The 288,358-nt window shown below is 44.3% G+C and overlaps 2 protein-coding genes and 1 long non-coding RNA gene across 3 annotated transcripts; 2 read left to right on the top strand and 1 right to left on the bottom strand.

Moving 5' to 3' along the window:
- The first annotated feature begins 18,399 nt into the window (after positions 1 to 18,399).
- Positions 18,400 to 26,222, top strand: LOC140697137 (uncharacterized). The gene is made up of 3 exons (XR_012073970.1): positions 18,400 to 18,491; positions 18,580 to 18,691; positions 26,007 to 26,222. It is a non-coding gene; the product is annotated as an uncharacterized lncRNA (long non-coding RNA).
- Positions 26,223 to 48,921: 22,699 nt separating this feature from the next.
- On the bottom strand, positions 48,922 to 254,585 carry PRKCH (protein kinase C eta). The gene is made up of 14 exons (XM_006216558.4): positions 253,342 to 254,585; positions 194,123 to 194,186; positions 148,982 to 149,132; positions 146,471 to 146,505; positions 143,036 to 143,124; positions 141,373 to 141,502; positions 139,008 to 139,135; positions 135,350 to 135,493; positions 134,993 to 135,166; positions 112,579 to 112,733; positions 72,872 to 73,010; positions 72,020 to 72,208; positions 51,573 to 51,716; positions 48,922 to 50,198 (listed from the first exon to the last, which is right to left on the bottom strand). Exons 1-14 carry the CDS (start codon positions 253,702 to 253,704, stop codon positions 50,052 to 50,054), a joined length of 2,052 nt encoding a protein of 683 aa, XP_006216620.1. The 5' UTR covers positions 253,705 to 254,585; the 3' UTR covers positions 48,922 to 50,051.
- A 28,196-nt stretch (positions 254,586 to 282,781) lies between these two features.
- TMEM30B (transmembrane protein 30B) lies at positions 282,782 to 286,617 on the top strand. The gene has a single exon (XM_006216567.4). The coding sequence runs from the start codon at positions 283,013 to 283,015 to the stop codon at positions 284,066 to 284,068; it is 1,056 nt and encodes a 351-aa protein (XP_006216629.2). The 5' UTR covers positions 282,782 to 283,012; the 3' UTR covers positions 284,069 to 286,617.
- The last annotated feature ends 1,741 nt before the right edge of the window (positions 286,618 to 288,358 follow it).

Raw genomic sequence — 288,358 nt, 5'->3', positions numbered from 1 at the left:
TGCTGAGTTTTCTAAGGACTCAGTCAGGTAACTGCAGGCGCTCCTGTCCATTTAAATCCCCTGTCAGGGTGATGCTCCAGAAACCTCTCATTTCCCTCAAAGTTCCTGGAGACTGAGAACAGAGAGTGTCATCTTTTTATTAATTCTGCTTTTGCTGTCCTTTAACCATCTTCCTCAGCATGGTTTTAGGGGAATTTGTCTTCGTTCTAGTCTCACTTCTCCATAGATTAGCTTTGGTTCTGATCTTGGTTCGAGCCTCAGCTTGGCACTGCTAGCTCTGTTAATCACAGACGTAACAGGTCAGTTAATATTTCTAGCACCTCACCTGTAAATTAGGGGTTTGGAACAGACCCGTCTTTGTGTCTTTCCATATCGAAACTCTATGACTCAGGAGAAAAATTTTCTCCTCTCCCACATCCCCAGCATAAGTAAATAGACCTTGTTCTTTCTAGTAAAAGTCACATCCATTATTATAAAATCTTGTGGAGTTCATGGCATCAGAACTTTCAATCCAGATAGTTAAAATAATGAGTAGTTCCGAAAGGCTAACATACATAGATTTAGGTTCAGAAAACTACAAAAAGGCAAGTAACACAAGAGCTCAGGTCTCTGTAAGAATTCAGAGTACGATAAACAAGGCATTTCAAATCAATACAAAGAATATGGACTATTTAGTCCAAATGTTAATGAGATAACTCATTAACAAGTTAAGAAAAAATAGATTTCTACCTCACGCAACAAATCAAATACATTCCAGGTGACTCAAAAATATAAACGTAAAAAAAAAAGAGGATAGAAAAAACACAGGTAAAAATATGTATATATACATAATTTTGGAATGAGGAATACTCTTCTAACCATGAATCAAAAGTAAGAAACAACAAGAAAATTATTGATATATTGGCTACTTAAAACAAAACAAAACTTCTATATGTCTAAGCTACAGATTTGAAGTTATGAAAAACTGAAAAGGGAATTCCCAGCAGGTGTGACAGCAGAAGGTTAATATTTTTGAATTGTGAAGAACTCTTAGAAATTAGTGGAAAGATAAAAAACACATTAGAAAATAGTTGAAACATGATGAGGCAAAAGAGAAATGCAAATGTCCAAAAAGTGTCAAAATTATTTTACCTCACTAGTAATAAGTGAAACACCAATTAAAATAATGAAAATACCTTTTAAACCATAAGACTGGAAAAGTTTGAAAAGCAGGATAAAACCTAGTGCTGAAGAGGGTGTGAAAGGTACTTTCATATACTTTAAAGGGAATGTAAATTGGTTCAAAGTTTCTGGAGGGCAATTTGGCAAATTGACATAGCATTTTAAAATGTGCATATTGACATTTAAATGTTCACATCTAAGAATTTGTCCTAAGGAAATAACTGGATAAATGCATAAAAAATGCCCATACAAGAATGTTCTTTAATGTGTCACTTAGAATAACGAAAGATCGACAAACCTAAATATTTGTCCAGAGGGGAAAAGAAAACTGTGTAATAGTGTAAAAAATATGGACACAGATCTCCTCAAAATATTAAGTGAAGTAAAAGATGTATAATGGAATATATCGTATGATCATATATACATGTAGTTTTTGTACGTTTGTCTTAAAAATAAAATCTGGAACACCAAATGTTAATAAACGATCATCTCTGGACATTTTGACTAAAATGTACTTCTTTATTTTCTTGTTTATGCTTATCTGTATCTTCTGATTGTTCAAAAATAATGAGCATTTCTTAGTTTTAGCATTAGGAGAAACAATAAAACCCTATCCGTCCTTCCAAAACTCATGTCTGATCCTTAGAGATGAAAAGAAAACAACTGCAGAAGAGTGATGTATATATTTCCGTGACATGGCTTATGTTACCATGACAAAGTGCATGTCCAAGACTAAACAGCTGTGTGTCTGTCAAACGTCTCAGCAAGACTGGCTTCCTCTAGCAGGCGCAAAGCTGAATTTTCCAGTGGACGTCCCACAAAACTGCCACTTCACCAGGTGGATTCCAGCAATAATATTGTGAACCAGATCCGTCATGGAAATGGTCTTTAATTTCCATTTTCCATAGGAAAGACGGCTAAGGCAGAAGCAATGTACAGCTGTTCTGTCTGTCTGTCTGTCTCACTCACTCTCTTTATCTGCCCCCCTCCCAGTCTCATTCCCCTGCTTCTTCCTTTACCTTTCTCTCTCTTCTTTCATCTTTTTCTCTTTTCCTCCTCCCCCTGCCTCCCCTCCTCCTTCCTTTTCAGCCACTCTCTCACCAGACATTTCCTGAGAGCTTTCCAGATGCCAAGCGCTGGGCAAGGCGCTGAAAGCAGTTTTAGAATCATCACGGGGCCCAAGAATGAGTACTTTTCACTCCCTGCGGGTGATGGCAATTCCAAGGCAAAGTGGTAATGCTGGGATTTTGCGACTGACTTCAGCTAAATGGTGAAATACTGATCGATACTGTTATGATATTTTTAAATATTCAGAACTCATAAGATCTAAAACATCAGTGAAACAATACGTGCAGTACTTTTCAAATGCATACATTTCTAAGCCTCTTGCAAAACATAGGCAAAGATGTACGTTATTAAAGATATAAACATTACACATACAGTATTAAGCCATTACAAACCAGCTGGCCAATTAACAATATAACATGAAAAATAAGCACTCATAAAATGAAAATTTAAAAAAAGTATAATTGAAATACCATAGTAATGTTATTTGCTTTAGAGGATTAAGAGGTACACACTATTATGTATAAAATAAGCTACAAGGATATATTGTACAGCATGGGAAATATAGCTAATATTTTATAATAACCATAAATGGAGCATAACCTTTAAAACTTGTGAATATATTGTACACCTGTAACTTAGACAATATTGGACATCAACTATTCTTCAATTAAAAAATAACATAAAAAGAGTACAATGTTTAAAAACAAAGCACTTGAGTGTTGTCATTGTTGAATTGCCAGCATATTTTTATGAAAAAAAATCTTTCAACTGGTGGAAATACTAGAACTTTATGCTAGTAGGTGAATAATGAAGAGCCATTATACAGCAAAATATTTCCTTCTGACTCACTCACCTTCATATTATAGTAAATTATAGTATTTCTTGCTTTCTAACTGAGGCATGCTGGGGGCTCTCAAGAGTTTTTTGGTGTGTTGTGTGCACATATGTGTGTTGTGTGTGTGTACATGTTTGTGGTATATGTGTGTAAGGTGTATGTGGGGGTGTGTGTGTGCATGTTGTGTGGGATGTATGTAGTGTATGTGGGTACACAAGTGTGTAAATGCGTGCATGTGTGTGCTGTGTGTGGTGAGGGAGTGTGGACAACTACGTGTGGTGTGTGTGCCCAGGTAAGGTGTGTGGTGTGTGTACGGGGTGTGTGTGGTGTGTGGGTGTCCTGGGTGGGGAGCTCCCTCATTCTGCAGTGACTCTGGATATAGCTCTTTCTCCACCGAAGCTCGGCTGGCTGTGATCAGAAGGCCACATTCTGAGATTAGTTCATCCACGCAGGGCCAAACTCCACAAGGCTGACACTAGTTTATGAAGCTGGAGGATTGATAAAGTGTCAACCTCCAAGTCGCCTCTGGAGCTGCCAGGTCTGGAGAGAGCTACCCACTTGCTTTACTAGAAAGAAACCTCCCAGAAGTTCTGGGCAGCCCCCAGAAATGTCAGGAAGCCAGGGCTGGAAGGGGCCTCAGAGGGTAACCCACTCAGTGTTTGTCAATCCGAGTGGGTTTCAAATTCGAGTGGTAGCAAAATCAGTTTAGAGGATTGCAAAGAGATTTTTTGAAATGTAGAAAAATATACATTGCCCTAGTAAGGACAGAGTGCAGATTCTTGGAAATTGTGTGTGTGTGTGTGTGTGTGTGTGTGTGTGTGTGTGTGCTGGGCTATGGTGTAAGATGATTGGTTCTCACTAGGTGTAGTCACTTTACCTTGTTTTTTAGTGAGAAAACAGAGGGTACCTGAGGAAAGTGGTCGGCCTTCTAAGGTCACAGCTACTTAGTGACGGGAACACAGTCTTCCCATTACACGGCGTATGCGAGAGAGCCAATGGTGAGTCACTGGATACAACCAGAAAATGACTTCTCTCTTCCTTTAGTGGAAAATACCACTTTCTGTTTTTTTTTTTTTTTGAAAAATTATGGCTTCTCAAAATTTTCAAGCTTCCTGCAATTTCCAAATGAGAGAAGAGAATAAGTTGGTTGACGTTCCAGTTTCCTTTCACCTTGGAAAATTCTAGAGTTCAATGACCTTAAGGAGGTCAGAGAGAGTTTGTAGGTGACTCAGTGGTGGTCTGTGGGGAAAACCATGTTAATCTAGAAACAGTCAATGTGGGTGCAAGTGTCCTCTCAGTGTCTGAGGAGCCTGCGACAAGTCATTGGACATCTTCCGCGCTGTCAAAAAGCTCTATTTCATGGCTATTTTGTGGGAGTCGAATGTGATCGTTGCGGGAGATGCTTGGGAAAGCATGCACTTGAGGCAAGAGCTGTTAATAGTGGTCGTCCCTCAGATGTAGTCTGGTCTTTGCAACCTGTCTTGGAGCAGGTCTGCCGGGCAGAGATGGACGCCTAAGGCCACCCTGGGTCCCCTTTATGTACCTACACATGGTGAATTGGTGTGCCTCTCTGATCCAAGTGAGAATTATGCCTTGTAACTAATTATCACACATTTAAAGGATTTTTCAGTTTATGGAAATGCAGTGAGAGGATTCTCCTAGGAACATTAAAATCAAAACCAAGCCTGGGACTGTGTAAAACACTATGTCCCGACATTGGCAGTCACTGTGCCTGCCCACAGAGTGGCCCTGGTGGCTGGAACCACCCTGTCCAGCTCTCCGGTCTTCATCCTGCCCGCTGTACCACCCTGGCCTTCTCATGGTCTTCAAGCATCCCGTCCTTCCTCTTTGCCTTGGTGTGTGCCGTTTCCTCAGCCTAGAAAACTCTTCTTTCCATTTTGCTCTAAACACACTTGCTCAGCCGGTCAGGTGTCATCTCAGTGGAGACTTTTCAGAGGCCAGGTGAGGACACTGGTGGCAAGCACCCCTAGCACCATGAACCCTGCCTTTGAGGAGCTCAGGTTGTACTCGTACACTCACTTGTGGAATGTTTGATTAATGTTATCTCCTCAACTTGCAAGCTCCATCAGGGTGGGGAGGTCTTCTGTCTTTACCTCCTGCTCTGTCCCAAGCCCCAAGGGAGTGTCTAATGCATAGTTCAGGGCAGGGCTCAGAACAAGTATGCTGGATAAATATTTGTGGGTCTGCAGCCCACACTCAGGAGCACGTATTTCATGCTCATTGCTAATCAAGCACTACTGTTGGCATTGGTCTGAGAGGTACGTCCCTGTTGCCTGGATTCATGGTACATCTAAGCATAGTATTGGGGTGGCTGCCTGTGAAATATGTAACAAAGAGCTTCTGTGTAGCGTTTCACCAGGCTTCCCTGCCAATGTTACCTAATTTAAACTCCACAATAATGTTAATCGGAAGATAGCGTTTTCCAAATTTTACGCACAATGAAACTCAAAGATGTTAAATAACTTGTCCAAGGTATAGCAAGTATTTTAGAAAGCAGAACTCAAACTCAGCTCTTTCAATTCTAATGTTTTACGTTAATATATAAGATCACTTTTGTACGCATGTTTTGTAGGCTTGGTAATACTTCATAATTATTCTTTATTATTTTTATGGCATTTCTCCTTTTTCCAAATATATTACAATAATTCATGTGATACCTACAACAACTTCCTGAGGTAGATGGGACCAGGATTCATCCAATTTTTATATCAAGTAAGCAGCCCGCCCAGTGGTTAAATGACACATCCAACTCATAGAATGGCTTGAGCCACATTTTGTTCCCTGCTGGGCATGTGTCTACCTGTGATAGAGAGAGTGGCTCCCCGAAGATGTCCAAATCTTCATCTTCCAAACCTGTAAGTATGTTGCCTTACATAGTAAAATGTGATTTTTTTTCAATTGCAGAGGTGGTTAATTAAAGAACCCTCAGAGAGGGAGATTATCCTGAGTGATCTGTGTGGGTCCAGCATAATCACAAGGGTCTTGAGAGGATAATCACAGGAGGAGGCAGGAGAGTCGGGATCAGGGAACGAGATGTGATGTGGGAGCAGGAGTCACAGAGAGAGATCAGAGTGTGCTGTAGTGTCAACTTTGAAGACAGAGGAAAGGGCCACAGCCAAGGAATGTAGGTGTTCTCAGAAAGAAACAAACAGATACTGCCTCAAAAAAGAACACAGCCCTGGAACACCTTGATTTTAGGACCTCTGACCTAAAGAACCATGATACACTTGTGTTGTTTTAAGCTCCTCAGTCATGGTAATCTGCTAGAGCACGATAGGAAAGGAACACACCCTTCCAAAGGACGATTGACTTCAGCAGGTAAGGAGGAGATCAGGCTATTTCTGGTGCATCCGGAAGCCCAGGCCGGAGGGTCGGGGTGGGGTGGGCTGCAGCAGGAAAGAGATGGGCCTTAGGATGCGGAGAGAGGTCAATGAGCTGCACATCTCTGCTGTCCCAGAGACACGGTTCTTCCCTCTAAAGTCTTCCAGTGGCCTCCAGGATGGGGCAAATAAAACCCAGACTCCCTGACTCAGCCCACCTCTCTGATCTCTCCTTGTCCGTCTCACCCTCTCTCACCACACTGCGGAGACACTCACCCTCTTCCTATTCTAGAAGCCGTGGCACTTCCTGTTTCCTCTGCTTGAAAAACTCTCACCCCAGAATTTCACATGGTACTGTCTCATCACCTCCTCAGAGAGGAAGTAACTGACCACGTCTCCCAAGCAGTCTCCCACCCCCAGTCATCCTCTACTCCCATCACTCATTTATAACAGCCATCATGACCCGAGATTATCTTCATTGTTCACGCATATTGTCTGGGCCCCTCACTAAGGCACCCACTCCAGGATGACTCTCTGTCTCACAGCTCGGTCCCAAGTGCCTGAGTATATTAGCTGTTCATTAAATATTCGTTGACTGAATGAATGGGCTAGAAACAGCTTTAAAACAGGAGCCCCTGGCTTCCCAAGCCTCTCCTCCGGCCTTCCAGGAGGAGTTTCTGCTTAGCCCTGAACATTGGGAGCCCCGAGATTCTTTTCTCTCCAGGGTGCCTGGCTGCCCTTCGACACAGGCTCCGGTTCCTACCAAGAAAGAGCACAGCAGTTCCCAAGAGCAGGGCCTGGCCTGGCGCTCCCCGCTGGGCCAGGGTGTTCTCCTGTTAAACATAAATGTTTCCGTAGGACGCCGACACCAGACAAGGCTGCTCTGTGACCATGAGGGAGCAAAACAAAAACAGGATTACTCCATAACCATGCCTGGACCCAGACAAAAATAAGAACATTGTCCAAACCACAAAAATGACCAAAGATATCCTTCCCTGGCTAATAGGAGTGACGGCTGTTTCTTTACTAATTATAGCCTTAGCTTTGTCTCAGTCCTCCTTGCCTTCTAGGTAAGAATGGTTAAGATACCCAATCACAGAACTCCCCCTGCTTCCTGATAACACCCAACCCAGAGCCGAGTCCTCCTTCTTTGAACCCTGTCCCCAGTGAGCTAGCCTGACCCTATGCTATACCTATGTTAGGATCTATGTTATACCCTCTTCCTGAGATGCCCTGTGGCTCCCCTGGCACGTGCCCTCCCTCACTGCAATCAGTCTGCGGACCTAACATTGTTTGACTCCAGTGGTCCTGGTGGTCTCTGCCTGGCATGCACTCATACTACAGACTGGAAGGCAGGCCCAGCTGTTTGGCCATCTCGGAGGGATAAATACTACTTGGGCCAGCTGGACAGCGAGAAAATCCTGCACCACTTTGCCAATGAAACCAGCATACTGGATGCATTGTCGGTGCATGTGACCCAGCTGGCATGGGAGATGGGCTGGTGAGGTTCCTGCTTCCTTATAGGGGCACGAATGGGCCTGGCGGGTTGGGCTGGGGCCCATCTGGCTTCCCTCGGGGCTTCCCTCCCTGTTGCCAGTCTATCCAAGTCCATCTCCTTAACAGGTTCAAAAGCCCCTAGTACCTCCACTCTTTTCCCTGCCATGGACTCATAGTCCACCTTAGACTCCCCTTCCTGCCTGAATTCATTCCCTCCTTGATCTTTCACCTCCTGCTGCCCCATTCCCCAGCCACAGACTTCACTTCTGCAGCTGCTATGCGCACCTGGACTGCCTGTGCTCTGACCTCTGGGCCTCTTTCCCCTGCTTGATGATTAACTCACCTCTTCCCCAAAGTCTTCTTGGCTGAGCCCAGCTGGCTACCCAAGCTTTCAGCAGCTGCTCTCAACAATTACCAAGTGAGCTCAGGTTACAGTCGCCGAGTGAGTTGATTTATGAGTTTGGAATAATCATGTGGACAGTGAGTGTTTGATTTTAGTTGGAGGTGTCCTAGCATTCATTGCCCCATCTAGAGCTTAAACTCCCCCAGGGCAGAAACTATACCTACTGGCTTCCCTTTTGACCATCTTCTCTCCAGTAACTGAGTCCAAAATGGTAAGTGCCCAGCACCCCAATGCTCCAGGAGAAGGCTAGTCAAGGAAGCAATTCTCTGTGGGGTTGTAGATGGTACCTGCTTCTCAGATGATTTCCCCCATCCCAGCCCCAGGCCAGCAGATGCCAGAAGAGGTCAGAGGGAGCTTTTTCCAGGGATCCTAGAAGCTTATCAACCATCTTGACATGCCTAAGTCATTTGCACCTAACTCTGACCCTCATAACTTTCTACCCACAAAACATTGACCTACAATATTTTTCCTCCTAGAACTGGGTGTTTTTCAGCCTGGCTACTCCAGAGCCCAGCTTACCACAGTCAAGGGTAAGAATTCATCTCTGCTGTCCTTCTCATCAACCACTTCTCATAAACACCTGATGACACTTTGCAGCACAAAGTCAAAGATATATTCAAACACTTTTTGTTTTTTAAAGAGAGCAGTGGTATGAAAGATACTCTTTTGCCTTAAATAGAACCAGGTTAATCTAAGTGCAAGATATGGGGAAGTGTCCAAAATATGCTGTTAAGTGAAAAAAGTAAAGGTTGCAAAATAGTATATACACCATGAGCTCATTTATAAAATATATATTTAATGTGTTTTCATGGATAGAAGGAATTATGGGAGGATGTTCACTTTCAATTTTTTACAAACTCATATTTTTTTCTTTTTGTAAGCAGTAAAAAATAAATTCCAAGAACAGGAGTTGAAATAGCAACTTTTGCTTTTATCCCATTATATTTTTAGTGTTTCCAACAAAAAATACACAATTTTGCTTCACGATTTAAAGAAGTCTACTTAATTAAATGAGGTTTATAGATGTTTTTAAGTTTTTGTTGTTTGTCATTTCTAATTTATTCTTTCCCTTCTTTTAACATCTCAGAGCACTCCAGATTTCTCACCGGCTTCATACTGACACTGGCCTGGGGAAGTCTGAGAAGCAGGGATCCTTCTACAACTCCTCAGAAAATCTTTACCTTGGGAAAATGGTTGAGGGGCAGTGATTCACTGAATCCATTCCACATACATTATTGAGTGCTGATGAGCACCAGGCTAGCCGTGAGATTGATGCCAGGGCCAAACAGTTGGTGAAAAGGGATTAAAATTTCAAGGAAACAGTCCAGGCTCTTGGGTCGCCCCAGGACCACAGGCTTGTCCCAACAGTGAGTAAGAATGTGGGTTGGATTATTGGGCTGCTGGAGTTTAGATCCCAGCACCACCACCTCATAGCCCCAGGGCCAGATGCCAGTTTGGGACTGGGTCAGATGCTAGTAACAACAACCAGAAATAACCCAGGCTTAAATAAGATAAAAGTTTGTTTTGCCTTCCTTTAAACAAACAAGTCTGGAGGGAGACAGTCTGAGGCTGATACAACAAGTCATGGTCATCAGGGATCAGGGACCTAGGCTCCTTCTGTCCTTCTGCCCTGCCATCTTTAGCCTGAGGCTTCCTTTCTCAAGTTATAAGTTAGTGTTGGAGCCTTTGCCATCAAATCTGCACTTCCAGCAGGAAGCAGGAAGCAGGAAGCCGGAATCCGGAAGAGGGGGAAAAGAGGAAGAAGAAGCCCACAACAGCAACCTATACCTTACTTAAGAAGCCTTTTTGGAGGTCTGACACAGTGATCTCTGCTTCTAATTTATGGGCCAAAGCTGCCTGCAAAGGAGTCTGTGAAATGTAGACTTTGAGCTTGCCATACTGCCTCCCCAAGACAAGTCAGTGTTCTCTTAATAACTAAGAAGGGGGCTTTAGGTCCTAGTAACTAGCTGTCCCTGCCTCATGGTAATTATATTGTTCACCTCCTCAAGTATTAGGGGATTGAACAAGATAGTAATTGTAAAGCTCTCAAATGTCACCTTCCTTTGAAGCCTTCCTCAGGTAAATTTGGTCACTTTTTGCTTAGGGGTCCAGCAGCACATACTTGCATGTAAATCCTAACACTGCCTGGGGTTTACTGTAATTTTACGTGACTGTCTACTCCACCGGGCTTTGAGGCCAGGGGTGAGGCCTTAGTTACTTCTGTTACCAGATGCCAGCACACTGTAGATTCTCATAAATCTTTGTAGAATAAATAAAAGAGTTTCCCTTCCTTCCTTCCTTGATGTAAATTCCTGAATCAATTTTATTCCAAATCCAAATACACTTCAGGCCCTGAGCCATCATCTTTGAAAAGTCGCTTTCAGGCTTTGGTATCCCCAGGCCTGAGAAAGAACAGAAAGAACAATAGCATTGTCTCAAGTATCTGCTTTGTCCTTTATCTTCTGTGTGACATTAGGAAAATTGCTTAACCTCTCTGAACATTTGTTTCCCCTGGGAAGTAGGGATAATATTAGTACCACTCTGTATGTGAGACATAAGGATTGAATGAAAGTATTTAGCATGTACCTGGCATGGACCAGCACTCAGTAAATATTAGCCTCTTTGGTCTTCTTTTGATATTTTCTCTCCTATCTGAGTAGAGCGAACGCAGGCCATTTAAAAATAGCTAATATTTTTTGAGCATTTACTGTATGCCAGGGGCTACCTTTGAAGTGGGAAGCCCCATGAAAAGACTGGCAGGACCCCCAGGCAGGGCCACTACTTTCCTGCCAGTGCCATCTGGTTCCCTGGCCCTGTGGCATTATCTTGCTTTTTGTTTCTGTAAAATAGCTTGCTTCTAGGAAAGTGAAACTTACCCCTAAGATTCTATTGGTTCACTGAGCTCACTCCTGATTGGTCCATTTGTAACCTCATTTGCATAAGACTCGCTCCTGATTGGTCCATTTCTAAAAAGCTCATTCCTGATTGGTCCACTTTGTTACACCTTATTTGCATATGATGTTGTGAAGCCTAGACTGGCAGCCTATAAAAGCCTGTGTAAACCTACAGACGGGGTCCAGAGCTTGGAGTGTTAACTCCTTTGGGCTTGCCGGCGTAATAAACTTGAGTTCTCCAACCCTCTGAGTGCTGCTTGGTCTCTCATCAGGATCCAGGTTGCTGTCACAACTGAGCTGAAATACTGAGCTCTAACACACTTTGCTGCAACATTTCTGGAGGCTCCAGACAGTTTCTAACCATGTCGGCCCCTTGAGCCGCAGGAGAGGTGGAGCACCCGCCTGGAGGTGAGGAATTCTGAAAGCGAACAAGGAAGTGCACCACCTGATGGTATTCCGGGTCCTCCTTTGCGGAAGTAATTCAGTCTTCTGGGCAGCTGTGCCCCGACCGGACTCAGTGGAGGGACGGACCAATTCACCAAGCAACGCGTCTGGACAAGGTAGGAGCCCCGGGAAGCGTCCATATTTGGGTTAGGTTATTCAGGTCCTGTCCCAGTGGACAGGAAGAGGAGGCTGATACCCTCCTTCATGCTTCTTCGTCTGACGATATTCCGGACGGGGAGATCAGGTCAGGCTTACTGTCTGACAGTATTCCAGATGGGAAGATTAGGTTAGGGACGCCCCAGAGATAGGGAGGGAAACGTGAAATAATCTGTTGGTGTGAGTGCATGTGCGGCCTGAAAAACATGCGATCAGGTTCGAGTTTGTAGCTCCACGGCATTCTGCTACGGAGTTCGAGTGAGTCCCAACCTGCAGTTCTCAGTGACCTCATACGGCTCAGGGTGGTATCGGCCCCTTGGGGTATTGATCAGAGTCAGCGGTTTATACTGACCCGCCAAAGCTAAGAGGCACCTCCGTCTTCGCAAGGGGAGCGGCCAGGCAGATGCAGCAAAACCCCTCCCTTTGTCTCGTTTGCGACACTGGCACAGGGTGGCTACACAGGGAAAGAAAGGGACGTAAAACAGCCTATAAGTAACCAACCCCTGTGCCCTCGGGGTCTAGGGTGAGACTACTTTGAGAAAGTTTCAGACACGACCTTGTCACCAGTCCCCTGGAATATCCTGTTGCGATTAGTGAACCAGCCTCAATACTACCCCTCTGTCTAAAATGAAGACCTTAAGACGTGAGCCAGAGGGAGCCAACCCAGGACTGGCTGGAACCCTCTTTTGAGGTCCCCTTTTTCTGGGTCCATTTATTCTGCCACCAGCCTGCCATCCCAGCCCCATATTATGTCAGTTCAGGCTATAGAGAAGACTTTGTACAGGGACCCCTAGAGCTCGTCCAGTCCCGGGAGAGCCTCAGGGACACCTGCCTGACATGGAATCCTCCTGACTCATTGGCAGCACCTGCAGCCAAGCAGAGAGATTTTAGGCCCAGTGAGGCAGCGGGCTTTTTGGGAACTCCACTATTTTGGGGAGTGGAGGAAACAGATACAGGGGCCACCGTCTGCAGCACAGAAAGCAGACCCACGCCTGTAGGCCATAAAATCTGTCAAATAATAATAATAATGGGGCCCTCAAAATTAAAGCCAACAGTTCTGGATTGCATGAGTAAAGATTTCAAAAAGGGTTTCTCAGGAGACTATGGGATTAAATGTCACCAGGATAATTGCGCACGTTGTGCGAGTTAGTGGCCCACCTTTGGAGTGGGATGGCCCTCAGAAGGCACACTTGACCTGTCAGCTGTTGGGGCCATATACTGGGTAATCACCAGGACCCCAGGGCACCACGACCAATTCTCTTATATTGACTCTTGGCTGACTATCGCCCAAACCTTGCCCCCGTGGGTCCGGTTCTGTGCAAACGGTCAGGGACAATGTAAGATCCTCATGGTCCAAACACTGAAGGTGAAAAAGAAAGGTACAGTGGAGCCGGTCCTTTGGGGGGACCCTGGGGAAGAGCCAGTGGTGCCCCCACCATGTGTTCCTCCTACTTCTGCAGCTCCACCACAGCTGCCTCTAACAGACGGTCCACCGCTGTCCCCACTGCCATGGCCCTGGGCTCCAGGCCAGGAGCCCATGGGGAGGAGACTCCATTCAGCCCTGCAGGCTGCCCAGCCAGCCCTCCGGATGCCTCTCCGGGATACACAAGGGCCCCAACACGTTAACGATGATGGCTCTGTACAGCCTGGCCCCTCCATCCTGAACTACCAGACTTTCAGTACAACGGCCCTCCTGAACTGGAGACACCACACTCCACCGTATTCAGAAAAACCCCAGGCCATGACTGACCTCCTAGAGTCCATCTTCTAGACCCACCAGCCGACTTGGGACGACATCTATCAGCTGCTCCTGATGCTCTTCAATACTGAAGAAAGAAAGCAGATAATGACAGAAACTAGAAAATGGCTACAAGAGCAGGCCCCAGAGGGAACTGTGGATGCAGAGAGATGGGCCCAGAATGCTGCCCCAGACACAAGACCAGACTGGAACTCTAACACCCAAGCCAAACGGGAGGCTCTGCGGACATATGGGAGAGCCCTCCTACATGGGTTGCGACCCAGGGCAAAGAAACCAACCAACATGTCTAAGACCACCATGATCCAAAAGCCAGACGCGTCCCCCATGGACTTCTATGACAGGCAGTTTGGGAGCCCACAGAGTCATCCACTGTAAAGGACACCAAAAAAGAAAATGACCCCGTAAGCAGAGGAAGCCAACTAGCAGATCAGGCTACGCGAGAAGCGGCAAGTCAGTAGGGCCATGCCAGAGACCCTGGGCCATCGCAAAGGTTTGACTAGCACCCGAACTGCCGACACCTCAGGCATACAGCAGAGAGGAAAACTCATGGACCAAAACCGAAGGAGGAACCAAAGGAAAGGAAGGATGTTGGGTGATGCTTGACAAATGGATATATATACCTGAACAACTAGCCCATCAGTTGGTCCTTCAGCAACATGAGCTCACCCACCTGGGAAAGAATGCCTTAGAGGCCCTGCTGGAACTGTACTGTCTGATCCCTTGACTTCCATCCCTCTGTGCCTCAGTCTTGCAGCGCTACCTCGTATGTGCCCAGAACAATGCAAAACAGGGGTTAACTGGACCAAGAGGAATCCAGTGCTGTGGCCAGGCTCTTTTTGAAGATATGGAAATGGGTTTCTCAGAAATAGGGGCTGGCAGAGGATACAAGTACTTGCTGGGTTTTGTCTGCACCTTTTCAAGATGGATAGAAGCATATCAGACATGGACTGAAAAGGCAAGAGAAGTAACAAAGGCCTTACTCAGAGACACTATTCCCAGATTCGGGATGCCATTGACCATAGGGTCAGACAACGGACCCGCATTCGTGACGGAAATAGTACAATAAGTGACAAAAGCGCTAAGCATCCATTGGAACCTACATGTGGCCTACAGGCCCGAAGAGTTCAGAGAGGGTAGAGCGCATGGTCCAGACCCTAAAGCAGGATATGATAAAGCTCAGTCGAGAAACTCAACTACCTTGGACTGACGCTCTGCCCCTGGGTCTCCAGTGGGTACACTGTGCCCCAAGATGGGATTCTCCCCTTTTGAAATCCTATATGGGAGACCCCCCTCCCCTGATTAGACTAGGAGACAATATTAGGGAAATGGGACTTCATAGGCAAATGCAAGGCCTCAAAAAGACTATGTGGGAAGTCCACAGGTGGGTAACTGAAAGGATCCCAGTCTCACAGTGTTACACCCATACAAGCCTGGAGTCAAGTCTGGATAAAGGATTGGGAAAAGGAGCCTCTCAAACCCACTTGGAGGGGTCCCTACCCAGTTATATTAACCACCCCAACAGCTCTCAAAGTTGCAAGTATCACCCTGTGGATTCATCACACCAGAGTAAAGAGAAGCACCACCGTGAGACAAGGATGTCTGGAGAGGCGACCAGAACCTCGAGAAGCCACTTGGAATCAAGACCAGAGACACCTGCCTCACCTGCCAGAGAGCACCAAGCCTTGCTCTAGCCACACCTGGAAGCTGGCCAGTCAATGCACAGCAGAAGCCTGAGGAACCACCAATCAGGACATAAATGAACTCTTTCTGCCACCCCTACTTTATTTTATTAATCAGTATTGTTGCTGAATTACTAGCTCTAGGACTGACGGCCACCACACCCCAGGATTGGAACATAGGCCAGAGACTAATACTAGCTGTATCCTATCTCTCTATAGTGGGAAGCCTAATGGTCATTCAGTGTCTGCTCTAGTAACCATACCTCCCCGTTCGAAAAAAATGAAACCCCAAACCCTTCTGCTGCTTGTGAAAGTAGTTGCTGACATATCTTTTTCAATGACAGGAGTTCCAATGGGACTTGTTCACCAATTTGCATTTGGCAGGAAACTTCTCCACAGGCAAAAGCCCCAGCCCACACACTCAGGGCCCTTTTATAGACCTGGTAAGGACTGGGAAAGGAAAAATAGACCTTGGCCCATGACTTATAACCGGGACCCCCAATTAAGTCCCTTATTAAGCAAAGTCCATCACTTTCTTAATGCTACTAACCCACACCTAGCAAGCGATTGCTGGCTCTGCCTGCATCCCGGCCCCCTCCAGCATGTAGCCAGCCTGATAGGTCTCTCAGATCTAACCAAGTTTAATAGCCCCCTAGGTGGTCCCCGGACTCCGCAGATGTAAGCCCCAAGTCAGTTAATGTACAGTTGGCCCATACAGCTCCTGACTGCATCTATAACCCGGGGACAAAGCATTCTGTAGGAAATCTGGCCACTGCCCTGTGTGCCCAAAGCCATAATTGCACGAGTGTTTATGGTTGTATGCTTGTCAGATCCTGGTGCATACTGAGCCCAGGAATCTTTTTTGTATGCAGGACACACGCCTACTGGTGCCTGCCGGCCAACTGGACAGGTACTTGAACATTGGCCTTCCTTACCCCTCAGATGGACATCGTACCTAATAACCAGAATCTTCCCATACCCCTGACCACCCACACCTGATCAAAAAGGGCCATCCAACTAATACCACTACTCATTGGGCTGGGAATAGCAACTAGAGTGGGCACAGGTATAGGAGGAATTGCCTCATCATCCTACTATTACCAGCAGTTATCCGCAGAGGTCACTGAAGACCTAAGACAAGTGGCTGAGTCCTTAATGGCTCTACAAAACCAGTTAGACTCCCTAGTGGCAGTAGTCCTATAGAACAGGAGGGGTTTAAACCAGCTCACTGCCAAAAAGGGGGGGCTCTGTCTCTTCCTAAATGAGAAATGTTGTTTCCATGTAAGTCAATCAGGGGTAGTCAGAAATATGATCCAACAACTATGAGATGGAGCTGAATGCAGGAGACAGGAATTAGCAAATTCCTGGGCACAATGGAAGAACCTCTGGAGTTGGGCCTCCTGGCTCCTCCCCTCTAGCAGGCCCCCTGGTTATGATCCTTCTAGCACTGCTGTTTGGTCCCTGCATCCTTAATTTCATTACCCATTTCATCAGCTCACGAATAGAGTCACTAAGGCTACAGTTACTGGTTACTCAGTACAGGCCTTTAGACCAGGAAAAGCCCAATGGTGAGTAAGGGGCACCACTGTTAAGGTTGATGCTCACTTCAGATGTTAAAGAGAGCATCAAAAGATGGGAATGAGGTAGGAAGCCCCATGAAAAGACTGGCAGGACCCCCAGGGAGGGCCACTACTTTCCTCCCAGCGCCATCCAGTTCCCTGGCCCTGTGGCATTATCTTGCTTTTTGTTTCTGTAAAATAGCTTGCTTCTAGGAAAGCAGAATTTACCTCTAAAATTCTATTGGTTCCCTGAGCTCACTCTTGATTGGCCCATTTGTAACACCTCATTTGCATAAAGCTCACTCCTGATTGGTCCATTTCTAAAAAGCTCATTTCTGATTGGTCCACTTTGTTATATCTTATTTGCATATGATGTTGCAAAGTCTAGACTGGCAGCCTATAAAAGCCTGTGTAAACCTGCGGACGGGATCCAGAGATTGGAGTGTTAACTCCTCTGGGCCTGCCGGCGTAATAAACCTGCGTTCTCCAATCCTCTGAGTGCTTCCTGGTCTCTTGTCACGATCCAAGGTTGCTGTCACAACTGAGCTGTAACACACTTTGCTGCAACACCTTGAGGTGTTGAGGCAGACAGAGGCAGAATCAGAGCAGTCCGGCCACAGAGCTCATGTGTCTATCCATTACACCACAATGCTTTTCTTGTTGTATTTAACAATATTTAGCCTCAGCATGATTACCATCAACTCTTCCAATGTCCAGTCTTTGACAATTTTTCTGGGTACCCCAGAGCCCACATCAGTCTGGAGGTAGAACAGGAGGATTCTGGGTCAGCTTACCCACAGGAATGATTTTCTCAAAGTTGCCACTGCTCCCTGGGAGCTACCCATAACTCCTCAGAGAACAGCATGAAAAGTTCAGTTTCAGAGCCTGAGAACAGCTGGGACCTCAGGCCAGTCATCACCGTAAGTAACAGCCCTACCTCATGAAAATCCAGCCTGTGAAAAATTGCAAACTTATAAAAAAGATCAGTGCATGTGCGTGGGAGAGATGATGTACGTTATGTAAAGATCATTCACTTTATAAGTATGGCCCTTCAGGCTTCTTTTATTTAGTAATCTTTCCTATGCACTTACAGTGATTTCACTTTTTAAAAATTCCATTTATGTGAAACTTTACAGGGACATGGCTGGCTATTAAGTCGAACAAGTTACCCCCGTATAATTCCATGATCTTGATATTACCGGGAAATTGCTGCAAACTTTGCCTCACCTGACCCTTTCCCTTGTATTTTTCTCTTCCAAATTTTCCTATGAGGAGGTACGTTTTGAATCTAATTGTAGAAAGAACATCCTTGAAAATCATTCAATTATCACAATAGAGAGAAGTTAATTTGGGCTGTGCCGGGAGCTCCCGTCAACCATTACCATCTTTTTTCAGCACTGGAAAATTACCAAGTTTCTTTCCCTAGTGTTTTAAAACTTGCAGAGCCTCTGGGAATCAGCAGTTAAGGATCTGGCCACCAGCCAGTAACCAGGGCGTGGAGGCAGAGCACTTGTGACATCGTGGAACTTAGAGGCCAGTGAAGGGAGAGATGGGTCCAGGAGCTGGTCTCCAGAGGCTGGCCTTGGCCATTCCCAGGCAAGTGGTCCCAGTGCTGTCTCCAGCGAGGATGAACGATGTGCCTTTCTGACCAGACTGTCAATGATGGGATGTGAAATCACTGACAAAAAGCAGAAAGTGAGGAGGAGGAGGATGGAGAGTGGGGATGAGAATCTGTAAAACCTTGGAGAGAAAAGTGAAGATTATCCTTTCATTACATTTTCAGAAAGTTGAAATCATACTTCAATATGAAACAGAAGGTGTGGGTTTCCAGGGGCTAGCGGATACTCAAACGTCACCAGCCTAAACTGAAAAAGAATGAGGAACCCAAGCATTCTGTAAGTTTTAGGGAGTGGCCTTCTAGAGAAAACAAGAGCCAGCTGCAAGTTTACATTTCAGGAAAACCTGGCCCAGTGAAGTCTCTCCTGACTCATGCTTATGGGCCAGAGCTCATGCCCATTGGCTGGAAAAGGTTGACATTTCCTAGTAAAGCAATCAAATGTGGAGATGGGACTCAGGGCTGCTTAGAAACCCCCTGCAAACTCTTCTCCACAATCCTTGCACCTACTTCTTTTCACAGGGCCTGACCAGGGTGAGGCCAGCAGGTGCACTGGATGTAAGATTTAAGGATGCCCTCACTGTCATGGTAGTGCAAGTCCTGGGTTGGCCCTGAGAGGGAGGGCCTCCTTAAATCTCGTTCCCTAGATGCCTCCCCTGCCTCACTCCCTTCCCTGCCCTGCCTTTCAAACTCCCCTCTGAGCAGCCCCCCAGTTCTAAGTCACTTGGTTTGGGATGGGGGGTAGGTATTTTTCAAAGCTCTTCAAGTGATTGTAATGTGCAGCCAGGATGGAGAGACACTACTTTAAGTGAACAAGGGTTGGAGGCAAATTGAAGGAGTCCAACCAAAAGCCAAGAATCTACCTTGACTTTATCCTTTCCTAGTAGGTTGACTGGGGAAAAACATCTTATCAAATTCATTTGGGTTCAGTCTGTGCACTATATTGTAGGTCACAAAGGCTTCCATGTAAGGTTGCCAGATAGAATACAGGACACCCAGTTAATCCGAATTTCAGGTAAACAACAAATGATTGTTTAGGCTTATCTGAAATTCAGATTCAACTAGGCATCCTGTATTTTTGTTAGCTAAATCTGGAGCCCCTCGTTCTGCATGACATGCCAAGGTAGGTGGACTTGAGTGTACAGGGCACTAGTTTGTATTACAGAACACAAGGTACATTGCATATAATTTGTATTCTAACAAGAAAAAAAATGTCCATAGTCAAATACATCTGGCAAACACTGGGTTAAACCAAGCTAACCAGGTTTTTAAAAACTTCTCAGAGGCTTTAATAAACAAATATACACTGTGACCCCTAAAGTTGGACACTTGCAGATTTTCCAAACTTACACAACTGAGGGTTCACTTATGAGCTATTGTTCCAGAAAACTTTTTTTAAAAATATTTTTATTAAAATATAGTCAGTCCACAATGTTGTGTCAATCTGGTGTACAGCACAATACCTCAGTCATACAGGAACATACATACATTCGTTTTCATATTCTTTTTCACCGTAAGTTACTGTAAGATATTTAATATGTTTCCTTGTGCTATACAACAGAAACTTATTGTTTACCTATAGAAAACTTTAAAAAAATTATTTATCTATTTAAATTTTAAAATATTTTTTATATTTTAAAAGTTTTTATTTATTTATTTATGTATTTTTAATTGAAGTATATAGTTGGTTTACAATGTTAATTTCTGGTATACAGCATAACGATTCAGTTATACGTATATATATTCCTTTTCACTGTAGGCTATTATAAGTTATTGAATGTAGTTTCCTGTGCTATAAAGTAGGCCTTGCTGTTTATCTATTTTATATATAGTAGTGTGTATCTGCAAATCCTGAGCTCCCAACTTTCCCTCCCCGCCGGTAACCACAAGTTTGTTTTCTGTGTCTGTTCTGGAAAACTTAATGTGGAAAGCACTGAGTGAGAGGTGGGGTGCTACTTAAGGGTTTTAATAGGCAAGTGACAAATTAGACTAATGCTTGAGATAGGTAATTCCACTTTCAGGAGTGTCAGTTCGAGAGGGAACCCAGATAGAAGCCAGTGTGCTAGGGCTGCCACAACAAAACACCACAGACTGAGTGGCTTAAACAACAGAAATATCTTTTCCCACAGTTCTGGCAGCCGGAAGTCTGAGAGCAAGGTGTCAGCAGGATTGGTTTCTTCTGAAGCCTGTCTCCTTGGCTTGTAGGTGGCCATCTCCCCACTCTGTCTTCATGGGGTCTTCCTTCTGTGTGTGTCTGTGTCCTAACCTCCATTTCCTATAAGGACGCCAGTCATATTGGATCAGGAACCACTGATATGGTTCGTATCAAAACCATTCATTTTACCTTAATCACCTCTTTGAGAGCCCTATCTCCAAATACAGTCACATTCTGCAGTATTTGGGGTTAACACTTCAATATATAAATTTGGGGGTGGGGCACAGTTCAGCCCATAACAGAGGCTTTTACAATAATCCTATTGAAAATGATGAGGTTGCAAATTAAGGCATTGGCAGTGGGAATGCAGAGAAGGGATTGGATCCTAGAAATATCAAAGAGTCAGAACTGAAAGGACAGGGGAATTGATTAGATGTGGTGAATGAGCAAAAATAAAGCCCAGTTTCTAGCCCAGAGTAGCACTCAAATATATTTGTTTCTATCTCTTCACTGTTCCCTGAGTTTAGAATAGAACCTTTCATGTAACACAAATTCATATGCATAATGCAGTGTTGGAGTGAATTCATTTCAGGGCCGGAAGCATGAGCAACACAGTCATTAAATATTCCCCATTTGTTTCTAAACATTTTCACTAGTGTTTGTATTGAGATGATTGACTAATCTCTGCATCACCTCTCTCCACCCTTGGAAAGAACACTAAACATTAGAGGAATCCCGGGCCTACCTGTGCCAGATTCACTCTGCTCCAGTGGGTGGGGTTCCGGTGGTTTCCAAGGAGAACAAAGTCTTGGTGAGGAGCAACAGCTTGGATGGAACTGGCTCCCTTGGGGGCCATGGTCCTCAGGACCTTTAAGACACATTGAAGACCAGCCCTAGTCCCACCTTCAACCTAAGAATTAGTCAGAAAAGCCAAAAACTTCGGGGAATCAAAATCCGAGTCAATTTTTGACAGTCTGATAAAAATCACTGAGTGGTTTAGACAGATGAAAAAGTGGCCAGAGGACATTTTGAGTGGCCTTCAGTTCTACAGAGCAGGTGAACTCCACGAAAAGGAAATTCTTAGGCTTGCTGGAGTCAGGCACTAAAGACCCATCTGTCAGTGCCCTCCGAGCACCAGCCAGTGGGCACCCTTCCTGGCCTCATTTGGCCTGGGCACTGGGAACATCAACAATTGGATGGTTGTGGGATGAAGGGGGTGTCTTGCTAACACCCTGAAAATCTGCCAGAGCTACCACAAGCTAGGACCCATCTTTGCTGAGGTGGAGAGAATTCTTGTTGATACAAGTGTTCTTTAAGTTAAAAGCAATAAATGCTTTTTGGTTTAACTAAAAAAAAAAAAAACCCAAAAAACACAACATTGTAAAATGACTATAACTCAATAAGAAAATGTTAAAAAAATTTAATAATAATAATCATTTGGGAGAACTTGGATTCTTTTTCTTTTTCTCCTAAGGATTGATGCATTTCTTAGCTTTTTGGCCTCTACCAATTAAATAAGGATGCCGGCCTAAGTGCAAACCACTGCCTATAATCTTTGTCTCTTGCGAGTCTTTAATCTTTCCATGGCTTCTGGCTCTCAGCCTACACTTGAAGTCTACCGCATTCTGAAGATTTCCCTTGACCAGTCATCTCAAAGCATTAATATTCTGCCTTGTTATAGAACTGGAGGCTTGCCCTGAGCTCCTTACTCAAGTAATCACTACTTGAAAAGCAGGAAGGTGTTCGTGACTCTCCTATGGCTCCCAGCACATACCTTGATTATGCCAAACACTCAGCTGATTGTCCTGAATCTGATGCAGAGCCACTACCAGTACGTCCTCTACATGCAGCATTCAAAAATCACTAATATGCCCTCCTGTTGATATATTTTCCCTGTATATCTAACTTAAATTAATCCCACAACAATCTAAGCCTTTTCCTACTCCACTGGTAGTACATCATTTGCAAAAATGGCCCAAATCATTCTCTTCCTTGTATCCTTGCTTCTTTGCAGTGTGGCTTTCCATCTCCTCCCATCAAGAAATAGAATACATTTTCCAAATACTCTTTGTATGTGGGCTGCCCATGGAACCAGCTTTGACCAACAAATCACTGTAGAAGTGGTGTTATGCCCTTTCCCTGCCACCCCTCGCTTTAGCTAATCCCCAGAAGCGGAGATCCTTAGCTGACCCATAACTGACCATGGATGCATATAAGAACCCAGCAAAGACCAGAAGAATGTACAGCTGATCCACTGTAAATTGCTGATTTGTAGAATCATGATTTAGGAAAATGGTTGCTCGTTTAAGCCACTAAGTTCTGGGACGGTTGTCCTACAGCAATAATTAAAGCCATCCAAAATGATCAGATGTTTGAAGAGTGTAAGGAATTCCAGTCAATCAATATGGCTCCACAAATTTATGCTTTGATACAATTTTGGTGCTTTAAACTCATAGTAATAAGAGATAAAATAGACAATAAAAACTGTATAGCTGGCTCATGGATAAATATATCTGCAACCAGAAATCTACAATGCTCCAGGAATGAAAGTAGGGAGGAGGGTCACTGGGAGATTGGTCTCTGCAAAACAAAGGGAATTAAAGAGTTCCACCTGAGGCAGAGACTAAAAGTCAGTTTACTACTTGAAGCCAGGAGTTGGATGGGGTAGATAACGCTCTCACTTTTGCCAGCTCATGAAAAGAAGCATAAACATAATTGTCCAGGATTACCATTCCAATCAGGCATTCTCCCCTCAACCCCCACCGGCCTCCCCTACCGACTTTGCTGAAACCAATGGGCAGTTCTCAGTCCGCATTTTAATATGCAGACTTTGATAGGGGTGATCTCCATAGACTGGTTTCCCTCCTACTTCACTGGCCACTTTTCTCAGTTTCCTTTTTAAAGGTTTCCCTCGTCTTCCCAAACTCTTATACAATTTGAAATCTTTGAACTTAAACTATTTTTAATTAAAAATTCAACAGATAGGATAAACTCTAGACTGAACACAACACATAGGGGATTAATGCATTGGAAAATAGTACTGATAAATCTACCCCTGCACAGCCAAAGATACAGAGGCATAAAAAATGTGAAAAAAAAGGCAAGGAACATAGTTTGAACAGGTAAAACACACGGCAAGTAGGAGCTCTGGAGAAGGCAATAAGGGACGCAGTATTCTGAGACAAATAGTGGAGACTTTTCCATGATTGAAGAGAGAGAAGAGTCCTCACAACAAAACAAGTGCTTTACGATGGATGCATAAAGGAAACATATGCCTACCAGACGGGCTGAAGTAAAACTGCACAGCACTAACATTGAAGAGAAGAGCTCAGAAATTCCTGACAGGAAATATATGCTATCTTATTTACAAAGGAATGGCAACTGCATTGACAATAGATTTCTTGTCAACAAGAACAGAATCAAAAAAATAGAAAATATTAAAAGAAATATCAAAGGATAATATTCATTAAGAAAAGTAAGCCCAAGTCATGAAATACAAGAAATAATAAAATAAGAAATGATTACACTTATCAATTTAATTATTGATGAATAATTATTTATTCATCAAGGCATATATATTAACCTTTTTTTGGTATTTAAAAAGGGTAAAATTCAAGCTCTACACAGCAATACTACGAGAGAGAAACACCCTGTTTGAGCTATGAAGCCTATGCAATAGTAAAGAGAAGGATAGAAATTCTTATTACCTTTACCCTTTCTTAGAAAAGTTTAAGGTTATATATGTATGCTTAAAAAATTAAAGGGAACCACTGAAATAAAATAAATTTGTATTTATTAAAACACTCAAGTATATGGAAACCTTATTAATACAGTTAGAATGCAGGAAAGGAGACATTTACAAAGCTAAAAAAAGAAAAATATGGTAAAGAGAAAGCCTAAAATAAGAAGGCAGAAGTTCAAATCTATCTTTCTCTACTGAAATGGTTATCAGAGTGGATTTTTTTTTAATCCAGCTGCATGCCTCTTATAGGAGATGCAATTAAAACAATACCAAAAGAGAAAGTATGAATACAAAGGAACTAAAAAGATGTACCATGTAATAATAATAAAAAGAAACCTGGTACAGCAATATTTACATCAGATTAAATAGAATTTAAGGCAAAAATACTACATAATAAAAGGAACAATTCACCAAGATGTAGCATTCATGAACCTGTAGGCACCTAACTCTGAAAACTCCAAAGCCAAAGCTGAGAGAAGTATAAGGAGAAATTGACAAGTCTACCATCATAGTGTAGATTACTGAGATCAAGTAAGATGAAAACTTAGGAGGAATTTTAAAAGTTTGAACAACAACATATGTACTAGACATGCAGGGAAAAGTTCTTAAACCCAACAGTCCAAATTTCTATAATCTTACCTCCTATTAAAATCACAAAGGACACCTTGACACATGTGAAGCCATATCACAGAGGCCGTGTTCTCTGACAACAGTGCAATTAAATTTGACATCAACACTGAAAAAAAATGTAAAACAACAATACTATGTGTTTGGAAATTAGTAAAGCACCTTTGTAAATAACTCATGGGTTAAAGAGGAATTCACAGACGAAGTGGTAAAATGTTTAGTAGTGAATGACAACAAAAGTACCCATGTCACAATCTTTGAGAGCTGGTTCAAATAAAAAAAAAACATGCTGTTTTGGATATTTTTGGCATAACTGGAAAAATCTGCATAAGGTCTATAGATTAGATAATGGTATTACATTAAATTTCTTGATTTTGATAATTATCCTGTGTTGCAAATGAATGCCTTTGTTTTTAAGAAACATGCACTAAAATATTTAGGGATTTAGGCATATGAAACTTATTCTCAAATGGATCAGATGATGATGATGGTGATGGTATCCAGAGAGAAATAACAAAATGTTATCCCAGAAACAGTGAATCTGGGAGAAGCACACACAGGAGGTTTTTTTTTCTTTTTAACACTATTTTTGTAAATTTTTTAAGTTTGAAATTAGTTCAAAATAAAAAATTTATTTAAAAAACCCCTGTAATATGCAGTTAATGCTAAAGGAGACTATTATAAAATCAAAATGGTTGTGTCTTTTAAGAGGGATAGTGATTTGCAAGACTTGATTTCCCTTCTGAAGGTTCTATGTTTCACTGATTGGATAAAACAAAAACCTGTTGTCTGAGAAAACTGCATGTTCTGCAAATGAGCAAAGTTGACCACGATGCCTGTTGTATGTGAAACAGCATCTCACGGCTGCCAGCACCATTAGCTAGGAATTGCCTTGGGGATAAACATAGACTAGTGACTAAACAATGATGTCACACAATTGTTTTCAATAAATGAACCAAAAAGGCAACTTGTGCCGCATTCCAACTAGTTCATAAAGCTTTATTTAAGAAGCTTTGACCCTGGGATTTCTCTAAGTTTTTTATATTACTTTGTTTTGGCTCCTCTCTCCAGGTGCCATAATTCTAAACAGTGGAAGCCAGTCTCCTTTCAGATGTTTCCTGAGTAAGCTCCCCCTTAACTTCAGAAGCGTGCTGAAGTGTCAACATGTTGCAGAGAGATTGTTTCCAGACGTTGTTCAGCGTCATGTAGAAAGATCCTTCTTCTCTGGGCCCTTACATGTCCACAGGGTCTCTCTGTTGCCTGATAAAATTTTTTGGTGAATAAGCAGCAAGTTCTAGACTGAGCATCTGGGGAAGGTTGTGTGGTGGAGAGTAACTGCTGGACGTGAGAGAGGAGGCTGCAGGCTTTAGCTGTGGGGGGTCACTGTTCTCTTCTTCAGTAGCGTCTGGGGGGCCTGACGGGGTAGGCCCTCTGGATTGTTTGGGGACCTTACTCATTTTGCAGCAGACTCGCTTTGGGAGCCCCGTTTGGGACACTGGCCCATCAGATTTAGGGTTTTGGTCCTGCGTTACCTGACAAAGTCATAGCTACCTTTGGGTGTATGGCACCCATGACATCTTGACAGCCAGAAGGAGATTAGAAAATAATGCCACCTTTACCAGCACAGGTTAGGCTTCCAATGACTTCTCTACCTCTTCCTTACTGGCGAGTGTAGAGGCTCCAGAAGTACATGCAGATCTCAGAGCTGTGTGCACATATCATCATCTCCTGGGAGCCAGCCATGCTCGGGGGGATTCAGCCCTGCTTCCCGCTCCACCTGACCAAACCCCTACCATAGCTGTTCACCGAAAAAGCTTTCCAGACTGGATGGCGTAAGCTGAGAATCCTTAATCCATCAGACAGAAGTGTGAGTCCCTTTTCTAACCTCCACTCCCTGACAGTTATTAGCTTTGAAGAAAAAAAGAAAAATATGACTGGGTGAAAATAAATGTTTCATAGGAGCAATTGGTGAGGTTCTGGTGGAATTTTTCAGGCCATGGAAAGTTAGTGCTAGAAAATAGCAGTGTTCAAAATTTTCCTTATTAGCCCAAGTTTTATAAAGATGCTCTAAATAGCAATAATAATAATAATAATAATAACAGAGCTGGTCTCTACTCCTCCCCCAACCAAAGGTTTTCACTGAGCACTGGTTGAAACCCTCCAACTTAAGAAAATGTGGCCCAGAGAAATTGGAGCCATACCCCAGGCATGTCAGCTGTTTGGTCACAGCCCTGGGACCAGAGCCCTTTCACCCACAGAAGCATTTACTCATTGCCCGGAAGTCAGTGCATCATGAAAAATGGATGGCAGGGACTGGTCCCTGCCCGCAGCAATTTTCAGCATAAGAAAAACACTGTCAGAGTCAGCACACACAGAAATGTTTTTTTCCAAGCTTGCCAAATATGGGCAGCCACGCTAAAACTCTTTGCAACATTTATATTAATACGCAGCAGACTATGCCTCCAGGAATTTGTATGACTTCTCCACCCCAACACGAGGTCCAGGCCGTAGAGACAGTGAAGTAAGAAAGCAAACAAAGCCGAGGTGCAGGGTGTGTGTATTCTTCAGAACCCGTGGGTGAATCCCACAATAGTGCCAGCCTTCTCCACTCTGACCCGGACTGAAATTAGGCATGCCATCCCATAGTTTGGCTAGGATTTTGTTTGTTTCTTCTTTTTTTCCTGGGAAGAATAGGGAGAAAGAATAAGAAAACACTACTTCACATAACAGCATGGTTATATTAATACACTATTTTAAAACTTGAAACAGTTCTCCTACATACAGCAACTTAAGTTCCACAGTAACTCTATGAGAGTATAAGAGCAGCATTCTCTTTTATTCCACAAACAAGGGAAGAGGAGAGACAGGTCATGCGGTTCGCCCAGGGCCACTCCATTGCTTGGTGACAGATGGGATGATCAGTCAGTGACTGGGGGAGGAACACTCCATTTTATTTTCCATCAGACTCTAGAGGATTCAGACTCTCCCTTCAGTATACATGCCATAGACCCAAGCAGAGGGACTGTTCTAATTTGGAGGAACAGAAGAGAGAAGATATTCCAATGGTACGTGGATCAAAAAGGAAAAAGAAAACATAGACAATAACAGACATCACAGAATTCCCCCTGCCTGTATGTTCTTCAGAACTGCTTGTAGATCATTTATATCCAAGTAGAGATTTGCGTTTGGTGGATAAGTTCAGGACCCACACGTTGACATATCCTTGACAACCTTATGTTTGCTGGTTGAACTACCCTTCCCTGTGAAGAGTTTAGATCCCTTTACTTCACTCCTGACATAAGGCTGAAGAAACTTTTTAAATGAAGAGTGGACTTTGAAAGGAAAGATCTGTGGCATTGCCAAAGCAAGCCCCAGGAGCGAGAGGACAAATTTGGCAGCTGTCAGGACGGATCAGCTCATGGAGTGAGAAGTGGGTTGATGGGAGGGAACTCTGTCTACAAAGACAAAGCTGGACATGTAGGGCCAATTTTTCAAGCTGCTTCTCTTCCGGGGGAAACCACCCATAAAACCCTACATGCCTTGCCACCTCTTCCGATGGCGGTAGAATGCTACCCCTGGCAGAAGACTGATTTCTAATTTCAGTGGCATTACTGGGGATGGAAACCTCCATGTTCAGAAGTCTTGAAATAACACAAGTTTTTTCAGCAGCTTGTCTGAGCTCTCCTGGAATTCCTTCAAAATGCAGAAGGATGAGTAACCTTGGGTTCATTTCTGTGCAGCGGGCTGGGGAAAGCCCCAGACACAAGCTGCCAACAGGGCAAAATTCGTAAAGTGAATCTCATGAACAAGCGATTAGTTTTCAAATCAAAACCTGTCGAGGCTTAAGATGTCTTTCCGGCAACCCAGGGGTTGCTCAGCTGCCTGTTTCTACTGTACTAGAAGCTTCAGGAAATGATAAGGTGGGACAGCCAGCGAGAAAGCTAGCATCATCCACAAAGGCTGGGCATGGTTTTCAAATAAGGAGTCACTTTCCACTCAAAGAGTTTCTGACCTCCCTAGAAGTTGAGCCTGGAAATGTCTGACTCTTAGAATACACATGAATACCAAAGAACCAATGTCTGGGGAACACACATTTTCTTCTTTCTCTTTCTGAGGGACCCATATTAGAAGCCCCTGACAACCTTCCTCAGGACCACATCTGCTGGGTGTGCAGGGACCTAGAAAGCTGTCCTTGGTGTGGCAGCTGACCTTGGGTTTATCATTTAATTTGGGATTGGTAATTCACAGTCAAGGCCATGATTATTGTGATCCAACAGAAGTGAGCCTGCCTGGGCATGGGAACCCAAGGGTTATAATTTTAAGGATTTATTCCTTGGGAGTGGAGGCGAAACACCATTGGAAATAAAGCAGCCCAGCTGTGAATGCCTTAGCTGTGAGTTTTAGCAGGACTCCCACACCTTTCAACACGCCCTCTGGGCTTGTCAGTGGGCCTGGGGAGGCATCACCTACTCGGGCTTGGAGGTGTTGAAGCAGGACTTGGGCAGTTCACTAGACTCTACATGGGAGAGCTGGAAGAGGCCTGAGTGGTGATGTTTCCGCTCACCATTTTCTCTCCAGAGCAATCTTCCGGAAACACAAATCTAATGTTCTCATCGCCGGCTTAAAATGGCTTTCCATTGTTCCAAAAGAAAAGCGCGGTTCCTCAATACTGTTTACCCATCCCCACCTGTCCCAGCTCCTGCCTGCCTCTCCTGATCCCTCCTTTCCTCATTCCCTTTGATCTAGCCGCAAGGACTTTATTTCAGTTCCTCCAATGACCAAGCTCTTTCTCTCTCAAACCCTCCCTTACCCCTCTTTACTTTTTAATTTCTATTTCTCCTTTGGTGTTTAGTTCCAATGTCACCTCCTCTGAGAAGCCCTCCCTGAATTTTCCCCTCCCCACCCCCGTTAGATCAGATAAAAGTGCTTGTAATGTTCCTGCAGAGCATCCTATTCTTTTCCTCTAGGGCCTTTATCATTGTTGATAATTATATACTTATTGTTTACTTATTGGATGGATTCCAGTCTCTCCCACCAGATTATAAGCAATATCTAGTTACTGTTGTATGTCTCATGCCTACACAATGCCTTGCACATAGCAGACACACAGTACAGTGATCTCAGCATGATGAAGGTGAAGAGGTGAAGTGGAAGGCAGCAACCTTCCTGTGGAAATCTAGAACTCTGCTCCCATCCACACCTCCAGGCCTTATTAGTCAATGGCCACTCCACTGGTCAATGGCCACTCCAGCCAGCCAAACACTTTTTCTGGAGGAGCGTTTAACACCTGTGGATAAAACAAATCCGTTCTTTTCACTAGTTCTGGCTGCTCAGAATGCTGGGGGAATTTGCGAGAAGAATTTGAGAAAACTGCCCTGTTCACTTTCCTGAATCATAGTCCTGCCTTGAACACATCCCACCAGCTGTCCCATCTCTGGCGGGGTGCACAGGGCAGAGTGAGGGAATCTACGTGTGGAGTCTGTGGCCTGACAGTAGGATCCAACAGAGGCAGATACTTAAAAATATGCTGACAGTGGGGCTTATGGCTCTTCAGTGCACTGGAGGCAAAAACCCTTGTTTTAAAAACAAAGCCAAGAATGTCCCTGAGTCAATAGTCCTAACCCTTTCTCAGTCTGCTGAAGAGGCCCTGGGTCTCAGACAGAGGACCTGCTTAGAGGTTATTGTCTCGGTAAACCCAACTGTCATTGATAAAGCACACACTGTGTATAGTAGGGCTCAGGAGATAATGGGAGATGTAGATCACAGAAGGCTACTGATGGATCTGTGTAGATAGACAAGAACAAAACCACGAGAGCATAATTCTAAGGTTACACAAAGACAAGAGTCTACACTCTGCTCCTGAGCAGTGAATTTCCTCTACATTAGGGATGAGATCCCTGTGAGCTGAGATCATTCAGGAAGTCTTCCTGGAGAAAGTAAGTTTGAGCTTTGAAGGGAGAAAAAATAGACTGGAAAAGAGAGCTGAGCTGTGAAAAGCTGGGCCCACGTTACTAGGCTGCCTGGAGCTGAGTCTTTTGAGTTGTGATTTGGGATGCCTCTAATCAACCGTTTGGGGAAGAATAAATCCCTGTGTAGCATCTATAATAAACTGCCCAACATCTACGTGATGGGAGTGAAGTTTTGTTTTTCTTTTCAATTGGATGGTGGGATGAAATGCAGTCCCAGTGCCTCTCTGATTCTCTCACTAATCCAGGATCCCAAGTAATAATCACTTTGTTCCACCAGCTGACTCAGGGTCAAAATAAAATCTTATAATTTGGACTATGCATGTTTTATTACTGTATGTTCTCTCTCCTGTTGTCAGAATCATTCTCCATGGAAACATTTAAGGCCTGAATTTTAAGCAGCTGTGGCCACTTAGCTACTGTTAGCCTAAGTAGAGTTGTAAGAATAAAAAGGCACAGGGAAAACCACAGCAGCAGTTACTTTCCATGGGGAGTCAGGTTTTGGAAGTGAAGCTAAAACATCTTCAGCTATAACAGCATCTCTTTTAAAGTAAGCTATTTCTCCCGGGAGAGTTTGCAGCTCTGGGCAAAGGCAGGACCAGAAAAGATCAAGGATGTCTTTCTAAGGCTGTCAACAGAGCAGCTGACACCTTGAAGTTGGTCTGCTTTTGACCCCTTAAAAAGCCAAGACAGCAGCAAAAGTGCCCACATTACATTTTCTATAAGCTGGCCAAGCATCTCTTTTTTTAATGTATAAACTCCCCAATATTTCTAGAGAATAGGCAGGGAGGGACATCCTGGGAGATCAGGCCTTTATCTCAGCAGGTGTCACTGAAGCCTGTCTTCTGTACACTTATCTACCCTTCTCTTCCATCTTCCCCTGTAGGGCCCACTCTGGACATCCCTGGTCTGTGCCCTCCTCATTGCCCGTGGTTTCTGGGCCTTCATTTCCCAAGACAAAGGAAAATCCTGCAAGATGGTACAAATGGGCAATTGGAGAGTTATTCTCCTCCGATTTCCCCTACAATATTTAGGGGAAGTTAGATCTTGGAACTAATTCCAGCAGCGATGAGGTTAGAGCTACTGTCAAAGCTTGAGCCCAATTGGATTTTGTTTAGGAGGTGGTCCCTTATCAATTTCATCTCCAAATAGAAGATAATAGACTAGCAGTAACTCAAGGTGAGTAACTCTGCAAACAGGTGGGTGAGGTCTCTGGTTGATGGAGGGGGTTGTTCGTGGGTACTAGGTCTCCCTGGGGGCATGGCCATCATCTCCTGTAAGCAGAGCTTACGGGAATTTTGTCCATCTGTTGTGGTTTTCCCAGGTGCAAGATAGGGAAGATGGGGACTCTACTCAGGACCACTATGAGCGGACATTGGGTGAGGTCTCTCAAACTTTACTATGTATTGCAGAGCATCTTAAAATCTCCTTAAAATGCAGACCTCCTTTCAGTTGGTCTGGGACACAGCCTGCATTTCTACCAAGCTCCTGGTATTGTTGATGCCACCAGTGCCAGGCACATTTTGAGTAGCAAGAGTTAGGTTTTTATTTCTGCCTTTATGCTTTCCTAGCCCCTGCTGGGCTATGTTATTTTATCAAAGCAAAGCAGTAGGGGTGAGGGCCAATTACTAGCCTCCTGAATCATCCATTATTAGAGCTGTTTCTTGCAGTACATTAAAAAGGGCCCTCCCAGTAGTTCCCCCTTGCGCAAGAAGCCCATTTGTAACAAAATACTGTGGGCAAGCAAGCCACTGTGCAAAGCTGCTTTGGCTCTTTCTGCCCGCTGCCAGGTGGCTGCTAGTTGGTGTTGGAGCAGGAAGTATTATGTGATAGTGTTGATGATGCTGATTCCCAAGGGGGGGGTGGGGAGTTCTTGGCTGCAGCAGCTTCAGCTCCCATTTGCTGCACCGCCACTCCTGTCCCCGGGCTCGTGGGAAGGATGAAGTGGAAACGGAGAAAAGCATCAGGCGAAGTTCTACAGACCTGGGAATATTGTTTTTCACTTTCTCTGCTACAGGACATCCTATGCCTTTTATAAATATTTAAAGAACAATTTCCATCTTGAGAGTGCCTAAGTGTGGGGGCTGGTGAGGAGGATGGTTGAAGGGAGAAAGGAGGAAAAAAGTGGTGCTTGTGGTGTATGATGATTGGAAGTTTGGGGAAAATCCTAAGGGCTTGTCTCAGGTCAGTTTTCTCATCTGCAAAAGGAGGCATTGGACTTGATTGGAGATGTTAAACTAGGGGTCTGTGATTTAAGCTGGTAGTAACTCCTTGCAGTTGTAAGCAATGTTTGATAGGTGTGTAAATTTTTCTAGAGTGAGAGCTCACAGATTTCAACAGATTCTCATGGGTCTATGATTCACAAAACGTTAATCAGCACCTTTTCAATCATAATCATCTTCGAGTCCTTCCTGGAGTGCATCCGGAGCGCTAGGCTTCCAGAAGCAGCTGACATCAGGTTCAGGCCACTGGATTAGGAGGGACAGGGCAGCCGCCTAGAATCATTTTCAGCAGAGGTGGAAGGGGTCAGCTATCAACAACCCCATTTTGCAGAGGGAAGACTGAGCTGCAGTCAATTCAAGTGACTGCCCTAAACCGCGGAACTGGGAGCTGAGCCTAGACTAGAACCCAGGTCTGACCCACAGAGCGCCAGGTCTGCACTGCGGAAAAGTCCCTTCAATCAGGCCACCGTTTCCGAAGGGCAAGACATACATGGCCCCAGTGCAGGAGCCCAGCCGGATATTTCTAGCTTGCTGAATGTCAAAAATCCAGGCCGCTTCTCCCAGCAGCCTCCACTTGTCAGACCAAATCAAGGCATCAGAGCGTCAAGCAGGCAAATCAGCTGCGTCCAGCACCGGCCTCGCTGGGCCCACGCCGCCCGCGCGGTGCACCTGACCCTGTCGGCGCGCAGCCCCGCCCGGCGCCCACCTGCAGCCCCCGCGTCCTGCCTGAGCAGCCGCCGGGGGTTTTCTTCGTGTGGAGCCCCTTGGCAGCCTGCCCTGGCTTAATCTCAGGAGAGAGTCTCCCATGGCCTTCGACCCCAGCGTCGGATTGGGCAGGACACTCCCTTCTGTTTTTTGTTTTTGGGGGGTATTTTTGGTTTTTGGTGTTTTTTTGAATCTCTCACTTTCACTTGCTTTTCTCCTTCTCAGCACAGCTCCCATCTCCCGCCTGAGTTCCTCTCTAGATCCAAATCAATGAGCTGATTTGTGTCTGCAGAATCCAGTTTTACAGCAACACAAGCAAATACCAGTCCTGAGGGTCTGCTGTTGGTTTCCCTTCCCAGCTTCCCTTCATTGAAATATTAGAACAACTCCTGGCTGGGCTTTGGACACCAGCGGGCTGACCTCAGGGAGCTGACAGTCTCCTGGGCGGCGAGAACATGGTATTTTAAAACTGACTTGATAGTGTCATGGGCAGGCAGAGAGAACACTGCGTAGTGTTAAAAGTTAAAAGAAGTCAGGGTGGCTGTGCATGTAAAGGGAGTCTGAGTGACAGAGAAGAGTGTGGATTTGATCCTGACAGTGCCGGCCTTTGGAGGGTTTTGTTTGTTTGTTTGTTTCATTTGGCTTTGGAGGGTTTTTAACCAGGGAAATCACCAATCAGATTTATTTCTTTAGATGGGACTGGAGGCAGAACTTCTGTAAATCCCAGCACAGGGGCAGCAGCATCCTTAAAGCTTGTAGGATATTCCAGAGCAGGGCCACGTTCTCCCATTAGGAGATCAAATTACCCATTTTTTTCTGCTTACCCCCACCACCACCCTGCTGCTTTCTTCCTATCCCTAGCCCCACTCTGACGGCTTTGGCCTCCTGCATCCCACTGGCCCTTGCCTGGCCTTTAGGTAAGATGCTAGGTTGACTGTACTTCCAGTCCACCACCCTGTTGCCAACATTCATTGACTCAATAACTATAAGTGGTTGCTCTGTGCCTGGTGTTGTGCTAGTCCTGGGGGGGCATCCAGAAGGGAAGATACACGTTTCCTGATCTCAAAGAGCTTAGAATTTATCCAGTGGTTCCCAAGTCTGCTCATGCATCAGAATTATCTACAAAGTTTGAAAAAATACAGCTGATTGAACATCACCTGGACTGATGAAATCAGAACTTGGGAGGGGGTAAAGTTCCAGGGAACCATATTACTGAAACTCCCCTCCAGGTAATTGTGTGAAGCAGTCAAGAACCGCTGGTCCTTAGAGGAATGCTGAACTGGAATTTCCCTGGTGGCTGTTCTCCTGCATGGTTGATGAGGGAAAACAAATCCAGGGTCTGGCTCTTGGCCACAAGAAAGTCAGACATCATCAGAGGAAGACAAGGAAAGCTCAGTCTAACTGGGCTATGAGTCTGCAACGTGTTCACGTGACTTCAAAGAGGCAGGAGGGACAGTGGGGTTGGATGAATGGAAGGGTGGAGTAGAATGTATTGGGTTGGTGGGTGGGGCTGTGCCTGCCTAGAGTGGATGGTGCCTCTTTTTCAACCTAGATTATATAAATCATCCATTAGAAAGCAGGAGACCAGCTCTCTGGCTTGTCAACTCCTTTTCAGCACCATCTTGATTGTCACAGTCAAGAGGTAGGGACAGTCGCACTGGACAGTTTCAAATGGTAGCTCTGATGAATAACTCATAAAAGCAAATCATCAAGTGCGTTATACACAAACCCATAAAGCTCCACCAGTCAAGTCTGAGTGCTGGCGCAAGCTGAAGCAAAGGAGGTGTGTTCGCTCACTGTTCCCAGAAACAGCCTCCAAAAGCTCATGGCCACACCCTGAGAGATTCCAGGAGGGGGCAATCCTGTCTACTCATGCCCGAAATCTCACACCCTGGAGGGTGGACCTTCGTGGGGTCCTTAAGGGGATTAAATTTCCAATTCTCCTTTTCATCTCTTGGTGAAGACTTCTGAGAAATGGAATTGCTGGGTATTTATGTTGAGAGGGAACTATGGGTCAGGTACAGTGAAGCCCAACCAACATGAAATCAGGGAAATGTGACCAACCCTCTTGGGAAGACAGGACACAATTGTGCACAAAAGTGAAGGTAGGACTGCAGTAGTTCCAGGCCACAGGAGAAGAATCAGTTTTGTTGTTTGAGGTTCTGTATCCCCACCATTTATCCACGTAGCACGTATTTGAGTGTATTCCAGGCAATATATCAGCATGCAAGGCATAGTCTTTGCCGTCAAGAAGCTCACAGTCCAACAGGGAAGATATCAGTAAAAAAATATAATAGAAAATACCATAAGCTAGGACTAGTGAGTGGTTCAGTGTCAGCTTTAGTGTCTGCTGGGCTTGTAGTGAAATATCCAGCTTCTTTCCACACACTGGGCATCTTTCAGGAAGACAGTTCCCATCACTTTGGGATTCCTCTTAGTCTTATAAGTGCCAGTAATGTGAACCCTTCCTGGGAGTTTGCACCCAGCTCTCTCAGTTACTTCCCAGTGACACCTGGGCTTTAAAATGACAGGAACCAAGAGCTTCAGGCCTAGAAAAGTGGGTGAAAAGTGATTTCCACCTGGAGAAAGTCACCACATCTCTGTGCAGAGGTAAGTGCCCGGATCCTTGCTTGAGAGCTGGAGCAGTTGACTCAGGAGAGGCAGCTGGGAGAAGAGGCCACTCATGCCTCCCTTGGAGGAGGTGAGGAGTCTGGCTTCTGGTTAAAAACCTAAGTACAATATGTGTGATTATTTTAGGCCTGACCATCGGCAATTAGAAAGGCTTTGCCTGGCAGGCCTGGGGGAAGCTGCCCTCCCCACAGCCACCTTGGTGCACAGCCCCGTGCATCGCATTCTCTGGAGGGAGGTGCCGCCAGGGACTCAGCCCCCCTCGCAGGTCCTGCTCTTTGCACATGACACTCTTGGCCTGGAAGCGCCTTTGCTCCTAGGTCTGTCTGTCTGAGGCGTTGGGCACAGATCTTCAGGTGCTGTCTGTGCTGAAGCCTCCTTATGCGGGGGTGGGGGCAGGTGGACAGAGAAGACAGTTTCCCTGCTCTAAGTTTCCAGTACTTTCCCACTCCTAGTCCTTCCTTCTCCCCCCATCCAACAATCTACAGAGGGGTGACCCCCACATCTAGGCTTGTCCACCTGGGCTGGTATGCCATTCCATGAGGGAAAACTCTTTTCAGTTGTAGGCTCTCCTTTACACTACCGCACTGAGTGATTAAAAGCTCGTTGCTTTGATTGGCCGTGTGGACACCTGGCAGCATAGCCCGCTGGCTCTCTCCCAGCTGAGCTCCTAACAGGAGGGGCCCCCTCTGGCCCCCCCCCTTTCTGGGAGCGCATACTTAAAGGAAGGCCCTATTTCAGCAGGAGGCTATGGCCTCTCCTACACGTGTTTCTATTTCATTTGTAGATTTGATTTCTCTGTCTCTCTCACAAACAGTAATTGACCGAGGACAAGATGAAACCCAGGATTGCCAGGGGGGCTGGGCAGGGAGTCCACAGAAAAGAGAATAATGAAGCCGGCCCTGGCCAGACCCGGACTTCCAGACATGAGAAACCCCCCAACCTCACAGACTAACTTCTTCTTCCTGTCTGCACTTCAGAAGAGGAACCAGAGAGTCCAGGAGTGGAGTGACTAGGCCAGGGCCACCCAACCAGAGCCTGGGTCCTGAGCAGCTCCAGGCTGCCTTGGACTTCTTTCTACTTCCTGCTACAGGTCGTGGGCAGGGCTGTGCCCCTGCTGCCTAGGGCTGCGCTGAGCCCCGTGTGGCCAGTCCCCTGGGTTGCCTGCAGCCTGACTGGGGAAGAAGAGACCCAGCAGGGTTCTTAGACCAGGGGGTGCTTAGAACCCCCTGCAGGGCTGATTAAAACAGATCGCCAGCCCCACCCCGCCCCCAGAGTTCCCACTTCAGTTGCTCTGCGGTGGGGGTCTGCGAATTTGCAGTTCTAACACATTCCCAGGTGTGGCTGATGAGAGACACTCGCCTAGGCTATAAATGACCCAAAAGCAGCAGAGAAAGAAAGAATGGAAACTGAATAAAGGAAGGTAGGGAGAAAGAAAAGAGGAGGGTTTTATTGTTTATCAGGGCAAGAAACGAACTCCAGGGGCTGGTCCTTGGCAAGTTTTTCTCTTTCTCATCCACCCTGATTTCAGGCTGATCTAGAAGCTTTCACAGTATCCTTTAAATCCCTCCCCCACCACTGAAGGGCCCTGGCCTACAGGTGAGTCCAAGACCTCCACTTAAATGATCAGATTCCCTAGAGCTGGAGGTAAAAAAGCCCCGGGCTGGCTCCTCTCCCACAAGCCCTCATCTCGGCTTCCCTATTCAGACAGCTCCAGCCGCACAGCCGCCTGCCTCCCATGAAGCCTCAGGATGAGGAGTCTTGGAGGGTGGTTGTGGCCAACTCACCTCCCTCTCCCTGGTTCCCCGGGGCACTCACACGAGCCCTAGGAGAGGAAGGCCGCTGACTCCCAGAGGGAGGTAAGGGGGTGGGCACAGGCGATGGAGGTGGGTGGAGGGATGAACCGCTCACATTGACTCAGCTCATCTTTCAAGTTCTTCTGAGTCATCATTGAACATGGACTTGCTTTCTTAATCACTGGGTCTGAATGTGGGTCACTGAGGTCTAAACCGGTGTTGGAATGTATGAGCGTGGAGGTGAGCCAGAGACGCACACAGGAGAAAAAGATTAGTTCCCATGTGTGTGTGAGCAACCCTCCTCTCCAGGCCTGTTCACTGTTTGCCGAGCTCCATTTGGCTGTGGGAAAACTGAGGCACAAATGTTATGTCCAGTGGCCCAAGGCTGTTCCTGGGTCAGCAGTCACCTAACAGGAGGCCAGAGATTGGCCAGCACAAAGGCAGAGAGCAGGAACCTTCCATGTGGGGTAGAGGCACCAGAGGGCCCAGGGCAGGGCGAGGACAGCTGGAGCTGTGGCCCCCCTGCCCTTTGCTAGGCCCCCTCCAGCTGCCTAGTGACCCAGAGAGGACCAGCCAACAAGCCTCTATGAGCCTCTCAGACCCTGGCTGGCTCTGCAGCTGAGAGGCTGCCCCATCGAGGCAAAAGCAAACCATGCTGCCCAGACTGTAAAGACTTCTCCCTAGTTTCACTGCTGTGGTGACCTCGGATCAGAAGCCACGAACGGACTTTCTGTATCAAAAGCCTAAGGATATGTTCAAAAGACTTAGGTAGAGTCTGGGGCCCGAGGTCTCCCGAGCCATCCCTTCTCCGGCTCCAGGGGTGGGGAGCTGGCACGGAGCCCCATTTTCATTCCCTTCCGGAAGAGTGTGTGTGTGACTGATGGGTGTTCCTCTCCCTGGAGAGGAGGTGGCCAAGGCCCTGGACGTGCTTCCTGAAACCACTAGAAAAGGAGGCTGCTGATTCACCAACCGCCGCTTCCTGGAACTGCAGTGCCAGGCTGGCAAATGAGCGATATTTTCCCAAGGTGATCCAGAGCTGTTAGAATGTCCTGCTCTATCCCCCTCAGACCTTCCTGTAAGTCTAACCAGAAATCTCCCCAAACCACGCATTCCTGAGCAGTCAAGCACACGAGATTGCAGACACACTGTTTCCAGCGTGCCTTAATATCCCTCTCGAGACCTGGCCCCGTCATCCCCAGGGCCTCTGGACTGTCTTAGCAGGGCCATGCCGTTGTCTGGCTGGCTCCCGAGTCATGTGGAAACCGATGTGTCTCCAAGTCATCCGGGAAGTGCAGGACTGGCCTGGTTCCCCGAATGGGACTGTCAGCTGAGAAGGGAGTGGGGCCTCGAGCGGGCTTTGCCCTGCAACTCAGAAAGATCCATTCTCTGGTCCTGCCCTGCTCTCAGCTTGTCTGAATAAGAAGCTACCCTGGCCCATGCTGGGGCTCAGCTTTGCTTTTTCCTCAGAAAAAAGAACTGGTTTGGAAGTGCCCCTGCTTGACCCTGGTGTCTGCTTCTCTCTCACAGAAAAGAGACACGAAGGAGAATTCCAGTCTCTCTGCTGCTTTGGAAGTGTCGTGGCTTCCATTTGGGATGAGGTCCCTATGGGTATAGCTGGGGATGTGTAGGGAAGGGGCGAGGAGAAATTCTGGGCTTTTCTTGTTCCGCCTCTGAGACAGATTGCAGAGGAAAACAAAATACGAAACTCCTTGGTTCCACTTTACTTGACCCTTCCTCGACAAACGGAGGGCTAACGAGAGTGCAGGTGTCTGGGGAGTAAGACAGATGGGCTGAGAACGAGGGGCCTGCTCTGAGCAGCAGTGACTGAACGCCACGCCTGCTCTAGCACGAGCTGGAACGTGACTTCTCCCTCCGCCCCTCCCTCCTCCTTGACTGAGGTTTGTGGAGCCTTTCGAGGGGGAAATGCTGACTGAGGTAAAGGTCCCTGCTTTTACACCAAATTTCTGTTATGCTAAATATAACTATAATTTGTATTGAGAAGTAAGAGTTTACAGGTTATCCTCTCCTCTCCTCATCTCAGTCATACGAAGTGGGTATTATTATTGCTGTTTCATCAATGGAGAGAGGGGTTTGGGAAGGGTTAGCAGCTGGCCTCGGGCACATGCCAGGGTCAAGTTTCAGGTCCATGCCTCCTGACTCGAAGTCTGTATTCTTCAAGATCCGCAGCGTACTTTCAGCAGGGGCTGTTGGCAGCCCCCTGGAGTCCAGGGGACAGCTCTGAGTCTCAGGAAGTGAGTCCCTTGGATCACAGTTGAGGTCTGTCAAATAACAAAATTAAGACAATTAAGTAACAAGTTTGTCCTTTATTCAAGGCAAAGACTGTCCATGGACTGGGGGAGTCCTGTGCCTCACAAGCAGGGGAGCACATTTCTGGAGGGATGTGGGGCAAGAGCAAGTTTCTTAGAGCGTTAGAAGAGGCAACGCGGAAGCAAGGCATGATTGGCTCGGAGGTCAGGACTTCCTCGTGAGGCTAATAGGTCCTATTTTCTAGGCTCAGGTAAGCTAGCTGCAGCTGAGTTGGAGGATTGTGATTGGTGTAATTAGGTTTCCTTGACAGATGTTTCCCATAAGTGCAGGCTGACTTAGGTTTAGATTTGTGATATGGGCCGGGCTACGGGGGCAGCCTCCATTTGGTGGGTCCTGACACAGGAATTAACTTTATCAGGGCCCTTACATTCTGAGACGATGCAGACCAAGAGAAATCTGCTGTGCCTGTGGTCTGCAGTAAGCATATGTTGTTGTAATATTGTGATTTATAATAAGAAATATTTATTTGGTCTTGGACTCTATTCCTGGCACAGATCTCCTAAAACTCTTGGGATTCCCTGTGATGAGAGTGATAAAGATATCTTTTGTTCCATTAATGAAGTACTTTCGGAAAGCACCTAAGGATGGGGGCTGCTTGCCAGCAGAGCCACCGTGTGATTAGAGGGTTGGAACTTCCAGTCCCACCCCTTCCCCCATCACCCCTCCCCTTGCACTGAGAGGAGAGGGACTGGAGATTAAGTTCAATAACCAATGGAAATGACATAACTAATCGTGCCTATGTAATAATACCTTCATAAAAACTCAAAAGCACTGGGTTCGGAGAGCTTCCAGGTTGGTGAACACAGGGAGATTTGGGCCGAGTAGTGGGTTCTGAGAAGCATGGAAACTTGGTGCTGTTTCCCCACATCTTGCCCTTTGCATCTCTTCTATCTGGCTGTTCCTGAGTTACACCTTTTTGTAATAAACTGATAATCTAGTGAGTAAATGTTTCTCTGAGTTCTGTAAGCCTCTTTGGCAAAGTATTTGAACCCCAGGAGGAGGTCATGGGAACCTCCCATCTGCAGCTGGTTGATCAGAAGCACAGGTGAGAATCTGAATTTGCTGTTGGTGTCTAGGGGTCGGGGTGAGTGGGCAGTCTGGTAGGACTTAACCTGTGGGGTCTGACGCTATCTCCAAGTAGATAGTGTCAGAACTGAGCTGAATTGTAAGACACAGCTGGAGTCAGAGAATTGCTTGGTGTAGAGAACTCACCCCCATCCTCCCTACCTTTGGCCCCATTGGTGACCAAATCTTAGTGGTTCTCTTAGGGTTTGCCCCAGTGCTGTAACACAGGAGGAACAGAATGGATGTCTTACCCTCTCTGGATAAGTTACAAAAGCATCTTTTTTTTTTTTTTTGCAATGTATTTGGAAATTAAAAAGGTTATTGTCTGTTGTCATTTTGCTATTTATTATTGAGATATAATTGATATATGACATTGTATTAGTTTCAAGTCTATAACGTAATGATTTGATACTTAAATATTGTAAAATGACCAGCACAAGTTAGGATCCACCTCCTCACATAGTTACATTTTTTTTTCTTGTGATGAGAACTAGAATTTACTGTTAGCAACTTTCAAATGTACAATACACTACTGTTAACTATAGTCACTGTACGTTACACCCCCAGAATTTATTTATCTTATAGCCATATAATATATAAAGTTTGTACTTTTTGACTTCTTTCACCCATTTTGCAACCCTCTGGCAACCACCAATCTATTCTCTGTACCAGTGAGTTTTTTTTTTCCCTCAGAGATTCCACATACATGTGAGGTCATATAGTATTTGTCTCTCTCATTCTGATATATTTCACTTCACATAACACCCTCAAGGTCCATCCATGTTTTTTCATGTTGCAGAGTTTTCTTTTTTAATGGTTGAATAATGTTCCCTTATATATACATATACCACATCTTTATCCACTCATATGTCAATGGACTCTTAGGTTAAATTCGTATCTTGGCTGTTGTAAATAATGCTGCAGTGAATTAACATGGAGTGTATGTATCTTTTCAAGATAGTGATCTTGTTTCCTTTGGATAAATATCCAAAAGTGGAATTGCAGGATCATATATGATAGTTCTGTTTTTAATTTTTTAAGAAACCTCCATACTGTTTTCCATACTGGCTGTACCAATCTACATTCTCACCCACAGTATGCAAGGGTTCTTTTTTCCTTGCCAACACTGGTTTTCTCTTGTCCTTTCTATAATAACCAAGTTCTAATGCATATGAGGTGGTATCTCACTATAGATTTGATTTGCATTTCCCAGATGATTTAGTGATGTTGACCACCTTTGTATTGGACCTGTTGGCCATCTGTATGTATTCTTTGGAAAAAAGTCCATTCAGATCTTCTGCCCACTTTTCTTTTTGTATTGAAGTATAGTCAGTTACAATGTCAATTTCTGGTGTATAGCATAACGTCCTAGTCATGCATATATATACATATATTTGTTTTCATATTCTTTTTCATTAAAGGTTATTATAAGATATTGAATATAGTTCCCTGTGCTATACAGAAGAAATTTGTTTTTTAAAATATTTTTATACATAGTGGTTTAACCTTTGCAAATCTCAAACTCCCAAATCTATCCCTTCTCACTTCTTTTCCTGCCATAATCATAAAATTGTTTACTATGTCTGTGAGCCTGTTTTATAGATGAGTTGATTAGTGTCCTCTTTTCTTCTTCTTTTTTTGTTTTTAGATTCCACATTTGAGTGATACATGGTATTTTTCTTTCTCTTTCTGGCTTCACTTAGAATGACGATCTCTAGATCCATCCATGTTGCTGCAAATGGCATTTTATTTTTTATGGCTGAGCAGTATTCCACTGTATAAATATACCACACTTTCTTTATCCAGTCATCAGTTGATGGACATTTAGGTTGCTTCCATGTTTTGCTATTGTGTATAGTGTGGCTATGAATATTGGGGTGCATGTATCTTTTTGAATTGGAGTTCTCTGGATATATGCCCAAGAGTGGGATTGCTGGATTGTATGATAAGTCTATTTTTAGTTTTTTGAGGAATCTCCATACTGTTTTTCATAATGGCTACACCAAACTACATTCCCATCAGCAGTGTAGGAGGGATCCCTTTTTCTCCACACCCTCTCCAACATTTATCATTTGTGGACTTTTGAATGATGGCCATTCTGACTGGTGTGAGGTGATACCTCATTGTAGTTTTGATTTACATTTCTCTGATAATTAGTGATACTGAGCCTTTTTTCATATGCCTACTGGCCATTACATTTATTTCTTAAACGTGTTCCAGCACAGAGCTGAGAAAAAGTATTATTTCTGAGTCAGGAAGTGAGTGTTGGACACCCAGCTCTGACTGATCATTCAGCAGCATGTATTTTGAGCAGCTACATTGGGCTAGGTGCCATGGACACAAGTATGAGGTAGATAAGGCCACAAGGCTACTTTATTATTGAGTGGGTTAATTTGGGTAAACAATATCACATCTCTAAATTGGAATATACATTCCATGAATGCAGGGATCTTTGGGTGCTTTTTTTTTTCTTCTTTTCACTCTAGTTTTTCCAGTCCCAAGAGTGGATGGGACATATAGTCAGTGCTTAAAAAATAGTGATTTCATGAGTGTATGGCTCTCTAAGCTCCACTTGGCTCTTTTGTATCAGAATCTCCTGGGAGAGCATGTGTAGTTTGAAAACAAAGTCGCACTTTGTCTTATTGTCAGATTTTTTGGTGGTTGGTCATGATGTTTGTAATCTCTAATAAGACCAAAGAAAAATGTGAAATTTGTCTGTTAATCCCAGGGAAGCAGGGGTTACCCCAGATTGCAAGATGCTACTCCAGATTGATGTTAATCTATTAATCACCATATTTTGGGTACCATTGTTCATTGACTCTTCTAGGCCACAAGGAAGTAAGACCTTGTCATGTATGTTGTTGAAGGTCAGCTATGTGAAACTGATCATATATGCCTGATCAACCAGTCTAGTAAGTATCAAAGAAGAAAACAAGGTTAGACTTTCTAGACTTGTTTTTTTATGAACTCCCGTACAGTCCTAAAGATCAGTAACCCTGCTGGGGCTCATAAATTAATAATAATTCTGTAAATTTTGCCTGTATTTACCTAAATAATTTATGTAATCTCTTTATCTACCTTAGCCTACAGTTCTGTAGGCTTAAATAATGTTAAATAATTCTGAAATTTTGCCTGTATTTACCTAAATAATTCATGAAATCTCTTTATCTACCTTAACCTACAGTTCATTTTATCAATGACTAGTGTATCCTGGAAAACCATTTTCTTTGAGAAAATACAGAGGGAACCGAGTTGAAGAATGCTGCTTTATCTTTCATTCATAAATGTTCTATTATCAGTTGCTAGAAGGAGAGGTCTATTCTTCTTGTGATCTTGGGCTGATAATTTTAGAAAGCGTTTTTCCTTTCCGTGTATGAACAAGCATGAGAAATATGGAGGGCAACCAGGTATGAGACATGGATATGTGATTTGGGGCAGCCCAAGGGGGATTTGGGATTGAGAGAGCTTGCAGAGGGTGTGTGGGGGTGCTGGGGTGGAGGCTGCGCAGAGGTGGACGGGGAGGAAAGGTCGGTGAGGGAGGTTTTGTGCGTGGTGTGGAGAGGAGCATGGCGTCGACATCCCCTGGTGGAGGCTGATGAACCATAGCCCCTCTCTTCACCCTTAGTCTTGAGAACACGAGGCTGGGAGCACTGCAGAGAGCATCCGGGTAATTTCTGACACTGCCAGATCACATACCTGCTAGACTAGCCCTGCATTCTAATTTGAAATGTCTCCAAAGAAGATGCCTGTCTCAGCCTCTACAACTGCTTGAGTGTTTGCCTGCACTCAGTGCCTACACAGTCTTCACTCTGTGTGGCCTAAACTCTCCTAGCTGAGGTCCAAGCCCTTAGAAGAATGAAACTTCTGTGAGGTAGGAAATGCCTTTGTGGCGAGAGACAGGCAGCTCTGGGTGGTCTTTGGGTGTTGTGTGAGGACAGGGTCACTGAGGCCCAGGTTCTGGTAAAAATACACAGAACCGTGTGGTCCCTGGTTTTCCCAGAAGCCTTCTGGATATCTTAATCCAGGAAGAAGAGGCCCTGTGTTCTGATTGGCTTCAAACCCTTTGGCATGCCAAGACTGAGTGGACACCATGAACACAAGTCCTCTTTTCTGACCTGGTGCGGGCATGCTGAGTGTCCAGAGGGAGCCCGGCAGGTGCTGGTGTTGGGGTGTGGCCCCTGTGCTGTTCGGTTAAAAGTGAGTTAAGTGTACCTTCAGGTTAAATAGAGCAGAACAAAAGAATTCCTGCAAAGCTTGAGAGAGGAGCCATTTTAGGGAAAACTGTCGGTATTTCTTAGTGTTGCTTTTTTTAGGGTGAACAGCACAGTTTCAAGCTTAATACTGACTCTGCATATCGGTCAGCACAGGCTGGACCCCAAACATCCTAGGAGAAGCTATTACAGGAGTCTCCTGAGAAATCTGTGCACCAGTTAGGACAGTGCTAACCCTCCGCCTCAGAGCGGGCGCAGCATCCCCACAGCTGAGAGATGGTGTGTGTCAGATGTAGGGATTAGCCCAGCTAATCCCTGCAGTAATGACACGGGGCAGGCAGGGGTCAATCTTGCTCCCACTTCACCAGTGAGCCCTGTGGTCAGATGTTCTGCTGAACTGGGTTGCAGGTTGGCCAGAAAATGAGGAAACCTGGGGAAATGACTCCCTTTCCCAAAGAACATACGTTAAGAGGCAGAATCAGTGCCCAGGTTTGTGCTCTACGTGCTCACCCCTGTGCCATCTTGCTTCCCGGAACCGTGGTGGGCAGCGCAGGCAGGGTTGGGCTCGGAGACAGTCTGACTCGGCAGGACCAGACATGAAGTGATGCTGAAGATGCAGAAATACAAGGACAAGGTGGCTGCCACTTCTGGGCTCTAAAGGAGCCTGTAATGTACATAGGCAAATCAGGATTTGATGTCATCCTGGTGGTTGGAAAGCTGACTCTTTGGCCAGGTGGGCTTGGAAAATCAAATGATAGGGGAAGGGAGAATATAGAACTGACTTATGACACTGGGGAATAAAGAGTGTGGAAGGGAGAGGAGAGAAAGTGCAACTGACAGGGCCGTGGAGGTGATTGTGGGTGGGGTGGCTGAGACAGGAAGCAGCCGAGGGTGGCACTCTTAGCTTTGATTCTAATTGAACACAGGAAGGAAGTGAGACGACAAAGCCTCATTAATAGCCGCACTCGGGCCTGTTCTTTCCAACCCGCAACTCAGTTCAGGGCAACATATGACCACAGGGCTCACTTCCTTGGCAAATGTCTTGGCTGTATGTGCATCTTCTCAGATGGTGGAAAGTGAGAAGTCAGAGGACCCAATGTGATGCTGAGCCAGGGGCAGTCGCAGTGGGCTGTCGAGTCATTTTAAGACGACACAGCCAGGTAAAGCAATCAGTATGACCAAACTTGGGAATAAAGACAAAAAGCTTCATGGCATTGGCCTGTGAAAGAGTCAAGGCCAAGTCCGTGGCTGGAATATTTTTATGGCAATGCGCACCTAATTAAGATGAATGATAAACGGGGTGTTTTTATTTCTAGTTCTTTTCTTTGCTACCAAGGTATATATCACCTCTGTCGCTGTAAACGTGCAGCTGCCCAGGTAGACCCGAGGCCATCTGCCTCCTTCCTGATCTACTAGCAGGGGGTTGTGGCAAGGGTGGGCTATTGAAACCCAGAGAGGCCCCCCCGGGGGGGGGAGAGGAAAAGACTAGACACCTCCCCGACACACACCCTTCCTGCCAAGGCTCAGAGGTTACCCCAGAGGTGCAGACAGGGTTTACGGGTATGACCCAGACTATTTCCTCTTCCTTGGGGAGGTCAAGTCCTGATTGCATCACTCTGGCCTGCCCCAGTTCCTTTAAGGCCGGGTGAGCAGTTCCAGGCCCTTGGCATGCAAATCAGACAATTTCACTGCTGATAAGTTGTTCTGTAGCTGGGATGAGTAATACTGGCCTGCCCAGCTGCCAGTTTATCTAGTGCACTCTGCTAAATCCGGTTTACACCCTTTTTGTTGTTCTTAATAACTCACAAAAGCGGGAAAATAAGATTGGCCTTAATAGGGAAATCTCACCAAATGGGGCTAAAACTCGGGACTCGAGTTCAGTCACCTGGTCCCATTCCTGACCTAACTGCTCTACTTGTGTGACTTCGGACACTGTAGTTAATCTCTCTGTCCTTCAGTTTCCCTATCCATACAATGAAGATGAGAGGACCCACCTCTCGGGGCACTAAATGAGGAAATACATTTGAAGTACTGGTAACAGGGCCTCATACATAATAAATATGAAATGAAATAAATACAAAAATTCCATCTGCAGTCAAAGGTGAATAATATCTCAGAGCAAATGCTTTATCATCATTCTCCTTTCAAACACTCATGGTTATATGTCAAATTTAGTCAGGTTGGCGTGGAATCACTTGGGAGAGTAGGGGCAAAGGGGTGTGGGGATGAGGATGGAGGGTGATGAGGCCTGAGGATTGCTTAAGATTCCTTTTCCAAGAGGCGAGATGGTAAGGAGGGAAGTGTCAGTGGGACCTCATCTTGACCTCCATGCTATTGCTGAGCTCAGGAACCCAGAAGCCCCAGCAGACTCAGTGCCAGCAGATCAAATGGCATGGGGCCAGTCTGCCTCTGGAAGGGCGGCCAGTGGCCTTGTGATTCTCAAAAGGGATATTGTGAAGATTGGGTCAACTGACCTAGGGGAGAGTGCCCCCCAACTGCTAAGAGCTCAATGGAAAGGGAGAGTCTTAGCTCCTCTATTCATTCAAAAGTCATTTTTCTCACCTTGGAATGCAATAGAAAGACCCTCACGGAGACTGTCACTACTACCCGGATACCCCTCAGCTACTCTGTAGTTCCTGGCCCTGTTCTGGCCAATCAGGCGTGAGCAGAGGTGATGTGTCCCTCCAAGGAAAGGTAGGTAAGCAGTAAGTACCGCCTCCATCTCTCCCTTCCCTTGCTACAGCAATGGTCAGACGGCATGGAGAAAAGATGGAGGGCTACTGAACTTGTGCTCTACTTTCTCTGAAGGAGAGATAAGCACTGCTCCACCATCCTACTGTGTCAGTAGCTAGACCTAGTAAATGCTTATCAGTCATGACCCTGATGCAGAACGAAAGCTGGGGTTAGGAAGAGACAGGCCACGTTCATTTGAGCAACACGTGTGATGTGACGCCAACCTTTGCTCTCAGGAAGTTGCTTTACATTCTGCTCAAAGCTTATTTTAATTAGGTATCTCCTTTCCTGGTGGGGATAGGACTAAATCCTTTTAGACAGAAAAAAAATCCTTTTGTTACAAAATGCATTTATTTCAGCCAGATAAAATTCTCCAACTGCATATATATGAGTACATTGCATAAGGTCCTTTGATAAATGTCCTGCTTACAAGAGCCATTTCTAATTATTAAAATGCATACCAAACAGACATCTTTGTCTCTTAAAATATAAATAAATTGCTAAGGGCGAAGCCGTGAGTCTGGTCATGGACAGGAGTGGAGGGCGGTTCTGCACTGATGAGTCCAGAGGAGTAACGAGACGTGGCCCCACGATGAGACTCGACAAGTCAGCAAGCACCCGGAGCTCACCTGCTGATTCTCTTCGGGCAGCCAGCCGCCTTCTGTGAAAAGAGCTACGCACAGGGCGCTTATGACATACGCAACGGCGAGAAGCATTTCCCAGAACGCAGACACCACTCAGGTAACTTGAGAGTGAAAGCTTGGTGAACGCAAATGTGTTGTTGACATTACTGGGTACTGTGGCACCGTCTCACTGGCACTCAATAAATATCTATTAAACGAAAGGAAGGGGAAAAGAAGAAGCTGTGTCAGTTGCAGTGGTGTCCATCTGCTGTTGATACTGGGCTTGAAATTGTGAGCTTTATGGAGACCATGTTTTTTGCTTCCTCAAAGTAAATCATTCTACGTGGAAAGCCACCTGTTTCCTTTCTCTTCCAGTTCTTCATTAGCATTTAGAGACTCCTTGCGGAGGGCCAGTGTTAGGGGCTCATAGGCATAAAGATCACCTCGGAGTGGTCCATACAAGGTCTAAGTTTGTCGAAGTAACAAGCCTTGTTGGCTCAGAAGTTCTAGGATCTGGTTTATTCTTCATACCTTTTCTCCTTGTGGCTCCTGTTAATATAGCCCAAGCCCGAAGTAGCCATGGAAACTCACAGGCTGAGCAGTGTATTTCTTCCTGAAATCGCATTTCAGTGTCAACTCTTTCCAGAACCATGGCTCCCTCAGGGCTTGAAGCAGTTGCTCTCTTGACGTTCCAAACTTCAGAGTTCTCCACCTGCTCCCCGCAGGTCAGGTTCTTGTTCTAAGGCTGATGATGGGGTGGGGGTTCCCCACCAAGGAAATGCTTGGAAAACCTCGATCCCCTTTCGAATCTCATACCATTGCTCGCCTTCCCCATAGGGCTATGGATGCGATTCTGGAGAGACAAAGGAAAAGTTTCTAAACTCATCCTGGTTAATCATAGGAAGATGTCCCTCATCAATTGGCGTTAAAACTGGTTCTTCCTTTATGAAGTCAGGGTCAAAATTACTGACATCTTCTCGGGATTTCTGTCAAAAAGGAAAACAAGGAAAATTTCAGGTTTCATGCCCTTGAGACTAGCTCATCTCCCATGGGACTTAGCCCCTTCCCACAAGTTCCAAGAACTGCTCTGCACCTCTCTTGGGAGCATTAGTGGCAGCTATGACAATTGATTAAACAGTGCTTTATATGAATTCTACTGCATAGTGTATGATCAGGGCATGTGGTAACCACCAGTTCACTAACCCCACAACACTCTTGCTGAGCAGGCCAGCCTTTGGCTGGGAGGCTGAGGAATTAATTTGGTCACCTGACCCAGCTGGCTGGTCTACCACGTCCTCTCCATCTCACCGAGGTACCACTGCTCAGTGGGCCTGACCGAGGGGCACACAAGTCAACAGAGGCTGTGAAAGTTCACGCTTGGCCCACCTCTTGTTTGTACACAGGCCTATATGCTTGAAGAGATTCTCCTGAAAGACTTGTTAGGACTGCTGAGTGTTTGGGAATGACTGCCTCTCACTTTACTCACCAGATTAATTCTGTCCTGCTGGCCAAGCTTTCCTTCCTCCCCACAGCGGGTTGCCCAGGAAAGGAAGTGGCTTTATTGTTGGGTGTGTGGTGTCTCAACTGAGCAGGCTGTTACAGGTTAGGCTAATGATGTTTACAGATGTGTCTTTTTCATTTTTACACACTGATGCTGAAAAGACCATTTCTAAGATCGTGAGGCCTCTCAGCTCTCTTACCTCAGGCAACGATACCTCTGTCTTGGCCTTTGGGGCGCCCCTTCCTCCCCTACCTGGGGTGGCTCTCTTGCCCCACACAAGAGAAGGAGCTCAGCTCTCAGGCCGAGAGCTGGGACGCCCTCAGGACTGCCACTCCACTCAGTTGCCTCGCTGGGCGAGTATCTCCTGGTCAGAGAGGACTTGGCCAGAGCTTGCAGCAGAGGTCACAGTCCCGAGCTCTCCAGGCTGGGGAGCCAGGCTCAGGAACTGCGGAGCATTTCACATCCTCTCTACTTTCCTGGGGGCCTGGGAAAGGCGCGCTGACTAAGGAGTGTGAGGAAATGGGCTCGAAACAATGAATTCCTCAACCAAACTCTTTGGGGGAAACCTGGAAAGTTTCAAGGACTCTTAGACCACAGGAAACTTTAACCTGGGTTAAGGGAGGGTGGGCCAGGGCAAGCGAGAGGTGAAAACGCTGAGGAGTCACCCAGCACACACAGATGCGGCCTCAGCGGCGAGGAGCCCGGCCTCCTCCCGGGTGAGGCTGCCTCTCAGAGCATCAGGCTCAACTTCCAGTTCAGTCACTCCCCAGGAGACTGGCCACTGCTCCATGCACTGGAGTGGAACACAGAGACACTTTAAGAAAGAAGAAAGACTACTATGGTGGCCTTGGACACTTACGATTCGGGGTCTGAAAGGTGGTTCTACTTGGCGATGGTTCAGCTGGGCCCAGTCGATTTCCCTGAAGAAAGGATGTCTCAAGATAGCGTGCTCACCGCCCTGACTGGGGCTGCCCAAGCGCATGGTCGGGTTCTTGGTCATGAACTGAGAGACAAGGGGAGAGAGACAGTCAATCACTCAGTCAGACACAGCCAGTGTGTCCTAAGATGGCAGGCATCAGCTCTGGCAGAAGAGCCCTTGTGAGGCTTCCTGGCTGTGATCTTGCTTAACCAGCTGAATTTTCCATCCCGGGCAGCATGGGCACAATGAGTCATCCCGTGAAGGCGCAAAGGCTCGTGTGTGCTTCTGGCCTTCCCCACTTCCATTTCAGATGTGGCAACTCAAACAAAACTGAAGGGTCCAGTTTTCTGTCCTGTAAATACCATGTATTTTTCTTTCCCCTTGAAAGGAAAGAAACTCTTTCTAAAACAGTGTCCTTTCTCCAGCCCTGCAGTTGTAGACAGCCGGCAGCTTATGAATGGGGCTACTTTTCAGAACAGCTGTGCCATTTTCCTGGGAGACACGGCCGGCCAGCCAGGATGCCCGCTCTCTGACAAGACCACAGAGAGAAGAGTGTGAGTCATTATTCTGAAGAATCTCTGTGAAGAAGCCGCAAGGGTGAAAAACTTAAAGTTCTGTGTTCGGGCTCCAGGAAAAACAAAGGTGGCCGCTTTTATTTCTACAAAAGAGATATCATAGTTTTGAGTGAAAAGCTTTTTCTCTGTAAGATGCTCCCTTCTCTCTTGCCCTTCCATTTTGAAATGTTTCATGATGGAGACTCTTGTTACATAGACCAAAAATTAAAACAAGCCTTGCCACATATTCAAGGAATGTGTATATATAATCCTCGGTATTTATATCAATTGGGCAACTTCCTTGGGTCTGAGCTCCTAGCAAGATGTTTTGGGCTAACTCTACTTGCACAAAATGGTCAGTAAAGGTGTTCTGACCATTTCCTGACTGAGGACCAGTATAGGATAATTCATTCTTCATAACTGGCATGTGATTTTCAATTTCAAAGACACTTAAGCTAATTTCCCATTTTTCGAAAGAAAATTGCCTTGGATACAAACTTAAAAAAAATGGAAAAAAAAAAAAGAAAATGAATATATGTATGTATATGCATTACTATGGCATTGTGCTGTACACCAGACATTGACATATTGTAATTGACTATACTCCAATTAAAAAAAATGGAAATCAAGTTATCGTTAAACAAACTGATAACGGCCCCCAAGCACCTCTTTCCAAGTTTGATTTATGAACACAAGACAAGAGTAGTGATGTGTTCACAGAAATGGCTTTGGAGTGGAATTTACAGAGTAAATTAAAGAAATCTTGCTGAAGGTGCACACATGAAAGGGCAGGGTTTAGAGGTGGCCGTCCCGGCCCTGCCAGGTGTCCAAAGCTGCGAGACCTCCCGGGTTGCTTCCCATGAACATGATCACACGGAGGGAGGAGGCTGCAGAAGTCCCTAAGCAAATCTGACAGGAGAGACTTCGTAAAATGCGAAAATGCTTAAAAAAAAAAAAGCTTCAAAGGACAGAGAGTGAAAAATGAAGATACTGATGGGGTTGAATGGTTTCTCCTCTCTCCTAGACACAAGGAATGCAAGGCCTGGTGCTGCTGGATTTGGGGGTAGAACTCGAAAGTAAAGGCAGCTTTCAGGGCAACAGAGTCCAATCTGGGCAGTTAGCACTCTGGGCACGCACGGGGGTCCACATGGACTTAGGGAATAGATCTCATAAACCACTTCGTTCTGGAAGAGCTAGGAGTTCACACTGCCTGGCCTCTCCCCAGATAAGTCTGTGCACCTTAGAAAGGCAGCAAAAAATACATACACAAAAGAAATGAGTACACTCTCCTTAGCAAAATCAGTGGGATACAATCCCTGATGGAATAGTGGTGTCTAATTAACAAAAATCAATGCTGTGAAAAACTCAGGCCACAAGGCCAGCAGAACAGACCCAGATGGCTTGTGGGAAATTCTCAGGCCTGCCAATGGTGCGAGCAGAGGACACCTTGTGAATGTGTGGGTACAACTTGTTCTTTTGGGCAAGAGGAACAGTGGAGGGCTCTTGATGCCAGGGTGGCAGGAGCCCTGGTGTCCGAATGACTTTGTGTATTCTTCCCTGCCCGTGGCCCAGAAGCCAAGCTTCCAAGGGGCACTGTGGAAAGGCACTGCCCAAGGCGAGGCAGACCCAATGGGGCTGCTCTCCTCTGACAACTGTATCCCTGGAAAGGGAGTCAGGCAGAATAACCCTTTCACTAGCTTAGACTTAGAATTCTGGTAAATCCTTATGAACAACCAAGCAGTTTGAACTTTGAATATCTTGAGCCCTTTGGATACAGCCATCCTCCACGTGAAAAAATAAAAGTTCTATTTACAAGTGGGTTTGCAGGTATCTGTGCAAGACAGCGCACTAAGCCTCGTGGGGGGATACACAGATGACAAGGATGGTGTCTCCCCACGAAGGAGCTGATCAAGAGAAGAGGGCGGAGGCAAGCAAGCATTCTCTGTAACACCCAGCTGAATGAAATGCAGAGACACAGGCAGGTGCAGTGGGAGCTTCAAAGGGGGGACAGGGCAAATCTCTGGGGGTAGATGGTGCACAGGCAAGCAATGGCCTCGTGGAAGAGGTGACATTTGGCAAGACGACGTGGATGCACAGAATTAACAGAGCAGGAAGGAAGAGGACCACGATGCCCGAGAGCACAGGTGGTGCAGATGCCAGCAACCGTGCGCGTGTTGGTCGGGGAGCTGTGAGGACCCACCAAAAATAACACGGAGAGGTGGTGACGGCAGCTGCCCTGTGGTCTAGGGGAGGACTCGAGCCACGGTGTGACGGATAAATCCCAAACGGAGCGGTCAGAGGTTGTTGGGGATTGGGAGTGACTAGTCAGGAGCCTGAGGCAATGGCTGGGAAGACAGGACAAGCTCAGAGCTTAGTTTCTAGTTAGTGGAAAGGAAGGGTGTCCTGGAGGGCCTGGGGCAGAAGAACGAGCACACTCCGCACTGCCTGGAACTGGGGGGAAGGGCCTGGAGGGGTGGCAGGTCCCAGGGTGCCCTCCGGCTGTCCAGTGGAATATTGGTGGCAAGTAGTGGAAATGGGGGACAAAAAAGCAACAGATCATTGTCGGGAGGAGTAGTGTTAACGGAAGTAGGAGCAGGAGTAACAGTACTTTTGTCAGAGGAGCCAAAATCAAAACACCTGTTTCTTAAGATCTCACGGATCTAGGCAGTTGGTGTGAGACACTGATGTGCTATATGTTTGATATGTGCAGACACCCACCAGGAGATGAGGAGCCATGCAGGACTGGGGTGCAGGCCGGGCTAAAGATCTCACTTTCTGGGACATGGTTTGGGGAGAGAGAAATTGCTAAAGTGGGGAGGGTGGAGGGAGAGAGAGAACAGAACAGAAAACAGCTCCAGGCCGCAGACATTTCATTTGGCCCACATCGAGGATTTTAAAATAGTTTTAACTACTTGTCAAACATTTAAAAAGTAGCAAATGTCACATCACATCAAAGTCAAGTTTTCCAAATTCTCTTGAAGATGGAATATCCTGGAACAATGGACCTCCGTGGTGAAAACGGCCCGGAGTTGAGCAGGGGCTGCCTCGTTAGCTGGGGCCGGTGATCCCTGGTCAGCCCCTCGGCCCTCCATCCCTGTGGCCTCACCCCGGGCTGGCTTCACGCAGGCCTGTGCTGGTCCTAAGCCTGGCACAAGGTAAGAAGGCGGCCAGGGTAGCAGCAGGAGCTCATGACAAAGCCTGAGGATGATAAAGACCACGAAACAGAAACCAGGACAGGGACCACTCCAGGGAGAGGAGGGTGCTCAGTGGTGCTGAAAGAGTGAAAGGAGGAGGGGGTGTGGTCACAGCCCCTGTCTGACTACCCGCCTCCAAAGATGCAGAGATGGGAGGTGAAGGAACACTGAACATCAGTCCCAGGCCTGGATCTTCTATTGTAGGAGGGGTTTGCTGCCCAAGACCAGGCCCAGGACTATCCCTAAGCACTGTGTCCCTGCAGCTGTGACGATGATGGCATGACGCCGCTGCAGAAAACTTCCTCTATTTGCTCACGTCCCGACTGGGACCCAAATGCCAAACGAGTTAACGGCGATGGTGTTTACGGTGATCACTCATCCGTCTCTAAGGTCCCACTGACAACTTGCCTCACCTCAACTGACCTTCTCCCCGACTGTGGTCCCAACAGGGAAGTCAGCCAAGAGGGAAAATAAAGTGACTTCATGAAAAATTCTGGACACATTTACTAAAGGAAGCAGAATGTTTGCTGGGGTCAATGAAAAGCACTTTGTATGCCGCAAAGAGGAGGCCGGGTGGAAAAGCTGAGGCCACCCCAAATGTACGTCTCTAGCTCACTGGAGGACAGGGGCAAGAATGCATGGATGCATCTTGTTTCCTCCTTCCTCCCGTGGCCCTTGTGAAAGTGGAATTTATGTTGAAGATTCTGCAGGAATCAGAAGCACGCGCCTGCCGGGAGAATGAGAAACATTCTTTCAAGGCAGCAGAGAGGGCGTGGCCACAGGGGGAAGCAGTCGGCCAGGTGTCTCTCTGAAGAAACATTAAGCGATGGAGGCCGGGTTTGCACAGGGTTGTCCTGGGGAGCCTCCTGCCAACCAAGAGAAGATGTACAAAGGATGTAAGAGCTCCTCTGAAGGAGGGCGCAGAGTGAACTGGTTAGGTGCTGCAGCCTGACTACTACGTTTGGATGCCAGTTCTCCCACCAGTGGCTGTGTGGCTTTGGATCAATTTATTACCCTCCCTGGGCCTGAGGTTCCTCAGCTGTAAAATGGAGATTTTCCTGTATTTTACAATGTGATGATGAGTAAATGAGATAATCAGCACAAAATACCTGGCACAAAGTAAGCCCTCAGTCAAGGCTAGTATCAGCAAGCATCTTGTTAAAGCGCCTGTAGGACCATCCTGTTCCACCTAACGGCAAGCGCACGGACTGAAAAGCCTCGGGGAGCTGAACATCTGAGGCTTATCTGGCTTTCTCTGCTACTCTACTGGGCAGCCAGGAAAGAGAGCAAGGTCTGTTTCTGCCTACGCTGCCCCAGACTCTGACAGTGGCAGTGACGGTCTCAAGAAAACAATTTTTCTGATAAGGGTTTCGAAAGACAATCTGAAAACAAGAACGCGGATAAGACTCGGGTTTGAACATGCAGTTCTATCTGCTTTAACAACAGAAGGGAAGTACCAAGTGCAGGCCGAGTGGAGTTACTGGGGATTGAACCCAGGACCTTGTGCGTGCTAGACACGCGATCTGCCACTGAGCTATACCCCCAACCCCGGAACCTCTGCTTATAAGTCTGAGGTCAGCTATAGTACCTGTCATGTCTTGTGGGCTCTGCTACACCCGAGGCGGCTTCTGTTTTGAGCTGCCCGGTGTTGCAGAGGCTAGAGTTCCAGCTCACCCTGAGTGTAGCAATAACATGACCCAAATGTACTCTGCCTACATTTTAATGCATTTCCGTGACTCAAAGTAGTTTTTGTTTCAAAAACCTATCTGATTTCAGAGGAAGAAGACTAGTTATATAAATAGAGCAATCGATCTAGGATTTTCTTCCAGGAGAGAGAGAACACTATGTTTCCTACTTGACAGGTGGATGTGGCTGAGGGGCAAACAAATCACCTCCTTCTCTCATTCAACTGCAAACCAACAGGCAGAGAGTTCGCGCTCCGTGCTGGCAAGCTAGAGGGCAGGAAAGCAGGCCGCAGGGCGCTCCCGCCCGTGTTCCGGGGAGATGCTCCTAGTTAGGAAGAAGGAAATTTTTGGCTTTACAGAAAGCTCTGGGGAGGGAGAGGACACGATGGCCACCCTGGCGTGGATAAATTGCGTGCCTGTGGGTCTTTGGCCACTGTCACAGGCAGAGTTTGCCCTTGTGATGAAGACTAGTCTCCCACCGCTGCCTTCCTACCCCTGCAGGCCAGCGGCGGGGTGGGCAGCAGCACCTTCCAGCCAGGGCAGAGGTAAGAGGGACAAGGTGAGACATGTGAGCCAGCTGCTGGGTCTGTTCCTCCGCTTCCCAGTCTGTATTTCCTCCCGTGCTCCCCCCTCGGTCACCTGCCCAAGGCCACCCGGTGTGGGAGTGGTGGAGCTGAGATTTGGACCCAGATCTAGCTCACACGAGAAGCCCCTGCTCTCAGTCACTGTGCTAAACCTCCCTTTGAGGCTACGAGTATCTTCCCACATGGATTCCAGATCAAAGAGCAGCATGGACTGACAGGTCAGGAGCAACCCTGGGACGATGCTCAGAGCTTCACGTGAATAAGAAGGCACAGCGCTCTGTCTGCTCATGTGCTACTCCCTTTGCTGGCCCACGAGACAGCCTTCTTCCCGCGACTCTAGGGAGGGAGAAGTGACTGAGCCATACACCCAGAGCGGGCACTAAGGGATGTGGCAGGAAAGGAACAGTCTTGAAAAGAACTTGAGGAATCCTTCATACTAACCACCTGGTTTCAACTCCAACCACTGGTGTCTTTATATCGGAGAAGAAAAGATGACACTGTTGGTATTTCCAAATACCAGAAGTGCTGTCGGCCAGAAGAGGCAGTGCTGAATGGAGAAATAAGCTCAGGGAGTGGAAGTTAAAGGAGCATGTGTAAGTACGTCGCAAGGAAAATTACAATGAAAACATATTAATACTCAATGCCATTCAGTGATAAAAGGGGCTTTCCTGGGAGGAACAGGACTGTCCTTTGGAGACACTGGAACAAGACCTGAATGACGTGTCGGCGTCAGATGAGAGAGACCAACGTCCCCCACGGTCTGTGCCAACATCAAGAGTCTACAACCTTACCCTTTCTTTCTTCTTTATTTGGATTTGCGGGGGGGGGGGGGGGACCTGTCATTACCCCTCAGGTGAAGACGCCACATTTTCCTTGGGTCTGAAGTGCACTTGTCTTTAGAAAAATGAAATCAAACTCTTTTCTGCTGATCTCCATGGGCTAGTTACCAAAGGAAGGGGTGGGTGAGGATGTGAGTATATTTGAAAATGCCTTAACTGACCCACATCAGAGCACAACGTGAGCTCCCTCCAGGGACACAGTCTACAGGGGGCTTTATTTCCTCTTATTGAAAACAAGTGCTAAAAATGCCCTGTCCTGTTCCTGTTCCTGCACTGGGGCGGGAACAGGGCTCAAATCTGGAGCAGGCTTGTGGGCTGTATTTTCCATCCTGTCATTGGAATCCTGCACGCAGCCTTCTCATGGGCACATACTCAATTCCTTTGCAGCACTCTCAGCCCTCTGCCTGAGCCTCCTCTGAAACCCAAGTCTGTCACATGACCTGAGTGGAGCTCCTGAGATAATGTTGGCTAAAAAAAAGTCAGAGGTGAGTCTCAGAGATGGACGCCCAAGGTTAGGCATTTGTGCCAACACTAATAGTGTTGGCCAAGATGGTTTTATTTCTGGCAAACCAGTTGTGAGCAGCTCTGACTGACGGGGCGGGGTTCACTGCCCTCCAGCAACTCCTAAGTGTTAGAGGAAGAGGCAGCTCTCCTGACAGCCGTGATCCCCCAAATGTAGCTACTGCAAGGATGCAAGTGCTAAAAAAAAGGTTACTCCAAAGACATACCACACAACAGCTTTGTTTCCTCCTGATGAAACATTGGGCAATGCCTTTCTTTATCCTGAACATGCATTATCTTTGGTGTTCAAACCAAACCATCAACTGCTCAAAATTATTCATCTTTGATAACTGGCAGGGACAAACGACAGAAAACAAAGTGTGCTACTTCTGTTCATCAGAGTTTTTCCAACTTAAAAAGTGCCTCTGACCCACAGATATCGGTTAACAAACCTCTACATAGAAAAGATTTCCATGCTCATTTTACAAAACGTCTGGCATGCTCTTCCTCCTGCTTGAGAGATGGAGATTAAAGAGTCATGTGGAACAAGTACTTCATTAAAAAAAAATCCTTCACACTGCTTGCCACAGATAAAATGTTAGAACTTCTATTTTTAGGAAACTTACAACCTAAAACTGGGGAAGGAAGTTGAGAACAACAACTTTAATAAAATGATAAAGACTGCTGAAAGTGAAGTCTCTAGGAAGAGCAGTATTTTTCTGTTTTCTGCCAACATGAGCCTGGTCTATCTGTGAGTAAACGGTCCATTTCAGAAGGTGTCAGTTTCAGGAGGAAGCCTGCCTCTGGGAACTCCAGTCCTGGACACGGGCTGCCAGGGTGCCTGTTACCCATCCCTCTTGTTAAAAGACATTTTAGTAACTTACTTTTGGACCCTCCTCGTAACAGTGTTTGAAAAACCAGCTCTCATGATTGATAGCTGGAGCCTCTGCATGACTTGGTCCCTGTTTTCCCTCCGCTTCCTCAGCCTCCTCCTGGCTGACCACCTGTGGCTGCTGCGTTGGATGCCCCCCACCTCTGCCTGGAGGGGAGGAGGGAATGCAGAGGAGCAAACTCAGGCTGCTCTGGTCAAGTGCCTGGTGACAGATGTGGGACACACTAGTGGCTAAAAAAGGATCTCAGAATTACATGTGGTTTCCCCTCTGTGCACAGAGGCAAACAAGACTCCTGCTGACAACGCACTGAGGATGAAATCTGATAGGTGTGATGACAGGTAAGCCCACGCGTGCACGCACACACTTTAACTTCTGTAAAGCTTAGGCACAGATGTAAAGCTATCACCTCCTGATCCAAGTTTACGATGCCTCCCAAACTGACAAAGGTGACTCAGGAGAACGCACCAAACTCCTTTCAGCACTTATTTAACCTGGCTCCCTGCCTGAGCCTGGAGAAAAGGGTGTTGACCCCACCTGAGTCAGCACTGGTGCCTGGTGCTCTCTCACAGGAGATGATTTCGCACAAAGGAACACTCACCTCGGAGAGAGGCCATCGCTTGCCTAAGCTTAGGGGACTCACGAGGATGTCTCCCTGGCCTTCCTGGAGCTAGATGAGGCCAGAAAGCGCAACCACAGAAGCTCTAAGCAAACTATTTTCTTCTGTGTCATGGTGGCTAACTGGAAACATTTATTTATACCAAAACCAAGTAAAAACAAAAACCCATTTAAACAATCATCTTTAAGTCCAGGGACTTAGAAAGCCTGGATCTGTTTCTCACACGAGGGTGTGTATCCTTGGACATCCTCCCTGGGCTCCTTTCTGCGGTCGTTGCTGGTTTTTACAGTCTGTCCTCTGAGAGCAGGGGGGGTGGGGGATGGTTTTGCATTTGGAGCACGCGCATGTGAGCGTTTATCATATGTACTTTTACAGTGAGGGTGAGAAATGAGAGAGAAGAGGGCACGCAAGAAAAACTCTTCCCTGTGCACGTTTTTGGCCGAATACTATGGTTATTTCCAGTTGGAAGGATCACTGGTTAATGACTTGGGAATTTTTTTCAAGTAGAAAACTGGGCTAAAACCTGTAAATGCCACTCCTCTCCCACCGACTCTGTGCTCTGCGGGGAATGTTCTCACAAGCAAGTCCCCCACCCCCTAGCCAAGTCTACGTGAAATTTTTGGACATCGATACACCAAGAACTCCAAAGTTCACCATTTTGGAGGGGTGGTAACGATGATGATGGAAGGGCCTGGGAGGAAAGTTACTGACTTTGGAGTGATGCTGGTGCCCGTCCTGTTCAACCTTTCACCCTCCGTGGAACGACAGATAAGCCCACCACCTCGCCCCAAATTCACGGACCTCACTGCCATTATTACGCCATCCAGAGCCTGAGGTCTTGCACATCTCTGACTCCGTCTGTGGTGTTATACACATAGATACCCAACCAAATGTCCACAAACAGGGGCTACTACTACTTCCTTCCATTTAAAAAGGTAAGAAGGCAGTCAGAAAGAAAGCATTTCCTTTTGAAGGAAAAACAGGGGGGCCAAGGAAAATATCCAGCAGACACCAATTCCAGGAACAGAGCTGACCTTATGTTCCAAAGAGCAGCTCATCAGGAAATCTCAGGAAGCCCAGTAGGGATGACTGCCACGTGGAGATGGCGTGGGGCTGGACAGGAAGGGCTGGCTCAGGACCTTGGCCCTTCCCGCCTGCCTCTCTGGTGGGGAGGGGCAGACCTGGCCCAGCAGAAAAGGATCACACGCGGAGGTGTGGGCAGAGCTCACCAATGAGGGCTCTCTCCCTCTCTGTTCTCACATCAAAAAACCTTCTTTGGGGTGTGCCTAGGCACTCAACTTGGGGGTCAAGGGACTCGGTTTTTTTTGTAGTTTAGTTGATTTACAATGCTGTGTTCATTTCTGGTGCACAGTATAGCCATTCATTTATAAGTGTATATATATTCCTTTTCTTATTCTTTTCCATTATAGGTCATTACAAGGTATTGAATATAGTTCCCTGTGCTATACAGTAGGACCTTGTTGTTCACCTCATTTAGATAAAGTAGTTAGAGTCTATAAATCCTGAATTCCCAATTTATCCCTCCCCCCACCCCTTTTTCCCCTGGTAACCGTAACTTTGTTTTCCGTGTCTGTGAGTCTGTCTTTGTTTTGTCAATAAGTTCATTTGCGTCCTATGAGGCCCTTCCTGAGAAGATACGAATGTTCACGGATAGTAAAGAATGAGTGTGCCAAAACCGCTGATTTTGTCTACAGCATGAACATGACCAGGATGATGCAAACTCCCAGTCCAGGACCTTGAGACACTTACTGGGAATCAAAAGATGTCACTGTTACTGAACATTTCACAATACATTAAAAAAAAAAACCCCAAAACTAAAAAAAGATGTAGCTAGATCCGTCAGACAGCTGGTATATGGCTCGTGTCATATGTGGCTTCTTTTTGTATTGTTAAACCATTTTGCATCATTCATGAAGGCTGAATTTACTTTTTCTACACATTCCAGAATATCTGCATATGTATAAACATAATACAAATACACAGGCACATATACACACACACACTTTGAATCTGTATAAGACATCAATTCATATGTTAATTAAAAATACTATTATGGAATTTTCCAAACATACGTAAGTATGTACCCATCACCCAGCCTGACACACACCCAGTCTTGTTTCATCTGTTCCTCTCCACTACCCCTGGATGATTTTGAAAAAGAAAAAATCCCAGATATCTCATCTACAAGTACTTCAGTCTGTCTGATCCAAGACACCTCTTTATACAACATCCAAAGAGATCTTTTAAATATGAAAAAAAGATTTTCGTCACTCATGCTTGCTTGAAATCCTTTAGTGACTACCTTGGCCCTTCAGAGAAAGGTTCGATTCCTCCGCTCAGCCCCGTGTTCTTCGTGCTCCAGCTGTTTCTTCAGCCTCGTCTCCTGCATCCCCCGCACCCACCATCGCCCCACACCTAAGCTCGTTCCACTCCAGCCTCACCAACACAGCAACTCCAAACGACTTCTCTTGTCTCAAGACCTTTGCATACTTGTAAGCCTGACTGACTTCTCTTCAGCCTTTGTTCTCAGCTTAAATGTCACCTTCTCAAGACGGCTTCCCTGGATAGCCTAGATTAGGTTTGGTCTGCCTGTTCTGTATCATTAGAGCAACTTAGACTTAAACAAAATAAAAAAAAATTGTAAGTATACAGTTATTTGCATAATTTCTCTCTCTCTCTTTTTTTTTTAACAGACCTGTCTTCCTCCCTACCCTAACTGCACTGTAAGTTCCACGAGGGCAGGGATGATGTCTATATGTACATATATTCCTTATGTATATTCCAGATGTGTCTGTTTCTAACCCCAGCCCCTTGCACAGCACCTGAACAGAGCAGACCTGTGGCTGCTACGTGCATATGCATTATTATGTGCCCGTTAAATAAACAGGAGGACCAATATCCATTTGGCTATTTACATGCCACATAAGTGACTCTGGAGTAGATAAAAAGCTTCTGGGAAAACAGAAGTACAATTCTCTCTGGAATAAAAGTCTAACACAGCCTCATATACAATTAAGCACTTAATAATCTTGATGATGTTGGTGGATTGTTCAAGGGGAGGATGATGACACCCCTCAGCGTGCTGTGAAATTATTCCTCACATTAGCGACACTTTGAAGATGCTTTCATGGGCACTGCCTCACTAGCAGTGGGCACTGGAAGTGTTATCCTCGCCGCGTGACGGAGGTAAGGACTGGAAAGCGGTGTCGGGAGGGCCAGGGCGTGCTCTCTCCATTCTACCTCTCGGCCTCAGCTTCATCTACCAGCCAGGGGTTTAGACAAAGCGCTTCTGAAGTTCTCCCGACGCTGTAATCCTGAGCTTACGTCTCTAATAGTCACCAAGCTCTATGATGAATGATTACAATCTGAAACTCAGCACATGTACCCTCCTGACAGCTTTTAGGACCGTGCGAGACACCATCCAGGGAGTCTGCATTGGGAATTCTTTTTTTTTTTTTAAATTGAGGTACAGTTGATTTACAGTATTAGTTTTAGGTGTACAGCAGTGATTCAAACTTTTTGCAGATTATACTCCATTTGTAGTTATTGTAATACATTGGCTACATTCCCTGTGCTGTACACTACATCCTTGTAGCTTATTTTATACATAGTAGTTTGTACCTCTTAACCCCCTACCCATCTCTTGCCCTCCCTCCCCACTGATAACCACTAGTTTGTTCTCTGTATCTGTGAGTTTGTTTCTTCTTGGTTATACTCACTAGTTTGTTGTATCTTTTAGATTCCACATATAAGTGATGTCATGCAGTATTTGTCTTTCTCTGTCTGACTTATTTCACTAAGCATGATACCCTCCAGGTCCATAATTTTGGCACTCTTGAAGTCACCAAGCGCCCAGAATCATAGGTGGACACAAAATTCTGGGAAAAGGCCTGAAGTTTGTATTTTTAAAGAAAGCAGTGTACCTTATCTTGATCTGGAATTGTACAACAAAATGAACACTTCCTCAGAGTCCTTAAAAATGTCTCAGCATACTTACCTCCTAACACAGACATGTTCCCCAAGCCCCTGGTTATCTGGCCGAGGACCGTTTGCTCCTAGCTAGCCAGCGCTACTCAAAAGTTACTGCGGCCGTCAGTTTCTGGATGAATCACACTGTACAACCCCTGGCCTATTTCACCACAGTAAAACTAAGAGACACACTGCAGATTTAGATGTTTCTACAGCCTGAAGTCATTCCTCCTCAACCTCCTCACTGCATCCTCTTCCACTGTCACCCCTCCAGCGCTGGTGTCCCCAGGCCCCCTCGTCCTCCTTTCACTTTTCACCCTCCCCCACAGTCCACGTCTGCTCCCGTGTCTCACTACCATGCTGCAGTGGGCACCTCCCGTGCTCTCCTGAGACCTGTATGGCCAACTGCATGGAACAGACCATTTTCTGAATGTCTCCCTGACCCCACAGAGTTCCCATGTCCTAAACTCATCCTTCACTGTCCCCACCCTGCACCTAACACACCAAAGGCACAGAACTGGTGAGCGCAGTTCTTTGAACATGTGCGTGACCTCCCACCTCTGAGACTTTGCATGAGTTATTTCCTCCATCTTGAACACCCTCTCTCCCTTGTGAACTCAACCCGACCCTTATTTGTTCCTCAACACCCAGCCTCAATGCCACTTTTTCTCTCTTGTCATTATGTCACTTCCCTGTCCTGGCCTCCAGAAAGGAGTTTTGATCATTCCTCCTTGGCAGAGAGCCAAGTATATCCATTTACATGTTCCCATTCTACTAGACCTTGAGCAACAGAAGAGGCCATGTCTTCTCATCTTTGCTTCCCAGCACTTAGCACAGGCCGAGCTGAGGGAAGGCACCAGACAGGGACTTGCTGAATTGAACTCAATAGGGGTTCTAATTCCCTAGTGTATCACTTCCTCCTTCCAGGGCCACAGGCTCACCTCAGGCCAAGAACAAGAAATATAGGAAAAGAAACAGATATTGTTGGCCTTGGTGTTTATAAGTCGCTCTGCTTGGTACCACAAAGGGTAGGAGATAGAAGTTGGTCTGGGCCTCGGGATACTTTAATTTTCTGCATTGAGGGATTAAAAAGCCAGTTCAGTGTTTCTCTGATAAACACGCCATACCTTTTGAATCTAGGTCCAGTGGGCATCTTTAGAGGCTGCAGCCTCATCTGAGTTGAACGTCACCCATATCTACTTCTCTTAATTTTTGTACTTCCTATTTTCAGAAGTCTGCAACCACTTTCCAGTGTTTCAGAATCCTCTTGAGAGAATTTTCACAACTAAATCTAGGACCTAAATTTCAACTGCCCCCAATTCCTATAAAACCTAGACTAGGTACTAAGCAAGGTTAAGATTCAATAACCCAATAATAATAATGGATGCAAATGTATTACTCAAACCCACCAAAAGACAGAAACAGGCATACTGGATTAAAACAAGTAAATGAAATTCAGCTATAGATTATAATGGAGTAGCTTTTGTTCTTATTGAAAATAATACTTTAAAAATTTTTGAGGCATCTAAGACTAACCAATTCAAGCAGGAATTGAAGAGCCAGATCTTGAAGAGAAGGGAGGTTCACTGCAATTAGCAACTTTCTGCAATATACTGTTTCCCTTAGGGCATTTATCAATTCTTGGCAAGGCCAGAGTAAAATGGATAAATACATGATGATATAATCAAACAATGGAATACTATACAGCAATGAAAATAAACCAATATCTGCATCAACATGGATGGGTCTTCAAAATACGATATGTGAAAGAAGCCAGACAAAAAAGTACATGAACTGTAATAATCCAATATAAACGAAGTTCAAAACAAGTAAGATTTTTCTGTAGAAATCAGGGTAATGGTTATGTTGGAAAGAAAAGGAGGAGGTAGTGGCTGTTAGGGGGCATAAGAATGATTTCTAGGATGCTGTTAAAGTTCCACCTCCTGATCTGGGTGGTGCTTACACAGGTATGCTCACTTTGTAAAAATTAATGTATTGTGTATTTACGATTTGTCCAATAGACTATATATATATTATGCTTCAATCAAAAAGTCCCCCAGAGAGGGGCTTCAAGATGGCAGAATGGAAGGACACAGAGCTCATCCTCTCCCACAAATACATCAAAAATACATCTACATGTGGAACAATTCTCACAGAATATCTACTGAAGTCTGAAGATCTTGTACAAGTGCAACTACGGGGAAAATCTTCACAAAACTGGGTAAACAACGAGGTCCTACTGCACAGCACAGGGAACTATATTCAATACCTTGTAATAGCCTATAATGAAAAAGAATATGAAAAGATATATATATATGTACAACTGAATCACTATGCTGTATGCCAGAAATAACACATTGTAAATCGACTAGACTTAAATTAAAAAAAAAGTCCATCAAAATTTTAAAATGGTAACCATTCTGCCTTCAGCAATCCTGAACCATGTTATTTCAGACTGACTCATCTGCTGAATAATATTTTTAAACCTAAACACATCAGAGAACTACCAAGGCAGGGGCTAAGATACTGGAGAGACAGAAGGGCTGAGTGAGCTCTGGCTGACTACTGGTGTCAGGAAAATGGTTAAAGCACTGAGTTCTATTATACTTTCATAAGTCAAGATGCCACTCAAGAGTAACCACCAAAAAGGTGTAATAAGTTGATTGAATAATCCAATCAAAAGACAAAGATTTAAAGGCAACATCATCAATTGTATTTCACGGATTTGGATTCTCATTTGGGTAGGGGGAAAAAATAGTAGAGTACAGCATGGTGACCACAGTTCACAATACCATATTATATGCTTAAAAATTGCTAAGGAAGTAGATCTTAAAAGTTCTCACCACACAAAAAAGTAATTACGTGAGATGATGGAGGTGTTAACTAACCTTATGGTGGTAACCACTTCACAATACACACATGCATGAAGTCATTGCATTGTGCACCTTAAACTTACACAATGTTATATGTCCACTGTATCTCAATAAAGCTGGGGAATAAAGTAAAACAATTAAAAAACAAAAAGAGAAATATTCAAATACACAGTCTTTAAATAACACTCTAACAGTATTATCATAAATATTCTATCTTACTCGATGGAAAGTTAAACAGGTGGTAGATTGATGCTAGGGGGGTATTAAGTACACAGCATGCTGGTAGCTTCCTCCAGTGGCTAATGTTTCTTTTACAATTGGAAAGAATCACATCAAGGGGTAACCTGGGGCTAAAAATGTTGCGCTCTAAGGGTAAAGGGCACTTATTAATGGGAAGTAGAAGAAAAATAGGGAATGGCCAGGTGTACTCTAACTCAGAATCGTGGACTGGGGAGTCAGGAAAATCTGGATTCTGATCCCAGGGCTAATACACAGAACATAAAATTTACCTTCTTGACCATTTTTAAGTGTACGATTCAGTGGGATTAAGTTTGTTCACATTGTTGTGCAGCCATCACCATCATCCATCTCTAGAACTTTCTGCACCTTCCCAAACTGAAATTCCGTATCCCTTAAACCCTAACTCCCTACTCCCCCTCCGGCAGCCCTTGGCAGCCACCATTTTGCTTTTTGTCTCTATGAATTTGACTATCCTAGGTACCTCGTATAAGTGGAATCATATAATTTTTCTTTTGTGTTTGGTTTCCTGCATTAAGCATAATGCATTCAAGGTTCATCCATGCTGTGATATGTATCAGAATTTCCTTCCTTCTTTTGGCTGACTAATAATCCATTGTATGCATATAACACGTTTTGTTTATCCATTCACCTGTTGATGGACACTTGGGTTGCTTCCACCTTTTAAATATTGTGAATGATGCTGTGAACGCTGATGTACAAATATGTTTGAGCCCCTGATTTCGACCCTTTGGGGTATACATCCAGACATGGAATTTCTAGGTCACATGGTACTTCTAGGTTTAATTTTCTGAGGAACTGCCTGCCATATCACTTTCCATAGTGCCTGCACCATTTTACCTTCCCATGAGAGGTGCACAGGGGTTCTAATTTACCTGTTTGTTTTAAGTAATGTGCTGAATGGCCGTTGGTGAGTCACAATTTATCCAGGCCTGAGTTTCCTGGTCTATCAAGTGAGGGAATTGGAATGGATATCATCTCTTAGGTTTCTTCCAGCAAAGAACTCTATTGGCTTAATTAAATCAAGGTGCAATTAGAGCCAGAAAGCAGTTTGAATGGTTTGTGAAGCATGACTTGCTATATTACACCCTCTTCCTAAAACAATAAATCCTCATGAGTTTTCAGAGAAAAAGGGCAGAGTCTAAAAATGCATTCTCACTGATGACAGTGGTGGCTGCTTCCTGAGCCCCTACTCTGTGCCAAGAACCATCTCCAGTATCCCCATATGCTATCTCAGACCCCAAGGGGACAGATGAGGACACCGCGGCATGGCAGAATCCCACCACGTACCCAAGGTACCACATCCAGCAGGCGGGGACCTTGGGACCACGCCCTAATGCCTCCCTCCCTCCTTGGTGCCTCTACCCAAGTCTTGAGTGGCCCTCACCGTTTTCTTCCTTTCTCTGATCACACTTTTTTTTTAATTTGAAGTATAGTCAGTTTACAATGTTGTGTCAATTTCTGTTGTACAGCACAATGCTTCAGTCATACGTGAATACACTTCTGTCTCAACGTCTCAGCCCCCTGCCAAGAAGAGCTGCATGTCCCCAGCTCCGGCATTTAAGCTTTTGCTTTTGGGGCCTGGAGGCTGATGTGTACAAAACTGTCTCAGAAATCCTCTCAGTGAATGTTTTTGAGCAATTTGCTCTGACACCTTTTCAAGTGCTTTTCAGAAAATGACTTTTAAGGTACACTCCTTGAAGGGGAAAGAAACAGAAGGCTTAGTGGGTTCCTGGGTGCTTTACATGTATTCATTCACTGAATTTGGGTAGTAACCCTATGACACAGATTTTATCACCTCAATTTTCTAAGGACACGGAGCTTCAGAGAGGTGTGGTGGCTCGCTGAGGTCACTCGGCCAGAACAGCCCAGAGCTGGGAGATAAGCCCTTCACAGAGTGAAACCTAAGCTCCTTCCTACGGGCAGACGCCGTGCAGAGAACAGACAGAGCCACTTAGGAGAATCAGTGCTCAGTCAGTGACACGTCACGGCGAGCTGAGCAGCTGGCATTAGAAAGGAGCCGAAATAAAGGGAAGTAAAGAGGTTCACAGATTCCCAGAAGCGAGTCTGCAAGCAGAGGGAACATCTCAGTCCCCTCTGAAGGGTGGATTCTCTTTAGACACCAGACACTCTGTTTTCTCCCAGAACAAAGATTATGGAGGGAGGATGTTCCTGGTTAGCATATATCCAAGTTACCAAAACAATTTATACACATCAAAGATAGAGTTTAAAGTTAATTAGATTGACCTCATTAGGAAGAAACCATCTTAATTGTTCCGCATGAATCTTAACCTTGCTTAGTACCTAGTCTAGGTTTTACAGGGATTGGGGTATGGGGGTGGGGGTGAAATCATAGTCCCAGATTTAGTCGGGAAGTATTCTCTCAAGAGGGTTCTGAAACACTAGGAAGAGTCTGAGGATGTAAAAAAAAATTAAGAGAAGCAGATGTGGGTGATGTTCAACTCAAATGAGGATATGGCCTCTGAAGAGTGCTATTGGACCTAGATTCAAAGGGTATGAGGTGTTTATCAGAGAAACCTGAACTGGCTTGTTAATCCCTAAATAGAGACCATTAAAGTTTCTTGAGGCCCAGACCGATTTTTATTTCCTACCCTCCATGGTACCAAGCAGAGCGACTTCTATACACCAAGGCCACCAATGTCTGTTTCTTTAGGCTTGAACTAGCATTTTCATCCAAAATTATATTCAATTTCATTGAATTATAAACTCTGCGGTCCTTCTTTTAAGTATTAAAAAAAACTCCCCAAATCAGCTGTAGTAAGTGGACTAAATACGTGCACCACGAAAAGCCATCGGTTTTATGACGGTGGCTGCCGCAGGCCACGGGGATTAGCACGCCTGGGAGTCACAAAGACCCCGGCTCCAGCCCGCGAACTGGGAAGGTCACAATGTGCAGTAAGCCCGACCCTGCAGCACGACTCTGTGGTGTTATCAAAGATTAGGTCATCAAAGGCAGCCAGCTGAGGTAAGGACATTTCCCCTCCAGACGTTAAGACACTTCGGGGCATAAATCTACACAGGCAAGCCCTTCTCCCTGATTTTGTAATTGATCAAATCATAGAAGTCACATTCTTGGTTTCCTTGGTCTACATTTTCTACTAAATATACACATTTTTCTTATGAAAACACGCTAGATAGAGGACATTTGCACAAAAGCACTTCACTTTTATTTCTATATGCAGTTAGCGCTTTCTCAATATCGTTAGAGTATTGGCCCCTGAACTTGAGAATCAAGTTATGGATTATGACTTGCTTTGGCTCTATTTGCCTGGGAAGGAGTTCTGCGATCATTTCTCTTTTTGTCACGTGGAGAATTCTCAGGGACAATCATGCCATCAGCCCCAGGACACACTGATCTGTATACAAAGTGTTCTTAAAATGACACCAATTGTATGACTGGAGAGTTCTAAAGAGAGACAAGTCTCTCACCAACGTGGCTAATATTTTCCAAATCTAGTTTTTTTTGTCTCAAATCATTGGAAAGGACATGATTTGAGGAAAGTAATTCTTATCCCATAGATACCATCCAACAGAGAAATGGACTGTTCTGATTTTTCCCTAATGAAGAATATTCATTGTTATTCCCCCTGGGCATACAGTGGGAAATAATACATGATTTCTGAATAGAAAACTGGCCCAAATTACACGTTATTTTCTTGTTACTTGTTACTTTTTTGTTCTCAACATAAGGGAATCAAATTCCTTTTTCTTCCTCACTTCACAGTAAGGCTTGCACAAGGATAACATGGAAGCAAACGAGATCTTGCGAAAGTTTGGAAAACCTCTCCTCTCCCAGTACTATGGGAAAGTCCCCTTCATCCTGCTTCTTGGATGCTGATGACCGAAACACCATCAATATTGAAACAACTGGAAATGTCATTCACATGACCCGACAGCCTCATCTGTCCTGACCAGAGGAAGGGGGAGCATCACTTCACCCACAATAAAGCCACAAGTGCTTGAAATACTTGATCTATAGCAGACAACACTATCAACTGCTATTGTGTTTGGCCCCAAGACAACTATTGCATAAGAGAAGAAAAAAAACAGCCTAAGAGAACTCTGGCTCTTTGATTCTACAGATTACAATACAGATTTCAGTTAGAGCTGGGAGCTTACTGGTAGGTGGTATTTAAAAAAACCAAAAACAACAAACCCAGGAGGGTAGGGTACAGCTCAGTGGTAGTGTGCATGCTTAGCATGAACGAGGTCCTGGGTTTGATCCCCAGTACCTCTTAAAAATAAAAAAAAAATCCTAATTGCCTCCTCCTCCCCTCAAAAATAAATAAATAAATTTAAAAAAAAAACCCAAATCAAGAAGCACATACAGCAAGCTGGTTTGCAATAGCTGGAAAGCTGGCTGAGTGAGCACAACTTACAGATTTCAGGATCCCTGTGGCATCTTCATGCAGCCACGTAGGGTAGACCACTTCATCGTTCAGTATGGCCTCAAAGAGGTCATCCTCGTTCTCTGCCTCGAAGGGTGCATGGCCGCACAGCATCTCATAGAGCAGCACGCCCATTGCCCACCAGTCCACCGCGGGCCCGTACAGCATCTCCTGGAGGATCTGTGCAAAGGGGCAATGTGAGAATTGCCTCGTGCCTCTGATCAACAAATGCGTCCTAATGACTGAGGAAAATGACGGATTAGGAGAGGCCGCATCACAAGGGAGTTCCCTGTGCTGGCCTGCGTATTTCATTCCACCTCTGGAGAGTGGTCTGTCTTCCCGGGGCTCAACTCAGAGGCTTTCTCATGTGGGTGATCAAACGTCTATGGCCTGCTTAGGCCAAGGTGATAGTAGATGCAGATCCAAACCAGGAAGGGTTTAGAACTGCATCTGTGGAGAAGGAAGAGGAGACTGGACTCATTCACCCATATGGGAGAAACTCAAGAGCTTATCTATTTCTGCTAATTGGGGCTTGGGTCAAAGCACTGAACAGAGGCAAAGAAGAAACTTGAATAGCTGTGCATGGAGCATGCTTTGTCCTCATTCAGGGCTAAACCCTGAAGTAGCTACAAAGTTTCCAAAACTGTTTTTGACCTGGATTCTTATTTGGAGGAACTGAGGACATTTTCAGCCATCATTCACCCAACGAGCCACAGAGGAGCATGGAGGCGTCAGCTTTCCATGCCGCCCACAGGTTGTGGCACACGAACGGCCTGCGCATCTCTGACAGGGCTGTTGGAGCGCTGGGCCTTGCAGAGCCGCCCAGACAGCGAGGGCACTCACCTCGGGAGCAATGTAGTCGGGCGTGCCGCAGAAGGTGGCCGTGGTCACCCCGTTACAGATCCCCTCCTTGCACATTCCGAAGTCGGCCAGTTTACAGTGACCCTCGTGGTCCAACAGTACGTTGTCCAGCTTGAGATCTCTGAAAGAAACCAAGAGTGGCATGTGGTGGGGCAGCGGGGCCCCTAGACCATCCACCTGGATGAGCTGGGTCACGGAATGGGTGATCAGACCACAGAGGGGCCAGGCGCGGCCCGAGAGCTTTCTGCACACATACTTCAAAGGAAAACAATGCTTCTTTGGGTCAGTTGGATGAAAAATGCAGATCAGCTCTCAAAATGTGCCTTGTGGTTCTTGGATGCTGGATCCACCTGAATGGACTCTCCAGATATTAAGACACAGGCTGCCCATTAGAAACTGAGAAGGTAACTTTTCCAGGCTTCCCACTTACTTTATACCCCCAAGACATCCACCCACTCCCACCGTGTTCTCCACTCTGGCATCTTTCTACCCACTGGGCTTCACTTGGGGAACATTCCCGGAGCAAGTGGCCGCTGTGGGCCACGGACTGTGATAGGCATCAAGAGTGCACGTGCTCCTTCTCCCTAAGGGGCTCGCAGAGCACTGGGGAGACAAACATTAGCTCCACGAAGGAGGGAGCGGGTTGATGTGGTTCACCACTGTGCTAGGCATACTGCACTCCATAAATATTTGTTCAAAATCCATACATAGAGATGTGTGTATACACAGATACCTATACACGCATCTCTCTATATACATACATGGAGGGGAGGAGAAAGAGAAACGGGAGAGGGAAGAAGAGAAAACCAGTTGTTGTATAATACAGGTGGCATGATGGACGCACGAACTCAGTGCTGGGAGAGGAACACAGGAAGGAACAATTAATCCCTTCTAGTGGGAAGAGAGAGGGATAGTTCCACAGTAGAAGCAAAATTGAGCTGGCTCTTAAAGCGGTGTGTCAGAGCCTTCCATACAGGGGAGGGATGTGAGAAGGTTATTGTGGGCAGGTGGACAGAGCTGGTGCATGGAGGTAGGCGCGGAGGTGTGATGGGCAGGTAGGCTCGGGAACTCTTTGAGGTGTAGTATGGATGGAGAGTGAGCCTGCATCGGAACATCGGGGCCATCAAAATGCCAGGGCTGGAAAGGACAATTAGGTCCAAACTGTGAAGGGCCCCGAATGCCGCACTAAGGAATTTTGATAGTTAGCTATTAGGCAGAAGTGACCCACGGAAGCTCTCTAATTAAGATCTCCAACTGAACAGAAAAGATCAGCTAGCAGCAAGCAGCTCAAACAGTCCTAGGCAGAGACGTTAGGACCTGAACTAGGACAGCGTCAAATGGAACAGAAGGCAAGGGGTCAGTTAGCAGGGCTTCGGTGAACGCACAATCAGTGTGCAGGCCTGAGGACCACTTAGAGGGAGATGAGGAGAAGCGGCAGGATTGATGACTCCTGGGTTTCTGCTGAGACTCAGTGGGTTAGCGGGGACGTTAATAACCAAGGAAAAGCAAGACAGGAGTAATAACAGGGTTGGTCTGGGTGCACCCTAGCTACACAGGAGCCTCAGAGATTATGGTGAGCCCAGGACAAAAGCACCTTCCCTCCCTCCCCCAACCATAGGAACAGAATCCACTTAAGGGAAGTGAGTTTCCAGCAGCAGAATTGTTTGGTAAAAGACCTGAAAAAACTGTCTGCAAACAAAAGGCCATGTTCCCTCAATGCCTGCTCCCCCACATGGACTTCAAGCACCACCTGTCTTCCTGTCTCCTGTCACCACACATATCCAGGCATCATCACAGAGGGAGACCTGGCACCATGGCAGCCTGGGAAAGCGTCCTACAGACCAACACCACTGCCAGGCTCTAGGCTCAGCCTGGAGAGGACGAGACAGGCAGCTTTGCCTATGGTGCGACAGCTTTATGCTTTGCTTTTTGAAGCAATGGCGTGCTCAAAGGCAACCACACGGGCTAATCAGTGAGGAGGCTGCCCAGCCTGCCGGGGATGATAGGTGACTTCCTGCACCCAGAGGTCTGCAGTCGACCGCCAGGTGTGAGGCGGCCACTGGGGGTGACGGTGGCCCCACACTGGGCGTCTTCACAGTGGGGGCCACTGACGGCTGTTCTGGGGCTTGGCATCCCCAGTGGGTGGCGTCAGGGCACTCACAGTTCTGTTTTCCTACCCCTGCTCGGCCCGAGGGAAGAGGCTGGTCTCTGTCCAGCCTGGGGTCACGCTGCAGCTGGAGGAGGTAGTAATGACAGAACCGGTGCAGCTTGTTTCCACACCGGGCCCTGCGACTGGATCCAGCCAGAACACACTGGTCTCACAGACAGTGGTCGCTGGAAGACACCCAGGGATGGAAACTGAGTTCTGTTTTCCAGGAATCCCTGACGAGTGAGGTGAAAGCAGTAGAGCTTTCGCAGACCAGCCTCCTCTCCGCACCTGTGTCCCGGCAGCCACCTCCCGGGGGTCGGCAGAGGTGTGCTGCGGACCTGCGAGTCACCTGCAAAGCAAGGCTCCTCCATCTCTAAACCTCCAGTCAGCCTCCCACCCCCTCCCTGTGAAGAATCCCACCTCCTACACAGGCAACTGCTTGCAGCAGGCTGTGGTCTGCGGAACCCGTGTCCTCCTCTGCACGCCCACACACAACATGAGCTAGATCTGTTCAGCCGACGTGAAAGTGGAATCACAAGAGCCCGGGGCGGTGGGTAGGGAGACCACTGCCAGGAGCACGGTCTAGCTCAGTTATTCTTCCAGAAGTGGCTTCAGACTCCAGGCCCTATTAGCGCCTGGTTGTCTGGCTCCTCTGGGGACTGATGATGGCAAACATTAAAAGGGGCTGGCTGAGGTTGGAGATTATAGCCTGTGGCCCCAGGAGGGCCTGGGAGCTGGCTGTATCAGCACCGCGTTCTCGCCCAGAGGTCCAGGCCCCTGCGGCCCTGCACCCAGAGCCTGCACAGAGTGCTCTGGGTCTCTTCCATGGCCAAACGGGGTGCCTGCGTTTCTGAACTTTCCCGAAGCCGTTATAACTGGTAAGGGCTCGGAAAGGATTTCCTGGGGTAGCAGAAACAAGTACAAACAGAAACCCACAACGGTCTAAAGAGCTGACCTGAGATTGCTCAGGAAAACTTGTGACTAACGTCCCAGGGAAGAGGTTTGATTACTTATTACTCGGCAGCTGTTACAGGTACAGGTACGCAGGAATTGTTCAGGGAGAGAAAAGGGCTTTGTCATCAGGTCTGTAAGTTGCCTGTCACAATGCCCTCTGTACCCAGAAGTCTTGGGGCACAACCCTGCTGCTCAGGACACAGAATTGAGCAGCACAGGGATGCGACTCAGCCTGGTCACGGGATGATTCCCTGGGGCACAGAGGCAGGTTATACACCTCAAACCTGACTTCTCAGTCTAATTTTAGGCATGCTCAGAATGGGACCAGCCCTGAGGGAAATGCTGTTGCTGGCTTCACAGCAGGTGCTACCTAATAGGACAAAACTCTCAAACCAGGATCCTCAGGGGGTTCAATTAAGAGCATAAGATCCCAGGCTATCAGTTCTGCCCTTGGCCCCAATATCTCCACCGTGAGATCGGTCCTGACATCCCCAGATACCTCTCCGACAGCACACCTTGCACTGTACTCCCGAAGACTCTGCACCTGTCTCCCCCCTTGGCTGGGGCTGAGCCCTATTCCTCCCTAGCCCCAGCTCGGTCCCGGCAGAAGACACAGACCAAAGAGATCCACAGGTGCATCTCAGGTAGATAATGGCCAATGCAGAGCCTGACTTATTTTCAGGGGAAAGACGGAAGTTCTGTAAACATCACTGGGACCCTTGTTTCAAAATAATTATACTCATAAAAACCCATGTGATTTACCCCCAAGAGATAGATTCTGTGGCCCTGAAATATAAGTTCAAATGCTTTGCTTTAGTGAAACTGGAGAAAAGAAACTGCCTTAGGAGCGGCAAGCAGAAAGCAGAGGGGACTCAGGCATAACACTTTTCCTGGCTCACATCCAGATGGCGAGCAGGACACTGAGAGGGTTAGCCAAACCCATCCAGAGGTTACACAGCCATTTACGGCCATGGCCAGCTTCTACTCTAAGGGTAAATAGTCACCTTCATTTAACAAAAAAAGCAAAAGCCAAAAAGTCACCCTCTGACTCCTGAACTGAATATGAAATATGCAGAGGTCAGTTCTTGGCTTTGGAGTTCCGCAGCCTCCCATGCCAACATGTAACTCAGCAGCCAGAGTTAACAAGGCTAGACAATGAGGATGACAGGTTCATACAGGGCAGAGGCTCAAGTCCTAAAATGCTAAACACACAATTATGGGCTCATCGTTCATTAGCGTATTGAGCGGGGATTTAATAGCTATCCCTTTGTTCTGCAAGCACAGAAGGGTAGAAAGAGTTATTTTATCCTCCCTGACTGCCTGAAAGGTACATTGTTCTTGCTGGGTAATCAGGGTTACTTAAAATGCCCGCAGTGGTTTCAGAGAGGATTCTCAAGTGGTTCAAGACAAAGGAAATTCAGAAATTGTATTTATTTTGTTTCCACCACGAGCTATTCTGAGAGTCGTAAAACAAAATGACAGGAGTCTTACTGCTTAGATCAGTGGAATCAGTTACACTTCCAAAAGAAATAAAAAGTGAGTTAAGAGCTGACTCCTTGAACAAGAATGAATCTAAGAGGCTATTTAGGTGCTATATTTAATATATTTTTAAAACATTTTATCATAGAAAATATTATATGTTTACAAAAGTGCAGCGAATAATGTAACATCTCCTGTAGCAATCACACCACATCAGCAGCAATCAATGCATGCCCAATCTTGTTTCAGCTACATTTACTCCCTTCCTGATCCATCTGTTTGCAGATCTGGATGCAAATCCAAAACATGAAACGATCTCATCTATACATATTTTAATATCTGAATCTAATGGATAACAATTATTTAACAAAGTATAACTTTGATATTAGTTATAAAATATACAGTCAACATACTATTTATTGTTGATATATTGAGTTTTGTCTGTTTGTTCATTGTTGGTATGTGTGTGTATCCAGAGAACCTGAAAAAAAGGTTCTGTGGGTAATAATAATAATAAATAATGAGTGTCATTGCTAGCTAATATACATTGGGATGCTCACCAAATGCTAAGTGCTTTATCTATATTTTATTATTTATTGTCTTAGTTTATCTTCAAAACAACCCTATGAAGTAGGCTTTGCACCAACATCATTTAGTTGGCCAGGGATAAAGTCAGGATTCAAACTCAGTTCTGCTCACCCCCCTTCAAGGCCTGGGTTCCTGACCCACTACAGGTGGCACATTCTCTTCCATGTTCGGTATTATGTTCCTGGCTAATCCTCCTAGTAGGCTATTTCTTGAGAGGACTTCATCAAGTCAAACAAGAGCCATCGGAGAATCAGCAAATACCCTGAGATTGAACTAGAACAAAAGGACATTTTTGTGCACATCACTATTAAATGCATAATCAAAATTCTGCAAAAAATGTTTTTTTTGCCTTGGCTTTTAGCTTGTGCATGGAGAAAGTTCAATGGATTTTATACAGTCCTTCAAGGGGCAGGAGTAAGGGAGTGCACAGCAGATCTCTAGCTGTCAAACAGAAGATAGCATGCTGCCCTCTTCCAGGGAAGAGAGGCTGGCATGTGGGCAAGAGTTAAGACGCGGCATTTGCCAAGAGAGTGAATTTGGATTATGATCTAAATTTCAAAACAAAACCATTTAGGGCTGGCTTGTGTTTTGAATGTCTGGATTTATATAAACTTGAAATCTTTTCAAAGCAAGACTGATTGTATTAAACTGGTAAAAAGAATTTTAAATAGTCACTGAAATAGCAAAAGCCTAAAATTTGGTTTCATCCCAAGTCAGATAGTAGCACCCTTCATGTACTACCTAACAGAAGATACTCAGTTGTTCACCCACCCTACAAATCTTTGATTGCTATCCATGAGCCGGGCATATGCAGGGGGCTCAGAAGGAGACAGGAGATGGCAGGAGCCTGATACAGTGGGGCCAGCGAGGATTCCAGTCTTTAGCCTAAGAGGAAAGGGAACCCCCTGAAAGCTCTTATAGAAGAGCGGGGTGGCGTTAACTTGTGATTTTACAACAAGCCTCCAGCTATGATATGGATAACAGGTCAGAGGGGATGAGTTAGAGCATGGAGAGACCAACTGGGAAGCTACTGGAGTATTCAGAAAAGAAGTGATGGAGGCTGGACCAGGGTGGGGCAGTAGGGTGCAGAGAACTAGGTGGATGAACTTTTAGGGGAAAAACATAATGGGATTTAGCAATGGAAAGATGCAGAAGGTAAAAGGGGAGAAGCTCACAGAATTTATTTTGGACATACTGAGCTATTTTTCAGATGTCCGAGCAGAGATGTTTAACAGGCAGCTGACTATACACAGCTAGGACGCGGAGGGCAGGTCAGGCAGGCCAGGGATAGAAATGTGCGAGTTATTAGCTGGGTGGGGATGAGTTCACCTGGGGAGAAAGAATGGAATGAAAAGGAGACGGGTTGGGACTAAGCCTTGGTGAGAGCATCCTGAGGATAATATCCCTCGTTTTTTTTCACACTGAGACCACAAACACTAGCGAGAAATGAACAGTCAGAGTGAGCAGCTCAGCTGAAGGCCAGGAAGCAGGGATCTTTTGCCTCCAGTGGGCCATCCGTAGTCCTGTTTAGGTTTAAAAGGGTTAGAAAACGTTAACCTTTTTCAACCAGAATCATCTGATGGATTCTCTCTAGGTTAAACTCTCAACCTCTGCTACATGATGTGATGTTTTTGCGAGTGTAAACTTAAGTTTATTTTATATTTTACCTTTTTACTTTACGAAGATGGTTATTGCTGCATTATGCATGACAGCAAATTTTGGAAACAAACTAAATTATTTATTAATAAGGGAACAGCGAAATAAATTATGGTATATCCAGGGCAGGATTTTAGGAAAGCTGTTAAAATTTTATGAAGGACAAAAAAGGCAGACAAATGTTTATGACAGAATTTTTTGCCTTTTGAAAATTATGTCTTTGGTGATTATAAAAGTACTGTTTTCATTATGTAACATTCAATCATTCCTGAAAAAATTATGGAGAAAATGATGATGCGTTCACAATCTTCAAATCTTCTCAATGCTGCCCTAACATGCATTTTGAAGGAAACTGCTTTTCTCACCTAACAAATATTTTGGACATATTCCTATATCCTGTGAATCTGCCTCATTCTTTGTATGGTTACATAAAATTCCATCTTAAAGATGTACCATTATTAACCTAATCTCCACCTCTCATGAACATGTAGATTGTTTCTGATCATTTGCATCTTCAGACAACAGAGTAATGAGCGTTATTTGCACACTTGTAGAAGGGTTAAAATTTCAGAAGTGGAAATGCTGTGTCACAGGGTATAAATGTTTAAAATTTAAATAGATGTTGAGCAACTGCCCTTCAAGAAACTGACACCAAATTTTACTCCCACCAGCAGTGTACAGGAGTGTCCACTGGGCTTCCTTGTTCAGGTGAGATGTAATCATCCTTGTATTCTTGCCAATTTGCTAGGGAAAAATGATCTCATTGTTTTAATTTCATTTCTTGATTGTTAATGATATTAAGCTTTAAAAATATGTATATGGTTAAAGGTCATTTGTGTTTCTTCTGTTGCCTGCTTTATGTATTTTAAAAACAGGTAAAATGTTTTACCTATTTTAAAATTTGGGTTTTTAAAAAAATGATTTTTAGAGGCTCATAACACAGCAGATAGGAGCAATTTGTTATATTGGTTGCACATATTATTGCCCAGTCTGTTTTTGTTTTGTTTATGGCAACTTTCATATTTTTATAAAGTCAAATCTGTCAGTCTTTATAGCTGCTGGGTTTCATGACTTATTTATAGGCTGATACAATTCTAAGTGAGAAAGCAGGACACAAAATTGTATTTTCAATATTCTCTTAATTGTGTTATGACTGTTGTCAAGGGGAGGGCAGAGGGAAGGAAGAAAGACAGGAGGGAAAAAGGAAAAGATGAGAAAAGATAAAAGAGAAAGACTGATTGAAAGCCTGTGCCTAAGTGATATATTTATGAATTATTTTTCCTTTTTTGTATTTTCTAAATTTTTATAGGAATTAAGTCTTACTTTGATAACCAGGAAAAAGCCATTAAAAGATTTATTTACATCTTTTGGCTTTAATCCTTTCCTTTGGTTTCCCTACCATTTCAGGCTGTCATTCTCAAGGAAGACATGTAGGGAAAGTGCTCTACTGGTAGGAATGGAAAGGATTTGTTTTAAAAACCCAGGCTACAAAAACATGTTGAAAAAAGCCACCTTACTTGTTTAGGTGAACATCTGTGGACTCAGAATTCGGAACCTGTTATCACAAGCTCATTTTTTTCTAACCACTGAAATTACCTGAAGTGCCTACCATCTACATAATTGTCACCAATGACACTGATATTTTCCATAGTCCCATGATGTGTCCCTGTAGCCTTAACCAACAGTAGTTCGTAAATGAGGCCCCGGCAGAAAGAAGCGACTTTCCCGGTATTAAAGGAGGTCCCCGTGCCATTTCTCCTCATGAAGTGACTCTTTATCTGGTGTCTGTGAGGCTGATCTATTGCAACATCAGCTTAAGTACAAATATTTGAAATATGAATGTTCATCATTATGAGGCTCAATGCAAAATAACTTACTTTCTAATGAATGAAAGTCAGTGAAACAATTTCTAACCCAGAAGTGCTCCCGAGGCTCCTGGGTGGCTCTTTCCCCACTACCCTTTCATATGTCTTCCCAACAGCTACTTGAGATGGGAAATGATCATAAAAATGACTGCACAAGCTTGGCTATTATACTCCCTTTAAAACAGGGCCAGGGCCACACCAACTAACCCCCACGGGCCAGGTGCTGGGCTCTATCCAGTCCTGGCATTTCATGCCCTTGATAAGCAGAAAGCCTGTTTCCACTTGCACCCCTCCGTACACACAGGACCAACCTAACTGAGAAATTTCCCCTTGTCCTGTCTTGTGGTAGGAAAATAAAAATGTACAAAGAAAGCATTCATTGACTTTCTGGACACATGCAGAAAGCAATGAGTTTGAATAATGTCCACAATGTGCCAATCACACATCTCCTTAGGACCATCACATGAATGAGCCATCAAACAAACAGGCAGTTGAGCTTTCTCCATGTATTTGTTCATTCCATGCTCCCTACTCCCAGGAGGGCTGAAATTCCCTGGCTGGAGTAGCACAAATTTATTTAGCAGTTCCTTACAGTACTTTTATTTTATAGTTGCCAAGCAAATCTCTTTCACTAACTCTTCTTGCCAAATGCTTCCTATGTGGTACCTGGCAGCATTCACTGAGAAAGCAGGAGGCAGGGTGGAGGGCTTTGGAGAAAGACATCAAGGAGATGACAGCCCCTTGGCTGCTAGGGGCCTCCTGGCCATTGGACCTAGCTCCGACCCCACAGAAAGGATGCTGGGCCCGATGGCATTCCTGGACTTGTGGTCCAGAGGGGACAAAGTGGTCAACGAGCTGAATCCTGTTAATTCCTCAGGACTTCTCCCACGCCCAGTGCAGCTGACCCACGGAAAACCAGCTGCCAGGGGCAGCTTGGCTTCCCAACCATAGAAATCCAACAAGGAAATGGAATTTCTCCTACAGCAAGATCACAAATAGGATCAGCGAGTCATGGGGATTCTGAGAGCCTGCCAGCCAGGGTCAGGGCTGGTGGGGAGGAGCTCCTCACTGGCTGGCTGCTTGCAGGAGGTGTGTGTGAAGATGAAGGATGAGGAGGTTTTCATTACGGAGGCTTAGAGCATGGCTCCCTACTAAGCAAAAAGATGTTAATGACAATCGGGGCAGCTGTGGAGGAGGGATGAGCAGGGGCCGATGGATCCCACGGGGCTTTTTGTTGGACACAAACAGGTTCAGAGAGTGAAACTCTGTTAACATTCACAGGCACATGGCACTAGGTAACCACTGGCCATCGTTGTCACGGTTACTGTTGGACACAATGGGGATAATGGAAGACACTGTCAGGGACAGTGAGACAGCTTAACCTGTCTAGCTGTGGCTGGTTCCCTCTAAGAAAACCCAGGGCTCTTCTAAGGGGCCTAGATCCTGTCAGCTGTGAGGCTGGTTCCCTGAAGACAGTCCACTGAGAAGAAACAGTAATGCCCTTGCTCTGCCAGGGTTAGAACCTGGGGCAAACAAGCAGCAAAAGCTGTTGCGGCCATCCGCTGGCCAAACACACAGCCTCGCAGAGCGTGCGAGGCAGGGCGTGGGTAACGAGAACGCTTTATGACAGGAAGGAATAGTTTATAGTGTCAACCCCAGGAAGGGCCATGCAGGCTGATTTTGGCAAATGGCTCAGCACAAGCCTCTGCCAGCATTAGTAATGCCTTACGCAACAGTAATATCAGAGGGGCGGGGAGGGGCAGGGGGGAGGCGGGGAGCCTTCCAACTTGAACCAGGACTTTTGGCGATATTGACAGGTTTCATCTGGTTACCTGCTCTCCCCATCACAGACGAAACCTGAGCTGTCTCAACCGAAGTCTCTGAAAACCCGACGGACTTCTGTAGTTCAGAACCACTCCCAGGCCCTCAGAATTAAATATGGACCTCAAATTTTAGTCCTGGGTCATAGTCACTATTGCTTTGTTTTCTAATGATGTTTTGCATAAAAAGCCTTGCTTTCCCCAATCGGATGGCAAACCCCAAGGACAGGCCTGGAATATTCCACAGGTCGTTTCCAGACCACTGATCACAGGCTGGACACAGGACAGCAACCCACATCCGAACGCCTTTCCATGGAGGAACTTTCCTGATTTCCTCCCAGCGCTGTGCATGGCATAACAAAATGTGCAAGGCTTCGAATTTTCCCCTAAGTCACTCCCTTTGGGAGAATTCGGTGCCATTTCCCAAGCACCCGCTCACTCTGGTGCCAGTACTTGGTCTTATAACCAAAGAGCCAAAGTCTTTCAAGCCAGCCGCTTAGTTGTTCACTTTTAAGTATCTGAGTACTTATATTGTGGAGATGCTGCCCAAAGATTTGCCGGTTTCATGTGGTAATAGTCGTCTTCATAGAGGTCATCTATTCAATGCATAAGTAAGAGTTATCATAACCCACTAAGTTCTTAAAAGTCAACAGAACTCACAAATCAGGGCAAAAATTATTTGTAGCCTATGTGTCTTAGTTTTAGCATAGAAAACATCACCAAACTTGTAAACCAAAGTGGCAGATGAACACACCTTTTGAGAGGAGACTAACCTTCTTGCCTCAGTGCTGGACTAATCTTGATCCAAAAAATAACGGCTATTTCAGTTTGATCAGTTTGCCCAGCACCTCAGTTCCTGTGTGAAAACACTGTTAAGGTCACAAGGTGATCGACTGACCTTAGTCTAAACAGTCACTAACCCTGGATTTCACTTCTTAAATATCCTGTGCCACAACATTATACATATATCCATGCATACTTTACAGAGGTAGTTAAAGACCTTTTGCAAATAGAAGCTTTCATATAGCAATAATAGTGGGGCATATTTTACATGCCCCACTAGGGAACAGGAGTCCACACTGAAGATCTTATCCGGTAACAAATCCAGAGTGACCAGTTCTGGAGACGGAGCAAATCTGGACTTGTGGTCAAGAAAGACAGGTAGGTAGAGGCCAAGGACAAATACTCAGCTATGCTCTTACGTAGCAATAGCCCCCCACCATTTGCTCCCCTCAATCTGCTTCCTCACCCCACCCACACCATGTAAATTTTGGGAAGATTCAACCAACTTCTGTCTGTTCCCAAGAGGCAGTGAAGAGTGAGGTTAAGGGCACAGACTCCAGAGCCAGGTGTCCTGGGTGTGAGTCTTGGCCTTGTTCTTTACTAGCTGTGTGATCTTGGGCAATTTGCTTCACCACTCTGTGTTTATTTCCTTATCACAAAATGCAGGTGACAACAGTTCCTGACTCATAGGAATTACGGGATTTTTTAAAATATGAATTGCTTGAAACAGTGCCCGCAATGATGTGCTTTGGAAGCATTAACTATTATTTCCTCAACAAAAAACCAGATGACAGATAACAGCACAGCCTGTTGCTTAAGATTTTTCTGAGAATCAAGACCGATGGAGAGGATACACGGACTTTGCAAATACTTACTCTAAGTTTTTGCGTTTGGGGCAGGTAGGTCTATTACATTATTAAGTAACACATCTGGCTTATAAATGGCTCTTATTTATGTACAAGAGCAAGAGGGCAAAGCAGGGTGGTCATGCAGGGTCCCAGCCTGGCACCAGTGACGAGTGAAATGTCTTGAGAATTGGTGAAGCCTCATCAGCCTTGCTGAGACCACGTTCTGAAGCATTCAGATATAAGGACAAAGATCTCTGTTCAGCATGTCTGTGCCCCACCCAGCATGATAAAAAAAGGTTGGTTTGAATCAGAGTTTGTCCAGTTCCACCCCCGTCTGTCAAATGCCAGGCAGTTTACTCCAGGTGGCCCATTCTTTTAAGTGGAATAAGCTGGAGGAGGAGAAGGAAGTCACCAAATCCTGCTAGTGCTATCCAATCCACCCCAGGGTCTGGGGAAATCTATTTCCATTCTGGAGAACTGACATGGAATCCCTCAATGCAACCAAATACAACTCAGCTGGTACAGCCAGGCCTCATGTTCTTCTCGCTCCTCCCCGCCTACTTCCTGAGGACATACACCCAGTTAAGGAGATGGTCTCATAGAGGCAGTGATGGGATAAGACCCAGACCCTGCAAGGCCACTTTGGGGGGATGTTGTTTCTAGCTGGTCACTGTTTAAGCAATACTGTGATAAATGAAAGTATCGTTCTGACATGTCCAAACCTATTAATAGCTTTTACCACGTGTTTCCACAGATGCGCACTCAACTCCAGGTACTGTGCTTACATTTAAGAATTTCCATCAATGCTGCTGCACTGGTGTTCGCCTTCCTTTGCCACAGGCAGCCAACAAAGGTCATGAGTAGTCAACGGAAAGGGCAGGCAGAGGGGGCAAGTTCCAAAATCTTGCCTCCAGCTGCTGTTGTTTAATGATTCTTATTTTCCCAATTGAAATGGGATCTCCCTGGAGAGGTTCCTCCGTTTTCATTTTTCTATCTTTGTGTTTTTGAGTTCCCTTCGGTGCCTCACACAGTGCTTTGCACATACTGGGCCCCTAATAAATGGCTGTTGTTCTAACAAGAAGCCCCCTCTGCCATCTGGCATTGGTTTGGTTCTGAGAGCTCAGTGAGGACGCTGGGGACTCCTTGGCAGCTGGGTGATTCTGGTTTGGCTGGGACCCTGGCACCCATCCGGGACCCTCTGGAGCCAACGTGAAAGTACCGTTGCCGGCTGGGGTCTTGTCTTGGGGGTAACCTAGGACCAGGACCGCATACCCAGGAAGCTCTGCGGCTCTGAACACACCATCAAGTCCTCCCCGCTCCAGCCATGAATCCTTCACGACCCGTCTAGAACCAAACCAATTCCAACCAAGAGATTCCAGAAAGGAAAACTGCCTCTGCTTGGCGACTGCCTGTCCGTGTTTGGCTGATAGGTGAAAGCAACCTTTGTTCCTGTAAAAGGAAGACATTAACAAATTCTGTTGATCGCCATAAACAGGATTTATGTGAACTGAACTGGCTACTACAGAACACAGTGAACCTGGGAGTGGCTTCTGTCATTAAGACAGTGGCAACGAGCAGACAGCAGAGGGTCAGGCCAGCTGGCTGAGTGCAGCTGAGCAGTGGTGGGGGAAAGGTGTTGGTGTGCAGGCTGGCATCTTGGTGCACCAGAACCTTCTGATGGACATACATCCTACCCTCTCTTTAGAGGCAGCACAGGGGGTCAGGTGGACAAGCTGGAATGCAGGTATTATCTGGTGCACTGTCTGGTCAGCTAGTCAAGGGACAAGAACGCTTGTTCCAAGTCAGAAAGCAATGCTTCTTGCCTCGGCTCTGTCACCTCTCTGGCCTCAGTTTCCTCATCTGTAAAATGACTGGTTGGGACTGGCTGACAACCTCTCCCCACTGCGCACATCCGGTCCATCACTGAGGACTGGCAATTCCACCTCCTGGTTATATTTATAATGAGACACCTTCTCTTCACCACACCACCCCGGGCTCCATTCAGCCCGTCATTTCCCAGCTGCATCAGTGCATTTGCTTACTGGTCTCTCCCCACTTTTCTCCTCCACTTTCCATGCTCTACCAGTTATCTTTCTGAACTACAATTCTGATCGTATCCCTTGAAAGTTTAAGAGGCTCCCGTCTGATTGTAGCACCGTAATGCCCCACCACCGGGGCTCTGCCTGCCCCACCAGCCTTACTTCCTCCCGCGCTGTACATTCCCAGATGAGCACGGTGCTCTCTGGTGGACCAATGGTCTCTGAGCCTAGAACAGTACTACTCTAAGTGTGGTCTGTGGACTGGTACTCACCTGCAAACTGCCCCTGGCTGGCGATAAAGTAGAAAATGAGTGAATGGATGAATGAGTAAATGAATGAAGTAGCAATGAAGTAAGTAGAAAAACTGAGAGTAAGCTTGTAGAAACTTTTCTATCTGACAGTAATTTTATGTCTGTTGAATCTACCAAAAATTTTGGCTTCTCTTTACATTTCTTTGAAAGTTTGTTTTTCTATTCATTTCCTTTTATCACATTTGATGGAAGTATTTGGTCCTAAAGGGATTGGAAAAGGAGAAAGACCCACTGGTTTACCACTGCAGATAGTCTGAGGTGGTCTGGCCAGCAGCTTCCCTCCCTTTCCTCTGCTAGGTTTGTCTGACTTCCATCCCACTGAAGCCTCTCTGCTGAGAAGCCTTCTGCCGCCTCTCCTCGGTGCTCCAACAGCGCTCGGGTGCATACTTCTAATTCCAGTATTTATTACACTGACTGCAGCTGCTGGTTTCCTTGCAGGTCTTTCCCATGCTTAGTTCAGCTCTCTAACCTCAGAACAAGGTAACTGGAACAGGGCTGAGGGGGCAATTAAGAGTTGATTGAACAGAATAAGCCCTAAGTTTTTAACCCTAAACTCTAGTTATATTCCCTTTATCTCTACACCCCTTGAGTATAAAATTTTTCTAGTGTATCTGGTGTACCTGTGTATCTCCCTCCCATGCCTAGTTGGTGTTCTGTCCCTAATGGGTACTTAGGAAATGAGGAAGAAACGATGAAAGCTGCTCTCTGCATCAGGTGGTGACTTCTTTATACCATCCATCCAGCTGAACTCAATTCTCTGTCCTAGAGTTAATACAAGCAAGCTGGGCTTGTAGGTACAACAGCCCATGACTAATGTGTGTGCCTGTGATTACGCATCCTTACAACAGCGTGGTATTGTAATCAGACAAGACAAATCACCCCTGTATGTTTTGCATAAAAGTAAAAGGTCAGTCCAGGAAGAAAAAGAATAATGAGATTCCTGAAGTCCTTCATCAAGTTGGAAAGCTCATTCGACTTTTTTTTTAAAGGCATTTCATGGAAAACTCCAAAACCAGAAGGGATGGAATATTACAGAAGAAACAATTTAAAGGCTCAGAAAATTCTTTAAGCCCAAACCAAAGAACATGATTCCCATCATATGGAACTAATTTCTTTCTGAAAGTTGATAAATCCAAAATTTTCACTGGGAACCAGTGGTCCCTGCATTTTCCCGGAGAAGGCAGTTTGAGAATACATTTCCTGAACCTCAGCCTCTTGGGTTCTGCTGCTAGATTTTCCCTTTGAAGTTGTGGAAAAATTCCCTCTCCCCCTCTCTGCTTCAGAGAACTTTATTTAAAAGGGAGTAATGTAATCACTGGCTCATTTGTCCAGATGTAGGGTATAAGATTGTCCCAGGACTTCCTGAGGGCTTCTGACGCACGAAGCCACAGACCCCGGGCTCTCTTATGGTTAGTAACAAAGCCAGCAAGCCTCAGAGATGCGCCAAGTGATTTTTTTTTCCCCCATTGGAAAAGGGGCTCATCCTCATTCAAATTAAAAAGACAGAGAATCAGCTGATAAAAGAACAATCACCAACGTTTATGATCCAAAAAAAGTGAATTATTTTGAAAATAGGACACACCAGCCAACTGATCTAGGTAACGTACAAGCAATTGAATTCTACCTGCTCTGGTGAGGTCCAGTCTTACTGAGTGTTAGGGCCATTCCGAACAGTGTTTTATCTGCCTTTAGAGGCTGGGTCCCGTTGACACAAGACATGAACTTGGAATTTTTGTTCTGGGTCACATGACACATTCCTGGCTAGGAAGGTGGTGCTCTCTCTCCTGTAACTTTCTACCGATGCCAAGGTCCCAGGTGCCAGGAGGCAGCAATGACAGGTCTGTGTGGGCAGAGACTCATCGGCCAAGGCTGGGCACATGCTGTCTCCTCTGCAAGAAGCATTTCTGTGTTGGCACAGGTGGGGGAGGCGGTGAGCTTGGCTGTCTGTGCCACAGATGAGATGATACAGCCTCTAAGCTGCCTCCAAGGGCTCTCGGGGTGCTCTTCTTTCTTGTGTGGCTCAGGAGGCCAGGCCCTCAGAGGTCAGGGCTCAGGGCCATCTGAGAGGTTCTGCCTGTTCTTGGCTGGGAGTGGCCTGACTTTTGGCTGGCTGGAGCCAAATGCGACCGGGGTGAGTGGCCTGAGGAGGGGCCCTCTCCTAGGGACATGGAACATGGCCTGCACCCCAGGAGCCCCCCAGGGCAGGCTCTGGAATGGGCATTCCTGAGGCATCTATTCACCCTGGACGATGCTCACCTGCCCAGTATTGGCTCTCAGGGAGCAGAGCCACAGGATGGATAATTCTATGTTCTAACCAGTTGGAGACCGTGAACCACCCCATTTGCTGGGGCCAAGGAAAACTGACGGGATGTGTGGAAAGGGCAAGCAGGGATGTTATTAGCAGAGACTCCACCTGAGTCCTTAAACCAAAGTAAGATGAGAGTTCACCAAGCCTGGACTATATTGTCACGTAAATGCCAAGGCAACTGAATACAGTCCTCCTTAAGTCGCTCACCACTCCTAAGTGTCTCCTTTCTGGGCTGGTCCTCCTCCACCCTCCCTTAAAGGGTAGGCGGTTCCCTGAGGTTCTGTTCTTGGCCCTTGCCTAGTTTATTTCCAGCACTACTGCTAGACCATATGGCGCCTTTGTGCAAATTACAGAAAGGCACCCCTTTCTCAAGACATGTTACCACCACCTCCTAGAAAATTCATAGTCATGACACGTCATCAATGACTAGGATGGAGTGGTGTTCTCTGGACTTGCTTAGTGCAGTCTGCCCAGTTGTGCAGCTGAAGCCCATGGGTTCAAATATTACCCTGTTCAGATGGCTCCCAAGTCCAGGTCTCCCCTGACACCTCTCTCGGGAGACCCAGAGCTGCCTGAGAAGTTAGAGATTAATTGATCTGGGACATAGCTACTAGGGAAGTCTCAGTACTTCAAATGCAAAAGGATGAAACTGGATGTTACCCCCACTGCTGTCTTCTCTCAGTTAAAAGCTTTAGAGTCCTCCACTGGAAATCTCGGAGTCACCTTTAATGCCTACTCCTTGGTCCCCATATCCAATTCACCAAAGTCCTCTCAGCTCTCCCCTGCACTGTTACCCCCATCCCCCCTCTCTTTCCATCACCATCACTGGCTTGCTGCAAGCCATGACTATGTCTTCCCCGAGTTATTCTAAGCACACCTACCTAAATGCCTAGCTTCCAGACTTGTTCCTCTGCCCTCTAACACCCCACATTTATTTCCTGTTAATCTCTTTCTCAAAAATCTCTGATGACTTCTACTGACAGGCAAAGAAAGCCCAGACTTCCTAGCCTGCATTCAAAACCTTCCGTGTTCTCACCCCAACCTACCTAACTGCCACTCGCCCCCTGCTCTGGTCCTTAAGTCACACCGAGTCCTCATGATTCTGTAGCAGAGGACACGGTTCTGTCTCCAGGCCTCTGTCCCTACTGCTCCATCCACCTGGCACGTACTTCATTTTTCACTGTTAACTGGAAACCCATGGCTCAAATGCTATGTCTTCTCCAAAGTCTATGCAGATCTTCTCCATCTGAATTAATAGCTCCCTCTTCTGTGTTCTCATTGCATTCTGTGTACATTTTACTTTGAGCATTTGTGGTACTTTGAGCATTTGTGGTCTTAAATTGTTAATTTATGGATGTGTTTGGAGCCCCCAGTAGACTAAAACCTTGAGAGCAAGGAACCTACTTTATTTATCTTTTGGTCTCTTCAGAGCCAAGCCCAGGACCAAGCAGATGCACAGGACACACTGAATAAGTAGCTGAACGGTGGAGATGGCTCCTTCATGGTCAAAGTCCACAGAAGGATTTAACAATGGTCTGCTCTGAACCTGTGTGTTTCCAAGCCCCAGCCAAACAAACAGGGGCAAATGAGTGCACCAGGGTATGTGAGGCGGGGTGAAAGGCATTTCCAAACCAAAAAGTTCATTTAAGAGAAACACACATTGATGCCATAACTCACAACCTGCATCCAGTGTGATTCCTGCAAACCACAAGCTCTTGGCAGAAGGCTGAGACTCGGCATTTTGGAAGAGTGTTGGCAGGATTTGGGGCTTCTTTCTGGAGTCCCCTTGTGTCTCTGCATAGCTCTCCAGCCTCGGGACTGGCCCAGCCCCATCACCCATGCTAATAACAGACTACAGGAATTTGAACATTACTCAGAATAATGCTCACCTCGGAAAGGTGAGAACTTGCATGGGAATGATGTGATGACAAATGGGATGCTTACAAATCTAGTTAGTAGCCCCGTCTTGAGGACAAAGCAACAAATTTGACTGTAAGTTTGGAATAGAATAACATCCTTGAGCACCACTCTCCAAGTACATTTACAGACGAGAAATCCACTAAAGACACTTTACAACACAGAGCCTCATGTGTAAGACTAATCACCTGATCATCATTTTTTTCATCTTTATCCTATGTAATACTGGGCTGTCCAAACTAGCTCTTATCTGAGACTGGACTCCCCAGTTTGGGGAAGAGAAATGACCAGGAGCACACATCTACCGAGATAGGAACCAGGGAGGGGTAGAGTGACTCGGCTTCTCTGACACAGTGGGAGATGTGGCTGTGGGCACATGTCACTGCTCTTTACAACCTGTCCTCCTACAGAAGCCGGACCAGCACAGAAAAAAGGTAAGAGCTTTTGAGTCCAGCTGCTCATACACTTTTCTGACCATCTAGGTTTCTGCTGTCCTTTCACTGTCACTAGGAATGCCTTAATAATACCATTAACCAAGCCACCCTCCATCACTGTGCCTGGAGAGGAAAAACACCCTCTGTCATACCAAGAGAAGAATAAAATTCCAGCCTCGACACTGCCTTAATGCTAAGATCTGTGCCCCTTCCATCCCCTTGAATGATTCTGAAACAGGAAGTTCCTTAAAGGGAATGACCAAACAGCCTGCCAGCTGCCAGTATTCTAATTTTCATCATACCAGACACCAGGAGCATTTTGTGATCTTTGGTTACTTGGAGTCTAGGATATACAGTAGTTATTAGCATGCATTCCCCTTGTCAATTGCTGTGCTGAAGGTTGGGGGACCAAGGGGGAGGGGATACTGACAGGGAGATTTAGAACTTCTGCGTATTGGCTCACCTTCAAAGAAAACAGAGTCTAGGTAATTCCATTTGAAGACACCAATGCCTTATAAGAGGCTTCGTGGGAGGCCAGAACTTTCCTATTCTTATTAGGACCCACGTATTGCATTGAATGTCTGTTCAGGAGTCGTCACTGTGGGGCCAAAGGGAAGAAGAGGCAGTCAGATTCCCTCCTCTCAGGGTTTCTTTTTCTCTCTTTCTTTTTTGGGCTGAGAAAGAGCCTCGGGGCGGGTGAGTGACAGCCTCTCCCATCGTTCATGGAAGTCTAGCTTAAGGATGGTATCTGGTTTTCTAGGAGACTCATTCTTGGCACTGAAGAGAAACTTTCTGGGAGAGTGGCAAGGGGCGGGTGTTGGCTCAAGAAGCAGGGAAGATGAGCTTTCCAGAGAGAGGGCCCACCCAGGGACCCAAGGAATGCAGACTTCGTTTGGGACGGAGGAGCCTGCAGCCTGGGCCAGCGTGGGTGGTGACACTCCCTGCACACCCCTGCTGGGGCTGGGAGATGGCCACGGCCCCTCTGATTTGAGGCCTGGGGCTGCAGTGTGGTGAAGTGGCCTCTGAAGACTCACTGAGCACCACAGAAATGTGTGGAAATTCCACGTTGAAAGACGACCTCCCTGACATTTCTGCTAGCACTCAGATTTTCCAGCAGGTTTCCTTGAGCACAGTCTTTCTGCCATCCCACCTGAGGAGGGGTAGCTCAAAGTTTCCACAGGGAGGTGGGAAAGCTCCATGTGGCTGTAAAGTTCTAATACTGCCCTCATTTCCCCTGAGAGGCCCACAGGGGGACCTACTGAAATGGAAGGTTGCACTGGGCCTGTGGGCACTGGTCTGGAGAGAAGGACACCTGGGAGACTGGGAGGAAGGGAACCAGTGGCCAGGGCCAGACGGAGTGCGGACACTTCCTGCTGGTCTGGCCCTGGGCTCCTGGGTTCCTTTTTTAAACTGAACTTCAGTTGTGCAGACATCTGTGAGTTCTGTTTGGTCAGAACTGTGTCATTGTGGGGTCCCCTTTGGTCCCTATTCTGAAGATATTTGAGTTTGAGGCCCCAGGTCAAATACTGTAGACCTTCAACAACCAAACAAGTGAACTGAGAGGGGATCTGTCTGTCTCTTTAATCTCCCCATTGCTTTATCTCTATGAAGTCAAACTAAAAATGAAAAACTCACTGATTTCTTTCCATGTAATTTTCACAACTGGTAATTGCTTTCACTTCTCTGTATGTTGACACTAGAATACATGCTTCCTGTAGGCAGGGTCTCGGCCTATCTTGGGCCCTATGATAGCCTTAGACACAACGTAGGTCTCAAGGAATATTTGTTGCATGAATAAATGAACAACTTGATGGATGCATAAATAAATAGATGAATGCAGACACATACAATTATGACTACCAACAAATTTACATCTCATGTAAATGTCTTAAAGTACCATGTGAAGGAAATTAAGCATGGGACTCAGGGGAGAGGCGATTTTCCCCCCATATGTCTCTGAAATTAAGATAGTGACCAATGCTAAAAAGAAATTCTTAAATGGTTAGTAATTAAATTCCCAATTGATGCCCCAGTGGAGAATAGCCCATGAGAGGAAAATAGTGGGAGGATTCCCCTCCCTGCTCAACCTGTAAAAATACCCCCTTTTTCTTTGGTTCCACACCTCACAGAAAAAAGGCTGTATAATGTGGACACCTCTTTGTAGGGTAACCATGCCATGTATTGTCCAAAATGGGAGTTTGAGAGGGAAACGGAGTGCTGTTCAGGGCTGCAGAAGCAAACTGGGATTTCTCTGGGCAAACTAAGACCTGGGGCTGCCCGCCTCTTCACCCTGTAAGTTCATCTACTCAAAGTTAGAGCCGTTTCTTGAAATTCTTCCTCTCTTCAAAGTGCCTGTTCTCTACCAAATTCTTCTCATCTTCACTCTTTGCTGAGTTTTTATTTTGAGAATTCATTCTTCGGAAGTTCAGCGTCTTGAGCTTCTCTGGTAAGTTACCAGTTTTAGAATTAACTCATCAAACATCAAGTGTGACCTGCGCTGCCCTTCCTGGATCATGTATCAAGTCAGAGACTGCAAAATATTCTGCATCTAAGCCCTCGATTCTCCTTTCTTTTGATGCAAACAGAATGTACAGATATACAAGAGCCACAGCAAACTGAATGAAGCTCAGCAGCCCCTCTGATGGGCTTTGGAGGGAAAGTGCTTTTTAACACACTGGCTTTCTTTGGTAATGCCACAGCACAAAGATTACACTCAGCCTCCCTGGCCATAAAAGCTTCAGTTTTTCCCGTTCTTGCTGCCAAAGCTGAAATGCCAAGAAATGCTGGGAACTGTGATCATACACACTTCATATTTTACATTCTGAAACCCCAAGGACTAAGCTGCAGAGAACAGAGTCCTAGTTCTTAAATGGCAGCTAAACAGATACGGCCCTCAAACTCGGCAGAGCAAGGCGGAGTGTCTGCCTGGGGAGAAACAAACAGAGACCTCACAGATCCTTCCCGTCTGTGTGGACCTTCCTGGCATCTGTGGCAAACCTTGGCTAGCTTTTCTCGTTTCTGCCTTTTTTGTTAGTTTTTAACTTTTTGAATTACTCAACCAGATTCTTACGGGAAAAAAGAAAAATCACTACGATTCGTCAGTCAGTCATAAGGAAACTCAGCTGCCGCCTCTGACAGGTTTGAACCTGTCTCTTCACAGACAAGAAAACAAAACTTCAGTGTTCTTTAGGTCAAAACGGAATCCTCTTTTTTAGAGTGGCAATAGAGTGGCCAGCCTGACAGCATTTAGGTCTCAGATCTGCTCGGTCAAAAATTTCTCCCCAAGCTGTAAATTAAGCCTTCAGTTAATTTCACTGCCGCAGTGTGTTTTTCTAAATTCCAGCGTTGAGTAGAGGAATTGGAACAAACAAACACAAACCCAAAAAACAGGTCTTCCTTCTTCCCTCCCTCCTTTCCTTCAAGAATTAACACAAGAGCCCTGGGTACCTCAGGAAGGCAAGAGCTGTTCTCCTGAAGGGTGAATTTCATGACTCACTGTCACCTGCCTTCCTCCACTGCTCAGTCTCATTTCTTTGTCAAAGGAGTGTTAAAATCCCCACTAGGGGCAAAGACGGGAGAGGCAAGCTTCCCATTGCTTGGATTAAACAAAGATTTAACACCCGCTTTTGCTTAATTCACAAGATCTGGATGGCTACCACATGTTTTCAGAGCACAGGAGCTTGTGCCTGATTTTTTTCTCTCCTTGACAGTGCGTGCTCCAGCGCTTCGCAGAGAAAGGGGTTTGAGAAGCTGCTGGTAAGTGACCAAGCCTCTTCTGCACCAAAGCGGAGCAAGCACCATGCAGTGGTGGACGTGTGTACGGCTGCCCCTTAATCCGGTTGTAAATAACCACTGATGCAACTGAGCAACGTGTAGGGCTGGAAATAAACTTCTCTTTATAGCTACGTAACTGCAATAAACTTTTATAAGCCTGTTGCATGATTGGAACAGACCCGTACAGTTTCTCCAACAAGAGTAGAATTCTTTGCAGGTTTGAACACTTACCCACAGACCCTTCTCAAAAAAGACATGGAGGCTCAAAACTGCCACATTTTTTACAGGACTTTAGAGCTGGTCTTTTGAATAAGCTTGAGAAAAATGTTTGTTCTTCATGAATCCTATAGCACCATTTGTTTTTCAGTAGGAAATGCACTCAAACACAGAGCTTGTGCATACATAAACCATTTCTGGCAGGACATACAAGAAACAAGTAACCTGTTGCCTTGAGAAAGAGAAATTGGGAGCTGGACTTAGCTGTCGCTGCCATCTTTTTAGAACAGCTAAGCATTTCTTTTTGTATCCTATGTAGGCATTAACTCATCTAATTAAATCACATCAACATTGCTCATCAGTCAATATCTAACACCCTATCCATATCCATCTTCATATCATGTATCTCTCCCAATGTATTCCCCCAGACAAGCTCAGTAGCAAGAAAGAAAACACAAAGGAAGAGAAGAAATAAGAAATATTGCTATCCATGTGCCACAAATGGAGGGACACCAAATGAAACTGAAGAAGGAAAGCAAAGCTCTGGATGCTGAGCCATGAAAAAGCCATGACAAACGAGAGAAAGAGCATCAGTCCCTTGGCTTCTAATTCTATACCCTGCTGGAGAACATCTCTTCCCTCCCACACCCTACTGACTGATTTCTCCTCTTCCTCTGCCCATCGCTCTCTCTTTTTGCTTATTTAAAAAAAAAAAAGGTTCTCAAAAATTATAAAGGTAACACATTCTCACCCCAATCAGTGTGATACAATATGAAGATACATAATGAAAAATGAGTAACTATCTACCCCACCCTAAACTGTTTTCTTTCTACTCTTACCTTCTTCCACATGCATATCTAGGTACTGATGGATTTTGCTCCTGTTGGTTTTTTTTTTTAAGACTTAAAAAAAAAAACTTTTTAAGTCTTAAAAAAAGAGAGAGAGAGAGAGAGAGAGAGAAATGAGCATACATATTACTCTTTAACTTCTTTCCCTCATTGATTTATCTATTGGGGACAAACCACCCTGGTGAATAAGTGCAAATCTAACTCATTCTTTCTTTTGATAGCTGCATAGTATTCCACAGGATGGGTATGCAGTAATTTATTCAACCTTTCCTTGTTAAATTGGTCCACCTTTTGAATGGGTTCACTGTTCAAGCGTCTTCCCTGGATCAGTTTTCTTCTTTATCACTGATAATGTGTGTGGAGCATTAACTGATACGAGACCCGGGGAGAAGCCAGCCACATAAATTGAATTCTTACAACAACCTCATGGGACTGGCAGTACTGTTACCTGTATGTAAGTTAGGAAACCAAGACTTAGGGAAATTAACAAGCTTCTCCAGTATCACAGTGCCAGGATACAGTAGCGGTAAGTTTCAAATCCAAGTTAAGAGTCCAGAGCCTTACTCTTAACTGGAAGCCAGCACTGCCTCATTTGCACATTGTTGCCCTGCAACCAACCTGGAGTCTATAGCCACTGTCTTTAATGTTCGCCTGGTATTTACAACTTTGAGATGGGGCATTTGACTAGGAATTCCACAGGTACCTCTAACCCGAGGTGTTCAGATCTTTGTCTCCTCCATTCTCACACCTGTGCTCATCCTGGGCCTCATCATTGCCAAAGGCAACACTGAACACCCTGTCCTGAAGGCACAACTACCAACTTCCTGCCATGCTTGCTACCCCTGTATTCAGCATCAACAAAATTCAATTAAAGCCCAAGTCTTATCTAGGAGGGATAACATGAGCACAATTCCTAAGAGTGTAGATAATCAACTACTAGTTATACTTCTAATTTTAAAAAAGAAGAAGAATGTAACACCTCAACTAGATATTGAATCAAGAATGACAAACTACATGGCTGATGACTACTCAGAAATAAATCAGTGATTACAAAAAAATAACCTGAATGAACACTATTATGCTAACCGTATTTCCTTCTTTGATAGGTAAACTACATTGGGAGATCCAGGTTGCCTTCAAATATCTGAAAAGTTTTCTTGTAGAAGATTTGTGCTTTTTCAGTCTCTCCTTTCATGTGGTCCATAACCAGTCAACAGAAGATACTGAGAGATACTGTTGGAGCCAATACAAAGGTGAAATTTCTAATTGTCACTGGTGCTTAAAAGTGGAGAAAACAAGTTCCTCTTCATTTGGAGGGGTTTAAGTATAGCAAAAAAAAAAAAAAAAAATCCACCCAGCAGGTTGTTAGGTATTCAACTTTGAAAGAGAAGGGTATGTAACTGTGAACACCCTTCCAACTCAAACACTTGAAAATTGTGTCAGTGAGACATGGATCAGGTAGGTTTTGATGCAAGTATCAAGAATGGTGTAGGACAGGGGTTCTGGATGCAAAAGCACAGGTTTGGAGGGGTATTCTGGAGGGTAGAAGCAGTGCCAAGGGAGGAGGGAGAAATGAAAGGTCACACAGCCAGACTGCCACCTTCCTGTTGTAAGCACCACGCACACACTTTGGGAACCAGATCGCTCAACGATGTTATTTTTCCAAGGTGTGGGGCAGTTTTCCTGTCAGTTTCACTCACTCCTCTTTGCAAATGAACCTGAAAATTCATCACTGTCTGGGCATTTTTGCCAAACAGTAACAGGGTGCTTGCACCAAGTTATATTTCTTCTTAGCAAGTTTGCTGATAAGTAAAATCTGATATTTGCAAAACAATGGAAAAAATGCCACCTTCAGGCAGACTCTTTATCAAAAGGCAAATTATAACATCACGTTCTGCTCAGCTATTTCTCCTGCCAGGCTTAAGTACCGGCATCCAGGAGAAGGATTTGGTCTCAATACAACTGGAAAACATAGCTCTTGGACTAACATCCATGGCTCAACGAGCCAAAAGAATGACAAGGCCATCCTCTAATCCTCAGCTGCTCTCTCGTGCCAGTCTAAGGCAGGTTCCTCTCCAGCAGGTGCTGTTCTCCTTGGGGCGCAAATCATTTCTGGGTAGATTCTGCACTTTCAAGTAGTTGCAAAGCACCTGGCTTAATATAATAGAAAACACTGAAAACTGAATAAATTCATGAATGAACCATTACAATGGATTGAATGGTTGCATATTCCCCAAATTCATATGTTGAAGCCATGACCACTCCACATTTAGAGATGGGGACTTTGAGAAGGAATTACGGTTAAGGTCATGAGGGTGGGCCTCCAAGGTGGGATTAGCGCCTTTATAAGAAGAGAGCTTGCTTCTTGTCTCTCCCCCACCAGACATGTGAAGATACAGCAAGAAGGTGGCTGTCTGCAAGCCAGGAAGAGAGCCCTCCCCAGAAACCAGACTGCTCAGCACCCTGATCCTGGACTTCCCAGCGTCCACAGCTGTGAGACAGAAAACTTCTGTTGTTTAAGTCCCCCAGTCTATGGTGTTTGTGACAGCAGCCTGAATAGACCAGGACGGTGACTCACAGACAAGGAGTGATCACAGCCCGAAGGTCAAGGAGTGGCAGAACTTAACTGGTACAGCAGCGGCAAGTTATCTATTTTTAACATTACATGTGACAAGCCACCAACTTACATGCTGAAAAACTTATGTTGGGATATAGTCAATATCATATATGAGCCCCCTTTTGAAAGTAACACTTTTTAATGATTAAAAAGGCAATGTTTGTTCAATGTAGAACAGTTGAAAAGCATTAAAAAGAGAAGAAACACACCACCTCAGGCACTCAGATGACCACTGCTGATACGCTGACGTTTATCCTCCTGGAACTACTTTCTCTACAGAGAGTGAAGCTGACTGAGAGAGTGAGGTCTCCTTCTGGGGGTGCTTCTTCTGCCCACGACCATCTCTGCACTCACACAGTCACCTTGAAGAACCCTATCCTCTTCTACTCACAAGGCTGTTACTGAGAAGGGATTTTACTTTCAGGATCCTAATGGAGATACTCACATCTTACAGTGTCCATATAGAATCAACATTGGTTGCCTATGGGGGTGATCAGAAATTAACTGAAAGGAGCACCAGGAAACTTTCTGGGATGACAGAACCATTGTATCAATTATTTGGAGTGTTGGTTACATGTTGTGTACATTTGTCAAAACATATCAAATTGTACACTTAAGATCTGTGGGGGGAAGTGAATTGCAAAGACCAATACAGCCCACTAGGTAACACCAATGCCCGTCATTAAAACATGCACTTTAATACTTTTTTCCAAAGAACATTCAAAAAGTGAACATGACTGAGCTTGTACTACATACCAGGTTCTGGGCTAAAGGCTTCACAAGCACCCCTCAGGTTTGCATTTTATCAATGAAGAAACTGAGGCTAAGAGGGCTAAAGTCACTTGCTCAAAATGCCACAGCTGGGAAGTGGCAAGGCAGAGCTGGAACTCAGGTCCCTCAAACCCCAGGAAAAAGTAACAACACGCATGCCTTTTGAATCAGCGGTAATACCTCCAGGAATCTGTTCTAGGGAAAGGATCAAAGACTGATCCAACTAGACGTGTACAGGGATATAACCAACTCACCATTATTAATAAGTCAACTGAAAAGTACCATAAATTAAGTATAGGCCCATATGATAGACCACTCTGCATCATGAAATACTAGTTTGAAAGAGAATGTCAATGACTTTCATGATAGGGAAAAATGGTTGTGACAGGTTAAGTAAAAAAAAAAAAAATCAGGTTAAAAAATGTATACATAGAATGACCTCAATTCTGTTTCCTTTTTTAAAGTAAATACATTTAAAAACTTTAAGGAAGTATATTTTAAGAAAAATGATTATCTTTCGGTGGTAGGATTATAGGTGACTTAATTTTTAATTTAAAATTTCCAAGTTACTATATGTTACTTTTGTAATTAGAGAAGAATCAATTTTTATTTAACAACAACAACAACAGAAAAAAACCACAGGGGAAAACTATTGCTCTCACTAATGAATGTACAGCCCATGAAGACTATACATACACATTTTTACAAGAAGAATATTTTCATTAAAGCCCCTTAATAATTTTAGGGTATTAATGTTATTCAATAACCTACACACAACTGTAAAAAATGGTGAAATCACCAGGGTCTCTACCACAGTTATATATATGTATATATAAAGTATACATGGTAGGTTTAAGGAACTTACAAAGCAATGTCCAGTTTATAAAAACGATCTCAAAGAAGTTATTACCTTTGCTTTTAGCAGAAAGGCATAAAAACTGACATAGATTACTGTTGAAGCCCTCTGAAGAGAGCAGACAGATCTAATGTAACTCAGAGGAATCAGCATCACCTTAAACAAGAGTACACAACTTATATTTGCTACTTAATCCTATGGCCCTAAATCAGCAGCTAGAAAAGAATCACGGCACAGATCACCACTGTTTCTCAAACCCAAGTACCATATGACTCCTTCCGAAAGCACGTGTGAAGAAACACTGATAGACATGTCTCCTCCTATGAAATAACTTTCATTTGAGAATTACAATCACGAGGAAGAAAGTTTGCCTTTATAAAGTGGGTGAAAGAATTATTATCACCGAAATGAAAATCCAAAATTTAAAAATCCCTAAGAATTAAAACTCATTTGAAAAATACTATTATGGATGCTCAAATATTCTTCTCACTAGATCACATTCTCAAAAGGCATTCATTTATTGAAAAATACTACCTTGACTTCTGAGCCAGTCATGGGTCTGGGCCAGCGTAACGGTGGCGGTAGACAGGGGCTTACTTAGACAGGCATGGTCCCTGCCCTTGTGAGGCGGCCCATACACAGAGAGGCACAGGCCCCGGGAAAAGTGCTGAGGGAGGGACATTACAGGATGCTGAGGAAGCAGAGTGGGCGGGCACCTACCCCAGAAAGAGGTGGGGGGCAAGGCAGCCCAGGAAAAGTTTCCCATGGGAGGTGACAGCTAAGCTGAGACTGCAGAGATTAGCAGGAGCTACCTTGGCAAAGAGAGGGAGAAACATTTCGGGCAAAGGGAAATGCACGTGCCCAGGCCGTAGGAGGAAGCAACTGGCACCTTCATAGATTCAAAACTGAGGTGGGACTGAGGGGTTCGACCACAGGGTCTATGGCCTTGGACATGTTATCTGACTTCCCAGGGCCTCAAGTTTCCTCATTTGTAAAATGCGGATGATGCTGTTTCCTGGGAGAGAGGTCCTCAGAAGTTAAAATTAAGTAGGCCAAACTCCTTACACAGGCATTTATCCACACGAGTTAGATGCTCAGCACATGGGGCTATTATTCTGTATCGTAGAATCAGGGAGAGCACTTGGATCACCTCCTCCGCTCGGCCCCAGCACACCCTGCGCAGCCACCCTGACCTCGAGGACCCCCCCCCCCCCCAGAGGCTGTGTGTCCCTGCTGTTCCTTCCGCCAGGGATGCTCTCCCATGACGTTCCCAGACAGCCTGCCTCCCCACATTCTTAGGTCTCTGCTCCTCTGCTCAAATGGCCCCGATCAGAGAAGCCTTCCTGAATCCTCTGTGTGAACAGTAAAACCACTCTCCCTGAACTTTGTCTTCCCTAGACATGGTGTTTCCTCCATAAAATTTGTCACCTCAACACCCAATTACTTACTTTTTGCTTGTCTGACTCCCTGCACTAGAATTTAAGCTCCCTGGGAGTAGGGTTTTTTCAGCTTTATTTCCAGAGCTCAGAACAGTGCCTGGCACCCAGAAGGGGCTCAGCACACGTATGTTAAAGGAATGAATAAGCAACCCAAGCTGGAGGGCAGGGCCTTTCTTTATACTTTATTCTTCTTTTACTCTCTGAGGGCCTGACATAAAGCTTTGCATTGAGTAGACATTTCCCATAAGCATCTGTTGAACTGTACAACTGAATCACTTTTTATAAATGGCGGTGTTCATCTGATACATAAAGATCAATGACTATATTTTTTGTGCCCAGCAAATAAATCCAAGATTGTGTTTAATTATAAGGAAGCAAGAGATTGCTTGATCAATTTGGTCGGAGAAGAGCACAACCAGTGGTTGATTTCATTAGCCAGTGGAATCAATTAACACACTGATCAATTTGTTCCAAATAACCACAGCCTTTGTTGATGCAAAGGTCAAACACTGATGAGGCATGCCAGGATCAGTATTCTGATTTAATCAGCAAAGTACAGAAAGTAAAGTACAGAAAGAAAGTGTTTCAGGGCTGAAATGTCTTTCTGCCATTAATCTAGGTCCTCAGAATCCACGCCAGGATATTTACTCCAGTAATGGTCTGAAAATGATCTTGAATCTCCCCTCAAATGAATCACCAACCAACATTTTTGCTGCAATACTGGAAAAAGTAAACTCAAAATGAGTTTGATGATGTCCCCCAACCTTAGAGAGACAGCTGAAATTTAAACAAAATGCAAGAGTAGAGTCTTCAAGTTTTACAATCTGCCCAATATGCTCTAGGGCTTCCTAAGGAAGCTATTTTAAGGATTTATGACAAGTACACGGTAAATATTAACTACACACAAGTTCAAAATACGGCTAAAATGTGAAGAAAATGATTTAGTTTGAAAGAAGAGCATAATCAGATTTAGCTTACTATTTAAAGACTGGTCTACAGAGGGTTGATTTTCACAGGCTACAACTCCAATTTCTGTGATGAGTTCTCTATTCTCGAGGAAGCATCTTGAGGAAAATTTTAGCTGAAGCCCATGCTACAAAGAAAACGCATGCAGAGAATCATCTCCTCTATTGACATGGCGTGTTTCAAAGAGCTTTCACATCTTCTCTTCCATCTGGTGGCAGTCTCATCACCACCCTACAGGGAAGCTATATCAGTGATCCCCTCATTGGACAGATGGGCAAACAGGCTCAGAGCATTCAGCAACCCGCCCACATCCCCAGTACGAAGCAGGGCTGAATCCTAGCACCAAGGTCTTTGGAAAACCACGCCCAGCGTTCTTACAGTTGAGAGAACACATGCTGCCTCTCAAACTTACTTTAAAACAAGTGATCTTTTCCAGTTATTTTATAGCATTATCTTTTAAATGGAATTATACTTTGAGGACACTCAGTCTAAATGATGCAGTATATAGAATTTTTTTAAACCCTGGAGCCAAATTTAGGCAGATTTCTCATGGGGCCTGAATCCCTAGGTTTCTGTCCATGGCTCACTGTTCCATTTAAGACGCTCTACTTGGGTGAGCTCATCTGGTCCTGTGATTAGAACTAATAGCTATGTCCTGGTAACTTCCAAATATTTCATTCCTGTCGATCCTCTTCACTGGGCTTCAGACTCAAATCCACCCACTCATTAAGCATTTCAATTGGAATGTGTCTCAGGTACCTGACACACTACGTTTCTAAATCCCGTCTTCTTCTTCTTCTGCCTAGATCTCTTCATGGGCTCATGAGCTCTCCTAGCTAATGGTACCATTATCCATTCAAACTGCTACCTAAACACCTAGGGGTGACCCCAGGTTTCTCCTTCACCCCCTGGGTTCACCCAGTCGCTGAGTCCTGTCTGTTCTACTTGGGAGTATCTTATAACAGGAGACAGAAGGGTCTTAACCTTAGACCCTTCTCCTCAGCCCTACCGTCAATGTCTTGTTCAAAGCCTCATTATCTTCTTACCTCAAGCACTGTAACAGTCACAAACTGAACCTCCCCCTGCCCTCCACATACACACGTCCACTCACTCCCTCCCCAAAATAAATGTAAAATATAAATCCACTCATGTCGTGCAACCTGTTGAAAATTCTTCCAAGACGCTCCTTTATCTGCTACATAAAGCCCAAACTCCCTGGTATGAAGTTTACATCTCACTGTAATTTTCTATCAAATAACTATCTTCCCCCTTTTTCCTTAATAAGAGAATCCTAATTTTTAGCTGGAACACGGCCATGTAATAATTTCCCAGCCTTCACTGCAGCTAGGTGCAGCCATGTGACCAAATTCCAGATAATTCTGTGCTAAGTACTATGTGGAAGTTCAGGAAGGATCCTTAAAGAGAGCTGACTCAGCTGGAAGGAGTGCCCTTTGCCCTTCTTACTGCCTTCAACTAGAATACACAGAAGATTTCTGGAGCTGCAGCAACCATCGTAGACCATGAGGTGACTCCAAAGACAGGAGAACAGAAAAGACAGAAATCTGGGTCCCAGATGGCTCCATGGGGCTTTCATGGCAGAGCTGGACTCCCTATCTCCAGACTTTATACAGGGTAGAGAAATACATTTCTATTTGGTGTAAGCCACTGTCATTTCACATTTCCTGTGCCAGACAATGGTGCCAAATCCTAAGTGATACAGAATTCAAATATCTCAGGAATGTTAAGCCTTTCATAGCTTCACTTCTGTCAACCTCTCTAGCCTTATCTTCCACCATACTTCAAACTTTAGGCTAGCACCACCAAAATTCGAGTAGTTTTCTCCCCCACCTACATATTTACGTTGGACTTTCATACTTCTCAGATTTTGCTCAAGCTTGCCCCCTAAACATCCTCTGTATCTTTATTCGGCTTTTAACTTTCCACACTCAGCTCAGGCATCACCTTCTCCAGGAAGTTTGCCTAAAGCTCCATCTTAGGCCAAGTGGCCATTCCCTCTGCTCCCATAAGACCCTGGGCATACTGCAGTTTTGGAACCTGCTATTAATGTTTAATAACCTGCTGTTACTTGCATATGGGCCGTCACTCCCACCCCACAAAAGGAATCTCAGAGAGCAGACACCACATCTACTACTTCAGATCTCTCTTTCAAACGCAAGTGGGAGCTCAGTAATTATGTTCTGAGCTCCAGTGCATTTTCCTTACTGCAGTGGAGTGAATAATACATATCCACTGCTTCTGAATGTCCTGCTTAGCTCTTCAGATGAGCAGTAAATTGAACATTGAAGCACAATTTTCTAAAGGTGATCTTTTTTTCTTTTTTCTGGAGATGAAAAACAAGTTTCAAGTAAGCCATCCTAAGAAAACATCCATTCTGAGAAGCAGTTTGCTGTTTGGTGGTTTCAGACCTGAATTCTTTCATCCGTAACAGGGAACTTGGCACTGGGTAATCTTGGAGGTCTCAGCTGCCTCTGACATTTTATAATTCCATTGTTGAACATAAACACATAGATCTGGACACAAGGAACTCACTGTGAGTGCATGGCTCCCCCAGGGACTGGCACATGATCAGCCTTACCCAACTTTTAAATAAATTATTTATAAGGAGTGCCTCATAAAGTCTTAGAGTCATCAGAGGACAGTGAGCATGCTAGAAAAATGAAATGCCGACTCTGGGAAGAGATGCCTCCTCGACTCCAACCACGCTGGCCTTCTTTAAAAGTCCTTGAACTTGCCACGCTACCTTCTGATACTGGGCACCCGCATTTGCTGTTCCCAGTCTTGAATGCTCTTTCCTTCCCTCTTCACTAGTGACCTCAGCTGCTGAGTCACTTCCTGAGGAAAATCTTCCACCTTTCCTTGACCAGACTGAATCACGCTGGGAGAGGTTCTCATTCACTGCCACACAGGCCTCTTCTTCATGGCACTGGGCACAGCTGGGCTGCTGTGTTAGTAGGACCATGTGACTGATGTCCTTCTCCCTCCCTACACCGTACTCTCCACAAGGGAGCACTTTTGGTTTTGCTCACCACTGTGTCCATACCCTTGGTAGAGAGTGTTGACCCAGTCAATAAACACTTGTTATTAGTGGCCAATGAGTTTCATCTGGGGGCCCTGTCAAGCTATTCTAATATGCTGGAAATCCTCAGAGCTCCCCATTACACCCTTGAAAAAGGATTTTAGGAGTTAGGGATTGAAGTCACTTTCTGGCGACGGTGGAAGAGCAGGCACTGAATGAGGCCAGCATCTGGCAGAACAAGCAGGGCAAGCTAAGAAGAGAGAAGGCGGGAACATGACTAAAAAGTCTGGTGCTCCAGTAACAACCTGGGTAAGGGCCAAAATCCGATGTGAGTTACTAATGCATAGAGAATTCCAGGTGAGCACATCCTGAAGGACTATGAAGATTAAAAAAAAAAAAAAGACAATTTGTAGCTGTCTTTGTAACAAGTAGATCAAGAAAGAGGAGACCTACTTCTTGGACCAGAAGGAATGATGTTAGCACATGGCAAAGGGAAAACAGAGCTCCTAAATTTGACTTTAATCTCTATCTAAAAAGACCACCTTTCTTACTAGAATGAGACTAAATCTAAATACAGAATTGAATTCCAATATAGGTAAGAGCCCAAAATTCCAGGCTCAAATGAAAGACCCAAGGGGACTCTGAAAGTCTGCTAATACTTAAGTGTAAGAAAGGTCCCATCCAGGAGCAGAAGACCTAAATAGACATTTCTCCAAAGACATCCAGATGGATAACAGGCACATGAAAAGATGCTCAACATTGTTAATTATTAGAGAAATGCAAGTCAAAATTACAATGAGGTATCACCTCACACCAGTCAGAATGGCCATCATTAAAACGTCCACAAATAATAAATGCTGGAGAGGGTGTGGAGAAAAGGGAACCCTCCTTCACTGTTGGTAGGAACAGAATGGAGGTTTCTTAAAAAACTAAAAATAGACTTATCATATGACCCAGCAATCCCACTCCTGGCATATATCCAGAGATAACTATAATTCAGAAAGACACATGCACCCCAATGTTCAAAGCAGAACTATTTACAATAGCCAAGACATGGAAACAACTCAAATGTCCATCAACAGATGATTGGATAAAGAAGATGTAATATACATATATAGTGGAATACTACTCAGCCAGAAAAAAGAATAATGCCGTTTGCAGCAACATAGATGGGCCTGAAGATTGTCATTCTAAGTGAAGTAAGCCAGAAAGAGAAAGAAAAATACCGTATGATATCACTTCCATGTGGAATCTTAAAAAAAAAAAGAGACACACAAATGGACTTATTTACAAAAGAGAAACAGACTCACAGATATAGAGAACAAACTTACGGTTACCAGTGCGGGAAGGAGTGTGGGTTGAGATAACTGGGAGTTCAGGATTTGCAGATACTAACTACTAGATACTATTATATCTAAAATAGATCAACAGCAAGTTCCTGCTGTAGAGCACAGGGAACTATACCCAATACCTTGTAGTAACCTATAGTGAAAAAGAGTATGAAAAGGAATTTATGTATAGTCATGTGTGACTGAAGCATTATGCTATACACCAGAAACTGACACAACACTGTAAACTGACTACTTCAATAAAAAAAACATAAAAACAAGAGAAAGGTCCCAGGAAATGGGAACCAGACAGATGTTGTCACAGTTTTCAAGAGGGCAAAGAGCCAGATACAGGAGAACAATGACACAAGCAAGTGATATTCATCACCAACCCAACAACAAACTGATGTGAAAACACATGACTTATGAACTCAAAACACAAAAGCAATGCTCACAGAGGCGGCCTCAGCATGGGCTCTCAGAGCAAAGCTGTGCTCAGCAAACGTCAGCTCACACAGGTGTGTGGAGTCAGCAAGGCACCTGATGGTCCCTTATGGTGTCTGAGGAACAAGAGTCAGATCCAACAGCTGTGCCCAGAGACTAGCTTAACAGATCTCATCTGGGAGGGAGACTGCTACTCTTTCAAAATTCTGAATCTTTAAAAAAGTCAAATTAAGTAGAGGTTGTTCTCAAATTTGAGAAGAAATCAAAAGTGATTTTCTTTCAAAGTTAATGTGCCACGCAAGTATAAAAGACAGTATGTCAGGTCTGGACGTCAGCCTCTGTGGCCAGTTCCACATCTGGGTGATGGGAAAGACAATTACCACGGAGAGCACTTGGAGCTTTAGGAGAAAACACTGATTACCATGCACCCCGCATGCCAAGAACTGCACGGGACACAAAGTGGTCAGACGTGCGAGTTGAGGAGCGTGTACTGAAATGCACCGTGTTCAAGAATAACATGGTAAGAGAGAATCAAAACTTGAACCGAGCTCTTCCATAAATTCTTCCTCACTCAGCAAATTTTAGAGACATTCCATGCTTTGTCCAAAATAGCAAACCCAACATGTGCTGGCTGGCTTTAGGAGGTGCGGGATGAAATGTCAGTGATGGCTGAGTTCCCCTTTAATACAGCTTATGAAACAGGATGGAAAATGGTGCCCAAAACGCTGGCGGGCAGGTGAATGGGACGTGTGCCCCTTTGTTTCCCCCTCTGCTGTGGGACCTGACTCTGGGAAAAAGTCAGCGTCCGTGTGAATTATTCATGAGCGCTATCGGGGCTTCCACTCAGCCAGCAAGCCCAGGACAAAGGAATGAATAGTCTTTTTTTTCTCCCCTGAGCAGAGCGATTCATTGACCGCTTACTTCCCAGCCCTCTCTTCTTGGTCTCTGGGTCATGGCGAGCTCCACACCTTCCAACCACGGCCAGAGGGGCAGACTGTCTTCTTGCTGTAACTCCCAAGAACGGGGCTTGTGTTCCTCCATAAAATGCAAGTGAACACGTGTGAGAATCAGGGTCAGGACATGAACAGAAACGCCCTTGAATGCACCTGGCCTGTCTCCTCTCACACAAGGCACAGTCGGCCGAGAGAGAGGAAAGTCCCGTCAGAGGAGGCCTGAGGCACGACCTTCTGAAGTCCCATTTGACGACTTGCAAATGGTACCATCTTTCTAACTGGCTGGAAAACAAACACGTCCCCCAGAAACAACAACCAAACAACTACAACCACCGCAACAACTCTGAACAAGTCAGGGGCATCATCCAGGGAGAGCCTTTTAGCTCAGACAGAGGCCGTCCCAGGACACGCATGATAAATGAGGCTGTCCGATGCTCCTGTACTTCTCACTGCGCTCTCTGGATCAAATTCACACCCTCCATGACCCACATGTGCCCTTTGCTGTGTGTGAATTCCAAGGACTTGGCTTTCAAAGGCTTATCCTTAAGACTCTGTTCTCAGGCCAGTACTCTGAGTGGAATTAAATTATCCTGTGAAATAAATCCTAGGGCTAAAAATAGCATATGAATCTATCCTAATTAAATGTGCTCCCTTTGAAGTCAAATGTATCAGTCAGAGCTTACCCGTGGAATTCAAGTCAGAGAGTAAATTAAAAGAAATTCCCAAATTTGAACCGCTATCCCAAGAATTGAAATAAAATTTCTCAAGAGGTGGGCTGAAGATGGTTTCTGCATCACCAGAAACCACATCAGGCTACACCGCCCATCCTCCATATTTCAAGACACGTGAGACACAGAGACGGAGAGGCAGTCATGTGCTACACAGGTCATCAAGTGTGTGCCTCGCGTCAAGGTGACATGGTGCTTGAGTGAATCCTGGGTATTCAAGAAGACTAAAAGGTTAGGCCTTCCTGCTCTTCCTCATTGCTGTGGCTGAATGTCTGTGTTCCCCACTTTCCCAGCTATATGTTGAAACCCCAACCCTCAAAGGGGATGATGTATTAGTAGGTAGGGCCTATGTGGGGTGCTAAGGTCATGAGGACAGGGCCCTGATGAATAGGGCTAGTGCCTTATAAAAGGGGGTCCAGAGAGATCCCTGGCCCCTTCCACCAAGTGAGGTCACAGAAAGAGGGCCCTCACCAAACATGACCATGCTGGTGCTTTGATCTTGGACTTCCAGTCTCCAGAACTGTTAGAAATAAATTTCTGTTGTTCATAAGCCATGCAATCTGGGACAGTATGTTACGGCAGACACTCACTACGCCACACTTTCATGAGGTTGCCCTATCACCAAAAGGGGAGTAAGACGCCCACTCTTCAAGGGGTTTACTTGAAGATTTACTTTAAGATTGTACTCCAAGTGTTCAAGTCTCTCCTGAGGAGACAGTGTAGACCAGCAGTTGAGAATGTAATTTGAATTCTGGCTTCACTACCAGTTAAGAGTCTGGTTATCAAGCCTTTTGAAGGAGCAGTTATTCATCTAACACAAATACTATTATTGTTATATAATACTCTTGTTAGGAGGATTAAGACAGAAATGCAGGTCAGCGTAGGGCCTGTAACAAGTACTCGGTTTAGCTCTTGCTGTCATTGTTAATTTTTTTTTTAATTTACAAGTCCCATCAAGTAGGGAAGTGATTATTCTTAAAAATTAAATTGGGGAAGGCTCTCTCTGGGATAGACAGAGCAGAGATGGGTAGCTACGCCATCAAGAGGAGAACAAATGTGGAAGACACAGCCCAGCATCTGACACTGCCACCAGGAAGGACTCTCAGATTATGTCAGCCACCACCACCCATCACACACTAGGTGGAAAGCTGAGACGGGAGAAATTCCGTACTGAAACATCATGGCTGGAACGTCACATCCAGGGGAACATCACAGTCTGGTCGAGAAAGTTCACAGCCAAGGTCATCCAAAGTACCCTGTGGCCCCCTCATGACTCAGGAATGAGCGGAGAACCCCGATTACCTTCAAGCGATGACCCTACGGCCGGTTACCCAGCTTGGCTCCCTGCTCTGTACCCTTTTTCTAACTCCCAGCTGGGGCTGCGATGGAAGAGCTGCATCTAATGGAAGTTGTACAGCTCCGCACTGCGAATTTACTAGAAGACATTTCTGCAGAGTGCCTGCTCTATCAACTTTGGTTTCCCGCTTCTTTCTGGCATTGTTGCCAGTCACATTGCATTCGTTACTGGTCTAACGCCTCTTTTCCTGTCTTTTTTTCTCCTAGGGTAGTTAAGAATAGTCAGTTCTTAAAGCTCGCTTACCCTTTAATAATGATATCAATACTGTCATGAGCTCACAAAAGGAACAGTGTTTAGCAAAGCTAATAAACAGCAAATTTCAGTCAGAAAATTCTTCACTTCGACACTCATGCGTCTAATATGAGAGAGAATTTTTCTCAAAGGAAAACCACAGTTGCCACTCAAGAGAAAAAGAAGAGTGTATGTGGCAACTAAATTATAATGTGATTTAAAGAGTAGGAGGACACTGACAACAGGGGAAAAAAGGAAAATTGAAGAATAAAAATTGTCTGACTCATTATGACAGTTCTCGCTGTCTCCAACCTTGTGTCTGACTAGTTTCATTTGGCATTCCCTGACCCTGGAGATCTGACAGCATCAACGAGACGTCAAGCCCACTTCAAGTACATTGTATCACCATCAAAGACTGTGTGTCATGAAATGGAATCAAACAGTATCTGGGAGGGGGCTACAAACGATAATCACCCAGCAGGACACTGCTCGTCAACAGGTCATCTCTCTGCTCCTCGACTGGCGCACCTAAGCCCCACAGACCGTGATTCTTATTACAGTAACTTAGGGCAACAGGCACCCACGCTCCGCCATGGATTAGGCATGGATTCTGAAAGTGGAATGAATCACTCCCGATGTTAAAACAGGAAAAAGAGAGCAGCAATATGTTCAGCCCCTGGCAGGGTTTGGCTATAACAGGCTCTGAGAAAATCCCAGCTGAACAAACACATGAACAGTCTCTTCCGAGACTCTCAAGCCTGTTTTACGAATACCACGTGGGGGCAAGTTTTAATTTGCAGGCCATGTTAACCACTGTGTTGTTCATTTATTCTAAAGGACAGACAAACCTTTGTGAATTTATTCTGGAAAGATTTCAATTGCTCATCCTAAGAAATGGAAGGATAGGCTGAATCAGGGGAATGAAATGGGGATGAATTTCGTACGAAATGGGTTACCAGCAACTCAGACTCACCGGTAGATGATGCCTTTGTCGTGCAGGAACATAAGCGCTGAAATGATTTCTGCAGCGTAGAACCGAGCTCGTGCTTCATCAAAACGACGTGACTTCTGGATGTGAAACATCAAGTCGCCCCCATTCACAAACTCCATCACAAAAAACAGACGATCCTGGGCACAAACACATAAGAGAGTCCATCACGGTGTAGCCATCACCCTAGAGCTCAGTCAGCATTCTAGACCCTGGGCTGCAGCGTGGGGAGAAGAGGTTATTCAATGGAGGTACTCAGTGAAACATCCTGACAGCTGGCAAAGCAGGAGGGCCTGGTGGCTTCGATCCTTGGGGTGGTGAGGGAAAGGGGGGTAGTAATGCCTGAATCTCCTTTAAGTAATTCCACACAATGTTGAATTTCTGCATTAAGCAAAAAGTAGAGAAGGCATCTGAAGCCTCTGGTTCTCCTTCTAGTTCTGTTCCTTAAATGGCATGTAACCTTGAACTTAACTTTTTTCAGATGTTCAACATTAGTAAGGTGAGAACGATGATGCGATCCCTACCAAAATCATCGGGTTTTATAAACTGGGAGAGAGCAGCACAAACCTAAAGGTGCATGCCTCTTTGTCTGGAACAAGAAAGGTTAGTCACAGCAAGTAAGTCATTGAACAGATCCTCACACATGGGCAGAGAATAATCACAGAAAAAGGGAAACGCTTTAGACAAACAGCCAAACAACTATGTAATGACAGCCTCGGAGTTGCCTTGATGTTAGAAAGTCTCTTCAGCCCTTCAGAAGGTTCCTGAATCAGAAATGAGAACTTAAAGACGAGTGAGATGCTGTGTCTGTCTGGAAGGAACTCTAACCCAGCAGGTGAAATGGGCTCTTAAAAGTCACTGCTACAGTCAGCGTATCAAGTGCTGTGGAAATTAAGGCTGCTTCATGAAAGAAGGGTACAAGGCTCAGAAAGGCATGTTGCCAAGATCGACAGTGTAAAAATGCTTTGCTTCAGGAACCTCTAAGATCAATGGACTTCCTCACTCCCTTTCATTAACATTTAAGGAGTCCCAGGCTAGCCAGGTATATAATTAGGGGCTGGGGACCCAAGAGAGAGTAACACAGGCATAAAACAGACACAAAACAGACACAACCTCTACCCGTATGGAGTCTGGTATGGGAGACATAATTATTTTTTTAAAAAACCCCAAGTCATATAAACAAGCAAATTTACAAATTCTGGTAAATGCTGTGAAGGCAAAGCGGAGGAATAAATGACATCTTGTCATCTGCTTGGGGTGGGGGCGGGGTCAGGGGAGGTCTCTCTGAGCAAGTGATGTGTGAGCCAAGACCTTCAGAACGAGTGCAATCAGGACCAGTGACCATCCTTGTGGGAGTAGAGGGGAGGTCATTTTGCAAAGAAACTGGTGTTTTATCAATTCACAAAGGACGTGTATACGCGCACACAGGTGCCATCTTTATTTGTGGTTTCATGTGCTGCCGCTTTGGTCAGCGTTACCACACATCCACAGCCGAACAGGGTTCAGAGACTGCGTGTGCTCTTGCTCCCCTCCAATCCGTCACTGCTTTAATCATGGTTAATCAGGCCCTTTGCTATCAGAAGACACTACAACTTAGGGCCTCCTAGTTCCCATTTTAAGACAGACCTTAATTAAAAGGAAAAAAATCCTCTGGACTATGAAATGTCTCTTTCTGCTAATAAGAAGCAAGAATTTAAGAGTCAAGATGGAATAGCAAAACCCAAGCGTCAATAAAACAGCTCTTCAGGTTGGCCAATATAAGCCAACGGAAAAGTAAACGTATCAAGCCATCTGACGAAGCTTCTGGCCTGCGTTTGAGTGTGACTGACAAGGGGAGAGGCAGAGCTGGGCGGGTCGAGCCTGGACAAGCGCTGGTGTTCCCTACTTCCTGTATGGGAGGCACCGGGTGGAAGGAGCAGGTCAGCAGCGGGCGGGGCATCGGGCGAGTGTGCACAGTCGTCTGTCTGAGAGCCGCATCCACACCGGAAGTTGTTATGCCGATGCTGTGTTTAGATGAAGGGGCCTCAGGGTCTCCAGTGAAGACTTGGGTGGTAAAGCACCCCAAACCACCCCTCACCAGGTAGGTCTGTCTTATATATTTTTGTTCACTGGTCTGTTCAGCTTCCCATGGCTGTGACCGGCAGGCAGTCCCATGAATTCCAACAGCTCAAAATACCTCATTACTAGAACTGGGGCAGTAGGTAAGTGGCTATTCCTCATACTGCTGGCAATCAGTGTACTTAGCAAGGGCTTCTTAGACATTAGGCATCACAAAGATGAGGGCATCCCAAGGGAAATTTCATCCACTTCTAGTTCCCCCCCAAAATAATTCTCATCAACTCAAGCCTGAAAAGCCTGAGCCTGGGCTAAGTTCCAGATCTGGGGAAGGGAATACTGCCTTCCCGTCTCGGTCATTCTCCTGCGTCAGCCCCACCAATGCAGGGGTTCACGGAGACACCCACCCCTGGGATGCACAGCCAGAGGCCACAAGCTTTAGAAGGGCGAAAATCTGGGTGGTTTCTTCCCACTCTGAGTGTCCTTTCTAAACTCCTGTCTGGCACCACCCAGAACAGAGGGTACTGCTCAGACCCCTTGGGCTACACGCAGCTCTTTAAGCAAGCAGGAAGGGAAAACAAGCCGGCTGAGCCCCAGTAACGATTTAACGAAAAGTAATGGTCCATCCTATCCAATGCGTACAATAATGGCACAAGGTAGAAAAACAAAAACATGTTTATCAGCTAGCAAACTGTGTTTGCCGCGACGAAACCCTGTTTCCATTTGGCTCTGTTCACTCTATTTTAAAATGTCTGCGGTAGAGGCAGTTAAAATCTGGCAGCAACTTCTCTAAGATTTCCTTCGCAGAGGTGGAGGTAAATGACAAAAATCTCCCGCCTTGAGCAAGAAGATTCACTCATTGTTTGGTAAGGGTGGGCGTGAGTGAGAAGCCACCATCAGCAATAAACTTTCATTAAACACATCCTCAGGTGGGGCTTCTAGAAAATGTGCAGTAAACAGAATTGGCTGCTGCTACTGGCTGTGAAGATGAAGACATTTTCAGTTAAAAAAGAAAAAGGGGGATCATATATGTGAATGTGCAGAATGACTTCAGTTATAGCCAAAGATGCAGATATGCACAGAAAGGATGAAAAAAACACCTATATGACAAGCCAGCCTTCAGCTGTGAGATCCGGGATGACACACTCCTTCTGTATAATTTTCAGTGTCTCTGAAGGTTTCTATGACGAGGGCGTATTACTCTTATAATTAGAAACAAACCAAAGCCACATATGGCTTCCTCCCTAGTTCTCTCATTTTCATCTGAAAGATGGGACACTGGAAAAGTGTGATTTGGGGGCTGTCTTAGAGCAGTTACCGAGGCAGTGGAGGTGAAAGCAGCTACAGAAAGAAGGGCCTTCACATCCCGTGCTGCCCATTATTAAGGGCCCCTAGTAACCACTTTCTCCCTTAATAGCCGTTCCGATGCCTGAGGTAACCAGGCCATCAGGCTTGTTGGGGTCGCATCCAAAATGAGGCTCAACTGGCTCTGGTTTGGACCCTGTGGCTCCACTGGGAGTAGAGGGTCTGAGTTCTGGTGCGCAGGCTTTAGAGGGTCTGCTGAGTCTTTCAGAGATTCTTCATGCTTCCTCTAAGGTCCTCAACCAGAAGGAATGAATGTTTACTGAGCACGCACTCTGCCAGGCTCTGGGTGGGGACCAAGCGCCATGTAATGAATCAGACCCCAGGCCTGCTCTCAGGAAGCTCCCACAGTTGGAACACATCAGCCAAGGGTGCTCAGTGCAGCAGAGGAGCACAGGGGTGTCATGTGGACACACAGCAGAGGCAGGGGAGCTGCCTGAAGACGGGCGTGGGATTTCAAGGAGCCAATTTACCAACCTGAAAGGGTGAAGAAGCACGAGTCAGGCTACAGTGGGGATGGAGGGGGCGGGAGCCAGGGTGAATGAACAGCTGAAGTATCATTGGCAGGCGGCAGTGATGGCAAAGGGAGATGGTCCCCAAGCCCTGAGGCTGCTGGAGTGGGGGTGGGGGCGGGGGGCGGGCATCACAGTTAAACATGCTGCTTTCACAGTCAGATGCTGGTACCAGAGGCAAAGGCTTCTTAGGATGCTCCCTTTCACCCCATCCCCAGGTCACCCACAGCTGAGAGCTGCAGGGCCTCAGTCCTATTAATACACTCAGTCACTCACCTCTCGGGTCCGGCCATAATTACAGGCCCAGTGTCTGGGCTAAAACAGGCCGCAGCTATGCTTTTTAAAGGGCTTGGCTTGAAAAAGCCTCTGGTAAGTGCTGGAACCTGCCATAAATAATAAAACATCGGCTACAAACACCAACGACTCCAGCTGAATTCTACTCCTAGGGACTGAATTCCATCAACCTGGAAACCTACCCCATTTGGCAGACGCCCTTTACAAAGCAGTGATGAAGCAACAAGGCAGCAGATCACCTCCCGCCTACAGCTCCACTCAATCTGTGCTGCTTACGAACTAGTCTCACTGATGACTCGACAAACAGCTAAGTCACGCTGAACAAACCCGACTGGGAAGCGGCGAGAGGAAGCATCTGCTAGGATCCAGGCATCTAGGGAGGCGCTCACCACACGATGGATTAAGGCTACCCTGAGTCATTTCTGGGGCAGGGAAGAGTTTCCAAATTCCACCTTGGGCAATGAGGGCAGGAGGCTGTTTCTGTATCTAAGCTATGTAGATAGCATTCCAGTTTTTCTAAAATCCAATTTCCTAGACACTGAGCCTGGACACCTGCACGGCTTTCCCTGAGGCCTCCGGCTCCTCTAAGGGAAATCTTGCCCTGACCTGCGTGGTAAGAGATCTAAGGTCCCACAGACTGGTTGGTTTAGCCTCAGTTCTAAAGCCAAGTAGCCCAGGCCTCTGTCGGTCCCTTGCTCCCCTCTTCTGTCCCTGATTCAATCAGCCACAAATGTAAGTCACTGACACAGGGTGAGGAACACCTTGGGGAATGAAAGCAACTCAGAAATGCCTTTGTCCCAACCAGCCCGGTGTGAGTTACAGGAGGCAGGGAACTGGTGCCTGGTTAATATCAGAATTCCTGTCGTCACCTGCCTGGTTCCATTAACCCACTGCAGCCTGGGCCAAGTCTGCCCTGGCTGCTATCAGTTCAAGGCTGTTACTGCCCCAGGCCAAAGGGGATAAAAATATTCTCTGAACTGATAGTGGCTGTAAGTGTAAGCAGCGTGTACTCCCTAAAGCCTCTCATAAGGATCCTTCTTTAGGAGGTAAAACTGACAGGCAATTGCACGAAGAAAAGAGACAGAATGCCTGGGGGGTAAAAGTGCTAGGGTACCTGTGACAAGGTGACATCACCTCAGGAGGGCGGCTGTAAGTGTGCACAGGTCAGGGGTGTGCCCCCTTTAGGGTCAGTGTGTCAGACACCTTGAGAGGTGCTCAGTCCCCCTGCTTAGGGAACCGCCCTGGTGTGGCCATGTGGGTCAATGCCAGACATCCTGCAGATGGCAAAGCTGGACCAAGTTCCTCCCCAGCTCCCGCCAGTCTCATTCCCAGAAAAGTGGAACTGAGACAGCCAGGATATCCTGAAGGCTGTGCTGTGCACAGGAACTGAGGAAACATGAATTAGGGAGCTGGCGCTGCTTTTGCGGTGTGAACATGTCAAATGTCTTGGTACAACAGAGCGGTGAAACCTGGGTGCATGTACGGATAGATGAATGAGGGAGAAGAGGGCAGAAACACAGTGTGAGGCAGAGATGAGAGACCACGGAGCGTGAATGAGTCGAGAAGGAAATTCCCTCGGTCCCTTGTGCCTTTCCAGTTTCAGATCCCCAGAGTGACTCGGCCAATTTGTGCCCTTTGTACCTCCGCATCTTTATTTTCACTTCTCCCTTTTTGCATGACGTTAGTTAAGTTTTTTTCCCCCATTACTTGCTACCAGGAAAATTCTAACTGAAACACACACCAGTTTTTAAGGGGCAGGAGGTTTTCCAATTTATACATCTGGGGTAGTAGCACCTAGAACTACACTGACTTGGTCGTGTGAGGACTAAACTGGAAACAAACTGCCTGGCATAGCACCAGGTCCAGAAGGAGATCTCAATAAACAGAAGCTGTTGTCATTACTACATCACACAAAGGTGCTGAGGCTGCATCTGGGAGACCCTGTGCCCAGCACTGAAGCACCTGGTGTCGCTAAGAGGAAGTGCACAGCAGTGGTGAGGGCCCAGGGCTCGGGAGCCAGGAAGCTCAAGATGAAGTGCAGCTCCCGCACTGCTGTATTTATTCTCTTTCTCTCTCAAAACTCTCATCTGCAAAATGGGGATGATAGGATGACTGGACTCACAGGTGTCTGAGGATGAAATGATTTAAGCTCAGAATTTCAAACAGCACGTGGCACAGAGTAAGGGCCGGATAAACGTCAGCAAGTACTACGGATCCTGTGATCCTCCTCCTCATGACCACACCCACCACGGCCTCAGCCAGCAGGGTGCTGGGCGGGGTCTGCTCCTGGGGCTGCGCCCCTGGGGTGGGGGCTGCAGCTGGCCAGGCAGGGAGCTGCCTGCCTTGGATGCAGAGGTGCTACCTCGCTCATGGAGCTCTCAGACAGCCAAGCACACAGGAGCCAAAGAGCAGCCCTAACCACTGCTTCAGCGGCTCCCCGACCCTCAGCTCAGGACAGGAATCTCCAGGGTTGGGGGAGTCAGGAGGACCCTGGGGCCAGCTGCTGGGTGCAGGGGCACTTCCTAATACTGTGTGGTCAAGGCCTTGACCCGATAAGGAGGACTTCTCTCTCTTGCACATGAGTTCTAACCCAGGGGTTACAAAACTAGATGGCATAAACCAAAGCAAATTAACCAAAGTTTCAGTTCCAGTAAGTTTTTCCATTTTTCTAATATTAGATGATAATCCATATCTTAAGAGCTTTGTAATAATCATAATAATTATTGTAAAGCAAACGTGCTCCCCTGTGAACTGCAAACACATGGCAAATGAGGCTTCTTATGGTAGCTCTTCTCCCCTTCCATAAAGTCCATTTGTTCTTACAGACAGAGAAAGGGCTTTCTGTTTAAAGCAAGAATCCATAGTCACTGCCATTTACACACATAAATCTCATTTACAGATGTATTTACAGTGAATATGTAGATTACCTTTTGGAAATAACTCAAAGAGAAACAACATTTAGAATTAACGAGTAATTTAGGTACTGCTTTAAAGGCAATGTTAAGCTGGGAGCCACATTTATACTTACTTACCGAAGTTCTAAGAATCACTTTGAAATGACTTCCAAATGAGTAACACATCAACCCTGGACCAAAACCTGCAGAGTGCTAGTGACAGGCTGAGGACAAAGGAAAGGAGATTCCTGGTAACAGACAGTATCATGTTCAATTTCTCGTAAGTGCCTCTTGCTTTATGATTTTTCTCTGACGAAGTCATCTACAGGGTGAATGGGGAGTTCAAGTCAACAGGAAACAGTTACTGACGCCAAAGAGGTGACAGTGGCAAAGCACCCTGGTGAGGAAACCTGATTGTGCCAGGCTTGAACTTAACCACACTAAGAACGATTACAAAGGCTTCAAGGAAGAAACAAGGAGAGGGAACTTATTGGCGCCGTGGTTTTTTTTTTTTTAACTTATTGTTTGTGTAGCCCAGAAGATGCGAGACCTTAATTCAATCACCCAGAGACTCTTCTGTTAAGCCCACAGGCATGACATGTCCCTTCTGAGTTCAGACTAGTCTTTGAGAAGGTGAAGTATGTCTCCAATACAACAAGGCCTTAGGAACTTGCATTTTAAACCTGGAGGGACACACAGCTCTTTTCAGAGACCAAGTATTTTCCTGGTAAACCACTAGTCCTCTCTTGTAATGAAACTCGACAAGGCTTACTGGCGTATGTACCAGGTGAGGGCAACGAAGCAATCAAACTTGCAGTTCAACACCCTGTGAGACATCTGGGCCAGGATGTTTCTTAGAGCATAATTAAGCAGTAAACATATGAGCAGGGGTAGAGCAAAGCCGCAGAACAAGCCCTCCTTCAGCATCTCTGGTCCACACACATTTGCCCAGCATCACTGTGCTGGCTGCGTTGGCTCTGTGCCCTTGGTCTTGTTTTCTCTGGGGGATCTGAGACCTCTTAAGGCAGAGCCCAGATGCCAATGCTGTATCTCTAGTACCAGCACCCACAGTGGCGTGGGCCATGAAAACAGCTAAGAAACCCTTGAGGAACTGACATAGAAAGAGGCTTTTCTTTTTTCCTTATAAAATTTAGGAAAGCTGGAACAAACTGCCAAGATTAGTTTTATCCGTCCATTTTGGGAAAGTCAAATGCAAAAAAGTGAAGTACCTTGCCCACAGTTAAAACAGTTTGTGGAAGAGTTAAAGGGGAGCAGGTCTACTTGACGCCACTTTCATTTCCCTTTATTTATAAAGCTTTGGTTTTTATCTGTTTATAAAAGTAATTACATGTTCTCCGTTCAAATGTAATTACAAAGTAAATACTTGGAAAATTGAGGAGGAAACAAAATCACCTATAATTCTGACACCCAGAGATGAAGGCTAAATACAAGGAGAAATAAAACTACTTAGGGCTTGTAGCATCCCAAGAACTGGAGGTTTCAGGGCACATAGGACCTTTACAAGGTAATTTTAACTACATTTGATTTCCCTCTTATGTCCTAACCATACTTAACATGTCTAAAGAACAGAAAAAGAGAAAAAAAGAAACCACATTCTTTCTTTTTCACTTATCTTACGTAACATTTCCTGAAGTACTTAGTCACCCAAACCATGATTTCTTAACAGTTGCATACTACTCCCAATGTCATTTCCATGAATTCCTACAATTATCTGGACTTCTGGTGAGGCTGATGAGAAAATGAGGACATGGTATTGACAGTCTAGTCACTGTGCTATGATAAAGATCACTTTTATTAGCCTGTAAAAATAGGCATCTCTGAGAGCAGACTATTACCAACTGGACATGGTGTTTTAATTCTGAACTTAGATTCCCTAAGAAGATATCTGACGTGATTATTCACTTTTCTGGAAAAAGGTGTGGTCACGTAAGAAGTATGTGTCATGGGATTCCTTTAAATCATAATTTCACATGGTACGTTCTTTATATAAAGATTTTTGGTTTCAGCATCAAATAGGAGAAAATCTACTGGTACGAGGCTAGAGAACACAGAGTAAACATGTCATTTCAGTTATTTAGATCCTTTTTCATGACAGAGGTTCCTAAGATTCTGAAAGAAGTCAAGATTCCATCCCTCCCTTTCATCTGTGGATTAATTAGACATTTCTGCCCCATGGGAGGAGATTCTAGGTTACAGCTGTCGGATTACATATCTTGCCCAGTTGGGGACGTATCAAATCTGGCCAAGAATATTCCATATCTGCCTCGGATGATGCCTGGGAATCTGCTGGCTAAGAGCCTGCTCCTTCTGCTGCTTGACGGTGCTGCCTGCCGCTGAAGTTTCCCTTAGGGACAGCTCTTCCATGTGCTATTTCGAGTTTGATTCTCCTGACGCAGCTCTGACATGTCCTTCTCTGGCCCTCGGGCTGGGGAATGAGGTCCCCTACAATCTCCTACAACCTCTTCCCAAACCCTGCTTGCAATGTGGGTGGAAGAGGGATCTCCACCGTCCATAGAGAAAGAGAGAAGCAGATCTTACTATAACGGCAGGGAGACCAAATAAAAGAGGCATAGCTCTGCTAAGACGAAGGGCAAAGTAACCAGAAATAGACCGAAAGGTTTACCCAGGAGAGGACATGCTGTTAACTTGTTAAATCAAGTTTGGATGGGCCCTTCCTGGCCCAAGGATGAGAACAGTGACTAAGATGTTAGTTAAGACTAATAACGCATCCCAGACCCAATGGGCATTAGAGTCCTTTGGTGAACTGACTTCATCTCAGCACTTGATGCCTCCTCCTATGAAACCACTTCCTTCAGATTCTTCTCCTTTTTGTTTTCACCTGAGCCACTTATGCTAAGAAATTCCTCTTCAGCTCTCCTGTCTTCTCCATCTATAAACACCCACTGCAATATTTTAAATTAGTTACTACTATACCAAGACGACACTGACAACACCAAAATCTAATCTCCCAACTGAAAGTGTTTCTGAACAACAGTCATCTCACCACTGGATTTTCTGCAAAGCAAACCCACTATATTCTGTCTCCCCAGGCTCCCAACTGGTCAGAACTCTGGCCACTCCTCTCACTCTCTTACCCTGTAAGTCCTATCAGTTCTACTTCCTGAGTGTTCCCTGGACTCCACTCCTGCAGCTGCTGTCTTGGGGCAGGAAGGTTCAGCAGAACGGTGGATCCACAGCCTTACCAGGTCTGTTACTCTCAGTCGCTTCCCTCTGCAGACAGCCACAAGACAGCCCTCCTAAAATGCACATCCTAGGTTGCTCCCTGACTTCAAATCCTTTGCCAGCTCCTTTCACCTCATGATTGAGTCTAACCTCTTCAGCAAAAGATGCCTTCTTCACTGCCCACATTTCTTCTCCTGCAATCTTGCTGCATCAATTTACTGGTGGGGTGGGTTTCTGGGCACATCATATAACTGTAATCCTCTGTGTCTTTGCACTGCTGTTACCACTGTCTGGGAGGCCTGTGCCCCTCCCATCACTGCAGGGCTCCTGTTCGTCCTCAAAATACAACTCAGACAGCCCCTCCCAACGGAAGGCTCTTCCGACTTCCCCAAGCTATAACTTTCTTCTATCACCCGGTGATAAAAGGCATCTGTGTTTAGGATGATCCTTGACTGAAAGCCACCAGAGGGCAGGTCCACATTTTGTTCTTCCCTTTGTCTTTGGGCCTGGCATATCATGTCCCTGGCTCAGTAAACATCTATTGAATTGAATTAAAAATGCAAGGAAGATACAATATTACCATTCAGTATATTAACAGGCAATGTCTCCAGTGGCAAAGATCTACTTTTAATATGCAGGGACCACTGAGTTTTGCAGACAGCCTCTAAGGTATCTGTATCTTAAGTTGAAATGGCATCCCCCTATATGGAAAACAAAAGAAAGAAAACAGCAAGTCTGCTTTCCCCCAAAGCACACTTGTACGGCTACCAGCACATTTTTCTGCGCTGGTTGAGAAACATTTAACGCTTTATCTCTGTTTGCAAAATCCAGTCGTATTCCCACCAGACGCACAGTATGGGAATCTGACTCATGGACAGGCACCCCTAGAAGATCAGGGTGATGACGATGATTTTCATAAAATGTCACTCTGTCGACGCCTTTTTGGTAAAGCAGAAGTATCATTATTAAATGCTGAAACATGAGAAGCTGCAATATTTGGACTGCTTGCTTTTTAACATAACTCATTTGAAATATATGCTCACTGAGCTAATCTTTTGTTCCCTGGAAGCCCCAGGCTCTGAAAATTCTGTCTTATTGCAGCAGGCTTCAGCATTCAGAACTGCTGGCAGCGTGGTGCTAACCTTCGCTCACATTCAACAAGACCCCTTACTTCCACTGCCTCTTCCCAGCCCAGGGCCCCGGTCCCTAAAAATGCCACAGTGCAGCCACAGACAGCTGTTGTTCCCCAGAGAGGAACTTTGCCTGTCTACAAACACGGGGGGGGGGGGAACTAATGCTTATGTTTTTATAAATATCTAATGCATTTTGCTTTGGCCCCTGTAAAAAGTGAAATGATCTTACCTACCTGACTTCCCATATCTAGGCTGGACCACCAGACACTCATGTAAGGCAGTGGTTTTCAACTGGAGAGATTCTTGCCCCGGGGGCATGTGGTCATGTCCAGAGACACTTTTGGTTGTCATAACTAGGGAAGTGCTACTGGCACACAGGGAGTAGGGACCAGGGATGCTGCTGGTCCCACAATGCACAGGACAGGACCCCCCCACCCCCATAACAAAGGGTTATTCTGCCCCCAAATATTAAGAGTGGACAAGGGACACCACATTATGCAAATATGTGATTTAAACTTTAAAAATATATATTATGTTTTTTTTTTTTTTTACTGAAAAGATTGAAAATTCACCAGTCATTCAATTACTTAAACTATTGACCTGTTGGTGAAGGTCAAGGTGGTAGAGGTAAAGCTCTGAGCAGTGGGGAGGGAACTTCGTTCTACAGATCTACCCTGAAGCCAAAGAAAGGAGGGACGAGTTGAGTTCATGAGCAGGCCTTCTATTCTCCAGGTTTCCAGAAGAGCAACCTGAACCAGTCTCTGGGTCAGGTTTCCCTCTTGGTTGGCTGTGTCTAACTCACCTTGAATCGCCTTTCATCAGCGGTAGACACACGCCAGTGCAGAAGGTCTGGGCTTATTGTAGGCGTGGGCTAGTTCCCACATCACAGGGAGACCAGCGCTCAGCTTTCTCTGGGAGCGAGGGAGCGGGAGGAAGGACAAGGAAGCAGACGAAGCGAAGGCACTCCCCACGGTCCACTGCACAGGAGGGGGAGGGCATGCATTGGGGGAGGGGAGGAGTTTTACTGGAAGGGTTTTCCTCTTTTGTTTCAGTGGGGAATTATACATTACATCATTTTAATGTTGAAAATATCATACACCGTAAGAATGGAATTAAGAGATTCTGGGAAGAGTTCCAAGACTCCCTTTGTAAGACCTAAGCAATGTATCATTACAGACTGTCCTAAAGAAGTGGGTAGGAGCGAGCGCGAAACACAGTGGGCTCTTTTGCTGTGCAAATACACTAAAAGTTGGATGCCTGGCACAGAAAGTAAACAGGAACTCCCTGGGTGGCCCCAAAGGGAAGAAAGAGCCTGCCAAAGCCCACCAGTGGAGCGGAGAGGGGCTGCTAGTGAGACGGAGCCAAGGGACTATTTGACAGCAGAAGGCAGGAAAAGGAGCCCTACCCAAGAGCAGTCAGTCTTGATGGCACTTGGTGTCCCTGCAGCCTCGTGTGGGGCTGTCAGGGAGGAGACCAGTCTCCCCAGCAGGACAAAGAACACGGTACAGACAGCAACGGTGAGCACGGGACGTAAGCTGGACTGCTGCTCTCCCCTTACGCCTCCTGCTTGGGGCCCCAAGCCCAGCGGTGCCGTGGAACCCATCACCACCCATGACCCAGTCATCTCCATCGGGTCTTCAATTCACTACACCTCATGTGAACTCACATCCAAATGCAGCTTCAAGACAAGTCCCCTGGACCCTCTTTTAAGCAGATGGCCACTCCAAGCCCGTTCTAAATAACAATCCCAGAACTGCTACTGTGACCAGCCCACCATGGAGAGCCAGCAGCTGACTCAATGTTATGGACGGGCTGCTCAGGCCCCCGAACTCTCTGGGAGAACACCAGCTCCATAAGGGAAGGGGTCCTCTCCACCCTGTGCACTGTTGCATCCTCATGGCTCAGAGCCAGCCTGCACCCTGAAGGAACTCCGTGCACACTTGCCGAATGAGTGAACAGCTCTGTTCTTCACCTGCTGGTGGGCAAGTCTCTGTCATTCCGAATCGGCTAAGTTTGTATTGAAGGACGGGGCTGATTTTGTCATGAAAGGCCCGGAATTGTTCTGGGGTCTAGAAGAGATGGACACAGCTGGGTTCTTACCAGGGATGAAGTAATTATGGAAAATGCGAGTATTTCAAACCCAGACTCACATTATGGTCTATGGTTTCCACCCAGAGCAGCTGGGTTTCTACACTGCAGGGTTCTGGGTTCGGGGGTGGGGATCCACTCCAGCCACTCACAGGTGTAGCTTCAGTTGGTCCTGGAGGGAACAGCCCAGCCTCCCAGGACACACCTGCGGGCCACCCTGGCTGCTAGTTGGACTGTCAGTCTCAGCCATTCCCTTCTGAGGAAAGACCGGCCCGCGGGGAAGGTCACCCCCGGTGGCCAGCACTCATTTTCAGCTGCCTTTCCTTTTGCAGCATAGAGTCATCGTAGTCATGACAGTATCTATTGCACGTGTATTAACCTTCTCTTCCCGACTAGACTGAGGATTGAAAGAGCTGTTGCTGCCGCCTGGCCCTTCCTCAGCGTGGTCCTGGACTCCCCGGCTGGCTTCGCGCTCAGCTATTTGGCAGAAAGCCCACCGCACTCTCATGCCGGGAGCCACACCCGGCACTTCCAGCCCAGGGCTTTAAAATAGGGCCCTGCTGAGGCCGGAGTGTCTGCAGTTTGGCAGGCTCCCAGGTGCGGTCAGGAAGAACCGTAACCAAACTCACTACCACGAGGCTTTGTCGGTCAGTGGGGAACACGGGGGCTGAGCCGGACCGTGGTGAGTCTCGAGCCGGGACATGCAATCCACTAACCACCTTCCCAACACCGAGGTAGGGGATCTACGCCATCTCTCGGTCATAAGCATTACGATGGCTGGCAGGTGACAACAGGGCCCGTGACAACAGAACAACCTCACAGGGAAACACACGCCCACCCTTGCAGACCCTTCGGTCACACTGAGTGTTCTGGAAGCCCTCCCTGAGCTGAGGGAGCCGAAGGAAGCAGCAAGAACTCCGGGTTCCCCTACTTCCTGTTCATTCTCAGGGCCCTACTAAGTCACAGGCAGTCGGGAAGCCAGGAAGTCTCAGAGGACAGAAGCAAAGGTTCTAAATAAGCCTCCCAGAAATCCAGAGCCCAGAGATGGCCTGAGTGCATCTGTCCCCAGCTGGAACACGATTAATAAGTTGGGAATGTGCCCAACTGGGAAACACCATGTTCTGGCTCGTTTTCTATTTTGATCTGAGCCTAAGGCAAACGAGACCAAATGACCCATAAGCAGACCAAATTGTATTTGTGGGAGTCATTGCTCAGGGAAAGGAGGAAACTCGGTTCCAAACCAAAAAGAGCAAAGGGCCTTTCCTTAGGTACTTTGTAAAAGGCCACGAAACTGCATGCTGTGACAAGCTGCCTTTATTCCTGCCTGACGACCCTCTCCTCAGCTGCACACAGGGCAGAGAAAGGACGTCTCCTATATGTGGCATAATGGAAGATCATTAAGCTGGACGACCTGGTTAAGAATCCACGGCCCGACTCCTGCTTGCTGTGGGACCTGGGGCAAGTTCTTTAATCTCTCTGAACCTGTTTCCAGACCTTTAAAATGAGGATAAAAGTATCTACAACTCCCTGGGTTGTTCTGGGTATTAAATGAGATGTTTCATGTAACAGAAATCTATGGAAATACCAAAATGCACAGCTGTCTAGACACTGGCAATGAATATAAGCCCCCAGGACACAGGCTGGGGTCTCAGGGAACAACAGCCACTGCTACTTCATCCTTCACGCACGCCTCCCGCGAAGCCGGTGCAGCTAGGCTTCGAGAACCGACCAACCACGGCAGGCGTTAACAGAGGCCTCTTCCGAACCCTCACCCTGCGGAGGGAGAAGTCTTCCAGCTCATTTGGCTGCAGGGCCCACTCTCCTCCTCCAACTCATGGTCACAGGGCCTCGTCCCCTTGACCGGGATGTCACTGTGACTCAGAGCCCATTGGTAAAGCCGTGCCAGGGGCCAAGTGCGTCTTCACCTCCCCAGGCTCAACAGGAGAACAGTCTGGCCGCCACTGCCAGATGCTCCCTGAACCCGGGAAAGGGACTGGGAGCTGCAGGGACCCGGAGGCGGTCGGGGCTTCGGGCTGCCTGGGGCGGGCTGCACCTTGCACCCCCACCTGCACGAAGCCAGCATAGGACCTTCCTCAAGACAAAGGAGCTATTATCTAAGTCAGCATCAGAACTCAGAGCTCTCGTACTGAAGGCTACGGCGTGGTCAACCGCCTGATGAAATTCTGAAAGATACATTCCAGGAACACATGACTGTCCTGCTGCCTCTCTCTCTGTCTGTCTGTCTGTCTCTCACATGTACATGCCTTTGCTAATATTTCATATAACAGTGAAGCAAATAACCCAGAGAAATGACTGTTCTCTCGCAGCCATGCAGCCGGGTGATTTTTAAATGTATTTTAAGTGTGGTTTAAGTGCCCTGAGATCACTTTGCACCACTGTGTAAGCTGACAGCACTAAAGTCACAAGACTCCCAGCTGCCGCACCCTTCAAAAGCAGGATTTCTGCCTTGTTAACCCACAATGAAGGGTTCTTCTTCGGAAAAGCTATTCCCTGCCCTGCCCGGGCCCGGCTGGAAACTCCAGGTGCATTACTTTGCGGCAAACCCCAGCCAGCAACACCCCGACACACCCTCGGCAGGGAGCTAAGAGTGCTGGGTTTCTGTCCCTGTACAGGGGGGTTCTGTGCATTCTGTACCCCCTCTTCCAGAGCAGATCACAAATGCAAACTTAAGTTCTCCCCTCAAAATGAGGCTTGGCCAGGCTTACGGCTCCGATGTGCCCCGAGTCCTGCTGCAGAGGCAGCTCCTGGGCACCGGGCACAGCATGTCTTATGTTTTTCCAACGGAAACCTCTGCTTTCACAAACTGGGTCTCCGAACAAAGGCTGAAGCATCTGACCAGTGTTGACTCTGCCACTCCCCCTCCAGCCCCCGCCGCCGCCTCGTCTTTGTTCCTCTGGGTCTCGGCCCTCCGCTCAGTGCTCAGCCAGGGCTCCAGGGGTGCCACCGCCAGCCCCTGGGAGCTGGGGGTGGGGAGACCGGGATTCCAGGCCACCAAGGCCAGGAGGCTCAGCCGCCCAGTCACTGATTAAGATGAAAGGAGTGTGAAGCGAATTTAACCTGCAAGAGTGGGACACGGGGCGTTCACCAGGCCGCACCCCAGACCCTGGGCCCTCCTGGCTGAAGAGCACCTCATTCCTCCCACCCCCTCTGATAGAGAAGGAGAAACACATCACAGAAACTGGAAAACAGAACAAAGCAGGAAACAAACCATCCACAACTCTGCGACCTCAATAACAGTCCCTGAGAGCTTACTGGTATCATTTCCTTTCAGCCTTATTTTTTCGTGGAGGGACCAGGTCTGCCAAGTCGCTGTCCTGGGCAGAACCTGCCATGAACACATGCCTTGAACCATCATCAACTCTGCACTACTTCCTAGGCTCCCATCTCCTGGCTCCACCATTTACGCTATTGGATTTAGGGCAATTTAACTCCTCCTTTACTTCGTCACTCAGCAAAATAGAGAGTAATTGTACCTATTTTCTAGGGCTGTTATAAGAATTGTACGCAATAAATACCTGCTGGATGCTTAAGACAGTGACACACAATCATGTAACTATTTAATATTCAATTGTTTCTCTATTGGCTGAAAATTTTCATCAAATAGCATATTATTTAGGGGTTGGGGGTAATAGATCAGTGGTAGAGTGTGTGCTTGGCGTGCACAAGGTCCTGGGTTCAATCCCCAGTGCCTCCATTAAGGGAAAAAATTAAAAATAAGAATAAATAAACATAAATATATGTTATAAAAAAAAGAAAAAATTTTAAATAGCATATTACTTAAGTACACCCTTAATGCTGAATGCTTAAGTTGTTTTTGGGATTTTTCTATTATGAATAATGCGCTGAAAATTCAGCATCTTTATACATGACGTTTATTTTATTCTTTGTGTTGTTTTCTCAGGCTAGATTATCAGAAATAAAATCAACAGATCCAAGAGCATAAACATTTTTTTAAGTCTTGATACAGATTACCAAATTATTCCCAAACTATTAGCAATTACGATGCTTTCAGAAATTTATGAGGATGCCAATATAGTGATATACTTGCAAGTAACATGATTATGGAAAAATCAGAGGCAATAATTTATGGGCTCATAATCCTGTGTAGCCAACTTGAAAAATTATCCATTATCTGTAATTGGCTTGTCTTTTTGTTTTGGCCAAGAATGAAAGGAGCTCCCAGACTCCGACTTTGTGTGTGTTTACTGGACCTTCCGTGTGAGGTCTGCGCCGGGAAGCCCCAGGACCCTTGTCTTTGGTGTGTGGAAGGAAGGAGGAGGTCACAGTGCCGCTCATCCAACAACAGCGAGTCTGTATTCTCACCTTTGCTCCTCATGGCAATCCTGCTTTCATCTCAACCATGAGAACTTGAAGGCTCAAAGGAATCTGAAGGTAGTCGCAAGCCATTCAAGCAGAGGAAAACAGTTGGAAGACCTCAGGTCTTCCGTTTCTAAGGGCAAAGCTCTTTCCATATCAGAACATGGGAGGGGAGCCAAGCGAGACAGGAAGGGCTTAAGCACACGCTGAATCAACAACCTAAACGTTGCAGAAGACAACAAGTGGATGGAGCCGGGCTCCAGAGTCAGCCTGACCCAGAGATGAACCTTGTCTCCACCACTCACAGCCTAAGGGATGCTCAGCAAGTCGCTCCCTTTCTCTGGGCCTCAGAGACACCCATTCCGTGGGGCTGCTTCTACAAGCATCCTCACAATGAAGTGATGCACTGCAGATAGTCGGGGAGTGACTCCCACACCTCACCCCGGCACACTGCTAAATTCTGCAGGGGAGATCTGTACAGCTCAGAGTTACACACTGTCGAGCATCTCATTTTAGAGGCAGGGCCTGACAAACCCAGTAGCTAAACAGTCATAATTTACCTGCTGTAATTTCTCATGGTAACTGCCATTTTCTGTTCTGTATAGTTCGTTTTTCAGTGGTAAATGGGGATAGTGACTGAGGATTTGTGACAAACGGACAGATGCAGAAAGCAAATGCCACTCATGCCATGGAGCCTGATACCTTGAAATTCAAGAAGGCTTAAACCTGAAGACTGCATAGCTCTATCTCAGCATGAGAAAAAAGCACTGGATTCTTTTAAATTGGTTCCCAACACTTGGTTTATCATCTAGACTTACGGCAGGGGAAAATTCCCTTTATCCTTTGCTTTGGAGACATCTACTGCAAGGCAGATTTTAAATCCCAAAGTCGGCACCTCTCTCTAGTGGAGAAATAAAAATCACCTTGCAGTAACGACTGCCACCTTGTGGCCACATATGAAACTGCCGCTAGGAAAACCGGATCACCAATGTTAACATAAAGGCTTCACTTGCTGAACAGTGGAATCCCACGTAACCACTAATATTTGGGGCTATTGCATAGTATGTATTTCCCTGAAAAATTCTGCATTGTGTATGCTATGTTCATTGGTCTCTCGATCTGTTCCAGGTTAACTTCTTTTCTACCATAGCATCATCTAATTGATGTTAAGAACTTAGACCGCTTTCTGTAGAATCTCGGGGATTTCCTGTGGTAGGTGCAAGTCCCTGGGAGCTCGATAGGAGAGATTTCTTTATTTGTTTATTAGAGGAACTTGCAACAGCCACTGCACAACCACATCAGTCAACTGTCTGACTCAGGGTTATCAGCCCATTAATTTCATCCAATCCAATGCCTGCTCTTTGGTGCAGGCCCTGGGAAGACGACCTGGGGTTAGCCCTGCCTGGCCCACAGACGCAGAGATGGGAAGCTGAGAATGGAGGGGCAAGGCACCAGGGCCTGCAGGGGCTCTGGGGCTCCTGGAAGCACTGAGGATTCTAGTGAGGAGGGTGTGCCCTTGAGGAGCCCAGGCCACACGGGGAGCATGACGGAGGAGTGCAGGGGAAACTGAGCTGACCCCCCAGCTCCTTCCCACATGCATGGACAGCCTGGGAGTGCACACCATGCACCTCCTTTAACACAACCTCCTGCCTCTGCCTGCCCATCTTTCCGGCCCCACCCCGTGTCCAGGCTGCACATGTATCTCTGCCAATGCAAGTAACCCTTAAACATATGTGAATGTCCAGCCTCACTCACTGATAGAGAAATGCCCATTAGAACTCCAAAGACACCTTTTAAAAAAATCTCTCCCATCATCAAAATGATAGCTAGCATGCCACAAAAGGAAGAGGGTGGGAGAAATAAGCCTTCTCACACATGGTTTGGGTGTGTGAATTTAGGAATACAACAAGCAAATGATTAAGAGCTTGGGTTCAGCAGTTAGATTGTCTGGCCTCAAAACCTCTGCCACTTGGAAGCTAAATTTCTTCCCATCTCAGTTTGCTCATCTATAAAATGGGAGTGAGGTTAACAGAACTTGCTTCATATGATTACTGTAAGAGAGCACTTAGGACAGGGGCTGGTATGTAAGGGTTGAAACATTAGCTATCTTTAACCACTATGGGGGAGAAGGCCAACTAGACTCTGTCAAAGTTATAAATGTATAGGCCCTCTGACCAAGCAATACCACTTGTAATAGCGTGTCATAGAGAAATCCTAGTACAAGTACATAATAAGATAAAAACACAAGGGAACTCACGGCAACTTTGATTGAAATTGAAGTCTAAGTACATCCTAAATATATAGCAATAGCAAACAAGTTAAATAAATTGTGTCACATTCTTAAAAATGGAATGTAATGCAGCCATTAAAACATGAGGCAAGCAGGTGTATACAAATATGAAATAATCTCAAGATACATTATCTCATTTTTGAAAAAAATTAGGTGACTGGGGATGTAATGTACACAACATGGTGCCTAGAGTAGGTAACACAGTATTGCACACATCAAAGTTGCTAAGAAAGTAGCTCTTAAAGGTTCTCATCACAAGAAAAAATATTCTGTGACTCTGATGATGTTGGATGTTACGACATATGATGTATGATGATGGATGTTAACTAGACTTATTCTGGTGATCTTTTCACCACTTACACAAATATCAAATCATTATTTTGTACACCTGAAACTAACATAGTGTTACACATCAGTTACACCTAAATTTTTTAAAATGTGTGAATTTTGCAAGATGCGTTACAGAGATTTACTCTCTCAATAAAACCATTTTGGATTTGTCTCCTTAAAAAGGGGGGGGGGTACAGAATGAAGGGCAAATATATACTGACACTTGTGTGTGTGGTTTTTTTTAAATAAATACGGATACATACATGTGGTGTGTATGTATGCTATTATGTGCAGAAAGCTCTGAAAGGCTACCCTTGAGACAAAGTAATAATTGTTTCTTTCAAAGAAAGGATATGGATACTTGGAGGGTGCTTAAAACAAACTTTTTTGAGTTTAAAAATGCAATCTGCTATGTCATTCCTTTGCTAAAATGTCTTCCATTTATTTTTAGGACTAAAATCCAAGCTCCTTTAATACAACCCACAAGGCCCACACTGCCTGGCCCCCGCCTGGCCCAATTCTGCAGCCTCGGTTCTCACCAGGCCCCTCCCGAACCTCACATTTTATGCTCCTGAGCTTTATTTACACCTCCTGTTCCCATTTACTGGTAGACCTATGCCTGAGCTGTTCACCCTGCTCACTACATTCACTTTCATTCTCTTCGCCTGACTAATTCTAACTGGCCCTCTGGTTCCACTTGGCTGCTGCCTTCCCTAAAAATGCACTGCAGCATCCCTGGACCAGGTGGGACGCCTCATCCTGCTCGCACCACACCCTCCAGTGCCCTGCTGGTGGCAGACAAGGGACGTGTCCTGAATTCCCTTTTTCAGAACGCCTTTGACAGCGAGAAGATTAGGAGGTAAGTGTGGCAGACACTCCTGGTGCCTCTGCAGGAGTCCTCCTCCCTCACCACTGGCAACAGAAGCCCCGGGCTAGGTGGGCAGCAGAGTGTCCTGACCCAGGTCAGTGGGAACTGATCAAGGGAGTCAAGCTTGGCTAGACATGTGCTCTCCTAGCTTCCTTTGCAGCTACAGGTGAGCAGGTAACTCAAGTCTTGGAGATTTTTCTCTCCCTGATAGAAGGAGAGCGACTGGGAAGCACTTTCTGCCTCTGCCCCATGTGCTTCCTGCTTTGGGTGCTGTCATATGAGGTGTGACACTTAGGGCTGTGGCAACTGCCTTAAGACCCCAAGGGGAAGGGATGCCTGATGCCACTGAGCAACTAATCCAACCCGAACATTCTTACTGCCAGACTTCTCAAGACAAAAAGTCGGTGCTAATAAACTAAACTCATCCTTCCTGTTTATTTCATGAACCTCTGTTGGTCAGGTATTCTGCAACTGCAGCCAAAAGCATTCCTTTCATGCACACCATGATGGAGTGGACAGACTGGTCTCCTAGATCAGACCACTGAATCAAGCAAATTGAAAAAAAAAAAAATCAAGCAAATCCCTGATTCAGACCGGAAACCATGTCTTGGGATATTACGAGCAGGGTGCCCTCGCTGGGCCTATCCTGGTCTGAACTCTTGTGCCCAGGTCCGAGTCAGTTTAGTATTCAGCAGTGGGGCCAAGGCCCAAGTCACCAAGATAAGCATCCCATGACACTTACTCTATCCTTAGACTTCTGTAACCTCCCCTCTGCTGGAGGAGACGCCCGTGTGAAGACCTTTTCAATCTTAGGACACAACCCTCAAAGTGATCCTTCTCCAGGACAGCATGAAAGGAAGTGCCTAGTTCATCGGTTTGGGTCATCAGAAGTCCCTGGGACCTTCCAAGGGCCCTATCTTGGGAGTCCATGCTCCCAAAGTTTCTGATACTCTGTGAAATTGTCAACATTCTGTTGGCTCAGCTTCTGAAGAAGGGGGACCATTGAGGCGGTGCATGGGGGTCACACTTACGGGGGTCTGAAAGCAGCAGAACAACTGAGTGAGGAAGGGGTGATTGCGGGCCAAGGACAGGATCCGCTTCTCTGTCATTGTGCACTCCACGTCATCGTCCTGCAGGATCACGTCCTTCTTGAGCACCTTCACAGCATACAGGTCTCCAGTTTCTTTTACTCTTGCAAGCATCACCTGTGGCAAGGCAGGAGGAGGAGCATGAGCACGAGAACTCTCGCAGTTCTCAGAGTGGGGGCTCGCACAGGGCCGAAGGGCAACGGCCAGAGGGAAATGGGCGTGTGGATACACACGTGCCCCTGCCAGCCACAAACAGGGAGCATGCATCCTTGAACGCAAACAGCTGAAGCCAGGACTCACCTTCCCGAAGCTGCCCTTCCCCAACACTCGGATGAACTCAAAGTCGTCGATCCCGAGTCGACTGGAAGAGTTAACCCCGATGCCATTTCCTTCTTTGGTGCTCTCCTTTCCCTGTCGTCTTAGGGTCGATCTAGAAACAAGATTCTGCAAAGAAAAGAATGCCTCGAGTCAGAAATCACAGCGAAGCATGAAGCACGGATGGATGAAGAAGACCTTACATGCAGCTTCAACCCTCAATACAACACATGGGGAAAGAGCCTGACATGTGATCAGGTTCTGCCGTTCAAAACTGCCTCAGTACCAGCTCCTGAGCTGTGCTTTCTGTATCTGGGTAAGAACTGCTTCAAAATGTATCTCGGCCACTGAATTTCAGTTTGTGCTCAAACGGGAGTGCAGAGAACCACAAACGTCTCAGTCTGGTCCCTCAGGTTTTTGCAATGACTTTCTACAGAAACAGAAAGTTTCAAAGAGCGCCACCTGGTGTCCATGTTCTGTAAAGAGCGGTTTTCAGGTCTGCTCAGAGAATTAAGGACCACTGGGTACAAGGATGTGAATGAACGAAGCATCATTTCATACACAATATTTTAAGTTACAGAAGAAAAATAAAAATTAATGTAAAAATTGGAACAATGAAGAGATGAAGAATAAAACTGACAATACCTATAACCTCACCATCCCTCTCAAAAAATAAAAACATATATATACACACATCTATCTTTATATTTGGTTTTTAAAAATATAATAAAAGTATTGCTTCATAGCACCAATTTTTATTTAACATTTTTTCATGTGTATTTTCTGTGTCTTTAAATGTCCTTCAAGAACATGAGTTTTAAAGGCTGTCTGATAGTCCATATTTTGGAATATTGCAATTGATTTATGAATTCTCCTGCTATTGGAAATATAGGTTGTCTTCCACTTTTCGCTACTATCAGTAAAACTGCAGTGACCATACCTACATGGAAATCTTCAAATCAGGATGATTAGGAGTCTAGGCTCTCAAGCAGGCTGCCTGGGTTCAAATCACAGCTCTGCAGCCTAACCCTGTGGCCTTGGGCAAGTTACCTACCTCTCTGTGCCTCAGTTTTCTAACAAAGGGGATGTTATAGCACCTGACATATGGGTTGTTATGAGGAATAAGTGAGCAACTGCACCTCAGGTACTTAGATCAGTGCTTGGCATGGGGAATAAGAGGTATACAAACTATGAGGTATAAAATAAACCACCAGGATATATGGTACAATATGGGGAATGTGGCCAATAGTTTATAGTAACTATAAATGGGGCATGATCTCTAAGAATTGAGACCCACTATATTGTACACCTGTAACATATAATACTGTATTAAAATAAATAAACCTAAGCTGTGTCCCCAATCCCAATTATGATCATGATCATCATCTATTTCCTTAAGATAACTTTCTGTAAAGGGAATTCTTTGTGCCACTGTGTTAATTTTGAAGAATTCTGATTCATGGTCAACTTGCCCTCTAGGAAGGTTAACCATCAACACAGGGAGAGCTCTAGTTGCACCACACGGAACTACAAGTAGGTGTGGCTTTCTCTGCGCATGCTCCAGCCCATTCCCCTGGTATAAGACCCATCCTGGTAGGGGCGCTACCTAAAGGCAAGGTGATGTGCAGACGTCCACCTCAGGATATTTATAAGACAAGCTTCCACCAGACAGCAGACTGAAAGTCTAATATCTGGGAGCATTTGACCTATTTAGCTAAAAACAACAACAACAACAAAAAAAAAACAAAAACAAAAACAACAAACAAAAAAAAACCTTATCTGGATCAACTTCTAAGCAATGTTTGCAATAAACAGCTGGGCAATAGCCTATAACTGCAAGGATTTTACTTAATCCAGTAAATAAGTGATTGAAGATACAAAATGGGTCATCTTTAAAATCCAACTGTTTTCACAGTTTCTCCTCTAGATCTCTGATCATAAATTTTTCAAAGGCAGAAAAATTTTACCAGCTTGAATTTCACTTCCTCCACTTAAATACTTCCCTTGGTTGGGCTGGCACTGGCCAGAAAAATCTAAGCCAGTGTTTCTCAATCTTTTTTTTTTTTTAACCCATTCTTCTCTCTTGATAGACTAAAGGTGTCTCTTTTGAATGCTGTACTGTCAAGTAACAGGTAATTTGGGTTTTCTCATTATTAAATATTAGCACATTAAAGATACTTGGCTCACATGACAAGTGGCACCAGCCATTGCTAGAGACTGCGCCGCATGGCCAGCTTGTTCACATGGTATTTCAGGCTGAAATCCTTAACCCACGGCCCTCAGGCACAGCTGTCTCATGCGTTAGAAACCCTCCTCATGATGTAGCACCCTGTCTGCCTGTTCACAAGAAAGACACGCAGACTTGAAGGACTTCGCCAATGCCTTCCTAAAATCAAGGAACACAATGACAATCCAAGGCCCCATCTACCAGGCAGGGGTCTCTCAGCAAAAAGAAAGTGGGGTGTTTAGGGATGACATTTTTTTGGATAACCAAGAGCCTGACAGTGACTGCACGTCCCTTCCTAAGTACCCAGAGGTATCTGACAGTTAAGTCCAGAACTTTACTGAACCAGAAATCAAGCTACACCTTCCAGAAACCACAGCCGTAGCCATGGCTCTTTCCCAGCTCTCGGCAGCCCCTGGCCAGCAAGGCAGCGATAGGACGAGGCCCTGGGGTGTGGCTGAGGCTCAAGTGGACAGCAGGGGGAGGTCACTCAGGGAAGTGGCAAGACAAAACATGCCCACAGCAAATGACACGCCCCACCCACTCCTGAGAGCTCAGAGGAAGGAACTCCTGTCCGTTACGGAACTTGAGATAAATCTACAATCCATAAACAAAAACTGCACAACCATTGGATTGCACAAAACAAAAACTGCACAACCATTGGAGGGCTGTGGAGAACCCCACAGATCTCCAAGTTCAATCCCTTGCAGAGAGGAGGAAGCAGAGCCCCAGAGTTTACTGGTCAACTGCACAGCCAGGCACCCCCACCAAGAGCACAGCCCAGGCCCCTGGATTCCAGGCTTTTCAGCAGACCACAATGACAGGAAGCTGATTTAAAAAAAATCCTTCTTCTGCTTCTTGGTAGATCTGTACGCTCATTATTTCTTGTCATGCAATTGTATACAGAATCTTATTTGTGGAACAAAATGTTCTTTAAAAATGCAATAAATCTGTTTATTATATTTGCTGAGATTAAGAACTTTTTCCCCCAATTTACCTTTTTTCCTTTTCTCTTTTTCTCTTTTTTTTTTTTTGGTGTTCTATCTAAGAAGTCATTGTCTAACCCAATCATAAAGGAATTCAAAGGTTACTGTTATTGATTTAACATTTACGGAACAAAGTCAAATCCTCCATATTTAACTTCTTTAAAATGGTCCCAACCTTCTGATAAACTTAAAATGTGAAGTTATTCTTTGTGTTCAAGTAGACTGGGGAATTACTGTATAAAGGACAACAGAAATCATATATCATGTATTAATTTACTTTGGAAAAGTCTTTATAAGGAAGTCAAACTTGTAAAGTACTCTATAAACGTTACCCAGTGAGATGAGGAACTTTGATTACGCCACATGCCATACCAGGGCTCAACACATCTGAACAACTTCTAAGTTACAGGACATGAAAAAAGTGAGGTCTCACCGAGTTTGGAGAAATATTTCCAGGTTGGAGGCCCATTCCCGCCAGAGTCTTGGCCAGTTCTACCGCGTTTACCCCGCAGTTGGGGGCCACGTTCGCCTGACACCGAATGTGTACATTCATTTTACAAACTGGAGAGAAGAGGAGAAGGGAATTCACATTCAGAAAAAAGTCTCGTCAACACATGCTGTGAAAGAGAACTCTGGTAACCCAAAAGACTGTGGCAGGGGAACGCTACAGGCCGGACAATGCTGTCTTCTCATCAAGTTAAACTTACACCTACATCCATCCCTGCCATTTTCTTGATTGCTGTTTCAGAGCAGGAAGCCTGGCATGCTGATGAATAATAAATTTCAAACACCTCTTTCTTACCAAGACTTGATGAAAGACATTCTCCTAAATCATATTTTAACAGTCATCACCGATTTCACAGCATGATTCAAGACAGATCAAAACGTTCATCACAGCAACAGTTCAGTCAATTAAATAACAAGGAATCGTGCCAGCTGCCTTTATACTGTTCCTTGCATCTCTCAATAAAAGGGAGCAATTGAAAAGCCATGTGGAGATCGGTGTTGCAATGGGATGGAAATGGTGTTCCCGAGAGAAGAACCTCTAAGTGAAGCTTTGTTTCTGAGCACTGTCTTTGGGCAGCCCTCACTGCACAGAATGCGGCATCCCGTGTGGCTGTTTCTCAGCGCTTGCAGCCTGTGGCTTTGTGGGTGAAGAAAAGCAACTTCTTAAAGGTCACAGTAAGTGGCAGTTGGGAGAGGAGAGCAAAGCGAGCTAAGCTCCTGGTACACAGGAAGCTGCCGCAGGACGATGAAGGACCTGAGGGTTAATCAGCACAAAGTTCTGATATGGTTTCTTGACTCGGGCCCTGCTGATTGGAGGCATAGCTGAAGCAGCCAGGGACGTGTTTTGAGTGTGTCAGCCCCTCTCTGGGAGCATGCACAGATCCAGGTTTTGTGGGACCTGAAGTTATGCAATTTGGGGTTGCTCTCTTTAAGAGAAAGAATATGCAATCAAGTAGAGAGCTTGGAAGGTGGCTTGCAAGGGAGGGGCTCCAAGGCTTAAGTTTCATTAGCTTCATAGGAAATCCACCTCTCTCAGGAAGGCTGGTAGGGAGACACACAAGCCTGCAGTGGCCTTTTTAAAGCACCATGTGACCATACAAGCGAAAATTACAGGAGCCAGAACGCTGTAGGTACACCACCCTCAGCACAGGCAGGGACAAGAGCAATGCAGATGAGCCCCACCCATGGCTCTGCATGTCCCCAACAACCATACAGAAGCAGGAAGGGACTTTTCATGCTGGAAGCCCACACCTGGGTGAGGCTGTCTGGCTAATGTTCAAGCAGTGACCAAGCCAAAGCCATATGTGAGTCGGCTGCTGCTTGGTTGAAAAAGAATTATTTCATGTATCCACGAAAAAAAATAATTGAATGGTGCTCTGGAGAAAGATAAGAATTTGCCTTTCTCGAAGACAAGTGACTGGCCACCTTTTGTTAACAGAAGCAGGCTTGGTAAGTCTAGGAAGTCAGTGGAAGGAGTCCAGTTTTATTGACACAAACTCTGCCTTCCCTGGTGACTCAATGCGTCTAAGGCTTTAGGCTAAAATGTGCATGTATTTCGGCTGGAGACAGTGCACCCCACAACAGCCAGATTGCTACATCAGCACTCAATGCAAGATGACTCGAGGTCAACAGTCGCCTAACTCCTAACAGGACAGGGATCAGCTCTCATCCCCAGACACTCTGCTGACGTAAAAGGTCAAATTCAGGCTCCACTGGGCATGGTTACAGTGCAAGCTCACAGCCAAAGCTTAAGTGTCCTTCATTCCACCCACCCGCTCTGATCTTTATCAATATCTTTGAGAAGATGCAGGGCAACTCTAGTTATGCTTTTGTAACTCGATCCCTGCTTATTTCTGGTGAGGTCATCAGACCACCTTCCTGCCCGTCCTTACCCATAACCCAGCCTCCTCTGCTGGCCACCTCGCCACCTATCATCCTCCATTTCTGACCAGATCGCATTTTTCTCCCTTTCAAATACCTACTGAAATACACAATGACTAGCCTGTCCTCAGCACTAAACAGATGACAGCCAGCAGGCCAGCTAACTAGATGGAACACTCAATTTAGCAGCTGACTTAACATTTTACAGTTAGAAAACCTGTGCATCACACGTCCCTCTCTGTACGCTATGTGCCTGGCAAGGGACATAGAAATAAAGAGCCATGAAGATGCTAATTTGCCCAGTATCTAAAACCATCCGTCCTAGGTCAGATTCTGAGCTGCAGAATTCTGAAAGCTCGCAGCATGGTGTTCTCATGAGGAAGTGGGTACCCAGAACCCCAGCATCTCACTTTTACACTGAAGTCCTTGTCGCATTATCCCCCAGAGCAGGGAGCCACAGTGATCGCAGAACGTCGGCACTTTGTAGTTGTGGACGCTGAACTTGTGTGGGATGTTGATTCCGAACCTCTGCTCAGCAACCTGTAAGAAGGAAACAGGAGGACAAGAGCTGAAATTCCATACCAGCAACTTGTGTAAAAACTGTAACAGCAGAGTGTTACTATGACACCTGAGCTGGGTATATTATTTTACTGCTCAGCCACAATTAATTACTCAGGCCTTACCAAGCACACTAAGCACATTTTCTTACAAACAATTCTAGACAGAAATGGGTGGTGTGCATTATATGGTTCGCCATCTGGGGAGAATGAGAGAAATTTAATTTTCATTTCACCTTTTATATTCAAGCTCTATTTCTCTCCCCACCAATGCCCTAACACTCAGGTCTATTTCCTAGAACCTTTAGACTTCAGGATTAAACAAGTCTTTACTTATAAACTACATCACTAGTTCTTCCAGAAGCTGTGTCATGGGGGGGGGGGGGAGATGGCACCCAGAGGACATGGAACCACGGAAGGAATTTATTCCAAAGTGACATTCAAGTGGTGACCTTATTCAGCCCTTCCAGCCTTTGCTTGTCTTTGCATCCTGTTACCTGCAAAGATGGTGTATTAATCTCACATACAACCATTTCTCAGACAGGGGTACTCTCATATACTGTTTCCAGCAAATAATTAGACTAGGCACATACGCGACAGGCTACAACACGGTTTGATGCAATAACAGAGCCACACATAACAAGGACTGGGGCAGTGTTACTCCTCTTGAAACTTTTCTGGCCTCTTTCTCATAAAAGAAAGCACAAACGCCTCTCTGTGTACTATGTGGCAAACCTGGGTGGATGCTGTAAAGAACCACTGAGTTCCAGAGTCAGCCTCTTCAGTGCACCTATAAATCCACTGCTGACTGTCAGCAATACTCCACCTGCTTTCTGCCTACAGAGTTTAGAATGCATGCCCACCCCAGCTGGATGTAATGCAAGTGCCAAGAGTGAGGTTCAAGCATTTATGAACCGATACACACTCTCCCTGAAATTCCTCAAGAGCCCAGAGAGGGCCAACAGTCCCTTTATTTGGGAAGCGCAGTTTACAGTTAACAACATACTGCAAGATAGAATCGATGTGATGAGTATGATCCCATTTTAAGATGAAGGCTGAAAAAGAAGCCAGCTAGCAGGGGCTGGACTCTACACCCAAATCCCAGTCATCTGATGCAAAACACAGGAAACTTCTCATGATTCCAAATCTCTCTCCAAATTAGTAGCACTGATCCCTAGAGCTTTCACTCTGCTAATAACCAATGAGTCATCTTAAAGGCAGGTCAAGCTACGCAAGTACAGAAATACAAATGCCATAATATAAAAAGGAGAGATATTTCAATTCTGATACCATGATTGGCTTCAAGGAGTGTGGAAGGTAAGTGGGAAAGGGAGCGAGGGAGAAAAAGAGGGAAGGAGGGAGGGAGAGAAAGAAAGAGAGGCAGAGAGACCGGGAGAAAGTCGGGGGAAGGAGGATAGGGGGAGACGGGGAGAGGTGGGGAGAGTGAGAGAGGCAGGGAGAATGTGCACACATGAGCTCGTGCAGGCACTTAATCAGTAAACTGTTATCCTCTTACCTTTGAATCCACTTTGTTAATATTGTTTTGGCAAGTGCAGGCTGTAACAATGAGATGATGGCAGCGCTTATGGACGACACAGGTGCACACTAGGAAATTAAACCCAGCGATTATCCATTTATCGGAGGCTGACAGTCTAGGCCAATTCAGTAGTCGACAAGGGCTGTGCCATGTCATCGTGGCTGCATTTAGATGCGGGGCCCCCGTGATGACAGCTGGCGCTCCCGTCCTTCCTATATTCCTTAGCATCATCTTAACTCATGTTCAAACTATTCGTGCTCAAGTCCTGCACTAATTTCATCTTTCCTGGCTTTAATCCCTCCTGTCCCCACCTCCAGTGGAATTATCTCAGTTCATGATGCTGGACACCTCAGCCCTGTGATCTAAAGCATTCGACGGTGTCTCACTGTTAGCCAAAATAGAGTTGAAATTTCCCAGATGGGTTTTAGGCTCTCCAGAGCCTTCCCCAGGCTCACCTGTCACCTTTCTTTTATGGAGGCTCCTTGTTCCATTTAAAACTAGACTAGTTGCTCTTCCTGGAGCAAGTCTTCACCCTCCCCCACATGCTGTCCATGTCCTTTTCAATTCCTAAGAGATCTTCCTTTCCTATCGCCTAATTAAGTCTTAAGTTTATAACAAGACACAACTTTAAAAAATGTGTCTTCCATGAAAACACACTACCCTTGGCTCCCTTCTAGACTGAAACTCTCTCTCCTTCCCCTGATCTCCTACAACCCTTAACCTGCCCCCCTCACTTAAAATTGTCCACATGTAGCCTCTAGTGTCCTCAGGTTTCCCAGCCAGTGTGAGGCCTTAAACAAAGCAGGCATCCAGTAAGTATTTGCAGAATGACTCATTCAATTGTTTGAATAGTTGGAACTTACTAAATAACTCTTTTTTTTTCATTTGCATTTAGATAACTGATATAGTGCAGAGTCCAGTTTCCATTAAAGGATGAACATGTGCGATGAAGCAATATGAAAATATACATCACTTTAAAGATCTTTCAAGACATATGGGAGTTTTTAGGATTAAATACAGCAAGACAGATGACATATCAGCAAACAGTACTACAATTTAAAACAAATCTAGCTTTCATCAGATTGAATTCTCATGAGAAACCAACTGAAAGTGCCCAGAGAACTGGTCTTTTTATGAGGGAATCCTCCACATAGAAGTATCTTAAATTCTGAGGCTTTTTTTTTTTTCATGGTTAGCTTGGCTACAGGTATATCAGTTTTATTGATCCTTTCAGCGAACAAACTTTTGATTTAGTGGATTTTCTTTATTGTTTCCCTAATTTCAATTTCACTGACTTCTACTCTAATTTTGTTATTTCTTTTCTGCTGCTGACTTTACCCTTAAATGTCTCTCCTTTCTAAGATGGAGACGTAGATGATTGATCTTAGATCTTTCTTCTTTTCTAATACATGCACATTCAATGCTATAAATTTTCCCCTGAGCACTGCTTCCACTGCATCTCACAAACTTTGATAAATTGTTTATCATTTGATTCAATGATTTTTTTTCTTGAGCCTTCTTTGTCCCATGTGCTGTTTAGAATTTGTTGTTTAATCTCCAAAAATTTTAAAGTGTTCCAGGTATCTTTCTGTTATTGATTTCTAGTTTAATTCCATTGTGGTCTGAGGATATAATTTTTATGATTTACATTCTTTTAAATTTGTTAAGGTTTGTTTTATGGCCCAGAATGTAGTCTACATTGGTAAATGTTCTGTTCCTAGTGAGCTTGAGAAGAACATGTGTTCTTCTGCTGTTAGATGGAGTATTCTGTAAGTGTCAGTTTGATGAAGTTGTGATAGTGCTGTTTAGGTCAACTATATTCTTACTGATTGTGTGCTTGTTAGCTCTGTCAGTTACTGACATACTGAAGTCTCCAACTATAATAGTGGATTTGTGTATATCTCCTTGTAGTTTTTGTCTTAAGTATTTTGATGCCCTGTCGTTAGGCGCATTAAAGAGTGTTACATCTTTTTGGAGAACTGATCCCTTTATCACTACATAATGCCCTTCCTTATCCCTTAGAATTTTCCTTGTTCTGAAGTCTGCTTTATCTGTTTGCTTTTGATTAGTGTTAGCATGATTGGTATATCTTTCCAACTAGGCATTTGGTTTTACATCCCTTAGCAAGATGTCAATAAGTTAGTGTCCTCATGTCTTCTGACCAATGTTCTTTCCTGCTCTTTTAATAGCAGGTGGCCCACTGAAAATCATCTCTTTAAATATTCTGGCACTACAGGCCATGGAAGAAGAAATAAATTAAAATAACAACAGACACATCACAAATCCTGTATTTTTTTAACTCAAAAATATTCTCGTCCATCAAGAGGTTCTTAAGTTATCTTTTTATCCATAAGATGGACAGATCATATCCCTGTACTGGAGAGGTCCAAGCCAAAAAGTGACATTGATTTTGACCTGTGAACTATGTTCTCACCTGGGGCTGAAATTAGTAGCGTCAGATCAATTGTTATCATATCAAGTATATATTGTTTTTTCTAAATTTGAGAACTTGATAGAATTGCTCATACACATTAAAGTCAAAATTACATCCGAGAGTATGTCTTATTCTGTTCTTCTGAGGAAAATAATGTTTTACTTCACCTCCTTCAGAAGAGAAGGTGGGATTTCTTCATTTATACACAGGCTCCCACTCAAGGATAGGGAGTGTCATTTTACCAATCACCTGTAGAGTGTAAATGAAGAAGACAGGTACCATATGTAGAAACCATGAGATGATGCCCAAGCCAAAGATGAGGGAGGCCCAATAAAAGACAAGTCCAGTCCAGCCTGGCTAAATCTCCAGAGTAGAGAGTCTTCTTTCACTTCTCCCATTTTTATCTTGTTTCAATTCCCCCAGAATTCTAATAAATTGAGTTTATCTTACAATTGTGAAAGGCAAAATAATGTGAATGGATAATAACTTACAAGATCATCAACAGCTTAACTTTGAACATTCTCACATTTAAAAAAAAATCAGAAAATCAAAAAAGCTACTTGGATAATAGCTCCTATTTCCAATGGAGGTAAAAAGAAAACAGCAGTGTGCTTCTTCTCACCCCTCCTGACAAGGGGATTGTAAAATACCAAAAATTTACCTTCAAGACTCAAGGGCCCTGCTTACAAAATGGCATTACCTTTTAGTACGTTCATGTTATTGCAGAGATAAAACTTTAAACAACTAAACTTTATTAGGTATCCTGGATTCAGGAATAAAAACATTCCGTCTACTTTGTCTACAAAAAAAAATAGACAAAATTTAACCAAAACTAAAGAGTTGTAATTCCCTGGGGGTCTCGTTTAACCTACAGAGTTATTTATCAAAATATTAATGGAATGTATCCTGTTTCCTCTTGGTATAATCACTTTTTAAAACAGGAACAAGACTGAACATAGTTTTTAAAAATGTTTTCTTACCTTGGCATTGATAACCCTGTTTCCCAAATACTCCCCTGTTCAAGACAATAGAGAAAAAAAGTAACCATCAGTCAACTGGTTTCAGCAACAATGCTCCTATAATTGCAGTACTTAAGGAAAACAAATTTCATCCTCTGGTCCTTTATAAACAACACAATTTCAGAGAACCAGCAAAAGATGCTTTCCTTTTTGAGCACTTGTTTGTTACCACAAGACAAGGAGGAAATTGTCTGATGAATTAGAATGCTCCAGATGATACACACAGGTGAGAATTGCTGCTCGCCTCTCATGCTGCTCGCCTCTGTGGCAACCCCCCAAGTCCTCAATGAAATTAAACCCTCATCTGCGTGTGTGATGGAGCCTCCGCTTGAAGTGTCACTCACCATCTTATTCAGCATTCTCTCTCAAATACATGTAAAGATGTGCAGAGGGTGACGTAAACAGACGCAGATACACATACAGACATAAGCAGGTGAGCCCAGTGCAGCTGCCTGACCTGGGACACCTTCCCTCCTCCCTGTGCCCACATCACTCCGGAGTCCACCAGGGAGGAGAAGTAGGGCCACAATACGCCCACCGTGCCCCCATCTTCCATCTCTGTCTCTCCCAGACACAGTCTCTGAGTGATGCTGATATGATCCTCATTCTCACTAACAAAAAGCACAGCTTACTAAGCCTGCAGGATGCGCCAGGCACTGAGCCAAGCAGCTGACCTGGACCATCTCATTTAATCCTCACAAAACTCCTGGGAGGCAGCAGACATGATAGGATGGCCTAGAACGTAGATCCTGAAACCAGATGGCCTGGACCTGACTCGGGGCAAGTTATTAACTTTTTTGAGCTGCTGTTTCCTAATCTATAAAGAGGGATAATGATAACAGTTCCTACTCCATGGGGTTATCATGCAGATAAAAGGAGTTGATATATAAAACACTTAGAATAGTGCCTCATACTCTAAGTGCATATAAATGTTTACTATATAAAATTACATATTTTATTATTTTATATATTATATAAAATTATGTATTTTACTTTATATATTATATAAACAAAATAATATTGTCTCTATTTGCAACTGTGGAGACACTGCTGGGTTATGACTTGTCTAGGTACACACATGTAGTTGGTGATAAGACTGAACGCCAGATATGTAAAACACAGACCAGTATTGTGTGTGTGTGTGTGTGTGTGTGTGTGTATCTGTCACACGGCTGCTTAGGTGGGAGTTAAAGTTTCCTTGGTGGAAAAAATTCTGGTGAAACTATCAAGTAAGTTTCCATTAAGAGCATTAGCTGAGATCACAGGTTGTCACCACAGTTGCCTACAGGGGCAGGCAGGTCACATGAAGAGGGGAGCAAAACGCTGTGATGTGTAATACACAGCAACGGACAGTCACCCTCCGGTCAGGCAAACCCAGCGAGAGGTGGAACTACAGCTAAAGGGAGCAGGCTGACAGCTTCCAAGAAGGAAAATGGGCTCAAAGTTGCCAGAGCTTCTGATTTTTTATTAAAAAATGGAACAGGAACTTTTTCCTAAAGACTACAGCTGTAGGCTTCATACAGTTGAGGGCCTCTGGTTTAGACAAGACTCTATTCTTGGTTAAAAGTGCCAGAAACCCAAACTAAGCCTGGATTCTGACCACTAAAAGGTATAAAATCCAAAGTAATCACACATACACAAAAATACAAAGCAATTGATCAATATTCAGAAATTAATCTGAACCAAGTGTTTCTGCCTTCAACAAAATGACTAAAATTTGCAACAAAAACATAGATCTCCTTTGACATTGCAGACACGAAACTGTTTTCTCCTGCTGAGATGGGGGTGTATATGTGCACGTTCTGTGTGTGTGAGGGTCTATTTCTTCCTTCTCTCTCCAAATAAGTATGTTTAATGTCACCTCTAATTGAAGGCAACTATTACTAAAATTTATTTTACATTTTAGATTTGCCACAGAGACTAAAAGCTTGAGTGATGTGCATGGTAAGATGTTGCCCCAGATCATCTAGAATTTCTCAACTATTAATTACCTTAATTCTTAAATGCCAGGGATTACAGTATGTTATCACTGAAAGCTATTACCTTTGGCTACATACCATAAGGCTGAAGACTACTGTGTGCTTAGTTAGTTTATTCGCTGTGATTATTTTCCATAACTCACCGTGATTCATGCCTTCTTAAAACAATATCCTTGATATTTCTTTCCTCCTCAGGGGCAGATTATTTATTAACTCATTAGCCTTTCCCTCTAATTAGTGCTTTTTAACCAGCTCATGAGCCATTAGCACCTTTACCAAAATGATTGGAAAAAGAGGTAATATCTAAAACTTAATCTGTGAACTGTCATCTTTTTTTCCACTGGGGATTAAAATTTCTAGGTCAACATATTAGAAGAAGAGGGAAAAAAATCAGATTCTAAAACAATTCTTAACAATCATGCTTTGTCCTGAAATCACACACAACCAGAGAAGTCTCAGCTCTTAGGAGGAGAGAAGCCAGGGGATCTCTTACCAGATGAACTCCCTGCAGTGAGAGCAGTAGGTGGGCTGCCTCAGGTATGTGGCCATGAACTTGTGTCCGTTGATCTGGTGGACTCGCCTTCGCATAGCCCTTTGGCGCTTCCTGGTAAAATGTTTGAAGAGTCTGTCCCTCTGGAGAGTCGCTGTATATTAAAAGCAGGGAAAAAGGAATAATTCGTAATGAATCTACCTGCACCTAATGTATGAGAAAGTCTGGCAGCTCAAACACTCCCCAAATTGTTTTTTCTTTCTTCAAGATGCAAAACACCCCAGGAAAACCATCATGCTTTCCTAGTGACCTTAGGACTCAATTTTTAAAGTTAGACCTACGTTAACCCTGAGATCCCCATTGCCTGGTTGTAACTGACTGCCTTGGGCCAGCCTCCCCAGCACAGAGCATGGATTCCCCAGGGTTCCCATGCTCCGGTGTGTGTCAGCAGCATGGTCGCCTAACCCCTGTCCAGCTGCCTAGGACCTCAGGTTCATCGACTGGCTGTTAACAAGTGGCTGGCAAACAGGGCTCCTCATTACTCCCCTGTCATTCTGGTATCCTCGCAAATTGAGTAAGGGAACTGCCCCCAACACCGACAGTGAGAACCCTGCCTAAAGCATCAGTCCCAGCACCACCTCTGTTACCCTGGAATAGGCAGAAATTAACTGTGAGTACGTGCCAAATTCCTTTTCTAATCTCATGTTCTAAAAATAGTGACTCTTAATCTCTGAAAACTATGCACCATTTAGAGATGGTAAATGATGTCTTCCACATAATTATTCTAGAACTTTTCCAGTGTAGGCAGAGACATGTGATTATAAAATAAAGATTTCTTCTTCAATAATGCTTTTAAATGAAATCACTACTGCAAAGGAAATTAAAGGAATCATGTAAAAATAATTTGCTAATGAATTTTAAAATCTGGAAGAAACAGACGATTTCCATAAAAATATGAATGATCAAAATTACTTGAGTAAGAGTTACATAAACCAAATAGTCTAATTTGGGGGAAGAAACTGATAAAGGTTTTAAAAAGCTACATCTCACTTTGAAGTATACATTTTACATAGACTTTTCCCAGTAGCAATTACACTCAAATAACTAGAAACTTCTTACCCAGAATTAGCTTAAAAGAAAAACTCACTGTGACCAAGTGGGAATTTTCTCAGGAGCGTAACAATGTGTATATTATTACAAAATCTATTGTAGCTTATTCTATTAATAGGTAAAAGAACCACAGTCTCAACAGATGTTGAAAAGGCACTTGATAAAATTTAACTTATGATCCAATAAAAAATCCTTTTGAAAAGACTAGAAGATTGTCTCCTTGGCATGATTAACACATGATCTCACAGGTCAAAAGCATCAAGCGGAATGATAAATTAAAAAAAAAATTCCTGTAATAGTTAAGAACAAATAAGACCAATTATCACCATTATTATTAATATTATTCTGAAAGTACTTGCCAAAACTGTTAGAAAGAAAAAAAAAAAGAAAGAAAGATAAAACTATTGGGAAGAGGTGGCAAAGACACCATTATTTGGAGCTGTTGAATACATGACTAGAAAACGCAGGAGAATTCAACCTAATCTGTTTAAAAAAAAAAAAAGAGTTCAGTATGATGGATAATAATAAATCACTAAAAGTCAAGGAATTTAGTGTATCAAAAGAACGGATTAGAATATATAATTTTAAAAATCCTATTCATACAGCTACAAAACCCCAACTAAGAAATGCTTTATCAGAAGAAGTGCAAAATTTCTATGAAAAAGACTATACAAACAACTGAAGAATATGAAAAGATATATAGAATTGCAGTTCTTAGATAGGAATACTTAACAATATAAAGCTGTCAATCGTTTCCAATCTCTACGTTCAACAAAATTTCAATCAACATTCCTCAAGGATGTTTTTAACTTGAAATTTTTTTTGAAGTTTTTGGGTATCACAAATATTTAAAAACTGTCCAAAAATTTTAATGAGGGAGAACCTGCTCTACATGTTAAAACATATTCTAAAACTACAATAATTCAAGCAGTGCTCTACCAACTCAAGAAGAGTCCAAAGCTAGAAACCAATTTGGCTGAAAGAGAATGTGGTTCAAAACAGTGGGAAAAGAGGAATTATTCAATGAATGGTGTTTAGACAACTAGAGAGCCTTTTGGGAAACCTCTTTAGCTCACTCCTTACACCAAAATAATCTCAGATAAATGTTAAGATGGAAATTACAGAAAGAAAAAACACAGGAAGAAAATATACTCCTAGGATGGGATGAGGATTAACAAGATTCTACAGCCATAAAAGATCCACAGATTTGCAATGTATGAAATTTAAAGTCCTATTGTGAAAAGTCACAAAATAGACTGGAAAGAAACAAACTGGGGTGAAAAGGATTTGCACACATCACACACGACAAAGGGTTACAATTTATAATATGTATAAATCATTAAGAAAAAAGGATAAACAATCTAGTAAAAATGGGGCAGAAGATGTGGCAATTCATAAAACTGTAAATGCAAACAGACGATAAACATGCCAAGATGTCCAATCCTATCCAAGATAGACACTGAAGAAACAAGAGGTAAATGACATTTTAACTCTTAAACTGGCAAATACTTGTGAAGATAGTTAGTAGGCCCGTTCTTACAGCAGTGTGGGGAAATGGGCACCTCCAACCTGTGCTGGCGCTCCTACCAATAAACTGGACTCTGGTCCTGGCCCCGCCAGCTTCAGGCTCTATTTATCCTGCCTGCTAAGCCTCAGTGTTCCCATCTGTAAACCAGGTAGTGCTTTCTCCATAGGTTTTTTCCCCAAGGGCTGAACAATTCAATACATTAAAAATATTTTTGAGCAGCACTAGGCACAAGGTAGCATTCAACACACACAGCTATCTCAAGAACAATTTCTTCTGGTGACCAATTTGACAGTATCTGTCAAAGTTTTTTTCCTCCCAGTTTTATTGAGAAATAATTGACATACTTCACTATATAAGTTTAAGTTGTACCCGCATGATGGTTTGATTTATATATATTGTGAAATGATTGCCACAATAGGTTCAGCTAACATTCATCTTCTCAGATAGATACAGTAAAAAAGAAAGAAGGGAAAATATATTTTCTCCTTGTGATGAGAACTCTTAGGATTTACTCTGTTAACTTCTCTACATATCATACAGCAATGTTAGCTGTAGTCACCATGTTGTACATTACATCCCTGGTACTTATTTATCTCAAAACTGGAAGTTTGTGCCTTTTGACCACCTTCCTCCAGTTCCTCCTCCCCCTACTCCCCGCCTCTGGTAACCACAAATCCGATCTCTTTTTCTATGAGTTGTTGTTTTGGTTTTTCTGTTTGTTTTTTAGATCATACAGTATTTGTCATTCTCTGTCTGACTTATTTCACTTAGCATAATGTCTTCAAGATCCACCCATGTTGACGTAAGTGGTAGGATTTCCTCATTTTTTTTATAGCCAATATTCCATTGTGTGTATACACCACACTTCTTCATCCATTCATCCATCAATAGACACTTCGGTTGATTCCATGTCTTGGCTATTGTAAATAATGCTGCTGTGAATGTCGGGGTACAGATCCTTTTGACTTAGTGTTTTTGTCACCTTTGTCCAAGTATTATGTAGTATGTCCAAGTGTTTCCTTTCATGCAACAATTCAACTTCTAGGATTATTTATATAAAAAATACCAGAAAGCAAGAATGTATGCTACATAGATATCAAGTGCTATACTCTTTTTAGTAGTAAAAATTATCACCAACCCAAGAAATCTCAAGGAATAAAATGCAGAAAAAGTCAAAATAAATTTGGCTAAGACACCAGTTCTTTAGAGGCTCCAGCACAGTTAGAATTGTACTTGCTTTAGTTTTTGTTTTGGGGGGTGTGTGTGTAAAATCTTTGGCAAGCAGCCTAATTACTTTCATTCTCAGGTTTCCTGTCCATCTAAAGAAGATTAAAATGTACCCCTGTCCTCAGCCCTACAGGGGTAGTATCATAATCAATATTCCTGAGAGGGTCTTACAATTTTAGATAAGGGTCACAGAAGCACAGAAGTCCCTCTGCTTCTCTCTTCCACAATACTTCTAGAAGCCATTTAGTAACCACAAAATAAACAGATTTTAATGCTCCTTTGTTGACATGGATGAAATTTCACCTAATGATATCATCGTATGTCTGGTCTACATTATCACCAACCTAAGACCCAGCTCAAAGCAAAACTTGAATTACTAAATACTTACCACATCTAGATGCAAATTAAATTCCCCCTGGGGGGTCTAATTACCAATAATTTACTTACTTAATCCCTTAATACTAAAAAGATTAGTTAAAAGGGCATCTCACTTGCAATGTTAATATTTCATAAATTGAATCCTTTTTTTCCTCCCCTCAACAGCTATTACCATGGCACTAGCCTGAACTATGAATTTTCCAGGTGATTCATTATGGCCAGAAGGACACAGGAAAAAACTGCTTGTAGTTGTCTACCAAGTTGATCAACCCCTAATGCCTTCACGTCAACCTTTCACCCCTCCTGGGATGCTCGTCCCTCTTTTTCTTAAATTACTTAAGACTTTCTGGTTTGACTCAGAGACTAACTAGCTGCCCCCAAATTCTGAATCAGGGCGAAATGCTCCTCCCCACCCTGTTCCCATAGCAACCTGGGAGCACACCCCCATCTTCTCCTTCATCCCATGACACCAGGGGCTGTGTCTCCTTCACCTCTTTCTCCCAGGTGCCTCACAACACCTCACATGAGGTCACTTTAACTAAACTGCATTCATCTCTTTCCTGTATTCTTCTGCACATGTGCCTCTTTTTGTTTGAAAAGCAAACACACACACACTCATATGCACCTGGGAATCTGCAAGAAACTGAAGTCATTTAAGAAAGCTGGGGTCCCCATGGCTTCATATGGCTTTCGCTGTCACCGTTCCCTTGATGGATGCTCGCTCAGGAAGAACGAGCCCTTGGACTGCACTCTGTTCCCCTGAGAACAGACTCAACCCCCACACTACAATCAGAGGTCAGAGGCAGCTTCCTCATTGCTTGTACGGCCTCCTGTTGACTTAGGACTGAGTTAGAAAGACTAAAAAAGACTCTTCAATCCTGTTGTGCCTTTAACCAACCTGGGCTTTGAGACATCTTTCAGATCACATGTTAGTAGAATATGTCAAGAAATCCTAACGTGCTTTGCAGGCAAAACTTGCATTACAACTCCTGTTTTGCTCCCGAGGTGATCAATGCCTCTAAGTAAACAGGCAGCTGGCTCGGTGCCCCAGCAAGGCCACTCACAAGCCAGCCTCCGGAGGTGGGCAGGCCTGCAGCCCCCACCTGTCTCACACTGAGTGAGTTTCGACAAGTCCTCCCAACCACAGGGTGGAGAATAATTATATCAAAAATAACGAATATGAACTACTTTGGAAGAAAACTGTTTTTCATAAAATCCGATTGTCATCCCACACACTCTTCCAGAATATTAGAAGGCACAGGGGACCAAGAGCCACCAAACCACCCCAGGGTAAGTTTTTAATCGCAAAAAGCTGTGCTGGTCTGAAACTTGTGTTGCTGACGTGAGGCTCTGTGGGGAAGGAGTGGCTCTCTGAAGCCTCTGTAAAACTGTCTTTACTTTATCTCAAAAACAGTAAATATTTGATCCTTTTTCCTCTTCTGCTCTACCTACCTGAATTTAAGGTTTTATACTCCAGTCATAGACGTCCGTATTGAAGGTACTTCTGAAACAGTCTGAGGTGAGCCAAAAGCATCGATCATAGCTCCCAGTTTTTGAAATCAGAGAGAACATCTCTAGCATGGCACTTTCTAATTTTTAGGTTTATTGATCAAAAAAGTGCATACAGGAGTATTTTTGATTTAGTGTAGAATGCAATTTAAGTTGAATTTGCTTACCAGCAACAATACTTGGTTTACTGGTCTTTGCGAGGCTGTGCAGAGGAGGGTGGGCAGCCTTTACACATGACAGGCAGAGCGCGGTGGCTGAGAGCCCAGAATCTGGAGCCTGGACCTGAATCCTGCTTCTCCCCCTCATCAACTCGGTGACCTTGGGCAAGTCGTTTAGTCTCCTGTGCCTCAGTTTCCTCATTTGTAGAACATGAAGCACTAGAGGACCCTCCTCAAAGGCCATTTTGAGGGCTTGTTGAGATAATAAGTGTAACATCATTAGAAAAGTACCTGGCAGGTAGCAACTAAGTGTTACCTATTATAATTGTGGTTAACACTCTTACTTCTAACTACCAGAGAGTGCAAGGAATAGGAAGGATTTTCATTCAATCACCTAATTGACTGAATTCAACAAGAAGAAGAATCAACACCTAGGAAGCACTCACCTAGAGGAGTAATACGCCCCAGGGTTCAGCCAGCAAGCTAGTACCAGACCCACCCCCAGAATCCTCTGCCCTGGATTTTGGCCGCAGACCTTCTGGGTAACACTGCACTGCACTTTGGCCTTTACTCACACTATGAACACTGGACCTCCTGGAATCCCTGGAAAGTCATACATTTTCTGGTGAGGAAACAAACTAACAGGAAGGTTAAATGAGGTCAAGCAGCAACGATAGCAGTGGGGCGCCAGCCCCTGTCTGCCATGTTGAACTACTGAGTAATGCTATCAAATGTTTTTTTTCTTCTTCCTGAGATACTTGTTTTATCATGTGTGCACAAGGGAAGGTCTAACTGTGACAAAAACAAACAGGAAAACCTGAGTGTTAACCCAAAGTTACTAGCCAAGAAAGAACCAGAGACTATTATGTTGTTTCTGTCTGTAAGACATACCCCTGGAAGGTAGTACGCTAAGGTAGTCAGAGATTTTTACTGGGTGTTATCAAACATGCAGTAAGCAACCATCTGATCACAGCACTGTGTGCGTAAAAATGATGCTTAAGAACTTAAACTTAGATGATTCCTGACTGAGCCAATAATGAGATAAGCAGAAAACGATTAGCACAGGTATTAAGCAAATACAGAACTTCAGTGAGTCTTCACACGTACACACCACCAGTGGGTGAGAACATTTAGTGGGCGTAGTGTGAAAAGAGAACTGCAGGAGTTGTGTACCTGGTCCTCTGATTGAGGAAGACTTCATAAATGGGCTGAGATTAGCAGCTGTTTAGAAAAGAGGAAGGAGAACCTGGTGAATCAGGATAGGGACAGGATTCAGGCAATTTGAGCCAGCACCAGTGACAATGGCTGTGACAAAGGGTGTTGGTATTCTACATGGCAAGCAAAGGCCCCCACGAGGCACTGAGGAGGACAGCATCTTCTGTGTTCTGGAAAGAGCTTAACCACATGACTCATAGATATTTCTGAATTCAGATCGAGTGATTAGAGTCAATGTATTGTGAGACCAGGCTCCACAGGGACTATACTCAGGTGTTTCTTAGGGACTTGGCTCCCTCTGAGGAAGCCCAGCCTTCATCAACCCATGGGGACAGCTATCATTGCCAAGAGGAGGAGGGAAAAATAACGTGTAACTAGCCTGACGCTCTCACAGGACTCATGGCTCATCGCACTATGAAAGCCAAGCCCATCCTCATCCATTCCTCCAATGCACCAGATTAGGTACATTTGTTACCATGGACAACATAAGAAAGAGAAGCAACAGAACTTCTGGATCTGACCATCTGAAATGGGACCAATCCATCAGGAGCTGTGGGAAGGGCCCCTCCCCACACTGTTGTCAGAAGAGACCCTGATCTCCCATCGTCCCCTCGCCCCTTTCTTATCTTCTCCACCTCTAGTATCTTTGAGTACAGTCCAAACTAAAAACTCTCCTTCTCAGTCCTAGAAGAAATGTACCGTGGCACCTACAACATCTGGCACCTCTGACTCCACAACTTCTCCTCCTTAGCCTCCCTCACCAGCTGTTCTCTTCCACTCAATCCTGAAACATATGTGTGTCCCAAAGCTCTTTGCACGCCATTCTTCTGGTCTTTCTGGGAGCTCACTCATTTTCTCCAAGACTCATAAGATCTCTTGACCTCTAACTATTGCCTGTGTACTGAGGAATTCCAAATCTGCAGCTCTACCCCGGCTTCTAATTATTAAACTTATTTCTAAGTAGCGTCTCAGCATCTCTTCAAGACATCCCCAAGAAGCTGCTTCAAACCGTTGGTGGAATGAGGTGAAGTATAAACAGAAAATTCTACAATAGCAGTCTTCAACATTATTGTGCCAACTCTATTCTGCGCACATAATTTAATGACAGCAATGTCCCTCTTGCTCCCCATGATCAAATGTAAGAATCCTACAATTCCCCTCTACAAAAAATGGTAAGAATTTCTACTCTGTTGGTATGATACTACAAGTATTTCATTTCCCTCCACTGATTTCATCCATAAATAGACTTCCAGCTGCCACTCTTTCATTCTTCAGGTTTTTTTTTTAATGAAAATTAAACACTGCTCAGTGGATCACCACCACCAGCTCTCAGTACGAAGAGGAAATGTGTTTCTGTGCCTTCAAATCTGTATTGGATCATTGGAGGTATGTCCCCATCATTCCTCTCACTGTCATCCTGACTGTCTGCAAAATATCTCAAAATGGCATTATCCACAACTCTAAGCTTAAAGTATCAGTTTTATATGCTTAAAAATGGAAGCATTTTCCAGTTATCTGGCAATTTTTCTTTTATCATTCATTAGTAAATTTAACTGGGGAGAAAATGTCCCATTTATGGTGCCTCCTGTTCCCCTGACAACCTTTTGAACCTAACTTAAGAGGACCATGAAGCCATGATGTGGTTTCACATGTCAGAGGATAAGCAACAATTATCTTTTTTTTTGCTCCTTTGTTGTTATTGTTTATAAAGATAATATATGATTGCTATAGAAAAAATTTTTTAAAAATTCTTTTTGAAAATTATCTTCAATCTTACTATACAAATAATCACTAAAAATTTTGGTGAACATATCAAACATATACAACATACAGAGATAAAATCTTATGTAAGTGGTGTCGTACTCTTTGTGCTAGTTTGCTAACTATTTTCTAATCAAAACATCTTTCCATATATTTTTAAAGACTGTATTTTTCAGAGCAGCTTTAGGTTTACAACAGAATTGAGAGGAGGTACTGAGGTTTCCCATATGTACCTCACCCTTCACAGGCACAGCCTCCCCATTATCAGTATCACTCACCAGAATAGGTATATTTGTTACCAAGGATAAACCTGCACTGACACATCATAATCGCCCAAAGTACATAGTTTACTGTAGGGTTCGCTCCTAGTATTGTATAGTCTATGGGTTTGGACAAATGTATAACGATACATTCATCATTATAATATCATTATAATGTCATACAGAGTATTTTTACTGCTCTAAAATTCCTCTGTGCTCTCCCTATTCTTCTCCTCCCCTCCCTCCACCTCTGGCAACCGCTGATTTTTTATCTCCATAGTTTGCCTTTTAAAGAATGTCACATAGTGGGAAACACACAGTAGGCAGCCTTCTCAGATCGGCTTCTTTCGCTTACTAATACGCATTTAAGGTTCCTCCCTATCTTTTAATGGACTGATAGCACGTTTCTTTTTAGCACTGAACAATATTCCATTGTCCAGGTGTAGTGCAGTTTATCCTTTCACCTACTGAGGAATATCTTGGCTGCTTCCAAGTTTTGGCGATTATGAAGAAAGCTGCTACGAACATCCGTGTGCAGGTTTTAGCCTGGACATAAGTTTTTCCTATCTTTTAAAAAGTTACTATTTGTTTTTATAGCAATGAATGCTAATATTATCATTTAATCATCTCTTACAAAATGAATATACAGCATGACTAACTTTAAGCAAGCTAATAGCATTAGCATATCATCCTTGTGAAAGCAGTTTCCCTATTTGAAATCTCCCTGTTTCCTCTCATTCACTAGAAGCTTCAAGACTGCTCCACCCCCACCCCAGTCTCCAAGCTCAGGTTGGTCTTCCTTCCTCACAAAAAAGATTCTTATACAAACAATCTGTCCAACCAAAATCTTTTCCAGATAAACATGTGTTTCCTGCTGAGAACTAAAAGAATCCTGCTCTTTAGTTTGGCTAATTCCACTTCCCTTTCTTTTTCCCTTTTCCACTAGCAGACTTCTGAAGTCCCTTCTAAGCTCTCAAGGTCTGATTTCATGATTTTTAAAAAACTTTGCAGGATATTAGCCAGGAGGAGTATGATGCCTAATCATTTCCTTTTCCAGCTACATGGCTGGAATGAAAGCAATGCTGTTCCTCCATGTTGCTGATTCAACACGATTTTTAAAACCACTGCATCATTGCTTATTGCAAACAGACTAATTCAAAACCTAACACGGAAGGTACAACACCTTTATCACATAACCAAACCTCCTGCAACACTGATGCCAGGGCTCTGCACCTCAGCCAGCTTTATTTAATAGTTCAAAAAAGTGGGGGAGACCACTGCTTTAATCAAATGTCACTTACATCATCTGGTCACCTCCTGTTAGAGGCTAACAACTTAGAAGCATATATTTGGCTATCAGGTTGGCTTTTTTGTTTATTTGACAATTGTTTTATGCCTCAAAAAGGAAATTTAAAATTTAAAAGAGATGAACTTAAAATATATATATATAAACAAAGGTTTGGTACTGACAGGGATTGAACCCACTGATGAAAATACAGTTTTGGATTTGCAGTAAATTCCTGTCGTCAAGATCTACTGTTGTTATCCCTGGGCCACCAGAAAGAGAACATTCCACTAGTCAAAGACAAATGGATTCTCTTTCCTTAAAATCCATTTAAAGGGTTCTTTCTTTCTTACCATAAATAATGCAGTCTACATCCTTGAATAAGTGTTCACGCCTTTCCAGAAAAAGTAGAGATGTATATAAGAACACATCAAATAGCTGGGTAAGGCTGATGAATGCCTTTGTCTTCCAAAATATTTAGGACCAGCTCATCACATCACATTAGCCAAAGTCTGGACATCTTAGTTTAGCGCTTTATCATAATCTGGTAAACACAGTCTAAATACATAATTCAACCAACTGCTAGGATTCCACTGGGAAATATAGGGCAACAGACCTCTCAACCCTAAACTGTCATTCAAGTTACAGATCACTCTGGGGGCAAAGAGGTATTCTGCCCCATTTTGGACACTAAAGGGCAGGTCATCTTTTGCTATGACCTTGGTCCCCTCATAGGCTCTAAGGACACACAACCTCTTCCCCCCTCTCCATCATAGGCTTCTTCAGCCGACAAATTTTGAGACTTTATTAAGTGCTGGGTACTGTGACGGGAAGTAAGGGTATGATGGTGAACAAGGTACAGTAATGCCTTCAACATCTGAGTCTAGCACTGGAGACAGACTGTAAATGACTACTGCCGTGCACAGTACACATTTCCACGGGAGCGTGGGAGGGCAGGAGCCTTACCCAGAACAACCAGAGATGGGTTCTCTTAAGGATAGTGATGCCACGACTTTCATAACAAGGGAAGAGGAGGTGCAATGGGAACAATGGGGGAAAATGTTGCATGAAGAGGAAACAGTAGGTACCAACATCCAGAGTGAGAGAATACAAGGTTCAAGAAATTCCTAATATTCCTGACCTAGTCACTTTAATGCCTAGTAACTGGCCGTCGTCATCAAATATTTACCCAATGCCTACTATTTAGTAGGGCTGAGAACACAAGCAGCTGGGCAAGAGTACTCCACGAAGGCTCTCAAATCATGATGTTGGGGTGCCAGAAGAAACTCCTGCACCTTCCACTGATTTGGTTCTCACATTCTTTATTTCAATTCTGGATACTTTGTGTTTATAGCATACATAGTACTACATAAATAGAACTGTATGTGTGTGTGTGTGTGTATATATTGATATATATATAATTTTAAAGAAAATATACATATATGTGGGGTGCATGCTCAATAGTTGTTCACTGAACTTGGCTTGATCAAAAACGTTTGGAGGCCACTCATCCAGATGGGCTTACATTGCAGCTGGAGACACAAGCTATCAAGAGATGAAAAGCACCAAGCAGTGTGGCTAAGTGCAATCAAGCAGTGTGGCTAAGTGCAATCAACCGGTGTTGGAGGATTAAGGGGCAGGAAGAGATACTGAGGGCTGGGGTGGTCAGGAGAGGCTGCATGGCTGAGACGGCATTTAATTTAGGCCTTGATGGAACAGGAGAACTTAGACCACAGTAAAGAGAGAGGCTAGGGAAGAATGACACAAGCCCAGGTACATGGGTGTTGGGAAACAATGAGAAATCCAACTTCCCCAAATACAAAAGCCTCCCACAGGGAAGTAGCAGAGACGGTGGGGATCCTGGAGTGCAGACAACAGGAGCAAGGCAGGGGCATCTTCAGTATCAGGCTAAGACACTGTATTTATCTTGCGGGCCGTAGGGACCCTGGAAGAGCTGTATGACCCTTGGCAGGCGCTCTCTCAGGAAATGGACAAGGCTGAGCCACATGGTCAACCAAGTTCCTTCTAACTCTTAAGAGTCTGTGCTACCAGTGAAACTGGCTTTCAAGAATGAGGACAAAAGAAAGATGTTTCCAAAAACTGAGACAGTTCACCACCAAATACCTTCACTAAATAAACTTTTACAGGATGTACTTCAAGAAGGAGGAAAAGAAAATGGTGAGTCAAAAATTATAAACAATGATGAAATAAGTAAGTAATGTCTAGTTAACGGAGCTTCAAAAGGAAAGTAAAAAATCTAAACTACCAACCAATTAATTGCACATGAGCCAGGGAGAAGGTGGCTGGAACCAAAGCATTTCAAGATCTTTATTTGCTCAGTAGGAGGCTAAGGTAGTGGCCAACTTTAGATTTTGTTTCACAGATGTGTGAAAATTCCAAAGTATAGCCAATTAAAAATAAAGAGGTTCTAGCTTCCAAACCAGAATGTGGGGAAAGTGAAATTGGTGGAGATGGTGATGGGGAGAATATCAATCAACTTTGCAAAGAAGAAAGGTAACTTCTTGCCATTTATAAGACACAAACCTAAAACACAGGTAAAAAAAAAAATTAGCAAGTAAAAAATCAAAGAAAACACAAGGCAAATACTAACCAGAAGAAATGCAGAATAGCCACATTAATATCAGATTAAATACACTGTAAGGGAAATAGTATTACTAGAAATAAAAAGAAGTGGCCGTGTAACGATAAAAGGTTTGTTTCACCTGGAGGGTATAAAAAAGTACTTGTATCTATCTATCTCCCAGCACAGATTTAAAACTAACAAATGCCATTTACTCATTATGTACATATCGTTTACTGAGGACTTGAGCAGTGCGGTAGGATTCCAGTCCCTGCTCTAGGTGTCTGCTCGGGGAACCCCTGATAGAGGGAAACATTTCAAATGTCAAGCTCAAATACATTCTCTTTCATCCCGTCAGTTGTTCAGAATCATACTATAGTTGGCATCTGGTTTCCATTCACGGGGCTAAGCTTTCATTTCTCTTGGGTAAATATCTAAGGGAAGAATTGCTGGGTCACAGGGCAGATCTGTGCTTAGTTCTAAAACAAAGTGCCCGTCCATTTTTCTAACTGGTTGTACCATTGTGCACTCTCACCAACAATACAAAAATTTGTAGTGCTCCACAGTCTCACACATTTAGTGTGGTTGATTTTTTAAATTGTAGCCACTCTAGTGGTATCTTTTGGTTTTCATTTGCATTTCCCTTGTCGACTGAAATAAATGCACTGCCTAAAAGTTGACAATTATGTTTTATTTGGCGGGAGGACTCGAGCTGGGATGACAGCCTCTCAGATCGCTCTGAGGGACTGCTCCAAAGAGGTAGGGGAGGAGCTATGATATACAGGAGCTTTACAACAAACACCAGGTAGCTGGAACAATAAAAGATTACTTTTTATTTAAAGAAAACCAGGCATCTCAAGTTAAAGAATTTAGTGCTTTTCTATGTATGGGAGGAAGCAAACATTTGGGCTCATTGAATTCATTCCTTTGACAAGCATCTAGTTCTCTAGGGCCAGTATCTTGTCCTTTATCATTCTGAGTCCGCTCAGAGTGCACCATTGTGAGTGGCTGCAAAGGCTGGGCTGCAGGCTTGTCTCCACTGGGGGGTGGCGGCAACCTCTGATGACTTGATGGTTTCAGCATTCTTTGTTTATTGGTATGGTTTGCAGTATTTTTCGTTCACACTCTACTGCCTAAAAAGGTTAAGTGTGTTTTCTTTTTCTCTTTTTTTTTTTTTTGACTTTTTTTACTGAGTGTCTTCATGTGCTTATTGGCCATTCATATTTCTTCTTTCGAGAAAATGTCTGTACAAATCTTTCGTCTATTTTTTAAAAATTGACTTGTCTTCCATCTGTAACCATGGCTTTCTGATATAGCTGTGTACTTTTGGGGAGAAGTTAGCAACTATTTCTCATGTTGAGAAAATTCGGTTCCATGGAGTTCACCTGAGAACTTTCTACCCAGGATTGAATCGAGACTGAGGGCTTCAGAGAGACTAGGGCTCATGTCTACTTTTTATACATACATGATGGCAGGGAGGAGAGCAAATATAGACTTAGGTTTTAAAATTCCACATACAAAGTATTATCCTGACCAGCAGGTGAAGAAAAAAATCACTGTCACCAAGTTTTTCATACCATCTTTAGCTGAATAAAATAATACAATTTTAACAAAATAGTCCCAATTAAATTGATTCTACGTCATCTCCATTTACAACTCCTGGTGCACACACACACAGATTTTTTTGTGTGGCCTCCTTAAAATGAGTGTTGTTAATATCTTTGTCAAGTTCTTTATTAACTGAAATACATTTGCTTTTAGCAACAACTGCCGCTAGTCAGCCTCGGCACAGTCCATGGGACGCGTATCCCGGGATCCACGAATCCCAGGATCCAGGAATCCCAGGATCTTGAGGCTCTGGAAGCATCAGTGATGGGTGTGCCTGCTCACCTTATTTGGAGGTAGTGTCCTTTGCTATCGTACAGACTGATTTTAAAACAAAAAAACAAAAAACCTCATATCCATCTTTGCTCACAAAGATCAAAAACAGTGGATGAGAGCGTGCCCCCAGCTGTAAAGCGTTTATAGACCTTCGCCATTTGCTCTTGAGAAAAAGAGCGTTTGCTCAGTTCCAACAGGTTTCTATTTGAACTGTTGCCCAAAGCTTACATATTGGTTCCTTAACGTGACATAGTAACTCTGATGAAAGAGGCCCCAAAAACCTCTGTGCTCTTTCTGGCCTTCAAGTCTACTCTTTCTCTGTTTCTTACAATGAGAAAATTGGAACCGGTTTCACTTGGTCTGTAAGGAATGAAGCTGTTCATGTTTCCCTCTGTCCTCCAGACTAACTGGAAACTCAATGCAAAACTGTAGGAGTTCTCTATCACAATCAAGAGAGAACTCTCTATTGTGCTAATGGTGCTTCTTTGAAGAATCGATTTTTAACCTTTGGCCTGGAACCTGGAACAGGGGATAAAGTGGGAGAGGAACTACGGCATTCAAAATTCTTTAAGCCGTCTCTGCAAAAAAGGAAAAACTACTGTTACCAAAAATTTGATCCAGCTCACCCTCCCCTCTAGAAAAGGGGTTTTTTAAAGAGACATCTAGATTTGTTGTATACCTGAAACTAACACTGCAAATCAACTTCACTTTGATAACAAATAAAATTTTAAAAAGGGACATCTAGAGAAAAAGCTAGCGAGTAAAGATACTTAAAAAAAATTCACAGGCAATGACTGAATCTCAGAATCAAACAAATGGGGACTATTTTCTGTGATTGACAGACAGAAATTTTTCACATTCTGAAAAGAAGAGCCCCCAGGGAAATAAATGAAGCACTTCTGGTATTTACATGCCAGGTGAAGCTCTGCTCATAGAAATAAAGGGGACCAATTCTCCAGCAACCTGTTTTGGTGAGGGCCCCGCAACAAACAGTTACAGCCTCCCCTCAGAGGACAGACAGGCTCAGTGTCTCTCAGCGCCTGGTGCAGACAGGTAACAAGGTGGGCATGTAGAGAGGAGAGCCCTGCCGCTGCTTTTGTGAGCGCATACACTTCCCCATTACGAACCATCTCTAATCCACTTTGACGAACTGCATTCCTGAAGCAGTGACTCATGAGAGATGAAAAGAGCAGAATTTCCTCAAACCAAACTTTCCGCATTTTCTTGTACTTGTGTGAGAAGATTCCTTTGTGAACATAAGGACAGGGTATTTCAGCTTCCCACTATAATTGTACATAAAAGACTTGGAATAGAAATTATTTTAAAATAAGCCATAACCTTTCACCTAGAACCGTATAAATAATAGTAATCACAGAAGACTTTCTTCTGCCAGTATTTGTGGCAAACGCTAAACAAAACAAGAGTCTTCAGGGAGACCTCTTGGACGTCCTTGGGGCAAAATTACCCTCGAAGACTAAGAACAAGTTATCCTGGATCAAAGGTAATTATGAAATGACACCTCTGACAAAAACATTCTTGGCAAGGTGGTCTGCCCAGACTTGGGAAAGAGCTACAAATCTTGCTTCGGCAGTGACAGGGTCAGTGTGAACTGAAAGCTGTGTTCTAGGTCATGTGTCTGGAGGCCCGAGCACCGTGTTTTGGATTAATAACCAAGGAAATCACAGTTGTGATGTTTTAAATATTTTCACTGAAGGCACTGGCAAACACACAGCACCACAGGGACGTGACAGCTTCCGGTGTGAGCAGGGCATGGGCACCAGGAACAGGCGGGGACATGAAAACACTCCTCTCCTAGGAGGAGCCAGACAAGGCTGATGCATCCTGGCCAGCTTTTCACTCACCTGGAGCTCCAGTGTGGCCAGTGTTCTCCAAAAAGAGGAGGCTATGGTTATCTTAGATTCAGAAATGCATGACTTTGGTAAGGTAAATGGAGTGGGGGACAAAGACAACAGACTTTCAAAGAACTGAGTATGCCTGAACCTAAAAGGTACTGTATCCCCTGCCTTTCCTATAAGTCCCTCCGCCCCCACCAGGCCAAGCCTGGACCAACAGCCCCTTCCAGATTAACAACCATGACCCCCCACACAAATCTGTTCCCAACTAGTGTCTCGCCACTCAGAGCCTTTCCTCTGGCCAGACTCAGCTCAGGTCACTCCCCTCACTAGGAGAGGCTTCTTCCCTTCCCCAAGCCTGTCCTCATCTAAGTGCTTCCTCATCCAAAGGTGTCTGCAGAGCCCTCCAGCTCCTGCGTTCTCTTCCCTCCCTCATTATCGCCGCATGGTTCTGACTCCCCAGCGCAAAGCACCCCAGCCGGCTTCACCATCTTACAAAGTCATTCGCTTGCCTGTGCATTTTTGCCTTTGACCTCAAGTAGACCAAAAGTTTCCTGGAGGCCAGAGCTAGACGTTACAGTTTTGTATCCTCACAGGACCCATCACAATGAGTGTCTAACACCCATTTGTGGAATCCTTGCCAATCATACTAACACACAATTGAAAATCTGGTAATGAGACAGGAAGGAAGGGGGCAGGGCACAGCCATTCAAGAAATAGCAGCAATTAACCCCAACATGGTGGCAGATTCAACTCCCAGTAGATCTTGAGGCCCAAGATGGCAGGAGACCTGACTTCCAGTGGACCTTGAGCTTCATTATATGCTCACTGTAATATATTAACACGGTAAATGGCACTCCCACAGGTGCCATGACAGTTCCGAGGCTGGCTAGAAAAGGTCAAAAAGTGAGTGGTAGCCCAATTCTTAGGAATCCCAGCCCCTTCCCCAAAGTGGTTGGAATAATCTTCCTACTTGTTAGCATGTGAAGCTACCAAGCCCATAAAAATTAGCAACACCAAGCGTGGCCTCTCGCTCCCTGTTTCCTGGGACGGCCCCACACTCTTGTCTATGGAGTGTTTATCTCTCTGAATAAATCTACCTTCACTCAACTGTGGCTTTCTCTTGAATTCTTTCCTGCGTGAAGCCAAGGACTCACACTTGGCGGGGCGTGTCCCAGGGACTTAACCGAGACCTGGGACATAGCCATCCTCTTGCCCCACATTCATTTTTCCTGTAACAGTAAGATGCAAGTTAGAGATCCCTTGTCCCCATTTCTGGGTCTCTAGGATGCTGTGGTTCAATGGGATGGCCTGCTTCTCCAGGACCGTCGTAGTGCATGGCAGCAGTAATGTAGCATTCTGTCAAAGGGCCTGGCTTCAGAATCATCTGTGAGCTTTAATTTAGGCTCCAGCAACTCTTAGATGTGTAAATTTGGGCAACTTCTTTCATTAGACCAAATATTTGTAGCAGAGCAAATCTGTACCAGGTACTTGGTTAAATATGGTTTAAGTATGATCAAGAGAAAGTGTGTGGGTGTAAAAGTGTGTGTGTGTGTTTGCATAGCATGTACACACATACGTAAGAGTTGGCGTCTCACTAAGCTCACAGTCTACTGTCATATTTCTGCTTATGAAAAAGTGGAGATTCCCAGACTCTATTCTAAACTAAATCAGAATATCTGTGGGTAGGAACCAAGCAAGACTCTGCATTTTAAACTCCGAGAACCAGTGATCTTGCAGGAAGGGCGCACAAGTAAATAGACAGTTAAAATACAAAAGCAACTGTTGCCTTATTTCTAATCTGCCTGTCCAGGAAGCTATGAGACAGAAGCAGGAGTCTGGAGAGTACCCAGGCATCTGGAGGAGGCAATGCCTGCACTCAATCTAAAGCCAGAGCAGCTCATTTCAGGGGGAGAAGCGAAGGCACGGGAAATATCCAAGAAAGTCTTTTTGAGCCATTTGCACCCGGCCACGCTCCTACTTAAAAACCTTTTGAGGGCTGCCTGCAGGCTTCAGGGCTCCCTAAAGCAGCACACCTGCTGGTTTATCCGCCTGAACCAAACCCATCCCTGCCTCGTCTCCACCGTCCTCTCTCCTCCCCTTCCTCTCTCCCACTCTCCCGCCCATGAAAATGACCTACTTCAGGACTTGCCTTATGGAACTTTATTGAAGTCAGGGTTGGACTGCCCTCCTTGGAAAGTCTCCAGCACCAACACCAAAGCGCTTATCACACAGACTCACTTTTACCTGTTTAGACTGTGAACTAGGGGTATGTGGGGGAGGGGAGCTGTCTTCCTAGTGCTTAGCATATAAATTGCAATGAGTGAATGAATAAGTGAGTGAATGAGTAAATGAATAAGTAAAGAGAAGTATAATAGAGCTTGTCCCATTCAGGTCCCTACAAGCAGTATACTACAGCTGGAACTGCAGTGGTTATGAAGGACTAGTAGAGACACGATTTAAACAGAAAGTTAATACCAGACCTAGGCAGGAAGAAGCGACGTGAGTCTGCACAGATCACAGGAAGACACTGAGGTTTCAGTGTCATCAGATTCCCTAAATTCTCTCAAGGTAAGGTCAAGAGGGAACCTAGGTCACAAGGGTTGGCTTGTGACGATTAGAGGAGAGAATAATCCGTGCATTATAAAGAGTAAATGTAAGAATACTTTATGCAACTCCTAGCTTTGAAACCCATTCAGTCTTTCATGTTTAGATCTCATAGCCCCATCAGCATTACCTAAAACTGGGTGCCTATTTTGATGATGAAAGGTGACAGAAGTGCAGAGGTCAGGAAATGCAGCCGCTTCTAAGAGCCCTGCAGAGAAGAGTCCTGGGAACTGCACTCCTCAGTTACATGTGGGCACTCGAACAGCCGTCCGCTAGATGACGTCAGACGAGCGTATCACCGGTGACATTTGCTGAACCTGTTTTGGGCTTGATGGTTTGTAATACTGACCTGACAGCAACAATCCACCCCGAAGAGTTCAGAAAGTCAACCTGATTTCAAACCTTAAGCAAGGAGTAGCAACCTTGTTTCCAAATATTCTTACAGCAAGCTTCTCCATCATGAGCTAGAGGGAGCTGGGGGAGCTCAGGTCCCTTACCCAAGTTCCAACCCAAGGCGTCCCCCGAGCACCTCTCCTCCAGCCCATGCGGCAGCAATGAGAGAGAAGAGGGTGATGGAGAAGCATTACAACTAGTTCTTGTCAGCCTCATCCAGGAATTCTGAGCAAATCTCTGCAGGATTCCTGCAGGATTTCTGGGAGTGGGTCTCTCAGAAGGGTTGGAGATCCACAGATGGATGTGTAGATAAAGTGAGTTCTATTCATTCCTGTGTTCCCATAGCTAACTGCAGTGGTTGCATGATCTTTGGGGGAATCAAACTTTGCTGCAAATGCCAAAGACCTTCACAAGCAGCCAAACAGATGGCTAGGATGAGGGGTGAGCCCACAAGCAAGCCAGCAGCCTAAAGCTGGACTCCCGCTGCAGCGTGGGTTCAGAAGGGTGGACAATCTGAAGCTGAGCCCTCTAGGCAACCAACTCCCTCCCTCCCTGAGCCCGTGCGTCTTCCCACAGGTGAGAGTGACTCACTCCATGGTAATGTTGTTTATACTGACACCCACATACCTGGGCTACAGAGTCTGCCTCTGGGACAGGCTTTCACACACTTTCACCAGCCTGGGTTAGGGAGGAAGGGGTGGAAGCAGCATCTGCCAAGCTCCCAGGGCCCCCTGATTGGTGCTTGAGGGGCAGGAGAGAGGAGACAGCACTGGTCTCCCTGAAGGAGAGGCGTGGTTACTCACACAGACAGGTACAGAAGCGCATGTCACTCCCTAAGTATGAAGTGCAGAAGTGTAGAACTCCATCCCGTGATTGTGCAACAACTAGGGTCCAAACCAGGATCCAGCTAGCATCTGGTGGAAAGAGGCTCAGACACTAGCCCCCCTTGGAGCCCACCTTGAGTAGAAGCCAGTTCTACAGGGTCTCATGGAAGCTGGGGTTCACACGGCTCTGTCATGGAGCTGAGACCACACGCTGGCATCTCTCGTAAAATGAGACACACTGTGGAAGCCAAACCCCAGAGCCTAAGGAGTAAGGTGGCTATCATCCAATCATTGTTCTTCCCTTGTTCTATACAACCAAGTACACCTACAAAATGTACCTACATACACATGCAACTGTTCAGTGCACATTTGGATTCAAAATACTTGTGCATTTGTCCAGTTTTAGTTTTCTGATTTGTAACCAGGTCCCCATACTCCAGACCTTAAAAGTGACAATCTACCCCTGTGGGACTGTGCAACTGTGTAGCTCAGAGCTCCACACCAGTTCTTCAGATACCACGAGTGAGGGTCAGAGGCCGTGGGCAGACTTCTGAAGGAGTTTAATCCCACTTCCAAAGCATTGGTTCCTTCTTTTTTAAAAAATCAGTTTACATGCTCTATTGCACTAGGTTTCAACTGGGTGTGATTTGACAATGTCTGGAGATATTTTTGGTTGTCACAACTAGGGTGAGGGTACAGTTGCTACTGGCATTCAGAACGCAGAGGCCATGGATGCCGCTAAACTTCCTGCAATGCCCAGAACAGCCCCCTTGACAAAGAATTCTCCCACCCCAAATGTCAATCATGCCGAGGTCAAGAAGCCTCGTATTTTGATTCTGTAGATTTCATTTGGCAAAAAAAAAAAAGAAAAGAAAAAAAGAAAAGTATTGTGTTGCTTAAAAATAAGTTTGAAAACTTCTGCTCTTGGACACCTGCCTGGACCCAAACTATTCAACAACTGATAAAGACTCTTTTGTATTGAGCTTCAAAGTCCTGAGAGCGTACAGATTTTCCTATTTGACATTTGCTTTTAAATTCCCATGATAGGTCTTTTGGAGAATCTCTAGCTGCTAGAAGAGCTAAGACTTTGTCTTTTTATCTTTAAACACAGGGTGGAAATCAAGGCCATGTAGCCACCTAGCAGGACTTAACACAAGACTCCTACCGAGCTGGTGTAGACTCTAAATAACTTCAAGCAGAGGGAGGAAGATCAGATGCAGGCTGAGGGTTTGTCCTGATGGGAAGCCGCGGGTGTTGGCTTCATAGAGATCAGCCTTCCATCAGTCAGGCAGAAAGCCAGAAGTTAAATATACTGCTTCTTTTAGGAAGGAAAATGAACAATGGACTCTACATTTGAAACCACAATGGGAATTTAGGAAGCGGCAGAGCCTAATTCCCAGGATGGAAAATGGCCTAGGTTCAGAGTTAATGTCCTTGCTTTTGTGGGTCAGCTTTCAAGAGGCTTCAGGTGAACTCTCTATTTACCAGTTCCAATGCAACACCCAAGGACTAAGAGCCTTTTGATGCCAAGCACAGGGATAATTCTGATTCTGGGGACAGGGGAATAAACACAGCTGTCCAGTCACAAAGATTTGCTGCTACCCTGAGGGTCTCCGAGACATCTCGCAGTACGTGAAACAGACATCCCAGGCTTAGGTTAATCCTTCCAGATACAAAGACAGAATCTACATAATGGATCACGTGTGGCTTTCTTTCTGAATCCAGCTTCATCTTCTGAACCTGTCCCTCTCTCCTGAGGCCACCAGACCCTCTTCTGGGAGGCACCCTGGCCCTTAGCACATGAACCATTATACGTCCTGCTGTGTTTAGATGACCACCTTTCTCTCCAGACTGTGAGCTTTCTGAAAGCAGGGAGGCTGTCACACTCACCTTTTTATCACTAGGACACAGGCAAGTGCCTGGCACAGAAGAGACTAAATATCTAATGAGCGATTGAATGAGCTTGACCTGTCAAACATGCCACACGCTTCTAAGTATGACCTCCCCAGACTGGACACCGCAGGCCAGACCTGCCCTCACGCCGTACGTGCAGTCTGCAGTGTGTGAACGTCAGTGCAGAACTCGCTTTGGTAAACACAGCTGAGGAACAGGATAGACCTGCGCAGATGTTAGATCTTTCTCCAGGAACCATTCCATATGGGAAACAATTGCAGGGTGCAGAAAGTCAATAAACAGCTGCCCTTTGAGGTGGCAAAAGACACACTCTCCCTTTTTAAGTGTAATCAGTGGGTCAGATGACCCTGCCTCTACACTTTCAGCAGAGAAACAACCCTGGTGTGGCTTCCCCACCAGTCCTTAGATGCATCCACAAAAAGCCCTCACACCCAAGCAGCTGCACACATAAGCATACGTTCAACCTAGATGCTTTCATTTAGACTCTCAGGTTTTGCAAAATAAAGATTCAATCACTCTATAGGCTCTTTTCTTTTCTTTTCTTTTCTTTTAGAGAAAACTGGGTGTTGGGACCATTCACAAGCTGTGGGCCAGAACTGCTGGGATGGACTCCTTTTAAAGGAAGATGAATCCACAGTGCACCAAACACATATACACAACTAGCGTTTACATACTTCGTAAATTAAAAAAAAAATCCAGTTCAAGACTTCACTGAATTTAGTTTTGCCATTAAGTATATTATTAGTCCCAAAAGACACTGAATCTAACTAGTTACACTTACGTGACGCGCTGGGAAATTTAGTAAGGCCTTGGTAACCAACAGGGTGAGAAACCACTAAGCCAGCCCATTTAAAGCTACTGCCCTAGAAATAAGGCTCTTTCAGGTAAACTGAGGATGAGAGATCAGGAAAGACTGCCAAAGACTGCCAGGGGGACACTAATAGGGGTTCTAATCGGTACAGCAATCTGGGGTGCGGACAACGGGAGGAAGCCCTTTCAAAGAAGTTCACCGTCAGGTCGGGTCTCACCTCTGGAGAGACTGAAGCTGCAGTCAGTGATTAATGAAGGGGCTTTAACCCCCATCCGGGACCGGACCCCAGCCCTCCTTTTCAGATATGAGGGACACTAGAAAGGGGAAGGCAGGAGGAAGACATCATTTCAGGGCCCCTTGCATAGTCCTCAGAAAAATTGTATGGAACTAGGTCCCCTTTAACTTTTTAAGTGGACCAGCATCTTGAGTGGGAATTTTCCTGTTCTCTTTGTATTTTAGCTGAGGACAAAAGGTACCAAGTACCCAAAAATCTAAGTTCTGAGAGCCCCCTCCCAGCAGGACTCCATCACACAGGATCTGTAACACCAGTTTTGCACCTTCTTTCAAAGTCAGAATCAGTCAGAGAAAAAAAGGGGACATCAGCGCTAGAGGGGGTGAGAGAATATTCTCTCCCCAAACTGAAGCGAAGGGAGGGAGGCTCCCAGAGAATCATTCTTGGGGGAGAGGAGGGGAGGAAGAGAGGGCAGGAAGGGAAGCTGGGAAGGACGGAAGGGGATGTAGGATCTCAGGAGAAGACTTCACACTCCTTCCAAAAGGTACAAAGTTCCAGTTACCAAATACATAAGCCATGGAGATGTGACGTCAGCCTGGTGACTACAGTTAACAATATTGGACTGTGTATTTAAAAACTGCTAAAAGAGTAGCTCTTAAAAGTCCTCATCAGAAGAAAAAAAAATTTTTGTAACTGTGCATGCTGATGGATGTTAACTAGACTTCCTGTGGTGATCATTTCACAATATACACAAATATTGAATCATTATGTCATACTCCTGAAACAAGTATGTTATTTATCAATTACATCTAAAAAGAAAAGATTTCACCCTCTTCTTCACTCCAGGCAGCCAGGCCACAGTTGGCAGAGATGACTCAAGGAGGTCTCAACTGAGTATGAAATTAAAGTTTTCAAAATGAATTTGGTCTAAAATTACTAGTATGAGATTGTTTTAAAAATGAAAGTGAGTAATCCAAGTGTCCACTGATAGATAAAGCCTGGATGGATAAACAAAATGTGGCATTTACATACAATGAAGTAATATGCAGCCTTGAAAAGGAAAGGAATTCTGATACATGCTACAACATGGGGGGATCTTGAGAACATTATGCTAAGCGGTATAAACAAGTCACAAGAAGACTAATACTATTATGATTCCACTCATGTAAGATACCCAGGATTGTCAAATTCAGTGAGACAGAGAGTAGAATGGTGGTTGCCAGGGGCTGGGGAGTTGGGGAATGGGATTTATTATTTAATGGATAGAATTTCAGTTGCACAAGAGTTCTGCTCAGTTTCAAAAAAAAAAAAGCCCTAGAGATGGATAGTGGTGATGGTTGCACAGCAATGCAAATGTAATAAATACCACTGAACTACACACTTAAAATGGTTAAGATGGTATATTTTTATGTTAAATGTGTTTTACCACAATTAAAAATAACTTTCAAAACAACTGAAGGCAGTCATGGATGTGTTCATTAACTCGATATGGGAGTCCTTCCATGATACATATGCTCTCAAATCACCACGAGGTATGCTTTAAACATCTTGTAATTTTATTCGTCAACTGTACCTCAGTAAAGCTGAAAAAAGACACTGAAGGTAACAGGAAAGTTACGGGACTGGTCCATATGGTGTGATGGAATCCGCTACCCAAAGGGAAAGGAGGTTCCACATAATCGAATTATCTAAAGTAAGTATTGTTAGAAGAATTCCTGTCAACATCCCCAGTGAGACGCCTCATTAAACTGATTCCACATCTTCATCTTTCAGTGGCTAATCCTCCTTCTTAGCTCTCCTTCCGGCTGGAAATGGAAGTTTGGATGAAACCACTTCCAAAAGTATCACTTCTGACATGATTACTTAATGTCAAAGTTGGAGGTGGGTAAAGGCCCTGCAGATGCTTGCTAAAACAGGAAATGGTAGGAACCACTTCTCTTTGCCTCATTTTGTACCCTCACATATCAGCGTGTCGGGGGCGGGGTGGGGGTGGTAACCGACAGAGCTACACAGCAGAACAGTAACTTCACATTGCTTTTGCTTTTAGTTGCAGAGACAAAATGCGTAGGTGGGGGAAATATGTGGGTTGGAGCTTGGGTGTCCAGGAGAAGAGAAGTGGCAAGGACAGAAACAGAGTAAGCAGAGGGGGTTGAGAAGGGAGGAAAATGATGACTTGGGCCTGAGTTGAAGGTATTTGAAACTTATCACTGAACCAGGGCTTAAGGGAAGGATGAGGCTGGACATAATAGTGGACAGTCTCCCTGAAGATGGAAGCCCCTGTAAGGATAGGTGCCCACGTTCAAGACATAGGAGGAGTGGAAGCCTGTGAAAGAAGAGGAAGGGAAAGAGTTGGGAACAGGATTAGAATACTGTAGCACCTATGGGGCATGCTTTCTTTCATCATATTTAAGATTTCACAGTCAACAGGACATGGGGATAGAAGATGCATGCCTGCTAACTGAAAGAATGGAGGAACGCCAAGGTGGGAGTGCCCAGCATGGGACTGGATACAGGAAGCTGGCACTCAGGAGAGAGCTCTGGACTTCAGAGACAGATGTCGGGGCAGAGAGCAACAGGCGGAGCGAAAGCCCCAGACTAACACAGATCCCTGGGGGCGTGGGCTGAACACTGATCCCTCGAGAATACAAACTGCAGAGGGATGGAGAGAGGCCCAAGGAAACAGAGAAGGAAAAGTCAGGGAGGCTATTAGCAAACTTGAGAGCTGCGGAGTCAAAACGTGGAAGGCTCTGAGGCAGTGGGAGTGATGAGCATTGGCAAATGCAACAGAGATGACCAGTAACATGGGGACTGAAAACTGCCGACTGGATTTGGCAATACAGATGCCCTTGGTGACCTCATCAGGAGCTCCCTGAGCAGAGTCAGGGTGAAGAAAGCCAGAGAGCTTCAGTAGTGGCTGGGGAGAAAACAGAAGGCAAAGGAGAAGAGAGAGTGGACACAGGCTATACTTTGAAGATATCTGGATGCAAAGGAGGAAACAAATCGGAAAATACACAAGGAGGTGCTGGAAAGACTTTTAGGATGAGAGGGCTTGGCCATGCTTGCAGATTGGGGAAGGTAACCAAGAGAGAGGGAAATGAAGAAGTTAGAGGTAGGGAAACAAAGTCCTCGAGGAAGCTCAGGTCTGGCCAAAACAAGGACAACTAACCCCTGGGACGGAGGCTAAAGAGTAAAAGTGGGTGGGAAAGAAGAAAAAGTCTGGGGTGGGATGTATCTGAGGGAAGTCACGCCTGCTGCAGTTTTCTCGTTCACTTAGGAAGCACGGCCACCTGTGCTTCAACTGAAGGCACGGGGTAAACGGGGGCCTTGAAGGGAATGATGAAGACGAAGGAATCACTGAAGGGTCTGGGAGAAGGAGACGGAGGTGTGAGGATTACCACTCAGAACAGAGCGCCGAGATGTGCAGTGGTGATGTGAGGCTCCCAAAAGAAGCCAACAGGAAACAGAACCAAATATAGCAGCAAGGTCAGGGCGGAAGGTCGCTGACAAAGGCCAGTAGGTTTTGTAATTAGGTGTCTGAACGAGAGAGAATCACAGACTGAGGACAAAGTAGGTGGCAAGGAGCTGATACAGAGTATTTGCCAAGAGAGTTGGCTACAAAGGGGGGAAAGAAATAGGATGGTAGATGAGGATCAGGTGAAGAAGTTTTTTTCCCACCAACATGACCAAAGCAGCAACAACCCAAAGAGACTAAGGGACTATACAAAGTGCAGTCAGACCAGATAAGTGAGCAAGAATCTGTTCAGAGGCCAGAGGAGATGAATCTGCCCAGAAAAGGATGTAGCCTCTATGAGAAGAAAGGCTACCCTGGCAACCAGCAGAAAGGAAGAGAGGAGATGGCTATACTGAGAGACAGTGGGTACATAAAGATGGAAGTTATTGAAGGACTTTTTTAGCAGAGTATTAGAACTAGAATTTGTGTTTGAGAAAAAAAAAAGAGGCTTGCAAGTGTAAAGGTTTTGCAGGTGCTGAAAAAACAAGAAGCACACATGGATTTTTGCTGGGTACCTGGTTATACACTGAGAATTGAGGTGCGTTCTTTGTCCCAGGAGCAGCACTGCAGAATGAGTGCTCAGACCTGGCATGAGTGTGGCAGACATAAAGGAAGATTAAGGGTCAGCTGACTCCTGGCATCACTGAGTTTGCACTGCAGAGTCAAGAGACTCTGAGTGGACCCCAGAGTCAAGAGAACACTGAGTGGACCAGGATGGGCTTAGGGATCAGATAAATTAGTAGGGGCCAGGTTTGGGTCACGTGGATTTGGTGGAAGTAATGTAAGGTTTAAGTAACGTAAGGATTGATGGTAGGCACACCATGTTTGAGATCGAATTTGTGGGGTTTTTTTTTTTAACCTTCCTTCTCTGAATTGAAATTTTTGAACATACGGGATAGTTATAACTTTTTACATGTTTGGGCTGCTAATCCTAACATCTATGTTAGTTCTGGGTCAGTTTCAACTGATTGACTGATTTTCCAACATAGGTCATATTTTCTTGCTTCTTTGTGTATCTGGCCATTTTTGATGGGATCCCAAACATTGTGAATTTCATCTGTTGAATACTGGATAGTTTCGTATTCCCATAAATATTCCTGAGCTTTGTTTGGGGACACAGTTAAGTTACTTGGAAATAGTTTGATCCCATTAGATTTTGATTTTTAGATTTTTTAGCTGGGCCAGAACAGTGCTCAGCCTAGGGCTAGTTATTCCCCACTAGGGAGGCAAGACCCTTCTGTATACTCAACTCAACACTCCATGAATCTTGAGGATTTCCAGTCTGGCTGGTAGGGCTAGGCTCCATTCCTGGCCCTGTGTGAGCACCAGCCACAGTTCTCTCTAATCCTTTTGGATGACTCCCTGGCCTAGGGGAGTTTCCTTATACTGATCAGCACTCAGTTGATTACTCAAGGGGGACAATTTGTGTATCTCTGGAGTCCCTTCTTTGGGCAGCTGTCTCCTCCCTGGTATTCTATCCTGTGATCTCTAGCTGCCTTAGTCTTCCTGGACTCCCAAATCTAACTCCACAACTCAGGGAGTCCCCTAGGCACCACCTGAGAGAGGGGACAGGGGAGCATCTAAGGATATGGTGAGGACTTTAGGAGGAGCAACTTAGCCATAACAGTACCCACTGTCACAGTCCATGAGCCAGGAATGGTGCTGGAAGCACTCAGATCTAGACTCTGTTTGCCCTCACAGACAGCAGCCTCCCCAAGACCCTAGAGGAAAAGAGCCATTAACATACTTTGATGATACCTGTCAGGCTCCCCAGAAGCAGCTGAGCCTGCCCTCCCCTCAGCCCTTTGGATCTTTATTTCCCTCCCTGCAGGCACCAGGGAGCAGAGTAAAGAGACTGACCCAAGTCCACACAGAAGTCAGCAGTTTTTCAGCACCTGCTCCTCCTTCACGTGGAACAAAGTAGTCGTTTTGCCTCCAATTTACACAAGAAACATTTTAATTAATCATTAAGTCCTGGATTTAAAGTGGATTTTCACTTGAATATAACACCATCCTTAAGAAGGAACTGGGTGGTGGGTGAGCTCTGAACAAAAAAAGCCAGCAGGGCAACAAACCCTGCTCACGGACTCAAACAAGAGACATCATCTGATAATACAAAGACAACGAAGCCTGTAAAACTAAAACCACAAAAGTCAACACACACTTTAACTGCTAAATGAGAAACTAATTTAATAAACTAAGGCAAATATTTGGGAAAAGACCAAAGGCTACGAAAACATCCACACGGAGTGAACCAACTTCAATGTGTGAACAAATAACAAAGAAAACAGCAGGGCAGCTCCAAGCTGATGGACAGCACTGAGGCCATCGGGCTGGTGACCACACCTAACAAAATCCTGGTACCCGGGAAAAGGGAGGGGATGGGGGCCAATGCTGTCTGACAATTCACAATGTCTGCCCTGGCACTTAAAACTCCATCCTCTATGGATAGGAAATTAATATCAAGTAGCAATGCTTTTAAAACCCCTTCTTTCTGGGACCTGGAAATGTCTTATCAACATTGACTTATTCTTCTCAACATAACTATAGGAAGAAGGCTCTCATTGCAACTGTGCTAATGGAACCAGCCAATCATGGGAGCTGGTTTTCAATATGGTCTCCAAGAACAATTCTCTGAAGCCACTGGGTCACGGTAGGCAGGAGAGTAGACCCTGATGCCTGTCCTGTTGTCCTACCAACATCCCTCTGGAGTACCAGGGCTGTTGCACACACACCACACCATGAACACCACTGGCCCTCACCAGGGGACACAGAGCAGCAGCAGCAGCCATCCAGGCATGAGCCAGAGCCTCAAAGAGTGCCTTGGGAAAAGACGGAGCACTGGCTCTGGTGGGTGGATTTAGGAAGAAGGGAGCCATGTTTCCGGCAGCCCAGCAGCAGGAACCCGGCTAGGCAGTGCCCCCTCCTCACAGGGAGTGAATCCTTCCCGCATCTTCTCGCCGGTCCATGGCTTCACGGATGGCAGCTGCCATCAAAGGCACTTAGACACACAGACCAGAATGTACCTTGCATCCCCCCAGAACATGAAATACATGTGAAGTTCAACTGCTGTCTAGGATTTGAACAATGGCTGAGAAAGGAAGCTACTATCATCATATTTTCCCCAATGTCTTTCAGATGATTCACCATAAAGGACATGGAAATAAATTGGGTACAGATTTCCTTCCCAAATGGATGGGCACATAATCTGCATCAGGCTGTAATACAACACTTGTGGGCATGTAACATCTCGTGTAACCTTCACAACAATCCTAGAGGTAGATACCACCAGCCCTGCATTCTTCACATGAGGCAACCACTGCTCAAGGCCACCCACAGTTGGAAAATACAAGAGGCAGAGCCAGGTCCATCTGATCTAAAGCTGATGCCCTTCTACCGCCGAGCCTGTATCTCCAGCACAGTAAGAGATCTCCAACAACAGCGCCCAGGGGATTTTGTCCATGAGGCTTTGTTAAGGAAAATATTAACACTAACACCAGAAATGAACTTTTATCAGGCATTCAGGAATCTGGAGGTATCACTAAAAGAGACCTAGTCTTTAAAAGCTCGACTTACCTCCCCAAAAAACAGATTTCTCTCCCTCCCCTTCCCCCTGAAGCTCCCCAGAACAGTGAGACTGCCTGACCCCAAACCGGAAGTGGAAGTGCCACTGGGGTCGGTAGGGATGCCCAATGGTGCAAGAGAGGAACTCTAAGGTCTCCAGCGAAGGGAAAGTGTTTTCAGTTGACTCCAGCGAAAAAGTGATCCTTCCCCTTACAAGAAAATTACAAGTGCCCCACGGCACCTACACACTGCCAAGAAAAACAGTGAACAAACACTCAGATTCAGGATTACAGACTGAGAGGTGGAGACATGGCGATGTGAGGTCAGAGGGAATTCAGACACTGGGAGTGCAGGGGACAGTGGTGCCCTGGAGAACCCTGCCTGCTCTGAAGAAGTTGAAACACTTGCAAAGCATTGTTCTGTGCCACATACAAAACAAAACCTGTCTGTGGTCCAATTTCAGGCCAGGAGCAACTCATGGTTCCTGGTTAGAGAGAGAGAAAGAAAGAGGACCAAGCAGACAGTCAGCTCATAGTCAATATCCTGCATGTTAGAGACAGGGCCCACACAGACTGGACTGACAGTGACCTCTGAGCATTCACAGAGGCAAAACTAAGAATACAGGAAGTAGAGTCTCTAACAAGGACATGCCACACCTGAGACAGAGGCATGGTACAAGATGTGATGGTCAGGAAGATGTTTGAGTGGGACTCAGAAACTGTTCCTTCTGCATCCTGGCTGAGTGTCTCACAGGGTCCTGAGGGGCCAACAGGAGGTCTCAGTCCTACTGAATCATCACCCATTACTCTTTTTAACAAAATCAATGGTTCCCTTCGAGAGTTAAGTTCAGTCTTTGTCAATGAATCGTTCCTAAAGTTCACTATTAGAAAGACCCGTCCGGGTTCTGTCAGGCAGTCCTTTGGGTGGATTGTAACTATTAGATGAGATGATGGTACCCAGACATGCAACCCCTTCTACAGAATGGTATCTGAACACTACTGACTTGTATAAGACTTACTACATCTTTCCGAAGAAAGAAGTTATTCGTTTTACTGTGACACCTGAACTCATCATGTGAGTTTTCATTACCAAAATCCCCATAATAGTGAGATTGATGCAGGTAAACTAAATGCTCAAAGCATAAAAACAGTCACCAAGGAACAGACTGACCACTTTTAAATTAGTCCCTTCTTGCTCAACATGTCAACGGCTGTTCTCATTTTCTGAGTATCAGCAATATCTCACAACACAACTCACACAATAAAAATCAGGTGCAGGGTAAAGTGAGGTCTTGTAGCTGACACAGGTCTTGAAATCAACTGACAAGCTGCTCCAGTCACAGGTAAACCCCTGACAAAGTAAACTGGGGTGTCAGGTCCACCACCAGAGAAAAGATCAACACTGATGGAGCCCTGCCCAGCCTTTGGAAAAATTGATGATACCTTCACCTCCAAATATTTTTGCGAAAAATATCCTTTTTTACGATAGTGCTGAGAAAGTCAGCATGAAGTGGAAGGCATTGAGCCTTCAAATAGGTCAGAAACGCACACACTGAGTACACACATTTGACCTGGTCTTGGGTCTAAGAATTAGCATCCAGGTGCCATTGTAACACAAATGCTGATAAACAGAATACGCAAGAAACTTTAACCATTTCTGTCATCATTTTAAAAGACAGAATACCAATCAAATCTTTAAAACATACTATTAAAAAAGAAGTTGGCTCCTATTGTAGCTAGATCACTTTAAATTGCCTTTTCCTGGTCCCAGGTACTTGAAGAGAAAGGAACTGCCTAGAACTTGCTCAAAGTCAACATTCCCATTCTGATCTTACCGCTTTCAGGCCCCGCTTTGTGTCTCAGCATCAGCACCGAGTGTAGACATTAGCAAGGCCCTTAGCCTCTGAGTCTCATTTTCTCCTCTTAAAAGTGAAAAAACCTGTAACCTGGCCTGTTTATGTCACAGCATTTTAAAGACTCTTTAAAAAATGCTCTTGGGGTTTTGTCAACTCTCAAAAGACTACACAAAAGTAATATATTCTGCTATGCAGTTTTTTTTCCTATGTGTTCCCCCCTCCCCCCGCAACTAGCAGATCTCCCAGTCACCAAAAATGTCCAGTCATCAAATTAGATATAATTGAGGGTACGACAGGGGCATCCAAACTTGGCCAGCCGTCAGAACCAGCAACGTGCTTGTTCGGGATCTGCTTCCTTGGCCTCTTCCCCAGAGATTCTGATTCCGTCTGGGGCCTGAGACTGTAAAATCCTCAGGTGATTCCATTGCTCTAGGACAGAGCCTCTCCTGCCATTTCATACTGTTTGAAGCCCTAGTTCCAGTACTTGGGTGAATTCCAATCTAAGGACTTGGATCATGGAAGTGCCCTCATTTACCTGAAACAGGAAGTACCATCAAATGCTGTAAGAATTAACCTTCCAAAAGGTGTATACAAAGTCCCTACCATGTGCCCGGACTGACCTTCAACCTGCGCACTTTTCCAGATGCTTGGTAGAAGTGTCATCATTTATTTATTAAAACTTAACGGATAACAGTTCCCACCACGTTCAGGAACAGAAGACTCTAGCTGGACTCAGTTTTCTGTGTTTCAGACGGGTGAGCTGCACAAATAACAGCAACTTCTTAATAACCTGTAATTTGAATTGAATTACAGCTAATTACACCTCACTGTGCATGGACTTGTTATGTGTCTCCAGAGAGTACATTGGAATGTTTAATGCTTACTAAGCAATGTAATGGATCCTAATGTAGCTTAGAACAATCAGAAACCCTGATGGAATGCAGGGAACTTGGGAAAGCCTTCATGATACATTTAACGGTTTTTACTTTAACAACTTACATTAAATCTTTTTAAGTGGATACAATGGTGCTTTTCAAGCCAAAGGTTTCCATCAGCCAAATGGAAGGCCATCATTGAATCCAGGTGAACTTCGCTTAACTAACAAAGGTATGTTGCTGAAAAGGGAAGTGACATTAACAGGGTGTTGACTTTGTGCCGACACCGACGCTGGTATCTCCCCTGGACCTCAGGACTCGGCCGTGTGCCTTTCCCTACTGCTGACTCTCACTCACCAGTCATGACCCTGCTGTGGGGTCTTTGTACATCCGGTTCCCTCTTCTTCCAGCAAAAGCTCGTGGTCCACTCTCTCCCTTCCTTCAGATCTGCAACTCAAGTATCACCTGACCTGAACAGAACAGCACACTCACAGCCTTCATCTCTACCCCTTTACTCCGCCTTATTTTTTCCACAGCACTTACCACTAGGCATATTACATTAATTTGGCTAATTGTGTCTCCACCCACACACCAAACTTTGAGTTCTATCAGAATAAACTCAGTGTCATAGTAAGTACATGCATGCATATATACGTGCACATACACATCACATAATGTCATACACAAATACTCTGTGTGCCAAGAGAGTTCTCTGGATCCACTGGACCCAAGGGGTGGTAATTTAGAAGTATTGCTTGATCCAGTATATTTTGTAATCAAATGTAAAGTCACAGAGACAGCAACTGATTTTCTCCAAAACAATGTTAGAACTAAGCTGCCACTTCCAAAATCAAGGGCAGTCCTGACACACACCAAGAGTGTGTCTGCAACCCTAGACCACTGTGGCCCTCCTCGCCCACTCTCAGCCTCATGCAGGAAGTTGTCTAGGGCTGAACAGACATTTCAGATGCCGGGGTGACATCCTGATGCTGAAGACAAGTTTTAGGGGAGAACCAAAGAAACAGGTCTTCCTGCCTCTTTACCTGCCCACTGACCCTGGCATTATTGGAGAAAACCTAATAAAAGGGATGTCGATATAACTGGCCTGGCAAACAGAAGCTCTGCTGCCTGGTCCATTTGAAACAAAAAGAGCAGAGAGCTCTGGGGTTGCTGGAAATGAGATTGAAGAGCCATGAAATGAGACTCTGGAGCAATTAATTTTTCTATCAAAAAATTAAATCGTTTCTGTTTTCCCCAAATCTCAGCTTCCACTGAGAGAATACCATATTAGTGTAATTTCAACTAAGAAATATGCAGCTCAGGCAAATTAAGATACTAGTCAGCCTCTGTGCTTTGCAAGAACCTTGATTTCAAAGGAACATGCTGGTAAATGAGTGTCACATAAGGTAAAACTGCTGATGCTCCCATCCGTAGACTTTTGAGCTATTTTTGCAGTTCATCTTTTAGTGCTTACAGCTCTAACTACTTGCTCAGAAGTACTGTGACTGCCTCGCTCTGCTCAAATCAAGCAAAGGTTTAGCATAAAGCTGCCCATATCAGGCACCGCTACACTTAGAAACCAACATAGGCTTCTGGGTTGTCTGGGCGTCATTTCCTGACCTCCTTATTCTTATGAGAAAGGGCTTATAACAAAAACCGGCTGAAAAGGTACCGTGCACAGCAAAAATAATTCGAAACAGAAAGGGCTACAGCTTCAAAAAAATAACTGAATTATCCTGTCGCGTGTTATCACCTAATTGCCACCTACCATCGGTCCCAATATAACATCCACAAATGTCTGTTGGTTCCTTCTCTCTAAATTCTCACTCAAATTCACAGTGCTAGATTTCTGAAAGAAGGATAAAGGGGGAAAATAACCTAGAAGTCCTAAAAATAATTTGGTCTCAGGACCCTTTTATAGTCTTAAAAATTGAGGACTCAAAGAGTTTTGGTTTCTGTGTGTTCTTTCTACTGATATTTGCCATATTAGAAATAAAAATTGAGATATTTAAAGATACTTATTTGTCTTAAACAATAACATGTCTATTGCATGTTAATATAAATAACACTTTTAAGACAGATAACTATATTTTGTAAAACAAAGTTAAGTGAGAAGAGTGGCATTGTCTTAACAATTTTGCACATCTCTTTAATGTGTGACTTAGAGTCCAGCTGGATTCTTAGATCTGCTTCTGTATTCAATTTGCTGCAACGTTGTTTTAGCTGAAGTAGGTGAACAAAATCCAGCCTCGCACAGAGAGCAATTGAAAAAGAGAGGATGTTTTAATAGCTTTTACAGGTAATTGTGAATATTCTTTGATACTACATCAAGACTTGACAAGTGGGAGTTTCTTAAAAGTGAGTTGCAACGTGCAATCTAAAAACATAATCAGTGAATTTTTATACTGTTACATTAAAAACATAATCAATGAACTTTTTATACTGTTACATAAGGCTATCTTATGCTTTTGATGGATCCTTGACTCAGGCATGGTTTTGTAAACCCAGGCACAGGTTTACTGAGTTATGCAGATCCTCTTCCAAATGTTGACCTATTTTACTATTCAATATTAAAAAATCACAATTGTTAATATCAACAACCAACTCATGAGAAAAATCTTATAAGCTGACAAGCTTATATGGTGGATATAAATTTTCCAAAATTCTGATTATGGCTTAGAGGATCCAATTTTATCACTGGCATCACACTCACGGTTGTTTATCTTTAAGTAACAAGCTCACTTCATTCATGTTTAGAGAAAATATCTGACAAAATCCCAAGTCTCCATAACCATAGTTTGTCTTTCAATTAAAAATGGTGTCCCATGGAAAAAAAAAGTGGTTAACCCAATCCTACAAGTGTTTTTTCCTTGAGACATAATAGTATTTCAGGATGTAGCAGAAGTGACTTATGCATACATCCCATAGAATATTATGAAGATATATAGTCAAGAGTTGAGCTTAAGAACGTTAATAATAATGTCTACTGCTTTGTCAAAGATATTCTTAAGTGAAACTTTTTTTCCCCTGCAGTTGTGTGGCAATGAAGAATAAATACACTGGCTACACTGACAACCTCACACTTGGTAGCCTGATTCATTCTAAAGTGCCAGCAATTTTACCCACCATTTCTTTTGCACCATTGGTGCAAACATCAATACATTAAAAAAAGACAAGTAAAATCTTAGTATTATAAGGAAACTAGTTTTGCACTATAGACCTCTTAAGAATGTCTCCAGAATGTCCCCAGAGGTCTGTAGGACACGAATGAGAACCAAATGAAAAATTTTGAACAAAAACACCACTTAAAAGTTTATCATCGATGGGCAACGAAAGTAAGAGAAGTAGTCAGGAGGAAGCCATTGATGACTGGGGGTATAACCAGGCCAATACAGCTATTATTCCCTGTGCTAAATTCGTTTATTTGACTTTTAATTTCTTCCAAGTTCTAGTTTGAGGTCTGCAGTAAAAGAACCTCCAGACAATGACAGTAAAACTTGAGCAAATCTCAAGCTCAGTCTTCCCAGAGCTCTCTGATCCATGACTCACATTTGAGAAGGTGGCACCTTCCCCAGGTCAATGTCAAGCTTTAGGTGTAAGGAGGAGGAATCCAAGGAAAGTCTGGCAAAAAGACATCATCCCCCAAAATGACAAAACTCTGAGGAGGGTGGAATTATACCATCTCAAGGGCAGTTTTCTTCCAAGGAAGGATAAAGAGAAAACACAAAAACGCACGCCCGGTAGCCGGATGGCCCAGGAAGATCTTGGACCTCAGCATCCCAGCCTGAGCTTGTATCCGGGCTCTGGCATTCATTACCCATGAGACCAAAGCAAATCAGTGTCTCTGCGCCGGATTTACCATCTGCATCCTGAGGACCACATCAGCCTCAGAAGTTCGATGTGGGGAGCAAATGAAATAATACAGACAGTGGCATGAACATACCGAAGTCATCAATTACTAGGGTAAGAGGCTGTCCTGATACCAGAAAGAAAACAAGGGCTGCTGTTGCTACTTGCTCAGTTACAGCCTAGCACAGTGCCTGCCCCTCAGAAGGGGTTCAATACATGAACCTGCTGCCACGGGTGGGAGGAGCCAGCCAACTATGACATGGGACAGTTAGTCTCAAGCCTTTAAAGAGGTCACTTCTTTTTCCAGTTCCCCTTTCTCTCCTGTTCCCTTAAAGTCTCTTCCTTTCTCTCCTACCCTGTCCCCCAACCCAGCAGTCATTTCCATTGGGAGCCACAAAACTGCTTGGACCGGCAGGAGAACGGAAGAAGTCGCTCATTCCTCAGTCTGAAGATACGGGAAGAATACATTAAAGAAAAGAAAAAAGCTAAATTTAAAAAATGAAATCAACGAGCTGTCACTGGGCTTAAAACATGAGAAAGGAAAACTGAAAATCAACCGCCATCAGAGATTACTTTTTCTCCTTCAAAAATGTCATATGTTGTGAGCGATAGATAAAGTGAAAAACTGTGGGTGGCAGCTTTCAAGCAGTAACGCATGTTTCATCAGCCTTGGTGCACGTGGCCACAATGATTTAGCAGAGAACATAGTTATGTGTAAAGCAGTGGTCTGACACAAGAAATTTGAGTGAAAAAATGAAGCAATGGTTCAAGAAGAAGATCAGATGTTTACTCTACTCCATAATGCGCTGCCTTAGTAGAAGAAATATGCAGGTACCAAAATTTAAGCATTTTTCATATTCTTCCTGTGGGAAATACTTATGAGTTCCAAACAAGGTAACAAGAGTCTGAAAGCAGGGGGCTAAAGTTTCAGCCAAGTTTTCTCAAGGAGCTTCACATCCGCAAATGACAAGTGCTTTGTCCACTTGTGTTTTTGTTTGTCTTTTCTAAAGCTGAATACTTTCAAGTTTGCTTCAGGAACTCCAGGGGAAAACACATGTGCACACAGAAATTTTGTCTTACTGTAAAGATACTTCTCCCATTAATTCTTTCACTTTACTTTTTTCTTTTAGGAAACTATCTTAATATTAAACTTTGCAAGTGCCAAATGTTATGCAATGGTTAGTAGGAGATGCTGCACTTGTCGTTCATTCTAAGCGAGAACTTTACGACAGAACGGACGGAATTATCTTACTCATGTCTTCTTACCTGCGGTTTTTGACTCACGGCCTCGTATTTATTTAGAACTTTTAAAGATATTTCTGAAGTACTTTAGTCATTTAAATCTTTTAACTTGCCTTTTCATCATACATAAAAATTGAGAATTAAGGATAAAATACATACAGACAAAAAACACCAGCTTTAATTTATAAGTGAGAATGGGTAGCGTATATTCAAAGTTACAGCATTATTTCGACATCAGGGAGGCAACCCAGATTCTGGTTTTTGTCTAGGAAACAGATTTTTTAAATGTGTAATTTCAATTTCTTATTAAAAAGAATTTCAGATGCATGCAAATGTAGACAGAGACTTAACAACAAACCTACCCAGATGTAACCAACACCCAGCTTCCACAGCCAATTTGTGGCTAAGCTGCTTTTATCTGTACCCTATCCCCTCCTCCCAACTCTGGATTATCCTGAAGTCAATCTCAGATAGCATGTCATTTCACCCATAAACACTTCGATATGTATGTCTAACAGATGCTCCTTTTGTTTTAAACAACCACAATACGCAATCACAGTGAAACAATGTTAACTCCTTCACATCATCGTGTATACAGTCATCAGGCCCATTTTCTCAGTTGCGTCCTAGGAGTTACTGTTTTGCCATTTGTGTTTGACATGTTCCACATGTTGAAACTGGTTAACATGTTGCTCTTTTGTAATTTTTGTTTTCCCTCCTTCTCTTCTCCCCCTTTTCTTACAATTTTTAGTCAAGTCTCTTGTCCTATCAAAATGTTCCAAAATCTGGATTTTCCTGACTGCATCCCATGGTGTTATTTAAAATGTGCCCCTGTCCCCTATACTTCCTCTCAACTGGCAGTTAGATCTGGAAGCCTGACCAAATTTGAGCTCAATTTTCTTGGCAAGACCACCTCACAGATGGCATGTGGCTCCTATCAAGAAGCACATATTGTCTGGTTTTCTCTCTGTGGGCCCATCATTTAAGCTTGAGGTGCCCTGAAACCAGGCAAATTTCACTTATGCGAACTACATAATCTTCACATCTTACTGCGTATTTCTTAATAACATTACAGTGCAGCAACATCTTTTCTGATTTGTTCTCACATGAGGGGCTATCACTATTTAATTTCTTTGTGTTGCTTCTCTTCCAATTATTGCTGTTCTGAGTTTAGTTCAATGCATTTTCTTCAGTTCTTCAAACGTCTTTTTTTTAATCCACTCCACTCTCCCAGGTAAGAACTAGTCCAATAAAGTGATGATCAAACAGGGTCACAGTGACAGCATCTGTCATTGTGAATTACAAAGCCAGGTCTCTGTCATCGCCTTAATAAATTTCAGCTTGGTTAGGTGGTCGATCCAGTTGTTTGCCTCCAGAAAGGCTTAGCCAGAATGAAATAAAGAGTGACATGAGACAGCTTTTTCAAAGTAATCAATCACTTCTATTGTGTCTATTTCAGCAGCAGTGCTTAGGAGAGTTCTGTATCTGATCAAGAGTGAGAACACCTTTCCTAGATAAACAATGGTAATGGGTTTCTGATCCAGTTGATAATCTTATGCCTTTGGAGCTGCGACAAACTTCCACAAAGAGTTTTTCTCATTCCATTTCAGTTTGATGAAGAGCCCTCACTGCAGGATTTTAAGCAGGCTCACTCCTCACCTCGGCATTAAGCAGAAACCTGCACACAGCACGCTGGATCATTACCTTGTGAAGCTGTAACTGTTAACACCAATTCAAGTGGGACTTTTCAGAAAGCCTTTTATGTCCTGTCTTTTCTTCAAACTTCAGTATCAAACATTTTGATGCCAATTTGGAAGATGTTATACCATCTAGCAAAGCAGTTCCTGGCATGCAGTAAGCACTCAAATATTACTGGATGAGTAATGAATGCATTAATAAAATGAGTGTTCATTAAGTAAACCTTCAACATCATTGGGGTGAGTTTGACAAATTAGGATCTGTGAGCCAGGTCCTTAATTATCAGTATTCCACAGAGTTCTGTTAGTCAGCCTTGGTTTTCTCTCTAAATCTTCTCACTGCATCCCTTCATCCATGTGCTTGTCTCCCACTGGCTCCCAGAGCTTTATCTCAAGCCGAGATCTCTTCCCAAACTCTAGACTCTTATTTCTAGTTCTTACTAAACATCTCCATTTGGGTTTCCCACAAGCTTCTCAAACTCCACCTGTTCAAAGCTGAATTCATCACATTCCATTCCCATGTCTCTACTCTGGTAAATGACTCCACAGCATCCTCTGAGCATCATCGGAGGCTCATCTCCATCCCTGACACCCTATGAACTGCCAATTCCTGTTGATTTCATGAGTTATGCATTTCTCATAGTGGTCCCGTCCCCTCTATCCATCCCCGCAGATTCCAACTTAACTCGAGCTCTAGAAATCTCTCCCTTAGACAACTTTAATAGTCTCTTACGGGCTGTCCACACCCCTGTCTCCTCTTATGATCTAACAACCCCTTCCCCCAAGCCCCTTGTACCCACTGCTACCAAGTCACATTTTGTTTCTCTTTCCTTAAAGCCCCTCAATGGCACCTCACCATGTCTACTAGTCTAGAAGTAGTGTGACCATGCAATTTATCCTCTAACCTGGGATCCTTCTGAGAGTGACAGGTGATGTTGTTAATAGTTATACTGGTACAGCAAATAAACTCATTCTATCCCAGGCAAACTGACACATGAGGCCCTCCCCAGTCTCTGCAAGACCTCCTACTGCACCCCCACCTTTGGCACCCCCCCAACCCCTCACCACTTTCAGTCTCCAGAACCCGTCACTGTTTTCTCACCTCTGCGCCTGTGTACGGACCATCTTCCCCTCCTGGCAAGTTTCTATTGATCATTCCAACTTGATTTAAACATCACCTCTCCTGTGAAGCTTCCTCTAAAATCTTCTGCCTGCACCTCTGCGCCTGTGTACGGACCATCTTCCCCTCCTGAACTATCTTCCCCTCCTGGCAAGTTTCTATTGATCATTCCAACTTGATTTAAACATCACCTCTCCTGTGAAGCTTCCTCTAAAATCTTCTGCCTGCTCTGATCACATATTCCCACAAGCCCACATTGTGCCTTGGACTCATTCCTGCACTGGGACCTGGGCCCCTTCGCTGCACACATGGGCTGCATCTGCCCCCAGTCCTATGAGCTCCTTCACCAAAGTGTCCATGTCTTGTTCATCTTTACCTCCTCTGCATCTGTGATGAGATCACAGGTCTGTAACCAGCAGGTGTTTCTCATGACACTTCTTAATCCTATATGGCATTTAATAAAAACTTTCTTGCCTTCGCTGCTAATTCAGCATAATTAATGCAAGATGAGAAGACGAGACAGGATGAAATAAGGAGTAGCCAGTAGCGCCTAATGCCAGTCCTGTACGTCACAGACTACCTCTCCATTTCAGCAATTGCTTTTTAAAGGAGAACTGTGGGACTGTAGTATCTGGGCTAAGGGCAGAACCCCCATAGGAGGCCATCAAAGGGAAACAGGCATGGCAATAAGCCAACATCATATTAGAAATCGTCCACTCAATTCTTGAGGCATTTAGTATAAAATAAAGGCAGTGTCAAAAGAAAACACACCTGCTGGGCATACATGGGGTCCCAGGCAGGGTTGGAGAGAATAACAGGAATCCTGCTGCCATGACAACAGGAACACAGGGATAAGAACCCACCTGCATACCTTCCTAGAACATTTTACAGTTTGCAAAGCCCTTCCCTATGTATTATATTATCTGACCTTCAAAACGACCCTGTGAGATAGATCAGATGCACCCCAAGGCTCTACCAACATATCTTGAGTTTGACAACCCCTCTGGGATCCCAGGTCAATGCCCCTGTCATAACCTGAGACACACTGGGGAGGTCTGACCTTATCCTGCTCCCTCATGTAAAATCCTTCAGTGTCTGAAATGGGAACTCAAACTCCAAATGTTCTATCAGTCAACCTGTCACTTGATGGCCAGGGATCACCCAGGGTGGCTGACAGGAGTGAGGCCAAGCCAGGGACATCCTCACAGCATCGGGTCTAGGTGCTACCACAGCAGAGGCAGCTGTATGGGGGCTGGGGGGCTCCATTCCCTTCTTGTCTAATGCACACAGAGGCTGCTGCCACGTCCTCTGCAGCTGACAAGGCAGCTGAGCCCTAAGGCAGTGGCAACCAGCCAGCTTGAGCTGAGCCCTCAGCCTAGGAGAAAACTAACAAGACAACCCTCCCACAGAGAGAGCAAGCAGATCTGAGCTTTTAAAACATAGCCCACGCAGTGACGCCACAGCTCCTGAAATGTCAACATTAAAAATCTATTTCTCGTGGCTAAAACAGCTCTTTTAGCATCTTTAAAAATATGCAGACACACCCAAGAAGGGTCTAGTACGAAGATATCAATCACTATCACTTTAGTGTGAATTTGTCTGTGAATTCACTGTCTTCCTTATTAGCAAGTGTTCCTGGAGAGAGGAGATCCCTAGGCATCTTACTGGACTAAGAGACAGCTGAAGGAACAAAGCAGGAAGGACTAACTTAAAGGGAGGCAGAATTACCAAAGATGAACTCAGCCTGCCTCACAGTTTCACCCAGGGTCACTTCTGAAAGGAATACAATTGCAATGACCTGGTAAGAACTCACCCCGGGGAAGACTTGACATTCCCTTCTTCTTACCTCTAAAACTAGTGAATTAATACTATGAGAACACCGACGAGTATTCCAGTGCCACTGCCTTGATTTTTCTCCTTTACAATGAAGGAAGATAGAAGCGTAATAAAATTTAGTCCTAGACAGCCAGTGGGGCTCTAAAAAAAGATGTCACGTAATGACTGTGGCACCGTCAGGCCTGGTCTAACAGGCGTGGCCTTACTCCATTGGTCCCTTGTCACTTAGTGCAGAAAGGTAGTTCAGCATATTCAAAATCTCACCCACTCCTCATTCTTGCCTCTTTTCTCACTGCTGGGCTTGCCTGTACTACGGTTGTGCACACGTTCCATGTGCTATAAGAATGTGCTATCGGCAGTGTTCTGTAATGTACAACATTACATTGTGTTCAACTGAGTTATGAGCAGATTCATTTTTCTCACAAATCCTAAATGTACAAGATATCAAGCAAAACTAAGAGACCTGTGAGCAGGCAGGAGACCCCCAAATAGTTTTTTCCTGTTCAAGCATCCCAGGTTTCTGCTAATTTCAATATCAGAGCAAAAAGATAAGATGCAACGATTGAGACAACAGGTTGAGAAATGTCAACATGAAGGCAATTTGCCCACATGAATGAGTAGTGTTGGCTGAAAGGAGAGAAAACTGTTTGTTAAAGAAGGTGTTGCCAGTTTGCAAAACGCCAACACCAAGCAGATAAACCATTAAGCCACACATTTAAAGATCTTCACAAGGATTTTAGTGATGGTGGAGAAGCTTGTAGTGGACTAACCCTCCAACCAAAAACTAACATTTTTAGAAATACAGTATAAAACAATTCACTGGAAACACCAGAGAGCAACCAGGGAAGGGACAGAAAATAGAGGGAATTTGATCTGCCAATTAAAACCACAAGATAGCATTTCATAGCCACCAGAATGTCTAAAATTAAAGAGAATGACCATAGCAAGTGTTGGTGAGGATATGGAGTACCTGGCACTCTCATACATTGCTGGTAGGCATATGAGACTACAAGCACTTTGGAAAACCATTTGAGATACATACATTAAATATGTATCTCCTCTATTACCCAGCAATTCCACTCTAGGGTATTTACCCAAAAGAAATCAAAGTGTAATTTATGTGCAAGAATGTCTATGGAAGCATTATTCATAATAACCCCAAACAGAGAAAACTCCAAAATGCCCATCAAGAGGAGAATGGGCAAACAAGATTGTGCTACATTTATATAATGGAATACCCAGCAACAAAAAGGGACAGAATACTAACATACACAATGATGTGAATCGGTCTCACAGAAATTATGCTGAACAAAAGAAATCAGACACAAATGACAATGTACAATGTAGTTCCATTTATATGAACTTCTAGAATAGACAAAACTTATCTATGGTAGAAAAACAAAACAAACCATTTATTGCCTCTGGCAGCAGGGGACTGATTGGGAAAGGACACGGGTAACTTTCAGAAGGACGGAAATGTTCTATATCTTGGACTGGAACACTAGTTTCATGGCTGTATGCATTTGTCAAAATAAAATTCTTCATTTCTGATCTATTCATTTCACTGTATATAAATTTTACTTCAATTTAAAAAAAAATTGGGGAGTGAGAGGTGGGGGTAGTATCAAGGGAAGAGGAACAGAATCCCTGAAAGGACGGAATGAGATAAAGGTTATAAGGAAGAAGACATGATCCTTAGATTTTTAATACATTCAGGGGCAAACTAAAAGGTTGGTCCCAAACAAAAATCTCAAGTACAGTCTAACAGACATAAAACAAAAGAGACAAGAACCTCTTGAACTAAGAACTAGGATGATGATGAATAAAAATAAGAACTCAGTGAGTATGTTAAACAAAACACAAGATCACCAGAGTTAGCAAATACAGCTAATCTGGCAACCCAAACCAACAGACCATTAGACAACAAAACACCAGCCAGCCTAATTTAAACAATTTTTTAAAGCATCTTTTACAAAATGCTCTTCTTATAATTTCTGTGATAGAAATTCCTACAGAGCATGAAGTAAGATTATACAAATACCAGAAAACACCCAGAACTCATTCTTACCTTCAGAGAAACTGCCTGTTAGGGTTATTACGACAAATACTTTCCCTTCCGGCTCGAGATCCACCTACAAAGAGAAAAAATTGTATGTTTTAGTCAGATTTTGACGTATTTCTTGTGGGCCTCTTATAATGCTTTACAGAGAGGCCTCAACGTGCAAATTGCAGCCACAGATCGGATCTCAGCCTTTCATTAAACAGTAGAGCAGCGAGCAACTAGGGATAGTGTAAGAAACTGTAACGGCTGGAAAGCAATCTGAAGGGGATCGATCTTGCCATGTTTTCTCAATCTCGATTTTTTTCCTCTTCCACTTCGGCTCTTTGTGACATTGATAAGCATCCATAAACATGGTCACTGTTTTGCAGACACCTCTAATTTACGGGCACCATTTGTAAGAACAACACTCTATCAAAGCATGTGGCAAGTGTGTGAAGGGGAGAAATAATGGCAACACATTAGGCCATGAGCAAACGTGGCTGGTCAGCGGCAAGCCTGTGGCTGCAGGAAGGGATGAGTTTGACTGGAAGAGTGCTGTCTCTCTCTGAATCACTTCCACCTAAGTGCAGTCCATCTTCAGGAAGCAGCAGGGAAGGCGGTACCCGCGCTGTGCCTTCCATACTCTCAACACTTCCCAGGAACATCAACGTCCCTTCAAGTTCTTATCTATGAGCTGAGAAAGTAAGACGCAACTTCTGCAAATGAGGCAGCTTGATGTTTTCTCACTAGGTCCCGTCCTTGGTACACACTCCTGTGTCCCAAAGCCCCTTCCACAGTACATCCCCAGGACGGGGCAGTGCCCTCCACATCTGCTCTGACCACCCTGGCCCAGGCAGGCAGGCTTTGCCCTCCTTGTGCTAACTGTACACTACCTGTGAACACCTCGAGGCCGTGGACTCCGAGGTTCTCCTGGACCCAAACACATGAATTTACAATTGTCCTGAATAAAATCATGTCTGGTTTATTAACCCATGGCTTCAGTTCTGCCTTTGATACTTCGTCTAAGAGAGAGAGGTCCAGAGATGCTGAGTATAGATGTGGATGGCCATTGGGGTAGAATATTAAATTTAAATGAGCTGCAAATCATGTGGTACAGTGTCAAACTAGACCAGGATGTGGGCCCCCATCTGACTGCCACCACTGGCTTTGGACTCTGGGCAAGGTCCTTAGCCATCCCGAGCTTCACTGCTCTTATCGGAAAGTCCATGATGTCATTACTCAGCGTTTCTGACAGGGCTTCCATCCCACCATCTCAAAGAGCCTTAATCATACTATTTACTGTTTTTATTGTACCTATAGGTGACAAATACTGAAGAAAAAAAAAATGCATTGAACTTATCCGAGCTCACCACCATCTATTTTTAAACACTACACCCTGATTATACTTTTTCAAAATAAAAGACACCTGTTTCAAACTGACTCAGAAAGCTTCATCTATATAACAGCCTCTTCTTATAAACCCTGCCTTTCTCTGCATGGAATCCGCCATCAGTGCGTTTACCACACTATAACTCACCCGTATTCACGACAGCTTCTTGCATCATGACTGCTGCTCACTTAACGATATCCCCTTAACCATCTGAACGCCACTTGTGAACCTTGATGGAATAATTCTGAAAATAGAGCTCTCTGGAGAGATGACTAAACAGGATGTCAGTCTCTAATTGTCTCCACTCTGCCTTGACTTGTTTCAAGTCAAAAATATGTTATTTTTGAAAGCCACTCCCTCATCTTTAAATATAAAAGCCTGGCAGAGCCACACACATGCACACACATTCGACCTCACAACATCAGCTGCTGGTGGTGCAGAAGGAGCTGCCGCCAGCCTCTGGACAGACAGACTGCCAGGCTGCCTCCGCAATCCAGCCCACACACTCCCTCCACCACTGCCCGGGGGGCCCACAAAGAAGTCCACTCCACCCTGACAGGCCAGGAGCGGCTCTGACAGATGGCAAGAGACTCCGGCACTTGGAACCAGAAGCCCTCACAGTTCGACAGGTTTGCTTCGTCGTTTTTGCCCCATGCCACCTTCCCGGTGGAAAAACCAGACACCAACGCCGTCTTCAAGCGTTAGTCCATCTATGACCTCTGACCTGAGAACAGCTTTTACCAACTGCAGGTCGAGACTCATTAGTGAGATAGGAAAACAATGTAGTAGGCTGCACACAACAGGGATCTTTAAGTAGAATCAAGTGGAACAGAAAATGTTAACATGCAAAATAGTAAGAACAAGAATCATGGCATGAAAATTCTGTTTGCAGTTTTGTATGCATGTATAAGGGTATAGTGGGTTTTAGGGTGAAATGTATTCCTTACTCTGTCACAGAGAAATGGTTGGAAAAGGTGGCCTTAGCGGTTACCTGTTCCAGCTCCATAGTGCTGATAATTGCTGGCATTTATTCATGGTGGTTGCTTAGATACCTCCAACGACAGCCAACTCACTACCACCACAGCCAGCCGCTTTCATTCCTATACCCCAAGGAAGATCTTTCTCTAACAGCAGAAATGCAGGGACGAATAGTTTCCATTCACTGACGCCAGTTTTGCCTCTACAGCTATAGTGTATTTTATCTCCAGGTGGAACATCCATTCCAGCTTCTGGGAACAGCATTTCAGCTTTATCTGAAAACTGCCTCACCCTCCCATTCGCCCAAATGGCTCAGTTGAGATCCTATCCCTCATTCCAGAGTGGACACGTGATCCAGGTTTGCTCAGCAGAGCAATGAATTCCCTCGGCTGCAAGGACTGGCCTGGAGCTGACATGTGCCCTGTATCTGGCCACCTGAGTAACTGCTGCTCCCTACCTTCAGTCACTGGTTTGGGTGCGGGCACAAAAATCCAAGTCTGTCCAATCAGGCATCCTGAATCTACAAGGAAGAATTAGAGTCTCACTCCTGCTGGACTTCAGTCTGGAAGCACACAAACTTAGGAGTGCCTGGCCCCCTTCTTGTCACCATGCTGGGCTGGAGAATGAAGCCAACAAAAAAGAGAGAGCTGAGAGACAGGAGGAGACCAGGGCTTGGTATCATTTAAACCCTTAGATCAGGCCTCCCTGCTTCTGAACTTCTTAGTTATTTGAGCCCACAAATCCTTTTGCTTTAGGCCAGTTTGAGGGGGGGTTTCTATCACTCACACCAGAAAAGACTCATCTAAATTGGCAGCCAAAGAGAGTAAGTCATGTTTTTAAAAACAATTATCACCTCCCCTCTACACCTTCTCACATCCACGCCATCCCTTGTGATCCACTCCCTGTCTCCCTCTGAGACTGAAACAGCTCCTGGAACCCTTGTCACCTTCCAGCGTCAGATCCAAAGATGCTTCACCTCAGCTGGCCTCTCCGCAGCATCTGACGCTCTTGCCGGCTTCCTTCTTGATGCATCTCCCTGGCTCCTTGCTTCCCCTCTTCCCTGGTCCTCCCGTCACTCTTCCCTAACTTTCCCTCTCAGGCTCCTTGCTGGCACCCATCTCTCTGGCTACCTTTAAACCCTGAGGCTCCCAAGTCCTCTTTTCCTTCCACTGCAAGATTCAGACTTATGATTTCCAAACCTACCTGAGATTCTCTGGGGTAGGAGAAGGAGGAAAAACAAACAAAAGAACTTCCAACAGGGTGTCGTCAGACTCTTTTCTTGAGCCTCGGGCACAGACTTTACTCTCAAACCTAACTGTGCACCTTTTCTGAAAGTCCCCATCTCATCTCACTGGGATAAGTTCCTTTAACTCAACTTGTCCAGAGTCCAAAGTCTTACCCTCAACCCCTAACTGACACCTCCCATTCCTGACGCCACTGTTTCCCCATCAGCCCGAGTTCCTCACCGTGTGCACATCCAGTGAGTCCACTTTCTGAGCCTCTCCGAAACCCACCCCTTCCTCTCCACTCCTCCTGCCATGCCTCGCCCAGCCTCTTGTGGTGGCTTTTTGTCTCCAGACTCATTGTCCTCTAGCTGCTGCCAGTGACATTTCAAAGATGGCACTCCGACCATGCGATGTCCTCACTTAAAATCCTTCTCTTGTTTCCTCTCCCTTCCATGACAACATCCAAACTCCTTCGCAAGGTACACAACAGCCCTGCGTGTAGCTCCTCACTGCCCCAGATACATAAAATCCGCACCTCAGCCTCTCTTAACTACGTGTAGACTCTCCAGGCAGGTGTGCTATTTCACTTATAATCTGAGAGAACAACAAAATATGTTATGTGTCAGACAGTGTAATGGAGAATATAGTCCAAATCGTAAAAAACACCCATTACCTCTCTGAAGCTTATTGCCTAGTGATTTGGGACATGAGATCTTGTTAAAAATCCTTTCTTCTCTTTTTCACCTATCAAACTCCTATTTGTCCATTGAGACTCAACTCAAAACTCACCTTTTACAAGAAGACCTTCCCAGACCTCCTTTAGACAGTTGGGCAACCCCACACCATGGTGGAGACCATTGTTGGAACCCACTCAGGTTGCAGGCACTGACGCCCTGCCTCTCGGGACCCTGCCTTGCACATAAATGGTTTTGTGAATGAGCGAGTAAGTTAACACATGGATACTCCAAGCAGCTTTTCCTCCTTTTTCTTGTCTTTCACCATTCTGATCAGTTTCCTCCAGACACGCTCCAGTTTCTCCACATCCCCATTAAAGAGCGAACATCAGCCCACAGGTGGAACCAAACCTTAACAGGGCAAAGCAAGGTTATCTCCAACCTGGATTTCAACACTGACAGTGTCCTGTAGTGATGCAGCTACAGACTTTGCAAACACTTGGAGAAGCCCCAGTGGCCCAGCTTGAGTTTGCCATCAGCTAAAACCCTTGCATCTTTTCCATATGCTGTGAGGCTCTGCTTCCCACATCCTGGGCAGTGCTTAGGCCCCAAATCCTAAGAGCTCTGTATTTTTTTCTATGGAATTTCAGCTTGTTGTTTTGGGCCCCAAGGCGGATAGGATCCCAAATCCAGTCATTCAGTCACCCTCCTCCTCAGCTTTATGGCCAAATCAGGTCCTGGGATAACTTGTCACCATCTAAGGCACTTACAGAATGTCCACCAGGACAGAGCTGAGGCCAGAGGGCTAAGGAGGTCTTACACAGAAATCCATGCACTGAGCATTCTTTCTGTAACAGTCATTCAGGCAGAAGTGAATATGCAAACCCCTCTTTCCTACAGACCTCTTCTGTTAGTGAGGAGGGTGACTCGTGGGCCCTTGTCAAAACCCAGAAAGCAATGATCTTTGAGAAATGATATTCTTATGCACAAAGAGATAAATCACCAAAACTCAGTGTAAACAAATGGTGCTGTAACCACCAGGCGTCCATATGCACAGTAGTGAACTTCAACTCATACCTTGTAACTTACACAAAAATTAATCAACATGGATTGAAGACCTAAATATAAAACTGAAAACTTTAATACTTCAAGAAAACTATATCAGAGAAAATCTTTGGCACCTTGGTTTAGGGAAATATTTCTTAGATATGAAACCAAAAGCGCAATCCATGAAAAAAATGAAATAATAAACTGGACTTCATCTAAATTAAAATTTCTACTCTTTGAAAGACACTGTCAAGAGAATGAAATACAAGCCATGGATCAGGAGAAAATATGTATAAATCATATCTGACAAAGCACTTGTACCCAGAATAAAGAACTCACAAAACTCAGTAAGAAAACTTTTTTAAAAAATGGGCTCCATCACTTCATTTCACTAAAGAAGATACAATATAAAGATGGCAAATAAGTACATGAAAACAAGTTCAACATCATAATCATTACAGAAATGCAAATTAAAACCACAATGCAATAACAATACATACCTCTTAGGATGGCTAGCATTAAAAAGTCTGATCACACTAAATGTAAGAATGTGGAGCAACTAGAACTCTCATATAGTTGTTGACAGGACTGTAAAATGGTACCATCACTTTGGAAACAGTCAGCCATTTTCTTAAAGAGTTACACACACCTCCCATTTGATCCAGCCATTCAACTCCTAGGTATTTAGTCAAGAATAAAGCAAGCATATGTTCAAAGATATGTATGCAAATGATTACAAGGGCTTTTTAAAAAATATATGATATAGCTATACAATGGAGTAGCATTCAACAATAAAAAGAATAAACTATTGATGCATGTAACAGCATGGCAGAATACTAAATGAAAGAAGTCAAACAAAAAAGAGTACATTCTGCCTAGAAAGGGCAAGACAACATATAGTTCTACATGACTATATAGTTTCTATTGTGGCAGAAAACCTATCAGTGGTTGCCAGGGGACAGGTAAGGGAAATAAGACAGGTGATAGAGAAGTATTAGAAAGGGGCAGGAGAGTACTAAGACAACTACATGGAAAAGGAATACTCTTTTTAACAAATGGTGCTAGGACAACAGGGTTCCACACGCCAAAGAATAAAGGTGGACCCCTACCTCACACAATATAGAAATATGAACTCAAAATGGATCACAGACCTAAAATAGCTAAAACTGTACAACTCTTAGAAGAAAACAGAGGATAAATTTTCCTGACCTTAGGCAATGGCTTTTTAGACGTGACATCAAAATTACAAGTGACCAAAAAAAAAAAAAAAAAGATAAATTGGACTGCACCCAAATGTAAAATTTCTATGTTATAAAGACAAATAGAACTGTTTACACCTCACTGTCCAAATGGCTTTCCCAAAGTGCCACTCTTGTCAACTCTTCTCCATGTAAGCATCCAGTGGCTTCCGAGTGCCTTCAGAGGAAAGCTCACCCTGCTTCACCAGGCTTTCCAGGGCACTGCAGGCTCCCCTCTTACTGCCTCCCCATTAATTTACCCAAACCTCTTTTTCACACTTCCATGCTTCAAGCCTGCTCTTCCAGTCAGACCCGACTCCTCACTGTGGTACAGCCACACCTGCACTCATGCTGCTGTCTCTACCTAGAAAGCCTTTCTCTCTTCCCCTCTCATTCATCCCAACCTTGACTGGATGACTCCTGGGGTCAGGACCATTGCCAGGTGCTCAGGATTCCCCAGAGAAGCTCCCTGGGGCTGCCAGAGGAATGAGCAACGGAGTGCACCTGGCAAAGATGACGTAGCTACAGGAGCTGAAGGAAGCAACTTTTGCCAGGAAGATCCTGACATGCACATTGACCCCTCCAGTCTCAAAATTCCCCTCTCGATCATTATCTTAGTATTTACCTCTGCCCTTGAACAATTACATGAAACTGCATAGACTTACATCTCATCTCTTGCAGTAAGTCTGCAAGCTCTACTCCAGTGGGATCTGACACTTTTATATTCCCCAAAGGGCCCAGCAGAGTTCCCTGAACCAGGTCAACACTCAGCAAACATCTGTTGACGTGGTCTAATGAGCTGAACTGGAAGGTCACCTGAACACTTCAACGTCATCACCCATAAAATAGGAATGATAGCATTCCATTCTGTAATAAATACTCTAACAGCACTTCATAAAATATAAAAGCACTTCGAGATGGCTCCAAGGCAAACCAGGAGCATATGAACCACGCAGGCCCACTGCTTAGGGAACACACTCTGCTAGCTTGATGTGCCAGCAGGTCACCAGCACCCCCTCCTCCCAAACACACCCTGAGCCAGTGTTTCCCTTCCCTCGGCACCACTTTGCAGAAGTTGGGTGAGTCACTTATATCCCTGATTCGGTCTTCTTGCCCATGAAACAAGAGGACTGTCTAAAAACCTCTCCAGCTCTAATGCTCCATGATTCTAAACAGGCTTGGATAAAAGCCTGCACACAGGACCCAACGGAAACACTCATTTAATTAACTGGTAATAATTTACAACCATTTCCCTTCACAAAAGGCATTAGAATTGATCACAGACAGGAAACTTCTGGCTGCTTAATATTCATCTCAGCCTGTGTTAAGCAAAAGGATCTAACATCTTCAAAGGAAAAAGCCCAATCCTTCCTTTGGGCAAAGGTAGAAGGTTCACCCAGAGTCAGACACATGTGATGTTCAGATTCTCGGCTAGGTGGCTGGGCTTGGGCATGTTAGGTCAGTCATATCACCTAGCTCCCTGGGAACTTGGGCTAGACTTGTGCCCTCAGCTCCTGAGGGTGCTCCCTGCCAAATGCCAGGCCTTGGTGTTCCAGCCTCGCCTCCATGCTGCCAAGGCCAATGGGAGTGGCACCGGCCGATGGTGTGGCCTGATGGCTCTAGACAGGGGCACAAGGCAGGAGCTGGCCAGCGCAGCAGGTCTGTGCTGGGGCCGGGAAAATGCAGTGGGTAGCTTGGGTCCCGTTAGTCAGCTGCCTGGAGAACTCGAGTCAGTGTCATGCGCTGCGGACACCCAGCACATCCCCTCGCCATGGGAAGGAGTTTAAAGGAAAAGGGGGTGAATGAGGCAAATTCTACACCCCTGCTGATTTTCTGTTTTCATCACTTATAACCATCAGACAAGTTTTATGTGTTAAAAGCACACTGAGAAGCACCACAGGTTGAAAACAATCAGGAAAAGAAGATGGCAGAAGCTGAACAGGAAAGTGAGACTTGGCAAATCTGACTGTAGTTTAAAGTAAAGGAAAACAACATCTTTAGTCAGTGAGTAGATCATCATCACGCTCAGTCTGGACCCTCCGTGCAATCAAAGAGGATGGTGGGGACAGAGCCCTAGGCTGTGACCACAGCTCTGGGGGCAGGTCACCTGGCTTCTGCACTCAGACAATGAAAGTGGACTAGGCTTTAAGCCCCTTCTTATATCTAACAGTCTATGATTCCAAGCCAGAAACAGGTTCTGAACTCCACAGAGGAAGTAAAGACCACTGATGAGTCTGTCTCTAAAAGGCACACTTAAACCTCATGATGACTCTTCCCCACACCCAGCTAAGCATACCCACAAAATCACTGTAAATTTCAGTTTAGAATTATTTCAGCTCAGAGCCCAGTACCCCCCTGTCCTAGTGTAAAAAGTGTACCTCCTGGCAGAAGTCCAACTCTTTTGTGTTAAGAGTAGTTTTTCAAAGTTCCTCTGCCCAAAACAAAAAACCAGGAATAAAGAGTCCAGGCTGTGTATCTCTGAGGACTAGAATGTTTTTTCTCTGCCAAGGAGAAGGCTAAGGATAGACAGAAACGGTCTAGCTGTGTAAGTGCTGTGTGTGTGTGTCTCAATCTTTGACTCCAATATGGGAGGGACTGAAAACATAAATTAGATGAAGGATGTCTTAGGCTCTTCGCTACACTGCACTACAATTCCTCCCTCTTTACCTCCTAGGGCGTTTACTTCTGCGCTGGAAGGCCTACCCGACAGCTTCTTTGCGAATGACAACAGGCTCTGAGGGGATCTGCCCAGCCAGGAGACCCAGAGCTGCTGTACTCCTGGTGGACCAAGAAGGGTGGGCCAAGCTCTTCTGAAGGCAAATACCCACCCTGGAAGTCAGCAGAGCACTCAGAGAACAGCACCCTCCGGGACTACGAAGGCACCTTCTCCTCCAATAAGGTGTTGCCCCTGCACCAGGACCTCGTGCCAGAGCAGATCCTCAAGTGAAAGAGGAAACACAGTAACTGTGTCCCCCACATCAAAGAACGCTTTAGAGGGGCACCTTCTACATGATCTCCACCCTGCTCTTTTCTGGCCCACAGACCCTCCTAGAGAAAGAACACGCTCTGTCCTTGCCAGAATGAAGTATTAAATGAAAGGGAAAGACTTCTGACTGTGGCTGGAGGTGAGGAAGTCATTCATGCCCTGCCCCCAACCCTCCTTGGCGGCTCCACAGCCCCCTTCCTTCTTCACAGCCTCTGTGGGTTGTCTGGGGAGAGCCGTCAGCCCCACCATGAGCCGCCTTCTGAGGCGACGCTCCCACAAGAAGGGAGAAATATTAGGAGGTAGAGAGTCTAGTAAGCTCTGCCACAGAAGATTTCACTTAAAAAAAAAAGGATATAAATAAATCTAGAATTATTCTACATTGTAATGGAGGAATAAAGCAAAACCAAAGCAAGGAAGAAGTCAAAACTATACACAGCATACTTTAAAGCATTCAAGATGCCTTATAGACTTGTCTCTCTAATTTCTCATTGCTCAGGCTCTGGGTCAGTTGTAGATGACTGTGAATCTGACGGAACATCAGAAAATACACCAAGTTCAAGGTCTCTCACGTGGCTATCCTGTGACACTTTCACTCCTTTTGGTCTTCCAGAGGGAAGGAGAGAGGAGAACTCTGAAGAAAGGACATTTGTGCCCTATCTAGAAATACAGGTAGTAGTTTTCCAGGAAGGGGAGACAGAATGGAAGTAGGTGAAATGCACAGAGAACCTATTAGGGTTGCACGTGGTTGAATGCAGTCTGTGTACACGAGACAGGTCAGAAACTGGAGGGGAAAGGCTATCAGATCAAAAGTGACCACCTGGCATGCTGGGAGGCTAGTCCATATCCCAGGGCAATGGGGAGCCACTGGGGATTTCAATCTGCAAAGTTACAGAATCATACCCACCTGACAGCCCCCCTACAGACAGGGTGTTGAGGTTATAAGGAGGGAGAAGCCGGAGGGGGAATCCATATTTGAAGGCTCTTCCAGCAGTCTTAGTGAAGGATGCAGGTGACCTGAGCGGAGCCAGCAGCAGAGAGGATGGGAAGGGGGGCAGACACACAGGGAAAGACAGGGGAGGCGGCAGCAGCTAGACTTTGTAATCAGAGATGGGGTGGAAGGTAAAAGAGAAGTGGTCACAGACAGTCCCCAGGGCCAATGACAATCTTGGTGCCACTACTGAGACAGGGACTCCAAAGGGATGGACTGCTCTGGTGGAAAGAGAGAGAATTCTCTGTGTGACTGTTAACCATGTCAACTGAGCATCTCCTGGGCCACCCTTAAAGCTTCTTTTGTTGTTGTTGTTTGTGTTTTGGGGAGAGGTAATTATGTTTGTTTATTTATTTATTTAAATGGAGGTACTGGGGATGGAACCCAGGACCTCATGCTTGCTAAGCACGCATTCTACCACTGAGCTACACCTACCTCCCTTTTAACAGCTTCTTAAAGTTCAGATAGAGACGTAGGAACACCACAAAGATACGAAACACAGCCCAGTGCAGTCTCAACAGAACCAGTTTCAAGTACAACATGAAAAGTACTTCAGATAGAGAAAAGGAGCAACCGCTGGGCGGGGATGGCGCTTCAGCTGGGCTGAGGCCTGAGTCGAGGCCCGAAGGCAAGTTTCAGTAAGTGGGAGGGGAGACCTTTGTGAACACATGGTGAGCAGAGAGAGAACCAGTATCAGAACACAAGCTAAACCAGTGTGGATGGAAGAGTATTCACACAGAGGAGCAAGAAAAGGTTATTGGAAAACTGTAGAAAGAGCTGCACTTACAGAATTTAAACCTTAATATGCAGACCAAGGGGAGTCAGTAGAGGTTTTTGATTATGTAAATGGATGGACAGTTAACATGTAAAAGGCGCGTTTTGTCTACTAGACCAGTGACTGAAGTAGACTGTGGTCTAGAAATATGAAAGGGTTCATAAGAGGGGACTCTGCAGAAATTAAAATCCTATGAAAAGAGTAAACAAAAGCAGTAACAAGGCCAAAGGAATCTTGAGTCAGGCCTGGGTGACCCAGATCAGGGTCAGAGAACTACGGCCCACAGGCCAATTGTAGTCCACTGCCTGTTTTTGTAAGTAAAGTTTTACAGAAACGCAGCGACACCTATTTTTGTTTACAAATTATCTATGGTCGCTTTTGTGCCCCGAGGGCAGAGATGCGCTGTTGTGACCGAGGCCTCATGGCTCACAAAGCCAATAATATTTACTGGCGGGCCCTTTGCAGAAAAGGTCTGCTAACCTCTGTTTCCATTAATCAACCAGGGAACTCAGGGGGAAGGAACATGTTTTAGAAGGAAGGAAATGAGTTCCAATTTGGACACAAAGGAACCCAAATAGAAACATCTGGCAAGAAGATAGAACTAAAGACAAACCGTGGAGTGAAGATCAGGCTGCAGTTCTCTTTTAGGAATCTTTCTCAAAAGGCGATCACTAAGAACCTGAAACTTGTCAAGAAAGAGCACAGGAAAGGGAGAAATGAGAATACAGGTTCATTTCTAGGAGGTGGGAGAAAGAAGAACCAGGGATGCAATCCGAGGGGTGAGGGGATTTACCCAAGGGTGGTATCATGGGCCATGGAAGGAGGCAGCTTCAGGAAAGAAGAGAAGCCCTGAGCTGCAGAGGTGGAGGAGGGCAAGGGCTTTAATGGGATCTCCAGGAGGCTTGGGTACTGGGAGGCAACAGCTGGGCTTCCTCCATGATACCCCGCTCATCTTTAGCAGCTCTAGTGGAAAGGGCCTCCTCATACTCAGGTAAAGTCCATACATATCTCTGTCCCTTCCAACTGCAAGTTTAATTCCCCTTCTAAAATTTCCCCTGTCAAGATAAAGAGGGAGAGGTGGAGAGAAAACAGCCCGGGAGCAGGAAGGAACACGTAGTTAAACAGTTCAAGTGGGAAGGTAAAGCTAGAAATGCATGTTGTGCTTTGGATGCTTAGCACAGTTCAAATTTAAGAAAAACTAGACTAGCAATAGGAAAGGACAGGCTGGAAGATAAGCTAGAGGAGGGTAGACTGGACTAGGGATAAAGGACACAGTTGAGAGTTTATTCCAATGGTGCAGGTCGGTGATGGAGGAGACAGCAAGGAAACATTACAGAAGGAGCTCAGTATGACTTGTCGGCCAAGGGCTAGGGAGGATGAAAGACCAAAAAGGGTTCCAGGATTGGAAAGCCTGGAAGACTTATCCTGGAAGAAATAAGAGAATCTAGAAGGTCAGTTGGTTTAGGATGACTCTAAGTTTTAAATATGTTGATTTTTTAAGGAGACATTGAGGTAGAAGTGTTTGGTAAAAAGACAGATGAGGCCTGCAACTTACAACAAAGGGCTAGACAGAGCTGTGGGCGTCATCCATACAATAAAGACAACTGAACTGCAGGACAGTGACCCCAAAGACAAAGGGTATTGTTCAAAGAGCTGAGTCAGGGACCAAAGCCAGGTTGAGAGAATGGGAGAAAGCAGAGCCAGCAAAGGAGAAAGAAGAGGATGCAGAAAAGCACTCCATCTACCTTGGGTACCCTGAGCAATTTCACACATTTTTTCCCACTCATCTTCACAACTGCCTTGTGAGCCAGGGAAACTACAGCACCGTCATCCCTGCTGTACTGCATAGTCACCGGGGTAGGGGTGGCAGATAAATGACTTAACGAGCAGGTTGAACTAGTGTTGGATTTTAGGGCCTCAGGTCCCATTCCCACCCACCCTGTGAATAGAATCCTAACACATTTACAGCTTTTGAAAAACCTGATAAATTAATACTTGCCACCCAAGAAGGTTTACTCAAGTTCACCTGTCCCATTCTCTCACTTCTTTCTAAACCAACTTTGCCTACTCTTAGGAACTAGTTCACAACCACAGTTGAAACCCAGCTAGGGCCTCAGCCAGGGGACAGCCTGATAGCACACAAGTTTCTGAACATCACTTAGAGGTCAAACCAGAACTGCTTTCAGAGGTAACTGATCGGCAGGATTCTGGGCAGGATGTTAAACCAAAGGGCGAGTTGAGACCACCGTAGGGCTTGGAGAGAAAGAAGAGAGGCCCGAGACAGGATGTCCACCACCCAACCTCCCACCCCAGATCTAAATTAGACGTACTTGAACTAGGACTCTTTGGAGGCTTTTTGCTGAAGTGAAAAATCCACCCCACACTCTTTCCTCAGTCACATCACTTGACTCTAACCTGAACACATCCTCTGGCCTCTAGGCTCTGCCTTCTCTTAGAGCAGCAAACAAGGCCCCACCAGCCCTTGCCTTCTCATGAGAAGCTGTTTTCTAATGTTCATTCCTATTTCTTCCACCTAGCCACACTTTCAAGCTCTTAAAAATGCTTCATGAGCACAAGGGATTTTTTTAGGGCAGTAAAACTATTCTGTATGATGATGTAACGACAGATACAGGACACTAAGCATTTACCAAAACCCATAGAACTTTACAGCACAGTGAACCTGAATGTATGCAATTAGAGAAAAAGCATTCAGGGAGACCAGAGATCTCCTGGATGGAGCAGAGACTACAACTCCAGAATCAAGTGCACTCAAAACATATGAGATGACCTCACTGAAGGGAGGAAGGGAAAAGGCACTGACCTAGTAACTCTGGAAATGAGTGGAGACTCTTAAGACTAAAGGCAAAAGAAACTTCACATAAGCACTGAATTCTAGCTGGAAAAGTTGAGGGGTGGGGGTAGGATGTACCAGTTAACCATTCTGAAACCACTACACATGTAAGCAAATGGATGGCGGGTGGTGGGAAGCAAATTTCATTGCTGGAGTTTGCAGACCAGCAAGGGAGAAAGGCTAGAACGATCCCTGTACTAGCTATTGGAGTTGAAGACATCGGTGTCAACTCACATTTGGCTTAATATAGAGAGAAGTACTTAAGAGATATGTGTACACACACAAGGCTTAGTATATACACATCTCATTCCTTGCAATGTCTGCTGAGAGGACCTAGAAGCAATGACACTCCAGGATCAACAAGGACACCCAGTGCCCAGACCGTGGTTTCTAACACCATCCTCCACCAAAAGGAACTGGTGCTCTGTGGGAAATGGTTGATTCAAGGGCTGGGGCAAGGAACACACAAAATTAGCCTGGAGCATCATGTAGTGCTGGAAGGAATAAAGTGCACAAAGAAAAAAAAAACCCACAGTGATGGGTCTGTGTCATCAAGGGACACAGGAGCTTATTAAAAGAGCTCCCAAAGACCAAGCTGGAACAGTTGGAGCAACGAAATAATGGAATGTTGGCTTACAACCTGAAGTGAAAATATCCACCAGTCCATGTGGACCTAAAGAAAGTGCTGAATAAATAAACAGGAGGGGGAAATCTTGCAAGCAGAACACCAAATAATGTGTGTACACACTGCCCCCCACTCCAGGAGGTGGACTGTAACACTCCACACCCTAAGTGCGGGCTGTGCATAGTGACTTCCTTCCCAAAAGTACTGGATGGGAAGAGGGGAAAGAGCAACCTATGGGAAAAACCTGACACACAAGAGCTCATCCAGGCAATCAAGGGTCATATCAACAGCAGTGAGCTGTCTGCGAGGCTGTGCGTACGTAATGCGTAGTGACGTAATTGATGGGATGTGATGAAAGATGGCACTTGGCCTCTGGTCGTCTTCCCCACGAACCCCTCATCCTGGTCTAACCTCAAGGGAAACATCAGACAACCCCAAACTGAAGGATTTTCTACAAAATACCTGAGTAGTGCTTCTGAAGCTTTTAAACTCACCGAAAATAAGGAAAATGAGAAACGGTGATAGTCTCAAGAGCCTGAGACATGATAACTAAATACAACATTGTATCCTGGACGGGAAAAGGGACATGAGGTAAAAACTAAAGAAATCTAAACAAACGATGGAGTTTAGTTAGTAATAATGTATCATTATTGGATGATCAGCTGCGACAAATGTACCAGGCTAACATAAGATATTAATGATAGAGGAACCTGGGCGTGAGGCATATGGGAAGTCTCTGTACTATTGTCCCAATTTTGCTGTAAATCTGAAACTGTTCTAAAACAAAACGTCTATTTAAGAAAGGTAGCTTTTAAATAAAAACTGCCTCCGTGGAGCCCTATATCCAGGTAACCCTTAGAGAAATTAAAATCTGAATTAGTAACAGTACTACAGGTGAAAAATAGGGATGAAAAGCCAGCCGGAGGCAGCAGTGCAGGAGGCAACATGAGCTTTTTTGATCGTGTAGGCAGCATGACCATACTAATGCTAGGTTGTCCCAGTTGCCAACTTTCCCCATCCTGCGTGCGGTCAGCACACCCCAGTCTGAGCCAGTTTTCATACTGCAGCATTTAGTGTTCTTTCACACTTCTGGGGAAGACCCTCGGTGAGAACCCCAAGACTTTTTTTTTTTAGTACTCCCACTCATTCCCTTTCTCCAAATTGTTTTCAGACAACCTACTGGTGAAGTATCTTCCTTTAAACTAAAAGTAGTAAGAGAGACAGAGAGAAATCAGCTACATACTGCTTCCAGCTGGCATCAAGCATAATGAGTACTTCTGGGGGAAAGCCAAGGCTGTGCAATTCCAATGATGTCATGCCCTTTGCACTGTCTGATTTCACAAAGAGTTGCAGAAAATCTGAACCTCATCCTCCGCCCAAAAAAAATAATAAAAATAAATAAATAGACTTGGGAACAGGTTTCTAAGACACCCTCACTTTTCATTTTTCTCCCCAGGGTTAAAGGGGCAAAAGCTGCAAGACTTCTCCCAGGTGCCCCACCCCACCACCCTGAGCCAGAATGTCCTGATGGACTTAATACAAATGCAGGCCCCAAGCCCAGGTCTGGTCAACCAGCATCCCAGGTAACCAACTCCTAAGGCAATGGACTCAGACGCCTGCTGAAGCTTGGCAACCACTGTAATTAGTTCTACCTTCTCTGTTCTCACCACTCCATCCCTTCTCTGCTCGTCCCACAACCTGAGAAACTACAGTTTGCTTTTATATAGTAAGGTTCTCAGAAAATGTAAATTTCTGCTTATATCTTATATCATACATATTACGTTATATTATCTATGTGCCAATTGTTTTAAAAAAAAAAAGCTCCATATATTTTTACTGGGAACTTTCTCACCCACTTTCCCAGTTTTTTATTTGCAATCCACTTGGGTTAGTTGCTGTTAATAATTCAACCTTTTTGGAGAACCGACTCCCATAGCTAATACACTGAACAGTTAAAGCATAATATTTTAGCATAAATACAGGACAGAAATAGACTCATAGACAGAGAATACAGACTTGTGGTTGCCAGGGGGGCGGAGGGTGGGAAGGGATAGACTGGGATTTCAAAATTGTAGAATAGATAAACAAGATTACACTGTATAGCACAGGGAAATATACACCAAATTTCTGAAGTAAAGCAAAAAAAGGAACCAAATATCACAAACATGTGTCACATTAACCATAATGAAATCACACCAATCCCTCAGGAGGACAGAGCTTCCAAAGCCCTTAGTTAGGTTTAAAGAAGTATCTCGAATGCAGTGGTTCTCTAAGTGTGGTCCCCAGACCAGCCACATCAGAATTACCCAGACATTCCTTAAAACTGACAATAGTTAAGCTGTGAATCGTAAACTCTGGGGGTGGGCCTAGTAATCTGTGGTTTAACAAGCCCTCCAGGCGATACTGACACAGTCTAATGTTTAAGAACCACTGCTTCAGTACATCTTCATATAGGATGCACTGAAAGTGGTTACATACCTGCTCAGAAATATCCCAACAATAAATTCACGGTGCAGTTCATGCAGCAAATTCTAGCAGCATTCTTCTAAAGCTGATTTACAAAACCCAAGCCATGTGGCCAAGTATGCAGTGTGGGTGTTGAGAGGAAGCATGGGCTGAAATGTTTCCACGGCCTGACACACACAAGATAGACTTCTACACATTTTTCTGAATAAATGAGCAGTGACTACACGAATGCATGGCTGAATAGCCTTCAAGCAATTCCCCATAAGTACCAATTATTATCAGCTGTGCTTTGGATGCCTATATCCAATGCATCATTTCAAAGGCTGCAAAAATTTTAATGAATTTACTGGGCAGAAAGGGAGGGGGGATCGCCATGTATAATCAAATATCTTTCTATTTTACATTTTTTTTTCATTGCAAGAACGTTCAAACCTCCATGGCACACTGACCTTGTCAGCTCCAGTCAGGAGATGATCGGTCCCAGCCCTAGTTTTACAGATGGAAAATACCTGCAGGAGAGTTACTTACATGAGTTGCCAAAGGGCACATCAACATTAAGTCCTCTGGCCTAGTTTCTCCTCCTTTGTTACTTCATAAACATCTGTGTGTCTGCTGAGTAAGGCTCCATAAAGTCGGTTCTGCCTTTAAAGGTGTTCCTTACAAATCGGTCTAGAGGAGCCTCTCCGTCTCGGGCATTAGGCAGACGGCCATCAGCAGGAGGCCTTCTTCCCTGTCCAGACACACACGGACCTCAAAGCAAGATCATCTTGGAGGCACGATTTCTTTTTTTTCCCCGCATAATGAGAGGCAAAAGGTGGGCTGTGTTAGGAACTAGATGTGGAACTAGAAGGTATTGGAATGCCCATGGGAGGGTCAGGCTGGGTTAAAGCACTGCGCCTCAGCCAGGTGGGGTCTTAGACCTCCCTGGTTCTCTCCCTAGAAAATCCTAACCTTGCATCCTATTCAGGAGGCCCTCAGATGCCTGGAGGCTCCTCTGAGGAGTGCCAGTTAAGAGCCCGTAGTCTCTCTGGGTAACGCGTTACTTGCAGTTGTTACAAAAAAGTCACAAGCAGGACACAAATCCACCCCGGGCCCTCTTGCTCTTTGTAGAATTACTCCAGGTCACAGAACCTCCGGCAAAGGTCAGAGGTAGCACGCATTCACCCAGCAGACATTTCCTGAGCACCTCCTGTGTGCCAGGCACCAAGGTGGGTGCTGGAAATCCGGAAATCATGGGAGGAGAGCAGCACCACGGGGCGGCTCGGGCGAGTGTGGGGCCTCTTACAAGTAACCTCACCCACAGTGACCTCAGAGGCAGTTACATCAGGGCCGACCTCTGACACACACACACACACACACACACACACACACACACACACACACGCAATACCAGAGTCGCGCCATCTCCTATTTGTTTTTCTGGGTGCGTGTCCTCTGAGGACGTTGAGTCAGGTGTGGACGTTTAGACTGGGGAAGGGGCAGACGTCACTTTGAGAACTATGAGCTGACTCGACCCCTCCCTGTGTCTGTCATGCATGCTTTCTTCAACTTCCTGCCTCTCCTCTTTCCCATTGTCCTTCAGCATAGTTTCCTGTCACACCTCCTGCCTTCTCTTAGCTCCAGGTCCCCAATCAGCCAAAGCAAGAAAAAAATCACACTGAGGACCGTTGGGTCACCAGTTCCAGAAGCAGCGAAGGAGTGGAGCAACGGAACATGTAAGCAAGTGGAGGCACCGAGGATAAGAGAATTCCCTACTCAAAATATTTCTCTCTGCAATTTCACTTCTAGTCCATCTCACTACTGCTGCCTTAGAGAAGGGAAGACCACAGCAGAAGGCCCCACCTCCCTAGACAGAAAGGTACTCTCAGTGGATTTAAGGTTAAAGTTCTAAGGTCCAGTGTTCATCCCCACTACACTAAGATCCCAGGAGCCCTGAATGCCTCAAAGTCTTTGGCAATTGAGGCAAGTATACATATTTGCGTAAACCTGGAATACAGAGATAAAGGATCACTGGTTGTACAAGAAGGGTCCACATTTGTTACAGTCTGGGTACAAGCTTCCTTGTCTAAATGAACGCCATTCACATCCCCAAAGCGACTGAGAACAAAGTTGAAGTGACTAACACTCATGTCCTTGTATCCAGAAAGCTCGTGAATTCTGAGGCCATGGTCTCCAAAATGCTGGGGGCCAGGGGTCACCCAAAGTGGTCACTGGCCAACCTGCAACTTCCACTGACTTATTTAATGATGCCGGGTGAACAAGTGAATCACAAATTACTTTCCTCCTAAACTGGAATCTGGCTCCTCTCCTGTTTGGCTTATGAATTACTATCTTTTCTCAAGAACAACAGAAATGAGACCCTAGTAACTAAAACTTCACATACCTTCCAAAGGTGTGCAGTTTGTACTCATACATGTGACAAAAGGACCAGGCTTATTTGCAAAGACCTTTGCAATCACCGTCTCACCTTCTGACTGTCTGGGAGGCAGCACACCATCATTCCCTTTACAGATTGGGAAATCGAGGCAAAAGGTAAAGCAGAAGCTGTGGAACAAGGCTTCGTAACTCCCAAGATTCAGTCTCTCTACTTAACTCCTTCCTTCTTTCCCTTCGTTTTTTGTCACTACACCCCTTCCTTTGCCGTCACTGCCAGAAATGGCCTTTCTCCTGACCTCCTATGGAGCTGCTGCCTGAACAATGCCTCTGTCCATTAGTCATGTCACGCCTTGCTATTTACATCCTGCATAATTATCTAACTTTTCCTGTGTTTACGTCTTCTTTCTTCAACTAAACTCGAAGCTCTTGGGATGCAAAAAGCAAGTCTGCATCTTCACGTCCTCCCACCACTCAGCGCGTGGTAGACCAGAAAATACACACTAATGTGATTTATTTCTATTTTTTCTCATCTTAGAAGACATACCTGCAGTTAAAAAATAATATCAAATACAGAAACACATAAAGTTACAAATGAGACTTCAGGGGGGATTTCATAGAAGTACATATAATTCAGCATCAATCTATTGCCTTCCTTAGCATGAAGAAAAGACTTAAATTTAGAGCTTTCAGTTATTTTTGTTAATAACCCATTTTCTTACTCAGTGAAACATGCAGGTTATGTACTCCTTTTCAACCCTCTCTGCAGACAGTAACACGCTAAAAATTGACTTTTAATAGATTACCCAGAACCACCAAACTAAACTGAATAGCAAACACTGAAACAACTTTGAAAAGTATATATACATACAAAGTCTTATCATAAATTATATTCATCATCTAAGCTTTCTTATTTTCCTCCTTAAAGAGTCGCAAACCCAGACAGGTTTCCACACCTTGAATAAATGACAGCAGAATCCCAACAAGTGTCTTCAGAGATACAAAGGTGAGATGCCCCCACATCTAGCCAGACTGCTCACAATATTTTGGACACACACCTATCTATCGTGTGCTTAAACGCCAATACACTTTTTTATTCTATACATTTTTATTCTGTAATTCAGAGTGAATCCTACAAGCCTGTCCAAGTGGAATCAAAGTCCCGTTTCTAGAGTTTTCCTCAGGGTCTGTCCTCCACTCAGCTGGCCTTCAATGCCAGGCTACTTCTGTCACCCACTCCCATGGTCACACCCTGCAACTGTTCTGTCCTGAAATCTACACCACCCTACAGCCCGCTGCCTGCTCCCACTGCAATTGTCCTTTGACCACACAGAGCCCTCCAAGGCCACGAGCTGTGTCCTTCCAACCTCTGAGACCCCCTCTGGGCCACATTTCCTTCCCGATTCTTGCCAGCACCCCCATGTCCTCACACCTTGCTCCTCTGCCACTGACTGGCAAAACCCCACCCTGGACCAATCTCATCATCTGCTGCCTCTGCGCCTGCATACAGGCTGAGGAGCCCCATGTTTGGGGCCAGTGAAGGTAAGAGTCTCTCATCTCAGGCCTCAGCACCTCTTCACATTTCATTCACTCTTCACTGATCAACTCACTTCCCATTTTCTTCAGTGACTGGAATGTTCCTTTCTCTTCAAACTCCCAAACCCACTCCACCTTGACTACTACTTCATCAAATACTTGGGGTGACCTAGGGTTCGCTGTCTCAACCACAAGCCTCCTCAAAGTCTCCCCCTCCCTGCATCTACAATAAACACAGATTCTATCTTCAGACTCATTCTTCTCAGTCTTTTCTAGGAATGCCTTCTTTCATCCATCCCTCCACTTCTGTCTGCTATTCTGCAGGGCTGCATCCTCTGCCCTCTGCCTTTGTCATTCTGTGTTCTCTTTGAGCATCAAAATACTCATCTGATTCTAATGACCACCCCTATTTGGGTGACTCCAGGTCCCTGTCTCCAGCTACCCACTCTCCCAGAGCTTCAGACCCACATTCAGTTAGCTGGTAGACACTTTATTATTTTCTTTTTTTATTCAAGTATAGTCAGTTACAATGTGTCAAATTCTGGTGTACAGCATAATGTCCCAGTCATGCATATGTATACATACATTCTTATATTTTTTCACTAAAGGTTATTACAAGATACTGAATTTAGTTCCCTGCACTATACAGAAGAAATTCATTTTTATCTATTTTTATATATAGTGGCTATCATTTGCAAATCTCAAACTCTCAAATTTATCCTTTCCCACCCCCTTTAAAATCAGTATATCACCTTGGCCACCACATCAATTCTTTCTCCTATATTCCCTAGATCCATTATGACACCAGAACTTTAGGTGTCATTCTGGTCTCCTCCATCTCATTCACTCCCCATAGCCAAGCGATCCAAGTTACAAACTTCTCATCATGGGACCTTCTCAAAACTATCTTCTCTCCAGCCCTTTTTGGCATGGCTGATCCTCTCTCATCTGGCCTGCCATGATAGCTTCCAGCCATTCAGCCTCAAACCTGTGAGCCACCGAGCTGCCATGGCAACCCATCTAAAAGGCAAATATGGTTAAAATTCTTCAGTGGTTCCCCATCAGCTAAAGCATATACCCTAAGCCCTCACAGAGAATGCCTGGCTATTCATGGTCTGGCCCTCAACCACACTACTCCCCTGAAAGCCCTTGACCCCCAACCCCCTGCTTTATATTTGGTCAACATTGAAAGCCTTGCACTTACCAGTATAAACAGGCTGTTTAATGCATTAACACTCATGCTATTCCCTTAGCCTACAGACAATGCCCTTCTCTCCTGCCCATTCATCATCTAAGTCCTACTCATCACTCAAGACTCAGTTCAGGTGACTTCTCCAGGAAGCCTACTCCTGACCTTTGTCCTTCTCACACAGGGTAAGGAGCTGTCTTCTGTTGTCTCCCAGCTCCCTGTCACGGTGCTCATCATTTGATACTGACATTGCCTGTGCTCATGTCCACATTCCCTTCCACATGATATGCATCTCCAAGGCTGGGACTGTATTTTACCTATTCTTGTACCTCCAGAGATTAGCCCAGTATTGGGTGCAAAGAGGGCCAACAACACATGTTGTGGCTTCAACAAAACACACCTTCAGTAATGCTGCCTCAAGCAGCCCAGGCATTAAGGAAAAGGGAACTTCGTTTCCTTCTGTGAAGATCACTGCATAGTGTTCATGGGAGGAGGAACACTTGATTATTCCACCTCCTCCGTGTCACAGTCACATGAAACCTGACTTTCGCAAGTCTGTAATAATATACATGATCACTCAAAACTGAGTAGTCTGTCCTCAGAAACTCTCTGGAAGTTAAGTTGGATTCTTTATTTTCTCTTAGGCTGGATTGAAATCAGTGAACAATGATATTACTCCAAAGTTCAAATAATCAAGGTTTTTTTTTAATGAATATTCTTTGAATTTCCTAGTTTCCTCATGTCCCCTGACTCCTTTGTTTTCTTTGAAATAATACAATGATTTGTCATAAAAGGAACAGATCCTTTGATCACATTCAATTTTATTTTCTGATTAACTGTAATAGCAGCACAGATTCTGAGACTGATTTCATCAAGAGCCCTTTCTCCTTATAATTTTATAACACTAAATGGATATATGTGGTAAAACTCAAAAAAATGACCAATCATAAAATACAACAAGAAATACGGCATGTTCATCAATGTCCAAAGGCCTTTCTGAAAATGAGTCAACCTGACTTAGTTTTTCATTCCACACATGAAGAAGTCCTTCTCTTGTCTGTGAGGTAAGCATTATTATTCCCATTTTATAGGTTGTAAAATTTAAGGCTCAGATATTTAAATAACTTGTCCAAACAGTAACCATGGATTTCCATCCCCTGTCTATCTCCTCCAAAGCCTATGTTCATAACACTAGGCTAAGGGTATAAAATGAGCCCTGTTGTGATTAAAGAAGACAAAGTTGAAGATTTTACAAAAGCCATGAACAAATAATTAACTCTGAAATTCCAATGTTCCACTGCTAAGTAAAAGTTCATTGGTAAAATACACTTGTAACGTGGGGCCAGAGCCCACTTTGCCTGCACTACAACCACTGTGATTATTATCTAGGATCAAAACCCTTCGCTCTACACTCTTACAAACCTTTCCACATGCTACTCCAACTTAGAGGCCCTCTATTTTCTTCCTCAATAATGGAGCGCCCTAAGAAGACAAAGGCAGAGGAGGGCAGAGTAGAAATTCCGTGCCCTTCACCCTCAAGCTCACATCCCTCCTCTCAAGAAAAAGTTAAACCTAATATCATCCCCAGGCACTGTCTTACACAGGCTGGGGGAAGAAGGTGCTGATATGAAACCAAACAGGTCTCCATAATCCAAAAAAGAGCCCACCTGCTGCAGCCTCTGAACTGGGTTCCAAAGCCGTCCAGATGGAGTCAGCTCTGGTCTCCCAGGGTCTTTAATCATGGAATAGCTCCTACCATATTTCTCTGCGTATGGCAGCTGTTGCTGAATCTGTGTGTGAGTGAGATGAGCTGTGTGGGTCTCCCACTCTTGTTGTCTCTGAATGATCACTCTTGTCCCTCCTATCCGTCCATGGTATGGTATCCAAGGGATTCAGTGCACAAAGTTGCTGCTCCACCATGAAATATTCCAGTGAGTTCCATGGCACCACAAGACAGCTAGGGCTTCCTAGCATGGCTCCAGGTCAACAAAGCCTATGCTTGCTTCTAAAATTTCTTAATTTAGGCCACTGGAAGCCAAATGGATGAGGCAAATGTGGAAGTAAACAAAAGAAAGCAGACAATCTGGTCTTCATTTTGCTTTTAATTTTTAAAGTGTTTTATATTATCCCACAAGACAAATCATTTGTTTCCCTTTTATCCAACACCTACATGCTCATGTGCATGCACACACACAGCCTTCTTTAAGAAATGTAAATATTTAGTGCCAGGATACATTTAGACTCTGAGTTTTTCTGATGATGTGAAGCAAAGAAAAATAATTCCATTTATCAACTCTCATTCCTCATTTTCCCTGTTCAGCTGTCTAAGAAAACATTTCGAGACGGATGATAGAACATTTGATGTCTGAATGCTGTTGTCCCTAAAGATAAACACAAGCTCAAATGATAAGGTGATATAATGCTATATAAACAACATAAAATGACATAGCAATTACACAGTGTTCCCAGCAAAAACTCTTATTTCATAGCTCTGCAAAACTCCCTCTGTGGTAAGGTGGTTTTGATACCATCCATCAAGACTTTTACATTCATAAACAGTGTGTACAAGAGACCTTTCTGCAATGCAGGAAATGTCCTATATCTGAGATGTCCAATATGGTAGCCACTAGCCATACAAGGTGGCTATTGAGAACTTGAAATGTGGCTAATGTGACTAAGGATCTGAATTTTCAAACTTTCAATTCAGTTTAAATGGAAGTTGCCAAATGTGGCAAATGGCCACTGAATTGGGCAGCAGAGTTCTAAAATGTCCTCAGCACTTCAGTGTTCAGCCATTAGGAAACAGGCAGCCTATAAAGTAGGTCAGTGTCCATTCCATCTCTAAAGAAGTTCTGTCTTGGAGTATACACGTATTCTCTATCTCCAAATCGATGGCAAGTAGTTCCAGCGTGTTGTAACCCTACTCAGAAAACTTTACACCTGCAGTATCTCCCATCAGGGAAGTTCTCATGCAAATAGAAAGTGTTAACATTACCACAGGTTTTTAAAATATTAACATGTCCCCTGGAAAAAAAATAAGCCAATAATGTGAAATATTTTATTCTTCAAAGGAATAAGCTTCAGGCTCTGACATTCTTGAGTTGACAGTCTCACTCCAGGACTGTCACCTAGGACGAGGGTCTCTAAGGAAGAGATATCAGAGTGTCTACTTCTGTTGTGGCTGCTCAGCCAAGGCTTGAACAGCTGATACCCAGCCCTGCCCCTGTAGTCCACACAAACAGGAAAACCAAGGTCAACTGGAGGTTTGCTTGTTCTTAAACTCAGTCATTCATTTAACAAACATTTCAGAAGTCCCTATTACATGTCAAGCATTCAGTTAGGCACAAACTATATCAGATTGAATGATACATAGTGTTGGCCTGTCAGGATTTATGTTGGAAGCAAAGACCATAAATTGATCATGATCTAACATGATAAATGAATGATGAGTACAGAGAATGACAGGATTCTGTGGAAGATTATCTATCCTGGGAGAGTTAGGGAAGGCTTCCTGGAGGAGGTGGCAACTGAGCTCAGTCCTCAGAATGAGAAGGCATTAGTAAGGCAAGAGCAGGGAAGGAAGCATTTCTTAGTAGTGTGGATAATACAGGTGATAAAGAGTATAAACCCCATGGTATGCACAGGGAACAGAGAGACATTTTGTTCACATAGTAACCTGAAGTCAGGGAGTGGTGAAAAAATAGACTAAAATGCCACCAAGAGCCAGGGGACAGCCAGGTATACCATGGTAAGGAGGTTGTCTTTGATTTACATATAATGAGAGTTATCAGAGGGTTTCAACCAGGGAAGTGGTCCTATTAGAGAGAGGCCACCTAGGAGCATACTGGACTTGCAGAAACAAAAAAAAGGCAGGAGACTGTAACCTTATCTTGAAGAGCAATAATGAGAGCGTGCATGCAGGCAGTAGCAGTGAGAATCAAGAGGAGAGGAAACTCAGAAATTTCCTGAACTAGGAAATAAATGGAAATTAGAAATCAGCCACACAAGGTGACGGGCTGGATTTGGAGCTAAAGAAAAAAGGTATTAAGGGTGACTCAGTGAGTGAGGATAGAAAACCGCCAGTATTTCTTGCACTCTTATTCTGAGCCAGCCACCAGACTGATGTATTGGAGTCTATCTCATAAGAACCTTCTGAGATAGGTGCTACTTTTTAATCCCAATTTTAAAAAGAAAGACACTGAGGCTTGGGAATGAAATGATTTGTTCAAGATCCAACAATAAGGAGTGCCAGAATCCAGGTCTGTCTGATTCCAGAGCGCCAACCTTCACCACCATGCAACACAGTCTCTGAAGATGGGAGGAAAGGGCAGCTTTAGGAGGAAAGTTGGTGCATTCAACCCCTGTACAATTAAGGAGCCTTTCAGACATCCATGTGGTAAACAGCAGATGTGGACACCAGGCTGCAGTGTAAGGCAGAGAACTAGGGGGTCACGGCACATAGATGGTGATGAAAACCCCGTGAGCAGATGAAGCCCTGAAGCCAGAGTAGAGAATAGAGGAGCATGACTCCCAGAACTGAACAGCAAGGGCTGAATAAAAGAGGGGAAGTCCACAAAGGAGACAGAAGACAGAGAAGCAGCAGGAAAAGCAGAGGCACAGGCCATCCCTTCTAGAAGCCAGAGACTCTTCAGAAGAAGAGAGTGCATTACGTCCACTGGATCTGACAGATAGCTCATTTAGGTACAAGAAACACAAACATAGGAAACGCTGAGAGCTCTTCACAGCCAAAGGGAAAGAGACAGTAAAGATGCAAAGGTTGAAAATTAGAGAGGAAGGCACAATGACTAATAGAGTAAAGCCTAGGAGGAAGCAGGAGGGGTTGGGAGAAACCTGGAGGAAAGCAGATGAGGTGACTACCCACATTTTTGCAGGCATCAGGACAGGAAATTGGTGGAGATCATTCTAGACGACTCGGGTCAGATGTAGGGTCATCTGAGTGAGGGGGTGGAGAGGCCTTCTGGAGAACCAACTGCTTGGACTAATCATTCAGTAGAAGGGGGATGAAATGGACAGCATCAACCTGCCCAGCTTTCAGTCCTCCCTGCACAGCATGGTGGCCCCAGTGCAGGCGTGGAGAAGGCAGTCCTGGCTTTGGGGCTGCTGGGCAAGGATGGTAGAAGCACAGATATACTACAGAATTGGGGGACTGATCAGTCTTCAGATGAGCCACCATCCTCCCTCCTCACCACCAGACGTCTAATGAAGTCTTCGTCTGACTCCCTGGTGGGTTCTACCCAAAGTAACAAAGAACTAAAGAAAATAACTTTCTTTTCTCCCCAAAGATCTCCCAAGATGACACTTAATAAATTACCAAAATAACACTCAATTAAGTCCTTTGACTCTTACTACTTATGCTTCTAAATTGAGACAAAAATCAACTAATACTCAAAACACATTAGTGGCAAAGCCAGAAATAGCCTGTAAAAAGTCTTTTGGCTCTCAAATTTCACAAAAATCTGACACAGGAGAGTCTCAATTCTTAAAATGATGCTAGAATTACAATCAGTAGAGTCCCAGGGCTCAGTGTGAGGGGAATAGCAGGGATTACAAACAATGCGGATTCTGAACTGACATAAGGATAAAATGGGTACAAATTCCCCTCCTCGACAAAATGGTACAACACATCCTCTTAGACATCAACAGTAAAGTACATGATTCCAACTCCTCCTCTCCCTCAAACAACCACTGCACGAGAGCTAGAAGCCTACAAACAGTGGAAATGTCAGGTCAGCCTCCTGTTTCATGCCCCCCTCCACTTCCTCTTTCATCCTGGATGAGCTGTCATCTTTCCATGAAAGAATGCCAAGCGTTCAGTCAGTCTGACTGGCAGTTCCTGCTCTTCAGGTTTTCTGGATGCTTCAAAAGGGTGGTGATGTGTTACCTGAAAGACTACCCTCCTCAGCAGGTTGTTTTCCAGGCTTCCACCCCTGGTGAGTCACTTGCCAGTTTTTATTATGTATGAGGAGATCTATGATTAAAGGAAACTTCATTTGCATCTCATGAGCCTGAGGTTGCTCCCTTGCAAGCGACACTTCTAAATTCAGACTGAATTTTACAGGTGTTTTGGTGGAGACCTTCTAGAGTCCAGATCAGCTAGAATGTGAAAGTAGCAACAAATAAAATTATGACGTAGCAATACTAACAACATTGGCCCTGAATAGCAACATTCCAAGAAAGGAATTCAGAAGCCACCAATGAAGCAAATGACAAGTCAAAGCAAGAGACTTCAATCTTGAACATGAGACTACCGAATTTTCCCTTAAAATTACTTAGTGTATGTTTTTAGTAAAAAGGTAAGAAGATAAATTTTGGTCCAATTACTCAAATACTTATTTGATGATTATCCTTTTTAAAAAGTGCTCCATTTAACCCAAAGGATACATTAAAACATACGTAAGAACATGAATCTTCCAAAGTATCCTATTTAAATTTTTATTACCAACTGTCTTCTGAATGAATCTGTGTTAGATACTATTGGAGATCAAGCCATCCCTTTCCTCAAGGGACCAGAAGATTTTAAAATGGCATAAAGACAAAAATAGCTATAGCTATCAGATGATACCAGTAAACGAGACCCTGAAAAAGCAGGGTTTTTTTTTTAATATGAGGAAAACAAGACAACAAAAATGTCAAAATAAGTCCAAAAGGAGAATGTTAATGGTATACAATGCAATGACAGATAAAGAAGGATTTGTACAGAAAAGCAACAACTTTAGCAGAAAAAAACCTTAAGATGAGCCCATTCCTACTGCAGAGTATAGGCAGAATCAGATTAGACATGGAATAACACGTTGGCATTGAGTCCTCCTCTGGGGGCTTTGTTGCAAAGGGGAAAAAGTTTATTTTCATAAAGCACTTACATACCACTGAAATGATCAACCCAATCCATTGTTCACCTCTAATGTTCTAAGTTTCTCAAAGCAGGGAACACATGCAAACACTTGTTCATTTATTTATTCAAGTACTCATCTATTAGAGATATTTGAGTGCCTAGTAAAGTACCAGGTAGAGAGGGCCCCAAGGGGAACAAATCAGACATGGGACCTCTTCTCAGAGACGATAGTCTAATGAGGAAGGCAGAAATGAAACAAATAATCCAATGACTATTTGTTTAGAGTTGTGATTAAATGAGAAGAAAAAGTAAAGAAAAACCTAAACTGCTTTGGGGGACTCAGAGAAGGCCTCCTGACAAAGTGGAATTCAAATGGAGAATTAACCAGGTTATAGGGAAAGAGTTCCAGGAAATGCATGCAGCTCAAGCATAGGTTCTAAAAATTCATCTCCAGAGCCTCAACACATCGTAGGTGCTCAATAAATGCTTATGGAATAAACTTTAAGTTCTTCCTGCATTTAGAAAATCTTTCATAAGAAAACAACCCCTAGATATGGGGGGTGGGGATTAAAAGGAAGAGCTACTGGCACAGAGAAGTGTTATTTGTTAAAAAAAAAAAAAGAAAAGAAAAGAAAAGAAAAAGAAATAGCAACAGGAGGACAGTAAATAATGCAATGCAACAAATGAATATATTTTAATTAGAATTATGAAAAAGTGTGAAAATTAAGAATAATTAGATCCTTATATATTGACTAATAAAATTAAACAATCAACTATCAACCATCACACTTACTTTCCATACATAAAACTCCAAGTTCCTTCAATTTTGGAAGGATTCTTCCAGTCAATTTTCAGACAAAGCCAATTCCCACTAACTCCGTTCATTCTCGCCCCAAAAGAACAGCAATGTTACTTCAATAACACCTTTTATTTCTAAGGCCTTATGTGTCCATTAAGGTGTTCTCCTATACATTGTATTTTGTCTATCATCATTTGCTTCTTCCATGTGATTTTCATATAATGTGCTGTACAAAGCAGCAGGGAGGAGGTGTCTCCTGATTTCCCACATGGGACTACAAGGGGCTTATTTTTTACCACTTCTTAATTATTATCACATATCCTTTTTATATTTTTTCTAATATTATCTAGAAGAAAATGTAAGTATATGTAAAGTAGTCACACTTCAAAAGTTTGAAAAACTGAGAAAAAAATCATTCAAACCATGATGTCCTTACATAAACACTGCTATAGATTTGTTAAATGTGTCTCTACCTATTTTTACACATGTCCTTACTCACATTTTCTGATTATGACATTATATGTGCTTATCAGAAAAAATATATGATTTGGAAAATAAAAGTCTTCCATAACTCCACCCTACTTCTCCACCCAAGAAAACCATCACTAAGAGTTTAATACACACTCTTCCAGAATTTTTCCCCTTTGGCTATACAGGTCCGAAATCCCTTACCTACAATCCTGATATTCAAAATGCTCCAAAACACTAAAAACTTTTATAACATTTGTTGTCAAAATCTGACTGCAACAAATGTAAGACAATTTGCCATTTTCATTCATCCCACTTTGAATGACTATTCATGTTTCGCTGCAGAAGCAATGAAGGGTGCCATCCCAGCCCCCAGAGGAAGTATTATTTAACAGACAACACATGGCCCTATGTAATATTGAAAACTCCCGAATTCAGCAACACATCTGGCCCCAAGAGTTCAAATAAAAGATGTGGATTTGTACTAATATGACTATCATTATTATTTCAGAAATGGACCATACCATGCCCACTTCTCTGCAAGTAGATTTTTTTACTCAATAACATATCAAGGACATCTTTCCACATCAATTAACTGTATTCTCTCTCTCTCTCTCTCTCTCTCTCTCTCTATATATATATATATATATATATATATATATATATATATACATATATAAAATATATATTTATATATTTATATATACATACACACACATATTTATATATGTATATACACACACACATTTTCTTTTTTATATCCTTTTTCATTATAGGTTATTACAAGATTTTGAATATAGTTCCCTGTGCTATACTGTAGGACCTGGTTTACCTATTTTATATATAGCAGTTTGTATCTAATCCTAAACTCCTAATTTATTGCTACCCTCCCTTTCCCCTTTGGTAAACATAAGTTTGTTTTCTGAATCTATCTCTGTTTTGCAAATAAGTTCATTTGTCTCATTTATTTTTAGATTCCACATTAAGTGATATCATATGATATTTGTCTTTCTCTTTGGCTTACTTCACTTAGTATGATAGTCTCTAGGTCCATCCATGTTACTGCAAATGGCATTATTTCATTCTTTTTTATGGCTGAGTAGTATTCCGTTGTGTGTATATGTCACATCTTCTTTTATCCAGTCATCTGTTGATGGACATTTAGGTTGCTTCTATGTCTTGGCTACTGTAGATAGTGCCACCATGAAGGTTGTGGTGCATGTATCTTTTTGAATTGGAGTTTGGACATATGCCCAGGAGTGGGATTACTAGATTATATGGTAACTCTATTTTTAGTTTTTAAAGGAATCTCCATACTGTTCTCCATAGTGGCTGCACCAATGTACTTTCCCACCAGCAGTGTAAGAGGGTTCCCTTACCTCCACACTCTCTCCAGAATTTATCGTTTGAATCCACTATATACTTTAACAGCCATGTGGACATGAGTGAGGAGGTAAAAGGATAAGAAGAAAAAGGAGAACCCTGATTTTAAGGGAAGGGTAAATAATTCAAAACTCAGACCCACAAAAACAGGGAAAGTCTCCAAGAGTCAGTATCACAGAATTCAGAGCCAGAAAAGCCCTTAGAAATAACGGCCTGATTCTTCTGTTGAGAAGATAACCTCCATGTAGACAGAAGTGATGGTTTCCGTGAGTTCACACGGAACTGCTATTTGGGCAGCTGATGTGGGGCGGGAACACTGGAGTCCAAATACCTGACTCTTCCTGCCACACTCAGTGCTGCTGCTCTGAGACTCCTCACTCCCCGGGTGAGGGCCGCCACGCTGATATGAAAAATGTGACAGCAACTTTCTCTGTGAGGGAGTACAGACTGCTCCCAGGGTGAGCCCAAGCTGTCGGGGTAGAAGTCTGCTCTCCTGTCACTGTGAGGAGCAGCCTCCTAACTTCCCAGCACGCATTTTTATAGTTTTATAGATAAACAGAAAGATAGATGAAAAGCCACCTCCTCTTTGAATTCATTACTAAGTTGGGTGTTCAAATGTGGGTCACTTTTTCCTCAGTACAAGCCACAGTGTGCCTGCTAAGAACATGTCATTTTTTCACTAATCTAGATTTGTCTTCTGGGGCCCCAAAGAGCTAACCCTGTATCAGAGAAGAGAACGCAGACATTGTTCTAGCAACTGGTAAACCACCAACATTGAGTGGGTTGCCCCCAGAATCCCCCCACCCCTTACTCTGCCTCCAAACACCACATAGTTCATGCGAATATGCCCCTCCCAGCAAGCAAGGGTGCCTTTGTTTCTATAGGGCGAAGCTTAAATGTGCCTAGGCATCCAATCCTACAATTCAGAATACAGAAAAGCAGAGGAGGATAAAAGACGGACTAAAGCTACAGAGTATCGGCCTATCTTTCCCTGTCCTCCTCCCCAGCATGGCCCCAACCACACGCACTCCCCACTCCCCAGGTCTGCATGCCCAGAGCAGGAAGTGTGGCAGAATGCAATCCCACAGGACCTTAGCTAGAAGGGCCATCTGTGAGAAGATTTATAAACATCTTCTTCCAGAATCCTGTGGCCCTTCAAAGGAACCCTCACCCCACCAAGACAAGGGAAATAATTACATGATGCAGCCCCCACTCAACATGCCTGGGGCTACAGCCCCATCATATATTTAGGGGCATCAGTAGCCACCTTCAAATTTTTTTAACAGGGTATCATTTCACAAAACCTCTGCAATGTTTTAAATGAGCACTGCTTAAGCTGTGTAAAGTGACTGTGAGATGAGAAACATGTAGCAGCTCACCCCAGGATCCTAGAAACAAAGCCACGCAGGGCTTTGTCAAATGCATGGGGTGAAGAGGAAGCACCAGAACCTACCATTTCCTTGGCTGAGTCTGCCTGAGACAGACTGGCTCTTCCAGGGAGAGTCAACAAATAACTTACAATCCCTCAACAGAAATGTCTGTCACCCCTGACACTCAGGGACTGATCTCTGAGCGCTGTGAGATGGAAGTCAGAAAGGATATTTTGGAATTACATGAGGGTCTAGGCTAAGAGAAGGGCTTTTCAAGGGTTGTCATGGTGACATCTCTGCCCCAAGGGAGTACTGACAATATTCCCTTCCTGCCCCCCAGGATGCTGGGGAAAGTGTAGCTGTGAAGTGCTTTGAGCTCCCCGGTATAACAGACATGGGAAAGAGGAGACACTCTGTTAGTGTCTTCAGGAGGCATGGGACTCTGATGAAGAGGTGAGGAGAGGGACTCTGCTGCAGTTTCTAGGCTCAGGTTCAGAAATGATTCTGAGAGGCAATGAGATGTTCTTAGTCTCTAGAGGAGGATGGAGCCAGCAGCCAAGGTATAAACACTGCCCAGATTAAAAAAAGAAGTAATTCTTATTTTCTGTACAAGCTTCTAGATCAATATCTGTCTGTTCTCTTCTGTTTTTATACTGTTTATGCACAACCCAAGCCAGGCAAACCCATGTGCTGGTGTTCTTCTAGGGCCCGGCAGCCAACAGGTGGCTTGGATGGGCTACTGTCTGACTCTCAGCCCTGATTGGAAGGGGATGGAGAGGGACGGAGAAAGAATACAAAAATGAGTGGATGTGAAAGCAGGAGACAACATATGAATACATATGTTGGTTCTCTCTCCAGCATTTCACAGAGACCTCTCGGGAGACACTGATTACATATTATATTGTCATAATTCTCTGTAAGGTCACCTTATTCATCTTTGCACCCCAAACAGAGTCCTGGCATCTCACTGCACCTGAAATACAGTATTTCTCGAACTCCCAATTTATCCCTTCCCACCCCCTCTACCCCCAGTAACTATAAGTTTGTTTACTATGTCTGAGTCTGTTTCTGTCTTGTAGATAAATTCAGTAGGGATAAATTGGGAGTATGAGATTTGCAAATACCGTTATATATAAAATATGCAACAAAACAACAACAACAAAGAAATACAGTATTTCTAACACTACCATGAACAAAGGAATGAACGTAGAGACATCAACCAGAATTTCTGAAGTGACGAGTGTTGCTCACCAGTCCCCATCGAAGAGTCAGCAAGGCACTCTGCAGGCAACAGCTGTGTCTTCCAGCACTGGAGACCTGGGTGTGAACCAGACTCTTCCTGTCCCTTTTACTGTGTGTCTCTGGGGAAGTTACTTAACCTCTCTGAGCCTTCATTTCCTCATCTGTAAAATGGGGATTATATCTACCTCAGCAGAAGTGACAGGAGATTAAATAAGATATGTTAAGGATGGGTGCTCCATAAACATGGGGGGGGGCGGGGCCATGAGAGAGCAGAAAGGGCCCCGATGTAGAATCAGAAGATCTGTCATCAAGTTCCAGCTACACCCCTTAGGTTACAGGCTGTCCCTCCTATGTCCCCTCAGCTGAAATGGAAATGATGATCTACCTCCCTCAGAGAATGACCGCAGAGGGTCAAAGTAGGAAATGCACAAGAAAGGAAACAGAAAATACTGTGAAAACTGTAAATGGCTAAGCAAACAAACCGCCACTCAGAGAAGTCTCAAGGGCAGACTTTTCAGAGTGTCAACTGATACCCAATATCATTGTAGCAAATTCTCAGCATGATTCCACTTAACAACACTTGCAAAGACTGCCTCTGGGTCAGGCTGTCAGCCTCCTGGTCAGTGGGACAACCAGTACTAAGGGGTCCTCTGCTGTGCGCCAAGCACATGCAGGGAGCAGAGGATGCTGAGCGGCTGTGGACTCCGCCTTCACGAAGCTTACAGTCAAGGAGGGGATAACTAACCAACTGTAAATAACTGTGTACAAGGCGCTACCAGGGAGAAATGCCAGTTACTAGGCAAGGATAAAATGGGAGTGGGGGACAAACAGAGCCTGGAGGACTCGGAGCAAAGATGGAATTAACCGAGGGCTAACTGGCTTCTGGCGACTGAGACAGGGGAGAAAGAAGACAAAACACACAGCCCCAGAAGTTACGAACCAAGGCTGGTTGACAAAGCAGCTCAGCAGAGCTTACTAAAACTAAGAACACAAGTAATAAAGGCCCTTCTCTTTTACTGGATCCAATAAAGAACAAGGGAAGCTTCCCCTCCCCCTACCCCATCCTAACATCCAAGCAGAAAGCTGGCTTCCCAAACTGCACATCGGAGGCAGAGTTTTGTTTCCCTCCATCTGCCATCAAAACTTGTCCTACCTCCTGCCTCTCCAGAGGCCACAGCTGGTTCCAAAGGCCTCATGTTGTGATCCACCCAGCCTTTCCTTCAATTCATTCAAAACTCGCTTTCTGGCCACACTCCTGCAGAGCATTCTAATGCAGGGCGAGCTCCCACAACTCGCCCTGACACCTGGGCAGGCAGCCCTCTCCAGGGCCCCCTGCTCTGGCTGGGACTCCCTCCCCAGAAAACATCACACTGGACAGGCTGCCATTTAGGAGGACGTAAAAGTGATCAGGGTCAGCAAAACTGGACGGCTAGGCAGCAAATCAACTCGTCCGAGATCGTGTCAGAAAGAGGACTGGAAAGGAACTGGGGAATTCCTCTGTGGGTTTCGACAGCTTTCTTGGCGCCTGGATGAATCAGCTTTGGGAAGCAGCGAGATGCCCTCCTCCCCAGGTCTGCTAACTCCCGCTCCTTGCCCCACCGAGCTCAGTAAAGTGCATTTCATCCCATTCACTGAAAAACCTGGGTATTCCCTTCCTTTTTATTTGGGTAGAGGTGGTTGCACCCTCCCTCACCCCAAGAACACTCCACCAACTCAGTGAGGTTAATACACATGGTGTGAAATGTTTCAACCCCTAACGCCTCGGATCTGCCAGGATAAAATGACTGAGGAGGTTTGCTACTAGTTACATCAGGCTTCTGGTGTGTACAACAGAGAGACGCATTGTTAACCAAATTCTGATGAAAACAGACCGAATACCTCTCTCTGAGGGACCTACATTAGGTGTCTTACCTCCCATGACCCCTAGTTAACACTGACCACCACTCAGGGGTAATTAAATCTAAGCTAAGAGCACAAAACTCCACAAAATGAGGATTTTGGAATAAGCTACAAATAAGCTTCAACTGCATTAGGCCCAGAAACACCACTGTTAAGCCCAGGTGAGAGGTACCAGGTACCAGGTGGCTGGCAACTGCTTGGATGTGGGCACCGAGGCCTGGGAGAGCACAGGTGAAGGCAGCTGGAGCAGGACGGCACAGACAGACCTGTGCTGACACTTCCCTTACAGCCTTGAAGATCAGAAAATTACCACCAGGACAAGGAAATCGCTTTAAACCATAACACCCCAGCCCCGCGACTCTAAGGAAAACAATGAGATCAAAAGCAATTGCATTTTTAAAATTAAGTTCCCTCCAAACTTGGCACAAACCAAACCACCTTAGATAAGTAGCAATGTGACAGCATCTCCTGGATTTTCACCAAAATACCTTCACAGTTTTAGGAATAACCATCATTGTTTCCTCTTCCCACCAGTCCCCACCTCTCACCATCAACTTCAAAGGGACTCAAAGAAACAACGCAACCACTGCTGAACATATTATAAAACAAGGGGCCACAGACAAGCCCAAGCAAATATATGGTACAATTCCTAAGTCATCCCTAAACTTAAAAATGACTTGTGAGAATATCATTAGCTAATCATGGAATGAAAAGATGAATAAGAAAGACTGCAATGCTCAGGCAAAGGGGCTCATTTCAGTGTTCCCTTCCTAGAGTGGCTGTCTGGTTGAAGTCCAGGACTGTGGGTAGACTTTAAATCAAGCCCACATTCACAGAATGGTTCACAAAACATGAAGGGAAAGACGTGAAATGTTTGCTCACGACGTTTCAGTCAGTCAGAGTTCTGCATTAAGGCCGCATCAGACACACAGCATCTATGGTCCTTAGAAGTATTTAGGAGTCTGTTTCCCCTAAGAGATAAGCTCCTTGAGAACAGAGAATCTATCTTTTTATTTCTGCATGATCCGTATCTAACACAACCCCAGACACATAATAATTGTTCCAAGAAAATGTTGAACCCATTGGCAAAGCTACAATTAATTTTTAAATATCTCAAAAGAGGGGGAAAAAAAGGCCACTAGTGTCGGCTACCGCCTAACGCACTGGGAAAGTCCCCCACCTACCGCCAGTTACTGTTTGGAGAGCAGACTCACACCTCCTGCACTACGCTTGTGCTTGCTGATAAAGCCACCGGGACTCCACCTAGCTGTTCACGGTTCTATTAAGAGGGCATAAAATTAAAGAGAGAAGAAAGGCATAGTGCAGCAAGCACAGAGTCTGAGGGGAGGTCAAGTTCCAGAGAAAGTCAATCGAATTTGCCGTGGGATCATCTGATACGTCACTCATCACTAATGCAGGCATCACAAGGCTGAGATGACAGGTAGTCATCTGCTACAGAAGCAGAGAAAATCGTCCCCCTCCAGGACCCTCTGGACTATAAAACCTTTCATAGTTTCTTTGCCACTTAGTCAAAATTAAGAGACATACATCCTCAAACGGCAAACACACAGGAAACGCAAGTTTAACATTTTGCCTCCTATCTCAGTCCCCTAAAGGAGGTGTAATGCAGCCTCGTGGATCTAAGCAGGTGTTCAAACTCTAGCTCCATCACTGACCTGGCAAGTATCATAACCTCTCTGGGCCTCAGTGGCCTCCTAAGGAAGGAATAAGATCTATGTATCTGAAAGGTGTTCTAAGGATTGAATGAGTTAATGCATGTGAAGCTCTTAGCCTGACAATTAACCTTTACTGAGTACCTGCCATTATCATGCATTACCCCACCCCCACCCTACTCCACCCATGGCTTCCCTGCTCCCTCCGGACCCTGTAGCAGAACTGAGACAGCAGGGACAAGCTGAGACTCATGGTGGAGGATCATTCATCCTCTTCAGTGTGCACAGTTCACATCTGATTTCCACTGCCATCAAATTACTGTTTGAGGCTGTGTCCATCTGGTCTCCAGATACTAATATTGAAAATTTTAGTCTATGGATGTGGAAAGGATACAAAGGACCTACTACTCCGATGCAGTGGTCGATGTTAACTAGAGGCTGTGAGAGGTAAGACACCTAATGCAGACCCCTCTCTTTTTACTCGAGGTCTAAAACCTATATAGTCTAGGATAATCAAACATTAAGTGAAGACTCTTACAAAAGACTTGAAAACACCCTGTTCATGCTAGCTTCAAAGGGACCACAGGTGACAGGAGACCGTAGACAGAGACTGTCCTCCATGTATGTGCTCACCAGAAAAGGGAAGTTTGAGAAGGGAGGTTCTCTGTATGTATCTTAGGACTTGCTCTCCTAAAAATAGGGCAAAGAGGAAAATGATTTGTGAGGAAATATGCTAGAAAAGGGAACTGAGGGCCAGTGAGCCTGCAGCCAGGTATTGTGACTGGAACAGAAAGAAGCCCTTCGCAGGCCTGAGAAGGTCATTCCCTCAAACGGGAAACCGGAAAACTAGCATGTGAAGCAGGAGACATGGTAAGCCATTCGAGCCCGGCCCCAATCTCTCAAGTGGAGTCGGAGGTGGTCACTGGGATTTAAAAAATAAAGAAAACTTTGGTCCTAGATGATCACCAAGATTCCTTTAGGAGCTAGCAATCTGGATCTGGGGAATGCAGAAGGTCACATAGGCTGGCCGTGGGAGGAGCTTTTAGACACAGACACACACACACACACACACACACACACACACACACACACAGTCACTCAAGCAAAGATCAGCAGACCCAGCACTTTCATCAGAGCAGGTCATCAGGTGACCACTCTGTCCACCTCATCCACAAGCAAATCCGCTGACTGCAGGCAGCGGAGCTGCCCCAGCTGTCCCTGCAGCTGGCTCTGCCGGCCTGAAAAGAACAGGTCTGGTCACTCCCCAGCCAGCCAGCACTTTCCCAGGCTCTTCTTTCCTTACTTACAAACATTAAGCACTTCATTGAGCAAATCACCAAAAAGAAACAAAAAAGATGAAATCTATCATTCATTCCAGGTTGCGGTGTGTTCAGCTGGCCACACAGCAGCGTTATTTTCAGGGGAACACATGGCACACAAGGACCCGTCGGCCTGACTCTGTTTGCATCACTAGCCACTTCTGCACTGATGTGGACGGGAAACGCAAGGCACTGTCTCACTCGACTCCTGACCCACTTCTTGCTGGCCCAGGGAAGCCACGTCTCTCCTGTCTCCTTTTCTCCTCACACCTCCAGCATCATGAAGCTGCAACCCTGGCAATGGATATGGACCACATCAGAATTCTCAGAGCTCGGGGAACTTCTAGAGATCACCTGGGTCCATCAACAACCCACACCAAGGCTACACATCTTCTTTCTCCAGCCCACACCATGTCCCTCAAACGACAGCCTTCACCATGTCCCAAAGGGAAAGGGACATCATTTCAGGACCGTGAGGAGAGATGACTAAAGGCAGGAAGTCACCTTCCAAAAGAGTCACTGTTAGAATGTACAGGCCTGGTGGAGCACAAAGATGACGTGATTCTGGGGGTAGAAGACCGTCAGAATCCTGGACCCAGGAGAAAGCCAAGGGTCAGGCTGTGCTTGCTTATATGCAAAAGACAGAATCTGGAAAAAAATGGTTCTAAATAATCCAGACCAACTTCCTGGTGCCAAATATAACTCCACCCATCTCAGCCTAACAAAGTTAAGAACAAGACTCTTTTTAAACATCCTCACACTCATATCATTTTTTAACCAATTTTCATAATTTCACAGTGTGTCATGTGCTGTTACACAATGAATATTACTCAGAATACTGCTCAGTGACAAAAAGAGGCTAGGTCTTCATGTATATTCTATCCTTAAGACAAGCATGTAAAGAAATCAGTCTCAATGCCTTTGTATTATCCAGTCCCTGCTTTATCCCAGCTCCAGAACAAATGACAATTAAAAACCTTGTCCTTCTAGAGTGTAGTTCGTTCACAGTTCATAAGAGAAATCAAGCAGTCTGAACACATAAGTCTCCTCCTTCTAGCCTAGTGTCTTATTTCTCAATGAACTGGTCACTATATCTCTCAAGGGGCAGTCTTTTGTAAGATCTCTCATTTGGGTTCTAATCAGTTCGGATTCATTAATTTCTTAAGAGTTACAGTGAACCTTCCTGCAGACAGTACACTAGCCTCCAAGCCATTCCCGTGACTTATCAATCCAAATAACTACTAGATCACAATGGCAACCACTCCACCATAAATAACCAGGCAGAGCATGAAATCCAGTTAACAGTCAGCCCAGGCTACCTAGTAAGCACTCGGGAAACAAAGGAAAGCAGGACGTCTCTGTGGGAGGTATCAGTGAAACAAACAAGTGGTTCAATTGGAACAATATCTGTTGATCCACTGAGGAAACTGAGGGGGACAAAATTGCTTCAGTCAGAGGTAAGCCTCCCTGGCTGTCCTAACAGCAAAGCCATGCAGGTCTCAGACCTTAACGGCAGCATCTACGTGGCACTGCCTAAAGTTAGCTGCCGGAGAGACATGCTGAATGACCTTTCCGGATGCTAGTCTTCAACGGATCACTTAAGACATCAACTTATCAGTTCTCACATGATGATCACTAACCTGGTTTGAAGGCTCCACAGTGGACCAGAACACACTGGAAAATTTGCCGTGAGAGATGGAAAGATCTGTGGCATTTTCACTGAGAGCTAAAACACCTCCGCCCTGTGGGTTCTGCTGAACAGCCACAACAATGACACTGGCAAAGAACAGAGTTCCTGTGGAAACACTTACGGTGTGACTCTTCTGGTGGAAAAAAGCAAAGCCTGCACACCAGCAGTATGCAGTGACGAGGCCCAGCGGAATAGGGGGTCTGGGGTAGATAATTCCGAGCCCAAACCAAGATCATCATCAGCTTCACACAGGTGGAGATAAAAACCTGTAATTCTAGAGGACAAAGCCCACAGAGATGACATATGCTGGTATTTTGAGATCTTCCAGCAGCTGCTCATTGACTAACTCATTATCAAGGGCATCTCTCCCAGGCTTTTCCGTAGTTGGGAAAGGACCAAGCACCATCAGCTACCTTTGCAGGAGTTGGGGTGATCATGTTATATGCTAATAAATGAGTTAACTCCATCTTCACCACCCCTCTGCTTGAGTTTAATTACTAGTTGAGCCTTTAAAAGGGCACTCCCTTCGGCGGCAAATGAGTTTGGCCCTCATGTTCAGAAAAGAGTTGGACATCTAGCCTACACTCTGCCCTTCCCATGAGCTAGCCCAGTGACACTACAGAGACAAGCCACCTGCCCAGGACCCCATGGGCCTGCCCCCCAAAAGCCTCAACTATCACACTGACTTGTACCACCTCAGGGGGAAAGGGGAGAAGAACTCCTTCTCACCCCTCTCCTCAAGGCGTCCCATGCAACCATTTATATCGCACCTACCAGGGCCAGGTGCTGGGGAAAAACAGGGGCCAATTTCCTTGCCCTCATGAACTTAGTTCCTGCCGATGCTCTGAACAAGACACGGTTTGCTTTTAAAAGGCACTGAAGTGTTGTTAGCCTTGTGTCAAATGACCCACGCAGGTAAAATTCCATGGAAAAAAAAAATACAAATCCCCAAGGGGGACACAGGGAAAGGTGTCTCTGCCACCTTAAACCTGGTGAATACTGACTTTCCCTGAAGACTGAACCTGGATATCTCCTCCTCCATGAAATTCTCCCTGAATGCCAGGATTGGAATCCCCGACTGTCCTGCCCACATCTCTTTTCCGGGACTCAACTATCCTGCAAGGAGAAAGTGGGCTTGTGCCAACTCCTCCACTACACGGTGAGCTCCCTGAGCTTTGCACCCCTGGGATCTGACGTGGTCTCTGGCCGTAGCAGGTGCTCTGGAATGCTGCGTGTGTTGGTATGCACATGTGCATGCTCAGGCCTGTTTGTGGGTGTGTGTGGTTACATGGAAAGTGACATATGTTTGCTCTGTAACCTCCTTCACCCCTCCTGTCTTTTCTAATGTTACATAACAAGTCCTCTGTACAAACGTCAAAGGAATACCTGCTCTCCTCCCCCAATCTGCATGGAAAAGAAAGTAAATTAGACATGAGTAGAAGCAAGAAAATCTAGATCATGACCTAGGCGGCCAGGAAAGGAGGGAGATGGAGTTGGGGGAGGGAGACCAGGGCCAGACGACCGGGAATCTTCCCCAGGAGCCCAAACTTTATAGGCAACGGGACGCCTTTAAAAGAGTTCTAGCAGGAGAGAGGTTAAGGTTGAGTTTTCAGCAGCTCAGCCGGGCACTTCTACAGAGGATGGATTTCAGGGAGTAGATCCATGGTGAACCAGTTCCAAGGCTACAGCAATAATCTGTCTATGTGATCAGGGCCTGAACAAGTGTAGTGCAGATGGGAAAAAGAAAAACAAAATACTGACTCAACAGTATTTAGCAAACCAATTCAGCAGAACTTGGCAACTGAATGCAATGGGCAAAGAGGGGAAAGGGGAAAGAAAGCCCCACAATGATGCCTAGGTGATCAAATGATGGTGAGAAGGGGTGTGGAGCAGGCAGGGATAAAGATGGAGTATTCACTTGTGGACAGTGTTGACTTAGAGATGCCTGAAGGAAGCCAAATAGGTCTGTCCAGCAAGCACAGTAGACATGAAACCTTGGACCTATTATTGGATCTTCTAAAGCCACCATTTCCTCAGGTAGGAAATGTAGAATCCATTGAACCGCTCTTTCCCTCATGACTGCTATAAAGATCAAAGGAGACAGGATAGAAAGCCCTTTGCCTGGCGCCTGCCCCAGTCCTAGAAGCAGCAGTTGGGCTCAGGACAAAGATGGGAGACAGAGCTTTGGAAGTCCTTGATAATATGCGCAATCTGGTTAAGACCAGGAAAGCAGATGAGAACATCTGAAGTGGGAAAAACAACAACATAAGGACAAACCCCCAGGAAACACCAGCACTAAAGGAGATCCAGGGATGATAAAAAGAGGTACAAAAAGAAACAAACAAACAAAATCCTCAGAGGTGCTGGAGAAACACAGAAGCAGGGAAGCAAAGAGAAGGTAGCAGCCAACAAGACAAACAGGTGACATGATTACATGCTCATTCCTGGGCTCTGCAGGAACAATATGCCCACAATGGGAAGAAGAATGGGGTGGACAGAGGCTAACGGCTCTTTGGAGAGGAGACTGAGATGGGAAGGGGCTACACCGAGCCCCCTCAAAAGGGAAACAAGAAGGCCAAGAGAGTCCTAGGTGGTTTGTTCTGTGGGGTTTGGGGATGCTGAGTGTTTGGAGATCCGGGTCATTTCTAAAGGGAAGGTGTCAGGAGGAAGGGAGAGGATGAAACATTTGATCCGAGGGGCACACAGAGGGGATCTGAATAGAGCACGTGTGGGGCTGGGCCTCTTGCCCAAACTGCTTACAGGATACGCCACAGGTGGGAGCAGGAAGGTGACACCCGTCCACCCCTGTGTTCTTGGAACACCAGTGCCCTTGACTACACAGAAGAATTTGGATGCCAGGGAACAAACTTAAATTCTCCCTGATTATAATGCTGACTCTGACCTGGGCTCTTCCAACTGATGGCCCCAGCAGAAGACAAGTAAGAAAGCCAGGGTCCTGCTAAGAGTAAGGGGAGGTGGGGCTGGTGAAGGGAAGGGCCTGAGGAGAGGGGGGAGACTTCACTCCTTCGTTCCATCCTCTCAGTCACTTTCTTCCTTTTAGTGTAAGCTTCGTTGAAGCAAAACTGTCACTAGGTCATCTGACTCCAAAATATTAATGGAAAGAGTATTAATGGAAAGACTCATTTAATATCTTGACAAGAACAATTTTTCAGAAGCATTATTTTTCCTGTTTTAAAACAAAATTCTACATACACAAGTTCAATGGGACCAAATTATAGTGGAAGGAGTGGACAATGAGCTATCAGATATTCTGGTCCAAGAGAAAACTGCACATTGTACACCTAATGTGGCAACTTCAGGAGCTCCTTATTTATTTTGCCAGAACAGAGACTTTTTTTTAAATAAGCTTAAATGGCAACTATTCCTTCAAAGGTCACAGTTGAACCCTGATCCAGTGATGATGTGGGTGTCCTGCTCTCACCAAGGGCAGGCTGCCATTAATACAGTCCTGACACCTGGTGTACCAGAAGATGGTTTGAGTCTATGTTTCCTACTTTGAAAACCGTCTCTTATCACATAATCACAAGTTAACATTTTATTTGGGGAACCTGGGATTCAGCTTGTCCTCTCACCCACCTTTCACACTTATGTAAATAATCAAGGGAACACAAATCACGCTGGCATGTACATTCTCTCTGAACCACTCCTAAGTCTACTTTTAAACTCCCATCAAGTATTAATGTCAGTATCTGAAATACAAATTTTTTTAAAGAGAAGATCTCTTAGCAAAGATGGATGACACTATTGGAATTCTGAAGCAGACCCAGCACATGAGAACACGGAGGGATTTCTTCATTCTACAAATGTTTCCTGCATCCCTACCACGGACAGGGCACCTTGCCAGGGGCAGGAGGCGGGGGTGCGGCTGAGGGTCGCTGGTGCTCACGAAGAGGTACCACTGGGCTGAACGGAGGTCAGCGGCTCAACGGAAGTCAACACCCATGAACACACTCCCAATCACCCCCAGACATCTGCAAGAGCAGCGCCCCAGCAAATCAACACAACCACAGCCCAGGCACCGGATGTGCACGAGGTGAGGAGGCCCAGCAGGGAGACACAAAAGCCGTGTAGTCGCCGCATCGCCCAAGAGCTAACCACAGCTTCTGAGCAACCAAACCCAAGGCTGTGCTGAACATCGCTGCAAATACTGCTGGCCTCACAAATGAAGCTTTGGTTCTGAAAAAGTAAATGTGCACACTTCAGAAAGCCTCTAACTTAAAATCACCCGTGAAAGATGTGGGACCCAAAACAAGTATCCAGTCAACAAATAAAACTAGAGGCAATCACCTGCAAAATGAGTCAACGTAGGGGAAAACTTTATATTTTCTATAAACCAAATCAAAATTATTGGTACCTTTGATCCACCTATAAATCCACAAGTCCAAATGATGCACTTTTAGAGTTGCAGTTTTCCTCCTTGAAAGCATGAAAGAACAATTCACATGAGCGCGTTCTATGTTCAAACTTAAACAAAGAAATGCCTTTTAATGTCAGTTTTAGGAGGCTATTTACCATCTTTTAACTGCAGCAATAAATGTGCTCTCTTCAGCTTTTCAAAGGACTCTGTCAGACTTTTGCCACTAAATATTACAACCTTACATCTTTCTGGTTATTCACACTGACTCAGAAATTTCTATCTGTCCAATATCAGATGAGCAAATCCAACACAGTTTCAAGGTTTCCCAGAAACTAACTTTGGCAACATTGCAAATCTAGTAATTCTGGCTTCATTTCCCCCTATTCCTTGCAAGATTGTTCAGAATGGACATATGCGCCGAATGTACCTCAAATCCAGGAAAAGGAAACCATCCCCTCTTCCACTAGTAACCATCCTGCTGATTTACACTCCAGAATCTTAAATAAAAAGAAAACACAGCAAGAAGGCTGGACCCAAAAAAATCCTTTCTAAAATTCTAAAAACTCTAAGTTCTCCAAAATTAAAAATTCTAAAATTCTATGTAAATAAATATCTTACTGTTTTCAGAGTTAATTGTAGAAAAGGCTGGGCCCATGACTTCAAATTTAAGCACAAGGGTAGAGGGGTGGTGGTGATGATGATGCTGACAGTGACATGGAGGATTTTTCTGCAGGGCTATGTGATGTGCACTGTGCTAGATGGTTTACATAAGTCCTCACCGTATTCTCACATAAGCCTGTGAGGTAGGTACTATGTTATGATGAGAAAGTCAGGGCTGGCAGAGATTTAAGCTGGCAGAACTAATAGTTGAACCCCAATCTGGCTGACACCCAACCATCACACTATGATGCGTTGATAATTGTGGCAGTTGCCCAATAACTATTCCTCTGAGCCTGTGTTTGTGTGCTATGACTCTATAATTGTAGATTCTGCCTCCTGATTTATGTGGCTTAAGCAAATGCTAATGCGTCTTTTTACATTAAACACAAACCAAGTGGATATTGAAGGGACAGTCGGAAATATTCTGAAGGTTAGGGAGATGCCAAAATAGGCATGATCCAAAATCATGCAAAATAGACAAAATTATCCAGAGTTAATTGACAGAATTAGAGTCAATAAAGTAAATGAGCTTTCAGTAGTCAGTAAGAATCAACTGCATCTAGTTATTCATAATTTCTGAGGTTTTATTTCCTTTATGCTTACTGGTGCCATGTTTATTAATTCTCAAGCATACATTTATTATTTTGCAAAAAAATGAAAATAAAAACAGCTGGGACTCTTAATAACATTGCAGTACAATTATCTTATTCCTTTAAGTATTAAAACTTTCATTAATACTTATGATACCATAGAAAATATATATTGTATATCATTCAAAAATTCAAGAATCTGAAATAAACTTGAGTGTCTTCGTTTCCTTTCCCCATTCTCTTTTTAGAGAATACAACACTGAAAGAAGGGGAGAGCCCGCAGATGCTTCTGTGTCATGTGAGGGACACCCCCAAGACTACACCTTACCCTACCCCCAGGAAACTTACATCACTACCTCGACTGTCTACAGTACAACCCTCTGAATGTCTCTCCTTGGCCATTATGATTATTTTCAGAAGGCCCTTGTCAAAATAGTCATTTTCTTGGGAGATTAAAAGCAACCAAAGCTGCCATTTCTTGAGGGCCTGTTTTGTGTTGAGCATGTTTAAAGTGTTAACTCGAATCTTCACACCAATCCTATGAGCTAGCTAACTTCAGCACCATTTTCCAGAAGAGAAGAGTCAGAGACAAGAGACGGGCTCACTGAAGCAGAGCCAGGGTAACGTGCCGCGCTTGCTAGCACCGCGTCTACCCTCTCTCCTCCTGCTCATTCCTCCCAGGTCAAGCTTGTTCCGACCTTGGGGCCTTTGTCTTAGCCGTCCCCTCTACCTGGGATGCTCTAATCTTCATATGGCTGGTTGCTTCTTGCCACTTGGGTCTCAGCTGAAATGTCACCTCTCTGTGAGTCCTCTGTCCACTCTAGGAAAAGCAGTCACCTTGTCACACTCCATCACGTCACCCTGCTGTAACTCGCCGCTTGGCACCTAACCACCACTTGCTATTTTCATAATCACCTGTTTGCATGCTTTCCATCTGCCTCTCTATGCGAGGGTAGAAGCCCTGAGAGAGCCAAGATTCTGGGTGTTGCGTCCTCTGCACCGTCTATAACCCCTGGACTGGAGTCAGGCATGCAGCAGGTGCTCAGTAAAGGTCTATGAATGACTGAACGGCTTTCCTGCCTCCACCACACACTGAGGTGGCATCAGGAAAGAATCTGCAAGTCCAGAGAGGTAGATTCCAGCCTCACCTCCATCTAGCTAGGGGCCTGCGCTCTGGACGACCTCCATTCAGCTCAGTTTCTACCATCATCAGCTTTTTTGCCAAGGTGTCAGCAAGGGGAGCTGGAATTCAAGAGCAGATCAGAAAATCTTGTGGGGTCAGAGGAGCCCAGGGGTCACAGGGTGAGGAGGCAGGCAAGCATCACTGATTTCATCATTTTGTCTTGGACTAACACAGCAGTTTGCCGTAAGGCCCAGTATAGCTCAAAAAGAGGGTAACTGTTTTAAGTATACAGATAAATTCTATTTCTTTTTATAGGGGAAAAGTCTATATTAACAAAAGACACCAAACCAAGGTCAAACTGTCCGAGTTTCATTTTTTTTTTTTCATCTACTGCAAACCTCAAAGAAACCCCTTCAGCAGCAGAGGCTCTTGAAAATACCTAAATAACACAACCAAATAGGTCCTAAAATGGGTCACCATCTAGTACATTTCACCAGGAGTCCAGAAGTAAGTAAGAACACATTTTAATTACATCCTCTTCTCTAAAATATATAGCTCCTCTTCTGTACTAATTAACTATCTCCTATAATTAATTGAAGTGAAAATGTCCTCAAACACAGAGGAAATTAGAACCACGTCCTGGGAATTAAGAGTTAATAAAAAACCGCATCTTGTCAAACCCCTTTCAACTGGGATTTCTTAACCTGAGTTCCTGTGTACAAAGTCAGGCTTCAGGGGACCACTAATCTGATGGCACCCTTCCCAGCATATTGTCAACACACATATAATGTACATTTTTCTAGAAACAGAATCCATAGCTTTAATCATCACTGAAAAGGTCCAGGGTTCAAAAACAGTTTTGGAAGCACTGCTTCTGCAAAAAAAATCTGTTCTGACCTCTTCTGTGCTGTGATGGAAGAAGAGCAATATTTAATGGAGCCCTTAACTGGTCCAGAGCACACAAATTAATAAATGCATTCTGTTTGGGAAATTAGGCAAATATGGCTTTCTGTGTACTCTTCCAAAAATAATTCCAGAGCCCGGCACAAACCTGAGCATCAGCAGAACAGTCTCCAGAAGATACTTCCGAAGGGAGCAGGGTCTGCATTGTCCAAGGGAGCGAGGGCTAGAACCACGTAACCCTGATACCAGACAGGGCCACAGAGCGCAGGCTGCCCAGTCGCTGCCACTGCAGGCAAGGACACCAAAGCCCATCACGTGTGAAGTGTTACGGGAGAGATGCAGAAACAGTGCTAGGCAAGTACGAGGGGTAACCATGACTTACGAATGAAAACGCAGCTTTGTGGTTTGGGTTTAAGCACCTGGGACACAGGCAGTACTTCTAGAACATGCTCACACTGGCCCCATATGACTTATCTGCTTAAGGTAATTATAAGGGGCTCATGTTGACTATGGTTCTTTCCTCTGGAGAATTTCTTATTTTTTTTTCTTAACCACAGCACAAACTAAATATCTTTGGTTACATTGTAAGCATTTCTCTCCCTGTAAGGTCAAAGTTGTGCAAGGGTAAAACTTATGTAAAAATCAAAGGAAATTTCCAGAAGGCAGCACATGATAAAAGCATTGCTGGTGGGTCTTCTATTCAGTGGGCTTTCTGCTAAAATGTTCTGTCTGCTTTGACAATCACTGCTTTACTTTACTGCTGCTACAGAAACACACTAATATAATGATCTTGATAAATCTCCCTGAATAGTACCATGATTCTCAACAAAAATTGCCGATCTCATAAAATTGTTCAGTATGGCACTTAAACACTATGATAGCCAATACCCTTAGGCTCAATCCTCCATCTAATATAATGTCTGTCCTAAAGTGATTTATAGTATTGTCATGACATAGGGTGGATATATAGACTGGTGGCTACAGACATTTCATGACTACAAAGCATTAATTACCATGCTAATGAGAATGGCTTCTAGCAAAAGCTCCAACAGTGGGATTCTCAGTCTGTCTGTGATGTAAGAAAACAGGCACACAACTTAAAACCACCCCGTACAAGTCCATCAGTGTAAATCAAGAAACGTAACTCATGGCTTGAAATGAGGACCCACTGTAATTCCTCAAGGCTGATTCCAAGCCAAGGAAGTACTACTTCGCTACTAATGCTGAAAGTCATTTAGACATGAGCTAAATCCTCTCCAAGCCTGAGCAATTTAGATTTGGATCAGTTTAATTCTTAAGAGTTACTAACTTTGATAAGACATAATTCATTTTGACTGCTTAAAACCAAGCCAATTACTCCAAAAGCAAAGAAATGATGTAATGCTGTAACACATGGAGGCAGAAGCCTTAGAGATGGAAAGGCCCTTAGAGATACTCCAGCACAACTCCCTCCTGATACAAACCAAGCTGCTGAGACCCTGATACACAGAGGCTTGTCTGAGGTCACTGTGGACAGATGGCAAAGCCACACCTTGAACCCAGCTCTCCTGGCTCCATAGCACAGCACTTAGATAGAGCTGGAAGTTGTACCATGAAAAACAAAGAGTTTCTTTTTTAATTGGGTAGTTAATACTGTACTAATTTGCAGTTAAAGTTAACTCCCCATGTATTTACTTATAAGCTGGCTTCCACTAAAATTTTAGGACACAAATATATATACATATAAATATCTAATTTAATGTATTTATAAATTAATACATGTCTAAATACATTTAAATATGTATGTTGATGTTAAGTGTGGGTCTGTCTGTCAGTCACACATCACATGAGCTAAGGCAACAGTAATGCTTTGGCGAGAGCTTTGGCTCCCACATTCTAAAGACAAAGGCTTGGGCTATAGTAGGTTCAAAAACTCAAAAACTTCCCAGGACCAAGTAGGTAATGAGTTAAGAAGGCTGAGTATTAGGGAGTAGTGGGATCTGTGGCAAACTGGAGCCCCACAGAACTAAACGCCTTCAGATTCAATATTAAGAACATCTCTGCCAAATGAACATGTCTGCAGCCTGTCCATGGGCCTGAGAGCTGTCAGGCTTTTCGTTGTTGTTCTGAACCAGGTGACCCTCCTGCTTCAACATCTATGATTCTTATACCATCTTTATGAAGCTCAGTGTATTTGATGGTTCAAAAAGGGTGTTACTGTTTTCTGCCTTGGAGAGTTAAGAGTTCTTTCGGGTCATCTGTTCACAGACATCAAAACTTAGTCCCCTCCCAAACTTCCAGGAGATGGAAAGATTTCTACGGGTCGGGAACATTTACCTTCCAAAAGGGATCTGTGATGTCTCTCTGGGAAAGCAGTATCAGGTCAGAAGTGTGTTTTCTTCTTTTGAGGAAGGAGTTTTTACAGGCCTTTAACTGAAGGAAGCCTGAGGCTATGCTGTCTATGCTGCAGTTTTCAAAATCAGCTGTTTTTCCTTCAGGGAAATCTTTCTGATCTTCCCAAACCATGCACTCACCAGCAAATTAGTACTTACTTCTGTTCTGTCTTTTCCTGGTTGTTGTCCCCCCGTCCCCCTGCCCCAGTCTCTCTTCCCCTTGGAACTATGAGGCCTGTGAAGGACAGGGCCATGTCTGTCTTGCCCACTCACCTCTCCAGGGTAGAGTGCAGTGCCTGGTACAGAGGACATGCTCAGTGGTGGATGAGCATTTCATAGAAAAACGGGTCACAGTCTGTTACGGTCGCTACCTCAGGAGGAGCGGGGATGAATCTCAGTCACTCACTCGTACTTTTAAACCCTGAACTCCTCTGACAAATACCACACCCTTTCATGAGAAGCCAACCTATTCACACATTGTTCTTTCACGATAGAGAGGAGGCGGGCAATGGACATCTTAGGATGCTGAGGAAACACAAAGGAAGAGGAAGACCAAACCCAGACTTGGCATGTCAGGGGAAGTTTCCTGGGTCAGTGGTGTCTATGGTGAGACCTGAAGCACAGGTAGGAATTAGCAGGGTGGATCTTGAGCAATTGGAAGCTGCTCATTGCAGCAGGAGCACAGTGTGGATTGGGGAGAGGTGAGTGATACAGCCGAAGAGGCCATCAGGGTCCAGACCGTGGAGAACAGGCTACACCATTTTAAAGAGTTGTGCGTCGTCTAAGGGCGGGCAGTGGGGCACCACAGAGGGTTTTAACTAAAGGAATGACTATCAGCTTGGCAACTAAGAAAGATCATTTTGGATACAGCAATAATGAGAATGGAAAAAAAAGAAGCGGTCAGGCACTGAGTTTTGGATTTTATTTTTATCATATTCTAACAAAATGGAGCAACCAACCAACACAAATGGAGTGCCTGATCTAGCCAATTGTTTGATAAAACAGAAGACTACACAAAATCCAAGGCACCTCTCTGATTCTAGGTAAATACCACCCATCTCATAAAAATGCACTGCACTTTTACTATTACAAAGAGTCATCATCCTGAACACTTGCTAGATACAAAAATGGTGCTCAGAGTTACGTAAGATACAATGATTCACTCTGCCCACCAACCTCGTTAGCTCTCCAAGGTTGAAGCCCAACCTTGAAATGCGTATTTCTTGCTTCAGCCTGACTTTAACAAGTTAGGCTCACAGATGACTGGTGAACAAAGTTACAATATACTAACAAGTTTAGAAACCACAGTCTTTTCAAATGAAACAAAAGTAAGAAATTTCTAAACACCATCTTCAATCCATTCCCATATTTGAAGGACAAAAAAAGTCTGGCCCAGTCTTTCAAGCACATGTTGGTATGTCGTTCATTAGTTTTTAAAAAGGGACACTGTAATCATTGTGATACTTGGTCCCTCCCCAGTTACCTCATTTCTTTGTTTTAGAAAGACGGATAAAATGTTTAAGGCAAGCTCTTCCCAGAGCACTTATACTTCATTTGCTCTAAAATCACATTTCGACAAATATTTAGTGTCCACTAGACACTGGACACTGCTCAAGGTGTTGGACTTAGAACAGTGAGTAAGAGAGGTGGGGTCTTGCTCCCAAAGTGTTTATCCTTTAAAAGAGGAAGGTATAATAAGCAAATAAATGAACAAAATCATCTCAGAGGGTGATGAGTGCAATGAAGGGTGACAGGTAATAGTGCTACCTGAGAAAAATGCTCTCTAAGGGGGAAACATCTGAGTCGCAACTTAGCTGTGATGAGAAACAGCCAGCCCCACTGAGCAAAATTCTTACGGTGAAATAGAAGGCACAGCACATCCAGCACAATCCACGGACATTGGACTCAACCTCCCTAGAGAGGCTAAGATAGGTTTATCCCCTCAGCACCAGTTGGCTCTGAAAAAATTATGAAAAATGAGTAACTGCACTACAAAGTACAAAAAAGAACAAACCACTAGATAATGAATCTAGAAGATTCGATCTAATGCTATAAATTCATGCAACTGGATCCAGGGATCAAGGGGAAAGATAACCCACGGCTGCCCAGTGGTAACCGGGCTGCTTCCCCTGACAAGACAACCACACAGGTACCTCCCTGAGAAGTGGAGAGAAAGCAGCCCTCCAGGGCTGCGGGGAACACAATGTCTTCAGGATGGCTGAGCCAGGAAAGCAGCCTGGGACCCCGCCAAGCAGGGCCTTCCTTCCTGAGGGAATGCCAAGGTCTTTCCATGACGCAGCCTCCAGCTCCTCCTGCCCCCTCCCATGTCCCCATGCCCTGCATTAAAATTTTACTTTGCTTTACTATGTAGGTGCTGATCCCCATTCAGAATGTCAGAAAGTCAAGAGCAAATATGTGAAAAAAAGGAAATAAGGACAAATTTTAATTTAGACAAACGTTCAGGTTTCAGAATTTCAAGAAATTATACAAAATAAGCCGGTTCAAAAAGAAACAGGAAAAGCTGACAGTGACACTTTAGAAAATGAGATTGTGTACAAAAGTCAGAAACTACAGTTAATGAATGTTTTAATGTTCCTACTCTGATATATTTTATGCACTAAAAAGGCTATGTAGTTTTCAAGAGTCAGCCTTGGCTCGAATCTAATAAAGGCACTTACCATCTTCTTCAGTAAAATAAGGACAATAAATCCTCATTTTTCCCCTACGGCTTTATTGGGGTATAACTGCCATACAATAACATGCACGTGCGTAACAGTGAGCTATCTGATGCACTTGGACATGAGTAGACAGCTGTGAAACGATCACCACAATCAAAATAATGAATATTTTCACCTCCCTCAAAAGTTTCCTTGTGCCTCCTTTGTAATCTACCCCTCCAACACCTTCACTCCCCCATTGCCAGGCAACCACTGATCTGCTTCCTAACACTACAAACTAGTCTTCATTTTCTATAATTTTGTGTAAGTAAAATCAAACAGTATGTACTTTTTTTGGTCTGGCTTCTTTCACTCAGTGTAAATTACGTATTTTGAGATTCATCCATATTGTCGCATGCACCGACAGTCCATCGCTTTCTGTTGCTGGATAGTACTCCAATGTACAGATACACGATTCATTTAAATATTCACCTGCTGACTGACATTTGAGTTGTTTCCAATTTGGGGGCTATTACAAGTAAAGGAGTTATGAATATTCATATACAAGCCTTTGTACAAATAATTTTATTTGTCTTAGTAAATAATTAAGAGTAGCGAGGTCCCCTGACAGGCATATGTCTAACACTTTAAGAAACGGTCAAAGTGTTTTTCAATGTGACTATATTCTTCACCGTAGTATACAGGAGTTCCAGTTGCTCCACTTCCTCACTAACCCTTGCTTTGATCAGTCTCTAATTTTAGTCTTTCCCATGGGTTTTGGTTTTAATTCACATTTCCCTGACTAACGATTTTAAGCATCTTTTAATGTATTATTTTCTACAAAGGTGCCTATTCAAATTTTCATCCCATTTTTAAGTTGAGTACTTTTCTCATTGAAAGATTTCTGCCTGATTTATATGTTGCAAATAATTTCTCCCAGTGGCTTGTGTTTTCGTTTTCTTAAGTGTTAATTTTGTTAGTCTGAGCAGCGTCTACTGGACTTTAAGAAAACAGTCAAAGTGTTTTTCAATGTGACTATATCAGTTAATTTTCATAGTCTGACTTGATTTTTTTTATAATACATGTTTGTGTCCTATCTAAAGAATATTTGCTGAGCTCAAGGTCACTAAGAGTTTCTTCTGTATTTTAAGTCTATGATCCACCTTGAGTTAATTTTTGTGTATGGTATGAGGTAAAAGTCAATGTCAGTTTCTGCACATGGCTGCACAACTGTTTAAGCACCACTTGTTAAAAAAAATTATCATTTCCCCATTGAAATGCCTTGACATCTTTTAAACCTATAGCTCAAAAATAAAAAGTCAACTTATTAAGTATGGATCTATTTCTAGACTCTCTTCTATTCCACTGATCTATATGACTCCCTTTACTCCAATACCACCTTATCTTGAGTACAGTAGCAGTTTGATTATGGTTACAGTCAGTCTTGAAATCAGATAGTTTAAGTTCCCCAACTCATTCTTTTTCAAAATTATTCTTAGATGAGTCTAGCGCCTTTGCATATTCATAAAAATTTAGAATCAGTCAGTCAATTTCTACAACAAAGCATGATGAGATTTTGAGTAGATTGCATTAAATCTACTGAATAATTTGGGAAGAACTGAGGTCTTTACAATATTGAATCTTCCTATTTATGAACACAATATCTCTCCATTTATATTTTTAACATTTCAGAAATGGCTTGTTATTTTCAGTGAATACGTATTACATATGTTTTATCACATTTATCCAATTTCATATTTTGATGCTCTTTTAAACTGTATTTTTCTATTTCAGTTTTCAGTTGTCTGCTGACAGTATATAAAACAACTGATTTCTGTGTACTGGTTCGGATCCTGCAGCCTAGCTTATTGGGTCTAGTAGCCCTTTTGTAGTTGTCTTAGAACTTTCTATAGACAATCATTTGTCTGCAAATAAAGTTTTATTTCTTCCTCTATGTGTATTTTATTTGTTGTATTTTTTTAACTGCCTGTTGCACTGACTGGGACCTCCAATTTCCTATTGAACAGAAGTGGTAAGAGTAGATATCCTGGTCACTCCTGATTTTAGGGGAATATCATTCATTTCTTCACCATTAACATGCTACCTATAAGTTTTTCACAGTTGTCTTTCATCAGGTTGAAGAAGTTCCCTTCTATACCTAATTTGTTGAGAGTATTTATCATGAATGGATATTGAATTCTGCCAAATATTTTTTTCTCCATCTACTAGGATGATCATTTAGCTCCCCTTTTTCGTGTAATGTTTTCATCAAGTTTTGGTATAAAGGTAATGTTGGCCTCATGAAATGAACTGGGATGTGTTTCCTTCTCTTCTTTTTCTGAAATAGTTTGTGTAGAGTTGGCAATATTTCTTCCTTAAATGTATGATAAAACTTAGCAGTAAAGCCATCTGGGACCTTGAGTTTGCATTGTGGAAGGTTTTTAACTGTAAATTCAATTGCCTTAATAGAGATAAAGCCATTCAAGTTATTTGATTGAGTTTTGGTCATTTGAATCTTTCAAGGAATTTGTTCATTTCATCTAAATTATGGAATTTACTGGCATAAAATTAATGTCCATGGGATCTATAGTGATGGTCTCTCATTCCTAAAACTGGTAATTTGTGTCTTTTTTTTTTTTCCTTGATGAGTCTGGCTTGAGGTTTATCAGTTTTACTATTTTTCCCCCCTTTTTGTTTCACTAATTTTTCTTTATTGTTTCTGTTTTCTATTTCACTGACCTCTGCTATCTTTACATTTCCTTCTTCCTGCTTACTTTGGATTCAATTTGCTCTTCTTTTCTAGTTTCAGGTGGAAACTCAGGTCTTTGAGATTTTTTCTAATTTAAGTGTTTAATGCTGTGAATTTCCACTTAAGAGCTTCTTTAGTTGTGTCCCACCACCTCCTTGGATTTAATGCAAATTAAATGAAATGTGTATAGTTGGGAAAGAAATAGCAGATTGACTGATTCATGGCAGGCACTGTGCTTGGCTCTAGGAATATACTGCATAACAGATCTAACTCCTTCTCTCATCAAGCTTAGAAGAAAACATTGATGAAATTCGTGCAAAATCAATGTCAATGATTATCTTCTTAATACTTAGAAAGTATGTTATGCAAAAAAGCATAACAACCTTGTTTTCTGATAAAGGTATCATCTGTTTTTGTCTCTTCTCAAAATCTAGCAAAAAGTAAGTTGCTAGGTTTTTTGAAGTTTAGCAATTTGTAATTCTAATTGCAACAAATAAATTTATAGTGGAGTAAGTTACTCCATTTGTAACTTTCTGAATAAGCTACACATTTTAATTTAATATGCTAAAGATAAATAAGTACTTCTGTAATCCTAAATTTTAAAACCACCTTTAGACCTATAAAGGATCATTTAAAAAACAAACAATCCATATATTTCCAAATATTTTAACATTATTTTCTTAACAAAAATTTTAAAAAGGAAGCACATTACCCATTCTATCTACCCTATCATCAGTTTCAAAATACCTAGAACTTGAAAAAAAAAAAAAAACCCTGCCTCCTTATTGAATATAAATGTCTGACTGACAAATCATTGGTTTCAAGGTCATTTAAATGCTGGCCTAGCCTACCAAACACTCATGTTTTCTGGAATACCACCAGTGGGTTATATTAAACATCTAAATATAATTAATTCAGATAACTATAGATACAGAAATTTAATTTACATTTAAATCTCTTCATCCAGTGGGACAGTAGGCAGCTCAAAATACCCCTACCTTGTCAGGTAGCCTGAATCTTTCTACGCTTATGCTTCTTCCAGTCCTAATCTTTCAGTCTTCATTGAGGCTACAGGTTCTCAAACTTGACTGCACATTGGAAGCACCTGGAGAGCCTAAAAATATTGATGCTGGGGTCCTCCAGCTAGAGATTCTTGTAGAGTCTTTAAAAGTCGGGATTAAAAAAAAAAAAAACTCCCCAGGTGATTCAAATATGCAGACTAGGGGGTAAAAAGAATCAGCCTAGGATCTCTCTGGGACAACATGTTTCTAATGGCCTTTGGTCAGTTCACACCACCACACATCAGAACCTAGTTGTTCTAGAGCTTTGCACAACCTAACTCCTAATCAGACACTAATTTAATAATTCCATTCAGATTCCTAGGCTCACCTCTATTTCCTATACATAAATTCACAGGATTAAATGTCAACCTCTATTTTAGCCATTCCTCTCCAGTCCACTTCTAAATTTCACAAAGTAAATTCAGCTGAAAGGAAATTAACTCAACATAATTTGATGGTACGGTTTAACAGCCATTATGGCTTTTTTACTCCTATGTAAGAGCACTACAAGCGAGCTGTAATTTTACAGAATAAATGATAAAATTGTCAATTCCTCAAAGTATAAAATGACTATCTAAATGACTCTTCCTTATTATCCATCTGATTCCCCCCACTAGTTAATTTCAAACAGGTTTTCAATACTGACTCACATTCTGGGCTCAAAACTGACATCCTTCAGAATTTAAAGCAGTAAACTCCTGAGGGTCTTCAAACAGCTTACTCCAATTTGCCAAATCAGGCCACTCCATTACAATAATCATAAAACATAAAAGCGGGAAGAGTAACACCGGCATCAAAGACAACATGAAGATTAAGAAGCAAAAGCATTTTAGCACTGTGTAGAGTGCTCTAGAAATTTTATTTGCAGCAGAAATTTTGCCTCATGAGAACTATGTGAAAAGCACAGGCAAGTAGGAAGTTGCCGGTAACCACTCGTGAATACACAGAAACACCAGCAGGTGAGGGGAGAAGAGGGCGGGTGGGCGGGTGTTCACAAAAGGCTGAGGAGCTCTGGAAGCTCTCAAGACCAACAACAGCAGAAACTCACACTGCAGGGATCATATCTCTCAAGCCGAAACTGAGTTGAAGTTACTTGTAAACACATGTAAACCTCATCTCCTTGGAAAACTGCTAAGAAAACCCTGCCAGCTGTAGACCCAGGCACTCCGATCCCTGCCATTGTAGGTTATGTACCTCCGGGATGTAATGGATGTGCATGCCGAAACACGCGTGCACGTCTGAGCCTCAGAACCAACACGTATCCGTAAACATTATGAATAATACTTGCGAGAATGTATGGCCTTCTCCTACGAAGCTCCTGAAGTACTTTATCCAAATCAAATCACTGTCCTATCACACCTTCCTTACCTTTCCTGCATATTATCCGTGCGCAAAAGAGATGGGGTGCATTACTCCAAGTCTGGACGGAGGAGAGGGTGACTGTCCCTACCCCGACTTCTCCTTAGTCCAAGCTGCCATCCCGAAAGGGGACCGTGTCCAGGATGTTTTCCTAGAGACACATCTGCGCCCCCACACCCCCACGCGGTCGCGTCACCAGTGCCGCGGCCACCTGGGCGAGGACCAAAGTCTGGAGGGAATTCCCTGCGCCGCGCAACTTGGGAAGAGGATGGGAAAGCGAGACCCGGCGAGTTTTAAAAAACGGAGCAGGGAGAGGGTCCCGAGTGGACACAAAGGGGAGGGTTCGAGGTACTCACCCAGCCCTCGAAGGTGTCCGAGGCGCCGGCCGTGCGCAGCAACTCCTGGAATTGCAGGGTACAGTTGGCCACAAAGTGGTCGTAGCCCAGGGGCGTCTCGTGGAAGACGGCTAGCTCGAGGTGGCCACCGTCGGTGACGTTGGCGCAGAACTCCTCATTGTACGTGGGTTTGTTAGTCTTCTGCTTGGTGCTGGTCTGGCCCACGCGTACCTGGTCCACGCTCACGGTCAGGTAGGGGTCCAGCAGCTGATGGCCCTTCTTGAAGAGCGAGTGGCGCAGGGACCAGCGGGTGGGCTGTAGCCCCACGGCCTCACCAATGCGGACCCTCAAGTAGCCATTGAACTTCATGGTGCCGGACGACATGCCGGCGCCGCTGCCCCGGCTCTGGGGACGGCGCGGGCTCGCAGAGGGAGAGCAGGGGCCCTCGCTCAGGCCAGTCCTCGCGGTGGCCGCAGGAGTGGAGGCAAATCCCGGGAAAAGCAGCGCCCAAGCCCCCCTCGACAGGCCATTCTGCCTTCTCCCCGGGACCTTCCCTCCCCTCCTTCCCTCCCTCCCTCCCTTCCTAGCGAGGTGGAAAGGAGGGGAGCCGGGCGCCAAGCCCTTAGCGGGCCGGGGTAGCCCGACTGTCCCTCTTGAGCGCGCGGCGCTTCCCGGGGGCTCGCACAGGACTCGCCCCTTCACCAGGGCCGGGAAGCGCCTCTCCTCAAAGAGCCGGAGCGACCCGTCCGGTTAGCTCGAGCCCCAAGCGTCTCCTGCCCCCGCCTCCTCCCGCTTCGGCTCCTGCCCCCGCCTCCGCGGGCTCACGCTCTCCCCCACTCGGCGAGCTTCAAACCAGGAAGCAGCTGCCGCCGCATCCCGAGCTGGGGCTCCAAGTTCACGGCAGCCCTGCGCGGGCTCGCGCGCCTTCAGAAGCCCGGGGGCGTGGCGCGCGGCCGGCTGCCGGCCCCCGAGGTCCGTCAGACGCGGGGTCACTCCGCCCTGGGAGCCCGCGCCCGCCCGCTCGCACCGCTCCGCGCGCGCTCCCAGCATCAGGGTCTGGCAGGCGCCCTGGGCTGGAGGCTACCCCAGGTGGCGGCCAAAAAAGGAAGGGCTTTCGGCCCAGCCGGAGCAAACACCTGAGGCGTGGGAGACAAGCCGGGGAAGGCTGGAAGGCGGGGAGGAGGAGCTGGGAACCCGCGCGCCTGGGAGTCGCTCGCGCCCTCCCTACCAGCCTAGGAGGTGGGCTGGCGGCCCTGCCTGGCTGTCTGGGAGAGGCCCTGGCCGGACGCGGGTGCACGGCGGGGAGGTTCCTTTTCCTAATCTTTACAGGGGTGGCTCATCCTGGTTCAGCTCGGGCCTATCCTGTTTGTGTGCCTTTCCTGCAGAGAGTAATTACATGGTGGTTGTGAGTGTGTGTGTGCGTGCGTGCGTGTGTGTTTTAATAGGACAGTAGTAATGATAGAAATCCTGTCTGCCTCCTTCCTCGGAGAGGTGTGTCTTGTTGCACAAAGAGCAGGAAGGGTCAGTTCTGGAGACAGAGATGGCCGAGACGTCATAAATCTCTTCCTCTGGCGGGGTGGTTCCTGGTCCACCCAGCCCTACAAGATGAGGACAGAAGATGTTCACACACACTCTCCCTGACACATGTGGGCCGAAGAAATCGTCTCTTCTAGGAACACTCTGGGCTGTTGCTCTGTTTATGAGTCAGAGGGGGCAGCCTTCGGTGTCTTTCCCCACCCATAGTTCCTGCAGTTTTTGTCCCCTGGATACTCCTTTCAGTGTAATAAGCTCTCCCTTGAAGCTTACTCCCTGAGGGCCAGAGCAACCAGTGTGTCTCCCATAGAGCCTCGGACATTCTGAAGATACTTAATTACATTCTGTCTGGCGACTCTGAGTCTCCTGAGAGGAGGTCAGTCTTTCTAGCCCCCTACCCCCAGTGCCCTAATGGGGGCTCTCAAACCTAGGTCCTCAGCATTTCACCTAGGCACACTATGGAATGAAAACAAATAAGAACAATGGGTCAGTGAGGGGAGGTAGGAATTAAAAACACCAGACCTTCCTTAGGAGAACAGGGCCAGGATGTGGCAAATCACCCTAATGACACCGTAGCTTTAGACAGGGCTTGTAAAGCAAGCTCCCAAGCATCCAGGGAGAGCCTGTCTGGCCCTAGTGCTCCGGGGGAAGAGATCAAGGGGACGATTTGGGTCTCCTTGGTCTCCCTTTCCTCCAAAGAGTGGGACTCTGGCTTTAAGAACCACCGAAAGATCTGCTGCTGTTGGGCTTCGGTGCTAAAAGAAGACAGTCCCCAAATGGTGGGCAGATACACAGCTGCCCTGGGGTTGGGAGGTAAGGGACACTTTACCTCCATTTTTGCCCCATCAGTCAGCACCAGGCAGAGGTGGGAAGTGGTGATGGAGCACTGAGCAGGACAGGCGTGGAGTCTGCCCTCCTGGGACTTACAGTCCCTCAAGGACTAGAGGATGCAGGGGAGGAATGGCCAAGGTGCCACGGGATAATGTAAGCTGGAAGGGGTGGTCAGGGAAGGGCCCCCTGAAGAAGTTCACAGCAGAAGGATCAGTTTCCTCAGAGTTCCTGAGAAAAGGGACCTGTTTGGGGACCAGGGAGGATTCCTGTGGCTGCAGGGTCTAGTGGCTGAAATGAGTCTGCAAAGGTGGCTCAGGGTTCAAGACCGACCAGACTGGTAGGTCATGGGAAAGTCTTCGAACTTTAACTCTGAACAGCTGGAAGCCTCTGGAAGGCTGTTAAGCAGGGCCAGGGCAGGATGAGATGAGTGTTGTAAAGTATCTCTCTGGGGCTGTGAGATGCATGGGTGGGAAGGAGCAACACAGGTATGGGGAGACCAGGAAGGACGTTGTTGCAGAAGTCCAGAGGGGAGACGGTGACTGGGGGCTCGGGTGGTGCGGCAGGGATGAGGATAAGGAGGTGGGTTTGAGAAAGGTTTGGAAGGTAGAATTGACAGGTCTCAGTCATGGGATGAATAGAGGGAATGACGAAAAGGAAAGTATCAAGGAGGGCTTGCAGGAATTCAGTTTGAGCAACTGCGTGGATCACAGAGCCATTAGTGACTAGGAAACACTAGAGGAGGAGCAGACCTGTAGAGGGGGATGCAGAGTTCAGTTTGAAACATGTCAGGTTGGATATACCTTTGACACATTTAGGTGGAAATCTGAAGTGGGCAGTGTGGCTGTGTGGCTGTAGGGATCAGAGGTGGAGCTTGAGCTAAAGGCATAAAGGGAGGAGCCATCAGTATACAGATAGCAATCAAAGCTAGAATAGTGGATGAGATCACCGTTATGGGAAAACATAGGAAGAGAATGTGGAGGGGAGGGTATATCTCAGTGGTGGAGCACGTTCTAGTATACATGAGGTCCTGGGTTCAATCCCCAGTACCTCCACTTAAAAAAAGAGAGAGAGAGAATGTAGTTTGAGAAAAGAAACTTCCAAAAAACTCCAACATTTGTAGATGAAAGAGAGACAGGCAAGGGGCTTGGGACTGGCAGGCGGGAGTGAGAGAAAACCCAGGAGGATATGATATCCAGTTATTGTGGAAACCAACCCAAAAGTTCTCAAGCAGGAAGGAAAGGTCAGCTGGGTCAGAGGATGCTAAAGATTAAGCAAACAGGTGGAAAGCAGGCCCGTGGAGCTGGCAGTGGACAGGTCCTGAATATTCTTTGAGCTGACTGAGCAGCAGGGTGGAGGTGAAGCCTGTTTGGGGTGGGCTTGAGGTGGAAAATAAGAAGTGGAGAGAGTGAGTGTGGACACTTTCAAGAGGCTTGGCTGGAGTGGGGAGGAGAGTGGGAGTTGAGGAGGAGGATGGAATCACCAGGTGGAGGGCTTTTTTAGTAAGGGGAGCAACGCAAGGGAAGAAAGAGATGGCACAGTTCTGAGCCCGCAGGAGGGCATGCCATCTAAGACACAGGTGAAGAAATGGGCCTTCATTTAAAAGAAACATCTATGCCTGGGGCTCGTAGCCTGCTGTCTAAAACTGCCCGCATACAGCCAGAGGGGATGGCCCCCGGTGGCCCCAACTTCCTGGACTTCCAGTTTAACAGCCCCAGCAGAAGGAGGATTTTCTGTAATAGCATCCTTAAATCAATCTTGGGGAAGACTCTGATTGTCTCCAGGCTATGTCATGTGTCATTAGGTGGCTCCTGAGGGACACTAGACAGGTAGTAAACAGCACATGGGACAGAGTCCCTGTAGGGAAGGACTTTCTGCCAGTACAAACCTCACCAGCATAGCTGCTGCTATCATAGCTGGTGCTGACTTTTAAGAAAGGCAGGGGAGCAAGAAGTTTCCTCTCTACACATCCCACCCTGCTCCCTGGTGGCTTGTATACAATGCAATACTGCAACTTGCTTAACTGTATAGACTGTTTTGAAATATGTATTATAGGTTCTTTTATGGACTAGAGGTTTGTTTTTTCTTCCTTTATCACTGTCACTTTTTCTTGTCTTCATCACACTATAACTTTGGACTTCCCTGTCTACAATTCTTAGTACATTATTCAAATGCTTTTTTGATTGACTGTTTGATAGACTTAATCACTGTCACTTTTCTAATTTCTTTAGGAATATTTGACACAACCCCCATTCCACTTTAAAATAGAATTAGAGAATAATGCAGCCAGGTCAGAAACTACCCCCATGTTACCATAAAATGACAGCCTCTGGAGGGCAGTTTGACACCATACATCAAAAGTTTCAAGGTAAGAATTCACTTCTTTGCCTGAAGAAGTCCAGCAATGGTGAAATGGCCAAGTAAATTATAGAATAACAAGTCAGTGGGATATTACATAGTTATTAAAATGACATATGATAAACAGCACAGAAAAAAGCTAGTAAATAACATTTAAAAAAATCTAGAGTAAGAAATATAAATGTGCCATGAAGCACATAAAATATGTATACCAAAGGATTAAGATTAGAATGCAACGCAGATAAGTGAAAATAGTTCTTAGGATGTGGAATTTACAAATGAATAAGAAATGTACTTCTCTACAAGGGCTTTGAAGATAAAATAATTCACATAAGGCACGTGATACATTGCCAAGCACATCATACATTTCAGCTGTTACCTTGGCTGCCATATTCTCACTTAATAATGCGCCAGCATTATGACAAGGCACTTGATAAACATTTCTTTTAAGCCTCATGACAACCATAGAAATGTTCTTAGCTCCTATTTTATACATAGGAAAGCTGAGGGCCAGAATGGTTAAGTGAATTGGATCACAGAGTAAATACATGAAAGAGCTGAGATTTGGCCCATTTTTGCAGAAATGCATGCCTAAGCCCCATCCCAGGTTTTTTTTTTAATTGAAGTATAGTTGATTTACAATGTTGTGTTAATTTCTGGTGTACAGCATAGTACAGCATATATATTCCTTTTTGTATTCCTTTTCATTATAGGCTATTACAGGGTATTGACTATAGTTCCCTGTGCTATACAGTAGGAACTTGTTGTTTATCAATTTTATACACAGTAGTTTGTATCTACAAATCTCAAACTCCCTATTTATCCTTCCCCATCCCACCCCAACCCTGGTAACCATAAGTTTGTTCTCTATGTCTGTGAGTCTGTTTCTGTTTCATAAATAAGTTCATTTGTGTCCTTTTTTTTAGATTTCACATATAAGTGGTATCATACGGTATTTTTCTTTCTCTTTCTGACTTTCTTAACTTAGTAGGACAATCTCCAAGTCCATCCATGTTGCTGCAAAGGGCATTATTTTATTCTTGTTTATGGCTGAGTAGTATTCCATTGTGTGTGTGTGTGTGTGTGTGTGTGTGTGTCTGTGTGTGTGTGTGTATACAGATATACCACATCTTCTTTATCCAGTCATCTGTCAATGGACATTTAGGTCGATTCCATGTCTTGTCTATTGTAAACAATGCTGCTTTGAACACTGGGGTACATGTATCTTTTCAAATTAGAGTTTCTTCTGGATATATGCCTAGGAGTACATCCCAGGTAGTTTTAATCTATAGTAGGAATGAAAACTATTATACACACTGAGTACAAAGAGGAAAAATCTGGAGATTCTCAGGAGGCAGGAGAGGGTGGTACACAGAGCAGGAATTAGAGCAATGCTGTTCCCTATTGGTTTCTAACTATGCACAGGTACGTGTACAGAACGGTGTATGTATAAAGGTACAGAGGTAGCACAGGTGTGGCACAGGTAGGCCACCATGTCCTTACAGGTGTTCCAAAAAAAAATAGAAAAGGGTAAGATATTTCACAGGTATAGTAATATTTCTCAGAATGGAAGGAAGACACAAGTCTCACATTAAAAAGTACACAGTGTAATAGGCAGAATGAGTAAAAAAAAAAAAAAAGAACCATGCTTAGACACATCATTGTGAGGTTTCTGCAGCCAGGATAAAAGGAAGCTCTTCAATGACTTGAAGGAAGAAACAGAGGCAAAGGGGGTGGGGTAGGGGAGTCTGGGATGAAATCAGAGTAGTAAGGTCCCCAGGGAGCCAAAGGGTCGCGACACGTCAGTCAGTGTGTCACTGGATGAACAGCTCATCATGAGAGAGGGAAGGGGGGAGAGGAAGTCTGAGGGGCCAAGTCCTAAAATAGCAGACGGAGTAGATCAGCTGGGCTTCCCACCCTTCCTCAGCCTTTCTCAGAGAAGAGCCTCAAAAGCCCACTTAAGTCAGACGGATTCCAGGGACTGAGATCAGAACAGAAGAGCAAGCATAAAAGTAATACCCCCATAAAAAGCAGTCAAGTTGTTAGCACACTTTGTCCTGACCACGGCCTAGATGGAGCCTGGGGAACAGGAGCAGTGACTCCAGAAAACATTTCTGCCATTGTTTTCTAACAGGAACTCCAGTACAGTTAAATATTTTCTGTGTGTAAAAAGAACAAACACGAATCTCTCTCATGGCTGTGTTACTTTTTGACATAACTCATCTACTTGAATCTACCCATGTTAGAATATTTTCATTTGAAATCTTCCACATTACCTAAAGTGCCTTTCTTAGTAGTGGATGCAACCCTAGAAAACACTACAGGCACTTTATTAAGAAGCAGATTCATAAAAGTCCTCAGCCTGAATTATAGTTTTATGGATCAAAAAAAAAAAGACATATCTCATGTACAATAAGAGAGAAATAGTTTAGGGGAGCCAAGACTAATTTGCATTTAGTCACCTGAAACATTACTTTGTACCCACTTCTGTAATTACAACCCAGAGAAGCATGTCATTAGATGAGGCAAAATATCTTTCAAACTTAAATAATTTAAAATTACTTATTTCTGAATGCATAACTTACTGTAACTCCTCCTTTTAGTATTTTTCTTAATACTTTGATATTTCTAAAAATCACTAGTGATAGAAGCAAATGAATATGGTTTAAAATTGTAATAATTTTCTCTAAACCTATTATTAATACAGCTAATGGTCAGGTTGGTCCATTAACTTTTATCATTTGGTCCTAGTCCATTAATAAGCTGAGTGGTTATTAACTACAAGTAGCAACTGAGTTATTAGAGTTTATGGCTTGTGTAAGAAACCTGTAAGGGGAAAATGATTATTTTGCTTTAATAGCATCTTTCTCTTGCCCTTTGCTGGGTTTTCTCTACGTCTCATTGATAACATTTTCTGGCGTACTCAGTGGCCATCTAACCAGTAATTCCATTCTGGTCATTGGGCATCATGCTCATACTTTTCAGAGTCCCCTGGAATTGCCTTTAGGTCATTTGTAACACCCTCCATGTGTCCTTTCATCCTTGGAACTGAATAATAGATAGTGATAAAATTTACTACATAAAATGGCCTTTGTCAGTTCAAATAATCTTAATAGGAAGATCAATTCAGCCTTCTTGGCTATGCTTTTACATCGTTGTAAGCAGGAAGAGGGGAGGAGCTTCACTTTAAATAGAATATTTTACCAAGATGTAGCCATTACTACTTATGACAGTAGCCGTTAAGATATTCACAATATATAGTTAGTGAAAAAAAAAAGGCTATTAAACTATAATTCAGCAGGATCCTATGCCGTGTAGAGTGTACATTGTATGTTTTGTGTGTGTGTGTGTGCACATGTAAATTTGGAAGAGTAGACGCCTAAGTGAACAATGGTTATTGTAGGTCATAGATTACAGAGTGGAGTCTGGCTAATATAGAGGTTGAAAACAGGGACTCTGGAGCCAGATAGACTCCACCCATATCCTATCTAATACCTCCACCCAAATCCTGTCTCCTATAGCTGTGTAACTTTAGGCTGTACCTAACCTTACTGGGCCTTAGCTTTCTCATCTGTAAAGTGGGTTACTGTGTTCTTCAGAAGTTGTTTGTAAAGTCCTTTAAACAGTGCCAGGCACATAGTAAGCAACTTTATAACATTTATTATTACGGGTGGCTTTTTCTTCTTATCATTTATCTGTATTTTGTGATTTTTCTTCTTTTCTATAATGAAAATTTCAGCAATTTCAGTTTTTAAAGCTAATATTAAAATGCTGCACACCAAATCACAGATAGGTGGACTTTAACTCTTTCAATTGTAATCATTTCCTGTCATCTTTCTGGTGAAACATGAACATCTTCTGGTTCTTGGAAGTGAAAACTTCCAGTTTGGCCCCTCTTCCCAGGAGCTTATAGTTCATAAAAATAAGGAGGCATTAAAAAAAAAACAACCCTCTGTCCTTGAAATCTTGGTAATGAAGTGTAAAATTTTCATATCAACCCCAAGGAGAAAAATTTAACTGTCTACAAAACTGATACATAGTCCCCCCCCCAGTCCCTTCCCATTTTCCCTTCTTAGAACTGTGAAAAGAGGTGTTTGTTTAGAATAGAGAAAGTTAGCAAATGTTTATTGTAGATACTAGAAAAGGAAAGTAGGTAAATACTTTGTAGCAAATCAAGGTACTGTTTATTTTCTAATAATTTAATGAAGTCTCACTATACAGTTAACATAATTTTAGCTCTAGAAGCCAACAAGTGAGAGAAGGGCCATTCAGACCTTCTGGCCATGATTTTTGGGCATGAGTGGGGAGTTGGATGGCCCAGGAATTGGCACTTTTGACAAAGCTGAACAAGTATAGGTGATTCTTTTGTACTTGAGTTCAAGAAACTCAGGCACAAGAGACAAGAGCTTTCAAAGACCTAGGTCTACATCCTCCAAATTGCTAGATGACCTTAAAGAAGTCACACAATTGCACAGAATTAAATGAGAACCCAGCTCAAAAGCACATGGCAAAGCCCTGCCGCATTATATACATGTTCCTGGTCTTGCTGTTCACTCTCCCATCCCCCCACCTCGGCCTGGCCTCTTCACACCCCAAGCCGTGTGTCCCTCCGGGGTGAGGCATTGGTACTGGAGAACCAGGCACAGACCTGTGGCCTCGCAGGGGCTCAACCCCACCACCCACAGAGACTCTGCAAATCAGTGGAAGAGTTTGTAACGCATCCTCTTAGTTCAAATAGAATCAGTCCAAACTGAGAATCTAAATATGGAGGGAAACCTGAAAAAAAAAAAAAAAAAAAACCTCCAGTAGCAAGAGAAACAAAAGAAACCACTGGTGAGTATAACCAAGCTCACGGGCTAAATAGGCATGGAAACACAAAAGCCACCCACACATAGTACTGAGATGAAACTTGGGCTCAATACAGGCGAACGGAAGCCAACAAAGGAATTTTACACATTTCCCTGACTTACTCTTTTTTTTTTTTTAAGAGTCCGAACAACTGAAATCAGGAAACACCTGTGCTTGTTAACATTAGTTAGGAAATGACTTTAAAAACTTGGACTCAGTTTGAGATAACTGATGGCAGGCAGTGATATCATTCCAGAGTCTGCATTTCCATGTAAACGCACAAGCCACTTCTCTTCGTTTGGGTCTGTTTTTGTCATAGCAATCAGAGACTCAATGCATTGTACTTATGGGATATGTGCTTTCTTTTTTGTTTTAAAATTACCTGGCATTTAGCCCCATGTTTGTTTTCCTTTTCCCATTTGTAATTAGCCAGTGCATGTTATGAGCACTCAGAAACAGAGCTGTCATTGAGATGAAATAAATGTATGCAATGAATGTTTTAAGATTGAAAACAAAAATAGAATATTGCAGTAAGAAGATGGGTCGGACAAGTAAAAATAAGAACACGAAAAAGATGGTTCCTTTGACCTGGAAGACATGCCTGAGAACTCGAGACCAAAACTTTATCCTAAAGATGAAGAGTCAGAAACGGAAGTCAAGCATTTCTCATGTTGTTTATTACACATTCCCCGGGTCTTCAGAATGTGGAGCCAGAGCTCCCCAGAGCAGGTCCCTTTCTCAAGTAAACTACTGACTCAACATGCCTTATCTCTAAGCGATTTATATAAACAGCAGTATCATTCATATTGCTTTGATATGTTTTGTTAAACAATAAAGTAAAACACATACATTATGGTAGAGTTGATGATTTATATCAGTTTCTTACAAATACAGTATCAGGAAAATTTGTTTCTAGCATTTTCCTTTGATGTTCCAGTTAAACTATAACCACTGGAAAAAGTAATTTTTGTTGTTTTAAATAGAATTACAAATTGAACTTTGTGCCAGTGAACAATAAGTTTTGCATAGATCATTTTACCATCTCAATTTTATTATATCCCACTTTTAAAAATAGGATATTAGAATACACTTTGTTCTACCCAAATTTTGTTTTAAAGTCTTGCAAAATGTCTTTTCAGTGTTCGATAAACACTGTAATGAGTTTCACAGATATTAATGTTAATTATTAATCATTGTGCTTTAGAAATGTTAATTATAATAATTTAAATGAACTTCAACAAACTAGCATCTATTGAGGTCAGGTTAAGAACACATAATAATCATCAAAGACCAGGGCTCTGACACAGAAATGAAACAAAGATCTTTAAGTGAAAAAAGAAAAGTGATTTTTTTATTTTAGTGCTTTTTAAGATGTACAAACCATACCAACATGTACGTCAGAGGACATCCACTTCTGGCCGTACAGAGAGACTGGTGCTGGACCTGCCCGCCCACTGGAAACAACTACAAATATCTGAGGTAACGGATTTCACACATTTGGCAATAAACATCATAGGGCTGCGATGCTCGGGAGAAGGAAAACCCAAAGAGTGTGCGGCCACATCTTCAGCTTTCTGCCTGGGATACCAACTGGAATATAAGGAAGTGGAATCCTAGGGGATACAGAAATCCTGCTGAGCTGAATAGGTACAGATAGAGTTTAGAATGTCTGTGGTTCTTGGAATTTGTAAGGCAGGATATCAGACAGGAAGGAGCTGTGCAGAGGTGGGGCACAAAGATGTCGTGAGTGTTCCCTGACAGCCCGTGTGTAGGATGAGACTTCATGAGTCCTAAGGGAGGATGGATCTGCAAGTAAGAGACCTGAGCCAAGATATCACAGGCTGTGCAATGCTTCAAACACGAGAACATTGGCCCAACCAGAATGGAGAGACCTTACTAAGCACCTCATGCATTCAGCTGAAACTCCAAAGAGGCCACACCTTAGGAGTAAGTACCATGAGCCAGAGACAGGGCCATGCCCCGGGACTAAGGACAAACTGACATAGAACTGTCCTACCAAATCACAAAACAAAACCCAACAAGGTCAAGAGGATTTGCCAGTAATTTAACAGCCTGATAGAAAAAAAAACCTCAAGACCCTTTAAAGAAAGATACAATAACCCATTGCCTATAATTCCCATAAAACAACATTCAAGAATAATATTTAAAATATTAGACATGTGAAGGAGCAGGAAAATGTGACCCATAATCAAGAAAAGGAACAGTCATATAAGCAGAATCCAAGAGGATGCAAACATCGGAATTAGCAGACGAGGTCCTTAAAACAGCTATTATAAATACATTTAAGGATGCACAGGAGAAGATAAACTATATTGAATAAACAGGTGGGGAGTATCAGCAAGGAAATAAACCAACTAGATATATTAGAAATAAAAAGTACCTCTCTGAAATTACACACACACACACACACACACATACACACACACACAATTTGAGCCCTAGTAGGAGAGAAGAAAGAGAATGGAGTAGAATAAAATGTGAGGAAACAATGGCTGAAAATTCTTCAAATTTGGTGGAAAACATCAGCCTACAGATTGTAGAATCAACAAAATCCAACAAGAATGAATATAAAAAGCCACACCTACGTACATCATAGTCAAAAGACTGAAAATAAAAGATAAAGAGTAGATGTTGAAAACAGAGAAAAAAGTCCATTACATACAGGGGGGAACAATGCTCTGAGTGAGATTTGACTTCTCATTAGAAACAACAAAGGCCAGAAAAAAAGTGGAATGTTATTAAAATACTAAAAGAAGCGGTCAACAACTGAGAATTACATACGCAATAATGGTATCTTTCAAAAATGAAAATGAAAAAGACATTTTCAGATGAATCAATGCTGAGAGAATTCATTGTAAACTATAGGAAGTAGTAAGAGACGAGTTTTTAGTATGATGGGAAGTGACTGCACAGCAAGGGGAAAACTTCCTCAGAGGAAGAGAGCACCGGAACGCAGGAGCGTGGAAGGAAGACGCGACAAACAGGTGTACAGATACGAAGGACTGTCTCTCCTCCTTCTCCTCATAATCTATTTACAAGGCAAAAGACTGTTTTAGTAATCTATAATGAGAAAGAATATGAAAATGAATATACATATGTATATGTATGACTGAAACACTATGCTGTACACCAGAAATAGACACATTGTAACTGACTATACTTCAATTAAAAAAAAGACGAAAGACTGTTTAAAGACAAATATGTTGTAGGGGGTTTAACTCATGTAGAAGTAAATATATATGGTAACAATAACAAAAAGGATAGAGTTAATATTATATTATTATAAAGTGCTTATATTTTACATAAAGTAGTACAATATTAACTCTAAGTAAACTGGTAAGGATGTGTGGTCCACACACAGGAGTCATTAATCACAAGTGACTAAATTTAAATATAATTTAAAATTCATTTTCTCAGTTGTATTAACCAGAGTTCAAGGTCTTAGTAGCTATATATTGAGCTCCCATATTGGAAAAGCACATGGAATATTTTCATCACTGAAGAAAGTTTAGTTGAAGAATGCAACTAAAAAAATTAAAAGAAAATACACAGATGTATGACTTAAAACCAATAGGAGAATTGAATTAAAATAGAATACTAGTCATCTTAGATCTGCTATCCTATAAATTCAGCGGATGCAGGAATGTTCATTTTCTTCACTGTTGTATGCAGCCAGGCTCAGTGTCAGACACACAGAAGAAATTCTACAATTGTTTGTTAAATAAATGAATGTCTGAGGTCTTCCAACTCTAAAAGAATAGAATCAAATAGAGAATTAAAAATGTTTTGTTAACCCAAACAAAGACAGAAAAGGAGAAAATAAGAGGAAAAAACAGATAAGACAAGAAGAAAACAAATAGCAAGATAACAGACTTAAATCCAACTGTGTCAATAATTACATTAAATGTAAACAAACTGAACAATCCAAGAAAAGGAAGAGATTGCAAGGATGAATAAAAACCAGGATTCAACTATACGCTCTTTGAATTTTAAAGACCCAAAGAAGTTATAAGTAAAAGGAGGCAAAAAGACGAAACAAATCTAAGAAAGGTGGTATTGATATCATTATAGAAGATAAACTGCAAGGGAGACTTCCATCATTCCAGAGAGTTCTCTCAAGTCCTCTTCCAAGCACCATCCTCCATAGGCAACCCACTGATCTGATTTCTATCACCAAGTCAAGGAAAATGATTGGAGTTGAAGAGTAAAATTTCTTAATGATAAATGGTCACATAGATATTTCATCATGAAGATATACAGATTCTAAATATCTATGAGACTAAAAAGGTTTTAAGTACAAGAAGCAAAAATGGGAATTTAAAGGACAAAGATAAAAACCCATAATCATAGTTGAAGATTTTAACACCATTCTCTGTAACTGATAGAAGAACTAGGCAAAAGATTAATAAGGATACAAATGATTTGAAGAATTCTATCTGCCAACTTGGTTTAACAAGAGTATGCCAGCACCCCTGAGGAAAAAATAAAACATCCAATGAAACAAAAACATTAGATGGGTTATACTGAAGAAATGCTCACAAATGCTCCATTTTAAGATTTAGTGAAAAATAGAAAAGATAAAGGAAAACTGTGAGATAAAATGAAGTGGGGACATGAGACCAGGGACATACTGGACACAGGCATTGGATTATAAGAGTATGGAAAACTTACGTATGGGAAGATCTTTCTCAATCACTTCCTAAAAGGTAAGATAGTATTCAAACTGTATGAAAAAAATGTTACTTATGCTTTGAAGCATTTACTTTAAAATATCCTTTCTAATAACAGATAAATACATATGACCACACTGTGTGTCAAATGACGATGCAGTTTGTTAATTTCTGCGGCTGTGCTGGGAGTTGCAGTGTTCTAGTTTGATTTCTCTATACGTGGGGTGTACTCAGATAGATGTGAACCCCTAGGGACAAGATGTGTGGTATACTATCATATGCAGTGAATAATGTTTAGCAGGAGATCTTGTAAAACTTAAGAAGTCTCTAAATTAGGATCAGGAAGATGCAAGGAAAGTAACTTAGCAGTTAAGAAATCTGTGATCAAGAAAAGCAAGAAAGAAGGCTCTTTGTGGAGAAACGAGCAAGGCTTTGCTTGCCTCAGGAAAAGTGTCATGGGAGGTGAGAAGGTAAGTAGGATCGACCACCTGAAAGGCAAAGGGTTACAAGGTTTTCTGCAAGGTTTGTGGCTGGGAAGGCTCTGGTCTGAGGCAGAGGAGAGGGGAGGTTTTGGTCACAAACTGCCCTTTTATTTACAGGTATCTGCATGCTGACACAGGTCCACGACACAGTGTTTTAGTAATTGTTAAATGGTTGCTAATATCCTCAATGAAAATAATCAGAAATGTATTTCCTTATACATCTATCAAAATTCATCATTATACCACAATAAAGTTGTTCAAAAAATTTTTAATGTATTTCCTGTCAAGCTAGCTCTATAATATAGTAGGTAAAAGGTCACAATCTGGAGCCAAAGTGCTTGAGTCCAAATCCTGGATCTCCGCTCATCCCTGGGTGAGTACTGCACTTCTTGGTACCTCAGTCTTGTCATCTCTAACATGGGAATGACAATACTTGCTGGCACCTGTCTCAAAGGGCTATTTCTAGGATTAAGTGAGTTAAAGCATGTAAAATGCTTACAACACTGTCTGACACATAGTATGTGCTTGAAAAATATTACTGTATTGTATTACTATGGAATGGATAATCAACTCCCTTCCTTTTAAATGAATGCAAAGAGCGTTTAGAAGAGGGAACTGTAGTCAGAACACACACACGTTCCTCACACGCACCCGAAACTCTGACAGCCCCACTCAGACATTGTGGCACACTCATAACATTATTTAATCACCCTTCAAGGATTGCATGAGTAATTTTCACCAAGCAAAGGTTTATGGTAGTGGCAGAGTGAACGTTAAGGACGTGGGAGATGAGAGCAAGAGAGGTAGAGCCTGACCCTCAGATCTCTGCATGGGCACCTGTGTGGGTGAAGGGGCCATGGCCCCAGAGAGGGAACGCTGGCTTGGTGCTGGGCATGGTGAGTCCCATTTCAGATGAGTTAAGTTTAAAAGTGCCTGAAGACATCCAAGTGGAAGAAGTGGATACATGGGCTGAAGATATACACTGGAAACATCAACACCAAAAGATAACTCAAGTTCTGGGCACAGGCGGGACTGCTAGGGAGAGGAGAGAGAGGAGAGGATGAGGAGCCTTTGGCTGAGCTCTAGAGTGACTGGGTGTGCAGTGGGAGGGAAGGATGAGAGCAAGGGGGGCAGAGACTAAGGCATAGCAGGGACTGTGTTATACTTGGATCTGGGCATGAAACTTGAGTAACACCTTCCATTAATCAGTTAGCAATGAGAGTAATGAAGCTAGGCCCTGGGACTGATCCCTAAGAAAGTCAAAATAAATTTTATTCTCTTCCAGAGTTAAAGCTAGCATTTCAGATAACATATAAATGAACTTGCATTCTATCTGTAAGTAAATGCTTCCAGTAACAAGGAAATGAGAGAATATGGCTACACTAAATTCGGCAACACTAATAGCAAATCAGGGGCCGATGCTCCAAAGGGGAGGTAAAGCAGTTAGATTATCTCATTTGACTCAGGAATCCCACACCCAAATCTCTAAGTCTAAGAGGCATTACTCTTGTGTCACACAGGAAGGAATATTTTGTCTATGCAAGTAAAGTTTCATGTGGGACTGTGGGATTATGTTCTGGTTATTATTTAATAAATTATAATATGGGAAAATTTAATATGAAAAATAAAATGTATCTGCCCTCGTTGAAATAAGCACGTGACAATGTTAACTAATGCATATTGTTTTCTTCTGCACAGCCTAACGTTAGAATTCCACGTCCTTTTCACATTTGAAATGCGCAGTGCCATCTAATGGCCGCAAACCACAACAGAAAGAGGAAGGAAAAAAGATGAGAACTAAAATAATACTAACAATGATAAAAGTAAATCGAATAAATTTAAAGTTTCAAAATTGTTTAGTCAACTGGCTTGGCATACAGCAATTTTATCTTTTCCCTAATCATTGTAATGTGAGTTACACATGATCATATTGCATAGATAACAATAGATCACATTTTAAATTTAAGTAATTCATGACAAACCCATAAACATAAATTACATACTTTAAAAAAAAATCACAAAATCATCGGAAACACCTTGGATGAAATAATATGTTCAACTAGGGTGATTCTACTTTTTTTTTTTTTTAAGTAGGTAAATTAGGGGTATCAATGGAAGGACTTTATCTTGATTTCTTCAAGGCTAACACGGGACCAGTCTTCTGCGTGGAAAACAATTATTCTAACTATTCTCCTTGCAGACCCTCAGGACTGGGGACATTATGGGACTACTGCACGAGTCTTGGACTCCAGAGAAAGAAAGTGAAGCTGCCATCTATTGTTTCTGTTTTGGGAAGCTGTAGCGTGTGGCACGATCTTTCCCCTTTGAGACCAATTCTGGGGTCAAGGGAATTTTCCAATCCTCACACGCACCATCCAGCCCTGGGGCCTGAGTGCGAGAAGGGAAGGGAGGAACGTGGTTGTGTACCATCTTAGTCAAGCTTCCTCCTCCAAGAACAATGCCTCCCAGACTGAGGCTTGGCTGTGAGTCTCCCGAGTCAAATGAGTCACCTTCCCTGCCAGCTCACTGGTCTCTTCCAGGCTACATCACTTTGGTCTCAGCCTTTCTGAGGTGGCTTGAACTATATGATAAAGAAATCGACAACTTCTCATAAGAATTGTAAAAATATCCTGCTCTAATTGAGAAGGGATTTAAAAACTAAAGTATGCTGTTTCATTCTTCCCTCATCACAGGCTGTTCAAAATGACAAAAATTCCTCTAAAATGTTATGATGTGGAAAGCTAGTATTTTACTGCGTAGTCTTTTCCACCTGCCTTTAAGTTCTTCGGGGAATGAAGATCACACACTGCTTTATGTACAATTGCGAATGTTTCTTGAATTAACTTCCAGGCTTCCCAGAATGCAAGGGGGATTTTGTAATACAGAAGCCACAAAAAAGAAGCAAAGAGTCTAAATAAAAAGGTTACAACTTAAGTTATTTGTGGAAGGCTTATTGCTTTATATAGACATCATTAGAAATGATGATTTTTGCAAATTGGCATCAATATTAAGCAATTAGTTTCTGTGCTTTCTTCTTGGATTCAGATAAGATACTAAAATGTGTTGGAAAGGGAGAAGAGAGAAGAGATGTGATAAGGAATGACTTTGAGGATAAAGTTGAGAACCCTGGGTAAGATGCCATGAAGACCAACGTATCACTCCCCAGGCTTTACCACGTGCCAGGCACTGGATTAGGTATCTTGTGCACATTACTCCATGTAAGCCTCACCACCTCGCCACTAAGTAAGCCATCTATCCTTCAAGATAGATGTTAATATCCCGTTTTGAAGATCAGAAAAAATTTTTGAAGCTCAGGTTAGTTATCTGAGGCCCCACAGCTGGTAAAAGGTAGGGAAATAAGGTGTATTCATAGCTTGTTAAGTGGCTCTGTCCTCTGGGTGGTCCACGGACTGGTGGTCCAGGGACTGGCAACAGCAGTTTTATCTGGTGAGTCTCCCAGGGGAGATATTTTTTAAAATCTCTTCCAATAATTCTGTTTAGCATAATGGTCTGAGAACCATTTTATCGGACCTGGAGAAAGGTCTTTAGAGACATGCCATAGGGCTCTCATTGATCTTTTTCCTTATTTCTTTTGAAATTTTTAAACTATAAAATTCTATGTTATTTCCTCTATTTATAAAAACAAGCCATGCTCATTAAATCATTTTCCAGAAGATACATACAAGCATTAAAAAGAAATTGATTCTCCAATGAAGACAGACAGATGGCCAATAGGCACATGAAAAGATGTTCAATATGGCTAATTATCAGAGAAATGCAAATCAAAACTACAATGAGGTATGATCTCACACCAGTCAGAATGACCATCATTAAAAATTCCACAAATAATAAATCCTGGAGAGGATGTGGGAAAAGGGAACCCTTCTACACTGTTAATGGGAATGTAGTTTGGTGCAGCCACTATGGAAAACAGTATGGAGATTCCTTAAAAAACTAAAAATAGACTTGCCATATGATCTAGCATCCCCACTCCTGGGTATGTATCTGGAGAAAACTCTAATTCAAAGAGATACATGCACCCCAATGTTCATAGCAGCACTACTTACAATAGCCAAGACATGGAAACAACCTAAATGTCCATCAATAGATGACTGGATAAAGAAGTTGTGGTATATATATGCAATGGAATACTACCCAGCCATAAAAAAGAATAAAATAATACCATTTGCAGCAACACAGATGGACCTAGATATTATCATACTAAGTGAAGTTAAGCCAGATGGAGAAAGACAAATACCATATGATATCACTTATATGTGGAACCTAAAAAAATGAGACAAATGAGCTTATTTACAAAACAGAAACATTCACAGACATAGAAAACGAACTTATGGTTACCAAAGGGGAAAGCAGGGGGAGGGATAAATTAGGAGTTTGGTATTTGCAGATATTAACTACTATATATAAAATAGATAAACAATAATGTTCTACTGTATAGCACAGAAAACTATATTCAATATCTTGTAATAACCTACAATGAAAAAGAATATATATATATGGAAAAATGAATCACTATGCTGCACAAAAGAAACTAACACAAACTTGTAAATCAACTCTGCTTCAATTAAAAAACAAAAGTGAAAAATCACTACTAGTCTGGCTACCTAAAGATAAACACTGACTTTTTGTGATGCATCTCTCTCCAGGCCCTTTTCTGTATTTATATACAGCACACATATTTTAACAACAGAATGAAACATGCACAATCAGTGATTTTCTTCCAATTTCCCCCGTATTATGGATATCTTTCCATGGCAATAAACAGATCTGCAACAACACATTGAAGCTCATCTTATAGTTGATCAAATAAATCTACCGCCTAGTCAACAAGTCAACATTGAGTCAAATCTAGTCAACATTTTTCTTAGTGACTGAGATGAAGGGGTATGTTGATCAAATATTTGGATGACACTAAGTTGGAAGAGATGGTTAACACACTAGATTTAAAGAATCAGAATGTAAATCATCTCTAAACTGATATAAAACTCAGCAAATATAAAACTTCAAACAGTGTCTGTCTAGTATCTCTCTGTCCAAACCCCGTATTTTGGAGAGTGGGGCGTACACTGGATCTAGGAAGGGAACAAAAATAGGGCAGGCAAATTAACCATCCACCTCAGTCAGGTGTCAACAAACAAACAAGGTGTAGCAAGATCAGTGGTAAATCGAATTATAAATGGCCACCCGGGAACATGTAAGATGCAGATCTCAGTATACGTGTATCATTACTCAGAAGAGCTCGGTCACGCACTCCGGATAGGCGAGGTTCTGCGGCAGTTTCCCCAGTAGGGTTTTCCTGGGAGGAGCCCCAACATTGAGATCCTGGGAGCTGGCGGGGGAGCTAACTTCTCACAGCTGGCCAGGAGAAGGCTGACTGCTCTGTTTGCAGACAGGGACGGGGACATAGCAAGATTCTTTTATCACTTAGCATAATTTAAAAATCAAGTGAAATAAAACTCCCGGAGAAGATTGATCACCCACAGATCACTTCTAATCGAGAGCTCTGATCTTAGCAAATTTATTTGCTGGAAAAAAAAAAAGAAAGAAAAAGATTTTCTCTTCAGCTGTTTGGGGAACCAAGAGATTTGGTTTCCAGATAAGTGTCTGTATGAGCTGGGCAGGGGCCACTCGGCAATTTCATTGTGGGGAAGAGATGCCACGTACCCAGCTGAATGGAAGGGCAACCAGAGGTAGGCTGTGTGAACCTACGGGGAGGGCACAATGGGGGTCTGACCCACACATCTGGAAGGAAGACCTGAGACCAGTCCTTCACAAGTCTGTTCTCTGCTGCTGTCATCCTCGCTCCCCAGCCTGCAAGGCTCTTGGGCTCTGGGGTGTGGTCCCTGCTATGGTCATTTGAGATGATGTAAAAAAGGCCTACAGGCAACTGGAGGTTTCCACGTTCAGCACTAGCTGCCAGGCCTTTTGAGAAGGTGGGAGGCCTATCAGTTCACGAAGCTGTGGTCAATCAGGCATTTTAGGGTTTTGCCCTAACAGATTCCTGTTGCCAACTTGGGAGGTTAGTAAAGATGAGCTTACGCTTGATTAATTTTGCAACTTCCCACTTTCACTCTGCAACCATCTGCAACTAAATACACAGGATCCTCATATGTATACACTCTTCCTGCAGATCTCTCTTAAAAATGGTTATCACATGGTTTTGTGAATAGATAAGGAAGAACTTTACTGGTGGTATTTTAATGGGAAATCTCTCCTTATTGATTGGACCACAGTTAAGTCTATCACATTTCCCCTAAAGACAGCCATGTACTCATCTCCTGATTTACTAGGTGGTCTCTCTAAAATAGATTGTAACTTCTAGGACTGCTGGGCCAATGTTCTACACAAAGTGAGGCAGCTACTCCACCACTGATCATTATTAAACTCTTTGTCAACCTTGTGGAACAATCTAACAAGAAACACCTAAGAGCGTTTGCTGCTTTAATCTCTTTCCATAATCTTGTATACTGAGGACTGAACTCCATGGTAGGCTGAGATATACAAACTCCAGAGTGATTCCCCACGCTCTGTCCCATCCTCTGAGTTTCAAGATCAGGAATAACAGTTCATCGATGGATCAGATACAGTGTTTCCCCCTAGTTACATGGAAGAGAAAGATGGGCTTTGGCTGGTACACCAACCCAGGGTTTTCGTATCAAGGACCAGACAGGCATTAATAGCCAGCTGATCCCATCTAGAATTATCACAAAGAAAAGCCAGTCGCTCTAAATCTCAAGCCATCAACTTCCTACTTTTACATATCTGCTATATTTTTCAATGTGTGTAGACCCTTCTCAACACAAAAGTCAGATGTTCTATGAGTGATTGACTGAGATTTGCTTGGGGATAAAATAGAATAGGTGCTTGGTTATAAGAGATAAATTTTCCAAGCTAAAATTATTAAGGTTGTATTTGCACATCATCTTGTTAGAGCAAACGCCAAATTGTTTCTTAAGGAGAATCTGGGCCCTGACAGATGGTCCTTTCTTAGTCCACCTCCAAGGGGAGATGCAGTGGCCGTCTGGCCACCATATGTCCTTGTTCGGTACCTCAGATTTAATAAGAAGTTGTCAATCCCTCCCTAGCTTGCTTGATTATTAAAACATATGGCTCTGAATTTAACTGGCAACACAGAAGCTCTGTGATCCAGGAAATTAGCAGGATGTTTAATCTTGGATTAAACACAGCAGATGCTTAGTTGTGAAGAACTTTGGGAAGTGAACAGTCTTTATGGAAGATCTGAAGGGTAGCAGTGCACCCATTCTTTTAGATCAGTCGTTTTCAAACTTCTTTTTTAACTGTAGAATCCTCGTTCAAACCATGTCTTTCTCAGAAGCTCAGGGTCAGAGAATGGGATGCGAGGAAGGGATGGGGCGCTCGGAATCCCACCACTGATGGGCCCCTCAGAGCATAGCCTGAGAGCCATCGATAGATCCTCTAACACCCCTCCCTAGACAGCAGGGCAGAGAAGCAGACTGGCACCCGCAGAATGGATCGAGGGGCCTCCCCAAAATGGCTTCACTAATTGTGCCTTGACCAAGCACCATCACATCTCACTCCAGCAGACGCTGTAAGAAACAGTTCTAGGAGACGACTGCAATATTTACTGCAAGGTTGTTGTTAAAGATATTCTGTGTCTAGTTTCACAACATCTCTGCCCAAGGAGAAAATGTTTCCTATTCTTTACACCAGAAGTCACTTAAGTTCTTCTGAGCTAATGGTTTGTTTTCTCCCATGGAGGCAGAGATTGATTCTTCCCCCGTGGGGCTGGCCCCTAGAACTAGCTTTAGAAGCAAGCCTGCAGACTACTCCCAGTAAGCCGCATGATCTCATGACAGGTGCTTCATGAACCAGCTTATCACTCAGCTCCACTTTTTTCTTTTTAACAAAATGTATTCTCTTTGCCTTCATTCTTTTGTTTTGAAGTATTTTCTGTATGTTGCTCTATTGTATATTTTAAAGCCACCTCAATCCTTTTAAAAATATGACTATATATAAGCAAATTCTTATTAAGAATATATACTGACTCAAGCCATGTGCAAAGGAAGGAGACCAGGATGATAAGGGTCTAGACCCAAAGAGGACCAAGTTAGGGAACTAAGCAAGTATGTTCAGGAAATAAACAATCTCAAGACGAACATGATAGCCATCTTCATAATTCTTAAAGGGCAAGGAGTAAGTTTATTGTGTATTACTCCAGAGATGGAACCTAGAATGGTCATTACCCCCAAAGCTGTCAAATCTTAGAACTGGACAAGGAGGGGACCTCACAAATTGGTGAGTTCTTGTCACAAGAGCTGTTCAAGCAGAGCCCAAAAGACCCCCTGGCTGGGAAGCTACAAAGGTCTCAACCAGATCACACCCCCTCATTTTGGAGAGTCCCTTCAACTTTTACTGAAGAGGTGGAAGTAGGCAGCCATGTATCTGTCATGGGACCCTTCCCCACCCCTGCCACAATAGATTGGACAAGGGCTGGATCCTCGACCCAACCTGCAGCCTCCCTTGAACTAAAGAACACAACTGCCAGAGTCGGCAGGAGCTAATAGGTGATCCTGCACCATGTCCACGTCAGAGCTGTGGCAACCCAAAGCATGCGAAGCCCAAGATCCAGGGCAGCAAACTAAGAGCCTTGCTGAAGAAGGTGGGTGTGGAAGTGCAGGGAGAGGCAGCGGCAAGCAATAGTGCAGAGAGGGGGGAGAAGCCTGGTGACTCTTCCTGTGACAGCCCGATCCAGGTCCCTCAGTTCCTTCCCTGTGACATTCCTCACCTCTGAGCAATAGCTGCCCACTACTGAAGCTGCTCCTTGCTCCGCAGAAATCCCTGACTACAGTCAAAGCCAGTCCCCAGCTGGATTATGAGGCTGCAGTAGACTAGCGGCCCCTGAGGTTGGGCGAACATCCCACCACTGTGAGTAAGCTTCCTGGGTGCCAGCCCTGGGGCCTGTGCCTCAGTGGCAAGAATCAGACTCTGGGAAGTGTATCTTTTTAACTACCACTCCTCTGCCTCCAGTGATGTTGCTACCTGGCCAGTGCGGGAACCGCTGAGGAAGTATCGTCTAGGGTCTTAGTCATGATGCAGTTCTCCTCACAGTATCCTTCCTACAGGAAAAAAAAACCTAAAGTTTTAAACCCAACCACAGTCTCCAGATTGAATATTAACAAGTCGTATTGATCCGCACCCATGACAAGTACAGGTTCCCAGGTTCTGGGCCAAGGTATTTAAACTTTTGAATCAGTGACCTAGATAATGGCATTGAAAGTATGTGTATCAAACGGGAAGGAACATCTAAGGCACATCTCTCCTCAGCACTTCAATTTTTCCGAAGATGTCTCTCCTCTCCTGAGGTTATGGGTGTTAGAATACAGGGCTCTGCATGATGACGGATATCTACTTAATTCAATGTCACAATCTGATAACTTGATGAATTTTTTAAATGTTTAGCTATTCACTCCTAATACATAGTGAGGAATTCCTGAGTTTCAACTAGATACTGTCACTGTGTGAAAGGCAAAGCCAGCGTGTATACTACACTTCTCGGCGGGGCCAGCCCCAAACCAGTGAATTCCACTCCGGCAGGGAGGTGGGGATGGCAGGGGAGGGTGGGCTCTAGCCTCAACAGACGGGCTGGTTCCATAGACACTGCTCTGTAGGCGCCCCCCCCCTTCCCGTCCTCACCCTGGCATACGTCCCTCTCACCTTTCACCCTGGATAGCCCAATTCAGTTTTGATTTAACTCTTTCTTATTTCTAGTTACAAAGCCCTTCCTTACCCTCCATCTCAGCTCTGTCATCCAACTTGTCCTCCTGATATTTTGGGTCCCTCTCCTGCCAACTCACCAAGCACAATTCCTACAACCAAACTCTATGCACACAGTTCAAGTCCAATTCCATCCCTGCTGACTTGGCTAGTCTCCTAACCTGGCCATTCCATAGTGAACGCCCAGGCTACCTAAGACCTATTGTCACCTATCTCAGTCCCATTGTTCATTTTATACTGCCCTCTGCAGCTCAGCTTACCCAACTCTGCTCACAATTGACCTCCACTGTTTCCCAGTAAGTTAATGACTTACTGCAGCAAGGAGTGGAAAGAATTCCTGTCTGTCTTTTCTGCCTCCAGTGCTTACAGTATTCATTCACTGAAGTTTCTCTGCATCTTCCACTAGGGGGTACCACCCCATAATTTTTAAAACAGGAAGTCTGCTGAATACAGTTCTTAATGAAAAATGAAGTCCAGGCACAGTGGATTTTTTCAAACTTTTCTGAACACATGCTGTAATTTTATGAAGCACTTTAATTTGATTCCTTTTAAATAAAAGCTGCCCCATGGGCAGAGTAATATGTAACAATTCTGCACAGTATAAACTTATATAAGGGAATGCCAATTAAAAACCCTTGGCTCTATTACGGCAAGATAAATAGTCGTGAATTAAGTGAAATAAATGCAAAAGCTGAGTCAGCCAGACAAGTGAAGTTATTTTTACTTTAGCAAGAGAAATAGACATGCTGAACAAAAGTTGGCTTCCAAACAAAAGCTTTTGTTCAACAAAAATAAGGCAACTCAGATGACCTGGGACTATGCATAAATGGACAGAATTTTCTTATCTTTGGGGTATAAAAGACCTGCAACACTAAAAACTGGTTCAAGTCTTTGGGGTTCTTTTAAAAGGAAGTATGCCCAGGCATTACAGTGTGGTGACTGGAAATGTAGGACGCTGGAATTTAGTATCCCTTAGACTCCCCAGTCTCCCACTTACCTCTGTAAGAACTTGGCCAGCCTCCATTTCCTTAGCCTAGATCCTGCATCAGTTCGATGGGTATTATAATAGTAGTACCTACCACCTAGGTTCGAGGTGTGAATGAGATACTATATATGAAGTGCCTACAGAGTGACTGGCCCACAGTAGGTCCTCAAGAAATGTTCACTATCTACTCAATGAGTCTGTGCGAGGAAGACCTCTTGGGATGATTAGGAACAAATATCTTTGCATTGAAAGAGATACCATCATTTTGGCAAACACTCACATACAGGTAAGCAATCAGGAGATCAGAGAAGTTAAGCAATTTAACAAAGGTCACATAGCTATTTCTTGATGAACTTTAGAGTAGAACTTGGACTTCCTTAATGTTAGGCAATTTTTCCCCCTATCCTATACTGCTTCTCCTAGTATCAGATAGTTTATTAGCACAGACTAAATATATTCTGTGGTTAACAATTGATTTTGGAGGCAAAATTTTGGTGAGTGTAGCAAAGTATACAATGTTGTGGCAGCACTAAAGACTCTAGCAGTATGTATCTTTAACAGGTTTGACTTTTAAGCCCCTTTCCTACTTTTAGAAATTTATCCTAAGGAAGTAATATAAAATAGAAGGTTATAAGCAAAAAGATATCTACTACCATATTCTTTGGAATACTGAAAAACTTGAAATAATCTGCATGCCCAACAACAAGACAGTAGTTAAATATGGCAGACCTATGAATTTTGGAACTATTTTAAAAATTATGAAAAAACAGAAAAATATTTATTTTATTCTTCATATCATTCCATAAGGAGGTAATTGAACACAGAGAATGATAATAATTATATTTTTGATATAATTATAATCAATTAAAAATTAAATAATTCTATGGATAAAATCCAGAAAATAAAATGGAAAATAAAGTAATTTTTAGGAGTATTGGGGTTGGGAATGCCTTTTTCGTTCATTTTGAGTTCTCTTCATAATAAAGAAATGCAATAAAGAATTGTTTAGAATGAACCCATTTCTTTGTTAGGACTGGGAAGAGTTTACATGAACCAAGTGTCCTTTCATGCATCACGATAACATATAACCAAATGAAAGACATGAAGTCAGAGCCCTTGTTATGCACTGAACTCTGAGGGACACAGCAATTTATACCAGTCCTTGACCTCTTGGAACGTAGAAGCTGGTAGGGAAAATATGACATATACATGGATCTTGGCACTGCTCCACCTGCAAAATCTCTAACATCCCATCACACACCAGGATTTTTCCCCTCCCAGCTTTCAGGCCACCTACTCGTTAACACAGTTAGGACTGCCAGTCTGCTAGTCCCCACGCTTTCTTTTGACTCCCCAGCTTTGCTCCATTTTCTTCACTTTTCTGCTTAAATACTAAGGCCTATCACTTCAGCCACGCCCCCCACAATAAGTGCAGTGTCCTAAACCTTTATCTGCAGTTCACCTGTGCTGAAAGCCCTCATGCATTGCATACATCCGATCACCTGCCTTCTCCTAGCCTGGGTTACAGGACTCTCCTAGACGAAGCCATCCAGCATCCCTTCATGTATCCCCGGCTAGTTCCCTCTCCTCCTCTTTGCAGCCTTCCCTGATCTTATGCTTTCTCTTCCCTCCCCCAATGCCTTTTACTGCACAGGAAGAAATTCTTACATTAAAATAGTCTCCACTTGAGCCGAGCCCAAAGCCCAGTTGCATTCTGCATCCATCTTTACTCCCTGCCCTCCAGGTTCAGAGATGAGCTGACCCTGCACCTGCCCTCTGGACCCAGTGCCTCCTGACTACTCCTGCCTTTGTACCATCCACGAGCTTCTTGCTCCTCTCTTCAATCTTCCTGAGCTGTTATCTTTTCCCCCCAGAATAAACCCTAGCTGTCATCTATAAACAAGCCTTTCCCTTGGGATACATGCTCTTCTAAATGATGACGACTTGCCTTTCTCCCCCCCCCCCCCCCCACTTCTAAAAGGAGTGTTGTCCTACTCTGGCTGTTTCCCTGTCCTCTTTCCCTCCCCAGAGAAAGCCAGACTCCTCCCATCCCACCACCCAAATTGTTCCCACAAATTCACCTCTTACCTCACTGAACCCTCAGCTGGGTTTTACCCTGTTGACCATTCCCTGTCTTGATATATTCTCTGCTTCGGAACACTCTAGTGTTACCTTAGTTATTGGAATGAATAAATGGATGCCTTCAGGTCATCCAGGGAGAGCAGAGCTGGCAAGGCTCTCAGCTCCACAGAAGGGCTTCAGAAAAGTGGTGGCAGGGCAGTTGTTAGACTTAAAATCCACTAGATTAAGTTGGGGGAACTGAATTCCTTCCTAGAGACTAGATTTGTGGACTCAAATATCAAGCCACCTGATGACTCAATGATATAGGGGTGAGTGGAAGCCACGAAAATGATACAGAGAACTGTTTACTCTTTTACCTGTTGAAAAAAAGGTGTAGTGGAGACTGGCTCACAGTATAGGAACCTATGGACAATGCTGGGATTTCCTCTCTTGAGGTAGGATTAGAAGTGAGGGGAAGTGGAATTCAGGTCATCTGGGTCTCCCTAGTGTTCTTGAACAGCTGAAGTTTTCAACCTGCACTCATTCCATTCAATGAGATGGAATGACTTTTCCATTATTATAATAATATTACTTTTTAACTTTGGTATCATTCTTACAGAGTATAATTTGGTACTTGAGTACATGCCGTCTATTGGCAATGGTGATTCTTTCCTACTTATAAGTAATATGACCCTTGTCAGATTGCAAATCCCTTGAGCTCAAGGGTCCTTTTCAGTCTAATTCTCTTCTGTCTTCTACATTGCTTAGCATAGGGGTGACACATGGAAGATGCTAAAAAAAAAAAAAACCTGTTGTTTAATTAAGCAAGTATTTTAACCTCCCAAATTTCAATGGGCTTTGAATAACTGCTGAATGTAATGTATTATTCTAGGTGCAGAAGTATAATATAGAAATTATTTAATTAATTTGTATTTTATGAGCTGGAGGAGAGGCAGGAACACCTGAATGAATACCTAAGGAGGATTTAGCACCAACTTGAATTGATCTGATACCCCCTTGTGTATACTGTACCAACTGAGATATAAAAGCCAGAATCCCAAGCAATGTTCAGACCTAATTTGGGTTTTCTTTGCCCTAAGTCCTATAAATCCTTGTAGTTCCTCCTTAAGCCAAACAGTCCCAACATCTTTGACTGTGGACAGCAGCTGGGTCTTTGGGGACTTTGGATCCAGCCTTTTTCCAGTCATGGAAATATTCTGAAAAAGAAAAAAAAATCACAAGGATTCCAGTGCATTTTTCTCCTTGTGTGGTTTTTCCACTAGCTAGGGAGACATTTAAAGGCTCTGAACCTCTTGCCTTCTTTGATTCTCTTTTTTTAAGTCTCATTTTATTTTTAGAGAAGAACTTTCCACTTTTCTTAGTTATACAGCCAGATTGGGGCACCTGGCCGGAAAATCATTTTCCCTTAAAAAGTATATGCTAGAATTTAAATGCAGACATTGAATACGGAACAGATTTACCATAATGCAATCCCCTCGGGCATTACAATTTGTGGCTGAGTTGACTGAAAGGGGTTTCATAAGTGAATCTACAAAGACAAGAGGGTCTAGAGACGCTTTTATTTCCGTTCAGATAAAAGAGGATTAATTATATGAAATCTTCAAGTCTCCAGGATGCACGCTCAGTGGAACTTTGTGCTGAAGGTTGCAGCTCCTACCATGTCGGTCAAGACTGGCCCAGGCACTCTAGTTACTTGGAAGGCGGAAGGGAAGGAGTTACCTGAGCAAGGTATGAGCCACCCAGAGGCAGCCTGGGCCGCCATTCACCTCGGGGAGGAGGAGCTGGCGTCCGGACCCACCTGGATCGAGAGGAAAAGAGCCCGGAGCCGGCCAGGTGAGCCCGCCCAGCTCACCTCCGAAGAGGCGGGGCGCGACTCCGGATTACCAGCAGGGGCGGAGCCGGCCGCATCACCTTGGCCGAGGCGGAACTGAGGGGTCCGGTCACAGCACGAAGAACCTGGAACTGAGACGCACCTGTGCGGGGGCCGGAGGCGGAGGCGGGGCCGGGGCACGAACTCACCTGAGCCGGCGGAAACCTGCCCCGGGAGTAGCCCCGGGCTCACCCGGCGCGGAGGTGACGGCGACCCTCCGTGGGTCCCCGGGGCCGCCATGACCTGGAGCGCCACGGCCCGGGGCGCCCACCAGCCCGACAACACCGCGTTCACGCAGCAGCGCCTCCCCGCCTGGCAGCCGCTGCTGTCAGCCAGCATCGCGCTGCCGCTCTTCTTCTGCGCCGGCCTGGCCTTCATCGGCCTGGGGCTGGGCCTCTACTACTCCTCCAACGGCATCAAGGAGCTCGAGTACGACTACACCGGCGACCTGGGCACCAGCAACTGCTCGGTGTGCGCCGCGGCCGGCCAGGGCCGCGCGCCGCCGCCCCGCTGCTCGTGCGCCTGGTACTTCTCGCTGCCCGAGCTCTTCCAGGGCCCCGTGTATCTCTACTACGAGCTGACCAACTTCTACCAGAACTACCGGCGCTACGGCGTGTCCCGCGACGACGAGCAGCTGAGCGGGCTGCCGAGCGCGCTGCGCCACCCGGCCAACGAGTGCGCCCCCTACCAGCTCAGCGCGGCCGGCCTGCCCATCGCGCCCTGCGGCGCCATCGCCAACAGCCTCTTCAACGACTCCTTCTCCCTGTGGCACCAGCGCCGGGCCGGCGGGCCCTACGTCGAGGTGCCGCTCGACCGCACCGGCATCGCCTGGTGGACCGACTACCACGTCAAGTTCCGCAATCCGCCGCTGGTGAATGGCAGCCTGGCGCTGGCCTTCCAGGGCACAGCGCCCCCGCCCAACTGGCACCGGCCGGTCTACGAGCTCAGCACCGATCCCAACAACACCGGCTTCATCAACCAGGACTTCGTGGTGTGGATGCGCACGGCGGCGCTGCCCACGTTCCGCAAGCTGTACGCGCGCATCCGCCAGGGCAACTACTCTGCCGGGCTGCCGCGGGGCGCCTACCGCGTCAACATCACCTACAACTACCCGGTGCGCGCCTTCGGCGGCCACAAGCGCATCATCTTCAGCAGCATCTCGTGGATGGGCGGCAAGAACCCGTTCCTGGGCATCGCCTACCTGGTGGTCGGCTCCCTCTGCATCCTCATGGGCTTTGTCATGCTGGTCGTCTACATTCGCTACCAGGACCAGAACGACGAGGACGAGGAGTAATTCTTGCTTTCAGAGTATCCTTTCTGCTTCTTGCCAAAATTGTCTTGCAAGCTTCTTTTGGCTTCTCCCTCTCGACCCTCACCCAGTTCCAACCTTGCCTCACTTCGCCTCCTGTTGTGGATTAGGGGACCAGGGAGAGGGGAGTTAAACCCAACTGGGAGCTTCTGGACTCTTCCGGGGTGTTCGGACTGCTAGAGTGAGAAGTCCCTGCAAATTCTCCCCACGGCCTTCAGGATTTACCGAGTTGACACCCTAGGTTCTTTGAGAGCAGAAGGGACGGTTAGAGACTCCTCTTATTCAATTCCCGTCTGATAGACAGACCAGAGAAGTTAAAGATCTCGTTAGAGATCTAGCAGCTACTCCTTAGCTCCTGATTCTAGAGCTTTAACCACCACAGCACAGTGGTTTTCTTTTCTTTTAGCGGGCGTTGGGGGTGGGGGCGGTTTGAGGTAGAGAGTGAAGCCCCCAAGTAACCTGCAGAGGTATAGAGGGGTTGGGGAGGACATACTGGTTAAAAATGTTAGGTAGATGAGGAGGCCTCATCCCCAGAGATTCTAACACAGCAAGGCTGCAGTGAGATCCTCCAAGCTGCAGTTTTAAGAGACCCATCTGCAGATTTCCACTGTATTGCCTCAAGTTTGGGAATCAGTGCCCTGAACCAGGGAGCAAGTAGAACACTGCCTGCTTCCCAGTTTCCTCGTGTGTCTGAGGCTGGGCCTGAAGCAATCACTGCGTCCAGTTTTTCAGGTAGTCATTTGTTCCCAGTGGCAATGACAAGCTGAATGCTGTAAGTTTGGTCTAGCACTTCTCCATGAATGAGTAAAGACAGCTCCTTGGCATACAGATTTGTATAGTGGGGTTTGTATCAATTCATCTGATATTTGAGTGTGAGGAATTTACATTTATATATATATATTTTTTAATCAAGTACTGTGTAGAAGTTTGAAAATGCCAGGTCAGTTTGTATAGCTCAGAGGGGATGTTCTAACCTTAGAATAAGATAGCCAGAAGGGATCTTAAAGCGAAAGTGATTTCCCTAAAGTCATATCTACATCTCCTGACTCAGTCCTCTGTCATCTAAATGATTTTTTTATGCTTAGAAAGGGCTACATTTGTACCTTTCCCCTTGGGTCTAAGAAAAAAATTTAATCTATGTTCTCAAATGAAGCATGTTTGTCTGTAGTAATATGTTTGAATGCATACGAAGGAATAGAGCCTTACGTAAACTAGAACTTTAAGAATTATTTGAACCTTTGAAATGATGCTCAACTCTGACTACTCTAGAATCATTCTAATATCTATAAAGTTATTCTAAGAAAATGGACTTTTATGAGAAAGTAACTCAAAAAAGTGAGATCATCTTAACCAGTTTATTTACTGAAAGCAAACAGTTACTTGGTTTTCTATCGGAATTCTCGGTGCCTGTTTTCTATTATGGCTACTTCCCAAATGCTACAATTTTTGCTCATGCCTGTGAAGCAGTGCAAGACCTTGAATTCCTTTTTTTTTAAGTTGTCAAAAATATTGAACTGTATTGAATAATTGACTTTCATTTTATTTTACTCTATTCTAGTCCTTTGAAAATTAATAATCAATAGACAGCAGGCATATTCACCAAAGTCTGTCTCGGATCTTTTGGAGCAGTTGTGATTGAAGGGATTCTGCCCCACAAAACAAAAAATGTTTCATAATTCCAGTCTATTGGCTTCCCAACTCTTGAATGTGACACAATTTTATTGTTAGACTTCGTACTGTGGTTTTAGCCTATGAATATATGATCATATGTATATAGAGTAATTTTTATTTATTATGAATGTTTGATTGAGCAGCTCACTAGCCTAGTCCTTCTTTATGATGGATAAGAAAATTTACCACATTTTTTTACTACGTAGTTGAGAGCAACCATGATTTTCGCTATCATTTTTACAATATTAATTCTATTGCTGGAAAATTTTAAATGAGACTACAAAACTGAAGGTATTCTGATTAAATCAATGAGTACAGTTCCAGGCTCTGTTCTCTGGGTTTTTGAAAGAGAATAAAGGTTATGTTTGCATTTCCTTTGTTATCGTGTTTGCTTAATTCTTTTGAACTATGATCTTAAAGGCACAAACATTAAAAAACGTACCAATACCAACCACTTTGTTCATTTGTTATTAGGTTTATAATGCAGCAAGAAAATCATCTTTCAGAATAAAACTTAAAGTGAACTTGAACTTATATCAACAGAATCAATAGAATTTGAACTTACATCAAGATCAATGTGTAGTACAAATGAGACAATCTTCAACTATTGTTTGAATCTGGTAAAATGGTCAATTTTTAATAATTTTCAGTATTAACAGTTACTACAGAATGTGATTGCAGCAGTCTTCTCTATTTCTGCATTTCACTCAGATTCTTTTTTTGGCTGGGGGAGGGAGGTAATTAAGTTTACTTATTTTTGGAGGAGGTACAGGGGATTGAACCCAGGACCTTATGCCTGCTAGACAAGTGCTCTACCACTTGAGCTATACCCTTCCCCTTAGTTGGATTCTAAATGGCAATTATTTGTTGGGTATTTTGGACTACAAAAGCCTCAGAAACATTAAAAACAAAAAGTGAAATATTTTCCTGTGCTGTAGCATTTTTTTTGGCATTATGGGATTCGAGCTGGGCTTGAATTTTCATGTTGTCCAAAAAATTACCTCCTAGCTAGAGCTTTGTCGTCTGGAATGAGACAGAAAAGAGTGAACCTCAACAACAGGACTAGAAATGTGCCCTGATCTACCTTGTGAAATAAATCACAAACAAAAGAGACATTAATGTGGTTGGCGGGAACTCCCCAAACAGAATAATATGACAAGAAAGACTTTCCAAGAATCTCCAGAATCAAATCAACTAAACAACCGTAGTTAAAAATCAGAGACAGAATAACAGTCTGTGATTTCCTTTAGTAACAAGTAACAGTTCACACTACATAACCACAACCCTTTCTACCTCATAATCTCTGCTCTCTTCTTGTTACTGGGGATCTCAACAATCCGGAGTAAATTCCCAAAAAGAGTTATTGGGAGAGCTGCAGTGTAGTCAGTTCCTTACATGACCCTGGATATAAGTCATCAGTTAACTGTAATAACAGCAAATTCCCTCTTCCTTTACTTTTATCGGGCATTTCTTTGCATTCTGATTTTTTTCCCCTACAGCTAAAACGGCTGACTGATTTTAGATGACAACATTTTAAAAAAAATGTTTAACTTCATTTTTCCCCCCAGGAGAAGTTATCATAATTTCCCTCCCACAAAAGCAAAGTCATTTATGAAGTGTCATTAAAAAAGGTCTTAATGAATCTGACTGAAACCCATGAAGGTCCTGGAGAGATATTACATGAGAGTAGCACTTTGTGTAAAGAATCTGCAAAAATTGCAGACAGCATGGACTCTATACAACCATCCCCCATAATTTCCCTGATAAGACAGGCAATGAGTATTCAGGAAAAAATACTTCCCCACTGGTTTGCCATGTGGCATTATGATTCTCACCTTTTGGGCTAAATTAGTTCCCACAGCAAGGTGGCATTCCTTTATTTCATGCACTTGGCTGAGCCATTGGACAGAGCAAAGTCCTGAGGCGGTGAAACCCAACACGGACTGGGGGTGCAGAGGGAGAGGAGAGGGGTAATCCAAGGGAAAGGTGAGGTTTGGAGCACAAGGCATTCTTCTGGGCCAGCAGGGTGTCTAGAATGGGTATCTTGGCTGCGAAGGCAGCCCAGTGCAGAGGGCAGAGCTCGCCAGCGGACCCACAGATGACAAGACCTTTGAGAAATTCAGTAAGCGGATGGTGGCTCACCTCTGAACCTCTCAGCCTGTCTTTTTGATCAATTTGAGTGTGTGATTTATCTTTTTCCTTAGAAGCAAAAGGTATTACTGTCAAGAACCTTCCCTAATAGCCTTGCTTTCCATATTGAGCTCTTAACTAAGGTCCCATTAAAGTGGCTGAAACCTTACATTACTGATGAAAACTGCAAATGATGTGTCACTAATAAGGATGCTTTGTGCTTCTAAAAGGCCTTTGTTCTGGAAGTCCAAGGTGCTTAACACTATGTGGTCTCATTAATCTCAGCCATCAAAACGCATGAGCGTTTAGAAAGTCATCAGGACCCACGAGCGAGAAGTATATTCCCTTCTATTTTGCTCAGTTTTGCTCAGAACTCTACAAAAGTAAACAGTGTTCTACAAAAAAAAGCATAACCTCTGGGTGAGGCACTGATAGTCATTTCAATGGGCCACTTAAATATTCTCGAAGGAAGAC

The sequence above is a fragment of the Vicugna pacos genome, chromosome 6 (assembly GCF_048564905.1).
Source record: "Vicugna pacos chromosome 6, VicPac4, whole genome shotgun sequence".
Lineage (NCBI taxonomy): Eukaryota > Metazoa > Chordata > Mammalia > Artiodactyla > Camelidae > Vicugna > Vicugna pacos.
The sequence above is the reverse complement of the archived record's forward strand: the minus strand, read 5'-3'. Positions and strand labels throughout refer to the sequence as shown.

What these genes read in the sequence shown, in the direction of transcription:
- TMEM30B (XM_006216567.4), top strand. Translation starts at nt 283,013, where the DNA reads ATGACCTGGAGCGCCACGGCCCGGGGCGCCCACCAGCCCGACAACACC.
- PRKCH (XM_006216558.4), bottom strand. Translation starts at nt 253,704, where the DNA reads ATGTCGTCCGGCACCATGAAGTTCAATGGCTACTTGAGGGTCCGCATT. An exon ending in CACTGCAGGGAGTTCATCTG is followed by an intron (nt 146,506 to 148,981) that starts GTAAGAGATCCC and finishes TGTCTTGAACAG; the next exon opens with GGGAGTATTTGGGAAACAGG. An exon ending in ACAAGGACTTCAGTGTAAAA is followed by an intron (nt 139,136 to 141,372) that starts GTGAGATGCTGG and finishes TCTTCTCTCCAG; the next exon opens with TTTGTAAAATGAATGTACAC.